The 281,019-nt window shown below is 48.1% G+C and overlaps 6 protein-coding genes and 3 long non-coding RNA genes across 15 annotated transcripts; 5 read left to right on the forward strand and 4 right to left on the reverse strand.

Moving 5' to 3' along the window:
• The first annotated feature begins 3,606 nt into the window (after positions 1 to 3,606).
• On the forward strand, positions 3,607 to 20,376 carry PRKAR1A (protein kinase cAMP-dependent type I regulatory subunit alpha). The gene is made up of 12 exons (XM_032707108.1): positions 3,607 to 3,700; positions 4,576 to 4,639; positions 6,588 to 6,766; positions 11,981 to 12,154; positions 12,735 to 12,826; positions 13,035 to 13,096; positions 13,587 to 13,633; positions 14,129 to 14,287; positions 14,737 to 14,797; positions 15,073 to 15,194; positions 15,887 to 15,968; positions 17,778 to 20,376. The coding sequence occupies exons 3-12, from the start codon at positions 6,590 to 6,592 to the stop codon at positions 17,948 to 17,950; spliced, it is 1,149 nt and encodes a 382-aa protein (XP_032562999.1). The 5' UTR covers positions 3,607 to 3,700; positions 4,576 to 4,639; positions 6,588 to 6,589; the 3' UTR covers positions 17,951 to 20,376.
• Positions 17,941 to 37,510, reverse strand: FAM20A (FAM20A golgi associated secretory pathway pseudokinase). 2 transcript variants are annotated; one of them, XM_032707107.1, is made up of 12 exons: positions 37,179 to 37,510; positions 31,236 to 31,420; positions 31,014 to 31,064; positions 30,341 to 30,419; positions 29,078 to 29,170; positions 27,477 to 27,592; positions 26,827 to 27,007; positions 26,449 to 26,558; positions 26,042 to 26,123; positions 25,902 to 25,961; positions 22,526 to 22,814; positions 17,941 to 18,048 (listed from the first exon to the last, which is right to left on the reverse strand). In XM_032707107.1, the coding sequence occupies exons 1-11, from the start codon at positions 37,508 to 37,510 to the stop codon at positions 22,550 to 22,552; spliced, it is 1,554 nt and encodes a 517-aa protein (XP_032562998.1). In that variant the 3' UTR covers positions 17,941 to 18,048; positions 22,526 to 22,549. The 2 variants fall into 2 exon arrangements, with proteins under 2 accessions (XP_032562998.1, XP_032562997.1); XM_032707106.1 differs by lacking the exon at positions 17,941 to 18,048 and having other exon boundaries at positions 22,144 to 22,814.
• Positions 37,511 to 37,743: 233 nt separating this feature from the next.
• Positions 37,744 to 51,572, forward strand: LOC116796473. Its single transcript, XR_004360372.1, has 5 exons — positions 37,744 to 37,901; positions 38,774 to 38,970; positions 40,394 to 40,484; positions 49,009 to 49,421; positions 51,377 to 51,572. It is a non-coding gene; the product is annotated as an uncharacterized LOC116796473 (long non-coding RNA).
• A 3,591-nt stretch (positions 51,573 to 55,163) lies between these two features.
• On the forward strand, positions 55,164 to 65,786 carry LOC116796474. The gene is made up of 3 exons (XR_004360373.1): positions 55,164 to 55,174; positions 62,639 to 62,642; positions 65,516 to 65,786. It is a non-coding gene; the product is annotated as an uncharacterized LOC116796474 (long non-coding RNA).
• A 5,019-nt stretch (positions 65,787 to 70,805) lies between these two features.
• LOC116796194 (ATP-binding cassette sub-family A member 10-like) lies at positions 70,806 to 94,350 on the reverse strand. Of its 2 annotated transcripts, none has more exons than XM_032706625.1 (39): positions 93,699 to 94,350; positions 91,489 to 91,598; positions 90,905 to 91,115; positions 90,330 to 90,488; positions 89,998 to 90,098; positions 89,549 to 89,775; positions 89,081 to 89,219; positions 88,548 to 88,733; positions 87,386 to 87,533; positions 86,732 to 86,903; positions 86,100 to 86,158; positions 85,567 to 85,677; positions 85,300 to 85,475; positions 84,843 to 84,962; positions 84,381 to 84,519; positions 84,168 to 84,258; positions 83,770 to 83,909; positions 83,066 to 83,185; positions 82,712 to 82,907; positions 81,952 to 82,118; positions 81,073 to 81,200; positions 80,576 to 80,713; positions 79,980 to 80,093; positions 79,247 to 79,414; positions 78,786 to 78,896; positions 78,018 to 78,140; positions 77,003 to 77,062; positions 76,456 to 76,547; positions 75,900 to 76,020; positions 75,449 to 75,566; positions 74,917 to 75,008; positions 74,393 to 74,568; positions 73,726 to 73,801; positions 73,368 to 73,462; positions 72,794 to 72,913; positions 72,444 to 72,584; positions 72,105 to 72,184; positions 71,967 to 72,022; positions 70,806 to 71,383 (listed from the first exon to the last, which is right to left on the reverse strand). In XM_032706625.1, the coding sequence occupies exons 2-39, from the start codon at positions 91,588 to 91,590 to the stop codon at positions 71,285 to 71,287; spliced, it is 4,872 nt and encodes a 1,623-aa protein (XP_032562516.1). In that variant the 5' UTR covers positions 91,591 to 91,598; positions 93,699 to 94,350; the 3' UTR covers positions 70,806 to 71,284. The 2 variants fall into 2 exon arrangements, with proteins under 2 accessions (XP_032562516.1, XP_032562515.1); XM_032706624.1 differs by having other exon boundaries at positions 91,489 to 91,611.
• A 1,540-nt stretch (positions 94,351 to 95,890) lies between these two features.
• Positions 95,891 to 122,875, reverse strand: LOC116796193 (ATP-binding cassette sub-family A member 9-like). The gene is made up of 39 exons (XM_032706623.1): positions 122,328 to 122,875; positions 119,286 to 119,398; positions 118,189 to 118,399; positions 117,829 to 117,987; positions 116,974 to 117,074; positions 116,212 to 116,438; positions 115,186 to 115,324; positions 114,475 to 114,660; positions 113,755 to 113,887; positions 112,972 to 113,143; positions 112,102 to 112,160; positions 110,992 to 111,102; positions 110,301 to 110,476; positions 109,860 to 109,979; positions 109,383 to 109,521; positions 108,757 to 108,847; positions 108,037 to 108,176; positions 107,520 to 107,639; positions 106,835 to 106,994; positions 106,384 to 106,550; positions 105,807 to 105,934; positions 105,462 to 105,599; positions 104,512 to 104,625; positions 103,783 to 103,953; positions 103,513 to 103,626; positions 103,233 to 103,340; positions 102,593 to 102,661; positions 101,943 to 102,031; positions 100,789 to 100,909; positions 100,325 to 100,442; positions 99,968 to 100,059; positions 98,781 to 98,944; positions 98,047 to 98,122; positions 97,449 to 97,543; positions 97,025 to 97,141; positions 96,635 to 96,775; positions 96,384 to 96,463; positions 96,236 to 96,291; positions 95,891 to 96,110 (listed from the first exon to the last, which is right to left on the reverse strand). Exons 1-39 carry the CDS (start codon positions 122,440 to 122,442, stop codon positions 96,021 to 96,023), a joined length of 4,920 nt encoding a protein of 1,639 aa, XP_032562514.1. The 5' UTR covers positions 122,443 to 122,875; the 3' UTR covers positions 95,891 to 96,020.
• A 1,739-nt stretch (positions 122,876 to 124,614) lies between these two features.
• Positions 124,615 to 161,892, reverse strand: ABCA5 (ATP binding cassette subfamily A member 5). Of its 5 annotated transcripts, none has more exons than XM_032706733.1 (40): positions 161,777 to 161,892; positions 156,857 to 156,995; positions 156,092 to 156,205; positions 155,025 to 155,229; positions 153,686 to 153,844; positions 153,325 to 153,422; positions 152,477 to 152,706; positions 151,130 to 151,271; positions 150,100 to 150,288; positions 149,640 to 149,787; positions 148,238 to 148,406; positions 146,634 to 146,692; positions 146,018 to 146,128; positions 145,324 to 145,499; positions 144,839 to 144,958; positions 143,918 to 144,056; positions 143,688 to 143,778; positions 143,315 to 143,454; positions 141,638 to 141,757; positions 140,448 to 140,649; positions 140,044 to 140,213; positions 139,020 to 139,153; positions 137,945 to 138,082; positions 137,183 to 137,296; positions 136,761 to 136,931; positions 135,791 to 135,904; positions 135,410 to 135,547; positions 134,585 to 134,659; positions 133,992 to 134,083; positions 133,378 to 133,504; positions 133,162 to 133,279; positions 132,965 to 133,056; positions 132,621 to 132,796; positions 132,003 to 132,078; positions 131,827 to 131,921; positions 130,787 to 130,906; positions 130,427 to 130,576; positions 129,429 to 129,508; positions 129,137 to 129,192; positions 124,615 to 128,313 (listed from the first exon to the last, which is right to left on the reverse strand). In XM_032706733.1, exons 3-40 carry the CDS (start codon positions 156,194 to 156,196, stop codon positions 128,206 to 128,208), a joined length of 4,947 nt encoding a protein of 1,648 aa, XP_032562624.1. In that variant the 5' UTR covers positions 156,197 to 156,205; positions 156,857 to 156,995; positions 161,777 to 161,892; the 3' UTR covers positions 124,615 to 128,205. The 5 variants fall into 5 exon arrangements, with proteins under 5 accessions (XP_032562624.1, XP_032562623.1, XP_032562625.1 ...); XM_032706732.1 differs by lacking the exon at positions 161,777 to 161,892 and adding an exon at positions 160,426 to 160,535; XM_032706734.1 differs by lacking the exon at positions 161,777 to 161,892 and adding an exon at positions 160,426 to 160,521 and having other exon boundaries at positions 156,857 to 156,972.
• Positions 161,893 to 172,950: 11,058 nt separating this feature from the next.
• On the forward strand, positions 172,951 to 226,440 carry MAP2K6 (mitogen-activated protein kinase kinase 6). The gene is made up of 12 exons (XM_032706416.1): positions 172,951 to 173,106; positions 198,513 to 198,579; positions 199,513 to 199,561; positions 201,975 to 202,088; positions 203,699 to 203,818; positions 204,502 to 204,618; positions 205,057 to 205,108; positions 207,055 to 207,182; positions 207,813 to 207,890; positions 208,949 to 209,088; positions 211,756 to 211,801; positions 215,121 to 226,440. Exons 1-12 carry the CDS (start codon positions 173,091 to 173,093, stop codon positions 215,196 to 215,198), a joined length of 1,005 nt encoding a protein of 334 aa, XP_032562307.1. The 5' UTR covers positions 172,951 to 173,090; the 3' UTR covers positions 215,199 to 226,440.
• Positions 226,441 to 265,615: 39,175 nt separating this feature from the next.
• On the forward strand, positions 265,616 to 268,741 carry LOC116796436. Its single transcript, XR_004360357.1, has 3 exons — positions 265,616 to 265,911; positions 266,246 to 266,313; positions 268,641 to 268,741. It is a non-coding gene; the product is annotated as an uncharacterized LOC116796436 (long non-coding RNA).
• Positions 268,742 to 281,019: the final 12,278 nt, after the last annotated feature.

A 281,019-nucleotide genomic window follows, 5' to 3' on the forward strand; every position in this document is an offset into this window, starting at 1 on the left:
TGGACGGGGCTTGGAGCAACCTGGGTTAGTGGAAGGTGTCCCTGCCTGTGGCATCTTGGAACAAGATGATCTTCAAGGTCCCTTCTAAGGCAAACCATGCCAAGATTCTGCTTCTTTCCTTCCCAGAGACCATTCTTAGCTTCTATTAATGTTGATCCCCAGGTTGATAAATAGCACTATAAAAAATTAGAGTAATAAATCCAGTCTTTGTAAGAACTTCTGGGAAGCTTTGTTAAAAAGCAAACAAATTATCTTCCCGCTTGGGATATTTCAGATGCTTTTTACAGACAAATTGATGGGTCTTTTATATGAGACCAGGAACATGTATCCTACATGACTTAATGCAAAATGGAGGGGAGCCAAATGCCTAAGAATGATGAGGTGGCATTATCACTCAGCTGGTGAAGGAATTGTCATGATCTTGAAGAGGGCTGCTGGTTTTAATCATGAAAAAAGTGCTTTTGACTCCTTACAGGGCTGAAGCAGAAATGGCTAAATACATAAACTTGACAGGACTTAACAAAAATGAGAGGACATGCTGGTCCAGGATCTCCAAGGCATTTTGGTAGCCAACTCCTCTTAACTTGCAGGGCCCTAAGTGTCCCTGGACACTTTCATCCAGAACCTGCCTAGAAATACCATTCTTCAGGCAGTGTTTCTTGGCTTAAAAAGGAGAGCAATCAGGTTGATAAAATCTAGGAAATCCTACCTGCAAGTCCATGCTGTGACACGTGGGGGATCACAGCCCCTGCCTGGGGACTCATCTCCTCTCACCCAGTATCAAACTGGATGTCCCAGCAGGATGGAGACGTGGTGGGCACTGTCACTGGAACCACTCCATGCCAACCCACAGTGCTTCCCATTGGGACCTGGATTTTGCCACCAGGAGCTTGATTTGTCTAAAAAACTGATATAATGGTGCTTTAGCTACAGGATAGGGAAAAAACTGAATTATAAAAATGGTTCTATGGATCTGCTGCTGAATGGAACCAGAAGCAGCCAGTACAGTCCTCACCTTACCCCTCTTTGTATCACAGCCTGTCTCTCGTGCCTGTTGTATGTTCCCTGGCAGCCTGGGCACCTCTCCTCTGCTCTCCAGCAGCCACAGCCCCGGGCAGTGGATTGCTCCATGAAAAACTGATGCATGGAGTTGTTTGAAATGAAAGTTGTGGGAACAGCGCTGACGGCAACGCGAGTTATTCACTCAGGAATGTTTAATTAGATGGTTAAGAGCAGGGTCTGACTGTAATTCAGACCAGACCAAATGGAACAGGGCTTTGTTTGGTTTTGAATTTCTCTTAACGTCTTCAGCAGTGTGAGAATTAACACAGGGAAATGTAGGAACACAAACTTGTGGAAGCAGGATTTAACTTGGAAAGATCAATCAGTGCTGACTCAAGGGGAAGTCGTGCCCAGTGGAACAGGAGGGACCTCGGGTTGGCATCACAAGGCTCCTCCTGAAAGCTGGTCCTGTTCCCTTCTTCCTTCTCCTGCCTTGCTGGCTCCAGAGCTCAGGATTGCACCACTGCTGCACAACGGAATGCTTGTTTTCCCCATAAAGAGAACGTTGCAGAACAGGTTTTACACACGGGTCTGAGCTTTGTTCCAGATGGGATCTATCCCCAAACAGCACCGGGGCTTGCCCAGACAAGGAGGAGTGAGATGTGACAATAGCAGGCAGCTTGTGGGAAAAAAAAAAAAAGGGAAGATAAAAAGCCAAAAAAGAAACGTGTAGGTGGGAACACAGAAAACTTTTTCTGGTGTTCAGAAACTTCTGGTAGTTTCCACTTACAGACATATTGTAACCAGGTGAGCAAGACTTGGTATTTACTGACACTGACAGTATTTCACAAATATTAATTTGTATTTCCTGTAAAGCTTTTGGCTTAGTGTCAGAAAATCCTGGACCCTGGCTTCAAATTAACAGGAATTATCAAAGATTTGAGGGATGTGGGCTCAGGGTCTATCAGAAATGCAGATCCAAGGTCTACACCCAAGCTATTACCCTTTATTTCTTTAATATAAGAGCTAATAAATAAAACCCACAACAGCAGGTAGTTCCTGATGGCTTATATGTCATTGCACAAGCACCTATTTCTCCTCATATCAAAATATAACTCTGGCTATTGGAATTATTTCAGTTGTACGTTCCATGATTATCCCAAATGAGCTCAGCACTGCTGAATGTTGGTCAAAATGTTGTAACACTGACTTATAAAGTTGAGTTTTATTCTAAGTTCAGCAGATGCACAATTCTGGGGTCATTTTAGGGATTGTTTCTCCTTCCCAAGCCCAGGAATGGGCTGTATCCCTGCCAGCACAGCCCAGACGTTCCGTGACTTCTCACTTTAAGTAAATAAGTTAAGTGACTTCTTAAGCTTTAAGTACATGAAGTGAGGGGACTCAAAGGGCTCATCTCAGCTGTAAACACATGTGAAATAATTCCACATGCGGATTTAAAGCAATTATAGTGAAATCTTGGCCAAACTTGAATATGAATTTATTTCCTTCCACCCTCAGCAGTCTCTGATCCCTTAACCAGGCCCTTTCCAGGCTGGGGTTCACCAGTGCCCGTGGCCGTGTTGGTGTTGAATTGATGCCTCAGCAGGTCCCGCTCCCCTTCAGGGGGTCTTGCTCCTCTCAGGGGATCCCATTTCCTCCATCCCATCCTGCTCTTCCATCCCATCCTGCTCCCCTCAGCCATTCCTGCTTCCCTCAGGGGATCCCGCTTGCCCCATCCCGTCCCATCCTGCTCCCGTCAGCCATTCCCGCTCTCCCTCAGGGGGTCCCACCCAATCCTATCTCATCCCATCCCATCCCACCCTACCCCATCCTATCCCACCTCGCCCCATCCCATCCATCCCATCCCATCCCACTCCACCCCATCCCATCCCATCCCATCCCATCCCACCCCATCCCATCCCATCCCACCCCACCCCACCCCATCCCACCCCACCCCACCCCACCCCATCCCACCCCATCCCATTCCACCCCATCCCACCCCACCCCACCCCATCCCACCCCATCCCATCCCACCCCACCCCACCCCATCCCACCCCACCCCACCCCATCCCACTCCACCCCATCCCATCCCATCCCATCCCATCCCATCCCACCCCACCCCACCCCACCCCATCCCATCCCATCCCATCCCATCCCACCCCACCCCACCCCATCCCACCCCATCCCATTCCACCCCATCCCACCCCACCCCACCCCATCCCACCCCATCCCATCCCACCCCACCCCACCCCACCCCACCCCATCCCACCCCACCCCACCCCATCCCACTCCACCCCATCCCACCCCACCCCACCCCACCCCATCCCATCCCATCCCATCCCACCCCACCCCACCCCACCCCACCCCATCCCATCCCATCCCACCCCATCCCATCCCATCCCACCCCATCCCATCCCATCCCATCCCACCCCATCCCCGAGCATCCCCCCCCGCTCCCCTCCATCGCCGCGCGCCTTAAAGCGGCCAGCACCTCCCTCGCCTCTCCCCCATCGCATCCCCGCCCCTCTCCCTCCGTTGCCCCTTTAAGGTTACCGCGGCGACCGTACCGGGGCCGAGAGCGAGGCGCATTGACGTCAGCGCGGGCGGGGCCCGAGCGGCCGGTGGGTTTCCGGTGCCGCGGCTGCAGCGAGGCCGGGCCGGGCCGTGAGGGCGGGGGGGCCCCGCGGAGCCGCCGCCGGTGAGGGCCTGGAGGGGTCGGGAGGGGTCCCGGGGGGCGGCGGGGCTGGGCCGGGGGGGGAGACGCGAGCTGGGCGGGGAGGGCGCGGAGAGCGCGGCTGCGGCCTTGGGGCGGGGCGGGAGCGGCCCCGGGGGCTGCGCGGGGGCAGCGGCGGCTTCGCGGCCCCGCGGTCGAGGGGCCCCCCCCGGGGCTGTGGGGAGGCGCGGGGCCGGTCGTGTCCCCCTTTTCTGCGTCCCCTCGCCCCGGGGGGGCCGTGTCGGGGCTTTCCTGGAGGCCCCGGGTCTTGGGCTGGGCTGGGCTGGGCTGGGCAGCCGCGCCGTTGGGGTGGGGTGGGGGGGTCGGGAGAGCTTTGGGAATAAGCAGGTAAAAAAAAAAAAAAATGCCTCGTAGAAACACTGAAGGTTTCATCCTGTCCGTGATACTTTGTTTTCTGTGCCGGGGTTGCCCGGCTCGTGTGCTGCTCGCAGGGTGTGATTTGCAGGCGGTCACCGGGTGTCCCCGGGGCTGTTTAATTAGCGCTGACCTTCAGTGCGAGCCCGCGAAACAAAAGGAGCCGCTGGAGAAGTTTTCGGCGCTTTCCTCAGCCCCTGTGAAGGCCACGCTTTTAGTGTTTATGCAACGCAAAATACACGTGTGTATGTGCTTGAGCGGGGATTAAGTGTGACAGGAATGAAACCTGTCCGAAGCGTTCGCAATTCTGTGTTAACTCCCTAATCTCCAGCAGCAGAATTCGCAGGGGCACAGCGTTGTGTTGCCTCTGTGCCCTGAGTTTCTCTGCTGCTGCCTCAGCAGGATAAAACCCGTGATGTGCCTTCGGTGACTTGTCATTTCTGAAAGATGTTTTGACTGAATCCCTTTTTTTCCCCTTTCAAAAGCTGATCCCGGGATCAACGTATCTTGCTGCATATTAATAAGCTGCTGCCACGGTCCCTGTACCAGGTAACTTTCTTTGTATTTCATCAAAAATGCCCTGAGAAGTTCTTTCCTGTTTCTTTAGATCTCACACTGTTAATTTCTTTATGAAAAAAAAAATGATAGGAAATGCTTGTATGTATATATATGTATATTTACACATATATGTGTGTATATATATATATATATATATATGTAAATATATGTTTAAAAGTGGTTCTATAACCTTGTGGTTGGTTGATCTGGACTAGACACTAAGTGCCCACCAAAGGTGCTCCATCACTCCCCTCCTCATTTGGACAAAGGAAGGAAAATATAAGGAAAGGCTCAGGGATTGAGATAAGTCACCAGTTGCCATCACAGGCAAAACAGACTCGACTTGAGGAAGTTGGTGATAAATTAAACGAATCAAATTGGAGTAGGATAATGAGAAATAAAGCCAAATCTTACTAACACCTTCCTGCCCTCCTCCCTTCTTCCCAGCCTTAACTTTACTCCTGATTTTCTCTACCTCTTCCCTCCCTTGGATGGGGGCTGCAGTCAGTTCACACAGGTTGTCTCTGCTGCTCCATCCTGCTCAGGGGAGGATTCCTGACACCTTCCCCTGCTCCAGCGTGGGGTCCCTCTCAAGGACCTCTCCAGCATGAGTCCTTCCCATGGGCTGCAGCTCTCCGTTAACTGCTCCAGCCTGGGTTCCCTTCCATGGTCACAGGTCCTGCTGGCAAACCAACTCCAGCATGGGCTTCCCATGAGGTCACAGCATCCTGTGCTTCATCCTGGGACTTCTCCATGGGCTGTGGGTGAATCTCTGTCCCCCATGGACCCCTGGGGGCTGCAGGTGGATCTCTGCTCCCCCATGGACCTCCACAGGCTGCAAGTGGATCTCTGTACCCTGGACTTCCACAGGCTGCAGGTGGATCTTTGTCCCCTGTGGACCTCCATGGGCTTCAGGGGAATCCCTTCTCTGCACTGACCTTGGGGTCTGCAGGGCTGTTTCTCTCACATATTCCCACTCCTTTCTCCAGCTAAAGTATCCATTTCCCCCTGTCTCCCTAAATACATTATCTCAGAGGCTCTATTGCTGTCCCTGGTGGGCTCATCCTTGGCCAGTGGCAGTGTCATCTTGGAGATATCAGGAATTAGCTCCATTGGACATGGGGGGGGAAACATCCAACAGCTTCTCACAGAAGCCCCCCAGTAGCCTCCCCACTACCAAACCCAATAGAAACCTGAAAGGGGGAAAAAACCTGCCTACAAACATTTTTGGAAGTGTCTCAGCTGCCTCCATAAAGTCTTTTAAAAACCTGGCACCATCACAGATGTGTTCAAAGCTGTACTCTTCATTATTTATAGTTGAAAAAGTATTTTTGGGTTTGCAGTGTAGCCATGAAATAAGTTAGGAAGGAGGGACCAGTTTAAACCGGAGAGGGGGTTTTTAGGAGTGATGCTTCTAATTCCATAACTTCCGTTAGCAGGCTCTGCCTTGGCATTTGGAGAACTGGCTCTGGCTTCAACCTTAACATGTTTCACTTCCGAATACTTGCCATTCTGGCCTCTCAGATTTCCAGCTTCCACCCACCTCTCTCCTGGCCACCATCCCCCTGACCCCACACAGACCTCTCTGATGGGATCCTCCAGCCCTACAAGATACTCAGTTTAAGCAGCAGAAACTTCAGGTGGAATCTTCCCTGACTTGGAGTGCTCACAGGGCTTGGGTTGGTGAAGCTTTTTCAGCTGAACCAAATGCTTTTCTTTCTGTGCCTGTGGCTGTAGATCCCCCAGATTTTTTGATTTCTCTCCAGGTGCTAAATAAGTTCCCAGCCTTTTCTTTCACAGTTTAGCTTAGTTACTGCTCTGGCAGGTAAAGGTGGTTTTATGCTGTGATAGCAGCAAGATAAAGCAGCATAACTTTCTTTTAAGCAGCAGCATCTTTGTTTCCACTAGATATTTAACCTTCTCTTTCTCTTCCCTTCAGCCATGGCAGCTTCCAGCAGCAGCAGCAGCGAGGAGGAGCGTAGCCTTCGGGAATGTGAACTTTACATCCAAAAACACAACATCCAGCAGCTTCTGAAGGATTGCATTGTACAGTTATGCACAGTCAGACCTGAAAGACCCATGGGATTCATCAGAGAGTACTTTGAAAGATTGGAGAAGGTAAAAAAATACAGGATGGGAGGGAAGGAGAGTGGAACAACCTGAATTTAAATTTATCCTCGTGATTTAGGGGCTGAGCTGCAGGTTTGACCAGTGTCCGTGTGCTGGCTGTTTGAATTTGGAAATGATGCTTTTGGAAAAGAAATGATGTTTTCCAGTAGTTTGTGCACCTCTGTCATACCAAAGCATGTAGGACAGAGCATAAGCTGAGAAGGAGACTTATCCAGCTGGGATGCAGATGTAATGCCAGTCCAGTGCTTACTCATAGGAGCTGATTGTCAGCGTGCACGAGGGTGTCTGTGGCTGGATGACTGTGGAGTCTGACCTTGGATGGACACTGCTGATGTCATTTGGCTTCTTACATTGAGACAACTGGTTTCCAATAATTGGGGTAGAGCACAGAAGTGGTGCCAGTGGCATTATCCAGGCCTAGTGAAGTCAAATGGAAGTATTTGCATTCCAGATCTCTGGAAGAGCGAGCCTGTTCCTGCCTTCTCTAGGGAGTTCAGTGTTCTGCTTTGTTGTTCCTCTTGCATTTGTCCTGAGATCCCTTCAGTGGTTTTGTTGTTGTTGTTGTTGTAAGCATTCTGGGATGTTGGGAATGGGAACCATTCACAGCTGAAATGTTGATTTCCCATTCTTTTGAGCTGTTAAATTTTGTATATTGATATCCAGGCAGGTTGGAAAAGAAGCTGCAATGGAAATGGGAAGTTTAAAGTCTTGTGCAGAGGAAAGGTTGGGTACAATGACTGTACTCAGAATATGGGATTTGTAGATAATGCAGCTGTGACCTTGTACAGCAGTGTTTGCAAGTGCTGCTTTCAGTATTTGCTGTACATGGGAGTTATACCTTTTTCATAATTTATTTATTTTTTTTTAATTCTAGGTCGTTGCTAATTGCAGATGTGAATAAAAGACATTAACACTAGAGAGCATAAATATATATAGTGGAAATTGTGTTTTGATAGAAGTTTCCAAGGTAAATACTAGAAAATGACCAAAAGGTGCAAACTAACCTGCTATAACCACAATTTATTTGAGGAACGTTTTGCTTATGAAGTGAACAAAAGCTCTCACTTTCTTTTTGTGTGTGTGTGTAGTTGCAGCAGTTAATCATTAGGTTCCTAAAAATCCATTGCCTCCTTCCTCATCTTGGATTCTGTGGTTTGGAAGTACTGACAGGTTAATAATTTGTAACACATCACCACAGGTATTGATATACAAAGTTTTACAAAGTAAACTGCATTACTGTGCTTAGAATAAATTGTAAACCAATTCATACATAGGGATATAAAATGTAGTGGATTTATAGTCAACATACAATATTTAAGATTGAAGGAAATTTAATTTTTGTTTTAGCAAGACAAGCCCAGCTCTGAATTTAATGACATATATGCTGGAATTGAGTAAGTTGATGATTTTATTCTGGTGCAAACTGGCTGTCTGTGTACTCCACCAGCCTACAAGGAAGCTGAAAATTAAACTGATTAGGTCATGTTTTTTCCCCTGAAATCTCTCTTACAATTTTGCTCAGGGTCTGTTATCATGGGCTGTACAACCCACCAGTGCAGCTGGAGCTACAGGTGAAACTGGAGCATTTTTCTTCTCGAATTTAAAAATTGCTGCAGCTTTCTGTGGGTGATTTCCTCACCCAGCCTGATGTGCTGCTGTGAGTTTACCCAGGTAAAATGTTCCTTCACAGCTGTCAAGTAACGGAACTGAACATCCTGTGCTGGCTCCAAACTCCCTGACATCCGTGTCTGGAAAGCACAAATGCTCAGTGCTCTCATTAACCAACTCCAACCCAGTAATTAGCTCTGGTGGAGCAAAAATGATTGAGACTGAATCTGCCTCACCTTCCAGAAGTCATGTCTGTCACATCTTTATTAAAGCAGAGCAACTTTTCTAAATCTGCTTTCTAAATCTGTTCAGCTGCTTGACTGTACCTCCACCTCAGATTCATCCAGTTTGTTTTTTCAAGATTGACTTTTGAGGGAACACCATTGAAAGCTGAAGTGAGGCTGCTATTTTCCCTCTGTTCTCCTGACAAGTCATCTCTCCCACTGCACACAAACAGAGCTGATTCACTGGCATGTTATTAAAATACGTCACAGACATTTAAACACACTTTAGAATTTCTGCTCAGAAACATTAAAATTGCTGCCTCCAAGGTTGTTACAGCTACTACAGGAATTCAAATATCCTCTTCTGGGTTATGAGAGCTGTTAGGTGAATCCAGTTACTACACATTGATTGTATAAATGGTTTTGTTTTATCTGGTTTGGTGGACTAAGGCCTCTGTTTTGTTTGCTGTGCCAATGTCTGGTAATACCAATACATGCTAAAAGCTCTAATAGCTCCCCAGTGCTGGGCTTGGCTGTGTAATGTAGCTTGAACTATGGAAATTTAATGTAGAGATCAATAGTGCAACCTGGCAGATGAATCCTGGATATTGGACATGATTGTCCTCTGAAATAAGTGCATATGTGCAGTACAGTTATGTGCAGTTATGTGCATGTTAGGCTTTAGAGAACGCTGGAATTAGGAAATATGATTGACATGGAGTCACTGTACCTGTTCCCCACCACCTGCTGTGCCTCCACAGATACAGAGCTGAGTATTTTCCCATTTTCCTAAGTGTTTCTTTTGCAGAACATGATAATTAAGAAGGATGTACTGTGCAGTTGTGAATTAATGGCAGGCTTTTTTTTTTTTTCCAAATGCTTTTTTAGCTTCTGAATGTTTGAAGTTTTTTTAAATATGTGGAGAGCTGATATAAATTAAATACTAATTAACCAGAAGAAGTTGAGACTGTGTGTGGTGTGATGACAACTTGCAGGTTATACAGGGTACAGTGTAATTCTGAAGTTGGGAAGCTCTTCTTCAGTAGCTGATAGGCTTAAATATGAGTATGTGAAGTGTCACTTTCTTGTGATATTTTAAATAAACTTAATGCATATTTGTTACTTGTCAGGAAAAATAAAATTTTCATTTAGTGATCACTGACACTAAAACTTTGAACTGCTTCATCATCTGAAAGGCCAGGATCTAAACTTGGATGTAATAAATAGACTTTGTTACTAAATCTTCCTCAAGTCCTGGGAATGGTTATACTGGTCAGTGCAGAGCAAACCGAGTGCCTTTGTCCACTGTGTGTTTAATTTGAGGAGCTTCTAAACCTGAACAAACACATTTTTCTCATAAACACTGGCTGAATTTGAAGGTAACTGAGAGTAACAACTGCCACTCTTTCACCAGGTCCTATTGCCATTTTTCTCTGATCTGGTGGTGTAATAAATGTGGTTTAGTATCAGAAACTATAGGTGTATTTGCAAAAGATGAAAACAGTGAGATTTTAGGGTGTCACTCCATGGCACAGGGTAGTCTTGCAATGTATGATGTGAATATCTGGAGATTTACAGTTTAGTTGACTTGGTGGCGTTTGGACTTGATGATCTTGGAGATCTTTTTCATCATATTTTCTGGTTCTGTTCTATGATTTGTCTCATCCAGGGAAAACCTTCCTCTTGGTCAGTGTGTAAATAGACTACTTAGAATAGCAGGTATATTCTAAATGAATATATTCTTACCCACCTGTAGCTTGTTTCTGTGTCCATGCCCTACCTTAATATACTAAAAGGAAGTATGTTAATGTTAAATTTTGTATCAGGCAGAAGTTACCAGTTGTATTTTTTCTGTCAGTGCAGTTTTCTTGCCCCTGAGTGGGGCATTGCCCTGGTGAGCCTCTTGAGCAGTGTTTGGATACCCAGCTCCCTTGCTAAATACTGCTGAAGTGCTTCAATCTCTGATCACAATAGTTAATATTTTATGTGATACTGGGAAAAACACAGCAGCTGGTGTTCACTTTTTAAATAAGTGTCATTTTTGTTGTGCGTGTGAACAAACATGTTTCTGTGGTTGATGGTGTTTTCCACTCTGGAGAGGCAGTTTAAACCAAACACTTATTACTGCTCAGGCTATTTTTAATATCATCCCTGTTGAGACTTGTTCCTCTAAAACCAGAGGATAGAAACAAGTTCTAAAATACCTCTTGCTCCCACCGTGGTGAAATGTGGCACCATTTTATCAATGGGCAGAAAGCAGGAAGTGAAACGTGAGCCGATGGAGCAGCACTTGCTCCTTGGCTCCGGGAGAGGTGGAATGTAAATCCGGGAATGGTTTCCTGATGGCCCTTCCCTCAGAGTGGTGTTGTTATCCATGGCCTCCCTGCACCTCCGGAGCCAGGCAGCTCTGCCCAGCTGGGATCAAGGACGCTGGGACAAACCCAGCTTTTACAAGGGCTGGAGCTCTTGGAGAACAGAAGACTCCTTGTTCTTTTACAGAGTGTCCCAAAACTCTGTTTCCTGATGCTGGGAGTGTCATCTGAGCTGTTGTGGTGCAAATGCTCTGACTGCAGGGTTGGCTGATTTTGTTTTTAATCTGATTTTAGTTGATTAAGGTGAATCTTCTGAAGAGTCAAATTTCTGTGTGTCAAGTTAGACTTTGTTTTATTGTAAGTACCCTGGTCTTCTACAGTATCACTACAACACGACAGATAACTAAGGGAAATAAGGAAAACATATCATGTTGTGCAAAATTGACAAATCTATGGCTTCCATAAAAAAAACTGGCCTTCAGCATCCTTCCTCCAGCTCTTCTGTAAGTGCTGTTCACGTTTCTTTCTCCTAAAATAAACATTGGTTAATGAGTATCAAGTTGGTCCATGACTCGACCTGTTTCAAAAGCTTCTCGTGTAACGTGGATTTCTGAGGAATTGCTCCTCTGTCTTTCAAATCCCAAAAGGCTTCAACACCTCTCAGCTGAGGGAGGAACTGTGGGGTTTGCAGCTGGGGAGGTGCCTCCAGCATTTGGGGAACGTCTTCATCAGAAAGATGATGCCAATGTCTTGGCAGACAGTAGAATCGACTTGTTTACACTGGTAGTTTAATAAATTAAGTATGACTTACTGAAAGAAACACCATTGTGACATGACTGTTATGAATGAGAGGCATATCCACCATCTATTTTGAAAGGCCTTTGATCTTGGATGCTTCAGTCTCCTGTTTGCCTTAATGTGGGAATAATAGTACACAGGAAGCTCCCTCGGGTTGGCAGGAGAAACTGGAACATGATATATGACTGCCTTTTTTTTTTTTCTTCTTTTTTTTTTTTTTTCCTTGCTGGATTAAGTGACATGTCTCCCTTCCTGTTTAGGAGGAAACAAAACAGTTGTTGAATCAGCTGAAGTCTGGTTCTCGCTCAGACTCCCGGGAGGACGAAATCTCTCCTCCTCCTCCTCTGAACCCTGTGGTGAAGTATCGGTCACGACGTGGGGCCATCAGTGCAGAAGTCTACACAGAAGAGGATGCTGCATCTTATGTTAGAAAGGTGTCTAAAAGGCTTTTAAACCTTTCTAAGAATTACATCTGCAGGCCAAGGGTTTATCTGAACCCACCTTCTACCCAGAGTATTAAATAAGTAACTAAATAAAAAGCAGACCTCTGTGGATAGAATAAATTGTCTACAGTTAAAGCATTTATGCCTTGCTTAGACCTGTTGCCTTTGAAGTGATATATAATTAGATGTGCATATATATATATTATATATAAACAAAGTGTTTCAACAGCTGCACTGACATAAATTTGGCCTAATGGCAGAGCAGACTTGCTGCTGTTCACAGGAAAACACTGGTTGAACAGATACTTGTCCTCTTGCAAAAAAACTTATGAACTGAGCATGGGATGATGATCTTACAGATGCATAACATAATAGAAGATTCTATTTACATGGTGTTCAAACTGGCTGTAAGCATTGACTGTGTTTGGGTTTATATCTATAGTGCTTGGAAGACACTGGAAGTACTCAGCCAGTGTTCTGTAGCTGTTGAAATAATTTATTTACCTTGTGAAATGCACAAATTTGTCATGAAAAAATGAATCAGTTGCTTTTTTTTCTGATGATGTCCTAGGTTATTCCAAAAGATTATAAGACTATGGCTGCTTTGGCAAAAGCTATTGAGAAGAATGTGCTGTTCACCCATCTCGATGATAACGAAAGAAGGTAGGAGGGAATCTTTGGAGTGTTAAAAACGTTTCTGGAAGAGCAGATTTCAGAATGGACGTGTCACAGTGTCCAAAACTGCACAGCCAGTGGTCAGTGTAACCATACAGAGGCTACAGGAGCAGTTTTGGTGGGTGGGGGGTACAGCTGGAGGATGTGAATGTGTGGAGTCCAGGCTTTTGTCTAATTTTGGTGTCCTCTTCTTCAGTGACATCTTTGATGCCATGTTCCCTGTCACTTACATCGCAGGAGAGACTGTCATACAGCAAGGTAAGTCACAGTGTTTGCACTGGTCAATGATTTGAGGATGGGGAGCAGACTCTGGCTGGTGCTCTTGTTAGTTTTTGGGGTTTTTTGGAATACAAAAACATTGTCTGGCTGCAGTGACCCTTTCTTGTTGTGTTCCCTGAAGCACAGCTCACACTGAAGCGAATGGAGCAAGGATGTGGTTTCATTGCATATATTATCTGTTGGGAATATCATTTGATGACTCTGTAGAACATGTTATGTCAGTTTATGGATCCAGAACTCCTGGAATTGCTGCTGATTTCCCAGATACCAGTAGATGTCCCCTTTCACAGGGCTGTGAGGAGTGTGAAAGCAGCAAAATGTGAAATTTCACCCTGCAAGCTGTGCAAAAATGTGTCATCCTTATTGGAGTCTAAACATCACAGTTGTCAGAGATGACAGTTCTGTGAAATGTGAATGTTTGCAGAGATTTACTCCTTTTAGTGTGTATTCAATTTTTTTTCTTCTTTAGGTGATGAAGGTGATAACTTCTACGTTGTTGATCAAGGAGAAATGGATGTAAGCATTATTGGTAGTTTATTAATGATATGTTCATTCCTAGCAGAAGAATACTCTGATATTTGCAGACCTTTTCTACAGGCACTGCCTTTAGCAGCTTCTCTCATACTTGTAGAAGTTTATTTTGCTCCTTAATGGCTCAGTCTGGCTGCACAGACTGTTTGGACACGGACACAATAGAAGTGTTTTACAAGTGCAGGGTGGAGTCTGGTTGAGGTGTGGTACAAGCTTTTTATTTTCCAGTCCAGCTAACTTGTAGCTCTCTCTGACAGAGACCTTGTTGGGATTTTTATTTCCTATCAAAGGGTCTCAGGAGTTCCCATGAATAGAGTCTGTGCACATGATGTAAGAGAGACAATGAAAGTGAAAATGGTGCTGGGGCTGGGAGTGCTGATAAAGCCCTGCAATGGTCAAGTGTACAGATGTGGGAATTTCCCTGTACTATAAATAGAGGGCAACAGGGTGTCTCTGACCACAGGATGCTCTGCCTTTCAGGTTTATGTGAACAGTGAGTGGGCCACCAGTGTTGGTGAGGGTGGGAGCTTTGGAGAACTTGCCCTCATTTATGGAACCCCTCGTGCTGCAACCGTCAAAGCCAAGACGAACGTGAAGTTGTGGGGCATCGACAGAGACAGCTACAGGAGGATCCTGATGGCAAGTACCCTTCAGGACCTGGAATTATGCTTTTTGGGTTGACTTATGCTGGTCATCTGACCTTCTGCCTGTGCCTGTCCTTTGCTGGAATTATTTATTCCAAATCCTGCTATCTCTTTTGTAATCAGAAAGCTGATTACTCAACATGCATCCCTCAGGCACAGGGCAAGGGAGAATCTTGCATTAGTGAGCAAAACAATACCAGTGCAGTATTAAGTGAGAATGTAACAAGGCTGCAGTAAATGCTGGGTGCTTTATGAATGTTGCTCAACTGAAACATTACTGAAATAACTTAATTTCAAAACACTTAATCTCGTGGGTTTGGGGGTCTGTGAGGCAGGATGCAGTATGTCTGGTTAAATTTATTTTTATCCTGAGTTTTATTTGAAGTAGAAAGAAAACTTAACTTACTTTGTGTGCTTGGTTTTTTTCTTTTTTTTTTTTTGTAGGGAAATACTTTGAGAAAGAGAAATATGTATGAGAAATTCCTTAGTAAAGTATCTATATTGGGTAAGTGAGAAGATTTTTGTTCTGAAGTGGAATAAATTGTAATGAAGCTGTTACCCAACATTATGATGATTACAGGCTGTTGTGATTATTCATTACAAGTGGCTGCAAACCCTGTATTGCTTTTCTGCATCAATCCAAAATGACACTTAATTCAGACCTTGATGTCTGATGCACAAATGTAGCCAGAAATACCTTGACCTCTGTATAAATACAGAGCAAAAAGTGTGATTTGTGCCTTGAGAAGACACTCTGGTAATGAATTGTTAACTCTGTAGAATCTCTGGACAAGTGGGAGCGTCTCACCGTAGCTGATGCTTTGGAACCGGTACAGTTTGAGGATGGGCAGAAGATTGTGGTCCAGGGAGAGCCAGGAGATGAGTTCTTCATTATCTTGGAGGTAAGTGAGGTCAAAATTAAAAGTTCAGAACTTGACTTTTTTTTTTTTTTAAAAATTCTGTCCCTAAACAAACACTTGGAGAAGACCAAAACACAAGAATGTCCTTGCAGAGGATCCCTAAAGAAATATCTTCTTGCTGGACATGCAAGGAGATATATAGCTTTGCTATTTAGCTTTGCTATTTTTACAAATGACACTTCCAGGAAAAAGGCAACAAGTTTCTGACTGAAACCAGTTTTAATTTTTCAGTGTAGTAGAGACCTGTTCTGGATAGTCATTAACATCTTGCTAGAGGTTTCATTGTCTTCTGTCTGGTTTTTTTGGGGGGTTTTTTTGCTAGACATACTATAATATACTTATACTTATGACTATAGTATGACTATTTCCTCTTGTTATGAGGAAAACCAGGAAGAAATTGGTGCTGTGGACATGTAAACACCCAGGACATTTTATACTTAGAGAGGAGGAAGGAGCAGCTGCTTCTATAGAGCAGTTGAGTGAACTGTGCAAGGACTATGAAGTGGTTTTTTTAACTGAGGCATTGTAACAGTTATTTCTGCAAAGCAGCTGATTCTGGGTGGAATTCAGTGTTTTGAGTTGATTGGAATGAAACAGTTTATTGAAGTTAATGTTGGAGTTCATTGGAGTGAAACAGTTCCAGCTGTTTGATGGCTGTGATTTGGTTGTTGCAGGGCACAGCTGCAGTGTTACAGCGTCGGTCAGAAAACGAAGAGTTTGTGGAAGTGGGCAGGCTGGGACCTTCTGACTACTTTGGTGAGTTCCATAGTGACAACTGTGGTTATATCATTTTACCTGTATGGTATCATAGATGGATTTGCTTAATTACTGCTTTGGACTCTTGTGGTTTCTCCCAGTGTCAGGTGAGTACCAGAGTCACTTGGCATTCAGGTGTGCACACAGATCACAGGATGTGATTGTTCCAGAGTACTTTTCTGTAGCAGAGGCCTGGTGGTGATTTGGTCTGACCTTCCTGCCATGAGCAGAGCTAAATTTGAAATTGCATCATTCTCCTCAGGGCTGTGTCCAGTTGAGTCTGTTGTGTCTCCAGGGATGGAGATCCCACAACCTCTCTGGGCAATTTCTTTTGCTGTTTAACCAGTCGTGTTGTGAAGAGTTTTTGTCTCTTTATGCCTGGCAAGAATTTCCTGTTCTGCAACTTGTTGCTTTCTCTCTGCCTTTCACTGTGCAGGGAGCAGTGTGGGTTTGTCTTTGTAGTCACTCATTATGTAGCAGAAGACAGCAATAAGATAATCAGACTCCCTCCTTAGCCTTCTCTCCTCCAGATCAGAAAACAACCTGGTCAGAACCTACAATTTAATGGTTAAATACTGCCCTCTCCCCCTCTCTCTCAAAACCCCTAACTTTTTGTCTCATGTTTAAGGTAGTTCCTCTCTCCTTAGTACTCTTTCCCCTTGCTAAAACCTTTTGATTGTCCAAGTTTTCAGCTCTTTAGACAATAAAATCATCAAATTCTGTGTTGCAAGGCCTGAAGTGGGACTCAAGTGCACTGGTTCTGCCCAAAGCTCTGCTTAGCTCAGGATCTAGGACTAGACTTCATTCTGTGTATGTCATTTCAGTATTTTCTGATATTTCCCACTATGTTCTCTTTGAGTTTCCCACTCCTGAACTAAATAATACCCCAGCCATCGTGTTCAGGTGCTGCAGAGCTGTCCCCTCAGGGGTTTAACTCTCCCTTAGAACCTCCTTATCCTTTTGCAAGCCTGTTTTTTGGAGGCCAGTGAGTTCAGCAGCTGTAACTGGGCACAGAGGAAATTTTTTTTTCTCATTTCTTTTGAACATCCCTTCTGATAACACAGGCAAACGTATTTTCCAAGGAGCACTGAGTTCTCTCCTCAGTCCTAAACATGAAGAGAAACAGCTCAACTGCTTAAATACAAACAATCCAACCCAAAAGTTGCTGCTGTGGTTTCTTCCACTCTGTTGCTGGGAATGTTGGGGGTTGTTATCACCAACAGAAACAGGGGCTTGTTGAAAACTTCATTTCCAAATATGTTGTTTGGCAGTTGAGACAAAGCTTTTGGTATGTTTGTGCAAAACTTATGAAATGGGAATCATGAGACTTCAAGTATCTCATCTTCCACAGCCCCACGGTGAAGTGCAGTTCTTTATTTTGGCCACCCGTGGGTTAAAGGCTTCTGTCTTGTGCATCAGTGGGTTTTTTTGTTTGTTTGTTTACTTCAATCCCATGGTTGTGTTGTCCTAAGTTTCCTAGAAACACCAGGACCGAGCAGTAACATTCTTTACCTGTTAGAAAAATAACTACTTGTTGACTAGGAAAATTGAGACATGACCTTTTCTCACATAGAACCAGTGCTGAAAATTCTTTAGGCTTTCTCCAGAGAGACTTGAATGTGGACAGGGTTACTAATAACAAAATCATCAAGTAGTTCTTTTAAACAGTTGCTTTTAATGTCACTACACAGTTGCTCTGAGCGGCGTGGAAGCGGGAATTCCCTTCCCTGCAGTTTGCAGTGCAACAGGGAGGGGGGTTTTTATTTGCCTGCTGGTTTGTAACCCTGTCCCCACTTTGTGCTGTCCCAGGTGAGATTGCTCTGCTGATGAACCGTCCTCGTGCTGCCACAGTCGTCGCTCGTGGCCCCTTGAAATGTGTGAAGCTGGACCGGCCCCGCTTCGAGCGTGTCCTGGGCCCCTGCTCGGACATTCTCAAGAGGAACATCCAGCAGTACAACAGTTTTGTATCACTGTCTGTCTGAAACCTTCCTCCCTGTCCAAGCCATGCTTCACGAATGCAGACTGCTTTATTCCCCCTTGTGCAGAGCCACGTTGCCACTGGCATTTGCAGCTTTCCTGTCTGGTTTAAAAAAAAAAAAAAAAAAAAAGAGAGAGAGAGAAAGAAAAAAAAAATAAGATAGAAAAAAAAAATAAGATAAAAAAATTAACTGCTTATCATGGCACTGTCATTAATTTAGGGCATATTATTTCTGTGCTCTCTGTCCCATTAAATTAATAGCAAAAGTTCTATGGAGACGTTTTGCTTCTCTCTGTGCACCAGTGTCCAACTCAGGCCAGTGCAGCCTTGCTTCAGGGAGGGAGAGACCTCCTGGCACCACGCCATTGCCATAGAGTAAGGAGGTGACAGGAAAGGGAGGGGAAAAGAATCCTTGCAAAGGTGTTTCTCAAATTGTTGGGCAGGTTTTAAGGCTGTGGTCATCACCTGCTGTATTTCTTTTCACATGAGAACTTGCCCTTGTAATTGAGCTTCTCGGGGCTTGGGGGTTTTCTGGGTTTCTTTTTTTTGTTTGTTTTGTTTTTCATTTTCTGGGTACTGTAATCCTGGGTTCAATTGTGAGGCATCAGCTGCTAAGAAAGCCACAGTTGGAATTTACCAGTATAGTTGTACCTGTGTCCACTGGTTTAAGATTGCTTAGTTCTGTTTTTGTCAAGTGTAAATCAAAAGCTTTCAAGGTTAATAGTTCTGGTGAACTACTGCAGTTGTTAATTCATTTGCTGACTTGCTGCACCTGACCTTTTTCTCTTGTTGTTCCTTCAGCCATAGATTTGCCATTTAAAACTCTTCCTGTTCCAAGTGGCGAGAACCAAATGTTACATTCAATGCCTGACTGGTCTCTAGTTCATAGATTGGTGTAAGAATGTGCAGCTGTCCAGCTGTTAGTAATGTTTTGAGTGCTTAGATTGGTGTAGAAGTTGAAAGCAAACATTTGATTTTTCCCTGTGACTTGTTTTGTTAATCCTCAGTTGACTTTAAAAATAATCATCATCAGTTCAGGTGACCCTTTGTTACCAGGGAAAATAAATGCTGAGTATTTCTGGCCAGCATCAGTTGCAGGTGGCTGGTTTGTAGAGATCCATCATTCTTGGTAGAGAATGTGAGGCAGAAAAACTGAATGTTTTAACTTTCCTGCAACACTCCGTTGTTTTAAGTTTTTAAACCTGTTGACTCATAATTATTTTTTTTTTTAAATGGTTCATTATAAACCTAGTTTGAATCCAAGAGGTGTTTGGATTTCTCTTCTTGCTTATGGAATTTCCACCACACGTGTTTCATACTCCCTTTTTTTTTTTTTTTTTCTTTTTTCTTTCCCCAAGTTCAATCTGTTGCAGAGTCTTAAATGTATTTCAGTATCTCCCAGCTTTGTGTTCCATTACTCTGTGTGCACCAAGACTTCCCAAAAGTTTTTACTGAATTCCACGGTTCAATAACTGTAGGCAATTTTTAAGGTTTCCTTTAAACTGTAATTTATATAAAGTAGCATAGGTTTGTATTTGGGAGTGACAGCAAGCAGTTTGGCATCTGTTGTGCAACTACTCTAACGATGGAGCCCTCGTTTTATTTCCTTTCTGGGGTGATAGGGATTCAAACCCAACATTCTCCCAGGCATGTAGAGAATCAGGAAGAGTCTGCTCGTTGATGCAGAATAATACTGAAGGTATCAAGCCTTTACAAAAGGTTTCAGAGCATTTCTGAACCTGAAATCCCAGGAAGGGGATTGAAATGCTTGTGGTTTTGAGTTCTCTATTCAGGAGGTGTTGAGTAGAGGATTTTTGCCAGAGTCCTTAAGGAATAAGCAAAAGCTACCTTTTTTTTGGTTCTTCGTTTTCTTTGTTTTTGGTAAAAAATTTTTTCTTTAGTTTTGACTCTCTGCAGGATTTTTCTTCATATGTGTTCTTTGTGTTACATTAAAGCACCAAAAACTGTGTAAACCAGTTAGAGCTCCACAGAAAAAAAAATGCACATTTTTTTTATATAAGGCTTTCTAATCAAGTTTCACTACTGCATCTTTTTAGCTTGCTGTTTACTCCCTTTTGTAGTTTTACCTACAAGATTTTAAGATAAATCAGCTAAGTCTGAGTTAAATATTAAACACAGTTATAGCTTTACCTTTGTGTGCAATTTCAATATGTTGGAAACCACAATTGGCATAGTTTTGCCTTAGCTAACATTCAGGGCTTTAGAAGTAATTCTTTGCTAGTCTATCTTCAGCAAATTGATGAAGTCTACTGCCCTAGGAAGCTATAGTCAACCAGAGGACCATTTTTGTATTGTTACCTGACTCTATAAGTCTGATTTACTGTATGTGCTAATATATTATATTATATTCCTTTTGTTATAGATTGTCCTAATGGCAGGTAAAGCAATAAAATGATTTAAATTCTTAAATGCAATCAGCCTCTTTTATTTTCTTCCCAGCCCTGCATTGTGTTTTCCTTGGCTTTAGAGGATGTGTCATGAATGAGGCAGTAGAAACTAAGCAGCTTAATGGATTAGTTTGGTGTTAACTCCACAGGGTTGAGTCCAGGTCCTGAACCTTCCCCTCGGAGCCTGTGGAGAGCTTGGTCTCCATGTGCCAGCCTGGGAATTCCTCTGGAGCTCTGGCATGACTGATTTTTGCAGTGAGAAGGCCCCTGTGTCTCCTTTGAGTGTCTCAGCCACTTGTGCTGCTTTGATCTCTTCCCGTTGGCGATTCCCAGCCCAGACATGATTATTGGAGCTCAGAAGCTGCCCTGAGTTGGCCACTCCCATCTCTGAAAACCCTTCATGAAGGTTTGGAGCACGTGGTGATTAATCATGGACGAGTTCTGGGGGGCAGACAGTGGGAAGGGGAAGAGGGGGATTTTCAGCTGTGATGAAGCAGGGAAACATTTGAAGAGTGGTGACCTGAAGCAGCTCAGACTAGATGTGTTTTACATCCAGCCCCGAGAAAGCTGGATCCTGACTGGATCACCCGAGTTTGAAGATACATTAAAAATGTATCTATAATGTAAAAGAGAGTGAAAATGAGAAGAAAGCAACCTTGCAACCCTGTTAGTGTAGCAGCCATTCAAATATCCATGGGTTTGCTTCCTTCACCCTTCCCTCCCTTTCCCCTTCCCCTTGACTGAAGAAAAACCAGGCTGAAACCAGGATTTTTATTACCTAAAAAACCCAGGCTGAAAGCAGAACATTTATCACCTAAAGTGAAACTTGAAAACCTCCACTTCCAACCTTATAACTATACACTATATAACTATAATGTTACTTTTAAGCTTATCTTCTGTTGCCACGTTTTTCCTGTTGGAGCAGCCAAGTCACCATCCCCTGACAACAACCGAGTTAATTTTGGGCTCGTCCTGTGTGGTGAGAGCACAAAAAGTCACCGGTAGAGGGAGATAAAACTTTGGGAATTCATTGTGCTGTACTGAAAAAAAACAACACACTGAACATGCTGAGAGGGAGTTAAATCCTCTTATTTTCATCTGTCCACAGGAGTAGAAAGGTATGCAAGTCCCCAGTGTCAAGAATTCTGATTGAGACTGTGGAAAAGCTGGAAACTGAAATAACTACAATAACCCTTCACACTTTTTTGGTCTCCAGTTTCTATTGCATCTCCTCAAAATGCATGGGGGGGGGGAGGCAGGACACAGTTTCCATTTTCCAGGAATTATGACAACTTAAATGATTTTAAAGTTATCATTTAAATGATTTAAAAGGAGATGACTTGAGATAGATCCCCCCCCTTTGGCAGAATGTTCTCACCAGGAATGGGTGGGTTCCTGAATTGTAAATACAGTCGTGTGTCTCAGAGCAGTTTGATTTTTGGGGTTGTTTTTGGCTGGCTTGGTTTTTTTTCCCTTGGGGTCAAAGGCAACACACACCTGCCTCTCTTTTGTAACCCAGACTGGCTCTTCCACTCACGAGACAGGTAAAAGAAGTGGTTTTACTGCTGTGTGAGGCAAGGGGCTTTGTGTGACGGGCACAGATGGAGGTGGAGTGGGTTGATCACTGATGAAGAGACCAAGAGGCAGCACAGAGCTGATGGTGGGTAAGTGCAAGTGCTCCTTGGTCTGACCAAGCTGAGTCAATGTGTTGTCTTGTCTCAGTGGCAGGCACTGCCTTTGTGAAGTAATGTTGCTCTTTTCTCACACACAGTCTTGCTTACAGAACAAATAAGAGGAAAATGCTCCTGGCACCTCTTTATTCAGCCCCCATCCTCGGATCTATTTGTGTTCTTCACCAGGACTGGCATCCCCGTGCAGGCTGAGCAAACCAAGGCCACGTGTTCCCCCACCCTCCCAAGGGCAGGACCAACTCCAGAACAGCAGATCACTGCTTTTCCACCACAGAGCTGGTGTTTGGGGTGCAAAGATCTGCTGCAGTCACACCAACACCCTGGCCAAGCACAGCAGCTCTGGTTGAGTGCCAGCACAGAAGCCCAGCGCGATTCTTGAGGATCTTCTGAAGAGTTTCTCCTCCCAGTCTCTGCAAGTGTTTGCAGGTGGAAATCACCAGCTGTTAAACCTGCCACTTGCCTTGCAGGGGTTTTCCCTGCCTCTGAGCACGAGTTCAGGGCTGTTTAAGTGTCCAGCTTCGCTCTGTCTGACGCAGGAGCCTGGGGCTGAGTGGTGTCGTTGGCCACCACAGTGGCTTCTCCATAGGTGTCTATGCACTTCCTCACAGCTTCCAGGATGAGCTGCAGCCGTCTGTCCAAGGCCAGGAGATGGGGCTCGGTGAGGATGGGGGCCAGGGGGTCCTGCAGGAGGGATTCCCTCATCACGTCGCTGAGCCGATACTTGGGCTCGGCCAAGAGCTGGAGCCGCAGTAACGTCGTCCTCTTTATTCTGGAAAAAAAGGAATTGGACACCTCAATGCAAACCTCTTGCAGCATCCCAGGAAAACCCAGCCCCCTGGCAGCAGGGGAAGGAGGGAGGGCAGAGATGGGTGAGGAAACTTAAACATTTTTGGAACAATATCTTTCCCTTTTGGAAGGAAACGAAATTTTTTGCAGAAACCTCTTCTTCTTCCTTTGTTTTTCTGGAGTGTTTGTACTGCTGATTTCTGTCACCAGAGAGGAAAACATGATCGAAGCTCTCAGTAGTGAGTGTTTTTCCTCTGAGTCAGAGATGAACCAGCTCCCCACCTTCCTGCAGGGTGGTGCCATGTCCCCAGGGATGACATTTATGAGATGGGAGCAGAGGGGCAAGTGAATGAAGAGGCATAAATGAGAAAATATCTTCTGTCAAAACCCTGAAGAAACAGAGGAAGTATTTCCTGGAACTGATGTAACTGTCACTTTTCACCTTAAGAGGTACTGAGATTTAAATATGATTTTCCTTTGACAGAAAATGAGATGAAAAGCTACAGTCTTGGAGCACTTCTGGGCACAAAACTAAGTATTCTGAAATCATTTGTTTAATCCTCAGCAAAAGTGTGTTGACTTCAGCATCTCTAATATTGGAATTAATCAGTGGTTTTAATTATTGCCCTTTAAATTCTGGAAACAAAGTGGTCCACGTTTGTGGAACCATTTGGATTTAGCCGAGACAGAATTTTCAGATGGAAAAAAGGTGTAGTCAGATCCATTTTGGGCAGCTCCAGAATTTGCCTCTGTATGGCTGTTGTTTACCCAGGGCATTGATTGGGAATGTTGATCTGGCTCTCTGCAGCTGTAACAGGCCATGTGCTGTTTGGGAAAGGGTTGTGGCTGTGCCTGGATGGGCAGCCACTGGGCTGTACCACGTGCTGGGGAGAATCATGGAATTGTTAAGGTTGGAAAAGACCTTTAGGATCATCACATCCAACCATCAACCCAGCCACCACCATGTTCACTATTAAACCATGTCCTCAGGTGCCACGTCCACACGTTCTTTGAACACTTCCAGGGATGGTGATTCCACCACTTCCCTGGGCAGGTGTTCCATTGCTTTAAAACCCTTTCCATGAAAATGTTTTCCTAATATCTAATCTAAACAGGGAGCAGCAGAGCGAGGTGCATGTCTGTGGTCAGCGATGCCTCCTGCACGAGGGAGGGGGGACAGTGCCATGACCAGCTGCCACGGGGGCAGCCACCATCCTCCTGCATTAATATTCCTGAAAAAAAAATGATCAATTGATCAAGTGTGAAGGCTGGCAACGAGGCTTCAAATCCCAGCTGTGAGGTGCTGCTGCTGCCAGAGGAGGCTGTGTGGGGAGCAGATGTGAAGGAGCATCTGTGCGCTGTCCTCCGAGGCAGCGGGTGGCTGAAGAGCTGCTGTGGGTAAACACCAGCTGTGTTTGCTCTGCTCCCAACAGTGACAGGGCTTGGAGGTGGAGAACGGGATAGTCTGACCCCGTGGGGAAAGGCTGATTTAATGCTGCAGCAGTTGCACAACAAGCAGAGCACGGAGAGGAGCGTGAGCTGGAAATCCTGCTGCCAGCCCCGCTCTGCTCCCACGGGGTGGCTGTGACCCCGTGGCTGTGCTGAACTGCTGAAGATTTCACCCAGAGCCTTCCAGGGACTTCATTAGGTTAAGTAGGGGCTGTTTTCAAGCCTGTCTGAGCCTCGAGGAGGGTTTTGACCCTTTCAGGGAAAAGACCAGCTCATGGCACGGCTGTATTTGTGCCATTCACTGTGCTGGGAGAGGAGACCTGCAGGCTCCAACGTGTGGGACAAGGGCTGGGGTGGGAGTTGTGAAAGGCAGCTAAAAATACCAGATAAATCTGCTGGAAGCCAGACTTGGAGAAGAACTCAGCTGGGAAGGAGATGGATGTGTTTAACAGGGAAGGGAGCAGCTGTTCAGCATCCCTGTGGTTCCAGTGCTCCCTCTGTCTGGAGGGGCTGGAGGAGTTTGTTCCTCCTTGCATGTACAGGGCTTGGCTTTGTGTAGGAGCAAGGAGGTGACTCTGTGGGCTGTGTCCAGGTCAGGGCAGGCTGAAATTTGTGGCCTCTGTGTGCTTACTCAAGTAAACCTCTTGACTTCCCTTCCAAGCAGTTCTGGATGCTCCCCCACTCCAAACGGATTGGTTCTTGTGGAAATGAGGTTTTTGCGTGTCTCCCTCAGGCAGCACAAGTTGTTTTTACACTGTTCTTGGTCCTGGTTGGTTTATGACAAGGTGCAGCTTGCAGGTTCTCTTACCACTGCCTTTTACAAGGAGAATTAAATTAGGAGCCCGTTTCTGGGGGGTGGATCTGGAAGAATGAGAATGATCTGACCTGTGGATGTTACAGTTTGCAGATCAAATTAAGAGGCAGAGTTAATTTTAAACTGCACAAAATAAGAGCTCAGAAGGAGGATTCACTGCAAGCCCGCAATTATAAATGAAAAGACTCCTTGGAGCAAATAACAGTTCTTAAAATTAGACCCAGTAATAGAGGTGTGTGGGGATAGTGCAGTTATCACCTCGAGGGTGAGGTTGAGCAGGTACAGCAAGGAAAGAGGTAAAAGAAAAGAAAAGAAACCTAAAGAAAAGAAAAGAAACCTAAAAAAAAAAACCTCAGGGAAGAGCAGCTTTTTCTGTCTCTTAAATTTCACTTTCAGCTGATGACTTATATGAATTAATAAAGGGGGAAGGCAGGGTTTGAATAGTTAAATTTCTGAGCTTCCCCTTAATGCTGTGGGAAGAGGAAACTTGATTAACTGCATCAAAGTTCCACCAGGATTTTGGATGGAGATTTCTGTGCTTTCTGATATCATCTCATGTTGATGAGCTGGGAAATGCTAGGAGAGCCTTCTGGAAGGGCTTGATCCAATGGGCAGCATCTCCTGGTTTAACAGTGAATGCTTTTCCACTTGTATTCCCATGCTCCAGCATCCAGCCTGCCCCTTGGCTGGGATTAGCAGGGTCTTCCCTGTGCTGCTGGATGGAGCCAGGCCTGGGTGACTTCCAGCAGTTCCCATTACAGAGGGAACACCAACATTCCTGGGGAGGAAGGCGAAGCTGGTACTTACATGCAACACTGGGACAGCGGAGCCAGGATGGAGGTTTCATCGTGGGAATGCCGCCCAAACCTGGGGGTAAAGCAAGGAGCAGAGAGTTCAGTGCCTGCCCAGCCCCTTCCCCCCTCCCCTCCCTCCTCCTGCAGCCTCACCCTCTGGCATTGTCCAGGTGCAAGAGGAATCCATCATCCCCAAACTTGGTGAACATTTCGTAGTGGTGACGGTCCATGTTCCCTGGCAAAGGGCAGACAGAGGAACAGAGTTTCCCTTGCCTGTGACCTGGTGGTTTTCTAAACTATCCTGTGTTTTCTTTCAGGTCTACATGGAATATTTGTTGCCATGCTGGAAGCGTTTAAGATGCTCAGAGCTGCTGCTTTCACCTTGCTGGGGAGTGGGCTGGGGTGAGTCTGGGGGGGGGCTGTGGGGAGACAGCAGCCTCCCCAAACTGTCTCTGGAGGAGAGGGGATGGCCTTGAGAAACTCCATGGCATGGGAGAGAGGGCAGGAAGACTGATGCTGAAGGCCTACATGGGAGGAATGTCCTTCCCCCTCCATCATACCTGTTAGGAAGTCAAAGATGGCCATGTCCACGATGTTGAGCAGCCGGTTGCCGTTGCTGTAGGGGTAGATCTCCCTCACTGTGTTGCAGTAGAGAGGATTCACTTCCCACCTGCAGGAGATGGAGAAGGGGAAGACTCATTCAGCTGCAGCTTCTGTGTCCCAAGAGCCCCCCCAAGCCTGGACTTAAACCTCCCTCCTTGTGCTCGCAGGAGGCTGGAATTCAAACCCAGCCAACGCCCAGGCTTTGAGAGAGTTATTAGATTAATTATGGGCACCCTGAACCTTCCTCTGCCTGCACCGTTTCTGTCCGTGTGTCTGTCCCCACGTGCTCCCTGCAGTGCAGATATTATGGGAAGCAGCATCATTTACCCACTTACTCCTCTTTTCCATCAAACGAGTAGGACCGGATCCAGGGGTTGGGGATGGAGAGCCGTGGTGCCAGGTTGAGGGAGGGCAGGAAGGCAGAGAGGGACCCTTCCAGGAGGTGAGGGTTCCCACACACCGCGTACTCCGTCTTGCACATGTAGGGGCACTTGGCAAAGAAGCAGACGTTGCTGGCTGGGAGGGGAGGAGAAAACAGGGAAAGGAGCTGTGATCTCCAGGAGGCTGTGAGGTGGCCTGGGCTGACCCCTTCCCCACTGTGGGACAGTGACTGTGTATGCTGTGACACAACCACCTCATGGATGGGAAACTGCCCAATCAGGGATTTTGTCTGATGGACAGACCTGGTCCCACACTAAGGGAAAGGTCAGGAAAAGAGGGCAGATAAATAGACCTGGTGGATGATTCCAGCTGCAGGCTGGGAGAGGGACACCTCTGCTGTAACCTTGTCTTTGTGCACCTGTTCCACCCAGGAATTTCAGTTCTGCACCACAGCAGGAGTCCTGTGGCCCCTTCTGCCAGCAGGTCCTGCCCTTCCTCCCACCACGGACCAACAGAGGTTTGGTTTAGGTTGGAAGGGGCCTTAAAGACCACCTGGACCATAACTTGCCTCGCCCCAGCTCACAGCAGCCGAAGGCTGGCCCACCTGGTGAGACGAAGAACACGCTCTGCAGGATCTCGTTCTTGGTGACCTCCAGGATCTCCTTGGTGACGTTGATCCACCTCCCAACTGTGGGCGGCACCCTCCGGAAATCCAGGATCCTGCACGGAGGGCACAGTGCAAAGGGACATTGCTGCACAGGCTGGCACAACGGGATGGCAGGTGCTGCCCTCACCCCTTCTGCCAGGGAACCAGGAGCCTTCAGACCACTGTACCCACGTGGGGTTTTTTTTCTCCCAGATTCCCTCTAGCAAAAAGCCGTTTTGCCCCTCTGGGCCAAAATGTGGCTGAGTTTGGATTTTGGTATTTTAACAGCTGCTGCCAGGAACAATCTGGATGTTCTCCAGGATTCCTGTCTTTTTCCCTAACAGGTCTTGCCTCGGTTTCTCCCATCCCCTTGCACACAAGTGGGGTTCTTCAGGGGCCAGAACAGCCCTTCAGGCCCTTCTACAGTGTTGGTTTGACACAGAGAAAAGATGTTGATCCCGGTACAATGTGGCTGAGGAGGCACCCCCTCCTCTCAAACCCAGCTGATTCCTCTAAAATATTCTTAAAAACCTCAGGGCCTGGGGCAGGAAGGCATTCCTGGCAGAGAGTGGGAAGCTGCTGCTGATTGCTGAGTCAGGAACACGGGGTGAACGGGCTAATGCTCTGCTTTGCTCCTTGGGTAATGTCCTCTGCTCCTGGGAATCAGGCACAAAACAGGATTTAGCCTGTTACTTATTGAGCAATGTTTAAAGGGAAAAAAAAAATATTTGCTTTCATCCAGCATCTTTCAGCTCTAAAAACCACAAAGCACTTCAGAAAAAGCAGTCTGGCCTCATTTTTGTGGCGGTGGAGCTGCAGAGGGAGCTGGTGGTAGCTGAGTCAAGCAGAGTCACTGTGGTGATGTAGGGGCAGAACTGGGAAGGGAATTCAGCTCCCCTCTTTCCCCTTCTTGGAGTTTGAGCTACAGGACTTAGCCTAGTCCTGCTTATCCTAAGGAATTAGAGACCCCCTATCCACCATCACCATCAGGGATCGCCTTCCCTTGATGTTCAGTACTCATCCCATTGAGGGGAGAAAGGCTGCTGCCCTCATCTTCTGAGAAGGGTGTATTTGATTTTATTAAATACAAACTCTGCTGGAAAGAGGTGCCAGGTTAATTGCTCATTAGCTGAGGGCTTAAAACTGCATCTCTGCAGTTTATCTCCATCCAAAACACATCTTGATTGCTGATTGAGCGTGTGACTCCCTCACTGGGAGGGCACCCAGGTTGTGCCCAGAGCTCAGCGTTGCACTTGGATGCAGTGGAGGGATGTGTGTGTGTGGCTGTGTGACAACCAGGTGAGTATCTGACCTGTTCCAACCTGGACTTCACCTGTTCTCATGCAGTGGCCAAGGCAAAGCTGACTCCTGGGGGGTCAGGTGAGAGCCAGAGCCGCCCCATCCCCAAATAACACATCAGCTCCAGAGCAATCCCTTCCCTGAGGCCAAGCTGGGCTCAGCATGGATTTTCCCGTGCCAAAGCTCTCTGTGGGCAGAGGAGCAGGCCCTGGCAGCAGGAGGAGGAGGAGGAGGAGGCCGGTGCTGTGGCAGGTCCTCACCTGTCCAGGTGGAAGGCGGCGATCTCCGCGTTGTGCCGCTGGAAGTCAACAAAGTAGAAAAAGTCCTCGGGAGTCTCTTCCTCGCGTTTCTGCCTGGGAGGGAGCAGGGGGTGAACCTCACCAAGCTGCCAGGCAGCCTGGACACACAGTGGTGGCACACAGGGACAGCAGGTGGGCTCAGGGACAGACCCTGCGTGGCCACGGGGCAGAGCTGCAGGTGCCCAGGCCAGGACCCAAAGCGTCCAGTGCCGAGCTGGAGCCATCACCTGCTCTGCCAGGGAGCAGCACTTGCACCCTGTCTCAGTGCCAGGTGGGTGAGGGAGGCAGAAGGGCTGACTGTGGGCTTTAAATCTGCTTGTGCCAGAGCTTAGACCCCCTTGGGACAGTGTTTCAGGTGGGTACAGCATCAAGGGGTGCTGGAGGTTGTGCTGTGCCTCTTCTGACCCTGTGAGAGGCAGAGAAAGGCTCAGGTTTGATGCTCTCATATCCCTGAGGTGGGAAACCAGCTCACCTAATCCAGTTTACTGGCTGCCACACAGTGGCCCAATATGTGCAGCACGTGGATTTGATGCTTAGCCTCCCAGGCAGCTGCATGGCACAGGAAAGCCCACGGGCACTGTGGAGCCCTCCTGGCTCAGCTGAGTGCAGGGATGCTTTCCTTCCCCTCCAGGACCCGTTGGACACTGATGGACACAGGGCAGAGGTGGATGGAAACCAACAGGAGAGGAGCTGGCTGCCCTCTGGATGAGGAAACCACACTGCCAGGTGCCCTGCCTGTGCATGGACAGTGAAGTGAGGGGGAACAGACATGAAGAGTCCCAAGGGGCTGCAAATAAGTGCAGAAGCAATTTAAAACTGTTTGAGGTGAGATGGACTGATGGCTGTTTCTTGGAAACACTCTTAGGAATCCAAGGAAAAACAAGGTAAACCCCCAAAGTCAGCTGGGGAAGAGGAGGAAACGAGCAGTCCCTAATGGTAAAGCTCTCAGGAGAACAAGTGTCCTTTGCAGTCTGGCATTTGTGAACTGAGAAATATCCAACATCAATAGCAGCGTGGGAACACTGGTGTTTATCCACGTGTGTTCCTGGGATGGTGTGAGCAGCCAAGAATAATTAAACCTTCTCAGCTGTCCAGGAAGCTGAGTGGGGCAGGGGGAAGGTGTGGCAGTGGTGTGGCTGGCCCTGCCAAGGATGCTCACACCCCTCACTCACAGCAGGGTTCTGCCTCTGCAGGGGGCTCAGGGGGCTCTGATGGTGTCCTTACCTCATAGGCTTGAACATGGCTTTCCCAAAATCCTGGAACCTGAGGACCAACTTCAGGTGGACACCGCTGGGCTTCACGACTTGGGGAGGAAACAGGATATCAGTGGACTGGGCAGTTACACACCCCAGCACAACTCAGCTTTCCACCCCAGCAAGTGCATCCCATCACCCCTTCCAGCTGCTCCTCTCTTTCTAGTTATTTTTCTTCTCCCCCCTCTCCCTTGTGCCACAGAGATTTCCTTCCAGCCCCTCTCCCAACAGCCATTTGTTACATCCCCCCTGGGGGCTCTTTTCTCCTCCCCAGCAGAAACCAGTGGTGTACCAGTGTCCTGGTACCCACATCAAACAGGCCACTCATGGAAGTGGTGGAATCATCATCCCTGGAAGTGCTCAAAAAACATCTAAACGTGGCACTTGGGGACATGTTTTAGTGGTGGGCTTTGCAGTGCTGGGGGAACAGTTGGACTGGATGATTTTAGAAGTCTTTTCCAACCTTAAGGATTCCATGGTCTACAATCCCAGCCTCTGCTGGGGTGGAGGGGTTTAATGGGAGGGAGAAGAGCCTGGTATTGCCTGGCTTTGCATTTCCCTGGCTGAGGCTGGGATGGAGGAGCTGGGGATGGGGCCAGCCCAAGCAATGGGGTGCAGGGGTGAGCCCCAAGTGCCACACTCACTCTGGCTGCAGTCACAGGCTCCCAGCAGTGCCTTCTCATCCTGGCTGTAATCTGCAAGGGCAGGAGCAGTGGTGAGACCCCGCTGGGCTCTGTCTCCAGTGCAGACCCCCCCTCTCCCAGGCTCCAAAGGTTTGCAGAAGGGATCTGTGGGGGCTGGAGCCCCCCAGCCCTACGCAGCTCCCAGCTGGCCCATCCCAGCTCCCGTGGTAGGAAGGTGCTCACCAGCACTGATGGTGGGGAACTCCTGCATGTCCCAGAGGAGCCTGTTAACAACGGGGCTGGAGCGTGGGTAGAGCCCATCCCTGCTGATGCCCAGGTGGAACTGCAGCCAGCTGGCTTCTGGCCGGAGCGGCACCGGCACTGCCGGGGAGGTCAGGTTGAGCTCCTCCCTGTAGAGCTTGTGTCTCCTGGAAGAGAGCAGTGACAGGGTGATGAGGATAAGCCATGGGATGGAAAACCTGAGTGCTCTGAGCCCGGAGTCCGTTGGGGAGTGGGGAGGGTGCCAGGAGTAGAGCTGGAGGGACATGGGGTGGATAAGGACCCTGGGTGCCACCCGAGGGGAAACTGAGGCAGGGAGCAGTGACTGAGATGGTCAAGCTGTGCCACCTTCTGCCTCTGTAAAGCCCTGGAAAGCGGCCTCAGGGAAACACGAGGGACTCTGTTGTCTTTTCCTCATCCCACCAGGACCTGGAGGGCATGACTGGAGCTGAACTGCACCTCCAGCATCACAAAGAGCTGGTGTGGGATGGATGCAGTGCTTCCCAGAGGAACTAGAGGCTCCTGGCCGGGTTTGAGGAGGGGAGGTGATGTGACAGCAGATAACTTGGGTCTTGACTGTTCAGTGAGGTGTCTGGGAAGCCCAGGAGAACAACGGGGTCTTGTCTGTCCACAGAGGACAGTCTTTATAGTATTACACCTCTGACAGAATTTTTTCCTGAAGCTAGAGGTCCCGGGCAGGGAAAAAAGTCACTGAGAGCCACAAATTGCAATTCCATGGGCAGATTCACAGCCCTCAGCTCGGTGAGCAGGGATGTGACAAGGCCATCCGGCAGCATCCTGCCCATCGTCTCTTAAAATCAAGGTCCTACCCAGTCCTTTCTTGGCAGGTGGAGCTGAAGGGGCCTCCCAAGTTCAGTAATAATCCAAAACCATCTCTACAACTAGTCAGCATTTTCCTCAGCCTCAAGACCTCCAAGGCTGGGACCCAAGCTCTGGAAAGGAGAGGTCACTCACTCCACCCAGCAGAGTGACAGTTTCCCATTAACTCTGCCCGGGCCGTGCATGGAGCAGCCAGTCCTGACAGAGGGAAAGTTCAGTTTGCACTGGAAGAGCCAGGACACATCTCTGAGAGCAAACAGGAGCTGGGGGCTGATAAGGAGTGGGACATTAACGCAGGCTGGGATGGAGTGGCTGGAGAGAGGGAAGTGCCACACTCCTGGCCAGACCTCAGCCAGAGCCTGAGCTCGGAAATGCTGCAGCGAGTGCTGACCATTCACCAAGGCATTTATCATATTATAAAGGGCTCCTGGGTGCTGGCTGGCTTTTTTGTTTCCCTGCTCAGCCCAACAGCTGGGGTTTGGTTGTGTTTTTTTCCATCATCCTTCTCCATCCAAGCAGGTTAAACAGCGTGATTAGTCCAGGCTAACTGCAAGCAAGGGATGAACCTTCCGGAGGTGAGGGACATGTTTCAGTAGTATCCTGGGAAACATCTAGGAACTGGAGAGACAGGTTGCACGTACAGGTCACGGGAGCCTGTTCCCTCTCCCAGTTTGTTTGTCTTTCCATTGGACCAGGTCAGCCACAGCACGAAGTCCACGTGTGTGTGGTCAGAGGGAATGGTGCTGGAGCATTTCCCTCCTGCTCCAGCTCTTTGCTCAGGCTGGCTGCAAAGGAGGCAGAAGCCCCCCTGTGCACAGGGATGTGGCCCTGGAATGCTGTCAGCTCCAGTGGATGTGCCCTGACCCTTCCATGCTGCTGCCCTGCGCCAGGTTTCCTGTGGACAGTTCTTTGAGGCACAACCTTAACCCTCACCACAGCCAGGGACATTAAACCCCAGTGTGATGTAGAAGAATGACTCAGGATTTTTCCCTAGGGAAGCTGCCCAAATATTTTACCATATTTGCTCTCCTGCCTCCCATGCACACAGGCTGTTCCCCCGGGGTGGCAGTGAGCAAGGGATTATCAGTGGGGAAAAAAATGCAGTGGTTATGCAAGGGGAGGCAGATCCCAGCCCTGCACCCACATGGGCCCTGCCCTGGGTGAGCCAGCCCCTTCCCAGACTTTAAACCCAAAATACAGCTCCCTCTGCCTCCCTGTTTCCTTCAGGATTCCTGAAATATTTCCCTGTAAAAACAGATCTCTGCAAAAAGGCATAATGATATAAAAACAGGGTTCATTTTTACCCCGCTATAAATAGCCACAGGGTGGCCCTGGCTCTCAGCTGGGCTGGAGGGGGGGCTGAGAGTGAGGTGACACTGGGCTCAGGCCACCAGTGCCCTGAGTTTGGGGTTTCAAAGCTGTTCCTTCAAGGATAAAAATAATCTCTGGAGCTTTTAAGGGTTCTGTTTTTGGTTTTGTTTTTTTTTTTGGTTTTGAAGAGGTGTGGATGGTTTTTTTTGCCGTTTCCTTCCTGCATCCCCATCAGTCTCTGCAGCTGGTTCTGCATCCTGCAATCAAACTCCTGGTCCTGACTGAAGTGCTGGGGAACAGCACAGTGATGGGCAGCAGCCAGAGAGCTCTGTGGAGGGGGACAAGCACTGCTGTGCTCCCCTTGGCCACGGGTATCCAAACGGGACGTGTCCTGGGGCCACTCCAGGAGCTGGCAGAGTCCCCATCCAGATGATGTCCATCTGGCTGCAGAAATGAAGACAGACACGCTGTGCTGGAGGTTAAGCTGCAGCTTGTTCCACTCAAGAGGAGCATCCTGCTGCTCCAAAAGCTGCTCTGCCAACAGCCAGACCTATGGGTGATGGAGAAACGTGTTGTCACCCCGTCACCTCTTCACGCCGCAGGAGAGGATCCACATGGACACTCAGCTCTCACCCTCTCCTGCCTGGGTGTGGAGCTGCTGTGGACTTCACTCTTCAATCCTCAACAGCAGCAGCAGCTTTGCTAAACCCATGGATTGGGAGGGAAAGCCATGGATTCCTGGCTCCCACGAGGACACTGCCCTTGGCTCTCAGCAATTACAGAGATGGCTCCTTCCCTGACCACGCTGGAGAGGACACGGGCCCTGAGGTGCTCCTGGTGAGGGAGGAATTCCTCCATCCCCACAGCAACCTGATGGTCTCCTGAAAAGCACCAGCCCTGGCAAGTGCCACCTGATTCTCTGTTCAGTTTGCAGCACCAGTGGTTGCTGGCAGGTCGTTGCAGAGGCCGCTGTGTGTCACCTCGGCCCGTCCGTGCTCCCCGGAGCTTCTACCCGCTTATGAGCACCACATATTTTATTTCAAGGTGACTGAGGAATAATCAATACCCTGCCTCCCTTTCCTTCCTGGAGGAGCAAAGCGAAGTCAGTCAAGGACAAATGGCACCATGACGTTCCTCCCGGAGACATCACAACCAAAACCTCGGAGCAGGAGGGAAGGTGCAGCCTTTGTCGCCAACACCACGTTTAGACAAAGTGGTAAATAAAATCAGGGAATGCAGACTTCTACCTGAACAGCCAGGGCTGTCCTGCAGGCGAGGTGTGGACACAATGCCAGCGCTGCAGAAAGAGCTCAGCACCAGGGGCTCAGGACTTCTGATGGTGCAGCCATCAAGCCGTGAGCTGTTTCAGTTTAAATCCCCCGTTCCCACCAGGATTTTTCTTGGGAAATGCCCATCTTGGGAAATGTCCATCTTGGTACCCAAATCCTGATGTCTTCAGGAGGCACTGCTCAGCTCTGAGAAGGTGCACCCAAGGCGGGTCCGTGGCACAGCCAGGGATGCCCAAACCCACCATCCACGGACTTCAGGTGATGTGATGAAGGATCCAACGTGCTCCAGACTGACTTGAGCCAGGGAAGAGCCTCGTAGGGGTGATCCTGACTGAGCACACAGGGTAGTTCCAGACCCTGAACCATGGAGGTTGTTCTTTGTTTCCTTCCATTAACACTTCCCATCATCTCCTCCTGTGAATCTCACATGGAACCAGCACTGGGTGAGTCCCACAGAAACAGCAGGGATAGGCACTGAAGTGGAGAAAGTGGGAGCTTGAGAATCCTGCTCACTCAGCTCAGCAAACATCAGAGGTGGCAGGAGGAGCAGGGGCCGCTCTGGTGCTGGAAACCAAACTTGGGCAATGGGGAAGTTCCAGGACAGGGATCCCTGAGGTGGTCCCTGGGAGATGCTGCCGTCCCCTTGCAGGTGAGGTGATGCTGTGAGCACTGGGAGCTCTGTGCTCTGTTGTATCCCAGTTTGTACACGAATGGAAAAGCTGTTGGGGTGTAGGGAGGAGCTGGGGGGTCCTGGGGGATGCTGAATGTTTCCAGCTTGGTCCCAGCCCTCCTGCAAGGGGGGTTAGATCAGGGGTCCAGGGCCCAGTGGTCAGATCATGCTCATGTAGTTGATGTTTGGAGTTGGTGCTGAAGGTCACTGTCACTGTCCCCCCACTTTGTGACAGTCCCACCCCAAGGGCAGGAGATGGGGGAGTTTTCCTGTAGCCATTGCTTGGGCTGGGAGAGGCAGCAGGAGGAGGACTGAGCTGGGGATCCCTTTCCCTGGGAATCTGTCAGCAGAGATGGGCAGGACACACCCCAGGAAGGTGCCTCCCAGCTCTGCCCAGCTCTGCCTGTCCATGGGGGGCTGGTTGTTGGGGAGGGGGGTGATGGGGAGGGCAGTGGGGCAGAGAGCCAGAAATGGGGTGCAAGCTCAACTGGGGGTGCCACAGGACACCAAGGGGGTTCTGTTGCCATTCCCAGGTATGGAATGCTTAAGCAGGGGAGGGGTGGCTGGGAGAGCTGAGGTACCTGTACAGGAGGTGCCCATACAGGGAGTGCCTGGTAAGAGTGCACCCAGGACATGCCAGTGCAGGGACACCTGTACAGGGGTGCCCAGGAAGGGGGTGCTCAGGAGATGCAGGAGCAGGGAAGGTGCCCGGGAAGGGGGTTCCCAGAAAATGCCCGTGCAGGAGATGCACTCACAGGGGGTGCCCAAGAAAGGGGTGCCCAGGAGATGCCAGAGAAGTGTGTTCCCATGCAAAGGGAGCCTGAGAAGAGGGTGCCCAGGAGGTACCTGTGCAGGGATTGCCTGGGAAGGCGGTGCTTGTACAGGGTGTGTCCAAGAAAGGGGTGCTCAGAAGATTCCCGGGAAGGGGGTGCCCGGAAAAGGGGCACCCGGGAAAGGAATGCCCAGGAGATGTCCATACAGGGGGTGCCTGGGAACGGCGTACCCAGGAAATGCATAGGAAGGGGGTGTCTGGGAAAGGGATGCCCAGGAGATGCCCGGGAAGGGGATGCCCATGCAAGGGGTGCCTGGTAAGAGAGTGCCCAGGAGGTTCCCAAGAAAACAGTGCCCAGGAGATGTCCGGGAAGGGGGTGCCCATGAAAGGGGTGCCCAGGAGATGTCCATGCAGGAGGTGTCCGTGAAAGGAGTGCCCGGGAAAGGGGTGCTCAGAAAAGGAGTGCCTGCAAAGGGAGTGACCAGGAGATGCCTGCACAGGAGGTGCCCGGGAAGGGGGTGCCCAGGAAAGGGATGCCCAGGAGATGCCTGAGAAGGGGGTGTCCATGCAAGGGGTGCCTGCAAAGGGAGTGACCAGGAGGTGCCCACGCAGGAAATGCCCGGGAAGGGAGTGCCCGTGCAAGGGGTGCCCAGGAGATGCCCGAGAAGGGGGTGCCCAGGAAAGGGATGCCCAGGAGATGCCCGGGAAGGGGGTGCCCAGGAGAGGGGTACCCAGGAGATGCCCGGGAAGGGGGTGCCCAGGAAAGGGATGCCCAGGAGATGCCCGGGAAGGGGGTGCCCAGGAAAGGGGTGCCCAGGAGATGCCCGGGAAAGGGGTGTCGAGGAAAGGGGTGCCCAGGAGATGCCTGGGAAAGGGGTGTCCAGGAAAGGGGTGCCCAGGAAAGGGGTGCCCAGGAGATGCCCGGGAAGGGAGTGCCCGCGCAAGGGGAGCCCAGGAGATGCCCGCGCAGGGGATGCCCGCACAGAGGGTGCCCGGTGCGGGGGTGCCGCGGCGGCGGGACGCACCTGTTCCAGCGAGCCGCCTTCCGCCGGTAGTAGCGCAGGGCTTCGCGGGCGCCCAGCAGCGGCTCGGCGGGGCCCGGCGGGGCGGTGCGGTACAGCGGGTGGGCGAAGAGGCGGCGCAGCGCGGGGGCGGCGCGGGCGCGGGGCGGCGGGCGCGGGCCGGGGGTCCCGGCGGAGGGGGGACGGCGGCGGCAGGGGCAGCCCCAGGGGGACGGAACCCTTTGCCCCTGCAGCTCCCGCCGCGCCCGCGGCCAGAGGTGGAAGTAGAGGTCGGCGGCCAGCAGAGCCCCGAGCAGCAGCAGCACGGCCGGGCGGTCCCGGCGCGGCCCCGGCATGGCCGGTGCGGGAGCTGCGGGGCAGGGACGGGCACGGGCACGGGCACGGGGACGGGGACGGGGACGGGGACAGCGCCGGGCGCGCCGCCGCCGGCTCCCGGGGCAGGGCGCACGGGGGAGCTCGAGCGGCGGAGCCGGGGGGTGCGGGCACCTCGGGGCGGGGACCGGGCTGGGCTGCTCGGGGCCCGGGGCGGGGGATCGGGGGCGGGGGGGTCACCCCCGGCGAGGGGTGCGGGTCGCGGTGCTGGCGGGGGGATGCTCCCGAGGCGGTGCGGGGACCGAGCAGAGCCACCCGCCCCCCCGGAGCACCGCCCGGCCGCTCAACGCAGCCCCCCGGGCAGGTGGAGGGTGCCCTCGGCTCCTCCGGGGGCTTCGTCCCCTCTCCCGAAAGGTGGGAAGCCCTCCCGGCGGAACCTTTGGCAGGAGCTGGAGGGGGGCGACTGTCGCTGCTGCGGGGGCTCGCGGTGGGTGCGGGGATGGGGCATGGAACAGCTCTGTGTGGCTGCGGGCTGAGCCCCACGGGGGTCTGTGCCCCCACAGCTGGGCTGGCAGCCCTCCTGCCGTGGATGGTTCAGACACCGCTTGTATTTTCTTAATTCCTGAAAAAAACATATAGTTGAGGAAACTCCTCCCTGCAGTTCGCTGGGAGAGGCTGGGCCGTGGGGATGTGCTTGGGCTGGGACCCATCGGGCTCATCCTGGAGGGATGGAGAGCCCGGCTTCAAGCGGGGTGGGGAGCCCAGCAAGGGACAGGTTGGAGAGCACCAGGCCAAGGGAGGGGAACGGAGGAGAAACTGGCTGTAAACAAGGGGAGCGTGACCAGACTAGCCTGGCTCCAGCACCGTGCTGAAGGCGGAACAAAAAATAAACTGCAGAAAAAGCCAATTATGTTTTCAGCTGGCTGGAGCAGGGCTCGGATCTGCGTGCAGCACGGCCAGAGGAGGCTCGGGAAAGTGTTCTGGGATCAAGGGGTTGGGACTGTGCAGGCAGGGTGAACCTGCTGGCTGAGCATCTGTCCTGGAGCCTGAGAGGGCCCTTTGGTTGAGGAGGGGAGAGAAGACGATCCTGGGCTGAATTGTGGCTGGAGGAAGGTGGAGCACATCTGTCCCCTGGGTCTCTTGATCTTTGGAAGTCAGGGGCTGTTCTCAGTTAGAAATGCAATTTCAAAATTCCTTCATCTTTTGATATTTGGGTTTCAGATTTTTGGGGTTTTCTCTAAACTTTTTTTTTTTCTGTAATACCAAGCTTTATGTGTTTTCCACAGAGTGACAGAAAAATCATAAGCACAAACTGCAGCTGGTGCTTCTGTGGCCAGTGAGGATCGGTGGGAGCAAATGAGGTGCTCCCCACACTGCTTGGCTTTTGGGGGCACTGGTTGTGCCTGTCCTTCTCTGCCCTTTGGGGACAAAACTGGTGTAATGATTGCACTCGGATTCCTTCAGGCTCTAAACCAGACAAGAGGTATCAAGAGGGAAAATTTTAGGGTCCTGCCTGTATTGGAAAGGCTTGGGGGGCACTAGGTGGGCAGGGGCTCTGCTCACAGGTGCTGGGTTGGGGTCTGCAGGGTGGGAAGCCTCAGAGCTGATCCCCCTGATACTGAAGGAGAGAAGAAACTTTCAGGATATAAAATTGGATGTAAATAAGGGGGGAAATGATCTCTGGCTCTCTGGTGAGGTTGCTTGGGAGAGAGCAAAGTGTGTTGTGCTGCAGCTGCACATTCTGTCCGGGAACACCGAGGTCCTCAGTCCCTCCAGGTGACCTGGCAGCTTCCCCAAACCAGTGTCATCATAAGCCTGATACAAAGCAACAGCCTGAGAGGGACTAACAATAGGATTCTTATTTAAAAAGAAAAAAAAAAATTAAAAAATATTAACCAGCTGAAGTTAACAAACCTTGGAATTCAGCAAACCCGGATGAATCACCGGGAGCAGAGCCTGCTCCGTGGCTGCCAGCCCGCTGAAGGGCACTCACTGCCTCACTCCAAACCCAAAAGAGCAACTTTCGACAAACACTCCATCAAAAAAAACTGGCTAATACTTGCTTGGCTCCTAATCCTCCCTGAGCTGTTTCCCCGTTGCTAATCTCTCCCAGGAACCATTAATAAATCTTCCCTGGTTTGCAAGGCTGATTCTGAACAAAGGCACCAGGAACCAGCAGTGCCCGGGCCCGTGGCTCTGCTGTCTGCACGCTCCGCAGGAAGATCGTTTCGCTTTTAATGAGCCCACTTAAAAAAGAAACAAAAAGTAATAAATCAATCCCATTAATCTGTAATAAATCAAAGCGCTGAGGTCCTTCCCAAAGCCTTCAGTGACTGCCAGCTCCAGGCCCACTGGGGTGCAAAATCGCTGTTATTATTTAGAACAACTCAGCAATGACAGTGCTACCTGGGCCGTGCCTGCCCAGCGATGCTTCCCTGCTCATCCATGGCTTGGAGTCCCTTGGGAGCAGGGGGGATCCCTCTGGAGTTTGTCTCCATCCCTCAACATCTCTCTGTGTCCCGGTTTCTTGGTTGGTGGCTCTGCTGCCAGGCTGTACCTGGTCTGTGCGTAGCCCCGGCAGTCCCTGGGCTGCAGCTGAGCATCACTCCCCACTCTCAGGCTCTGCAGCCTGGAAAGGGTGGATGTGTTCCTAAAATTAACCTGGAAATGCTGCTTTGATAGGCCACTGACAGCTACAGCGGAACCAAATTAGCGTTTGGAATTACCATGAGATAATTGGCCTCATTTACTATTTAAAGATGGGGGGAAAAAAAGCCCCTCCCTCTTCCACACAACTGCAGTGGAGGAATGTTCAGGCGTAGATGATGTCCCAAAACATATCATTAAAGCTTTAAATAAATGTATGATGACATCTCGTGTTAAAAAAGACTCCCTTTGTGTTTCAGATAGGAACCAGGAATCCTTTTCAAAGTCGTGTTTTAACAAAGGATATTCCTCTTGTTTTTCCAGACACGCAACTTACAATATTTTGGAGTTGTAAGTATGTCATTTGAATTCTTTCACACAGGGTGGATTTAAAAATCATCTTCCTTAGAGATGCCTCTTACTTGCCAAAAGGTAAATTCCTCTGTCTGCTGCTTTTTGTCTTTTTCACTTGAAATGCTGCAGGGCTGCCCTGGTCCCACCCTGCAGATTGTAATGTTTGGAAAAGGGAGGAGATGAGAACTATCCCTTTCTCACTGTCGTTAATTACAAGTATTAAACACCAAGGCAGCTACACAACATTACAGACAAAATAAAAATATGAGTTGGAGGAGCCAAGTTCTGCATTTGCTGCTCCACAATCAAGGTGTGTCTGAGCACATCATGGCATGGACGTGCCAGAAGCACATCCCTCAGTTCCAGTCCTGCTCCTGGTCTGGCTGGTCCACTCAGGACTCAGAGAACCAGGTCCATCTTTTTCCTGAGTGACAGTGGTGGTGGTGATGGTCGTGGTGGTGATGGTGGCGATGGTTGTGGGTTTTTTGTTGGTCATGGTCATTGTAGTCCCCAAAATGCATCTCCCACCCTCGTGCCAGGGCTGGGATTTATTTCCCAGGGAAGGTGATGCCTCTCACAAGGTGTTTGGTGGGGTCCCCTCTGCCTGAACCCCCAGGACTGGGGATTTCCCACCGCCAGGGTTGTGTGAGATCCCTCCCCAGCCTGTGCTGTGCTGGCTTGGTGGGAGAAGCCTTTGCTGTTGCTCTGGACTGTCTCATGCTCTGCCTCGGCCTGTAATTAAAAATGAAATATTTGGGCTAAATGCTGAAATTAAGAACACATTTTTGATAGCTAACAATAGAGAGGAAAACCCTGGAGACCCTGATAGGGCAATTAGTGCCTCTCCACTTGCATTGGAGATGAGTCTTTTGAGAGAGGAAGCCTCTGTTCACTCCAGGGGATTTTTTGGTACAAAAATGCAATTAGAGGGTATAAAAGGGAACATTTAGAAACAGGCAAAGTGGGAATGAGTCTGGAGCCTCCTTTGCCTCTGGACTGGGAAGGCAGAAGGTAAGAGGTGCCTCAGGCATGACACCCCTAACACTTCCCCTCCAACCTGCCAGCCCTGGCAGCTGCTCCCATCAACTCGTGGTTTCATTTCCCTCCCGTCTACCTCTCCTGGCTGCTGTTCCAGACTCAGCTGCTGTTCCAGGCTCATCCCTTGGCCTCAGCAAGCTCCCAGCTGCTCCAGGCTCGGGAGGCTGGGTGGTTGCTATCCCAGTTGGCAATGAGCTTTTGCACTGCTCAGCATAAACCGGAGGAATCCACCTCCACGGTCCAAGCGAGCGGCCGTCGTGTGCCGGGGCCACCTCCTCCAGCTCAGCTCTGCTTCCCCCCTCCCTCTCTCCCTCTAAGCATCTCTGGAGCTGGTGTGTTGTTTAGAACAAAGCCTTGAGGGGCTGTGGCAGCTTCCCATGATCAATCCCAACACCATGTTGTCCCAGGAGGATGAGCAAGCCGTGAGCCCTCGCACGGTGTGTGGGGGATGAGGAGGCTCCGCCGCGCTCCCCACGCTGCCACCTGAAATCCAACTGATGGACACCAACCCCGGGAGCCTAAAAAAGGTCTGCAGCAAGCAGAGCTCGTGCAGGAAGGTGGTGGTGACCTGCACAGAGCCAGCACAAGGGCAGGGCTGCCTGCACGTCCCTGCAGAGCGGGTGACACGGGGCTGTTTGTCTTGGACGTGCTGGGATGGGCTGGAAAACAGCGCTGACCTCTTGAGCAACACTGGGGGGTTTTTGGCCGGCTGGGCAGTGGCTCAGCTTGTGTTGAGTTTATAAGATCTGATTTCCAAGATAGGGAAAACCAAAACAACCCTGTCCAATGGCCAGACTCGCCCTTGGCAAGGAGGAAGGGAACAGTGGGTGTCGTTAAAGGTTAAATAACAGCAAATCACATTTCTCGTGCCGGGCTGTGTGTGCACATTATTTAATCAGTGTTTAGTTTGTTGAATTACTTTTATTGGGAGTTAACTGTGTAGTGGTCTCAGTAGAACATCTGGTCCATGATTTGGAAGGAATATTCTTCTACCCTTACTAGCTGCAATTATTTTTGGAGACAAGTGGAGGCTTTAGAGGCATTAAGAAGATAAAATGCAGATTGTTTGCAGAAGGGTTTTTATTTTATTTTAGTGGCTTTCAGAGAGGGGAACTTTTATTATTTTTTTGATCTATTCTTAGCAGATAGTGCAGTGGAAACCGAGCAGAAGGGCTGGGAAGAGGCACAGATGTTCCCTTTGCCATTGGCTGGGCCAGGCACCCAAACCCAAGGCAGAGGGTTTGAACCTCCCTCCAAAGCTGCTGCAACATTTTCCAAGCCTTGCAATCGCTCCTCTGCCCACCAGTTTCCCAGTAAAATCACTGAGGGCTGCTGTGGGACTCCCTGTATAATAATTTGAAAGCATGACAGTGGATGGGACAAGGATAGTTTACAAAGCAGAGAAAATGAAGGGCTTTGTGCTTCCTTCCATCGATGGGAAAATCACAGATGGATCCCAAACTTCCAGCTCTCAGCCCAGCACCAGTTCATCCAGACCACAAAAGAGAATAGCCAATCTCCCATTTGGAGGCTGTGATGGAAGATGGGACACCTTTATCCCCAGGAGTAAATAGTCTGAGGAAAAAAAAAAAGTAGCATTAATTTATCAGTAGCTAATAAGTATCTCATGAATTAATTGTCATTGTACATCGTATCCCTCCATGGAGGAGTCTGGCTGACTCCTCTGTGTCTGCAAGAACACTGATTTCAATTATTTAGAGGAAAATAGACAATCTTGGTTGCTGTTTGCTCTATGATGGTGCATCTTGTCCCAGGGAAAACCACAGGCAGACAGGCTGGGAAATTATGGCTGGTTTTTTAGCAGGAAGATAAAGTAGAACTGTTAAAGCAGGGAAAGATGGATATCCTGGGGCATGTGATAGGTGGGATCATGGATTTGAGAAGGATCTTGGGTGGCTTTGGAAGGGCTAATAATACTCATACTAATAATACTAATAATACAAGTATCACTGGTGTTTTATTCCAGCACCTCTATATATACCTTGATTTTTTGGAAATGCCCTCATGTTTCAAAACTACGAAGGGAAGAAAAGGAAAGGGAGTGAACTTTTCAATCACAAACTGATGTTCAGTGTTTGTTATACTGAGGGGAGGGGGGAAAGCCCTTTCATCCTCAATCCACAATTGAAATTGTTCATTAAAAAACACCAGCAAATTGGGATGGTCTAAAGCAAACTGCAGAGCAGTAAGATGTTACTTCCCTCTAGTAAAGGTGCTGTAGGTGTGTGCATAACCACAATATCAGCCAGTGGGGAAGATCCTTCCCCTTCCCAGGCAGCTTTTGTGGCACCACATCCCTGCCCAGCTTTTCCGGAGGGTTTTTTTTCTGTGTGTGTGTTTCTATTTGTTTTTCCCCTTCCTGACATATTAATCTTGGGGTCATCTTAACCTTGGCTCTGTGCTGGCTCTGGGAAAGGGCTGCTGGCAATAACCCTGCTGGGGGAGCTCTCTGTGGGCACAGTATTTGGTAATAAGAGCAACGATTTTGGAACACGGAGCTTGCGCAGGGAGCTGCGCGGCGGGGGTTTGTTAAATAGCTTATTCTGCAATAAATGCAGCATAAATTAAAAATGAATAAAACAAAAATCAGAACAAATGGAAAGAGCCAGGAAGGACCCTGAGAGGGCAACTGCTCCATTCCTAGTGTTTCCAGGATGGATGTGCCTGCTGGATCTGGGCAATCAACACCCAGATCGATCACTCACCTCCTCCTCTGGCTTTTTTACCATCAAACAGCTTGAAATATTTGGGCCTTAGGTGCTTGTCAGCTTTGCTTCCTGTTTTCTCACTTTGTTGGAAGTCAACCCCAGTGTTGAGGGCTTTTTTTCACCAGTAGGATACAAAATCAGGAGAATCAGTTAATGCCTTGCACTAAAGGAGAGCTGCTGAGCCCGGGTGTGTTCTCCCAGGGGTCTTTATCTGTCTGCAGCACAATCGTGTGTGCATATCAAATTAAGATGAAATTATGGCACTGGGACCTCATGTAGATCAATTATCTCTGTGTAAAATGCCTCCAGCATTTTAAACATGGGTTCCTGCACCAGAGCAATGGTCTTTGACTTAATCTGCCCTCCAGGACTGCTTTAGGGGTCACTTACAGTCAGTTCACCCCTTTCACACCAGAAAACTCACTGTCCTGCTGGAGAACCAGCAGTAAGATTTTTTGAAGCACGAAAATAATCAGGATAGTTTTAATGAGGTTCAGGAGGAGGAGTCTCTTATCAGCAGAAAATTCAGCTGTTTTCCCACTCTGTCCTTCCTTGACTTCCTTATTAACCCCTTGTCACCAAGGATGAGCAGCAGGGCAGGGAATGCTGTGCAGAGCAGGAAGGGAGTTGCTGCCTGAAGGGAAAGTGTTGGTCTGGAGAATCAGGTGAGTACAGAAGGACCTGAATTGCTTGAACTGCTCTGATTTTTCAGTCACATCAACAAATTAGCAGGTTTTTTTAATAGAGTCATGGAATGGTTTGTGTTAGAAGGGACCTTGAAGCTCTTCCAGTCTCACCCTTTGCCAAGGGCGGGAACACCTCCCACTAGCCCAGGTTGCTCCAAGGCCTGTCCAACCTGGCCTTGGACACTTCCAGGGACCCAGGGGCAGCCACAGCTTCTCTGGGCAACCTGTGCCAGGGTCTCACCACCCTCACAGCCCCTGAGACAAAAAATCTTGAACAACAGACTGGGGTGGACTGGAGTGCACAGGAGAGGGCCAGGATGGGTGTTGGGACCTCCAAGAGTGGCAAACATCTTTGACCTTGTTTCTCTCCATATTTTCAAGCCCCTACAGTCCATGGGAAAGGGCACAAGTAGACTTCTCCATCCAAGCCCAGTGTGCTCCGTGGAGAAAACCTTGGAGGGAGCTGATGCCAATTTTAGCCCAAGTTCCTGCAGCAGAAATAGATCTTCCTGAGCACACATTTAAATTCTTAGTAAATTATATCTCAGGTTAAACTCTTTATTAAAGTGCCAGGGGGGGATTTCAGGCTGGCTGTGTATGTACCTCATCACAGGAGATGGGCTGGAAATTACAGCAATTTGGAAAGAACATGGATTTGCATCTTAGAGCCTGTGGTGAAAGTCAGTGCACAGTGAATTATTCCACGTAATTCATGTTCACACATGGATTCAGCTGGAGCCAAAGCATTTCTGTGGTATCACATTTCTCCAGTGAGCTACTGAGTGTAACACAAGGGCTCTTTTGGGGGGGGGTTGTGCTTGTCCTTGGGGTTTTTTGTTCCTTTGCCTTTGTTGCTCATCCAGAGGCAAATGCCAACGAACTGGATTTGTTCATCTGCTGTGTGCAATAACCACAGAGGTTATTATTTTATGTATAAGGTTCTTCCTGCCCTTGGCAGTTGGTTTTCTGTGGTGGTGGGAAGCAAAAGGCTGTGGAGCTCTCGTTCCTTGTGTCCTGGCTGGTGGAACTGCAGAGCCACGTTGGTGTGTGGGGATGATTAATCTATACAAGAAACTGCCATGGAAACTGTTTAATTGGCAGTGAGAGAAGCCCCAGCTGTTCCTGCAAGCTGTTGAAATTGTCCCTTTGCTTTCTGCTGCTCCAGATGTTCCCCTGGGTCTGTCTGTCACCCTACAGCAAACTCACTTCTGTGAAGGTACCAATGGCTCAAGCACTTCTAGAGCTGAGTTTGGCTGCAGAGATAACCTGACTTGTTTTGTCAAAAATAAGTCATGGAGCAAACCTGATGTGCAAAAATACGTTGGATAGCTCAAAGCAACAACCTCCTCCATCAGATCTGGGAGGTACAAGAGGTGTTTGTTCTCCTTCTCCACCCTGGCACTGGTGGAACTCCATCCACCCACTGTGTGGGTAGATGGGGCCACTTGTGGTTTCCAAATCAACTTTTTCAGTATTTTTCCCTGCACAAAACATGAACATTTAGTCCATGTACTCAAAATGAGATCAGAACAGCAAGTTTTCCCCTTGGCCATGGTGTGGGTGCCCTACTGGCTCTGACTCCCACACTCCGAAGGCTGTTAAAAACATCTGTGAACCAAATGGCTCAAAGAGCAGCAAGAGAAAAGCCTCAGTTTTAGTTGTGGTTAAAGATTTTTTTTTCCCCTTTTCCAAATTACCCACCTTTCTTCCCAGCCCTCGGCTCACACTGAGGCTGATGGGTGGTTTTGGGGTGTGCAGACAACAGCTCAGGGAGTCAAGACCCTGCACTCCTTCCCTCCTGTTGTTATGTGGGGCCTCCACAATAAAAATGTTAAGGGTCTGTTGACCAAAAAGGGTTGAAAAATGAATATTTACACAGGACCCAATTGTTGTCCATCTTCCCCTCCACTTTAGTTCAATGCAAGGAGCAAATAACTGTGTGCAGTGATTGCAGCTATTGCTGAATTACCAACTTATTCATGACATGCAGATTACAGGGCAATAATTATAGCTGAGCTTGCTGTCATTTTATGAGATCCTCAAGTATCCAGATCTGCTCAGAGCTGGGTTTTTTTGCTGGTGTGGCAACGTTTAGCTCTAGCTGGAGGCACAGTTAAGTAGGGGAAGCATAAGTGCAAAATGTCCTTCAAAATAAGGTGACAACTGATTCTTTCTTTGTCTGGCCTCTGCCTTCTCCTGTTATATTCTGGATGTTATTCTGGGAGCTGGCACAGGCATTAGCAATGCAAAAATAACTCTGGGTTTGGCCACATCCATGTTGTTGTTTAGGAGCCTGCTGGAATTTGGGTGATGGTGGGGAGGAAGAGCTGAAGATGGCTGGAGTAGGAGGCTGGGAATTCATTAATTTTTGCTCACTGTGGGATCCCACATCAGCAGGATAATTTTTATTATTAATGACAGAAAAGTTACAGTGCAGAAAGGCACATTAAAACCACAGGGTAAGAGGAAATGACCTCAAGCTGCATCAGGGGAGGTTTAGGTTGGACATCAGGAGGAATTTCTTCACTGAATGGATGGTTAAGCACTGGAATGAGCTGCCCAGGGAGGTGGTGGAGTCCCCACCCCTGGAGATGTTCAGGGAATGACTGGACGTGGCACTCGATGCTCTGGACTGGAGGACAAGGTGGGGATTGGTCAAAACTGGATTTGATGGTCTTGGAGGTCTTTTCCGACCTAAATATTTCTGTGATTCTATGAAAAAGTACTTCTATATGCTAAATTACATATATTATACGTACATATAAATTATATATATTATATATATGTTAAATTCCGGGGGGAGTTTGGCCCTGAGACTTGGCAGGGCTGGCCAGGGAATGTTTGGGCTGCAGGGAGGGGAGCTTGAAAAGCCCTGAGTTCTGACTCAGGGGCAGAAACCATCTCCTGACTCAGCATCTGGGAGGTTTTGGGCAAACCCTGGTGCTCCTGCACCTCATGGGGGACAGGGACCCTCAGTGAGCACATGGGCCACCCCTGGGGCAGGTGGTCCTCACATTTCTCTACCAGCAGAGTGGTTTTAGGCGTGTGGGTGTGTGTGGGTTCTGCCCAGGGGGGCACTGCTGGAGTGCTGGTTAATCAGAGCTAATTGCAGGGGTGATACTCTCCGGGTTTGGTCTGATACAAGTCAAACCATTTCCTGCTGTTCAGCACTTTGCAGACACGTGGCCAGAGGTGCTGGGATGGGCATGGATGTGTTCTCTGCAGGCACCCAGCTGGGCAAACACACACTCCTTTCCCTTTCCTCCCCGTGCCTTGATGGAGCCAAACACCCCAGCACAGCCTCGCTCTGTGCTCTTGGTGATGTTACCACTTCATTGTTTATTAATAAAATGTTTATTAAATGCTGTAGTGTCCCTAAAGCAGGTGAAGTGGTTGGCTTTAGTTAAGCTGAGGGTTCCTGTGTGACTTGGCCACACTGAGCCCTGGGCTTCTGTGATTGGGACCTTTTTGGCCCCCCAAACCAGCACCTTACTCTGCACAACCTTGCAGCTGGTGTTGCTGGCAGCACTTTGCCTCCAACCCTTAGGAAAGCTCTATCACAGATCTACCTCCCAAAAAAGTAGGAGCCAAAATATCTTAACTGTGTTCCCTGCAAGGGGACTTGGTGCATGAATTGATTAAATATTTACATGAGCTTTTAGAGTCAAATACTGCATATGAACTAAATTATATCCTAAGCCATTAAATTTGTACTTTAAAGCTCATTTTTAAAGTCCCCTAGTGGGGACATTAAAAGTATATTTGATGGAGTTGATATAGTTGTAGTTCTGTGCTAAGATTCCAAGTGATAGAAGGGAAACTCAGCCCAGGTACTGGGGACACAGAAACAGGGAGATCTCAAACACAAAAGGGTCAAAGTTAAAGGTTTAAGAAGAAAAGCAGCATCTTTTTGAAAGGAATGAAAGGTGAGTTTGACTCCAAATGTTGTTTTTAAAACTTCAGCTTTCTCACAAGCCAGGATCCAGAATGATGGTTTCATAGCCTTTAAGATGTTTCAAACAAGCAATATTATTCCCCAGGAAAAGAACCATCCCCCCTCTCTCCCAGGTGCCCTCTGCAAATTGAATCCACAGTCCTGAAAACCCAGAGCTGATGCCAAGCATTTTAATCCTACCAGAAGTAAACAGTGAGCACCAATTTACATAAGAATCGACTTGTAAAATTATTTCAGTGTTAACATTGTGACACTCTAAGTATAGTGGGTGACTTTGGGGCCGCTCAAAGCTTTTTAAATGGATGCTGCTGCTACAACAGATTCCGGTCGTGTTTGTTTTTCAGATGCTTGTAGGAAATTATGTGGATTAAAAAGCTCTGCTTTAGGAAAAGCCCAAAGGAAAATGAAATGAAAAGAAGGAGCATATTCTTCAAGGACCACTGAGTCTGGAGGTCTTTTGGAAGTCTTCCTGGCAGGAGGATTTCAGCGGGGTGGGAGGTTTGGGAGCCTGGAGGATGCTCCATAGGTGAGTACGTGGTCCCAGGTGGGTGATGTTTGCTGGTACTGAGGGTCCCCCACGTTTGCTCAGACTTTGCTTAGTGCTGTTCTCCCTCAGCTCATTTTCTCCACGTTGTCTGAGAAAGCTCTGGGAAGGAAAATGGGAGTAAAAATTGCCTGTGAGGGCAGGGAATGAATTAAGGAGGGAGAAGGGCCCTGGAGGCAGGAGTGGCTGGAGCTCAGCTGGCCCTGGCCTGTGCTGTGTCACCCATTGCAAACAGCTCTGAATTATCAAACCTTCAGCCCTCTTCAGTTATTGGATGAAACATTTTGGCTCGTGGTGAAGAGAAGCTCACAGGAGATGCTTTAATGTCTGCTTCTGATCTTAAAACCAAACAGTCCCAGAACTGCTGCCCACGCCGAGAGAAACATCCCTGGCATTTACTGCATGAGGATGGGCTGAAGTCTATCCCAACACAGAGCCTGCATTTTCAGGCACTGGGAGATTACTTTTATCTTCTTCCCTCTATTAAATATAGCTCAGCTCTGCTGCCTTTCCCACGAATAAAATGTGCTGGCTCTTTCTTCCAGGAATCCTCATTTTCAAGGTGCTGTTCAGTGGCGTGTTCGCCTGTGTTTGTGCTAGATGGGATCACTGTTGTGTCATCCACAGTGTTCCCTCTGCACTGGGATTAATTTTGGGCTGGTTTATGTAGGAAGAAGCCTTCACTGCTTCACCACTTTGTATGGCTGAATATGTTGCGGATTCTTTGGAGAAGAGAAGGTTGTGTGGAGAGCTATGAGGACTCTGTATCAGGAGCTGTAGTGGTAGGAATGGGTTCAAATTGGAAGAGAGCAGGGTTAGATGGCATATTAGGAAGAAATTCCTCCCTGTGAGGGTAGGGAGGCCCTGGCACAAGTTGCCCAGAGAAGCTGTGGCTGCCCCATCCCTGGAAGTGTCCAAGGCCAGGTTGGATGAGGCTTGGAGCAACCTGGAACAGTGGAAGGTGTCCCTGCCCATGGCAGGGGTGGAATGAGATGAGCTTTAAGATCCCTTCCAACCCAAACCATTCCATGATTCCATGATTCTCTTATCTGGAGCTGAGGAGTTTTGCCATGGCTGGAGCATGGAGTGAACAAGATCAGGGAGAGGGAGAAGGTCTCACCTGGTGGTTTCTCAGGCTGGAGATGCTCTTTGATGGTGTGAAGGGTTGATTTTCATGGTTCCCTCTGAAGAATTTTGGCTGGGGGATGCTGATGGGGTTTGGGGGGTCAGCATGTGATCCCTGGTATCAGCAGAGAAAAAGCAGGATAAGGGGAGCAGCTCCTCATCCCTGCTGGAGGAGGGATGCTCTGCTCATCTCCTCCCAAGGAGAGCCACCACAGGGAGGAGGAATCACACATCTCCAGTGCCAAATGCCATCTGACTCAAGGGAAGGAAAATCACACCTCTTTGTTACACAGATTTATCTCACTGTGGCGGAGCCCCACAACCACCACCAGATGCTCATCTTCTCAGTTCCTTTATTGGATTCTGGGACATCCTCGTAATTGCTGTGAGTGGGAGATGATTCCCCAGCATCTGGCATGTGTTAATACTGATTCAGAGCTCTCATCAATCCACTTAGGAGAGCGTGGATGTGCTCTCTGTGCAGGCAAGAGGCAGCCTGGAAATTCTAAAGCATCATTTGATCCTATTTTTCTTCCTTTGAATTGCTGCTGAATGACTGAGTCCTTGCCACCAAACCTGCTGCAGGGTGAGCAGTTGGAGGCGGGGAGACATCGCCCAGATTTCATCCCAGTTTCTGACAATGGGTAGGAAAAATGCTGCCCAGTTTCCCCCAGCCTTCCCCCAGGTTGTCTTGCAGGAGACTCTGGAATGTTCTCCCAGCACGAGTTTCTCCTCAGCCCGTGAAAATCCGTTTAGCACAACAGAAGTGTTCCAATGAATTAAAATTAATTCTGTTTTAATATTTGGTTTAGGTTCAAGAGGTCTCCTGCTCCCTCTGAGGGTGGTGGCAGATACCAGTGAGCACAGCTGCTTGGGCACTGCCTGCAGGTCTGTGGGGGCAGAAGGGTCTCAGCAGGTGGGTTTTCCTGCTCAGCTCAGAGTGAAGAAAAAGAATAAATCTACCTAAAAGCAGATATTTCGAGAATTGCTCCAAAGCTGCTGTTTTCATTCCAGATAGGAACAAAAACATGGGGTTTAGGCAGCTTTTAAAATTTTTCTTCTCTTCCTCTGAGCAGCCTGGTCAAAACAAGGATTCATGCTGGCATGTGCAGCAACGCTGGCAACCTCCTGTTCTCCGGGCAGAGCTTTGGAGGAGGAGGTTTTGGAGGGGCACAGTGGCGCAGAAGAGTCTGTTTGAAGGAGGGGATGAAATACTTCCCTGCATCCCTCCTGCCTGAGGAATGCTGCTGGGTGTTGAATAGCACAGGAGGGCAGGGAAGAGGGATTCTCCAGGCTTGCAGGGCTCTGTCTAGACTCCCTAATGCAGCGGTGCCTTGAACTCCTGCCACGGCCTCTCGGTGCGTCCTATAAATGGAAGCGGAGGAGCTTCCCACTGCCAAAGCCTCAGTCATGTTAATGAGACCCCAGTTCCTGTCGAATTTGGCAGCCTGTCCCTCTAAACCAGTGAACTTGCAGCAGGTGGTAGCAAAGCTCATTTCCTAAAACCACATCCCCCTGGAAGCAAAAAATCCCCACCTGACTTCCCGTGGCGAGGCGGCCGCGTCTCCCTCCGGGCTGACGGGGGATTCCAGGTGTGGGGATGGATGTTCCTGCACGGGAAACCTGGGCACCACCACTCCACAGAGATGATATTTGGGTTGGCACATCACTCTTGTCATCTTGGAAAGGTGACACTGCCTGAAGCCCGTCCTGTTGGACATGGGAAGCCTGTCCTGCTGGCTGTGCGAGGCTGCAGCCACCACAATCCATCTGGTTTTTGGGTGTTTCTGTTCCCCCTGGCTCCATCAGAGCTCGTTTGGGTCACCGAGTTGGTTTTGGTTTAGGATGCATTTCCTTCTCCACCCTCCATTCTCCCCTTTCTGGGATCAAGTTTCTCACAGCTGAGCTACTCTTGTCTCTCTGTTTCCTGCTGAAGGCTGAAGCAGGGCTTGGTCACCTCTTATTTTTCCAAACCCAGCCCAAGTAATGAACATCTGCCAGGAGACAGAGGTTTTCCTAAGCCTGTGGTTTGACTAACTCATTCTTTGCAGCCTTGCTCCTCTCCCAGGCACATGTTGCCCATAAGGAGTGGGAAGGACAACTCTAACCACTGGATGCTTCCTCCTGTGAACCCACAGCCTGGGATGATGGGAATGCAGTGCTGGCCAGGCTCAAAACCTCCTCATTTCACTCTCTCTGGGGTTGTGGTGTGACCTTTCCCATGGCACCTGGAGTGGAGAAATGTCCTCCCTGCTCTTACCACCAGAGGAATAATGAAGTGGTTGAGGCAGAAAATGACCCAGGTGCCAGTGCCTTCCACCCTGACTTGCAGACACTTGGCACAGCCCTGAACTCACCTGACCAGTTCTCTTCCTGCAAGCCCAGAGAAGCACCACTGCTCCTCTTAGCAGGCAATCAGAATCTCAGGTGTATTTTAAAAGAGCCTGAAGTTTCCTTGAGTGTGCTGTGGTTCAGGTGCTGGCAGTTTTGGGTTCCTGGGAAGACATTCCTTGGGAAGTGTTTTCCAGAGGTGAAGTCCCAAGCCATGAAGGTCAGATCCTGCTTCTCTGTACGTAACAGGGGAGGCAGCTCAGATCTTTTGACATTTTGGTGCATGTTCCTGCACTCCATCAAGAGAACACACCTGTGCAAAGCTCTTGGCTGCACCTGAACAGGCAGACTTCAAGTGGAGTCACTGAAATGCTGCCTAAACCCCAGTGGGAGGTTCATCCCCAGTGTGAATTTGGGCTTTGGATTAACAAACTTTTCAGATCTGCTGGAGCCTCTGGTCTGTGGTATTTTTGCCTCTTGGACTGACACATCACAGGTGAGTTGTTCCTTTCATAAGGAAATCTTGTTGCCCATAGGGATGTGCCAGTTCAACCTGTTCTGTGTTAGGTCTGTGATCCCAGGAATGATGGAGGAGGTGCCCAGACTGAGCAGGAGGATGGTCAGTGAGGGCCTTGCATCTCAGACGAGCACTCACTCCTTAATTTACATGCAGGGAAATGGGCCCAGGGAGCTCCTGTGCTAAATTCCATAACAAATGCTGAGAAAACCTGCAAAGTCCTGCTCCCATTTCCTGCTCTAAATCCCTCACAGCAGACCCTGATATCCAGGGCTGGGAGCCAAACCCTCTCAAGTCAATGGAAAGATTCCCCTTGACTTTAACGGTCTTTGCATGAGTGCCTAATTCCTTCCTGTTCACAGGCTCTCTTGGACTTGGTTATGGAAACAACTGCAGCTATAAAGTGCTGCAGTGAACTGTAAACCCTTCAAAGCAGCGCGAGGGCAGATTTCCTCGTCCTCCCAGACAGCTGGAATGGGTTTTGTTTGACAAAAAGCCTGATGTATGTCCTTCCAGCCAGCGCCGTGGCTACAGCGTGAATGAGTGTCTTAACAAATACATTCATGCAGACGGGGTTTGTGGTCAGCCCACTGGGGCTGGAGCCAAGCTCTTCCCAGCGGGATGGGGAAGGCAAGGGAGCCTTGTCCGTGCGAGGTGAGGCTGAAGCTCCGCGGCTTTGACGTGCCAGCAGCTCTCAGAGCTGTGGTCCTGGGTCTTGCAGCTTCTAGGAACTGTTTCGACGCCCTTCCTGCAAAGGCCATGTCACTGGTAGAGACCAGATGCTGCCCAATTTTGTCAGCTCTTTGTGAAGTGGAGGGGTTTTGCCCCAGGCTGTGGCACTGTTGGCCACCTTTGTGCCTCGCTCCACAAAACTCTGGCAGAACACTTAAAGAAATGCTTAACTCTAAGGATATAGATGTGTTTCCCTGATTTCCACAGGGATTTGGCTGGGGAGGGGTCTTGGTGGGTCTGACTGTGTGATGCCAGCAAGGGGAACATGGGATTTCCACCCAACACTTGGGACTGTTGACTGGCACCTCAAAGCACGAGATCTACTTGCTCCAGTCTCATCATGCAAGGAGCAACAGCAGCAAACAGATTTTTCAGTCTTTATCAAGCCCAGAGACACCAAATCTGACTGTAAGAGGAGCAGTGCCTTTCACAGGAGTTCTGCCTGAGTGTTTGAGAAGAGCAGAAAGTGCTTTCCAGCATGGAAGATTGCTCAGCTGGCTCTCGGGGGAGAGGAGGCTGATGGTGATTGCTCTTTCTTTCTTTATGCCCTAAAAACTTTCTGCATGAGGGTTTAGGTTGTTTGACTTGTTTTACCTCGCTGTTTGAGCACTGGATGGGTTTTGCTGTTTTTTTTTTTTTTAAATCAGGGACAGCTGGGTGTCTGCACCCCCCACCTGCCCATCCCTCCCATCATGTGCAGCCTGAGCACAAATGTGATCCCAGCGTGGCCTCAACGGCTTGGGCACAAATCCCCACTCCTGGAGCCACGTCCTGCAAGAGGAACCTCGACCTCACTTTTGCAGCTGTGCATTCCTGAGATGAAAAGGGCAGCTCAGGCCTGGGCTGGTCCTGTAGCAGAAAATCAGACCTGGGCAAATCCAATCTATGGAAAAGTCTGGCAGCTGCAGGAGCCGTCTGGCTGCTGGAAAAATCCGTAGTGAGCTCCATCAGTGACCCCTCCTGCCACCCTGATTTGGGGAGCTCCCCCCTTTGGCTTTCTGAGTGCTTGCCCAGGGGTCTCACTAGAAATGTGGCTGCATGAAGACTCCCAGTTCAGGGATTCAGGAATTGCAGAGTGCTGGCCTGGCTCTTTCAGGAGGATTATTTGCTTTTTAAAGTCCCCGTCTGCAGCCCAGGCTGATCGTTCTGTTGCAGGGGAAAATAGGCAGCAGCCTGAGACATGGATGAAGTAATGAGTTCATCTCTCTGCAGTCTAGCCAGGTATACATTTTTTTCTCCCAGAACTTAATTAAAATGCATGCATCTTTCCTCACGTTTTTATGAATGTGAGGCAAATAATGGTCACTAATTGCACGAACATTAACTTGTTTTCATGGCTGCAAAGGACGGATCCAAGGGCAGTATCCTTCCTTCCCCTGCATTTGGCTACTCTGGGATGTGCTATCTCCAGCAAGTAGTCAGAAGCCTGGGTTTTATATCTGTTCTAGCACTCCCATGGGCTGGACTCTGCTGGGGAAAGGAGGAGACTTGTCTACTGGAAAATACATGCATTATTCTGGGATGGCTGATAAATCCTTACCTGGCTCATGCTCTCCCTGTTCTGTTTTGCTGGCATTGCCACTGAATCCAGGGACTTTATCCTGTCTGGGGTCTGGAGCCCTCTGGCCACTGTTTGCTGCCCTCTCAGAGCCTTCTCCTGCCCGGACCCCTCCTGGTGTCCCCTGGGATCGCTGGAGAAAAGGAAAATAAAAATCCAGGCAAGTTTGATTGAATAATGAGTTTAGTTACTTTACCCAGCCACAAAACTGGGCATATTTATCCAGAGCAAGATGAAACAGGGGCCCTCCTGTTGCAACAGAATCATCTGTCCTACAAAGGAAACCACCAGCTCCATTGTGGGAAGGGTGTAAAGCTGTTGATGGAAACGAGCATTCCATGCTCCTATGGCCTTCCACTCCTCTGTGATTTTGGTTACTCCAGACTATGATCAGCACAGCCAGACCAGTCCTCATCCCAGTCCTACTGGCTACTGGCCCCAGTAGTTGCTGCTGAGCGTGGCTGGCTGACGTGCCTGGTGGCAGCTTTCGCAGGGGGCTGGTGCAGTCCCAGAAATGCCTCTGTGCTCCTTTGTAACATCCACCCAGCTTGGTTGCATCCTGCAGGGGTGTTGGTTATGAAACGGCTGGTTTTACTGTCACATTTTAAAAAATTCAGCCCTTTTTTAATATGGAGCTGGTTTCTGGTGGCATGAATATTGCAGTGCTGTGTTCTGCTCGAAATGATGCTGCTCAGACGTGCCAAAGCTCGGGGAGGCTTTTTAACATTTCCTCGTCTAAACCCGACCAGTCCCACGGAATCAAAATCTAACCTAAAATGCTAAAACTGCTCAGACTGCACTTCATGCATGGGAAATGAGCACATTTCGAGGTGTTGCCAGGGTGGAGGCACTAGGAGAAGAGAGGGTTGTGGACTGTGAGGGAAGGTTATGCACCGTGGGAGAACGTGCAGGTCCAACACGTCTCCACTGGTGGGTGGTTTGGGTGCGGTCCAAGGAGAGGAGGTTGGAAGGAAGGATGTGGCTCTGCTTGGGTGCTTTGTGGCCTGGCCATCTGCAAGGAGAAGGAATAGGCACCATCCCTCCCATCCACCCTCCAATTTAGTGCGTGCCTGGAAAAGGCAGCGGTGGGTGCTGTCGGGATCGTAAGTGGCACGTGGATGACAAATGGTCCATCCCTTGGGCTTTCCTTTGAGGCTCGGGAGATCGTGGCTGGAGTGATGGCAACAACAGAAGAGGTGGCTGCAGGACCAGAGGGCTCAGAGAGCTTAGCTTGGCTGCCTTTTCCAGGAGGAGCTAATCAGCTGGAACACGTGAGGGCTGCAGGGCACGGTGATGAACGGGAGCATACGGAGGGGGAAGGCTGGCTGGCTAAAAGAGCAGTGGTGATGGCACAAGAGTCCTTCTGGCAGCGTGATTTATTAAGCTGTGATGGTGTCTCTCACATTCAGTGGCAGATGCCTCATCCTACGTGACATTTAATGCAAGGCTGAGAGAGGTTTCACCGTAGGAAACCATTCTCTGCCTGCAAGGGGGGCGCTGGGCGGGCTGGTTGGTGACTGCCACGCTCGCAGCCGGGAAGGGAATTTTCTAAATCACATTTTTATTAGGTGTCTAATTGACTCATCATCCCTGCCCCCCTCGGTGCACAAACATTTGCTCTGCCCTGAAATGTGAGATGAGCAAGGCTGGCGAGAAATGCTTTCTGAATATAGCTGGGGAGAGGGAGAGAGAGAGAGAGGGCTGAGCAGGGTGAGGAAGGAGCAAATTCGTGCCATTTTTTAGAACAAGATTGTAAAAGACTGCAAAAAAATCCCCATATAAAAAAATAACAACAACAACAGAAAGAGGCTGTGGTTTCACAAGCCAGTTTTCATTTCTGGAAGTTGATGACGCCCTGGATTGCTGTTGTTTTTTTAGACCTCTCTCAATTTTTTTTTTTTAGGAGGGTTTGTCTGTAGTGTGGGTATGTGTGGGTAGAGAGCTGGGAAATATGCAGAGGGAAAGAAAAATGCTAAAAATGGTCAGGAACAGGCTGGCTGCATATGCTTTTTCCCCCCCATATATAAAAAAAAAATTAAGGAAGATCTTGAAGGTGTTAAAGGTTTGTGGGGATGGAGCGCAGGCAAAGGAAGGTGATCCTGAAGACCACATCTAATCTAGGACACTTTGTGCTTCACTGAGCACCATACCCCCCTTCACTGCAGGAGGGCTGTGTCTCAGTTTGCAAAATAATCATCCAAACTTCAGATTTATGTCCCTTGGAAGCTGCCCTGCTCTGCAGGGAGGAGGAAGGATGCAGGCAGGCCGTCCCAGGGAGCTGGATGCTGTGGTGGTCTTGCAGGTCTTGTATCGGTGCCACCAGGAAATTGGGTTCTTTTTGCTGCCCAGTTTGGTGTCACATCTCATTTTGGCATTTTTGCTTAGAAAACAGTCTCGTTCTTCAGCAATATTTCTCTTTTCTTTCTTAATTTTGTATTTCTTCAAGCTGAGCCCCGTTGGTCTCCACAGGAACTGTGGAGAGCTGGCTCAGCTGGTCCCTGAGTGGGACAGAGGGAAGGTGGGATCTAAGGGCCAAGGTTCATTCTTTGCCCATTGCTCCTTTCCAATAAAATAAGGTTTTATTTGAAAAGTTCAGACTAATTCTCTTCTGTTGTTTTTCTCAGCTGGAAGCTTCCCTTTAAAACATTAATATCCACATTATTTTTTTCCCCCGGCAGGTTAATTAATACTTGATTCATCACCTCAAAAGCTAATGGGTATTTATCCAGATCGTGAAGGGAATTTATGCCTGCTATAAATAACTGTGATAACTGACAACCCATCTTTACTTATGCTCCTTCTTCTTAAGGAAACAAACTCTGCTGGGCTCTAGAGGAGTTAATCCTGACCTATTCCCAGGGTTGGACTGGCCTGGCTCAGTGTTTTCCTACTTGAGCTTTACTTTGTAAACATGGTGCTTTTTTTATGGGGAAAAATGTCAGCTTTTGTGGAGAGAGACCCAGACAACTCAGCATAATCCCTCCAGCCTGGGTCAGCAAAGGCCAGTGGAGACTGTGGGTGTTTATGTGGGCAGGGAAGGCTCTGGCTCTCTGTGAAATATTAGTTTTGGCTGTTGGAGAGCCCTTTCCAAGTTCTTGTCTGCTTCCAATAAATGGTGTTTAGTGCCTTTGTCTGCAGCTCCCCAGCTATTGTCATCGATGACCTTAATTAGGAACATACCAGAAATCGTGTCTGTCACTCACACATGTGCAATTAAAAAGTCATTATTTACTTTCCTGTTAACTCACATGTTCCTCCTGGGTGCTGCTCTGCACCCTGGACTGTCCTTGTTATCCACAGAGGCTTCAAGGGCAGGAATAACTGGATGGGTGCTGGGAAGCTGGATTGGCACAGAGGTGGCACGAGGGGTGAAGTGGATGCTGGAGGCCACCCAGAGCATGACCTGGTGTGATGTGGTGCCTCTGCTTTTCCCACTGCTCAGAGCTGGGTTTGCACCAGGTCCTGTATCTCTGCTGTAGGTCTGATGCTGCTCTGGTGGCTCCGGGGGTGGCCAAGAGTTCTGTGTGCTGCAAAGTACTGCTGACAGCATTCCCAGGCTCCTGCTCTCGCTGCAGGAAAACCCGGGGGACAGCCTGGCCCGGGCTCTGCAGGGTGGGCTCTGTCACTGCAGCAGTCACACTGAGGCAGGATAAGAGGAACTGAAAGAGCTCGTCTGTCCCATATGACTCTGTCTTTGGATTTCCCCATAAGTGAGGCCATTTGTGAGGCTGCCTCTGGGAAGCAGCAGCCTCTGGAGTCACCCAATTGTGTCACAACCTCATCTTTTGGACATTTCCCCATCCCTCATGAAAGCATCAAGCAAAAGGAGCAGCCAGGCATTTTTTATGATTGCTTTAAAAAATCCAGGCTGCTCTAGAGAGGATGAACTTACTTCTTTTTTTTTTTTTTTTTTTTTTTTTTTTTTTCCGGGGACATTGGCTCATCAATTTTTAATTCTTGAGCTTGGCAGCCCTGGTCGAATTAGAAACAGAACAACTGATTTTAATGAGCATAAGATTAATGCAGATGAACTTGGCTGGAACTGCGATCCGGCTGAGGAGAGACGATTGTCTCACTTCACCTGCCAGCTCCCTCCTCAGTGGGCTGTTCTGTCCCCAGCATTAGTGGAGCAGAGCGTGTTCTCATCACAGGTCTTCACCTGCAGGAGAGATGCTCATTAACCAGCCTGGTTCACACAGGATATTTTGCACATTAACCCTTGGCAGCTGCTCTGGACCTTCCACAGTCCTGCAGGGTGGTGAGGAATGAGGAGGGTGAGGATGGATGTGCACTGGGGAAGGAAAAACCTCCCCTGACTCTGGTACCCACTGGATGGGAAGGAGAAGACTTTTGGCTGCTGCATGAGGCCACCACAGCTCCCAGAAAGCTCATGATCTACTCCTGTTGCCTATCTCTTGGTGGAGAGCTGCTGTTTTATTTATGGTTCATATAAATAATATAAATATGATATGAGAGAGCCCAGAACACCCCTCCCTGGGCAGAGCTCTCCCACTGCCCCACACAACCCCTGAGCTCAATGACTTGCTTTCCTACACACCCGAAATTACATATTTGCATAGTGAGTGGTTTTACTACCGAGGAAAGATGGGGGAGGCTGAGCTGAACTAATTTTATTTGATTCTGTGGGCAACTGGCAGTTTCATATCTCTGTTTTATTTTTTTATGTGCTTTGATCAGGTGGTGCTTTGCAGAGATCACATTGCTGCAGGTTCAGCCAGCTTGGGATTGTTGTAATTAGTCTCCCAGGAGAGCATCAGGGAACTGTGGAGGAAAAGGCCAGACCAGCAGCTGGTGAGATCACCCAGTGACTTGTGCCCAGCTTTACAGGGACCTCCTGCCTGACCCACGACATCATGACCATGGATCAGCCACAGGATCGTGTTCTGCTTCAACATTCTCTCCCAGAGGGGAAGGAGGAGCCAGGCAAGGTGTATTAGCAGCCCCCAACCCAAGGGCTTTGTGGTGTCTGCATGACCCTTTGCATCCCAGAGGAATAAAAGATGGGACAAAGCAGTGGGACTGTGGAGGCAGGTGGAGAGGACGGTGCTGTGAGTCTGTTTTGCAGCTGCAGATTTGCAGATATCAGAAATCCGTGAGGGCAAAGGGGTGACAGGGATAAAAAGCATCCTATACCCCATCTGGGTTTGTACCACCTCCAGCTCTGCAGGACCTGCAGCGTCAGAACTGGGATCGTCCATCCCAGAGTCCAGCAGTTCCTTCTGGGGCTTCTGGAGACCTAATTCCCAAATACCAGCTTCCCTTCTGTGCTCACAGCCCTTGCCACTGGGCCAAGAAACCCAGGGATGACCAGTGCTGGGGGCAGCACTCACCAGGAGTCCTGGCTACGATGCCTTGAGCTTCACCCATGTCTACCCCAAAAATGCCTGGGCAAGGGGGGCAGGGCTTGGCCAGGATGGAACGTGGCAGCTCCAGGGGTGCATGGCATGATCCCCCTCCAGTGCCTGGAAGATTCAGGGGTCTGGAATGATAAAGCACCTCCCACCCCAAACCCACAGGTTTTTTCTCATCGGTGTTACCCACCCACTGTTGCCCCCAGCCTGGCCGGGGTCAGTGCTGTGCTGCTGACCTGGCCAGGTGGAGATGCCAGGGCAAGTAATTTTTTTTGGCTTTTTCACATTTTCAGCTTGTTAACAACCGTTGTTCCCTCCACATCTGCCAGCTCAGGAGAGAACTGCTGCTTTAGCTCTGTGTCGCCAGGGAGAGCTTAAATATCATCATTAAAAAATTCCTGCCTTGCATCATCTCCTCAGACACGCAGGAAGAAACCTTTGCAATTAGATTCCCCGTGCACTGGCAGGAGGGTAGAAGTTCTTCCTTTTTTCCCCTTTCAGTGATGATGATGTTCTGTGATTTTACGGCAGCAGGGAAAAAAGAAAAAAAGAAAAAAAAAATAAAAAGAATCCTGTTTGATTTTCCTCATTATGTTAAGCCTGGTTTTACTTTCTGATTGCCAAAGCATGATAAATGGAACAAAGATTACCTAGAGATTTTCAAAGATTTGCTTTCAATTTGATTTTTCCTGAGCCTCATTAAGCCTGCAGGTTTTATCTACACTTTGTTCTTACAGTGGAGTGACATGACCATATATTAATAGCCATATTTTTTTTTCTGTTGAAATTAAAACCAGATAGAGGCTTCTCATGCTTTGCTTTCAAATCCTATTTTAAAAAATATTGATCATGTGTGTGTTGTTTTCCTTTCCCTCTGACACTGCTGGCTCTGTAAAGGACATTCACCAGGGAAATGCTTTCAGTCCTGGATCTCTGGGCATTACTGGGTGCAGTTTTGTGGATTAAGGAACATATTTTGGAAGGAATAATGGATAGATAAAAGAAAAACGTGGCTTTCAACAGAGAGGTAGACAAGAAAAATAAGATATTAAAGCAGGAGCTCTACAGTTAGGGGGTACAGAGGAGCTCAGACAAGATAAGATAATCTATGATGTGCCCATGTGCATCTTTCAGGAGAAAAATGCCATTGGAAGAGCTTGTTCTCCATGATTTTAGGAGAAATGGTCAAAAATCATCTCGTGGCTGAGAGTCCTGTGTGCTGCTGTCTAGGAGATGTTTGGAAAAGGGTGGCAGGGGCTGGGCATGAAGGACAATGTGGGACACACTCACACAAAGCCACCCTGACATTCCTGATGGTGTTCCTTCTGCCGGAGCCGGGAGGATGGACCCACCTCCTGTGTTTTCCAGGTGTGCATCTTCTTCTTTCTGTGCCCATCCATGAGCCCACAGAGGTTTTGGGGCAGCTGGAAGATGTGATGAAAAGGTGTCCTTGTACCTGGTGTGGGAAACACCTTCCTCACATGCTTGGGGATGGTGTGACAGTGCAGGAGCTGGCTGTGTCCTCTGAGTCCATGGGGAAGGGGCTGGAGATAAAAAACACAAGAAAAGTTGCTCTGTTGATGCCCTGCCTTGTTATAGGAATGGGAAACACGGGTGCACAGAGTGGGGTGAGGACAGACCATCCTTAAAGTGCTACCACACCAATCCCAGTGGAGCCCTTTATTCCGAGACCAGCCCAGGCCCATCTCCAAGACTCAAGGTGCTTCTCGTGATGTTCCTGCTCCAGACATGATCCCAGGGGCTCTGCTTGAACTGGAAAGCAGCTCTTTTGGGAAGGTTTTATGTACTTAACAAGCTATAATAATAATAATAATAATAATAATAATAATAATAATAATAATAATAATAATAATGAACTGCCTTTCTATTTATAAATGAGAACAGCATCGAGGAGCTCGGCTCATGTGGTCACCATGGCCCCGGTGCACCCTCACCCTCTACCATGGAGCTGTTCATCTCACAGCCCTGCCAGAGCCCCATCCTGCAAGGGAAAGGACATTTCCCAGGGTTCTTTCCTTTGGATACACACACATGGTTTTTCTCCTCTTGTTTATAAGGGAGTGTTTTCTTTTTAAAAACAGGGATTGTTTTTGTAGCAGCTCCTGCCCTGCTTCGTAAACCAAACATTTCCCAAGCACTCCGTGTCTCAGATGATGTTATGGTTACTGGAATGCCAGTGGGAATATCCAAGATGTATTTCTTGGTGGAGCCTGGGGATTTTGTGCTGCCTGGCTCCAGATGTGACTCCGATGGGTCCTTCTGGCCGAGCCAGCTGGATGTGGTCGGTGTTGGGGCTCAGCTGGAGAAGGATTTGTGTTTATGAGCTGTAGCCCAAGGCCAGCTCTCACCACCCTGCAGCAGGGGAGCATCCCCTCTGCTTCCACTGGGACAGCTCAGGCTGAGGCTCAGGGCAGGATGAAGCTGCCTTTACTGGTTCCAGTCTGGCAGGAACTGGACGTGTGCTGCTGGTTCTGATTCTACCCAGTGTTGCCTCTGCTCCCCTTCTCACAACTTTGGACTCTATACCTGCACTTCTGGGAGAGGCTGGAGAGAGTTTTCCCTCTGGAACACCCTCTCACTATCTCTGCTAGATACAGGATGCCAGATTTGATTAAAATGCTCTGATCTGTTCTGACAAATCCTCTGTTCCTAAGTAGATAATAACCAGAAAATCTTCGTAAATAAATCCTGGGGTTGGATCTGTGCCCACACTTATTATTCTTTTCATATCAATTAAATGCTCCCTCTTGCCCTGAAGTGGGAGCATCCTCAGCCCCTCGAAGGAGAAAGGAGGCACAGATTTATGGCTGCTGAAGGACCAGGTGGAGTGTTAAGACTGCAAAAAATGAGAGTCTGATTTGGCAGCACTGAGGCACAAGTGGCCAGAAACACCTTGGCTGAACAGGGATTAAAGGTTGCAGATGTCTGTCATCCCAAACTGCAGAGAAAAGTGCTGGGCTACCTTTCCATCATGCAGAATCATGGAATGGTTTGGGTTGGAAGGGACCTTAAGGGTCATCTAGTTCCAACCCCCTTGGCGTGGTCATGCCAATGAGGGTGGCACCTAGAGGAACAGAGAGGAATATATTGGAATAACACCTGTTTACTTTTCTTCTCTCTTTCTTCAATATTATCAATATACTTGATCCTGAGATGTCCCTTTGGCAAAGGGGAGTCCCGGGAACCGTTTGCTTCCAAACCTGGACCAGGTCTTTGCAGCCACGTCCTCATCAGCCATGATCCAGCTTTCTGACCTCTCCTTCCATCCGTGAATCCTCGGCGTGGATCCAAAGCCTTTGGACGGCAGCGCTGAGCTGCAGAACAAGAGGTTCGGCTCGTAAAATTTGAGAAAAAAAACCGCAAACCAAAACAAAATAAAACAACCCCCAAAACAACCCTAGAGATGCAAATCTGTGGGGTGGCCGGTTTTTGGGAAGGGATGCAGGGATGCTCGGCGCGTGCACCGCCCGGTGTCACCAGGAGGTGGCACAGCTCGAGCGGGGATGTCGCGCCTGATCCCGCACCCCGGGCTGGACCCGCATCCCGGCACCCCCCAAAAAGCGAGCGGCGGGATGGATTCGTGGGTTCCAGGAAAGAGGAGAAAAGCGTCTCGCGTCTCCTTTCTCGGAAAGTCGTTGTGCAAAACCCTCGCGCACGGAAAACAAACGGACACACACACACACACAAAAATAATAATAATTAAAAAAAAAATAAAAAAGAGGCACAAACTCTGCGTTTGATTTGGAGAGAAGGCACAAATGAGCCCTGCTTTGAGAGCACGCAGCTGTCGGGACACCCACTGCCTGTGTCCCCGTGGCCTTTCCGCACGAGCAGAGCCTCCACTGACTCCTGTTGCCCCCCCCCTCCCCGGTGCCCTCATTCCCTGCTCCAGATCCCAGCGGTCTGTTCCTCAAGGAAACTCCATTCGTGGCTTGTAGCACATCAACAGCCAGCAGCTCGCAGAGGTCTGTCCTGCAAAAGCAGATCCAGCAGCAGCACAAAACCGGGAGGGCTCCGTGGAGCAGAGAGGACAAGGTGTCCTGTGGCCTCTGAGAATCCCATCCACAGGTCTCCATCTCCGGATTCCTACATGGGATCAAAAGCATTTTCCCCACAAGACGTGTTTAACCCCTGCTCTGTGGGCACCTGAGTCTGAGGTGAGATGCCTGCAAATGGCAAATCAGCATTTTTTTTCTCAACAGTGGCAATTTTCCTTTCCTAGAAAAGGCAGAACAGAGGCTGCAGAAGGAAGAGGTCAGCCATCAACAATTGGACTTGATGATCTCAGAGGCCTTTTCCAGCCTTAATGATTCTGGGATTACAGAACAGAAGTGTTTGTTTTGAATGAAGCATTTGACCTGCAGCCCTCCTGCTGGATACATTGTACTTCAAGAAAGTTACGGTTATTTCACTGGAACAGATGATTTTGAAGTGCATTGCTATTGTTGGTAAAACAGAATCCCAGAATGGTTTGGGTTGGAAAGGACATTAAAGATCATTTTGTTCCAGCCCCTGCCATGGGCAGGGACACCTTCCACTAGATCAGGCAGAGCCATATCCAGCCTGGCCTTGGCCATGTGGCCAACATGGACCAGGCCACTTAGCCAACATGGACCAGACCACTTAGCCCACACCCAGCTTGTAACAAAAGAAAAAAAGTGATTTCTTCCCAATAAATAAATTTTTATTTCCCAAGAAATAAATTTCTTCTCAGTTTTTCCTTTTTGGGTTTACGTGTCCAAAGTTAATTGAAATAGTTCATAGTGAGTTAATGGAGTCCCCAGAGAACTGCAACCCAGCACCTCCCTTGGCTGCTTTTTGGGGTCCTTTGGGAGGACAGGACAAGTGACAAGTGACCACTGTCCCTTCCCAAGCTGCTGCCCAGCTCAGGGGTCCCTAAGCTGGAAGGGTTTAACAGCTCCCCAGGGGTGCCTTTTCCTTGCATGAGTTTCTCCAGGTGCTTTTTAAAGTCAGCTCAACTTTTAGCTTTCCTCGTGGGTGCAGTGACTTCATGTCCTGCCCTCCCATCCCAGGCTGGAGGGGTTGGTGCAGGACACCCCTGTGAAGGTGTCCAGGGGGACACAGAGCTGCTGCTCTCCAACCCTCCCACTCACAGCCCCCATCTGTTTTCCCTGTACATGCTGCAGCATCTTCCAGGAAAGCACCAGGACAGGGACAGATGTTCTGCAAATGCCAGAAATCAGATGTAGGGGATGTTGTGCAATGATTTACTCACCGGAGCCCATTTTTCCTTCTCAGTCCCTCGTGAGAGTCAATCAGGGATCCCCCTGTGAAATGTGGTGTAGGTCTGTGATGTGAGGTTGGCAGAAGGCTTCTCTCCTGTCTTCAGAGGGAAACAAACAGTTTCAAGGCCAGTTATTTTTCAAATTAAAGCAAAAAAACCAAAAAAACAAAAAACCAAAAAAACCCCAACAAACCAACAAAAAAAATCCCTTCTTACTTCTTTCTGTTGTTCTTTCTGAATTCCTGCTTAGCATCCTGAGAACCCTTTAGAGGATTTGCATGTAGAACAAGGAGTGAATTTCTCACAATGAGGCCAAAGAAAACTGAGGCCTGTGGGTGGAGGAAGCTGCAGCCTGTGCCAGCAGCCAGTGCCAGCAAGGAGGTGTCCTCAGCTGCCCAAGGTGAGGCTGAGCACTGCCTCAAATCCTCCCCTCATCCTGGGGCACTTGATTAATTAATTAATTAATTAATGTTTGATGGGATTTGGAACATAAGATAAGATAGATAGATAGAGGGATAGATAGATAGAGGGATAGATAAATGGATGGATGGATAGATAGACAGAATGAAAGAAGTTGCCCAAAGCAAGGGCCAGGCTCCAAGAGCTGGCTATTTATAGGCATTATAATTTCCTATAGCTGCATCCATTTACCTGTCCATAAAACACCATCTGATGCCTGTGCCAGGATGAAGATGCACAGGAAAAAAATCAAACACCTCCCTTTTGCCTAGAACACGAGTTCATGAACTTCTGTTATCATTCAGGCCTGCTCTAATTGAAACATCATGTCTTACACAACCATCTCCTTCTCTGTCCCCTTCTTTCACTCTTTTAAAAACCATTTCCTGCTTTTTTCCAGCTGGACACGCTATCCCTCTTCCTGCTTTGAAGCAAATATTTTGTTGGGTTTGGCTGCTGTCACAGCCACACATCGTCTTCTGCCTGATATTTTATCCATCTGCTGCTGAGGAGAATATTTTGGGCTGAAAAGTCTCAAAAGGGTTCTGAGGTGCTGAGTCTAATCAGGAAGTACCAGTGCAAGAGAAGGAAAATCTCCTCTCTCAGCTTTCCCTGTGCACAGTAATTCAGGCTGAAAGGCCTTAAAAATTAAATGCTGGGAGATGCTTGTTACAACACCCTGGTGCTCCAGTGCTGTGCTGGGTCCCACTGGAGGAGCTGATACACCCTGCTCACCCCTCCACGTGTGGAGATGGGATCCAACTCTGACTTCCTCTTCTGTCTCAAGCAAATGGAAAAAGAGAGTTGGGTTCCTGTGCTGTCGAGGTTGCCAGCACCTGCCTTGCCTCATTTCTTCTGCTTGAAGAACATCTGGCTCTGCTCTGGGACAGCCATGCATGGCCAGTGGAGCTGTGTGCACTGTGATGAAGCCTCTTGAAGCCTGGCTGGAGATACTCATTGCCATCCTGGCAGGGGACACTCCATATTCATGGTGCCTTTCCTTCCAGAACACACACAAATAACTTTCTCTTTGATGCTGGTCCTGTCTCCTGGTTTTTGTTTGGTTTCTTTTTTTTTTTTTTCCCCTGGATTGCTCTGTAAAAAAAAGGATTTTTTTTGCCCAGCCAAGCTCCAAGATCTGGAGGTGCCTGCCCAGAGGAGGCACCCGTGGCTGTGACACTGCTGTTGGGAAGGGAGTACAGGAGGGGCTGTGAGCAGCTGCTCAGGGCTGGAGGATGTTTCCTTCACCCCACAGAGTGTCTGCAGGCAGGACACCATCTCACAGCCCTGCTCTGGGCTTACTCTGCAGGGCACCAGCCCTTTGCTTGGCATCTCTCAGCTTTGCCCTCCCCCCACCCTGCAGAAGTTTGTCTCACAGAAGTTGTGTCACCGCTTTCTGTGAAGTTCCTTGGAATTCTCAGAAATACCACTTTTTGCTGGTTTTGCTTACTTGCACTTAAAGGGGAGTTGCTTATTTAGCCTTTGAACTAGACAATGTCCATCTCTATCACAGTTTTGAGGAGACCTGGAAAGCCATTCCTGTCCAGTCCTAGGGACTATCCTTCAACTTCAAATACCGCTTTGCTCCCCAAATCTTGACGTGACACACTGTCCCCCAGCTCCCAAACCTTGAGCACACACCTGCCTTGCTCCCCTGGCCCCCAGCACTCAAAAACTACCACCTGGCCTTGTTTTTCTCAGTAACCTGTAAGGTTTGGGCTGCTCCTTGCTGTCAGGATGCCTGTTTGGGATGTGGTGCCCGGGGATCAGAGCTGGAGGCAGCTGGTGAATGGCCCTTTGTGTGCTTCAGCGCTTTGCTGCATAAAGGGGGCATTATTCCATCTATTAAATAAGAATCTTCCTGTTAATAAGATCAAGTTATTGCCTGATTTACTGTGGGGAATATATGGCATCTGCAGCAGGAGCTGCCTCACCCACTCTATGCTGGACAATGGATACACCCTCTGGCACGGCCGCTCTGCTCCGGGTTCAGCGGCAAAGGGCACGGGGGGCTCGGGCTGTGCTGCCAAACAAGGGCAATAACCAGGCTGGCAGGGCAGTTCTGGGGCTGCTTCTGTGCTGGAGGTGACACTGTCAGCTCCTGCAATCCCAGAGCAGGTAGAGCAACCATAGCTGCTGGGGATGATTTTCCTCCTCCAGCCCTTCAGCTCAGGGCAGGGGAAGGGAGAGGGGTGGAACTCCAAAGGGAGTATTCAGTAAGTCAGTTCATTTCCAGGAAATCTCTCTCTTGTTCTTTTTTCTTTTTTTTTTTTTTTCTTTCTTTCAATGGAAAAGCTAAGTCCTTGTGAACTTTTTGAGAACTTTTGTTCATTCCCTGTTGCCAGCTAAGCTCTGCTTTGTGCTGGTGACAGAACCCCTTTCTCCAAGCACTGGCCATGGTCCAGGACATGGAAGTCTCCTGTGAGAGCTGGCAATGCCACAAGCCCTCTCCCCCTTCCCTCCAGGCTGATGCAAAGCCCCAGGTCCAACCAGCTCCCCTCCAGGGACTCTCTGTGGGTCTTTTTCCTTCTCCTCCCTGTGCTGATGGTGATAGAGCAAGCTCTGCTGCTTCATCTTCCTCTGCAATGGAAAATGTCAAGTATCATGGGGAATAGTCAGTCAAACCTGTGGAAGTGGAGGGTGTTGGTGGTAATTCCTTGGAAGACACAACTGTCCAAGTGCTGTCAGAAGGAACTCCTCTTCTCCTTTCCAGCTCCAGAGGTGTTCTCTCTAAGACAGGACTTGTTTTCTGGGCCTTTTAGTACTGTTTGGGTCTTTGCATCATCCAAAGACCTCCAGAGGGTCCTGGTTCCATTGTGCTGGGTGGTAAAGAGAAGAGATTTCCTGGAGGGTCTCTGTGTAAGGGCAGAGACACAGAGGGCAGAGCAGAGGGAAGCCAGAGTATTTCACAAATCCACTCAAACCAGCAGCCACTGCAGCAGAGGGACCAACATCACCAGCAGCATCTCCAGAGGCACAGACCACAAAATGCTGATGGAAAAACCCCTAACAGCAATGGATCATATAAACTGTATTTATCTCAGGAGGCTTGTGCCTTTAGTTCCTCAGCACCACTGATATCCCCAGGGCACTAAATAAAACTTTTCCCTTGCACAGAATTCCCATTTCCTGGTGCTGAGTGTATGAACAGGTGACAAAAATGTTTGGTGACTTCACTTACCCATTTCTCAGGGCTGAGGAGTAGAAAGGGAGCTGTTGTGCAACCGGGATGGAAAGAACCAGGATCTCTCTAAATGTGTGTCCTCCAACTGCCAAAATATTTTCTGAAGCTGAGTGGGGAACGTACACAAGCAGTGATTGCAACACAGCCACCACTGGGATGAAGAGAATTGAAGTCAATATTTTCTGTGAGAGTTTTAACCTTTGCACAGGGATAACAGGAGGAAAATCACAGAGTCATAGGTTCAGGTTGAAAGGGACTGTTGAAGGTCATCTAGTCCAGCTCCTCTGCAGTGAGCGAGACCATTTTCCACTACCCCAGGTTGCTCCAAGCCCTGTCCAATGTGGCCTTGAACGTTCCCAGGGATGGGGCAGCCACAGCTTCTCTGGACAACCTGTGCCAGGGTCTCACCACCCTCATTGTAAAAAATTGATTCCTAATATCTAATCTAACCCTGCCCCCTGTCAGTGTGAAGTCGTTCCCCCTTGTCCTATCACTACATGCCCTTGTAAAAAATCCCTCTCCAGCTCTCTTGTACATCCTTTAGCTACTGGAAGGGGCTCTGAGATAACCCTGGAATCTTCTCCAGGCTGAAGAGCCCAGGGTGGTTTCCAGGGGGAGGACTGACAGTCACTTCCCCAAGCATGGAGAGGGGGCTGGGGGGAGCATTTGCCAAGCCAGGGAGCCAGAGATAGCTCAACATGATGGGATAAAACTACCTGGGCATCACCTTGAGCCCTCTGCAGCACCTCCACCCCAGGGGAAGGAGTTTGAGCTGTTCCTGATGGTCCCCAGCAATGATGACAGATGAGGATGTAACTGCAGTTTCTACAGAGACATTTATTGGAAGGGTATAAAAATAGAGTGCAAATTTCAGTAAGATGTATTTGAACATGTCATGGGCAGACAGTCCCAGACATTGGTGGGGGAGGAGCCCAGAAGGTCAGCAACGTGTCAGGGTTCCCTGATGCCCCCAGATCCAGAGAGACTCCATCCCCAGAGATGGGTTATGACCCTTCTTTCTGCAAACCTTCAGTCCCTGGGCTGCACTCTGCTCTGCTTGACAAGAGCTCTCACCAGCCAGGCACTAATTTCACCAACCACCCTTTGGAAGTGCAGCTTGGGACAGGGCTTAGATGCCTGCAGAGTCCAGGTGGAACGTCTTCTCCTTTGGAGAGGAGCCCTCAGCTGCTGGTCACTGGAAAGGCAGAGCCTGTTCCCCCTCTCTGTGATACACTGATAGTGGCAGTAAATATGTGCATTTGGTTAATACTGAGTAATGCATAAATGAGCATCCTGGGCCTTCAACACTCCTCCTGCTGAAGCTGTTTCCACTCAAAAGTCCCGTCCAAAGTCAGATCAAAATTATCCTTTTCCTGCTCTCGGGAGAGTTCCAAAAACACCTGAAATGTGCAAGATAAAGCTCAGATGGTTTTCTTGGCTTTCACAAGATGCTGTGATGCTCCTTTACAGCTCTGCAGCCCCTGTGTGAGGTGTGGGAAGCAGCTTTACGTGGGGAGCAGGTACATGGCAGCCGAGACTCAACGTGTTCTTTGGGATAACCTGCTGAGAGGAACCACCTGCCCATAGGTAGATCCATACAGTAGGTTTTACCCACCAATTAATTGACATAAACATTCCTCATCTTTGCCACCAGCCCTGTACAAGCAGCAATAACCTGCTGCTTCCAAAGAAACTGGAGAGGTTGGGCATGGGCACCTACCAGGGCCATCCATCCCTTGGGTGTGATGTGTGCCCATCTCAGGTGAGTGGAGGTTGAGACTTCACCCACACTTTTTCCCACCATGGAAAATCCCAGCAGTAAAAAACCCAAACCATTGATCACCACTCTCCCAGCTGAGGACCCCCCACCCAGCACCCTCAGGCAGCTTTTTGGTGGAGCTGCTACTGCTCCAGCCCAGGTTTCACTGCAGCCTTTGTTCCTTCTCTGGCCTTTACAGCACAACTAGCCCTGAAATCACCTGCCTGAGTCAAAGTATTCAAGGAGAAGCTGTACTCCTCGAGGTTGCAGCTTCGTTTGGCTGTGGAGAAATGGGAAGAGAGTCAAAAATCAGCAGTGTGTGTTTTTCACCTTTTCAATAAGTCGCCTTGTTTTGCTCTTACCTTCCTCTAGCTTGGAGAAAGACTGAGACAGGGGCAGTGCATCTTCCATTGGGACCTTGTAGACAAGCAAAGAGGGGAACCTTCAAGAAAAAGAAAGAAAGGTGATTCTTGCTCTGTAATAAGGTTCTGGGATCAAAACTTTATGGATGCTTGGATGCTTTGCTGTCGGGATCACAGCAGGGTTGGATGTGGGGACTTGATCAGATCAGTTCTCCATACTGGGGCTCTGAGCTGTTCATTCTTCTCCACCTGGCATCCTGTGTCTGGCCATCACACTGGGAATATTTTTAGGGATGAGGCAGTTTTGAAACCACTGTTCATCCCATATTTTTTAGTTACCGCTCCTGACGGGCTGCACTGGGGAAAATCTTCAAAATCTCAGCGTGGAGAAGATCTGTGTGCTCTGGATCCTTGACCTTGATTTCCAGCAGGTACCCTTTGCCAAACTTGTTCTTAAGGTACTGAATGGAGCCAATGCACCTGCAGGGGAGGGAGGGAGGAACAAGAAGAGAAGCTGGTGTGAAACCACTGCCACCTCGTTGCCTGCTCCTTCCCAAATGGTGCATTTGGGGAAACCACGGGGAGCACTTCGTAAAGCTGTGATGGTGATGGGGTGGGGCAGGTGAGGCCAGGGGAGGAACATGGATGGTTTTCCAGCTCAGCCACGTGCTGGCTGTGCTGTCACCCACCTCAGCTGCCCAGACACCATGATGGCCACACGGTCACACACGGCCTCTGCCTCCTCCATGTAGTGCGTGGTCAGGATGGCTCCTGACTCCTTGGTTTTCAGGGCATCCCGGATCGTCTTCCTGAGGATCAGAGGGGAAAAAAAGATAAAAAAGAAAGTCTAACACTCCATAGAAATACCAGACGCTTTTCCCTATAGCTTTGTCCCTCCAAACGCCTCTCCCCTGAAGCAAGTGTATAATCTTCACATACAGCGAGTTTAGACTGATGAGCACAGGGTAGTACTTTGAAATAATGACAAAAAACACTTTTGACTCTAGTGTCATTAGGAATTCTTCCAAATCCCATGTATGACTGTCCTAAATCTGCAAAAAAGGATGAAGGTAAAATGGATCTTCTCTCTCCTTGCCCGTGGCTGATCCAGAGAGAACCAAGAACATGGGAGTTTCCAATAAAACCGCTGGCACGTGCTGAGCAGCACCAACTGTGGAGGGGGTAAAACACTCCTCACCTAAAATTAGGCATCTGCTTTTTGGTGTCCCACCCCTTTACCACTGGGGTGAAGTTCCTACTCACCAGACACAGCGCTGCCCGTTGGGGTCCATGCCCGTGGAGGGCTCATCCAGGAGCAGGACAGAGGGGTTGCCCAGCATACACATCGCCACACACAGCTAGGGCAGGGAAAGGGGTTCAGTCAAAGCTTTGACAGCCCTTGGCACTCTACAATTTGCCTGTTTTTTTGGGAATTAAGGTTCTGATTTATAGGAGAAATCGTTTTGGAAAAGGCTTATTCCCATCACCCCACCACGGGGAAAGCAATGCAATGCTCTCCCAGGTAGCTCAGAGCACAGGGAGCACCCTCCACTCATGAAGGAGGTTTTTAATTTGTGCTGTGAGCGTTGCAGTTCCCATTACAGGTAAACCAAAGCCACACCTTTCTGGTTATCCCAGCAGATAATTTTCTGGCTTTTTTTTTTAAGTAGTCTTGAAGCTGCAGAGCATTCACTATTCTGTGGGGAAAGGGAGCAAGCAAAAAAAAAAAGAACATTTTTGTTATTTCAAATCAATAGCTCATCAAGGATTCTCAAAATGACAAGGAAAAGGAACTTTCTTCCCCTTGCTCTTGACTCCTGCTTGTTTTCATTAAACATTTATTTTGTTATTAAAATGTAAGTGAATATTTGAAGCAAAGTGTACTGAATAAGCCACAAGCTCTTTTTTAAACCCATCATTAGCGTCAAGAGCATCATAAATCCATTCCACCTTGCCAGAGTCAGCTGAGCAGGCAGTGCTTAAAACCCTTTCTTGTTGTGCCAAACTGCAACCTTAAAGATTTTAGAAATCTACCTGAAGATAACACACGTGAAAGACAACACCCCTAAAAGGACATTTAAATTGAAAAGAAAAACATCCCCTCTGAACGCCCTCGGCAAAACTGGAAGTTTCCTTAACCCACCCAACCGCGGCTTTCGGCACAACAAGCACTTTTGCAGCCGCCTTTCCCGAGTTTCTTTCGAGGTTTGCTGTGGCTCGTGGTGGATTTTGACCTTTTGGTGCCCTCCCCTTTAGGGGGTAGGATGTTGGGGATGCTCCCTGGGTACCTGGTGACGGCGGCCGCCGCGTCCCCCTGGCGCAGCCCCTTCACGGCCGCGTACACCCGCAGGTGCTCGTGCACGGTGAGGTCCGGCCAGAGCGGGTTCTCCTGGGGGCAGTAGCCCAGGAAGGCGGGTCCGTGGTCCCGGGGGGCTGCTCCTCCATCTCCCCTCTTCATCAGCACCTGCACAACCGGGGCGGTGGTTTTCCCCTCGCACAGCCCTGCCCAGGCTCAGGGCTGTGTTCGGAGCTCTGGGCTTCGCTGGGGTTCGGGGGAGGAAACCCCAAGGAGTGATTTCACAACCCTCATTTGCACGGTTTTTAAGTACAAACATGGCCAATTGGGGTAGATGCAACCACTTGTTAAAATGACAAGTAGCTCACTGTAGTTTTTATTAGCACATTATCTAATTTGGTGGCACAGTGAATTAAGTTAAAACCTTGATCGCTTCGACAAAAATTATAGCTTAGCTTAGGTGCAAGTTTTGCTCTTTTATCACGGATCCATCCCTTTTCTCCAGATGTCTCCTACCTGCCCAGCAGTCAGGGTTGTCTCTCCAGTAATCATTTTGATAGCTGTGCTTTTACCAGCTCCGTTGGGCCCCAGAAGTCCTAATACTTCTCCTGGAACCAATACATTTAGTTTCTTAAGAATACTCTCCATCCAAGAAATATATCACAGTGCCCCAAAAGAAAAAAATAGAAATATCAAAGATAATATAAAATAAACTGGTTTATTTTATACAATACATGCTCTGAGAGCCCACAACATTCCAGCTTTAGCTGATACTGCGAGTCTGAGTTTTGATCCCAGAAGCCACAGCTAAAGGGGACCCTCTCTCCAGGATCTACGTTGTTTTAGATAATGGATAGTCAAAGGTAGCTAATAGGATGGACCCCCATCACATGGTTCATTAACACATCAACCCCAGACAGAATGTGCCTTAATGACTGAGCAAATAGATTTGACCTTTATGTCCTCGCTCAGATAACTGAGAAGCTGCAGAGAATTAACTCTCTGGGTATGATTAAAACAGGTCCAGGAGAACAGTCCCAGTTCTCACCTTTTTTAACACAGAAGGAAACATTCTTGGTGGCTGCTTTCTTCTTCTTCTTAAAAACAGAACCAGCTTTCCTTATTTTATATTCCTTGCACAGATTGCTGACTATAATGACTGATTTCTGCAGGAGAAGAGGAAGAAGCAAGATCAGTTTATTATCTTGGATATCATCAATCCTTCAGTAGTATTTTTCCATTAAAAAGGTAGAAAATCTTCTAAAGATCTTAGTTTTATAATTCACCAGGACTATGAGGTGCCAAAGGACACTTTATTGTCCACGTTCCCCTAAACAGCTTTCTCCTCTTCCCTGATGGAACCCACACTGTGCTTTTGGGAGTTTTATTTTCCCAGTGAGAACAACACAGCCAGAGCACTGACCTGCTCTAATTGATAGCTGGTGGTTTGTGTTTTACCAGGTATAAAATAAAACAAGAAGGACAACACTCAGTTGTACCTCCTCCTGGCTCGGAGCTGCTATGGCATTTTTCACTGCTTCTCTTTCAGCTTTAACATCTTCATCTTCCTCTTCCAGCTCTTTAGGGTGCTGGTGGCTGCTTTCTCTTCTTGGGGAAATCCTGAAAACCCATCAGATTTGTCTTAGGATTTTGTTCTTTACCCTTTTTTTCTGCCAATGCATTTTGGAGAGACCAAGAGTGAATGTCACTCTGATTCAGTGTTCCTTGTACTTTTAAATTATTAATTATTTCTATTATCATTCTTCTTATTATTAAAATATTTATAATCTTTCTATGCTGTACAAAGAACCAAGCTGGCACATCCCAGGGCACAGACAACATCATGTGGAGGTACTTACAAGCTTGAGAGCTGTTTTATGTTATCACAGCACTGTGGTATTTAAGGGGCTATTTTAGTCATTAAAATTTCATCAGTATTTAAAAAAACCCTATTTAAAAATAAGGACACAAGGGCAATGATGTCTTCAAGGAAAAGCAGTGTGGTGGGATTTTAGACCTCACACGTGCCTGTGGGGCATGTGTGTTTATACAAACCTAAATACTGGGTCCTCTCTCAGAACTGCTCTTCCATATTTTAACTCCAAATAGCGAAGGAGAAAAATGAAAGCCACGGAATGGACATAGGGCTGAAAAAAACAAAAAAGAGGTTGCCACATTAACAGCTTTGTCCTTCCCTCCTACTGCAGCTGGCACTGAGGTGGTGGCAGTGTTACAAAATACGTGGGGGAAAACACAGTATGTGAAAATGAAGTCCATTACCATCTAAACTCAGGGTAATCCTGAAGGCTGTGAACTCTATTATCACTTATCAACACTGCAGAAGATACTCAGGGCAGGAAAAAGCCCCCAAATCACAGAATAACAGGGCAGCAGTAAGTGATCTGGGTTTATTCCCTTCTCCCTTTCCCATTTCAAAGGTGTGAGGTTATTTTAGCACAGGGGGTGATCTGTCACCCGGACCCACCCAGATCCTCCTCCTGCATGACAGGAGCTCAGGGTTTTTCCTGCTTCCTCATAACTTAGGGGGGCTGGTTAGGAGATTCACATTCCTATATAAAAGTAATGTTCAATGTTTTCTTACTGCAAAGACAGAGACTAGTGCATCATTGCCAGAAGTCGTGTCAAAGTAGTCCTTAAAAATCTGTAAGAGTAAAAAAAAGTACACAATGAAAGCCAGAATTCTTTAGTATCATTCTGGGTAATCCAATAACATTGAAAAAATGCTTTTAAAAATGTACAAAAGCTTCTGATTAACCCCAAACATTCACCATACAGATGAACAAATACAGAAGTTTGGCTTTGGGCACCCCAGTCCTACACCAGAAAATGTCCCAGCCCCCAGTATGTGTGCCAGGCTCTCCTTCCAGGGGTGATGTCCTATCCCAGGAAAACATCTGGTCTCCTCTCCTTTGGGTCCCAGAGGAGAAGAGGTGGAGGTGAGTGGGGCAGGACAGTGGAGGAATCTCTTCTACTTGGACTTCACCCCTAAGTCATTTATCATTTATAAGCAGTCTTGCACAGAGCTGGAGAGTTTTGTTGAATTCTCAGCTGACTTTCCACTACCACCCTCAGCTGACACGGAGTAAAGCACCCGGTGAGTGTTTTTAATTCTCACTCTGTTTCCATGCAAAATCAGATGTGTGACTTCAGATTTCCTCCTGTGATTTTTCAAGCCAAGTTGCTTGACTTTGTGGCTGCCCCTGGATCCCTGGAAGTGTCCAAGGCCAGGTTGGATGGGGCTTGGAGCAACCTGGGCTAGTGGAAGGTGTCCCTGCCCGTGGCAGGGGGTGGAACACAATGAGCTTTAAGGTCCCTTGCAACCCAAACCATTCCATGTTTCTGTTCTGTGATTCTGTGACTCTGCATGGAAAGAATTAAGGGTGCTCACCCAATCCACAGCCACAGTTCAGCAGCCTGAGAAGGACCCCCCAGCCCTCAATGAACAGCTGGAAAAAAGAGACCTGACCTGAAAAGGTCATTTAACGACGGACTCTGTCCATTTGGGAAATCCCACCCGGAATGAGCCTCCCCAGACCTGGCTCCCAAGGACCCAGAGTTGTGCTCTATGCCTCTCCTTGCTCAGCAGCACCACTTACCTGATGGATCACAAAACCCATCAGTGGGTACACGGGAATCAAGAGAGACAGAATGTAGAGGGAGTTCCGAGAGTCTGCTGTAAAATCCATGACTCTGCTGATTACAAAAGAGATAAAGCACACCTGAAAACAAAACAAGAGGGTGACTTAGTTGGTGGGAAGGGTTACTCTCACTGGTCTTTAAAATTGTGTGGGTCTAGCTTTGCAATTCCCTGTTGAATTTATAAAAATGGATTAAATATATGAAGATGAGAAACAGTGATGGTTCAGAAGGTCCTCAGCTGTCTCTGCCTGGAGTAGGCTGCTGGTTTGGGCCAGCTGGGGAGACTTCTTCCCAGACACAGGGCTGCTTCAGGCAGAAGAATGAAGTGTGGGATCCCATTCTGTTCATTCCCATTCCAATTCATGCCAAATAATCCATCTCCTTCCAGGCTCGGGTGATCTGAGTCTGACCTGATGGCTCCTATCTCAACACCTTACATCTCTTGGATGGGAGGTGTGTAGCAGAGTGATAAATACCCTTTTTTTGGCCTCCATTCCTGCACCAGGATCTAGCTCAAGATAGATCCAAGTATTTGCCCGTGTCACAGCAGGATTGTGGAAACAGAACAGGGCAGCACAAGTTTAATACAGAATTGGCTGCCATAAAACACATGCCCATATTTATGTTCCACATGTACACTTGGTGTTTTGACATCTAGTTCATCCTTAAGATCTCAAAATACCCTTCTGTAAAGCCTGCAGTGCATTATCCAACCCTGTGCTTACCACTATCAGGATAAAAGACCAAAGGTCACAGTTCCATCCTTTGCGAGAGGTGAAGGAGATCAAGTAGATTAAGAGAACGATAGAAATTCCATAACCCAACGTCCCTATGACCTGCAGAAAAGAAAGGCTTTCACTGGAGAAATTGGGGTGATCTAAACCATCAGAAACCCACACACAGCCAGGGGGCTCAGTGTAAATGATCATATATTAAGGTCATTTAGTAATTACCCCAATTTTACTGCGAGGTGTAAAGGAGTACATCAAGCCAAGATTTATTGCCTTTTATTTCCAGCTGGAGAAACCCAAATGATAAGAGGTGAAACAAGGAGAAGGTCAGTAAGTGGACCCAGAGGTGCTCCAGAGCCATCTGCCCCTGCAGTGTCTCAGCTGCCCCTACACCTGCTCCACGTACTCCCTCAGTCCCTCCCCAGGGAACCAGCAATCACCAGAATGGGATGTACCAGTAAGAAGATGCTGATGGTCCCAGTAGTCCTGGTGCTCATTGCGAACTGGAGCCCAAACATGGAGAAGAGCAGGATCCAGCACAGTGGGATGTCCACCAGTGCCTGGCCACACCAGTAGGCCGAGGGGAAGAGCCCCGAGATCCTCAGCTGGGCACGAGCTCCCACCTGGGAAGGCACAAAGCAAAGGGGAGTCTGCTGGGGAGTGCCTGCTTGGCCAAGGGCACCCATGAGAGTGGCTCCAGGAAATAAAAAGGTAATAAAAAAAATCAAATAAAATTCGACCTCTTTTTCTCTTTTCACATTTTGTGTTGGCTGTGAAGCTGCTCGTGGTAATACAGATCAAAACACTTCAAGCTGCCCATCATTTGGTTGGACCCAATGACCTTGGAGTCAAGCTAAATGATTCTATGATTCTACTCCAGCCTGAATGATTCTGTGCTTCTACTCCAACCTAAATGATTCTGTGCTTCTACTCCAACCTAAGTGATTCTGTGCTTCTACTCCAACCTAAATGATTCTGTGCTTCTACTCCAACCTAAATCATTCTGTGCTTCTACTCCAACCTAAATGATTCTGTGCTTCTACTCCAACCTAAATCATTCTGTGCTTCTACTCCAACCTAAATGATTCTATTCCAGCCTAAACAATACTCTGCTTCCGTATTCAAACATCCTTGTGGCAATGCAGTTGTAGCCCCCACCCCAAATATGCTCCTTTTCAAGGAATTTACCTTGTAGTCCTGCATGTAGCCCATTGCAAAGTGAGGAGGAAAACCAGGGAATAACCACAGCATATAAATGAGGTAAAAGGAAATAAAATAGTCCCAGTATCGTGGATTGTAGATCTGAAAGCAGAAAAACAAAGCATTTGGAGAAAATGGTCTGCAATGTAATGCAACCATTCACCTTACTGCATTTCTCATGGGTTACAGGGCACTGTGAACAAAAAGTGGGATTTGAAACCAAATAGTGGCAGGAGGAGGAAGGTTTTCCCAAACCATAGCCCTGCAAAGTGCTTGCCCCTGGTGAGGAGAGATGGGTGGTGCAGGTCCTACTCCTCCATCCCAGCCTTGGGATGAGCCACAGCTTGAAAAATGTGATGTAGAGGATAAGGAACCTCCTGGAGAAGCTGTCCCAGCCACCGTCTCTGATCAGCAGCCCTCGAGACCCACAAGGGAAAAATGAGCTTCAGTTTTCCTGATGTCAAACAGTCACCAGTGAGGACAGTGGGTTTACAGGCACAAACAGCCCTGCACAGCTCCCCATTAAAACCTGAGGGTTTACTTAGGCCTTAAACTGTTCTCTGACCCCTTCTGGCATCACTTACAGAGAAAAAGGGATGGCTCCAGACCCGGATGTGCCCGGTGGAGTTGAGGGTCCTCAGCAGGGCGTTGCTGATGACGTTCACGAGCACAGGGAAGCAGTTCACGGCCTCCAAGTGGCACAACACGGTGAACCTGTAGCTCTTCAAAGGGCAAGGAAACAAGATGAAAACTCTTGGCTTTTCTCATCTGCAGGGAAGCAGTGGAAAAGGAGCACACGGGGAGAATCTAGGCTTGGAATAATTTTGTTTATGCCTGGTTTGCTAGAAACCAAATGATGAGGTGTCGGAAGTCTGTGCTAAAAAAATGCAAATTTTGAGGTGGAGAGTGAGGGAGATAAGGTCTCCTCTAACATGTAGTTTACTACTTAAAACACTTTCTAATCTTTGTACCTGTGGGCCTTAGTCAACAGGACTATCCCACAGGGAGAGCTGATGGAGGCATCTTGCTTAATTATTCAGTTGTTGGGAAGAAACTGGAGGGAGAGAAGACAAATCCTCACCTGACCTTCACGAGACACCTCTATAGCCCCGTTGTGTTTTAGTTCCTCTGTGATATTTTCCTTGCTGGTTATTTCCACTGTAAGATCTTGGCTCTGGAGCACCTGGATGAAGCTGTCAATGCCTGTGCCTGGTGTGAAGGCCAAAAGCAGAGGAATCATAATACTGAAAAACAAAAGAGCCTTTGATGGTTTGATTTTTGATTTTATTTTCAAATCCGTGACCACCAAATGAAACCAGGGGAAGTTCTAATAACTGTGGACATCAGCCAGCACATGTGTGGTGGATCATTGCACATTAACTTTTGTGAAGTTAATGGATTTCTGTCTCACTGACTGAATTTTTGCATTGTCACTTTTTTCCCCTGCCTCTTCTGAGGTGCTGAAAAATGTATTCTCCTTTGTGACTGTCTGATGAAGGTAACAGTGTCCCACTCTGGCCAAATAACATAAAATAGCATCCACTCATGGGAATATTGAAGGTATAACTGCGAGTAGCCCCTTAATTTGACTCAGCATCAATGAGCCCTTTCTGGAATGTGATGCCTGGTTTGAGAGTTCCCACACTTTAAAAATGCAGAATTGCCTGAGTGTCTATTTCTTGGACACAGATCTGGATTAAAGGCAGGGAAAGAACTGTGTCCCATCTAACCTCATCTGCTCTGATGAACCTTTTCTCATCTCACATCAGGAGCTCACCAGTTGCTGAAGCCAAAGTGAGTTTCCTTCACAACCCTTCAAAGACAATCCCCATGCTCCTCTGCCATGGAAACCTTCAACCCTCCTTAGATCCCCGACATCCTACAACCAGCTGCTCTGTCAGGTATTTTTCCCTGGAATAAGAAGAAGCCCCAGAACAGGGAGGGATGAGGAAAAGCTCACCCGTGTTGTTGTGGACCAGGAGGGCGGTCGTCTCCAGGTAGGATTTCTTCCCCAGGGGTAGGAAGTACCGCGCAGACGAGAGCTCCCAGACACTCACACTCTGCCAGGCAGCGACCAGGGACAGTTGCAAAACCAGAGGAAGCAGAAAAACCACATAGAGCAGCAAACTACATTAAGAAAGAGATGAATAAACACTCTGAAACCAGGCGTTCGGCAGAAATGCATTTGCATATTGGAATTGGTGGGTGATGTTCAGGTTGCCCAAAACTCCTTCTGGTAAAAATCATAGAATCACAGAATATCCTGAGTTGGAAGGGACCCACAACAACCATGGAATCCAACTCCTGGCCCTGCCCAGGACACCCCAACCATCCCACCATTGACCAAACCCTCCTGGAGCTCTGGCAGCCTTGATGCTGTGCCCACTGCCCTGGGGAGCCTGGTCAGTGCCCAACCACCTCTGGGGGAAGAACCTTTGCCTGAGATCCATTCCAACCCTCCCCTGGCACAGCTCCAGCCATACCCTCGGGTCCTGTCACTGGTCACCAGAGAGGAGAATTTTATTTCCAGAAGTCTCAAACCTTGACCATTCACAAAGATATGCAAAATTTAGCAGAGAGAGGAACTCAGATCTGGAGTGCCCAAGACCTGATAGCAATTAAGCCAAACTCCATCAGAACAAAGGTGTGGAAATTGCCCCCCCCCAAGTGTGACCGTGTCCAGCTCCAGATCTCCAAGGCAGAGTCACTTTGGCACTTACATCGACCGCAGGTTTTTCACCGAACTCTTGAGCTTTAAGAAGTGCACCCATGCCATGGCAGAGACCTGCTGCCTCCAGAGAGCCAGGCCATCCACTGCCACCTTCCCAGCGTCCGAGAGCAGGAGGGAGCCCGGCTTGGCCTCGTCGGAGCCTCGTGGTCCTGCCTCTGCCCAGTCCTCCCCGAGGACGTGCTCATCTGCAGAGAGTCCCCACGAGCACATTTATGGCTAAGAACACCTTCTGTGTTGTCATTTGTGAAAACTGAAGAGCCACCCTTGGAGGCCTATCCAGGGATTATCTCAGAGGAGCTGATCTCTTTGGCTGTGGGTTGTGTATTCACAGCCACGATTGTACCTTCTTGGTCCGCCGTGTCTTCTTCCTCCAGTTTCAGGAAGACATCCTCCAGGGTCGTCATGCTGACTCCATAATTGATAATTCCCTGCTCAGAGCAGCTGTCGAGGCCACTGAACAGATCTGCAGGGCAGAGATAAAACAAATGCATGAGCACTGGAGTGACTCCAGACCACTTTGGTTCAGCTTAGTCAACCTGGAGCGTCTCCCATGAGGGAGAAAACAGCAGAGCAATGAAGGTCTGGAGGAACACAAAACTGCCAGATCCACAGCCCACTGGAGATGTTTTTCTGCTTAACATCAGCATTTCAGGCTGTGCATCCTCTGAGGAGCTGGGCTGAGGGATGGTCAGAATGTGGTGGACAGGGTGGGTGAGGGTCTGCCTGGTGCCACTGCAGGCACAGAGCGGGGCTGGTTCTGTGGGGTTTTCCCTAATCGCTGTCTTTTCATTTAACAGAAAGAAAACTGAACTGTCAGTGACACAGTTTAGCATGCTGGGTTTGTCATTACAAGCAGTAGAAAATCATTTGTTGCACAGTTTGATCTTAAACACACGGATGATAAAATTGTGCAGAAAACCCAAAATGCAACAGTTTTGAAGTCCTGATGTGACCCCTCTAGAAAAATCTCCCTTTTCATTTCACTTTCCCCACAGTTGTGATTATTTTTTTCTCTTTGGAGAATTCTGTTATTTTAACAGACATTACCTGGGAATTTATTCACATTTTCCAGTGGCAGTTTATATCTCAGCTCATACTGACTGTGTCCTGTGAACGTGGCATTGGGGATGTACCTCTTAACCTGGGATGTCACATTCTCCAAGTCACAGGACTCACTGACATGAATCCTGTTGGATTGAAAAAACACAGATGCTTAGTTTTGGAATGAAAACCCCCAAAACCCACCCAAACAAACAACAGCCACCATATTATTTGCTAGGATGCATTAAAAAAACTCCAGAATACTTTGTTCATTCCCTTCTCTGGGGTAAAGTGCTGTTTCAGTTAATTTAACTGACTATTAATTCTGTGAATTTGCTAGTTTTGATGGCACCTGCTCAACCATTTACATTAATTCTGGTGTCCCCCAGAGCTCAAGTAGGTACCTTAAATGATAACAAATCCCCCATTTTTTCTTCAGGAACAGCGAGGAACCGACACACTTCAGCCTCCCGTGCGAGATAAAAGCCTTGCGGTCTGAAGGAAGGAAGAGCCAAAGGGGTTTATAGCGCAGAGCAGTCCCCCCAAACCTTTTTGGCCACTGGCTTTCTGCTCCAGGGCTGTTCTGCAGAGGTGCCCCAGGCTGAGCCCGTGCCCACCTGCCAGGATATCGGCCTCGTCCATGAACTGGGTGCTGAACAGGATCGCCCGTCCCGCCCGGTGCTCCCTCAGGAGGCTCCACACCTGGTGCCTGGAGAGAGGATCCAACCCAGCTGTTGGCTCATCCAGGAACAAGACCTGCAGGGGGGATGAAATCAGGCATTCCCCATCCCTGGAGCAGTTGCATGTCCCTTGGGTTTGGTGTTCTGGAAGCCTCGGGTCCCAAAGGTGAGAGATCCAGGTCACCTTTTATGCAAGGGCAGCTGTCCTGGGAGCTGTGGGAGGTCAGGGAACTCTCTGTCTGCTTCAAAACTGCACTAGCGAGGTGGGTTGTGAATTTAAAAAAAATAAATCATTACATTTATTGATTTTAGTAACTTGTAGCCAAATACATGGACAAGGTTTTAGTTATGTTGGACCTGAATATTCCCTGTATTACAGAGCCGTGCCTACTGCTTTACCTGGGGGTTTCCAAGCATGGCTATTCCAATGGATAACTTCCTTTTCTGCCCACCACTCAGTTTCTCAGCTTGAGTGTCTTGAATGTTACTGATATCCAGCAGTTCCAAAATGTTTTGCACCTAGAACAGCACAAGGATGTCCATTCTCAGCAGCAATTGTCCCTCCATCCTTTATTAGGGTAGACTTAGATTTAAATTAGATATCAGGGAGAAATTCTTCCCTGTGAGGGTGGGGAGGCCCTGGCACAGGTTGCCCAGAGAAGCCTGTGGCTGCCCCATCCCTGGAAGTGTCCAAGGCCAGGTTGGATGGGGCTTTGAGCTTCAATTTTCAGAAGACACGACATTTAAGTGGAACCTTTGAGCTTCCCAGTGCAAAAGGAGCCTTTGTGGAATTGTGGGGTTTCCAACAGCCCTGTGCTGCTGCACAGTGATGCTTTTCAGGGGAGCACACACTCACCTCTCTCTCCACCTCCTTGGACTTGATGCCCTTGATTTCTGCAAAAGTTCTCAAGTTTTCCTTCACTGTCAAGACCTCGAACTGTGTGTTGAACTGGGGGCAGATGCCAATCATCTCTCTGATCTCCTCCCTGTCTCCTATTTCGGAGAGTTTGTAGCTGTAAATGGTGGCAGAGCCTGTTTACAGGAATAAATGTGAAGAAGTGGAATGAGCTGGTGTTTACAGCTTTTGAATCAGGGCCACCCTGTCCCCTGTTTTCCATCTTACCTTCTGAGGGGAAGGTGAGCCCGCTGAGCACGTTCAACAGGGTTGTTTTTCCAGCCCCACTGTGGCCAAGTAAGGCAGTGATCTGCCCCTCATAAATATTCAAAGACAAACCTAGAATGGAAACAACATCAAGCTGGGGGAGAAATGAGGTTTGACTTGCCTCCACTTATTGTCAAAGTCAAGAGAAGTCAAGAAGCACAAGAAGTAAGAGGCAATAATTAGCTAAAAGTGCATTAAGCAGTGTAGGGAAAAGCTCTGCAAACCTTTAACTAAAGGTTTAAGGAGTTGCTCTGAATTTAGCAGAAAAGACAGAAATACAACAATAAAAAAAAAATCTTTCTTCCCTTTACTCTTATTAAAAATGGAAGATGCGGTAAAAACTGAAAAAATAGTAATAAATCACATCAATTAATATTTGACATAAATTTTCAAGTAATGCAAGTGTTTTATTTCATTGACTGACTGAAATATTTATGCATAACTGGTTTTTTTCCCCTCATCTTTAACAGGAATCAACACCACAGCTCTCATACCTCTTAAAGCTTCTGTCTTCTTGTCCTTCTTTTTATACACTTTTTTAATATTGTGGAGTCTAAAGAAAAGTAAGGAGGTTATTATTTGGGATTTCTGTAAATGCATTTCCCTGGTGCCCCTTTACATTTCTGTAGGCCTTCAGTTAAAATTACAGAAATGGCTCCAAAAATAATAAGAGGTACTGGGAAACAACCCTGAGATTCAGAGATTTGGCATCCCCTGTGCTCAAGTGTGAATGTCACTGTCTGGCACCAATAATGGCAAAGACAAGGTCAAACCCATTGCAGCAGATTTCCAGTGGATTGCTCTCTACAGTCTCCTTTTTGTCCCTAAAGAACGTTTAAAGTCCATAGCAAGCAAACAAACAAAAAAACAAACAAAAAAACCCAAAACACCCCACCCTGTTATTTTTTATGAATTTATCTAAATTTCACCATTACCTAGTTATCTCATCTGCATCTTATCTCTAATTTTTTGCCTGTGAAACCAAGTGTTTTTACAGGAGCCTCACAAACATGAGAGCTGCCTGGATAAATCAAACCCAAGCAGATGGAAGGCTCTGGGATCTGTGGAGCATTAAACCCAAGCACCCAATTCAATGAGCATGGATAGCAGTTACTTCTTCCCTAACCTGATGGCCTCCTTCCCCTGGAATTGGGGGGGCACTGGCTCTACGTCATCACCAAGGAGCTCCTCGGGGTTGGCTGTGGGTCTGGGAATCTCCCTGGTGGAGCCTCTCCTGCTCCTCATCCAGTAGGAGGGTTTCAGGCAGAAGAGAGGGGGGTCTGGAATGCCATATTTGCCTGCCAGGAAAGCAAAAAGGATGACCTGTCATTAACCAGAGCCACAATCAAGGCACCGTCCAAGACTAAACATTTAACTAAACTGAACTAGTAAGTGCTTGGCTGCCTCAAAACTGGTGCTTTGTCCAGTTAAAAAAAACAGGTTTGGAGCGGGGGTAGAAGAGACAAGAAGTTTGGCTTCAGGGGTTTATTTAATGAATTCAATACTTTGTGTAGTGAATTAAAATATTGCCCCACACATTATTACACTGTAATCTCATAAACACTTCAACAGCAGCATTATTAGAAAGAAAAACCACTAAATGCTGTGTTGTCTTTGATTCTGTGAGTTTTGCACATGCCAGGGGCAGAGCAGTCAAAAACCAAACCCTATTTTGATTGACTCAGAGCAGCCCATCATTTCCTTGCTATATCCCATGCAATCCATATAAATACAAAATATAAAAGAAGGCAGTAGGATCACAAGCATAAATCAGAGCTACCTGGCAGAACTTTGTCGAAATACAGAGCCAACAGCATGTACAAGATTGAGTCAAAGACCAGCATAATGTAAGTTGAAAATAAAAAGTATGCTTCCTCCATAAGGTTGGAAAAAGAGAAACCCATTCCATATTTTTCCAAATAGAAAATCTGAGGAAAAAAAAAAAGGACAGAGAAGAATAATTTTCAGGCTGGAAAATGATGCACATGCCATCATCAAACAATGGGTCCAATTGTCTTTGTTAACCTGGAAATCATCTGCAGTATTGACCAATTGTTCTTACTTTCTAGAGGGGAATAAATTTAAGGGGGTAACTTTGCTCTGTGCAGAGATCTTAATACTTTAATCCAGATTTTTCCAGAATAATCTAGAAACAGGAATAAATAACAGAGTTTTAGAGGAAATCATTCAAGAAGCATGATTTTGGCACCCTCAATGTGACAGAGGCACGATGAAAATGGTATAATTTTATATAGTGATTGATTTAACCATATGGTAAATTAGCAGCAAATTCAGTTTCTTTTTCTGCTGGTGCATAAATCTCCTCTCCCAAGCAGACTTTTTTTTAATATATATACCAGGAAATCAAATATTAGATTGCTGAAGCTAGAAAACATCACTCAGAGCTGTGGAGATATGACTGATGGAAAACTGGGGAGCTGCACAAAGTGGGGATGGAGGAAGGACGGCAGCAGCAGGGATCTCCAGTTGTATTTGCACAGTCTCTGCTGCCAGGAAGAGTTGCAGCAGTGAGAGGGGAATGATGGGGCAGCCAAGAGATGATGTCCCTGATGTCCCCGAGCCGACTCCTGCCCGCCTGGGCCCGGCCCTGAGGATAATGGGGCTGTTGTGTGCAGGGATGGGCTCCTCGGGGTCATGTGGAAGTGACAGAAGTGCACAACAGCAGATTTTTTGTGACCAGGGCCGTGTTGCCTTTGCATTCATCTGCTTTTCAAACGGTGGGATGGGACGGGGGGGGCGTTGGAGCCTCTCTTTGCTGCCCAACAGCAGCTCAGGTCGCGGGGAGGTTTCAAAACGGGACGTGGATCTGAGTGAAAAAATACCTGGAGGTTTTACAGCTGGACTTTTGAAATGAGGGTGTGCCCTCCCGTGCCTCTCTCTGCCAGCAGGGGAAGGTTCAGCTGCAGAGGTGGGGCCCTTACCTTGGCAACGCCCGCGTTAAACGCGAAAGGACAGCAGAGACCCAGAAACCACTTCAGGGGTTCAGGGACGTTTTCTACCAGCACCGCCAGGCTCAGGCATCCAAAGATAAAGGTGATGAGGAACCCCACGGAGCTGACAAGTTTGGAGGTCCTTAAGAGGGAGCAGAGGAGGAAAACCAGGTGGATCTGTAAGAACAGAGGTTTCCTTCAATCGCTGAAGGAAATAAATACCTTTAACAGCAGCGCGTCCGTTTACCAGGCAGGCAGGTCTCTGGTGAGTTAGTATAACACAATAAAGTCTTTCTTAGTGGGTTGATCTGAGTTTCAAATCAGGTTTTTCGTGGCCAGCCTACTGCCTGTCCAACCTTCAGGCTGCAAATCAAATCGCTGCTGCTGAGTCACAGGAGCCACTCAGCTGCTTCAGTCAGCAAGGCCGTGCAAAGCATTGGGCAGAGCTCTGGAGTAATACTTCAGCACATCAACAAGGTGATAAATCATGTGGTGGGAAAATTTGGCTTTAAAGCCTGACTTACACATGCCAGGCCATAGAGGAAAAACAGCAGCAAGACCGCGGGGAAGCTGCTGATGTAGAATGGATCCCTCAGCACGAGAGCTGTCAGCAGGCAGGAGAAGACCAACACATAGAGGGAGTACAGCAAACTCCAGGAGAGCCTGGGGATGGAAAGGGGCCATTACACTTCTGGTTAATTAAGAAGTGTTGTTATAACTTCATCTGCCACGTAAGAACCGTTTTAAATTTAAATATTGGTTATTTCCCACAGTCGACTCCTTTACATCCCAAGGCAGAACACAGAGCATGATCCACCTTAGGAGGAAATAGCCACGGGAGAAGGGCACACCACTGCCATGCTCAACCCTCTGGTTTGTCCTTAGAGTGCTGGAGAAAACTCATGAACTCATTTAACTTATTACCTGACTGCACAAGTGCCCCGGAACATGCCGATTTTTGGCAAATGCGCTTTAGTTGAAAAAGAACTCACCAAAACGCAATATCCTGCAGCCCCATCGTCTTCATCAGTACCTTGAGCTTCTTCTTTTCCCTTGTGACGTTCATTGATAAGAAATACATGAAGGGAAAGAAACACATCACGATGGTGATCATGAAATAACCGTAGTCGAGTGTGATTGAGACGATGGTGCTCCGGGACTTCATCCGGACTCCAGCGATTGAATTCATTTCTTCCCAAACAGAATGATTTGCTACCAACTAAAGGAATTCAAGGTCAACGTGTCAGCATTTCATTTATTTTTCTACAGTGAGATGTATTTGTATGAGGAAGCTTCTGATCCATCCTCCCTAGATCAACTTTTTAAGGCAGCTTTACTTGCCGACAAACCCACCCCTTGCTATTCCCACGGTACAGTTTGCCTTCCCTGTGTCAAGTTTAAAACAAAAGGATGCCTAAATCAGTTCCCAAGTTGGATTTACCTCTATGATGGCAGCATCAATGCTGGACTGCAGGGACAGGAAGCCTCTGTACCAGTACTTTGGGCTGTCACAGTGCGTCCACGAGAAATTATAACAGCTGTCTGCAAGGTTAAGGGCATCACAGGTAAGAGCAGAGAAAGGGAGTTGATTTTCACTACAAAAGGGGATGGAAAGAATACATTTGCACTACGGGAAATTCTTCAAATGGGCAGTGACACACAGACAAACCCCCACAGTTTATTAAATCACTGAACATATATTGATTATTCTGACAAAATGATGCCTGTCCATGCCAGGCAATGACCAGCCCAAGAATTTTCCTTTTGTATTACCTATGTGTCCAAAGATTTCATTGGGAAGAATCACATTCGCAGTAGGAAACCTGAGGTGATAGGAGAAGTTGTCCTTAAATACAACCCCTATAATTTCATTATTTGAAATCCAGGCTTTCTCCAGGGCGTTCTCATTGTCCAGCGCCTTCAGTTTTATACCTGTGGTGTGTAAGCAAAATGTTGCAATGAGTTTCTGTAAGTCTGGAAATGTGTCCACAGGCATTGGGGGTATATTCTGCTTTTTCAGCATTTCAACTCCTCTTTTTCCAGTTCTCATTGAGATATTTACCTTAAAACACTTTATGCTTTACCAGTGAAGAAGTGCAACTCAAAAGAATGAACCCAGGTGTCTTAAAAGAATTAGGGAATATCAGGTAAGGCAGAGCTTTACAGTTCAGAGGAACACACTGATGTCACCAGTAATGTAAATACTAGAGAAGAAATATTTGTGAAAATAGGGGATTTGGGGTGAATTTTCTCTCCTGACCAAAGATCCTGGGGAGCCACTAAAACACACTGTAGGTGTAAAGAGGCTAAATAATGACAAAACTCAACATTTAAAAAGCAAAACCTACCCCTCATGACAGAGCTGGAGGCCACTTTATTCATGATCTGCCTGGTGGTGGCAGTGCTGGGTGTGAAAGCCACGGTGACCCCGGTGCTGTTATAGGCAGGATCATCCAAGTGCCCGAGGTGGCTGAAGGGCACTTCAGGGTACTGCATGTGCCCCATGAAATGGGACACGATGAACAGGATGGGCAGGAAGAGCAGGGACAGCATCCACTCCTGGGTACGGGGCAGAGCAGGGGGGAGAAATAAATAACATATTAGATATAGCAGGGTAAGAGTAGATTCTTTGTGGGATTAAAATATAAGCAGAGGAACTCAGTCACTCCAGTTTCTGAGATGTCAAGACTCTCTGCGTTGTGCCCATCACCTCAGGAAATTACTCCAAAGAGCCCATCTGAGCTCTCACATGTCACAAACCAGGCATAAAAAACATCAGGTAAAATATTAAAGTCTCAAAGTGTTCACTACCAGTCAGGCTTTACAAAAATACTTTAACTAGTTTTACCTAAACAAGTTGGTGTCTAAGGGCAGGCCACTCTCAGTGCTTAGCTGCTCTTTTTTTTTATTGTTATTTTTAATTTTTTCTTACCTGAAAGCTCTGCATCTTCATCCTCCACTTGAGAAGGACGTTTTTCCACAAGAGAATTTTCGTTTGCTGGAATACACTCATATTCCTCTGCAGTGTCTTCATCTCTGAACCTACAGACAATTTCTTTTTGAAAAAATTACTTGCTAAAACAGCAGAGACCACTTTTATTTGCACGGTCCTTGCAGATGTGCCCAGTGACACTTTCTTTCCCTTTTCACAGCAAAAATGAGAGCTGAAGCATCTCAGATGTTGTGTGCTGAGCACAAGCCACCCCCGCAGCACAGGGTCCAGGAGACCTCATCACCCTCCACACACTCCAGCCCTCCCAGCTCAGCAGTAAATACTGATTTATAACCAGAATTCCAGGCTTCCATGCTGTGGCATGGTGAGGTTGGGAGGAGTTATTTAAGAAATAAAAAAAAAGGGAATATCATACTACGTGACCTAATTGGCTTGGGTGGGCTTCGTATCCTAGGAATGACAACACCACAGTGAATTAAAGTCACTAAAATCCTCTTGCGTGTCATTTTGATGTGCTACAGGCTCAACACCAAGAGGGGTTGAGCAACTCCTGGCTGTGGTGTGAGCTGAGATCATTTGGAAAACGGCGTCAGTCGAAGGCAACTCGGAGCCACGAGAGAACAAATTCTTGGAAGTGCGTTGGGAGGGATGTCAGTGCTGGGATATTAATGGAAAATGAGAGAGAAACAGGTAGCCGTGAGCATGCACTGGTGTGTCGCTCCAAAAGACATGGGAGCATCCTTAAAAAGACCTGATTAAAAAAAAAAAAACCCAAGGAATTTTTGCCTGGATTAATGCTGGTGGTGGAAACTGCAACAGGAAGGCACAAACCTGGCTGTCAGACTGCTTTGCAGCTCAGATATGTGCATATTAACCACGAGTAAAATATTTATTAGTGCCTTTAATGAGCGAAAGGATTAAGTACCCCTATGCAAAACGGCTCCACTCACACAGCCAAACTGCTCTGCTGTCACATCTGTAGCTAAAATCTACTTTCAGACAAGATCCTTGTCTTCTATAAGTGATTCTCAGGTAGAAATACCAGAATAGTTTAGAGATCTAATCCTTTCAAGCCTTCCTGTCACACTGAAGGAAGATTTGTGTTTTCCTGTTCCCTTGGGGGATGATGCCTCACAGTGCTGACAGGCAAGATGGAGTTTATCATTTTCTTCCAAATATTTACATTCAGTTCCTGGGAGAGGCACATCCCCAAGTAATGACACAGCAGGCACGGAAATGCTGGAAGAGCAGCTGCAACAAATGGCCTTCCCAGGGCACACACTGCAAACACTTGCACTGGCACAGCAGGACAGGGCAGGGACACGGCTCAGGGGCAGGAATCTGCTCCTTTGCCAGCATCTCTAAACAGATTTTTGGCTTTTTTTTTTTTTTTTTTTACAGACGATCTCACTAAATCCAAGCGTATAAAAATCGGAATTTAGCCTGCGTAGTAACGTCTAGACTTCCCTGGGGAAACCAAAATAAAACTTGCAAATCCGTGGTCACCCTGTCGCCCAGCAGAAGGGAGGTGTAGGATGTCGTGTGTCACCCCTGTGCATTTCCACCCTGGCAAGGGGTTTGTGTCACAGCAGGTTTCCAGACAAGCTGACACACCCAGGAGATCCTGGGTGGGAGGGAGAGCTGGCACAGCAGGTTCCCATCATGGATATCCCACGTGTCCCCCCTCCTGGTCATCTCTCAGTGCTGCCTGACCCCACTGCTGCAGAGTTTGGGGAAATGAGGTAGGACTGATTTCTCTGCTCCTGCAGTCTTTCAGGGGGAATTTTTAAGAGTGTAAGATGGACAGGGCTTTTAAAATTCAGCCTCTAGTTTACACTGCATGTAGGGAAAGAAATCTGCTCCTTGTATGTGCTGGATTAAAGTACTGAGCTGAACCTACAGCATCCTCTTAATGCCCAGAAACACTGGAAATAAACTTCTGCTGTACACTGAGCTCTGTTTGTGTGTTATTTCATCTCAAAGTAAGGTTAAAAAGAGTCTATTGCCTTTAAAGAGCCCCTAAACTTAATCACAAGCTTAACTCAGCCTGTTAGAAAGATACCCAGTGCCCACTTACACATTTGTGTCCTCTCCCAGTATTATTAATGGGGTTATAATTTACTGGACATTTGCGTACTGTTAAAATAACATTTTTTTAATTTGCTTTAGGAAGAATGCTTAAGCCTTACCTTAAGGGGAAGGTTTGGAAGGGATCCAGAGCTTGTCCTTCACCGTGTGCCTGTGGAAGTGGGGATGCTGAGGCTCCCTGGGATGGACTGGCTGGTTGTCCTGGTGCCTCTCAGTGCTCCTTTGTCCACACAATCCTTTCCTCACTCAGGCACTTCTGCAAAAGGCATTCCTCACACCATCACTTCTCTTTTCCCTGGCTTCCTTCCCTCTTCCTCCTTGGCAGAGTTTCAGCTTTATTTGTGTTATAAAAAGCAAACAGAGCACTTTGCTGTTGGGTCCCTGGAGCGGATTCTCTGAAAAGTTGCTCGGGAAATTCTTGAGTCTTGGCCAAGGGAAGACAAACAAGCCCAACAACAAACCACACAAAAATCCTTCCTCTGGCAAACTCCATTGTGTTTCTCAGCGCAGCAAGAGAGGCTGAAGTCAACGATATCACTGCACAGGCAGGGGGGGGCAAACGGTGGCTCTCCCTCCTCTCCAAATGGCAAAGGTTGTGTTGGAAAACTGCTCCTGTGCCTCCAGCCCCGGTGCAGGAGGAGCAGTGGAGTGCTGCCTCCTGGGTAGCAACACCTCTTCCGATTAAAAAACATGTTGTAAACACTGAAACAAACTTCCCTTGGCTAACTCTGAGCTTCCAAAGGGGGTGGGCTTGATTCCATCCCCGGGCTGTGCCACTGCAGCATCCCCGGCAGCAGCACGGCTGAGGGACCCGTGGTGGGAGGGAGCATGACCAGCTGGGACAGAGGCTGGGCTTGGAGATGTGGAGGAGCTGGATCTGCTTCCCTCTGCTCTGCCTGGTGGGAAACAAAACAACCCCTGAGATTTAAATAACACTCCGATGTTTCAGAATGAGGCAAACTGCAGAGGTGCAGTAAGTCAGGGCACAGGATGAGGTTAAAACCTGTCCCCAGTACATCTCCTGTGTGTCCAAACCTTCTTTACCTTTTTCAAAGGGAAAAAAACCCCAACCCTTAAGTGGCTATGCCAGTTCCCAGTCGATGAACCCCAAGCAGAGACACTTCCCTGCCCAGTTCCTTGACAGAGCCCTGATGTTTGGAGATCCACGTGGAAAGCAGCTCTCTGGGGGTGTGGGTGGCTGCTTTGGGGATTTTTCCTGGCAGGAACAGCCCATCTCTGAGCCACGGCAGCCACCTGCTGGTACCTGCTTGCCCACATCCCTGCCTGCATTGCCTGGACGTGCACCTCTGCCTGCCTGAACCACCTGCTTTCTCCTTGCCTGTATCATCCATCCCTGCAGCACCAACATCATCCACAGGAACCAGGGGATGGGTGAAGGTCTTGCAGCTCTGTCCATCCCATGGGATGGCACTGTCCCTGTCCTCCAGTGCCCACCTTTCCCTGAGGCTGAGGATACTGGGGGACAGGACAGCAGAGCACCAGGGGAACCACCTGGCTGCCTGGACGTAGGGAGTTTCATTTTTCTTCAGATTTATTTTTTTCTTGTAAATTTATTCTTCAAAGCTGGCCCTGGCAGGCAGGTGTTTAAGAGGAGATGCTGATCTGCTCAGACAGGGTCAGGGTGCTGGTGGCTTGCTCTCATCTTCCCACCAGTTCCCCCAGGGGTGGGTGCTGTCAAGAAGCCCACCCTGTCTTCTCAACCAGAGCAAGGTTCAGCCTGCTGTCCTTCTGCCCTATTACTTTGGGTCAAAGCACATCTCATTTTGAGTCTAGATAATCACTGGGGTTTTACAGGTGATGATACAAGAGCTGCCAGTTTTCATGACACTTTTCCAGGCACTGTTGAGTCCTTTCCTTGTCTCTGTGTCTCCAGTGGTGAGGACCAGAGAGGCTCCAAGGTGACCTGAGCTGGAACACACAGCAACAGTAGATTTTTGGGTTAAAACACAAAAGACTCCACCAGCAATCACCACCTCCATGGCCACATTACACCACCCAGAGAGATGCTTTTGAGGACTGAGCAAGGCAAAGCCCTGCTGCCCTCCTGCCATGGGTGACTGAGGTGTCAGAGCCTCCTCTGAGTTTGAACAAACCCCCCTTTCCCCCCCACAGCCAGTCTCCCTCTCTGCCTGGGGACCAGCAATTCATCCCAGCAGGGTTATTCCTCAGCACAGCGAATAAGTCAGTCGGAGCAGGGGTACAGATGAACATCAGGCATCAGTTTGTCAAAGGATAAAAGCTTTATTTATTAAAATAATAATTCTTTTTCTCTTTGTGAGGCAGAACACCTGCAGAGCTGGCTGTGTTGTGGCGTGAGTAACCAAGTTCTGGGGCTGCAGCTGATCACAGGGATCAGGAACACTGATGAAATATGCTGAATATTTTCACTGTGGCTCCAAGAGTCAGGGCTGAAGGGGTCTCTGCTCCACAGCCCCGTTGGATGCTGCATCCAGGTCATGCTCCTCTGCATCCCTGGTGATGTCTACAAACACCTGCAACGTGGCACAGAGGAAACAACCCCATTATTGCCAAGGACTGACCGTTTTTGTGCTGGTCATGGGCTATTTCTTCCTTTTATACAGGCAGTTTCAAACCTGGAACTCCCACATAAACATACCTGTTGCAAAGTGTTCAGTGACAAGCTGTACTCCTCAAGCCTGAAATTCTGTTTAGCTGCAGAGGGGTGGAGAAAATATCCTTAAAACCCAAATCCATATAAACAGTTTGAAAGCCACCTCCTTACTTAATTGATTGTTTCCTTTTACCTGCTTCTAACTTGGAGAAAGACCGGGACAGGGGCAGTGCATCTACCATTGGTATCTTGTAGATGAGCAAGGAGGAAGTCCTGAAAAGGCAATAAAAAAAAAATTAATTCATCATTTTGTGACTCAGCATCAACATTTGGGGGGCTTGTAGGGTAACTGTGCTCCCAGGTAAATTATTGAGCAAGGTCAGTGGGAGCAACAGAGAATCCCAGCACAAATCCAGGCTGGTGTGCAGCCCACAGGACACTCACCTTCCTTGTCGAGCCGCGCCGGGGAACAGGTTTAAAATATCAGCATGGAGAGCATCGCTTTTCTCCGGGTCTGACATCTTGATTTCTAGGTGGTAACTCGTGCCAAACTTACTCTTGAGATCCTCAGGGGAACCAATGTACCTGCAGAGGAGGGAAAATATTGCTCAACCCACCATAATCAGCAAATAGAGCAGTCACTGGGGTTGGGCAGCAGAAATGCACAAAAACCGCTGGTTACACACGCGCCACGATCCAAACCAGTATTTCCCCTTAGATTAGGAAGGGGAAAAAAAAGCAAAATGAAAGTAAAACCAAACAAAACCAAACAAGCTCCCCCCCCAGACTGAAAACCAGGTGCCATCCCGGTGCTGGGTGTGACCCAGTGCCCACCGTAGGCGCCCCGACACCAGGATGGCCACGCGGTCACACATCGCCGCCGCCTCCGGGGACTGCGTGCTCAGGATGGCTGCTCGTTCCCTGCTTTTCATGGAGCTCTGGATCACCTTCCTGGGGACAGAGGGATCACAGTTACCTCCCAGGAACAGCCAAAGAAAATCTGGTTTACATGTCTCCCTCCCTAAAAGCATGATTATTTAAAAGACTTCAGTTATCTCGCTTGAGGATGTCGTGGGTGCCAATGACATGCTGCAGTTTGTCATGGTAGCACCCCCCCCCAGATTTTACACTTTTGGTGTAAACTGTTGGTGAAAAGCTAAAGCAAACACGAGGGCTGAATGACTAAAGGAAGAACTGCCTGTAATTTTTAGTTTTTCTCTGAAGAAAACAGGAATTTTTGCTTTTTTGTCACGCTCACCACATGCGGCGCCGCCCCTTCGGGTCCATTCCCAGGGATGGCTCATCCCAAAGCATCACTGTCGGATCCCCCAGGATGCTCAGAGCAAAGCACAGCTGAAATGGGAACAGCACGAGGTCAGGTCTGCTTTACTTCACCTGCAAAACTGGTGAGTTGTCCTGATATATCTTAATCCTCGTGCATCTTTTCAAGGCTGAAGTTCTTGATTCCGAAACGCAGGAGGAACAGGGATTAAAAAAAAAGCCACATCAGGTGTTCTCAGTTAACATTTTAATCTCTCAAAATCAGATTTCCCCAAACCTCCTAAGCCTGCCAAAGATGAGAAAGTGCTTTTCCATCCCATTTGCTGGCAGATGCACGTGGTGGGGCATGAAGAGGTGATTACCTTGTAAATCCAATTTGTGGTTAGCACTTATTAAACACACAGTGTGGGAGAGTGAGGGAAAGGGGAGGGAAGAACCTGCCAGGCTCGATTCCAAGGCTATTGATGAAAATAAATGATGCCAGGAATCCACTCAGCTGAAGGTTTTCTGTGCACAAAGTCCAAGGACGAGCAAGCAGGGTTTGCTCAGGTAGCAAAGACGAAGGTAACACGCACCTTTCTGGCTTCTCCAGCAGATAACCTCCTGGCTGGGGTTTGGAAATGCTTCAGGAGGTCCAAGGCCTTGGCTATGCTGTGGGCAATGGAAAGGGAAAATGCCAAAATGACCATCTCGGTGTGCAAACACTGTGGTGAGGGGAGCTGAAGAACCAGACATGTCTTGGCTGACTACACATATCACCTGGGGTTACTTGGTGATTTTACTCTTAACTTGGATGGTAAATTAAGGAATTTTTGCAGGAATTCAAGGCAATAAGTGCAGCTAATGAGAGAAATGAGTTGCTCATGTAACTGGCCACGAACTGGAGCAAGTTTAATTTTTTCCTGAAGTTTTCTAGATAAACTTAGGCTAAAATCTTCATTGACAAGGGATTGAGAAGAGTATAAAGTAGCAGATCTTATCAGGACATCCCATTTCTATGAGGTAAAGAGGCATTGAAGGCTCTGTCTCTTAATCACAGAATATGCTGAGTTGGAAGGGACCCACAAGGATCATTGAGTCCACCTCCTGGCCCTGCACAGGACCATCCCCAAGGGTCACCCCATCTGCCTGAGAGTATCATCCAAATGCTCCTTGAGCTCTGTCAGGCTTGGTGCTGTGACCACCAACCAGGTTTGTTATCAGGAAAAACCTTTCCCTGCCCTATAGAATCATAGAGTGACGTGGGCTGGGAGGGACCCTGCCTCTGGAGGGAGGGAGAACCAAGAGTTGAGATCACTTGGCTTCATACCAGCTGATGGTAAGAGCTGCATCTTCTTTCCTCATCCCTCTCACGGCAGCAAACGCCTCCAGGTGCTGGAGCACTGTCAGGTCTGGCCAGAGCGGGTCCTGCTGAGGGCAACAGCCCAGGCACCCCGGGGACAGGGTGGCTGCATCGTGGTCCCTGAGCAGCACCTGCACAAACACACACACACAGACAGCTGTGGGCTGTGGGAGTCACAGAATCCCAGAATGGTTTGGGTTGGAAGGGATCTTAAAGCTCATCTCATCCCACCCCCTGCCATGGGCAGGGACATCTTCCACTAGCCCAGGTTGCTCCAACCTGGCCTTGGACACTTCCAGGGATGGGGCAGCCACAGCTTCTCTGGGCAACCTGTGTCAGGGCCTCCCCACCCCTACAGGGAAGGATTTCTTCCTAATCATAAAATCATGGAATGGTTTGGGTTGGAAGGGACCTTAAAGCCCATCTCGTTCTATCGCCTTCCATGGGCAGGGACACCTTCCACTAGCCCAGGTTGCTCCAAGCCTGGCCAAGTCAAACAGTAGCCAGTTGAGCAGTCAGCAGACACTGGTGAGTGGTCACCATGTGGCTGCCCAGAAAGCTTCACGGACAGGGACCATCCTCCAGGAATCCAGGGATCCTGCTCCATCTGCCTTTTCACTATCACAAAGCTTTGCTAATAGCACCAAGATGAGTCTCCCTTTTCCTGGTAGTACTTTTCTGTTTCCAACATTCAGTCCCAAATCTGTAACAGCAAAGGCATTTCCCCTCCCCCAGCACATGTCATTAATCATTCTGCACATAATTAATTGATGGATTGTTACTGGCCCAACACTGTCCACATTCGTTTCCAATTTCCTAGTTTTGCAAGGCTGTTTATGGAGAGGGTTATTTTTGGGTTTCATTTATGTGGCAACATTTCCTGCAGGGCTTGGGAAATTTCACAATTGGTTTCCAATGCCCACCAAAGATTTTCTGTAGCTCAGATCCTTAAATCTATAACATTGACTTAGATGAAAACTAGAACATGCTTTAAGTAAATCAATACTTTCTTCTCACTTCTGTAAATACCCAGAGTATATAAATTGCATGTAAGTGTCCATAAATTCCTTGACTGAAGGGCTGTGTTGCTGACTTGCCTTATCATATCCTTAATTTATAAAGGCATCAAGGGCATCTCCAAAGGAACCACATACCTCCCCAGCAGTCACTGTTACTTCTCCTGAAATCATGTTGAGAGTTGTGCTTTTTCCAGCTCCATTGGGTCCTAACAGACCTAATACTTCTCCTAGAACAAATATGCAACAACTGTTAATAATAATTACTGTTAAAAAGACCTTCTTCCACCTGTGTAGGTAATATCTAAATGTACAGTAGGGGAAGGGGTTGTTCATTAACTTATCCCCATAAATTAAAACTTTTGAGTGCAGGAGCCCGGGATGTTGGGTCTGGTTGCCCACAAGAAAATCCTGATGAAAATATTTCTCCAAACGTGACATTCACTTTAGATTTTAGTCATTTGTATTATAGGGAGTGCAGCCAAATACTTGAACCTTTCTTAACACTAAAAGAGAGGTTTTTGACAGCAAGTTTATTCTGTTTCTTGAAGATGGAATTGGCTTTCTTGACTTCATATTCCTTGCGCAGACTGTTGACAACGACAACGGACTCCTGTGAAGAGACAGAGAGGGAAATAAAAACTCTCCTCCCATCCCATGGGACAGCTGGTCTGTTCTTACCATTAAGTATGACTCTCTAAAAAGAGAAGAAGATTTCTCAGTTAAAAATCCAGGAAAGAGAGCAACAGGGAAAATTTAAAAAAAAAAAAAGGGGGGGGAATAAGCAGAATGGGAACAAAAATAATAATGTCAGCTAAACTCCTTCTGGTGCCAGGGTGAGATCAGGTCAGGACATCTGAGTGCACGAGCTCAGGAAGCAGAGATGAAGGTAAAGTAGCTAAGAAAGCAACCTGGAGATGGAGAATGAAAAGGGAAAGAAGGAAGAGGGTTGGACTCACCTCGTCCTGCTGCAGGGAGACGATCGTGCTCCGCACTCTCTCCCTCTCTGCCTGGACTTCTGGGGGCTCCTCCCCAGGGTGGTCCCTGTTCTGCTGGGTGACCACTCTCTTCTGCTGGATCCTACAAGTGGAGGAGGACAGGTGGCATCACTGGGAGTCACTTCCAAAAAGGTTTGTGTTTCCGGGTTTGTTCCCAGGGCAGCACCAGCACAGCCACTGCACAATTTATTTGAGCTCAGGGAGCTCATAGAATGTCCTGAGGCAATGTTTGCTCAAATATTTATCCATGGGGGAGAAATTAACCCCACTGGCATCCTTGAGAAAATAAAGGCCAAGTTTAGCTTTTCCTTCATCAGTAACTATTGACTGGTTCCTGCTTCGCACACACCAGTGATCTGTTCAAGGAGGATTAAAATACACACAGCAGGTTTTCAAAGCAATTTGGGCATCTAACCCAGAGCCACAAAATCACAGAATATTCTGACTTGGAAGGGACCCACAAGGTCCAACTCAACCCAGCTGAGTCACATTTGCTAATGCTTGAAAATCTGGTATTTTCTGCAGATTTTCTCCCACATGACTTAGGTGGTCAGTCTCTTGCTGTTGGTGACAGAGAGGCAGAGAGCAGGTTGCAGATGACCAGCCTGATGAAGCTTTAGGGGGAGTCTCCATCCCACCAGGAGCAATACTGACATGTTTGAAAGGGAATTAAAATGTTGTGTTTCGATTTGTAACTATAATTTTTCCAGCTGCAGTGAAATGTTCTGAAACCTCAGCTATGAACCTTAATTAAAAAAAAAAAAGCTCAAATCACAATTTTTATCCTCTCAAGGACATTGTAGTTCAACTGATCTTCTATTGCAACACACTGGGTGGGAATTTGCCACCAGACACATTCAGGGAAACTCCAGTAAGTTAAGCTGTAAACTGCAATGACCCAAAGGAATTAAAAACCCCTCCCCTTGTCCTTAGTTTCCTGCCCTTCAAATAAACTGGTTAAAACTAAAAATACAAGCTTTATGCACACTTTGCAAAGTTTTTTTTTTAATTTCCCCCCTCCCCTCCTCCTGCTGTCAGGGGTGAGCCAGGAGCAGCACCAAGCCCACCCTGTAGATTGGGATAGTTCTGGCTCACAAGGAACCCCTGGGACACACCTGAAGACGGGATCAAATCTTGTAACTCCTCCATATCTCATCTCCAAACGGCGCAGGAGGAAAGCAAAAATCACACAGTGGAGGTATGGCTAAAACACCAGAAATTAATTAGGTTGGTATGGAGACAAGGTAACAACACACTTGATTAATATTAATGATAAGGGGAAGCAGGAACCTCTCTCATTTATTTCAACTGAAAGGTTTAAAAGGGGAAGAAGTTAAATTGATGCTTCCCGTACATTTCCATCTGACATGCAGATCTTTTGCAAAAGCCTTGAATTCCTTCTGCAGCTTTAGCCCAGATAATCTGCACCCCAACAGATCCTACAGGATTGGGGATCACATCATTCTTTTGTAGAAGCAGCATTAAACTGATTAGTTGATTAATACTGTCTCTCCCTTAGACATGAGCTCCACTTCACACCCCCCTTCCCTCCCCAGTTTTTGCACAGCTGGTGCAGCATCCAGGGGCCACATGAGGCACAAGCCCGTGATTCCTTGGATGTGCCTCCCCTGCCAACCCTTAACGTGAAACTTTGACCACATAACCCGTGGTTTACTTTTGGGGAGAGTTATACAAGCCCAGTGCAAGTCCACTGCATCACAACAGCCACCCTTTCCAAAGCAACCATCTTCCAACTGTTCCTTACTGCAAAGACAGCCATGTAGATGTGATTCCAGGTCTGAAGGAGCTCATCGTTGTCTAAAATTGTGAAGTGCTACAAGAAAAGAATGTCAGTCAATTAGGAAAATTCCTTAGCACGGTGTGTCTGAGTGCAGGGTCACAGCAAGTGAGGGAGGTAGGAATGTTTAGCTTTTCTTCAGGATGGAATAAAGCAGCTTTGAGCTGCACTTTGGTTTTGCTTCATGTTGCTCAAAGGTTTGTGGCTTCCTTGGCCACAGTGATTCAGAGGGGCCTCAAATCAGATCAGGTTAGATTGACCTTCCCCGTCCTTGCTTCCCTCTTCCCAGTTCTTTTACCTCCTGCCAGCTTCAGTTCCTCCCTCCGGGTCTTCCCACTCCACCTCCCTCCCCTCCCATGCTACCAAAATACAGCCATTGGTAACTAAACAAACCAAAAATATCCCCACCAAACAAAGGATTAACAACTCAAATCTTGGCTCCTTCTCTCACTCCCCTGCCCGGACCTTTTCTTCCCCTGTTGCCTTTCCTCACCCTCTCTTTTGGGCAGTTGGCACTTCGAGACAGGGAACTTGGAAAGTGCCTCTTGCTTTGCCAGTTTGCACCATTAGGACCATTATGGAATTTAGTAGGATATGTTTTACTTACTGGTGCAGAGAACATCATCCAGCCCAGAGGTGGAAACACAGGAATCAAACAACAGGTGTAGTAAATGGGTTCATCCTGGTTACTGATTATATAGAGAGCATAATTGACCTGGAATAACGCGGGAAAAAGAATTTCCAACATCAATGTATTGTTGCTAAAAATCAGGCTCTTTGTCACTGATTTGGCTTTATTCTGCTGCGTGTTGATATATTTGAAAGGAAGCCTCAAGTGGCAAGACATGTAAACCAAATATTTCAGAGGGAAGATGCTCTTCACTTACCAGAATGAAGACTAAAGACCGAACGTGACGGTTGCTTCGCCCACTGCCAACTTTGAAGGCAATTAAATAGATGAGCAGGACAAGAGATACCCCATAACCAACGATGCAAATGATCTGGAATGAGAGAGAGCAACATCAGTGACAAGGAGGGGCATGTGGACGTGTGGGAACCCGCCTGGAGCAGCCCACTTTGAATCCAACAATCAAAGCACAAGCTGGTTGTGGAGGGAGGGAGGGAGGGGGATTTGTGTCTGCCTGTTTTCAGCTCACCAGGAGCAGGGTGGTGCTGGCCTGCAAGGGGCAGGCGCGGCTGAAGGCCACCAAAAGCCCAAACATGAGGCACATCAGGGTCCAGAAGAACGGGACGTCCACCAGGGCCTGCCCACACCAGTATGCTGAGGGGAAGAGCCCCGAGAGCCGCAGCTGGGAGCGAGCCTGGAGCTGCCAGTGGGAACAGGGAGCTGAGTTAGAAGAGTCTAAAACACCATTCCTGCTCCTCCCTTCCCTGGCTGAGCCGTCCTCCCCTTCCCGAGCACTTGCATTTCTAATTCTACTGTTGTTTAAAACCACATCGTTCCTAAAAAGGAAAAAAAAATAAAAATTAAATCATTCCGATCTCAAAATCTTTATTGACATCCAAATTATTCTGAGCCCCAGCTGATTCCCTGGGATGCAGAGAAATGCACTTTGGTACAGCACTGTGCTTGTGTGGTTGTATTTCTTCTAACATCCTACCTAGAAATCATAGAATGGTTTGGGTTGGAAGAGACCTTAAAGTCCATTTCGTTCCACCCCCTTCCATGGGCAGGGACACCTTCCACTAGCCCAGGTTGCTCCAAGCCCTGTCCAGCCTGGCCTTGGACACTTCCAGGGATCCAGGAGCAGCCACAGCTTCTGTGGGAACCTGTGCTGGGGTATCACCATCTTTAACTGGTCTCCAGAGATATTGAATTTACATTCACTTCTTGTGTAAGATCGTCTACAGCTCGTGCTCTTTACCTTGTAATCCTCCATGCTGCTCACTGCAAGGAGAGGAGGCAAACCAGCAGCCAAAATCAGCAGGTAGCTGAGACAGTTGGAAAAAATATAGTTCTTTATATCTGAGCTTTCTGTCTGTGGAGAGAAATTCAGAGTCACCCGTAATCAACAGCTATCCAGGGAAAATCTTGCTCGTAGGATGGTTGAACATGCAAGTGAGCAAGAACATTAATGGTAAACCATTTGTGGATAAGAACAGAAAACAAAGCAAATTAAAAAAAAAAGAAAAAAGGTGTCTGGCATCTTAGAATTTTCAAAAAGTATTTGAATAACTGTAGATTTTTGAGAAAAGAGACTAACTTTTTGATGCTGATTCCTGCAAAAGGGATGTTGGAGAAAGGTGGGGTTTGCAAGTATCACTGTTGTATTCTGACCATATTCATCATCATGGAATGGTTTGGGTTGGAAGGGACCTTGGAGTTCATCACATTCCACCCCCTGCCATGGGCAGGGACACTTTGCACTAGCCCAGGTTGCTCCAAGCCCCATCCAACCTGGCCTTGGACACTTCCAGAGGTGGGGCAGCCACAGCTTCTCTGGGCAACCTGCGCCAGGGCCTCCCCACCCTCACAGGGAAGGATTCATTCCTAATATCTATTCTAAACCTAATCTCTGCCAGTTTGAAGCCATTCCCCCTTGTTCTGTCTCTCCAGGTTCTTGTAAATAGCTTCTCTCCATCTTTCTTGCAGGTTCCCTTCGGGTGCTGGAAGGCCATGGCACTGAAACCCTACAGAGCTCCCAAACACGGCAGAAGAAACTGTCCCTAAAATCCCCCAGGATCTGGCAGCAGTCGGACCACTGGCCCCAACCCTTGGATCTTGCTCACCCAACCAGGTTTCCAGCCTGCACAGTCCTTCTCTCTTCAGCATTCCAGTTAATTCTCAGCCGGGAAGGCAGGACAGGACACTCACCCTGGAAAGGAGCTCGCTCCAGAGGCGGATGCGTGATGTGGAGTTGAGGAGCCTCAGGAAGGTGTTGCTGATGATGTTCACGAGCAGAGGGTAACAGTTGACGGGTTCTGCACCACACATGACCGTGAACTGGTAGCTCTGAAGATGTGAGAGCAAAAGATGTCACCTTCACACCCTTGAGAAGCGTGAGCAGCACTCGGAGAACGTTAAATATTATTTAAGAGGTAAAAAAAACCCACCAAACCCCTCCCTTCCTGGTGTGTTTATTTCTCTGCACCTCGTTTAAGTACTTTTCTGAGGATCCTGTTGGTGTATGGGATGAAAGAAATAAAAAAAATCCCTCACCTTGCCTTCCAGGGATACTTTTATAGCTCCACTATGATGTGGAAGGCTTGTGATGTTCTTCTCAAGAGTTATTTCTGGGGTAATGCTTTGAGACTTCAAAGCAGCAATGAAATCCTCCATTTCTGATCCTGAGATCAAGTCAAGAACAGAAATTAGAGAAATTAGAGAGGGTTTTTTTCTTTAAATATAAACAGTTTCATACAAACAAGTTCCCCCTTGCAAAGCAGAGGATGTTAAAAAAGACCCCAAACACTGATATTCTAAGCAAACATGTATTTGCTATGTTTTTTTTTCTATTTGAATTAAACTGGTTAAATACAATGTGTGTTTCCATTCTTAGCTTATTTATTGCATGGTGTTTTTTTTTTTAATTTGCCTGGTTCATTACTCTTTCACATATCAACTACTCAGTTATTGTCACTAAGAATGGATTTCCTTTTGCTCAAAAGAAAACACCTCCTAAAGGCACAAATGTAGAAAGGAATGTACAGACAGAGTAAGGCAAAGCTGGTCTGTCAACTGTAATAAGATTCAGGTTGGTGCAGAAAGTGAGTCAGCATCACATGTTCTTCTTTACCTGTGTCATTGAGGATGAGAAGGTTTGAGGACTTATTTTGAATTTTCTCCTTAGTGGGAAGAAAATATGGACTAGCTGTGATTTCCCAGCTGCTGGAGCTCTCCCACAGTTGAATGAGAGTTACAATCATCATCAGTGGAAGCATGAACGTTCCAAACAGCAGCAATCTAGGTGGAGAAACAAACCATGAGTGAGTCCAGGGGAACTCCAACTTAACTAATATTGTGATATGTGGGGAAACTTAAAACTTAAGCAATTCAGAGCTCTACCAGTAAATTCAGACTGCCCTTATTACCCCGGCTTTTAAAGGTTTTCCACCCAATCCTCTGCTTCCAAACATCTCCACCAGCACTGAAGCCTTCCACGAGTCACTCCAGGGAATGATCAAATCCCTTGGAAAGCACTGAGCCAGCGCAGGGGCTGCAGGACAGGGCAGAGCTCCTGTACTTACACGGCCCTGAGGAGCTTCCCGTCGTGCCGGAGTTTCAGGAGGCGAACTCTCATCACAGCACACACTTGCTGCCTCCAGAGCCTCATCCCACTCCCTGCCAGGATCCCCTGTCTGGGAAACTCTGGGAGGTTTTGGTCCCTCTCCTCCAGGTCTCTGTCTCCTGTGTTTTAAAAATGCCATTATCCACAAAGAGCCTTCGAAGGACACATTTTAATCACAATCAGCAAGGATCTTCTGCTCTGAACTGAGGAATGCTTTGGCTTTTTTAAGTCAGAAAAGAAACAAGGGCAGAGAAAAGGGGCCATAATTTATCCAGAATATAAATTGCATTGCTGAATTCAGATTGGCTGAACTGGTATCTTCACTGGCCTTGTGAACTGCCTTCTACCCAGCTTAGCTCTTCCCACCTCCTTGTCTGGGCAGTAAAACCCTCCAAAGGTAAATCCCTTCCAACATCAGCCATCAGCCTTCAATTCTTGTGCTTAAAAGCCTATGGGAGGTCAAGACTGAATCATCCAGACTTCTCCAAGAAGATACTCTTCACTAAAGGAAAGTGGGATGCAACTGCTACTCTAGACCTACCAAAGTTCACAGTTAACAGAAACTCATTAGGTGTTCAATTAAAACATCTGTGTATACGGGACCTTAATAATATCACACGTGCAGATTGGAGTCAGTGCTTTACCTTCTCCATTGACGGCTTCCTCACCCTCCAGCTTCTGGAAAACATCTTCCAGGGTTGTCCTGGTAACCTCATAATTAACAACCCCCTGCAAAAGGCTGCTCTCGAGGTGGCTGAACAGATCTGCACAACAGGGACAACCAGACTCAGCCCAGCAGCCCAGGCTGGTGCTGAGCACAAACTCAGACTGGCAGGATTAGAAACCATCACAAAATTATTGTTCTCTTTAGAGGTAAGCAGTGGAAAATTCAGAGTTTTTGATTAAGGTGGGCCATCCTGAAAACAGAGGAGACTTGGTGGATTTTAGTTGGGAGATCAGTTGGTGGATTTTCTTTTGTTCATCTGCATTATTAACACATGCACTGGAATCTTTCTGTAAGACTGATGTTTGTGCAGCTTCCTAATCCCACACAATATGGACTAGGGAATAGAGTTACTCCCTTCACAGCAACTTTGCTCTCTGCTTTTCCCACCACTTGGTTTCCCTTTAAAACCCTGGCACAGTGACAGGTTTTCTTACCTGGGAAGCTGTCAGTGTTTTCCAGAGGCAGCATATAACACAGCTCATCCCTCTTCTTCCCTTTGAGCACAGCATCAGGGATGTACTGTCTGACCAGGGAGGAGATAAGCTCTGGGTCACACAGGTCATTTGTGTGCATCCTGTTTGTGTTAAAAAACCATTGTTAGAATGTTAGGTGAGGGGGGGAAAAAAAATGTTTGCATCATCTGCTTCAAATCCAAAGCCAGGGAAACCTTCAAAACTGGGCAGCATTTCAGTGGGAATTTTTATAGGTGCCTGCAGTGCCCCTGGTTTTGCCATGCATGCAAAAAAAAGAGCTGAGGTTGGGAATAATGATCCTGGCCAGTACTGCTAAAGCAAGAACACAGAAATTAAAATCCAGAGGAAAACAACTTCCCATTAAAGCTGCTGCACATCACTCTGGCACCACAGATCACCTCACTCTGGTCCCCTTTCAGCTGCAAAGGAGGCTGCAAAGTCGTTTTAGCTACCTGCTCAGAGCTTTCAGGATTGGGTTCCAAAGAAAAGCAGCTTGTTGTCCAAAGCAGGGTATTTTTGGCACCCTCAAAAGTCTTTTAAAGTGAATAGTTGAGATTCCTAATACTCTGCATAGAAACTGTGCAGAAACACAGACTCTACAAGAAAACGCTCATGAGAACTAGAAGTTGGTTGTTTTTTTTTTCTTCCAAAAAGAGTGATGACCAAAAGAAAAGGATTTACCTTAAGTGGTAGCCAATTCCCCATTTTCTCTTCAAGTACAGGGATGAGCCAACACTCTGTAATCTCCCATTAGAGAGGAAAGCTTTCCGATCTGAGGAGGTACGAAAACAAAGGATTTAGGGGGATTTACAAGAGGGATTTACAAGGCTGACCTCACCCTGCTCCTTCTGAACTCAACAGACATGTTAGTAATAAATTGAGAGGAGTAAAACCAGGCCAAGTGCGGAAGGTCTTTTTTCTTTTTAAACCACTACCTTTCTCCTAAACAATAAGGTTACCCTTTTAATTATGAATTCTGCTGGGCTCGTGGAGAATTTCCCACACAGTACAGGAATAATAAGGAAATAGGAAAGATATTAATTCAAACAGCAGCACTAATGTCTGTGGGTGCTGTTAGAGACACATCCAGACAACATGGAAGTGCTTTATCCTGAGGAAGAGCACGAGCAAGGTCTTGGAGGGACACATCAGTCCAGTTTTAGCCTTTGCTCAGTCTGGGTTGGGTGGTCGCTCTCAGACAGAGCGTGTCCCTTTGAGCACAGATTGCACCATAGTGGCACCCACATGTGGGTTCTACAGTGGAAAACCCTCTTCTGCAAACCCACAGAGTGCAAATCTGGGCTCACCAGCGTGAACATCAGCCTCCTCCATGGACTGGGTGGTGAAGAGTGTCACGTGCCCAGCCCGGCGTTCCTTCAGGAGGCTCCACACGTGGTGCCTGGAGCAGGGATCCAGCCCAGCTGTTGGCTCGTCCAAAAGCAACACCTGCAAAGGCCAGCAAGGTCAGAACCATGTTCCCATGGCTCAGTTCCATGTTCACATCACCCCATTTCATTCTTTTGATGATCCCACTCGAAGAATGAAATGCATCCTCAAGTATCAGCCGTTTTTATTGCTCTTTCTCCTGCTACAGTATTACCACTCTTTTAATTAAAAACGTGGTTCTCATTGAACCGGATCCCTCCATCCTCCCAGTAAGTGAATGAGGAGGTCAGTAGACTTGGAATGCCAGGGGAAAATTACACCTGTCTCTGTGCCAGGTCCAAATGCAAAGCTATGTGCTCAAACAGTACACACTGTGTGTGTATAAATCAGGTTCCTACCTGGGGATTCCCTAAAATTGCAATTCCAAGAGACAACTTTCTTTTTTGGCCCCTGCTCAGAGCATCAGCACAAACGTTCTGAAGGTCAGTGAGGTCCAACATCACGAGGACTTTCTGCACCTTGGTGAGACACGAAGACAAGAGTCAGATTCCCAAAGCACTGGGCACATTTTAATTCACAAACAGCTACACAGGAGAGCCCAACTTCAAGATTTCAAACTTATCTACTTTAAGTGGCTTTTCTCAGAGTGAAATGCTGCAAATCCAAGTTCCAGCTCACAACACGAGGATAAGAGAGAACTGGAAAAGCACTTCACCCCTAAATTAGGGTTGTTCTCATTTCCACAGAACCAGATGCTGGTGATAATCTTTTATAAATAAAGCCCAAACTGCCCAAGGTGCTGTAAAAGAGAAGTCAGTGGCTGACAAGCACATACCAACCTCTTGCTCTACTTCCTTCTGCTCAATCCCCTTGATGTGGGCAAAAGTCCTGAGGTTTTCCTTCACCGTTAGGGTTTCAAAATGCAAATTAAGCTGGGGGCAAACCCCAACCATTGCCTGAATTCCTTCCCTATCCGGTATTTCAGAAACATTGTAGTTGTATATCATTGCAGAACCTGCACAGGGGGGTGAAGGAAAAAAATTTCATCTTGTTTCCCACTTATAAGGAGAAAACAGAGTGGTTTGTGTTCATACCTTTGACATTAATCCCAGCACTGTGGGTGTTTCTCAAGTGACAAAACAGAAACTAAAAATATTTTTAAAAAAGCAAAATAACTGTGCAGTCCAAAGCTTTAACACCCCTCAGAAATATTTCAGAGCACCAGGTCTCTCCCTTGAGAAGAAAAACGTATTTCCTATAGGTATTTTCCTTGGAAAGCATCAGGCCATCCAGATGGAGAAACAACCATCTGTGCATGCTTACACACGTGAGCATATCCATAGAGGGCACATCCATAAAGGGTACATTATCCCTGGAGCTCACGTGGAAGGAGAAATTTGCACTGAAACAAACCAGCATGAGGGAAAATTGGTTTGTTTGTTTGGGTTTTTTTTTTGCGTATTTCCCCTTTACACTTGAAAAAAACCCCAAACAGTTTCCTGTCTTGAGCATTCAGGTCCACGATCCTACCTGCTGAAGGCTTGGAAAATCCACTGAGCACATCTAAAAGGGCAGTTTTCCCACACCCACTGTGGCCAAGCAGTGCAGTGATCTGGCCTTCATATATATTTAAGGACAAACCTGGAGCAGAAATAGAACATTAGGATGGAAGTTTGTGAGAAGTGGACTTGTTCCTGCAGCTTGTTGCCACGAGTGACAGAGTGACATTTGTTTGGAAGCTGAGAGGCAAAACCACAGATCCAAAAGCACAGCTTGGGTCTTCAAAAAGTTGGGACTAAGCTTGGTAAGGAACCTCCTGTCAAGTCTTTATTGAAGTGAGGGAACAAGTGTATTAACCCCAATATTTAAAGAATTTTGACTTCAGTTTTCTACAAGGTTCACAACCTTTTATTTTACTGTGGCTCGAGAGAGTGTCCATAGGAAGGGAAGAGCCCACAGCTTTCCCAACATGGGAGATTTCAAGAGTGATTTCAAAGCAGCCAGACTTTGCTACCCCATTTTCTTTTTTTTAAAAAATACTTAATTCATCTTTCTGTGGATTGTTTGGGTTGGGTTTGTTGGGATTTTTTACTCAATATAGACATTTGGGACCATATTGATATTTTTAATATTTTTAATATTTTTCATATTTTTCATTTTTGATATTTTCACTTGGAGTTCCTGTTGAACAAAGGCATTTAACAAATACCCCACAACTATGCTATGACTATGTCAACTATTTGCATTGGCAAGTGCTTGGAGAGCTCAGCTCAGGCAGAGACAGCAGATTTGGCCACAGCCAGGGACCAAAAAACCCCAAGTTTTCTTTTCCCAAAATAATTTACATTTTGAAAGGGAGGTTTGAGAGGGGATTTTTAGAGTGGTGGAAAAAACAAACAGCTTTAAAGGAGAGTTTTGTTGTTGCAAAAAGTAATAAACAGTGATTTTTCTGGAGGGAAAAGGGTGATAACAGACAAGCTGGTAAAAATTTGCCAGTAATTTACCCCAGCAGAAATAACCATTGCACAATGTAATTTAACAGTACCAGAGGCAAAATTCAGTACATCCAGTACCTTTCAAAACATTTTGAGTTCTTATCTAGTGAAAAATGAATAAAAGAATTACAGAATCTCTTCTTACCCTTTAAAGCTTCGGTGCTCTTGCCCTTCTTCTTATACATCTTTTTAATGTTGTTTAGTCTAAAGGAAAGGTAAGCAAGCCATTACTATGGAATCTCACAATTTGGACATGTTTCCTCAAAATAACCTTTGAAACCTAATAGAAGAATATTTCCCCACCTCCTCCCCAAACTGGTCCTGCTCACTCTGAAGGAATCACTTTATGGAATTCATTTCTTGTACCTCTAAAGCTAAAGAATTAGCAACTGTGCTTTTCTAAAAGCTGTTCAAAAGGTTTCCAAGCCCAACTCGAGGAACACTTAGTGAAGGAAGCAGGAGGCCCTAGGGAACCAGATAACTCGTGGTTATCTAATTAAAAGTGATGACTTAGCTGTTAATTTAGCAGATTCATGTTTGTTTTCTGGTAACAAGCAACAGGCAGCATCAGCATAAAGCCCAACCAGCCCTGGAAGGTTGTGCATAGAAGTGTTTTATTCACCACACTCTGTAAGCTTTGTGCTTAAAGATCACAGAGTCACAGAATGTGCTGAGTTGGAAGGGACCCACAAGGATCATTGAGTCCAACTCAGCCCTGCACAGGATGATGGTGAAGGGGAACAGAGTCACTGCTGATGCTCTGCAGAGAGGAAAGTGTAAGGCAGTGAGTTTGGCCCTGGTTTGGAGGATGCACCACGTCAAATAAGTGTTCAAATCCCGCTCTGCAGCAGAACGAAACCCTGAGCAAACCCTCCCTTTCACACGTTTGCTATTAAACTTTATCTCTCTATATAACATGACTCAGTCTGACATTCACCGGTGCAACATGACTGTGCTCTCTGGAGTCAAATATTGCATGTAGAGGTGTATTTTCCATGCCCACAGGAGCCCTCACCTGATTGCTTCCTTCCCATCGAAGCCTGGGGGCATCGGCTCGGCGTCACCGCTGAGAACGGGGTCGTGGTTGCTCTCACTGCCAGCTCTCACCCCCACGTACCCACTGCTGGGCTTGAACCAGTATGAGGGCCTCAGGAAGAAGGCAGGAGGATGTGGCACCCCATACTTGCCTAATTCAGGGACAGAGAAGGCAAAATATCAGCCCCAAACTGTCCAGCTGTCTCTTCCTCGACAGCTGCAGGATGCAGACTCTCAGCAGAGTAAAAGAACTGATAAATTCTGCTATTTAAGTTGTCCACCCATTCATTCATATCTGTAAATGCAGGTGGAGAATAATCACAGCATAGACCCCATTTGCAACCTCTGGGGTCCAAAAATACCGCGTCCTGCAACATCCTTCCAAACCTGGTGCTCAGGGCTGTGGGAACAGGATCTCATTGCCTCCCTGCAGGGTTTAAGCCTGTTTTTGAGGCAGGGTCAAACAAGGTAGTTACACACACCCAGATTCTGGGCAAACAGGATTCTTCCCACCCCTTTATTTCCTGAGAAATGCAGTAAATCCCATTTTCATGCCCTGATGTAAGCTGCCAAGGCTGTTAAGATGCCCTTCCACAGCCTGACCAGCACAGCTACCAGGACACCTTTTTTGTTGCTCCACGTGGGTTACAGTCTTCTCTCACCCCACCACCCCTTTGGTAGCTTTCCCCCTACAAGGGGAGAGAATTATAGAATAAAATGCAAGGAAATTTACTTTCCCCCCCGCCCTCACATTTCCACTTACCAGGCAAAACCTTATCAAAGTAGATGGCCAGTAGGAAATACAAGACACTGTCAAGGCTCAGTGCGAGGTAGAAGTTATACAAAGGGTACAATTTGGGGTTAGATGCTGGTCCATGCTTTTCTAATTTTACCATCTAAGGGGAAAAAAAAAAAAAAAGGCACAAGCTGAAAGGGTCAGATATGACATTTCCTTCAGGCAGAAACACTACGTGCAACCTACTGCTGTGTCATCACAACCACTTTCACTGAAAACCCAAGTCCACTCACGATCACAATGCTGTTTCCAAGGAGGCAAGGGCTTGATTGTGACCACAAGCATCAGAAATGCTTCAGTAAGCTGAATTCTAAGCTGTGGAGAAGTTTCTACGGCAGCAGAGTGATGCACGTGGGGTTTGCTAAGGCAGCACTCCCAGACCTCGGGGTTCTTGCAGATCTCAGTGCCCACCACACACATCCCACTGCTGCAGTGATGTACAGAGATTTCAATATATTGCATATACAGAGGCTGTAAAATGCATAATGCAGTGGACTGCCCAACAGTCTTTGTTACAAATCAGGATGGACTTTTTGGAGTCAAGCTTTCCAAGTGTTTAGAGCGGATGGATGGGTGTGACTGGGTTGTTCTGACAACACAGACTGTGGATGGTGCTGTGGAATTCTGCAGCAGGAGGATTGCTGTGGGCTGAAATTCTGTGGTGCACTGGCTTTCTTTTGGACCTACCGTTGCAAGGCCAGATGTGAAGGCAAAAGGACTGAAGAGGTTCAAAATCCATTCTGCAGACGGCGGCAAAAGGTCGAACAGTGTCAAAAAACCCACTGACCCAAAGAGGATGTGAAAGAGAAATCCCACAAAACTGACAATATTTGGCTGCTTTAACAACGAGCTGATCATGAAAGTGAAGTGAATCTGCAGCAGAGAAAACCAGGAGTTAGCAGGATGCATTTCTGCTGGCAATTAAAAAAATAAAACAAAACGTGAAAATAGGAGCAAAATTAGAGACCCAGCTGAGCTTCAGTTGTCCCCTACAAGATGCACATGGCACATCACAAAGTTTGTGATTTAGCAGAGAGTTTTGAGAGTTAGGGCAGGCTTATAGGGGCAGACAAATCACTCCCAGTCTGCTGTTTGCACCTCTCTTTACTCTGATTTCAGGTTAGAATCTCTCGAAATGTAATGCGAGTGATATATTTAGAAATGATATTAAAATATAGGTGAATTTTCATATATATAAAATATATAATATGTTTATATATATAAAGATATAAATTATAACAATTATAACAATAAATTCCGATAGTGAGAAGTTTTTTTCACTTTCTCATATAATGCCCAGCCCTGGAGAACTCTGCAGTGTTTGACTTTCAGATATTTTAATTAGGAAACCGGAAAAAAGAAAATTTGCATCATTTAAGAAGACAAAAGTAGACTTACAGAGGCCATGCCATAAAAGAAATAAAACAAATACAGCTCTAAAAAGCTCTGATGATTCAAAGCATCTGTCAGTGTGATCAGTGCCAGCAGACTGGCTGATATTGAGATGTACACAGTGTACAGCAAACTCCAGGATAACCTACAAAGGAAAGCACAATTATTTTTGGCCCCGAAATGACACAGTCTGTAATTCAAATGTTTCACAATTCCAAGTGTGTTTACAGCTTCCAGGCTGGAAAGGTGCAAATATCACAGACTCGAAAGATCAGGTTGGAAGGGACCACAGAGCATCATCTGGTCCAATTTCCCTGCTCAGGCAGGGTCATCCCAGAGCACGTGGCACAGGATTGTGTCCAGATGGCTCTGGAATATCTCCAGTGAGGGAGACTCCACTCCCTCTCTGGGCAACCTGTTCTGGTGAGGGGTCACTGCACAGGAAAGAAGTTCTTCCTCACATTCAGGTCTTGCACCTCCCCAGGTCTCTGCAGATGCAGGAATGCCAGCAAAGAGAGACAGAGCATCTGCAGCCAGGAGCCCTTATCTGTGAGCTTTTCCTAATGATGTGAAATATTTGGATTTGGAAGCCTGTTTGGACAGACCCTGTGTCCCTCCTGTGCTTCATCACTGACAGTTTTCTCCAAAATCTGTTGTTTCTGCACTTTTAGTGTTGTCTGTGTGAATCCACCTGTTTTCTGGAGGCAAAACAACACCTCAAGCCCAAGAGCCTTGCTACACACACGAGGAGTGCTCTTCCCCTTTCCTGGGGGGAGAAGAGCAGACCTGAGCATAACAAACAGCAAGAAAAAAAAACCCCTTTCTTAGATCAACTTGCTTGGAAACAGAGGTTCTCCAGCAAACAGAAACATGGAATGGTTTGGGTTGGAAGGGACCTCAAAGATCACCTAATTCTAACCTCCTTCCATTGGCAGGGACACCTCCCACCAGAGCAGGTTGCTCCAAGCACACCCTGCATGCATCAGATAATGTAACCCCTGTAATCACACACTGAATTTCTGCCAGACTCACCAGAAGGCAACATCTTGCAAACCCATTGCTCCCATTAACACCTTGAGCTTCTTCTTCTCCCTTAGAACTTTCACTGATAAAAAGTGCATGAATGGGGAGTAGCACAATATAGCACAAAAAATGAACAGAACATAATCCAGTCTAAACACAGGTTTAATCAGGGGTGATTTCAGACGAACCCCAGCGATTGACTTCATTTCTTTCCAGACAGAATGGTTGGTTTTCATCTAGAGAAAAGAAACAAGGTGTAAATTTCATTTTTGTAGTGAAAGAGCCAGCATCATAACAAACGGGGTTTTATAAGCATTCAAACTATTAGTTTGTCAATAAAGTTATGTTTATAAGTGGCAAATCACAAATATTTAGTATCTTTTTGTGCTGCCTTGCAATAAACACTAACCCTGCCTGGAGCCTTGGGAGTGATCTGCCATTCTTTGAACTTTTGAGTCACACCTTGTATTTAAGGAGTTAATGATCACAGAAAATCACGGGATCATAGAATCCCAGGTGGTTTGGGTTGGAAGGGACCTTAAAGCTCATCTCATTCCAATTATACCACGGGCAGGGACAACCTTCCACTAGACCAGTTTGCTCCAAGCCCTGTCCAACCTGGCCTTGGACACTTCTAGGGGTGGGAAAATGAACTGGTTTGGTGGGGAGGATTTTATGTGGGTCTTTTGCTGTTTGGTTTTTTTTTTTTTTTTAAATGTACAGATAACTCTGCAAAGAGCAGAAAACATGTTTTCCACCGTGGTCACTTACTTCTATGACTGCTGCATCAATGCTGGACTGCACTGAGAGGAAACCCCCGTACCAGTACAAAGGAACTTTGCAGTAACTTTCCGAATAATCCCCGCAGGATTCTGTTGGGGAAAGAAATTTAAAAAAGTAAAAATTAATTAATACGTTTCCATATGTATGTGTGTATAAATACTTATGTATAATGCGTGGGGTTGAAAATGTCTTTTACCCAAGAGTCAGGAAATCAAGCTTTAGTTTTACTCAGCCTTTTATATTTTAATGTGGGGACAGGCTGGGAGAGCTGGGGCTGGAGAAGAGAAGGTTGTTTGGAGACCCTTTGAAGGGGCTACAGGGAATCCAGAGGGGGACTGTTCATCAGGAACTGGAGTGACAGGACAAGGGGGATTATTGAGCTCAAACTGGAAGAGGGGAAATTTAGGTTAGATATTGGGAAGAAATTCCTCCCTGTGAGGGTGGTGAGGCCCTGGCACAGGTTGCCCAGAGAAGCTGTGGCTGCCCCTGGATCCCTGGAAGTGTCCAAGGCCAGGTTGGACGGGGCTTGGAGCAACCTGGGCTGGTGGAAGGTGCCCCTGCCCATGGCAGGAGGTGGAATTGGACAACTTTTGAGCTCCCTTTCCAACCCAAACCATTCCACAATTCTATGACTGTGGACAAGGTTTAGTTGTTCCTGAAGCTTTTTTCTCTGACCCTTGTTTCCTTTCACAAGAAACAGACTCTCAGATTTTAATCAACATCTTTATGGAGTCGTTTAGCACATGGAAGCTCCATCCCTTTGGAGTGGCACAGCAGCACAAAGATCCACCTAAGCAGCTTTTAATATAAAATCAGATTCTACGGTTACATTTGGTTTGTTACCAATGTGGTCAAAGACATCATTTGGAAACACAGTTTTGCTGATTTGAAGTCTGAGGCTGTAGGAGAAGTCATCCTTGAAAACAACACCAATAACTTCATCTTCAAAAGTTCCTTTTGTTTCCATTTTTTCCTCATTTTCTATCTCTTCTATTATTATACCTGTCGTTAAAATAAATAAATAACATTTAAAAAAAAATGTAAAAATGAAACCATCACAGCTAAAGCTCTGATTAGCCGGGCAACAACATGAAAATGGGCATCACTACAATTTGTACCCTCAAAAATCACGCTGGCCCAAAGGTTTTTCTCCACCCCCAGGGCCAGTTCAGATGTGGAACAGGGATTTAAGAGCAGTGTTACCCCTCAGCACTGATTCCGAAGCCACTCTGCCCATTATTCTCCTGGTGGTGTTGGTTACAGGTGTGTACATGAGCATCACTCCCGTGGCATTAAAGGGTGGATCATCCAGTTGCCCCAGGAATTTGTAAGGGAATTCTGCCCTCGGGTATTCCCATATCATATCCGCCGTCTCATGGAGTATGAAGAGGAAAACTGCCAATGTCACCCATTCCTGGAGGGGAGGAAGGAAACACAGGGGTGAGTTGGAGCCCAGGGGTTGGTGGTGTGGGAAGGCTCCTCCAGGCCCCTCCTCACCCAGCTCTGCACCGTCCAGCTCCTCTGGCTGTGGGTGTGTTGTGGTTTGAGACCCCCAAAAATCCAATTCCCAAGGCCAAGCCCCCCTCCCACAACTCACCCCAGTGTGAGAGGGGTTTTCCAGACACAACACAAGACTCAGTATGTGGGGAAGGGAATTAACTTACAATTATTACACAAATAAATATTATAATATATTATATACATAATCCTAACTATCTCTCCTATGATAAAGCAGTATTTACACTGGATCAAATCTCCTCTCCCTCCCATAAAAGTCCAGAAGGGAAGAAGGAAAGATCCTTTCCACTTTCAGGGCAGCAGTGTCTCTGCTCTTCAATGCAGCAGTCGTAGCTGGAGTTGTTGTAGTGGAATTTCTCTCTCCATTACAGGGTGACTTTGCTCCACACACGAGGGAGAGGCCGTTCCACAGGTGTGGGGGATTTTTAAAACACGAGGAACGTTTCAAGTGGAAAACATGTTTTCTTAGTGCTGGAGCCAAGGAGGTCTGCTGGTAATTGTACACCGTAACCATGAATTGGACGTTGTGTTCCTTTGTCCAGTGCAGGGTGGGAGCAACAACCAAAAGCAACAAATCCAGCTTTGTCACAAGGCTGTATTGTGCTGGGATGTTCCAGTGTCGCAGGAAGAAGGGTAACTGCTGACATTTCCCAGGGAACCTCATTACCAGCTGAGGCTTCTCATATCCCCTTGCATAAAAACCATGCAATGTAAAAAAAAAAACAAAAAAAACCACTTTGTAGTGGAAATCCTAATTTCCCTTTGGAAGAACCGACACTTGCCTGAAAACTTTGAATCTTCACCCTCCACACCAGAAGGATGTTTTTCCACAGGAGAGCACGGGTTTGCTGAAATACTTTTGAGGCTTTCTTGAGTATCCCCTGCATTTTTCCAGCTGAGAAAGAAAATTATAAAATTTAGAATGAAACGGATCCCTGGAAGTTAAGGTCTTTACTTGTGTAAACAGCACTTCGGGGGAAGCCAATCACATGCCAAAGGCTGAGAACTTGTCTCCATTTTACAGTTTGGACAACTAAGGTGAAGTTCAAAGGAAATAGCCCAAGGTCATGCAAGGGAACAGAGAACTGGGCTGGGCTCAGCTGCCTCTTCCACGTCAGAGATTCATCATTCTTCACCTTTGTAGAATGAGACAACTGTTCACTTTCTACATTTCACTGTAGAAAGAGCATTTATGCCTTGCCTTAGATGTGTTTTTTTTGGCAAACCACCACTCACCTGCTCCAGGTATTGTAACCAACCCCAAAATCATCCCTGTTACACACATGCCCTCTTTCCACATCATCCATGGTGGGGGAAGCCACCAAAAACACTGGTGAGATGCTAAAGGTGCTGTAGTGGGTTGACCCTGGCTGGACACCAGGTACCCACTAAAGCCACTCTCTCCCTCCCCTCTGCAACTGGACAGAGGAGAGGAGAAAAACAACAGAGGATTCCAGAGCTGAGATGACAGCTGGGAGAGGTCACTGACTGATCACAATCACGGGCAAAACAGACTCAGAGTGGGGATATTAATTAAAATTATGACCAGCAGGATCAGAGGAAAAGAGCGAGAAGCAAAATAATCTTAAAAACTTCCTCCCACCCCTCCTTCCTTTCATGTGTTCCTTTATATCCTCCTAAATACTGAGCAGGGAATATTTATTGGGGGATACTTTTATGGGGGATGTTTATTTCAGCTCCAAGTTTAATTCTCTGTGCAAGAGCAGCAGTGAGTTCAGAGCGACAGGTTTCACCCCCTTCCCAGGAGGAGAGCAGGGTAGGGAACCTCCCAGCATGTTTTTGTATTTTAATCCTTTCAAATGGCCTGAAACCCCAAATCAAAGCAGCCACAAATGCACAGTGCTCTATTCCCCTTGGACATCACTTCCTGATTTCACAGGTTGGGCAGCTGGAGTTAATAAATGGTTCTACTGCTTTGTTCTCTTCCCTGCTTGTTTTTGGAATAATTAGATATTTGCCTACTCCGAGGGTGATGGATCCAGAATAATCCCTGTTTACCTTCTGACTGTTATCACAGGGCTTATCTCCTGGTGCTCTCCTTTCTCCTGTGCTTCCCCATCCCAGCCAGCAGTGAAGGTTAAAGGCAAATAGGAAGAGATTTCTAGGAAATGTTACTTTTTTTTTTTGCCCAGGTCTGGATTTCAGGCTCTGTGAACTGAAATCAGGATGTCTGGGGCAGTAAACAAAGGTTCGTGGAAAACACGATGGTCTTGTACAAACTGCACTGAATCTCTACAAGCACGACAAACACTTCATTTAAAAACTGATGGAACTAATCTAAAACTTTTTCAGAAAATTCCAACTAAGTTTCCACCAGTTCTAATTTAATTTTTTCCTGTGGAGCAAGAAGCAAATACCACTGGAAGCCAAACATGAAGCAAGGAATTCAAACAAGGGATGTTGCCCAGAAAAACTGTATGGACACAATCAGGAGGAATTTAGCTTTCGGTTAGATACTTAATAAATACTAGATATTATTAACTTTTAATTAGGCACCTAATTAAGCCATTAGATAATGATCAAAAAGGTAAAGCAAGAGAGAACCCTCTACAAGACCTGAGGTACAAAACTTCATGCTTAGAAGACAAAATAAACCCATCAGGAGTTTATAAACACTGGAGGCAGCAGTGTTTGAGAAGCTTTAAGCCCGTTCAGAGCATCCCCTGGAAAACTGGATGACTCTGGAAGTGTTTGCCTCCCAAGGGCTCATTAAATACACTCAAACTTCTTGCTCTCCATGAACACACTGCTCAGGTGTTGCAGTAACTTCTACAGGATCCTGTGTGTGCAGCTCTGCTCTCCCAGATGTTGTCCCAGAAAGGCACATCCCGTATAACCCCTTCCTTTATTTGCTGTCTCGAGGAATTCCTATTTGGCACCTCCTCAGACTTCTTTCCCTCTAATAAAAAATTAGCTTGTGATCTAGCTGAAGGTGTCCCTGCTCACTGCAGGGGGGTTGGACTAGATGTCCTTTTGAGGTCCCTTCCAACTCAAAATATTCTGTGAGTTGATGACTCTAACTCCTAAAATCTTCGGGAGCACTGTCAGGAGCCTCTCCATGCTGTCTATGGAGGAATCAACCCTGCATCTCCCACTTCCCAGAGGAGCCACAGGTTTTCCAGGAGGCAAGGATTAATCCCTACACATGGGGAGTTCAGAGGTCAGTGTGCTCTTTCTGTACCCTTCTGTTTACCAGTTATTGCAGCTTTTTGTTTGCATCTGGCCCCCTGATAAATGCAGGACAGATTTGCACCGACTCCACTCTTCAACACACAAATTTTGAAACGGGTTATTTTCCTACTCTCAACTTGAAAATAACAACTCCAAGCCTGCCCTTTGTCAAAGTTCAGCACTTTAACTCTTACAGAGAAGTGAAACTAGGGTTTTTTAATTTTTTAGATAGCTTTAGTGGCATCAGCAAAGCAGGAGGAGGAGGGTGGAGGGAGTGATTATCATCTGGGAAGACCCAGTGATCAATCTGCAGCTCTTCACCTGCAGCCAAACTACATCCGTGATGAGAATCAAAATCCACACACACTCAGAAAAGCTGAATAGTTTTGCTCCTTTGCCTCTTAAACATTTTGTCACAAAGCTTAAAATCTGTCAGAGAACATGAGCTGGAAGGGGCAGCTCCCCTGCATTCAGCGTAACACTGTAATAAACGATCAGGAAAAATAAAATTGATCACCAAACAAAAGCCCTGCATGAAAACGCCCTGAGGAGAATTTTTCTATTTCTAAATCAATTTCCCCTTAAAAAAAAAAAAAAAAAAAAAAAGAAAAGAGAAATATGAGGCTCCTTACCTGATGTTGTGTTTTCCATCAGGACTAAGTGCCCCCCAGCTCTGAGGTGTCCGAGCTCCTGGTCCCTTTGCAGCCCCGGCGAGGGCTCAGCGCCGCAGCCCAGCCCGGTGGCCATGCCCCTCTCCAGACGTCACAGCCCTGTCCCAGGGGTGTGAACGCTTCCAAAACTTCTGGAGTGATGACCCAGCCATGGAGCAATCCCTACAACCTGCTGGCCCGGAGCCTGGAGATGTTTACACACCAGAGTTTGCAGGATTTAACACGACTCGTGTGTTGTGCGTGCGATACAACAGCGACGATTCCACCAGGCAGGAGAGCTGGGGTTCACCCTGAGGTGGGGTGAACAGGAGCTCCTGAGTGCTGGCAGAACCACCTCCTCACTGCCCCAGCTTCTCCAGAGGGAAAATTCTGCTGCCTTCTCCCCATCTTGCTCAAAGCCTGACTCAGCAAATGCTCCTTCCTCTGCCGAGGTGAATCCTGCCTTCCAGGACCAAGGGGATTTCAGTTCTTGTTCCTCCTTTCCTCGTTGTTTTTCGTAATTTTTATTTTTTTTTGTCCTGTTTCCACTCCTTTTAATTGCTTTTCCAGCAGCTGCTACACAGCTGGAATCAGGATGGAATGTGTTGGGCTTTTACAAAACATCTTTCCAATGGATCTGCATTCAAAACAGGGAGGTGAGGAAATCAGATAAGCCAGGAAATCCAAATGAGCTGGAAGGGTGTATGGCCACACGATAACTCAACCAGTTAAATTAATTTGACTGTCCTGGAATTTCAACAGCTTGAGAACTGTGCATCTAATTTGCAGAGCTGACCCAAACAAGAGCTGTCTGGTTGTTGCTTAACAAAAGTCTGTAGCTCTGCTGCAGCTGCTGATTTACTCATTTTCAAGGAATGAGCTCATTTAGGAGAGTGTTTTCCAGCATCACTTCCCATTGGGCAACAAGTGGGAAATGGGGAAGGCTCCTTGTGACTGCAAAAAGCCCTTCTGAGATGCACTTCACTAAAAAACAGCACGTTTCTGACCATGCCCACAGTGTGCTGGTAGCACCCAGCCCTGGGGAGCCCTGGCACGACTGCACATCAGCTACAGAAAAGGCTTTTCAACATAAAAATAACACCTGCTCCAAAGTGTTTCTTGGGGTTTCCCATCCTGGGCACTGGGAATGGCTCTGCTGCTGGACCCCAGTCCAAGGCAAGCCCTCAGGGCTTCACTGAAAAGCAGCAGGAGAACACACAAAATACCATTAATTAAATCCCCAAGCAGATGCTCCACAGGATTTCTGAGAAGGGGACTTGGGACCATCCTTTACATCTGCCAGGAGGAGTGGAAGGGCTGGGAATGGAGCCAGACTCTTCCAGAGGGACATGCCAAGCTGTGCATTGCAGGAAAAAGGAACAGCGAGAGCTCCGGGAAACCCTTATCAAAAAGAAATTCTGCATGTTAAATCAGGGACTTTCTGAAGGTCTCTTAGAGGCAGCATTATAAGGGAATGAATTAATTTTACAGCTTAAAAAAAAAAAAAAATACATGGCACATTGCCCCCACACACCATTAAAGACAAACAAGTATGAAATTCTGGGAACTGTCACCAAAATGAGATTAGATTTCTGTGGGGTTATTTTCCTCTCCAGTGATGGGTCTGGAGAGCACAAACCTCTTTCAGTTTGCTACAACCTTCACTGACCCACAGGGCTGGAGGTGACCTCCTCCTCCTCCTCAGCAGGGTCACTCTGGGGAGCCAGCAGTCCCAGAGGACATCCAAGGAGCAGACAGTGTCCTCCATCCCTGCAGACCACGTTTCCATGTCCCACCTTCAGCCAAACCTCCCTGGTTCCCTGCCCCTCACCCCAGAGCCAGCACCCACCCACCCACCCACCCAGCGAGCTCGCCCGGGGCACAGGTCCAAACAGAAAAACAAACTATTTTTCATTCAGTGGGGTTAATTTTCCAGTGGCTGGAGGTGATTCATCCCTGCAGATGCAGGACGTGCCGTGCCAGGAGCACACAGCTGCCGGGGGGGCACTTCCAGCCCCAAGTTGGGCTGAATCAATCCGGCTGCAAAACGGGAGACAACCACAGGAGGTCAAACCCCAAGTGTTGCAATCCTGAAAAATTCCCCAAATTCAGCTAAAAATACACAGCCTGACCCTCCTGGCCAAGCCAAGCTCTGGGGCCCCCCACGCTCTGCCCGAGCCCACTCACCTGAAGCCCAAGAACAGCCAAAGCTTCTGAAAACAACCCCTTTGTTTCTGGCAAAACACACACAAGGACAGAAAGCCAAGCATTTAACAATCCAATCCATCTTTATTTCGGTAGTACTTTCTGCAGGGAAAGGAAAATCCTCACCTTTACAAGTACAGCCAAGTGGTAAAAGAAAGGCAAGTGTGTAAAATGAACTGCACGTGGTTCAACACCAGGAGGAGCATCACAAACGTGGCACCTTTAGGTCCAACACCACCTGCTTCTGCCACCAAAGTTCTGGATGTTGGCTATGCAATAGACTTCACTCACTATACAGAGATATTTTTAAATAAGGACTTTTCTCGGGAGTGTAAACAAAAATCAAGACACATTAAATTCTCCATAGAAAAATACAACCTTGTAACAACACCACAAAGTAAACGTGTTTTCCAAGCTTTGGGTATATCAGCTACTATCTCACAACAACCCTGCAAGATAACTAAAACCATCACACCTGGGAATGGTGACCCAAATGGGGTGGATTTGCCCCAAATCCAGCTGCCTTGGCTCCAGTTTATCTCCTACAGCACACGCTGTGTGTGTTGTACACCCGGGACTTGGCGTGTCACTGATAACAGCTGAACAAAGGGACTCCAAATCACAGCAGCAAAGCTTTTGTGTTTCCAGGGGATTCTCTGGTTTAATTTTGCATGTGTTTCCCCCCTGCCCTGGCAATGACAGACATTGTGTGACGCTTTGAAACACTTCTGACACAACACACTATGATGACAGTGATGTTTGGGGGTGGCATCTCACCCCCCACTGACACACGATGTCACCACGCCAAAAAGATCCCACCCAAACGCACAGTCACTGAAACGAGCCAAAAATCTTTGTCCATGTAGCTGCACAAATACAGTGCCACCATCCCCTGGGTTCCTCCAGGATAAACAACAGCACCAAACCGAGCTCATGTGGCTGCTAACCCAAGTTTTCATACGATCCATTTGAAAAGTTAGATAATATGGAACTATCTGAAACAGGATGTTGTCACCCAGACAGTACAGAACTATTTTACAGGCTATTAACTCTAAGTTAAAGAATAAAACGAAAGGAAGACACCAAGGCTCACAGGTCACACTGGGCTTCCATAAGTTCACGTGACAAGAACGTGCTGTGCACTGATGGACTGATGTGACACTTGGCTGACACACCACTCACAAAGTAAGGAATGTGGGACTTGGAGAAGACACACTGAACTTGTACCTACCTATGTGGGAAAGTACCACCAGACAAAATCCTGGGTCCCACCTTTGCTCCAAATAAAGGAAAATGCTCAGGCTGGGAGCAATGGGCTGGGGGGCCCGGGGGCTAAATAAACAAAACACCTGAATTTGGGCCATTTTCTTCTCTGACAGGGAAGATTCACCCCTAGAAGGTTCCACTGGAGCTGCAGTTCAGAGGCTGGTGCTTTAAGGCCACCCTTTACCTCTGTTTCACTTCCAGGGCTCACCAAAACAGGCAGAACCACAGACTGTGATTGCCTGGGGAAGAAATGGCATGTCCAAGCTTTCTGCAGTGCTTGGGCTCGTTTTTAACCACAAAACCAAAGCTGCACATTCATATGCAATGCACAGGCACAAAAGAAGAGGAAGCAAAGTGGTACATAAAGAGTTCACATCTCCCTACAGTGGACTAAGAAACTAATCAAAACAGGTTTTGGCTCAACACAATGATAAACCATTATCAGACACACACATTATTGCCTGATAATTACAAACAGCTGGGACAACTCCACCTTAACTCAGTTTTTTGAGTTTTCACAAGAAAAACAAAAGATCTTTTCTAGCTTTACTGTGAAGAGACATAAATGATATCACTTATGAAGCCAACATCTCGATATAAACACATCTCTGTACCTGTTCATTGCAGAGCACAACAAACTGTGAGCAACCTTTAATTTCACCTTATAAAACTAAAAAAAAAAAAAAAAGATGATATCTTTGTGTAGAAAAACAAAAAAAAATATTTTCAACATACATCTGTCATCTCTTAGGCTGAAGGATCACCTATTCTACTCCTCTCAGTGCTTCTGTGCAAACCAAAAGGCACCATTCCTGCGGGTGAGGCTGTGAATTGGGATCATTTGAGTTTGGTTTTCACAAAGGTCAGTGACAAATTGCCAGGACAGGACGAAGCAAGTGTCCCTGTGTTACTGACTGCTATCCCAACAGAGAGGGATTAGGAAACACTGGTACGTGTACTTCTGAATCCACTGGCAAGGAGAACGAAAACATCTCCAAAGGACTGTGTCTGAGAGCAGCTGGCAGGACACATGTTGTTACACCCAAGGAAAGAATCAGGCTGTTTTTAATGAGCACAAGGAATACTCACATCTCTGCAAATCCCGTGACTTACACAGTTATGTCTTTGTACTTTCCCCCGGCGGGGGAAGGAACAGATCCCCTCTGTGCACCCCCTGTCACCCCCAGCACATGTAGGACAAACACCAGTGCCACCCACAACGGCAGCAGGGCTCAGCCACAGCTGCCAACCTGCAGGAGAAACGAATGGAAGTGCCAACAAGTGCCATGTTATGCCTGTAAATGAACATTTTCACGTTGGTCGGACGCCAAACCCAGCTCGCGGTGGAATTTAGGACCCTCTCTGCAGTGATGCAGTTACTCTGGAGTGGGGTTTTGGGGAATTCAGGACCCTCTCTGCAGTGATGCAGTTACTCTGGAGTGGGGTTTTGGGGAATTCAGGACCCTCTCTGCAGTGATGCAGTTACTCTGGAGTGGGTTTTTTTTGGGAATTCAGGACCCTCTCTGCAGTGATGCAGTTACTCTGGAGTGGGGTTTTGGGGAATTCAGGACCCTCTCTGCAGTGATGCAGTTACCCTGGAGTGGGGTTTTGGGGAATTCAGGACCCTCTCTGCAGTGATGCACTTACTCTGGAGTGGGTTTTTTTGGGAATTCAGGACCCTCTCTGCAGTGATGCAGTTACCCTGGAGTGGGGTTTTTGGGAATTCAGGACCCTCTCTGCAGTGATGCATTAACTCTGGAGTGGGTTTTTTGGGAATTCAGGACCCTCTCTGCAGTGATGCAGTTACTCTGGAGTGGTTTTCCCTCCCTCTCTTCTAAGCAGGTGCATCTTCAAAGCATAAGCAGGGATGGATGAGCTGGTGGAGGAGCAGGACCTTGCAGGGCTGTGTCTGCAGGGCACCTCGTGGGACAGGCAGCAGTGCCCAGCTGAGGGCACAGGGCACAGCAGGACCCTGTGAACCAGCCCCACAGGGAAGGATGCTCCAGTGGCACCTGGCTTTGCTCAGATGCAGGGTCTCCTTTAAGACAGCCCAACCTCTGGCACCCACCGGGCATGGGAGGGCTGAGGGAAGGCAGGTGGGAGCTCCTACACCAGCCACCAACAGCAGGAGACGACCAGTGGCCTCTTGCCCAACAGAGACCAGGGAACAGCGAGGGGAGGAGGAATTCCAGGTCAGCTGGGGACACTCACACCGCGACTGTGGCGTTATTCCTAAGGCCAGGATGGTGGGACACGCTCAGGGCTTCCAAACACAGTTCTCCTTGTCCTTCCCAGCTCCAATGTTTTCCAGGCACGTGCCCCAGCGTGTGTGTGGAGGATCACTGCTGGCACCACCAGCAGCTTCTGAGCAGATCTGCACACGCGGAGCTCAGAAGATGACTCGGTCCTCCTGCGTCCTCTCCCACCACAACGTGCTGTTCAGGGTGCCAAAGCTGCTGTCCTCCTCCTCCTGCTCTTTAGCAAGCTCCACAAACACCTGGAACACATGGAGAGGACATGGATACCCCGTGTGCTCCTTGTAAGAACATTCTCAGTCACAAATACAACTCATGCTAAAAACCTCAGGAGCATTGAAAGCATCGCTTCATCTCCAAGTTTTTAGTGTTTTGCTTGTACCCTCCCACCTCGTTTCTTTAGAAGCATAGTGAAAAGGAAGTTGAACATTCTGAAGGACATTTATCATCAGCAACAATTAATCAAGAATAAGCAATAACAAGCCTCAGCTTCACCCTCCTTTCAGCCATGAACAGCGACCCTTGACCTTGGAATAAATCAGAGCAGCTTTCCCATTAATGACACAAATTTATTTTCCTCCAGTCACTGCAGTTGGCATCTTATTTTTAAAGGAGAAAACGGGAATAAAGAGGAGAAGGGGAACTGGCAATTCCTATTCACTTTGGAAAAAGGGGAACTCAGTTTCCCAAAAATGCCCAAACAGGCATCAGCAAAGAGGCCCCAGTGGCTTGAAAGCCAGGCATGGGGATGAGCTGCCTGCACAGGGCCCTTCACCATAGAATCATGGAATGGTTTGGGTTGGAAGGGACCTTAAAGCTCATCCCATTCCACCCCCTGCCATGGGCAAGGACACCTTCCACCAGCCCAGGTTACTCCAAGCCCCATCCAACCTGGCCTTGGACACTTCCAGGGATGGGGCAGCCACAGCTTCTCTGGGCAACCTGTGCCAGTGTCCCACTATCCTCATAGGGAAAAACTTCTTCCCAACATCCAATCTAACCCTTCCCTCTGTCTGACACCTTCACCTGGCAGGGTTTACTTCCACAAAATATAATTTAACATACCTGTTCCAGTGTTGCCTGAGAGAAGCTGTAGTCCTCGATGTTAAAGGTGTGTTTTACTGTGGAAAGAATAAGAGCAGATTTAGGGGTACTTCACTATCTCACACAATTGGATTTTAAGCTGGTACAAGTGCTTACTCGTGATTTCACAAGAAACAGAGTTGGAGACAACAATGATAAAAGTAAATTAAATAAATGTGGAACAGAAATGGAGCAGTGACACTGCATGGCAAAAGTGTCACTTATAGGAGACAAAAGGATTTCTGTATGTGATCTATGGCAAGCGCTTAATTACCTTCTTCCAGCTTGGAAAAAGAATGTGAAAGCGACTGTACATCTTCTTTAGGAATTTTATAGGCCAAAATAGAAGCAAAACTGGAACAAAGAGACAAAACTAATTTAGCTTCAAGCAAAATCATTCCAAGTAAAAATATTAATATCCAACTGAATGGATTTAAACTCATTCTCTGAGTGTTCCTCTGGGCATTTTGACTCATCATGATCATAAAGACAGGAGGAATGATGCAGCTCCAGCTGGTTTTTCACCTCAGAGAGGCAGGTCCAGGTGCACCAGCTGAGATCCCCAGAGACTGTTCTATGACTTAAATGCTCTTCAACTTTGATTCAACCATTCCTATTCTGCTTACTCATGGAAGATTCACTGCCTGCAAGTCCCAAGGTTCTGAGGTTTTTTCCTTTGAAATGAGCTTAGAGGTCACAGCATCTCCTGGAACTTTGCACCACGCAGCAGTTCCCACAACTCAGATTCCAGGACAGGGAGTTGCTCTGCCCCACACATCTGCTGCTGAAAAGGGAACTGTCCCCCCTCCAGATGCCCCACATTTGAGGAACACTCCTTCTATGATGCCTGCAGTGCACTTTTTGGAGAGACTCGTCAGCAGTCACCCTCGGGTTCATATGGCAGAAGTTCAAAGAAAGCTGCTGGTGGAAAAATCAACCAGCCCACCCTCAAACTCTGAGATGCCCCAGAGAACACTCAGGCTTTTCTAGGTAAGGGCCAGTGACTCTGCTTTTCCCCAGTTCCCAGAGGCCCTGACCAAGGAGGAAGCTGTCAGGCAACAGCTATGCAGAAATCGAGTTTTGCTTCCCCCGTGCCGAACATCTGCACGGGCTCCCGGCCCTGCCCTGGCAGCCCGGGCTCTGCTGGCTCCCAAAACCCTTCCTCTTTTTCGCTGTGTGTAAATATTTACATTCCCTACCCTGTGCCAAGTTGCTGCTGAGAAATCAGAGGCTTTTATTAACATCGTTTTCTGCGTGTTTGTCAAACTTCACCTTTCCTGGCGGTTGGCGTTGGGGAAGATGTGCAAAATCTGGCTCTGCAGATACTCCACCTGCTGCACATCTGCTGTATCTTTTAGTTTCATCTCCAAGAAGTATCCTCTGCCAAACTTACTCTTCAGGTGTTGGACAGTACCTATGCATCTGGCAGTTGCAGAGAGAAAATACCAGTTGTACACATTAGACCACACTCAAGGAGCAGCTGAACTTCAAACAGACCCTTTTGGCAGTTTAAGATTAATTTTGTTCTGAATTTAAGGTACAAAAAAAAATTGTCTATCTGTATTTCAAAGGAATATATTTTGGCTGACAGCTGTCCTGTCCCCTCTGCCCCAGGGGAGGCTCTGGTGGTACCTGAGCTGCCCAGACACCAGGATGGCCACACGGTCACACACAGCATCTGCCTCCTCCATGTAATGGGTGGTCAGGATTGCTGCTCTCTCCTTGTTTTTGAAGGCTGCTCGAATTGCCCTCCTACAAAACACAGCCAAAGAACATCCCTGAACAAAACACTCAATAGGTAACAGTAATTCCTGGGGTAGTAGGAAAAGAAGGCTGTGATGGTCCAACACAAACCCTCTATCTATGGACTGACACTACTCCCACAGCAACAATTAACACCTGAATTTTCCAAAGATGACTCAAATCTGTACTCCTTGTATTATTTTAAGGATTTCTTTCAGCTTTCAAGCTTTTAATCCCCAAGCTGTTCTGGGGGAGGACACAGATACAGTGCACCTGGCACTGAGGTTGGGTTGATTCTCCCTCTCTTTTGAGACCCCACCCAGATCACTGTGTCCAGCTCTGGGGCTCCCAACATAGGAGGATGGTGGAGCTGGTGGAGCAAGTCAGGGGAGGCCATGGAGATGCTCTGAGGGCTGGAGTACCTCTGGTATGAAGACAGGCTGGGAGAGCTGGGGGTGTTCATCTGGAGAAAAGGTGGCTCCAGGGAGACCTTAAAGGACCTTCCAGTGCCTAAAGGGGCTCCAGGAGAGCTGGAGAGGGACTTTGGACAAGGGCCTGGAGTGCCAGGACAAAGGGGAACGTTTTTGAACTACCAGAGGGCAGGTTAGAGCAGATATTAGAAGAAATTCTTCCCTGTGAGGGTGGGAGGCCCTGGTACAGGTTGCCCAGAGAAGCTGTGGCTGCCCCATCCCTGGAAATGTCCAAGGCCAGGTTGGACAGGGCTTGGAGCAACCTGGGACAGTGGAAGGTGTCCCTGTCCAGGGCAGGGGGTGGAACTGGACAAGCTTTAAGGTCCCTTCCCACCCAAACCATTCTGTGACTCCCTGTCTATGGCTCTCCCTAGCGTTAACATGGATAATGAACACAAATTCAGGCACGTTCCCAAGGAAGAAGCACCCTGTGGGCAGCCTGGTCCTGGGGGCACTCACCACATGTGCTGCTTGGCTTTGGGATCCATCCCGGTGGACGGCTCATCCAGCAGCGTGACCCGGGGGTTTCCCAGCATACTGAGGGCAAAGCAGAGCTGGCAGGGAGGCAAAGGGGCAGGGTGAGGACAGGGTGGTGCTGCTGACCCCCAGCACAGGCGCCCAAACAGCCCCCATACCTTGCGTTTCAGCCCCACACCCAACTTCTTCGTCGTCTTCTGCAGGTGATCCTTCAAATCCAGGGCGCTCGCGATGCTGCGGAAGGGGAAGGACCAGAGGAAGGGTGATGGTTCAGCTTCCCCCTCACCCCAGTGTGCAAACAGCCCCGTTTGTAAAGCTCAGTTACAAATATTTGTATAGAAAGTACAAAAAAAGAGCAGAGCAATAAGCAGAATTGGAGGTGGGCGCTTCCGTACAAAAGCCACCTGCCCCACGTCCTGGAGGAGCCTGTGCTGACAACCCAGAAATAGCTCCAAGCCTGGGACTCTGCCCTTACAGCTTCCCCAAAGGTCATTGTTAGCACTTCCTAACTTTAGAAAAAATATAATCAAAAATTAGAAATGCCAACTGAATTTTGTGTGGGTGAACCTGTATCTCCTCACCTAAATATTCACACTTGCTGAGTTTGCTGGAAAGATCCAATTCAACTTAAATGAAAAAAAAAAAAAAAAAATTGTGCTGGGCAGGGGGAAGAAAAAAACACCACAAAAGGGTCAAAAAACCTCCAGCAATAAACCTGAAAAAACTCTAAGAAAAATTCAGCTAAACCTTAAGGATTTCTAAAATGAACTACTCACCGTTTGACGACTTCCTTAACATCAGACTGACTCATTCCTTTGATAGCACCATAAATTTCAAAGTGCTCCTGCAGTGTAATATCTGGCCAGAGAGGGTTTGTCTGAGGACAGTACCCCACAAATTTCACGGAGTCATCTTCACTGCTCAGCCCCAAAGAATAATCTCCCATCAGAACCTGCGAGGAAAATGCACAGACCTCGTTCCAGAACATTACAGATTTCCAAACTGGTTTTGCATATTGCACTCGGGAATGCAATTTGAAATAACAATGTATTGAAATAACAATAACAACAAAATCTAAATAAAAGTTAATTTTTTATCTAACTTGTAGCATGTAACATACTTGCCCACTGGTGGGTTCAATCTCTCCGACGAGCATATTAATTAAAGTGCTTTTCCCAGCTCCATTGGGTCCCAACAAACCCAGTATTTCTCCTAGAGAAAGGATGACACAAACCATTGCCCACAAGGTCAGATAAACGGATCCAAGAGTTGTTTTTGTACATAGAACAGCTCAACAGCAAGTCACTGAACTCCAACCTTTTTTTACGCAGAGAGAAACATGTTTTGTTGCCACTTTCTTTATTTTTCTCCCCAGAAGAAATTCCTTCCTTTCATCAAACTCCTTGTGCAAGCTGCTGACCAGGATTGCTGGCATCTAGTAGGGGAGAGGGAAGTGGCTGCAGATCCCAGCAGCTCTGGGAAACCTCCAAATTGTAGGGGTTTGGCAGTGCCTGGGGGTGTGCAGGGCTTTACCTCCTCACTTTTGGGGCTGCTCAGGATCTCTTTGACTCGCAGCCTCTCCGCCCTCACATCTTCATCCTCGTTCTCCTCATGTGGCACATCTGGGAACTTCCAGGTTCTGGCTTTTGTAAAGCATTTTCTGAAGGGGAAGAAGACAACACTGAGCTGAGGTTGGCTCAGGGCTTTGATGCTGAAAGCCATTTGTGTTTGCCAAGCCCAGGGGGGACAGAGTCCTGCAGCTCATCTGAGAGCAGGAGGAGCTGAAAGGGACTGTCACTGTGTCACCTTTGTGCTGAGCTATTTGTTGGGTTATGGCACCTCTAGTCATGCAGTGGGAAAGGGTTAGTCCCTCTGTTTTTATATAGGGAACATGCTTACAAAATTCCTGATTTCACACTGAAATAACTTAAAGAGAAAAAACCCCCTGTTTCTGCCCTTCTGTGCCTGAATTTCACACAACTGAAGTGAGGAAAACGAATTTTTCAGACACCTGGGATGGAATATAATGAAAGTTATTGTATTCCTTTCACTGCACACTCCGGTTTCACCACCAGCAGCACCTTTAAAGGCAGTTTCTTTGCACTATTGCTTTAAAATAATAAAAAAAGGCTGTTTAAGAGACACACCTGAAAAAGGGATCCTCTCTGACCGTCCTCCCTCCGTTCTTCAGCTCGAAGCACCTCAGCAGGAAGAGCCACACAACACACTGCAAATAGGGCTGAAGCAGACAAACACTGGTTACTGGGAGCACTGCCAGCCCTCCAGGGCTGGTGACCCCAAAGGTGACCCCACCAGTGTGATGAGGGACGAGAAGCTCCAGCTCTGCACCACCACAGAAGTGCTGGTGTTTCCAAGAACATTAAATACATCACTAAACGCGTCTGAGGATGCACAAAGTCTGCTCAGATTTAAGGGCAATTATTTGGGGGGTTTGGAGAGAGAAGGGATTGCCCCTGCTCTGGAGTATTTGGCTCCATGAGCACAGACTCTCACAATAATCAGAATTAATGCTGGCAGTGTTACTCAGGTCACTGAGGCAGCAGATGTTGAGCTTTACTGACTCTGCTCATGCTGCAACAGGCTGCAGGAGCTGCAGGCTCAGCAGTGCTGAGCACTAGATCAAATCTCTATTAACAGAGATGTGAACAGAAGGGGCTCCCAGCAGGAGCCAGCAATTCCCTAGGGCAAATAAGGCAGATAATGGAATTGCCATGCTCACAGCCAGAACTGCCACCAGCAGCCGGTCCCACGGGTCGTAGTATCCCCCACTCTTCCGTTTGCCTTTCCAGGAGACCTGAAAATTCAGGAAAAACCACACATAATCACCTACCAGAGGCTGTGTATTTCATCTCCAGCAGCTATTTAAGTTATGGTGCTCAAGCACTTTCTGAGCTCTGCTCTGATTGCACGAGTCTGACACCAAAAAAACTCCATCCAAATCCCGGGGGCTGCTCCTGGTTCCAAGCCACCGACTCCCAAAACCCATCATGGGGTTTGCTCATTGAGAAACACATGGTTTTCCTTTGGATATCACGGAGTCATGGAATGGCTGGGTTGGAAGGTGCCTTAAAGCTCATCTCATTCCACCCCCTGCCACGGGCAGGGCCACCTTCCACTGTCCCAGGTTGCTCCAAGCCCCATCCAGCCTGGCCTTGGACAATTCCAGGGATGGGGCAGCCACAGCTTCTCTGGGCAACCTGTGCCAGGGCCTCCCCACCCTCCCAGGGAGGAATTTCTTCCTAATATCTAATCTAAATCTATTCTCTTTCAATTTAAAAACATGCCCCCACATCCTGTCACTACACACTCTTGTAAAAAGTCCCTCTCCATCTTTCCTGTAGGTTCCCTTCGGGTACTGGAAGGAAATTTAATGGAAAACTTGCTGCTTTTCCCATTTTAAAACTGAAATACTTTGCTTAACAGGAAAAAAGGTGGGTTTTTTTCCCCAGCAATTGCTATTCTTCACATGCTAAATGGCTACAGATGACACATTAAAGATACCCACCCAATCCCAGCCTGAAAAGGATCTCCTGTGTCCCCTTACCTTTATAAAACAAATCAGACAGCCAATAAGGGGATAAATAGGAATGAAGATGGAGAAGACATAATGCAGGATGGTGGTTACCACATAATAGTCCAGAAAAAAGGCCACTTCAGTGACAACTGTGCAGAGCAAGGCTGTCTGTACAAAAGAAAAGGAAAAAAAGTCCATTTTCATCCAGTTCAGACTCTCTAAGCATAAGTTAACTAATTTGAGGCATATTTTTTAAAGCTTTTATCATTCAGGATGTGACAGGAAGACAGAGACGCTGCTAAATGTTTCACATTTCCTGTGCATTAAGGACAGACAGTTAAATAAATTAACTGGGAAGCTGTTGTGGAGCTCACCAATCTTCCCTGTTAAACTCAAGGTCAAGTTACTCACCACTGAAAATATAAATGACCAAAATTCTTTCGTGTTCTGGACTTTTCTAAAGGTGAAGGAGACCACGTAAGTGAAGAGCACAACTGAGGGGACGTAACCAATCAGGCAAAAAATCTGCAAACACAGGGAAGGTTTCTCAGGAATGTGAAGCAAGAATTTCTTGTTTAAGTGTCAGCTGGAATGACTTTGGTGTGATACATAACTCTGAATTCATCTTTGTCACTTAATTTGATTTATTTTGCTGCTTTGGTACGTGTATTATTAGAGACACAAATGCAAGAGTGTGAGGAGAGGCAGGAACCTCCTTCCTTTAAACTCTTTCCCATTTTTTTTATAAACACATGATCTCATAAATGCCAACCTCAAGATTTTGGCAAATAGTAAGAATTCTACCTTAGCATTTGTGTAGAAATTAAAACAAGGGGAGAGAACCAGCCCTGCAGCACATCCCAAACCTGATTATCTCGGAGCTTCTGGGAAAGCAGCAAGGAAAAGCTGATTCCTCTCAATTACAGCCAATCTCCCAGGGAAGCCCGCTCTGAATATCAAAGACATGAAGTCTTGTGGTGTCTTCAATTGAATCACATGCTGCAGCTCACTGCAGAGATGGGCTGTGCTCAAAGTCACTGTGACCTTGTCATTAGCAGCGCGTTGATGCAAACAGAGCAATTATCAGTCACAGCAAAGAGCACAAAGCAGGCTGGGAAAGCAGAGGAAAAAAGGAAGGAGCACTTCCTTGGAAAACGCTGGTATTTTAAAGCTTTATTACTCCAGCTCTCAATGAAACTCCAAGATCTGAACAATTTTCCCCACAAAAAGTGTTTTGCCTTCGGTGCAGCCTCAGCGCCGGCGGCTTTATTTGGGCGTTTTCCCCATAAATCCATTGGAAAAATTCGGCTGAACCACCCAAGAAAAATAAACACTTGTAGAAAACAAGGTAACCAGGCTCTCCCTTCCCCACCACACTCACCACAGCCAGGAACTTGCCCACATAGAAATAAACCCCGTAGTGGAAGGCGAAGAGGCTCCCGATCATCAGGACGAGGATGGAGAAGAACAGAGGGAGGTCGACGACGGCTTGGCCAGTCCAGTAAGCAGAGGGATAGAGCCCTGCAATCTTCAGCTGTGTGTAGGCCTTGATCTGCAACAGGAGAAGAAAACACAGTGTTAATTACACAGTAATTAAAATCAGTGCCATGTTAATCTGGCCCCGTGTTACCCGGTTACTGCCAATTTTAGCTTTTCCCAAACCTGCTCCACCCCAGGCAGCAAACAGCCATTCCATCCATGCTGCCTCTCAGGGCACTATTTTTAAACCCTCTTCGAGTTTTCCCCCCAGATCCCAAGATTTTTAACTTCTTGTGTGTCTCTGGCTCAACACCTGGGAGTCACCTTATGGTTTTCCGCGTTGTCCATGGCAAAATAGGGTGGCATTCCAGTGATGATGATCCCCAGCAACACGGCTTCAAAATAGATCTCCATCCTGAAAATCGTGTCTGGAAGATTCTGGAATATAAACCAGATTTCTCCAGTGCCAGAACGTGCAGGACCAAGACACCACCTTAAGTGTTGGAACGTGACTGTAAATGCTAAAATATAAATTCTGTCTACGGCAACATCACCTGAGCTGCAGCATGAAGAGAAATACCTATGGAAGTTCTGGAAGTATTTATATGAGGAATAAATAATAGCTAATGAACTTCTAGAGCATTCATCTCCTGCTGCAGGTCATCTCCTCTCCCAAAGGCCACCCCAGCTCCGCACAGGAGGCAGTAGACCCACACCTGCAGGTCACCTCTAAACAAACCACAACTTCATGGGATCATGGAATGGTTTGGGCTGGAAAGAGTCTTAAGAGATCACTTAGTTCCAGCCCCTGCCATGGGCAGGGACACCTTCCACTAAACCAGGTTACTCCAAGCCCTGTACAACCTTTAATTCCCAACACCACCTCCTCTTTCCCAGCCCTTTTCTCCTCCACTTCCATAACCTGTAGAGCAAAACCCCAGCACCTTTCATGTCCTCTTAAGTTCTCAAACAATCCCAACCAGCTTTTCCCTTGGTTTGTGGGGTGTTTCTACACTCCCTCTCTCACTCCAGGGATGCTTTGCCGCCCACCCCGTGTTTCAGGGTGATTTTTGGGGTGCTGCTCACCTGAATGAAGGGGTTGCTCCAGATTTGGATGCTCTCAGTCACATTTAAACTGCGCAGCAGGAGGTTGCTGACAATATTCATCAGAACTGGCAGGGAATGCACCATGGTGCTGTTGAATACGACAGTGAAAACATAATTCTAGGAAGAAAAGTACGTGCTGTATTAATTCTTCTGCACGAAGGGCAATTCCCTGAGAGGGTTCTCCTTAATTAAACCTGAGCATTGGGAAAAATCTTTGCATAATTGAGTCTGCTTTGCAGGAAGCTCTGGGCTGCTCAGAGTGGTTGTAACACATAACCTAATTCAGGAAAACAGTCATGTTCACAAAGAGAACAAATTATTTGGAATAAATTCCCAGCATGTTTTATGGAACAGTGACACTACGACAAATGACACCCCAGACAATTACAGCCTGAAAAAACAAAACACACAAGGACCCACACTCGGATGTTCTCGCTAATGGATTTTAAAACCAGACAGGCAAAAATTTACAGGAGCTGAGGGGCTGCACTGGCACACTGATGGGAGCAGTGTCAATGAGCAAAAATGGGAACAAGAGCCAGAGCTGGCAGACTGCAAAGCAGTTCCTCTGCTGGGGATTAAATACAACCCCAAAGCTCACATCTTCCCGACAGCCCTTCAGTGACCATAAGGAAAAGAATATGTACAATCCATGAAACTCGTTTTTCTTTACACATGAGAGCACCATGGGATTGTACTTCTGTCAGATTGTGTAATTCAGTCAGTACAAGGAAAAAAAAAAAAGATGAAAAAATTCCTACATCAGGTCTCTTGTGAAATAAAACATTTCTTTTGGCTTTTTGTGTCCTTTTGGAGAAGAAAGGAGGATGGAAGTTTGATTGGCCTACTGTAATTATAATTATGGAAGAACATTCATTTTGCTAATATTTCCATTCTGTTCCTCTTTTCAGGTCTTTTGTATAAGGAATACAATGTAATATCACTTGATTCTCTGACTCAATAGTTGCTTTTCAGGTATGAGTATCACAAACCAGCCCCCAGCAGCTGCCTGGGGGCTCTTTGGGGCACAACCCAGCCAGTCTGTCCATCTCACCTGCCTGGATTGAAGGGCAAACACGTTTAAAGCTGCACTGTGAGGTGCAGCTGAGACATAATCACTGTCATTGAACATCTCCAGGAGTATGTTCATGCTCCCAAGGGAGTGGACAATGTCATTGATATCCGATTCTGGTGAGAACAGAGAAAACACAGAATCACTTAAGTTGGAAAAGAGCTTAAACATCAAGTCCAATCATTAATCCAGCACTGCCAAGCCCACCACTAAACCATGTCCCTGAGTGCCACATCTCCACGACTTTGAAATCCCTCCTTATCACCAGCTTGCAGTATTTTACACAAAATTATTGATGCATTTTCTCACTGATATAACCCCATGAAAGATCACTGTTTCCTTTCACTTGGGCCCACCAGAGAGTCCTCTGCTATTCTGAACAACACAGATCATTTTATTTTTGTTTCCCGCTCAACAGCCTCCAAAGAACTCAGGAAAAATTTTTTTTGTTATGTTCTCCAATTAGTTTGTGCAACTCAAGTGCAGCAGTGAGGGACCAGAGCTGCCAACAAGCATTATCAGGATATTCAAGGTTTGAGTTGAACAGAGAATTAGCAAAAAAAAAAAAAAGCAGGAAACCAGTGACACTTTGATATGGTGTGCAGAGAAAGTAAGTTGTATTAAGCAGAAATTCCCAACAGTTGGAACAGATGCTCCTTTCCATTGCCTGGATTACTGCTGTGCAGTTTTAAAACATCTGAAGTTGAAACAAAAAGCAAATTTTCCAAAGTGTTTTATAGCAGGATTTTAATGCTGATTATCTAAATCTCTCTGGCCAGTTCCTTCATATGGATCATCCTCTGACACAGCAAGAAAAAGACTACTGGACATGGGAGGAGGAGGAAGATCTGTGAACAAAACCCTATGGTACAAATGATATTCACTCTTTACCATCTCTGGGTACTTGGAAACTGTTCATCTGGGTTAATTTTCAGGAAAATTTTGTCCCCAATCCCACAGGTAGCTACACTGAAGAGAGAGGTGGAGACAGGAGTTGCTCCCCTACCTGTGGAGTTCTGCAGCAGGAGCCGACTCCTGTACTTGTGATAGTTCTCTCCAGGCTTCAGCAAGTACAAATCTGGGGAAAGTTTGATAGCAGCTACAGAATTTTTGATGATGTGGTGTATGAAAAACAATAAAATCTGAACGACAAGAAATATCAGAAAAAGCAACAACCTGAAAAGAAATAAAAAGTTTGGGGTTCATTAAAATCCAGCGAAAGCCAGCCCAGTTTATGTGCATGTTATTAAAACATCTCCCTCACCCCACAAACTGAATGTATTCAACAGAAATGACAGCTTCATATTTACATTTAAAACGCAGTAAGTATGTGAAAAAAATTAATCAAATCCTGCCCTTTCTCTGGTGTCATTCAAACAGGTTTTAAGACTTCTGTATCCCAATACTTACATAACTCTCACACATTTATTTTCCCTCTTCAGGGTAAGGAAATGCACTTTGGCTATGGTGGAAACCTGCTTCTTCCACAGGGCTGTGTTGCTCATGGCTGGAGCCTTTGTCTCCGACAGCATCAGCAGGCTCTGCTCCATGTCATCCAAGGATTTGTTATCCACCTCCTCCTGCACTTGCTGGGAATGGAACACACTGTAATCTGAAAAAGGGGAGAGGAGAACTCTACAGAGAGGTGGAGGAGCCAGGTGGTCCTTCCTACGAAGAATTCATCTCATCCCATCCCATTCCACCCTGATCTCTCAACTTAACCCCAAGGTCACTGACACTGATCCACCCCAATCACACACACAGCAGATACTTAAGGCAGATGACAAATTTTTGCCACTCAAAAGGTACAGACTTGCCCCAATTTCATACCACTGGCCTGTGTATGCACCCGTATTATTCAGCACCAACATATTCAGCTGCTAAACCCTCCCACACTCACACAAACTTTGTGGAGCAGGGTAGTAATTCTGCTTACCTAGTAAGTTCACATATCAGTATACTACTATAGAGTATATACTTACTTATTCCAGTAAGTCTGTATCACACAGAGAGCTTTAGAATTATGAAAATAGCTTAAACGATTAAAGTTAACATAAAAAAAAGGAATTTATTAATTCTGGAATAATATTAAGCCTATTCAGTTTATCATTTGAATTGAAAGTTAATTTCAAAGGAGGAGAATTGAGACAAGTTGAGCTGTTTCAGCCTTAAGTGCAGCCACTAATGTTGCAGAAAGTTGGAAATTAATTTCACGCTGTGCATTTATAAATTCTTGAAAGCAAAAAGTCCATTAGGAAAATAAAGGGCATTTTAAAAAAGCAAGCCATTAAATGTGTGACTGTAAAGCAGAGGAGTCAGATGCAAGAGCACAGGATGAAAAATTAATAAGTGAAAAGCTTTTCCCCTGGATCCTCCCAGAACCACCTCCTGCCCAATTTGCTGCTTTTTCCCAGTTTTCACGTTAAATATTTCAACAGCCTGGAATGTTACGAGGCCAAAGGAGCCCCACCTTGATGCAGCACCTTGGGAGAGGAGCTGTTACTCTTACCTCCTGCTGGCAGTGACAATTCCACACTAACTGAGATTAAACCAAACATGAGACTAAACTAAAACAAGAGAACATTCCTGGCCCACCCCACCTGCTTGGTCGATCTCTGCCTCAACTTCCAGCTTTAGGTAGACGTCCTCCAGCGTGGTCATGGACACGCCGTAGGTGATAACACCCAGGTGGGAGTGGGTGTCCAGGTCAGAAAACAAGCCTGGGGACAGACATGACACGTAACTACTCTGCAGCTGTGCTCCACCAGCTCCTGAGAGAGCCCCAAGCACATCAGACACATCCCTAAAGCCTCAGAAAAAGCACTAACATAGAAATATCAATGTCTAAAGATGAAGACGCAGGTCATGGCTTGAGAACCAAGGTTGGGATAAGCTCCTTTTAGCACTAAACTTCAACCTCTGTGGTCAGGGAAATGTGGCAGGTTTTCCTGAAGCCGTGGTGTTGATGAAAACCACCTCAGCATCCTAAAGCTCCTGGGCTGAGAGCTGCCTCTGGGCAGCTTCAGGAGCCCCTCTCCTGGTAGCATCACACCCAGGGTCTGCAGGACAGGTCATCCTACCTAAATCCCTGCCCAGGCACAAAGGGATTTTACCAATAAAACCACTGAGTAATCTGATATCTATATGAAATACGTACTTTTATGCATACAAAAAGAATTCCCAGATGTGTAAAGCAAGGTTACCTGGGCAGGAGATCCTGGAAAGCAGGCAGAGCTTGAGGACCAACAAGAGGTTCAGAGAGAGCACTAATTAATACCCTTGGATAAAAATGCTATTGGGCTCTTGTTAGTCCTATAAAATAAAGGACCTAAAATGAGGAGCTTAGAGCCAAGGTCAGGCTGAAGGGAAATGCAAATGTATAAAATGGGAAGAGCAGCTGGATCCCTGATGTTGCTGCTCTAATCTCTGCAATTTCTTCTGCCCCACTGACCAAGGCACATTCCCAACCTTGGCTTCTCCTTGCAACAGTTTGGGGGAATTGATTCCATCTTACATAAAAGGTGCCTGTTCTCAAAAGTACACGATGTGGCTGCTAAAGGCAAGGTTAATAAATTATTAACTCAAATGCAGCAGGGGAAAAAAAACCCACTTATGAAATATCAGCTGCATATTCCCATCGGTGTTGATTCTCCCTTTGCTTTCCACATGGCACAGAGGACACAGTGTTTATTCCATTTATTTCTGGGAGGTGAACAAGGAGCTCTGCACAGGACTGATCAGATAATTGCTGCCATCTAGTGAAATCCTCACATCTGCTCCATGCTCCCTCTCACCACTGAATTTTAAGGCAGTGACACAGACAGCATTACTGTTTTAGAGGTTATCATTTTACTGACTTCACAGATTGCTTTTGGGTGTGATGATGCTCTTTGCAGCTCACACAAGGGTTGTTGATTTTTGCTGGATTCCCACTGGAGGTCAGCCTGGCCCACTAAAACCCTCTGCAACAAGATGATGCTTCTGCAGGACAAAGGGATGGTCGGGTGAAAGGGTCTCTTCACCACAGAGGCATCAGCCCAGCACTTGCTGTCAGGTACCCACATCCCTCTGACACACCACAGCCCCCCTGGAGGAGGCAACAAGGCCCTCACTCACCTGAGAAAGACCTCACTGACTCACCATCAGCCAAATAATAACATATATAATCACAGATAACTGCAGGATTGACACTGTACCAAGAGGTGCAGCTACAGCCACACCTGATGGAATTCCCCTCTGCAGCCTCTCATCCCTGCAGCACAAAAACCCATCAATACCTGCAAATTTGTCCACGTCCTTGAGGGGGAGGGTGTACACGAGCTGCTCATCGTTCTCCTGGATCAGGGTGGCTGCAGGGATGTGCTGCCTGATCAGAGAGGTCGTAGCTTCTGTGTTGCAATAGGCATCGATGTGCATGCTAAAAACACAGCCCCAGAAACTGGGGGGTTAAAGCCTGACCTTCTCCTGACACTGCACCACAACAATCAGCCAGCAGGGCGCCACAGTCACCAAACACTCAATTTTATCGTTCAAGATGATAAAAGGATTTTCTTTTTTGGGGGGGCAGAGGGTGCTATCTTAGAGATTGCAACAGAAAACAATAAAAAAACCCTAAAACCTGATGGCACATAAACACCACAAAACACTTACCTCAAGCGGTAGCCAATTCCCCACTTGCTTTTGAGAAAGAGAGAAGATCCGAGGCACTTCAACATCCCTTGAGAAATCACAGCTTTACGATCTAGACACAGAAGGTAAGAAGGTCCCTTTGAAGCAGAAGATCGAGAATTTCCCCCAAAACTCAACGATGTATTTCAAACAAACGTGCATTCCGTGGTTTGGCACCCCAGGCTGGCACCCAGGGTGGCAGAAGATCTCACCAGCCAGGATATCTGCCTCGTCCATGAAGTGGGTGCTGAACACGGTGACACAATTGGCTTTCCTGTTTTTCAGGAGGTTCCAGACGATGTGCCGGGAACAGGGATCCATCCCGGCCGTGGGCTCGTCCAGCAGCAAAACCTTGGGGCAAAACCAAGAGTGTTTTCAAAGCCACATCCATGTGCATTGACCTCAGGAATCCCTACAGATCCAGGGGAGTTTGTCTGAAGCCTGTTACTTATTCCTCTAAAACATCTCAGATTAAGTAATGCAGCTGCTGCCACTACACTTTGAATAAATCCATCTCCTGTTGTGACAAATGGAAAAAATCCTATAATAACTTAATGTCATAGTCTGTTCTATTCTGGTTCTAACACAATTACTTATTAGAATTAACAATTTAGCTGTGAATTCACTTTTTCTCCTAAGGGGTGGTTAAATACACACACCTGCTTTTAAAACCCCCAGGAACTGTCACACACATCATTTTTAAATGCAGATCTCAAAGCAATCCCCATCCTCACAGGCCAGAAATTACAGAGCTGGAACACAGAAGAGCTCTCTGGCTCCATTCCTGCTCCTGGATGGTTTTGTGAGAAAAGTATCCAACAATTGGACTGTTGGGGGCTAAATGTTACCTGCCAGAAGTTACAGAAAACTTGTCACACTGTTTATTTCCCAAAGGGATCCAGAGTTATCGCCATTACCTGAGCCTTTAACAGCCTCGAGTACAAAGGCTGAGTCATTAAAGTGATTTTAATTAAGCCATAAATGAAGAAAAAAAAAAAAAGGAGCAACAGATGCTGGGAGTAACAATTACTGCATCTTACATATTATTATATATATGAATTAGTTTAGACATGAGACATCAAACCATCAATGTATCAGTGATGCCAAGCTGGGAACAACTCCATCACTCTCACCTTGGGGTTCCCAAGAACAGCAACTCCCACTGACAGCCTCCTCTTCTGCCCCCCACTTAGTTTTTTAGCTTGATTGTCCCTGATGGGCTGCATCTCCAAATCCAGCAACACCTTCTGCACCTTGAAAACACAAGAAACACATTCACTGTTTAAAAAAAAAAAAAAAAAATCTGTAAGTTGTTTTTAAACCAGATAATGAACAATTAACACTCAAATTAACTGCTGCTAATTCCCAGTCTATTCTGTATGTGAACTGCACAACCTGTGCATACAAAGTTTAAAGGTGCCTATGCTCCCAAATGCCAGGATTTAAAGTTTTGCCATGAACATTTTAATCTCCTAGGAAAAATTAACAGTTTATCTTTGCCAAAGATAAACTACTGTACCATAAAATAATATCTCCCTCCAAACTTGTCTAAAAGGATATTTTGATTTACAGGTTAGAAGTGAACACGTAAGACAATTCCTGTGCCCAGGTGACTTACTTCTTGTATCAAATCATTCTGAGGGATTCCCTTAATGGCAGCAAAGAGGGAGAGATTCTCCTCCACAGTTAAAATATCAAAGTGGATGTCAGACTGAGGGCACACCCCCGTTATCTGCCGCACTTCCAGCATCTCATCGATCTCGGAGACTTTGTGCCCATAGACAGAGACAAACCCTGAAACAAGAATTCAAACAAATCCAGGAGCAATCAAGGAAGAAGGTCTTTACAGCCAGAGAGCAGGTGAATGTGGGTATGAATTGAAGGTGAACCTTAGGAAACTTTATAGGGTTTGAGGGGGCATTGCAGGAAGGCTGGAGAGGGACTTTTCACAAGGGCGTGGAGTGACAGGACAAGGGGGAAAGACCTTAAGATGAAGGAGGGCAGGGATAGATTAGATATTAGAAAAAAATCTTTATTATAAGGGCAGTAAAGCACTGGCACAGGTTGTCCAGAGAGGTTGTGGACTTCCCATCCCTGGAAGTGCTCAAGGCCAGGTTGGATGGGGCTTGGAGCAACCTGGGATAGGGGAAGCTGTCCCTGCCCAAGGCAGGGGGTTGGAATGAGATGAGCTTTAAGGCCCCTGCCAACCCGAACCACCCAGTGATTCTATGATTCTGTTTCAAAGTTTGGTGCATCCTGAAATAAAGATCATGGTTTTGAAAGCAGGGCACCCAAAAGCCCTGAGGACTCACCATCTGTGGGTGGGCACAGCCCACAGAGGATGTTCATCAGCGTCGTCTTCCCGGTGCCGCTGTGCCCCAGCAGAGCTGTGATCTGACCCTCGTAGATGTCAAAGGACAAATCTGGTCCCCGGGGCAGAGGAAGAGGAGATGTCAGGGATGGGTTCCTGGCACCTGGAGCCAGCTCCCAAGGCAGAGGTAAATTCAAATACTAACATATGGGGTATGCATTCACACTCTGCTGGGGGCACACCTTACCTCCATGGCCGGGCATGGGATAGGCCCTGCACCCACATCTAAAAGCCACACAGGGAAACAAGATGAAAATATCAGGGAGAAGGGGCAGGGAAGATCATATCACCACAAGGGTAGAGGAGGAATAACAGGGATGATACCAGTAGGCTTTCCTTAGTGATAAGGGTTCACTTCTTGGGGTACTGTTCTAAACAAGATTACTGCCCAAGCTGTGAGAGAATACACACGCAGGCACATCTGGCATTCACACTCCAAGGTCCCACCCCTCTAAAAGAAACCAAAAAGCCTGAACTGAAACACAAAAGATCACTCAGCAATTCAGCTATTGCTCCTCTGCATCTGATAAGCAGCTAAAAAGCTAAAATGTTCTTACTTCTGAGAGCCTCCACAGTTTCCCCCTTTTTCCTGAATGTTTTCTGAACACAGCTGATTCTGAAAGAAGACATGTCATTGTACAAACTGTTTCAGGATCTTTATATGTCATTTTGAATGATCAATACTTGGCAACAGTCACAACAAGATGATCAGACCAAAGTGGCACCAGACATGTTCAAGACCCATCAAGGCATGTCAAGAGACAGGACATCTTGATCAGCTCTGCCCATCTCCACCCTGGCATCAGAAAGCTTTTTCTGATCACCTTCTAAGGTATTTCCTCTGTTGACAACTTGAATTATTTAAAATCTGTGTCTCTTTCACATGGCAGAACAACACACTAGAGGTTTCTCAAGGTAGAAAAGGGAACAGCTACTCCCCAGTGGTTGCACAACACCACAAAAGACTCCACAGATATGATATAGAAAAGAGGTATGAGTAGAACAGACTCTAAAGATGTGATTACTGAGAGCTCTTCATCAAAATTAGGTAAAAGAAAGCAAGTATCTTTCTCTCCAAGAAAGGTAAAAACCTTCCTTCCAGCCCCACTGGTTTCCCAAATGAGAAAAACCTGAAGGCACCCATCCTTCAGGATGGGTTTTGGAAGCCTGGCTGCCCTGGAAATGAGGATGGGAGTGGGTTATGGCTGAGAAGCAGGGAGGAGAACCGGGTATGAAAGAAAAGAAAACCTGCACATGTAAAGATGACAAGATAGTGTGAAAATTCTAGAGAGTTGCTGAAGGGATGATATGGGAAGAGTCCAGGTTGGATGGACTTAATGCAACAACAGCCACAATGTTCTCTTGTGAACATCAGGATTAAAACCAGACCCTTGAACCCATGGCAGGTGCCCAAAGAGACATGGATGGTGTGGACAAGACTCATTCTGGTCACTGAGCTCAAATATTTATTTGAGACTAGTGAAGCCAACCAGGAGTGAAGATGCAGAGCTCCCCATCTCCCATCAGGCTACGCCACTGGAAAACGATGGCAGCAAGGGCTCGAAGGAAGACATTGAAAATAACATCTGAGAAACACCACAAAGCAATGACAGTCCAGGTGCAAGACAGCAGGTGACACACAGCACAGCACAAAAGATGAGAGTGGGGACATCTATTTCTCAGTTTCCTTTTACACTCTCGTATGTGGCAGCTGGGTAAAACCCCCTGGTCTGTGGAGAACACCACAGCCTTCACACAACCCTGGAATTCGGCTTTTTGTCCTAAAATATGCGTTACCAGAAACTAAACCCTCCCAGCAGAGCAGACGCTCCAACAACATCTGCAACCGCTTACGCCGCCCGTGGCCTCAGTGAAACGGAGGGAACGGAAAACCAGCCGGGCTGGAGAGGAATCCAACCAAAGGAAAACCATCCACAAACCATCCCCTCCCTTTAAGCCCAGCGATTTACCCTTGGAGAGCATCCACTGGTGCTGGGGATTCACCGGGAAGGAGCCGTGCTGGGCTCTCTGCAATGCATACCATATGCTATTTGAATCCAAGGGGCGCGGAACCGAGAGGGGATTTTCAAATCCCACGTTAAAAAAAAAAAAAATTCCCGGGGAAGCCAGGTGACCTGCTCGTCTGCACGTGGGGCTGTACCTGATGGCTTCTTTCCCCTGGAATTCCGAGGGCACGGGCTCCACGATCTCGCTGAAGCTCAAGCTGCCGTTGATGCTGCTCTCGTACAGCTCCTTGTAATTCTTCCTGTGCTTGGACCAAAACGAGGGTTTCACGAAGAACAGCGGGGTGCGGCGCAGCCCGAACTCCCCTGGAGAACACAGGGAAAAACCCACAGCTTCCCGTCAGGTATTCCTCAGCTTTTGGGTTTTAGCTCCAAAAGCCGTGAGCTCTTCCGTGAGAGGTCCATGAGCCACCCTGCACCCCTGTTCCAGAGGGGTTTCTTCATAGAATCAAAGAATCAGCTGGGTTGGAAGGGACCTCCGAGATCATCAAGTCCAACCCTTGATCCACTACCACTGTGGTTCCCAGACCATGGTACTAAGTGCCACATCCAGTCTCTTTTTAAAAATCTCCAGGGATGGAGAATCCACCACTTCCCTGGGCAGCCCATTCCGATGGCTTATCACCCCCTCTGGAAAGAAATTCTTTCCAAGATCCAACCTAAACCTCCCCTGGCACAGCTGAAGACTGAGCCCTCTTGTCTTGCTGAGAGTTGCCTGGGAAAAGAGACCAACCCCCACCTGGCTACAACCTCCTGTCAGGGAGTTGTAGAGAGTGAGGAGGTCTCCCCTGAGCCTCCTCTTCTCCAGGCTGAACAGCCCCAGCTCCCTCAGCCTCTCCTCTTAGGACTTGTGCTTGAGTCCCTTCACCAGCCTAGTTGCCCTCCTCTGGACCTGCTCCAGGACCTCACTATCCTTCAGCAGAGTTTAACCATCTGCACTTAAGGCACCGCTCCCATCAACACTGCTGGCAGGCTCCAGGCTGGCCAGGAGTTTAAATACATGTGCAAATCTCCCTCTGTGCAAGAAAAATCCCCAGGACTGAAAAAATGGTGACTTAAACACAGTAATACAAATCCAGAGGGATCAGAGGCGAATGGAGCTGAGGGGCTTAACCAGGATTTAGTCGTAAGATTAACAACTTTATTCTGTGTTTCATGTTAAAGTACTTCTGTCACAGGGAAAGGTCTGGAACAGGCAGAGGAGTCTTTGATTTTCAACCCTCAAAGAGCAAATTTTAAAGGCTGAAGCATTCATTAGCCCGGTAAGGAAGTTTTTCCTCTAGAAAGACAGAAAAATTTCACTTTTTAGGGCCAGCAATTCTCAACATGCCAAAACCCTTCCTCACACCTCACGACTTTAACAGAATATAAATTATTTCAGCTAAAAGTATTCTGAGTCACAGCATAAAAATCTATCTGCAAACAGCATCACCTCCTTTCGCCACAGCTGAATTTAAGGGAGAGATGCCACCAGCCTGGGGGGGGCTCAGGACTGCAGGAACTGGTGATCCTTGCACAGTTCAGCTCTTGGGAACATACCTGGGATAACCTGGTCAAGGTACACAGCTACAAGCAGGTAAAAGATGCTGTCCAGCACCAACAAAATAAGAGAGATACAGAGCGGGTAAGGACCATCATTTATATTTGCAAATGTTGCCCCATCTTCATAATCTTCCAGATGCATGACCTGCACAGGGAGAGGGAGATGTTACACACCAGCACTGGGTCAGCCTGAAAGACAGGACAGCACAGGGCAAAACTTGGCAAAAGAAACAAAAATAATGAGGAAGTGACTGAGATCACAGCAACTAACACCAAGAATAACAGCTCCTTGATGGGGTTTGATATCAAACTCCCAGGGGAAGTTATTAAAACAGGCATCTTCCCTCCCCATCATCAGTTTATTAGAAATAAAATAACTGTTTAAGAGTATCTCCATCAAGATCTCTTTGAAAATGATCCATGACAAGGGGATGACGAGGAGCTGGTGGTTTTTTACCTGTGCGACACCAATCAAGAAGCTGCACTGACACAAAGGGCTGAGAAACCACACGAAAGATTTGGGGAAATCCTCCAGCAGGACAATGTTCAGGCCCACAAACCCAAAAGCCAGCGTGGCCAAGAACTCCACTATACCCACATGCTTTGACTTTTTAAATAGAGGTGTCAGCATAAGGGCGAAGAAAACCTGAGGGCAGAAAACAGAGAGGAAGGTGCTGTTTTAAAACTAATAATACAGGTATAGAAAAACTAAGGTGAAATGCCATTTTGCCTCTTGATATCGTTTTCCTGGTAGGGTCACGACAGCATTCACCCACACAGAACCACGGAATCATTTTGTGTGGAAAAGAGCTTTCAGATCAGAGTCCAACTGCTTCCCTAGCACTGCCAAGGCCACCACTGAAACATGTCCTTTAGTGCCACACCTACACAGCTTTTATATCCCTCCAGAGCATCAGGAGGGACAGATTCTCCAGAGATGCCAGGAGACAGAGCACAGAAAATAATGACGGCTCCTAATTTTTCTTTTATAGGGCTGAGTGTGCACCTCCACCCTGGTGAGTGTCCCTTCTGCCAGTGACAGCAAACAAATACCTACTTGGGCACTGGCTGCTTATAAACTCAGACAGGCTATATAAATGTATTTATAACATATTCTAATATAATTCTCTGACCTTTAATTAGGCTTTTAGCATTACACTATATAGTAACAACAAATGTTTTGAAGAGGATGTGGGTTTGGACTGCAAAATGGTTCTGTACAGTGTTTTCAGCTCAAAGACTGATTATTTTAAACCCAGATGTTTTAGTAGGGAAATGTCTTTCCCACAGTGATGGGTGACACCTGTAGAACATCCTGAACTGGAGAAGAGCCAAGGAAGGGGATGGGACAGGTCAGACACCCAGCACTGTTTGGTCCTATAGAACCTTTGTCCCAAATGCTTTAGGAGAGAGAACAGATCAGGTGGGAAGGGAACAAAACCCACAGGGATGGGAGGGCTGAATTTAACAAGACCAGGAATACTTACTGAGGAGACTCCATACAGGAAAAAAAGGAGAAATATCACAAAGGCACTGCTCTGGGGAAAGAGGGAGGAGGCCGTGGCGATCACTGCCATGAGAATGGACATGACAAAAATCAGGCTCACGTAGAGCAGCACCCAGGAAAGCCTAGGAACAAAGGGGGGGAAAGAACAGAAACCAGGCAATGAATCCCCAGCCTGAACTGGCCACACAAATAGCTAAACCCACCATTCTTTAATATTCCAGACAGCTGCACCAAAGGCCAAGCTTGGAACAAAACAAGAGCCCCCAAATAAAAGAGCTCTTGTAAACACCCCTGGAATTGTTCTTGGCACTAGAGCACACACAGATACCCACAGCAGCTAAAGACACACAATTAGATGATTCACTATTATTATTTTTTTTTTTAAACTTGCATAGTTAATTCCCTGGTATAACCAAAAGAGAGTAACAGAGTTGTAGGTTTCAATAATTCAAGAAATTCTATTTAAAATTTAATCCACTAGTCATTCTAGTCGCCGGGCAGGGTAATAAAATCCTTTTCTTCTGAAAAGCAGAGCTGTGAGCCTGTGAGCAACTCTGACCTCAGGAAGCAAGGGTGGTTTGCGTGCAGGTAGTAAAAAAAATGACACATTTCCTCAGAAGTAGAGAAAAAAAAAATCATTCCAACAAGCCCAGGTGGCTGTTTCGGTGCAGTGGGGACAGATGTGAAAACGCTGCAGGAAAGGGCAAAGCCAGACCTGGTTTTTATCTCTTCAGTTATCAGTGATTTCAAATTAGCACATCCTCTCACGTGGGGAAAAAATAAAACATTGTATTGCACAGGACAATTTCCATGACGGTAAGGAAACAAATTAAAACCTGTTGCTTCGACTACTCTGTCTTGCTGAAATTACAGAGTTGGATTCATTTAATTACGTGTCAGGGAAACTGCTGCTAAGCTCTGAACAGACTGCAGGTTACCTGTTGAGCCTCTAGGAAAGGAGGTACTGAGCCAAAAATATTTAAAAGAGAATGAAAAACCTACATAAAAATCTCACACATCATCAGATTTGATCCCTCTAAGTCTGGCACAGCTTCACATGCATAAATGCAACAGTATTACTCTGGTGTTTACTTACTAAAATATTCATATTTTCATGATAGTGCAAGTGTCTCTCTGTTTGATTTTACATAATATTTCCCTTTCTGGTTGTTTTCAGTTAATCAGACTGAAAATAATTTTACAAAATGAAGGATGGAAGAGTTTTCCTAGAAAGTGGGTTTTTTTAAATAATTCTTTATATATATATATATATATATTTATATATAATTCTTTTATAAATAACAAGTTATACTAAACACTCACATACCAGAAGGCAGTGTCATGGAGTCCCAATATTTTCAGGAATTCCTTCAACTTCCTCTCCTTTTCTGCCACAATATGAATTGCCAAATAATACCCAAACGGGGAGAAGGCGATCACCAGGTAAATTAAAATGATTGCACGGGGGAAATTATCTATTTCCACCACAGCAGCCTCTCCCATAACCACTGCTTTCGTCAGTTCAAGCTGTTCCCAAACCGACTGATTCGTCTTCAGCTGAAGGGAAGAGAAGGAAGAGTTATTTTGGGATTGCTCCTGAGTTTTCAGCCCCATCCCAGACTCCAGCTCAGCTCCATCTCCATCCCCGCTGGCAGGGAGGGATCTGAAGACCCCAAATCCCAATCCAAAAGCAGAAAAACTGGAGGATATCTAAACACCTGGAGACAAAATTAGCAAATGTGAGATTTCTAGCCCTTGAAAAGATGAAATATGCTCCTGCCACGAGCGGGATGAGGGGAGGGGAACTAGGAAAAATTGCTGATCAACACTGACACCAAAATAAGGCAAATTCTGCAGCTTTTTTAGGACAGCACCTGAAATGGCATTTTGGGGTGAGCACCGTGAGCCTTTGTGTTTTGAGGACTGTTGTGATGGGTGTTCAGGCTCATTTGGATGCAGTTAGAGACAAACACCCACATTATTCAGCCCAACCAGAGCAGTTCTGCACAAAATACAGCAAAGCACAGCCAAAACATTCTGCCTTCTCATCAGGGTCTAGATGACTTCTGAGATGGCCTTTCCCACAACTAGCAGCCAACATCAGACAAGCAGCCAGAGCCAAGGCAGCCCCTGGAGCTGACCTTCCCTGGGTTTATGATGGTTTTTTCCAGTTACCTGGATAATGGCAGCATCGATACAGGCCTGGAGCGCCGTGAACCCCGAGCTCCAGTAGGTCACTGACTCACAGCCCTTCCCCAGGTTGGAGCAGCTGGCTGCAGAATAAAGCAGGGAATGATGATCCATAAAGTCCCCTTCAGCCCAGGCCACTCTAAGATTCCCTGGCTCTGTGTTAAAATGCCAAAAACCAGAGTTACACCTGCCCTGTCCCCGGCACGCAGCTCGAGGCCACCCCCGACAGTGCTGCAAACAACCTCCATAAATCAATATATGCAACACCAGGCCTGAAAACAAAAATAGAAAATGATTTTTCCAGTTTATCCCCTTGCAGAGCACATGTGAGAGAGCTCACATTCACCTCTGGATTCCGTATAAATGGAGGACATGGCGATGGAGTCGTGGAACCTCAGCTGGTAGGACATGGAATCCTTGAACACGACCCCCACGAAGTTGGAAGGTTTGACAGCACTGGCCTCTTGCAGCTCCTCCTCACTTAAATACTCCTCAGTGATGATGCCTGAGAGATATTAAGAAATTATCATGTTGATTTAGGTATTGGCACAGTAGGGAGAAAAAAATGTGCAACGGTTTTAAAGTATCGTGTTAATCGTTAATCATTTGAGTTTGGAGATATATAAATGTAAATATGTATGACAGGTCAAGGGGGAATGGTTCAAACTGACAGGGAGTAGGTTTAGAAAAGATTTTAGGAAGAAATCCTTCCCTGAGAGGGCAAGGAGGCCCTGGCACGGGTTGCCCAGAGAAGCTGTAGATGCTCCATCCCTGGAAGTGTCCCAGGTCAGGTTCCTCTGAAGCAGGAGGAACACGAAGAGGAGAATCAAAGATATCAAACTAAAAATACATCAGTGGGTTTGGAGAGATAAGTTCCTGTTACATGTGTGAGGTGTGCAGGCAGAGCACTGGAGAAAAAAAAAAAAGAAATAAAAGAAAAAAATAGGAAAAAAACACAAGGAGAAAAACCCCAAACAAATGGAACAACACAGAGAAATGAAAAACCCAAACAAATAGAAAAATCCAAACGAATGGAAAAACAAATAGGAAAAAACCCAAATAGATGGGGGAAATAAACAAAACCCAGGAAAAACAAACAAGGAAAGCACAAACAAACAGAAGAAAAATAATAAACAGGAAAACCCAAACAAGTGTGGAAAAAAACAAACAAGGAGAAAAAGAGGAAAAAACAAACAGGGGGAAAAACCAATCAGGGGGAAAAAAAAGGCAAAAGAAAAGGAAAATCACTTTCAAGAGAAGAGGTGACAAAGTGTTAATGAGAATAAGTATTTAAAAAACATTAAAAATGTTGTTTTCATAGTGACACCAGGATAGAAAACACAACCTGGGACAGCACCACCTCCTGAGTTTGCCCCAGGGTGTGACAGGACAGGTGTCAATCAGCCCTAGAGCTGCTCAGGGGCTTTTTGTACCCAAACCTTTCCCTGCAGCCACACAACACTTTGGCTGCACCAGGAGAACGGGAATCACTTCGAGATGGCAGTACCAGAACATTTGTCACCCAAGGAAAAACAACAAAAAAAAAACAAACCCCACCAACGCCTTCACTCGGATGGAAAAATAAATGGATTTTTCCTACTAGCAGCACCCGTGAGCTCCCTCTCCAAACACAAGTCACAGAGTGGGATTTAGGGAGAAAAACGCAACGTTTAGGGTGTGAATACCATCTTCAAAGTTATCAGAGGCCACTTTCTTCATGATTTCTCGTGCCATCCGGGTGGGTGGCGTGTACCCAACGACGAAGTTCACCAGCTGGGAGGTGTCCAGGGTGCCCAGGTTGGCGTTGGGCACCTCGTCGTACTTCCTGTGCGGGTGCATCATGCTCATCAGGATGAGCCAAAACAGGAAAAACAGGGGGAAAAGGACCTCCTGCACAAAGGAAAAAAAAAAAAAAAATGAGCATTTCAAAGAGCAGCCGTGGAAATAAAACCTTCCCCAGGTTTCTCCTGCACGAAGCTGAAAGGAGGGACCGTGAGCTCAGTTTCTTGGCTGTGAAATTCCCTGGATGTTTTCAATGCAACAGCGACTTTAATGCCAAATCCTTCCCTGGCGCTGAAGCAGGATTTTAATCACCTGCATTAGTAACCTAAGAAGCCATTTTAAGGCCCAAAGGGACAATTCTACAAGCTTTAAACATCTGCAAACTCATGCTCTTCAGGAAGAGGCAAAACACAAGCTGTGAACCACTAAATGAGCCCAGCCAAGCACTGCACTGTCTCTTCTCCTCAAAATTCATCCTCAAGTACCATCACATCACCCACACACAGGGCTGAACTGTTAGAAAAGGTAAAAATCTTCTGGGGAGGTCTCACCCTGCTATTCTGTGTAATTACAGGTGCAAATGCTTGTCAAGGTGCACTAAGATGGTAACATTTAAGGACATTTTAATTACTATTAATTGTATTATGTTATAAATATGTATAGATATATACTACAGTATATACAGTATTAATAGGTTAACTAGTTATTAACACATTAACTAATATTTTTATATTGTCTGTATCTATAATTTTATTTTTCCTGTATAAAGCCTTGCACATTAGGATACATCTTCAACCAAGGATCACTAAATATCCTCTGAAAAAGCCTGTTTCAACCCAAAATTCAATGCAGACCACGAAGCTTAGTAACCATCATAATAAAACCGAGTGTTGTCTCTGATTTTGGAGTTATTTAAGCACAGAATAACTGTGGATGCACCAGCAGCAGGACCCAAGGACTCCCCCCTTACCTGGACACTGCTTTTCTTAGTCCTTCCCTTAATAAGACAGTTCTTGAACAGGAGCGCTCGGGTTTGCCTCCATACTCCTGCTTCTCTGGGAGCAGCTGGTGCCATTTTTCAAGACTAGTTTGGGAAAAGCAAATAAATCAATATTAAGTGACAATACAATTTAAAAATCCAAAGCCGGGCAGTCGCAGCTTTCGGCGCCTCCTATTTTTACATTTTCGTAGAAGTGTTTTATTTTCAGTTTTTCATATGCCAAGTGCCTCCTGATACATATGCTGGGTGCCTGCTACATGGAGAAATCGGTAACGCTCCTTTAGAGCCGGGGAATCCAGCTGGGAATCCAGGCAGAAGATGCCTCGGGATGCCCCTGAGCCAACCCTCCACCCAAGGGCAGGACCAGCTCTAGGCGAGCTCGCCAGACTTGACCTAACCTGGGCTTGTTTTTTTTCCACATAAACTACAAACCCAAGCATTTCTCTGGGAGCAGAATTCCAGCATCCATGGCAGGAGCCGAGGGCATCCAGCCAGGGCGATGCATCCGAGAGCCAGAGCCAGCTCACCCCGGGCGAGCTGTTCAATTTACCGTGAGTAACCCCCTTCCATCCTGGAGCACATCCAGCACTGCTTAGTTCCCTTCCCATTACATTTTAACCTTTTCATTAGCCCAGCTGCACAGCACAGGAGCGCCCAGAGTAACCTTTTGGAAAGAGGAAAACGCTTAAATCCAATTAAAAAAGGCTTTCCCGGGAGACAGCGGCCTGCACATACCTCCTGAGGGGCGGTGGGTTGGGGGCCCGGCAGGTTTCTCTCCCCGGTTTTGCCACCACTTTGCTGCCTCAGGTTTGGAGTTATGGGTCGATCCGCATCTCCCGCTGCTTCCTCACCTGGGAACGTTGGAATATTTCATCTGAGAAGGTGGAACACGACCGTGAGCTGCCCGGCAGGGACAGCAGAGCACCAGCACAGCTCCACAGCCGCCACCCTTCCAACCCCACCCACACACCCCCAGCGAACAACTGAGTCACTCCTCGGCTCTTCGGCCAAAACTCGGTGCAGATTTCAGGAATTCGTCCATGTTCCAGGCTTTGCAGCCACCAACACTCATTCCAGAGGCAGACTGATGTTCCTGCTGCCTGCGTGCTCCAGGCAGCTCTGCAGCAGTGGTTGGAAATCACATCGCTTTTCTAACTCTTTAATGATCCTAATTAACCTATCGTTAGTTGCTTTCACAGAATCATAGAATCAGCTGGGTTGGAAGGGACCTTTGAGATCATCAAGTCCAACCCTTGATCCAACCCCGCTGTGGTTCCCAGCCCATGGCACTGATGCCACATCCAGTCTCTTCCTAAAAACCTCCAGGGACAGAGAATCCACCCCTTCCCTGGGCAGCCCATTCCAATGGCTGATTACCCTCTCTGTAAAGAAATTCTTTCTAAAATCTAACCTAAACCTCCCCTGGCACAGCTTAAGGTCATGCCCTCTTGTCTTGCTGAGAGTTGCCTGGGAAAAGAGACCAACCCCCACCTGGCTACACCCTCCTTTCAGGAATTGTAGAGAGTGAGGAGGTCTCCCCTTTAATTAATCACAGGTTGTGTGTCAGGCCTTAAATCACTTTTAGCCAGCAAGCAGCAAAAAGTTGTCATGAGTGACTTCTGTGAGGACACAGCTTGGGAAAAGTACTGAAACTCTTAAGTTTTGCTAAAGTTAACCTTGATATGCTTCAATGGACAAAGCCCGGGAGAGAGAAAGATGTATTGTCGAAATTGGACATTTGGGACACGGATTTATGACCTACAAGGTCCTTTTGCAGAAACCAGAAGATGAAAGAACTAACAAAGAATTCAGTGTAAGTGCTGAAAGTCCCTACTGGGGAAAAAGATACTAAAAAGACTACAAATGTGGCCTTAATTAGAACAGAAATTGAGAAATTAATAACCAATGGAAGGCAGAATACTGACTAATGAAAGAGAATTCTGTAATTAAGAACCAATCAGCATTAATTTCTTTGTTTGCTAAAAATGTACAAATAGGTGAAAAAGTGATGTGTTGGTGTCTGTGTGGAGGCAGGAGTTTTGTTGGCCACATACACACCCAGCACTGAAAATAAAAATAATGCCTTGCTTTCTAACACTAAAAAGACAGTGTTAGAGATTCTATTTATCCCAATGATTTTGGAGGTATTTGGCAACAGCAGGACCTGGTTTCTGTGTTATCTGTTAGACACCACATGGCTCAAACTTCCTGCCCTGGCTGTATTTTAATACGGAAATCTATTTTTGGAGCCCAGACAGCATCTCACTAGAGGTTGCTCAGATGTCAGTCCCGCCGAGCTGAGCTGGGAGAACTTCAAACACACAAACACCTTCCACACAGACAGCACTGAGAGCCTGTGTCTGAGTGCAGGAGGGAGGAGAGAGGGGCTAAAAGGGACCAAACCCCCCCGCTCCCAGCTCCCCTGGCTGCGTTTTGGGGTCCTCCAGGGAGCAGTGACCCACGTGGGGCACAGCTGCTCACTGCTGAAAGAGAAGCTTTGGGAAGGAATCCCACCTCCAGCCCGGAGTGCTGCCCTTAAAGTCACACCAAATCTACTTCAAACGTGGAAATAAAATTTTAAGGGAAAAAAATAATATTTTGCTTCAAAAAAAAAAAAAAAAAAGGAAAAATCCAACCACAAAATGCTTAAGCACCAACCCGTGATAGTAACTGAGTCCTCCAGGAAAAATGAGTACAACTCCTCCGGATATTTTCAAGGAAGGAACGCTTCACACTGACAGCAGAGTGTTTTCAAAATAATCAAAAGCAGCAGTTATTGCTTAGAGGTCATAAAAAACACTGTCTGTCTCCCCTCTGCTCACAGCACGTCCTCCAAGTGCCTGGATTGCCACTGTTTGCTCCCAGGAGCACATTTCAAAAGCACTTAGCAGAGAAGAAGCACGATGGGCTGACACAGCAACCCCTTCCCTCAGCCACACTTCTCTGTTTTAATGAAATCTAAAATTTGGCCATGATGATTTAATCACATTCAATCACCAGTGCCAGTTACTGTTTCTCTAATTATTTTCTATCCACTTATAAAAACCAAAACACTCCCACATCTTCACTGGAACGCTGCCACGCTTTAATTTACATCACCCAGGTTGGAGGAAGGGTCATTTTAAGAATGTTAATTAACTTTTCATACTACACCTGCCACCTCCATGTAAGCAACTGAAGCTATATGATGATGAAGGACACTGAAGAAGCATTGCCTGTATGGTGAAAAATTGTATTTGGGATAAAAAAAGACAAGCCCAAATCCTCCGTGAAACTCCAGATGAAGAAAATGAGCATGTAGGCTGAGCAGAAAAAGCTGCCAAGGCATTTAATTGAATAATTCTGGACAAAATGAAAACACTCTGAGCCTATGAAATGCTCCCCCAATTTAGCCACAGACTTATGATTTGCACTGACAAGGGAAGCAGGTGACACACAACTGCTTGTGGGCATCTCAATCAAAGCAATCTCAAGGAAATGACTGCGTCTGGGGCTTTAATTCCACATGGGAGATGCCAATGCTTCTTAAATAATGCTCAGCTGATACTTGGGAAGGCTCTCCTCCCTTCCCCAGATTCAGCCTGGCAACGGTCTTTAAAGGTCAGATGATGACTTAGTGCTGCACATCATGTTTTCCTTGTCTTTTAAGCTAAAAAAAAAAAACACCAAAAAAAACAAAACCAAAACCGAAAGAAAACCAAACAAGGAGGGTGAGAGCCTCAGCTAATTGAGCCGTGGCTTGAGGAAAAAACAACTTATCAGTGAACAACACCTGCAGAAGGGTCAGAAAATAAGATCATTGATCTTGCTGCAAGAAGACAGCAGCTGAAATGGTACTTAAGCAAAACTCTGATGTGCTCTTTACTGCTCTTCAATTATTTAAATTGCGAATATAATAATGTACAATAATAAAGCGAGATGCTCTATTTATGGATCTCTAAAAACGGGCTGAATTTTCCCCCTTATCTGACCCCCAAGGGGAAGCCCAGCCGTGCCCGGGGCTGCGCAGCCCCGGGGAGCCCCGCAACCGCAAACCGCTCCCTCCAAACTCATCCTCGTTCCACTGCGGGGTCAAGGAATGACACGGAGCAGAGCCAGGCCGGGCTGTTCCAGCACAGCTCCCGGTCCCGCAGCATTCCCGAGCATCCTCCCGCATCCCCGAGCATCCTCCCGCATCCCCTCCGCGTCCCAGCCGGTCGCCTCCGGGGGCCCCCGCAGGTCTCGGGGGGAGGACACTCCTTCGGATTTCCATTTCTCCCTTTTTTTCCCCCCAGCCCAAACCCCTCTAAACGTGGTTTTCTCACCATTTTCCGCGCAGCCACGGAACCTCAGCACGGACAGCCCTCACCAGCCCAGCCCGTACTCCGGAGTAATGACGCGCATTTCAGGTGCAGCCCAACTCCTCCTCTTCCTCTCCGCTCCTTCCCCTTCCCGTTTGACCCACCCCGGGCGGGGCCGTTCCCCCCGCCCCGGTCCCGCCTTCCTCCGCAGCGGAGCGGGGTTGGCAGACTCTTGGTACCCTCTGGTGTCTCCCGTTACCTCTGGTACCCCTGGGTACCCCCAGTCCGCTCCGCCCGGCGCTCCGAGGGGCCGGACCGCTGTCCCGGGGCGGAGCGGAGCGGGATGGAGCGGGATGGAACGAGATGGAGCGGGATGGAGCGGGATGGAGCGGGGCTCCCCACCCTCCGCCCCCGGCCCCGCATCCCCGCGGCACCCGGGCAGGGCTGCCGTGTCCATCGCTAGTGCTGGGACATTCCCCTCCCTCCTGGTGACCTTCCTCCCCTCCCGGGGATACCTCCGCTCCCGGGACCCCCTTTTCCACCCAGGGACCACCCTACCGAGCACCCCATCCTCCGGGTGACCCACTCTCCACGCCCGAAGACCCCTCTCCTGAGGACTCCCCTCCCGGGGACCCCGTCCTCCGGGTGACCCCCTCTTTCCAAGGACTCTTCTCTCGGGGACTCCGTTCTCCAGGTGACCACCTCTCCCGCGGTCCCCCCATCCCGGTGACCCCATCCAATGCGTGACCACCCCTCTCGAGGTCTCCCTTCTCCCGGGGACCCCATTCTCCGGATGACCCCATCCCTCCCGAGCATCCCTTTCCCGGGGACCCCCCCATCCCGGGGACCCCATCCTCCGAGGACCCACCTTGCCAGGCACCCCATCCTCCAAGTGACCCCACCTTCCAAGGACTCCCTCCTCCCAGGGATCCCCCCTCTCGGAGACCCCATCCTCCGGGAGACCCCCCCTCCCCGAGACCCCTTCCTGTCTGGAGACAGGACAGGAACACCCCCACTTTGCCTCCCAGCACAACCTCGCTGAGGAGCAGAGGAAAGGGGCTGGAAAATAGTCCCAGGGGCTCAGGGATTTAAGGCTGGGTGGGAGCCACCTCCCTCCGTCCAGTGCTGCCGTCTCCTGCCTGCATCCAGGAGGTCGCCAGGATTTTATTGCATTACCCAAAAATATAATTAAAGCATTGAAAACGCTGCCCTGAATTCAAACGCCGAATTCCTGACATTTACGGGCGGCTGCTGGTTCCCACCGAGTTATTCCCCCTCTGGCCAGTGTCCCTGTCCCCCTCCGGACGGGCCTGAGTCCGTGACCATCCTTTTGCTGACATTGGGATGTGATCAAACCCACTGCGATGTTAATCACCCTGTTCCCGTCGCCGGGAGCGCAATCCGACGTGCTCGTTTTTCCTAAACGCCTCCTGCGAGCTGCTGGGAAAGGCTGAGCCCAGCATCAACCCCGGCGGTGCCTCCGAGCATCCCGGGTTCTGCCGCAGAGACGCTGCATCCAGCGCTCAGGAAAACCCCGCGCGGCTCCTGCTCCGCCTGGGACCGAGCGCTCGGGGGTCCCTGCGGAGGATGGAGGAGGGTCTGGAATTCCTTGTCCGCGGTTGTTTTGCGCACCTGAGGAGCCGCGCGAGCGTCACACCCGGCTGTGCTGATGCACAGCTCCGTAGCCGCAGTATGGAATCCACGTTTTTCCTTGGAAACAGTCAGGAGACTGTGTCCTCGTCTGGGAGGAAGGATGGAGTCTCGCGGCACGGTTTGAAGTGAGAAGCACTGTTTGCAGGAGTAGGGATCACAGCCATGCACACCTTCACCTACAGCAGGGATTGGGAATATCCAGGATTCAAGCCCCAGCCTGGTCCCAGAGCCCCCATTAGGCACAAGCACCTTGTGCTGCAGCCCCACAGCAGCACAAATCTCATGGAAACTCTTTTTTTTTTTTTTTTCCTCCACCTTAACAAAGAGAATTAGGTAAAAGCCCTCTAATTAAATAATGCCCTTCAGTTTTGCCTTATGAATACTGAATAAATACAATGACATAACTAGAACTTCAATTAAAAAAAATAAACCCAAAACTTCTTATCTTCATCCATCAAGCATTACACAGAATAGAAGCCTTTCTGGGGCTTAATTCTTCTGGTCACTTTGATGTTTGTTGTGGTCTCTGTTTATACTTCAAAAGTTTTAAGTGTTCATATTCATGTTCTACTTCTTCCTGGTCTAGTGGAAGGTATCCCTGCCCATTCCAGGGAGTGGGAACGAGGTGGTCTCCAAGGTCCCTTCCAACCCAAACCATTCCATGATTTTGCCAAGTTTGGAACTCCTTGGAGTTTAGGATATTTCAGCCCAACGACTCCTCCCTAAGAGGTTCACAGCTTTACTCACCTCAAGCTCTGTCCCTGCAGGGAAGAGCTCAGAGCTCAGGATCTGCAGCAATGAGCCCCCAGCACAGTTCCTGGCCAGGAAATGGGAAGGGTCTGCACAAAGCAGGGGAAGGGTTTCACACGTGGGTGCTCCAAAACATCAGGCTGTGTCATACGGGAGGATGACATCCCCTAAAAGGTGTTTTACTGTCAGATGGGTGGGACACCCCCTGCCCTGGGTGCTGCTGCAGCCAGAGAACCACCAACCACAGCACCTGAGAGTCAAACCCAACCTGCAGCACGGGCAGAGAAGCTCCAGAGAGCAATTAGCACCTAAAGCGCTGTGATGCTTTTCATCTTCAAAGCACACTAAAACCACCACCTAATTCATTTTTACAACAGCCCTGCATGCTCAGGTGCCTTAAACATCATCTCCCTTTATAGGCACAAAAAGCCGAGGGTGATGTAATTTGTTCCAGACCAAAAGGAATCTGCACTGAGATTGGGATGGGTGGTGTGTTTGCAAGCAGTGGGCACCACAAACCTGTCCAGATTACACTTCTGAGCAAAGATTTGTTACAGAATCCTGGAATGATTTGGGTTGGAAAAGACCTTAAAGATCATTTTGTTCCAGCCCTCATCACTTTGGGCTGATGGATTCTGCATCACATCGGGAGCAGCTCCAAAGCCACAGCAGCACTTGCAGAATGGCACTTCCTCCCTGCCAGGCTGTGCCATTTCTTCCACTTTCTGTTTAAAGGGTCTCCTTTCATTGAAAAAGAAAGTTGTGCACAGGTGCTCACCTAAGAAATTGAGTAAACAGGATATTATGGAAGCACAGTTCAATGCACTGCAGTGGTAATGCATTAATTCATCCAGAAAGAAAACATTCCAGAAAGGAAACATGACTGACTGAATTTCCTTTCTTTCCTTTCTTCCTTTTCTTTCTTTGTGTGACTCAGCCTTTCAAAAGTAAAGCGAAGAAAAACAGCAAAAAAAAGAAGTAAGCATTAAAATCACAGAGGACCATTTCCAAATTCTTTGGGAGCATCCCTGTGCCTCCTGTGCGAAACCTGCTGCACCTGGATGTGGAGCAGAGCAGGAGGGAGATGTCCCCATCAGAGCAGGCTGTTTCTTGCAATTAAACACAGGAGGTTCTGCCCATCCTTTCTTGTGCTGTGCAGAGAGGGGAGAACAAGCTCAGTATCAAGACAACAAATAAATGGCCAGAGGTGGAACACTGTTCTCGAGTTTCAGTTTGGTGAATGTGACCCTTCTGTCCGCTCTGGCTTTTCTGTCACAGCTGGGAAGAGCCTGCTCTGACTGCTCTTCCCAGTCTGCAGAGAGCTTTCAGGAAGCCCAGGAATGCTGGAATGATTTTGTGCACTGATGCAGAAGCTTCAGGTAAAGCAGCTGCTCTTTCACTGTTTCTTTTTTCATCAAAGCTCTGCAGAGCCCTTTGGGAACCAGGAGCCAAATCACATCAATCACTCAGGGTCAAGCACAGACAAAACCAAATCATTTTACATTTCCCTTTGGACTTACCATCTGCTTTTTAACCAACTTGAGTCCCACTTGTGCCCATCTCTTGCTCTTGTTTGATCTATTTTTCTCATGCAGGCAGCAGGCTGAGGAGATACATGGTGTATTTACTGGAAACCACGTGCCTGCATCAATAAACCTGTGGAAAAGCACGAGGATGATGCATTTGCATCATCTAATGCTACAGCCCAGATTCCCTACCAGGGAAGCCCTTTAGCAGTAATTCAGAACACCTAATTTAGAGACCTGCCTTTTCTGGGAGCCAGAAAGAGACTAAAATAAACTGTGCAAAACCCAACTCCCTTCAGCATTTACCGCTCCAAGTCTGCAGCTGCACCCTCCTGGACACCAAAACCTTCCCAATACTCCAACCCAGGCCATGATGGTCATGTACAGGCCAATATCAAGGGCAATCTCTCCTTGGTTATAAAGGAAAGGGGTTAAAACCCAGCTGAGAAGGGCAGCATTTTGCACCTCTACAAATGGTTCCCCAGAATTTAAGTTCTTTAGGAGTCAGATTTGCTCACACCGTGCAAGACACAGCCTTCACCCTGAGCCCTTATCCACCTTCTGGAACAACATTCCAACCGGCTCAAAATAAAATTTCATACAAGAAATTTCAATCTTGGCCTAAGACTTGGCACAGGGAGTTTCAGCCCAGAATAGACTTTTACGGGAAGTGAAACCTCTGGAAAAAAACAGGCTTTAAACTGAAGAATCAACAGCCTCTGGACAACAGCCTTGCCAACAGTATAATGCACAATATACAATATATACATTGTATGGAATGCACATAGAATACTGTAATTACAGCCATATGGGTACAAACATATATTCATTCTGGCCATGAATAATAGCTCGTGTCTGTAGAAAAAAAGGAACCAAAATGCCTCTTTTAAACCAGCAGAGTTTGGAGGGGGAGAACATGTCCAAACCCTGATGGGGACGTGCTAGAAAACAGGTATTTTTCATCAGAATTGCCATTGTCCATGGCAGCATCCCCTGGGCCAGTGGCCACTTGCCCACCTCCAGCTGTGTTCCCTTCCCAGTGATTTTTTCTGGATGTTTTATGGAATATGATTTCCCTCTTTAAAAAAACACCACACTGGCTGACTCTGTACTGCAACACGCTCCAGATATACATGTCAGCTAAAGAAAATTATGTTTCCTGCTGCCATCCCAATAAAAATATCCCTTCAGACAGAGGCACTACCTGTCCTTATTTAGCATTGCTGCTCTCAGAGTCTCACTTTTGGAGCTGCTCAGCCTCATTCCACCATGTTTTAGAACATTTTTGCAGTGGATTCCTCCTCCTCCTTCCTCTCCCTGGCTGCTGGTGAAGCCTCAGCCTCTATCCCTAAATATCCAGGTTTCTCCTTGCCTTGCATGCTCCATACTGGGAGTTTCCTGGTGGTCTCCCACCAAATCTCAGGCTGGCTGGGACACTGTGTAGCTTTGCAGTCATACCCCCAAAATCACCAGGAACACACATCCCAGGCAGGGATTTTGCCATGTACAGATGAAGCCCCTGGCAAAGCCACTCAGGGCTCATGGCCACCTTCCCCTTCAGTGGCCAAGGTCTCCAAATGTCAGGTCCCAGCCCCCCCGGTGCCAGTGTTTGCACCAAACCACCCAAATTTGTATTGTGTTAAACAGGAGCATAAAGGACAAACTCCTCAAATGTATTCACAAAGAAAAACCAGCTCCAGTAATTAACTCCAGATCATATTGCCCCAGGAGTTATACAAATACAACAAAGGTTTATTAAACCACCTCGACAAAACCACTCTCATGGTGGTTGTTGTTCACACTGAGGGATGGAGATCATCTGGAGAGCTGATGGGCAGCTCTGCTCTGGCACAGAGGAGCCCTTGGACCCCTCCTGGAGATGCTCAGCCCCGGGTGGGACCCAGGCTCCTGCAGAAAGCCCCCCGTGCAGGAGCATGTGTGGACATGGATCTGCATCCATGGGGATCCAGAGCAATGAGCAGTTTGCGATTAAACCCTTAATTGTGTTGTTGAATGAGCCTGTAACTCATTTTGCTGGAAGAAAAAAGGTGGAGGGAAGGAACTGGGGGGGAAAAACAGTGAGAAACAAAGTCTAAAGTGCAGAGCAGCGCCCCAAGGTGAAGCCCTCTCCCCAAAATCCCAAATACTTATGTCATCCAGGAATGAGGGACTGTTGATCCCAAACCTCCACCCAGCCACCAGTGACCCATGCAGTGTCACCCAGTGATGCCACGGGGCTGGGAGCTTCAACTCTGGCTCATTGGGGTCCTGCTCCCACCTTTACCTTCCTGGGAAGGAGGGAGGATCCCTCCCCAAACAGGGTCTGGCTGGTCCTGAATGTGATTTAAAGATGCCTTGACTTCAGAGGAACCTTGATGGAGTAATTTAAAAATCCCTCAGAGCAGCACATGTGGCGCTGCACTCAGCCTTGTGAAAGGGCTGGGACATGGATGACTGGGCAGAATTTAGGAAACTCTGAATGTCCTTTATTGCTCCTGTCTTCGGGATGAAATCACCGGGCATTCAAACAATGCCTGGCGAGAGGCCTGCAAATCTTAAGACCATGGGGACTAAAGGTGATGGATCTGACCCTAAAAGATATTGAAGCCTCCAGCTGCCCCTGGCAAAGCTGAGCAGTCACAGGGCCATGAACAGGGAGCCCGTGGCACAACATCAGGCTGGGGATGTGACCCAGAGCCAGCCCTGCAAATGCAGCAAACACAAAAGGGCTGCGACTGAAGTCTGGACTAAGTGCTCCCAGGAGCCTGAAGGATGCACTTGGGTCCATTACTGCACCAAAGTAAACAGAGAATCTATTGTACACAAAGAGAGATGCAGGGAGTGCAGAGAGGAGGAAATACAAACAGTAAAAAAAACCCCAGCAATATTTGTGGCATTAAAACCCACAGCAGCAGCCAAGGAAAAAGCAGTTGTGACTCTGCCCCTTCCTGACAGCCCCAACCCCAACAGGTGACAGAGGGGTGGCACCTTCGAGGGGGGTTTTCTGCATGGACATCTCTGTGCAGCAGCACAGCAAAAGGGTGACCACATAATACGTGTCTGGTAAAAATTTCAGGCTTTTTGCAAGAGACAAAACCATCCCCAAGAGCAGGGCTGCAAGGCTCACAAGGGGGGACAAGCAATGTAAGACAGGCTGTATAAAAACACCTTTTCTCCCAGCCCCCAAGTCAATGATTTCCAGAGGTATGAGGCTGCTTTAGTTCATCTGTGTATGGTATTCATATTTTTCTAAAAATGTAACAAATCCTACCTGGCTCTCCACCTCCACCTCTGTCCCTCTTCTTTGGGTTAACAGACACCATCATCACTCTCGCCCCTCCTGGAAGGGTGTGCTCAACTCATCGTTGTTATCCAGCCTGATTTATGTCTCTGAGACCTTAATACCATTAACCTGAAAGTGATTTTTATTTACTAGCCTCTTCCTCTTTCATGAGCTGTGTGTACTTCTTGGGTTATTTTATCCTCTCCCAGTTCCCCACCTTTCCAGCTAAAGCTACAAAAACGAATTTACAAACATCCCACCTTGTTTACCAACATCCCACCCGGGGTGGCAGAGTTTGTTTAACTTCTGAGAACTGCGACGTCCTCCTGGGCTTTCATCCACCTACTCGGAGGTGGAAAAACGTGCAGGGAGCTAAGGGCTGGAGGAGGAGGAGATTGAGGAAATTCAGACAAAAGGTAAGCTGCGGCTGAACTCTCGGGGACTGTGTTTGGCTTTAAATGCCCGCAGCCTGCAATTCCCTGTAACCCGGGGAACAAAGGAATGCAGGATATCACCCATTCAGCCCCTGAGGAGCAGATGGTCTCTGCTCCCATGAGCGGCTCATGCTCAGGACAGCTCATTGTTTCTCACCTCCTCTCTCCCCCGGTCGAATTCTCCTCCCCGGCATCTGCACCCTCTGTTTGCTTTGGCTTTTCTTCAGGCTCCTTCCCCAGACATCCTTCGGGAGCATCCCTTTTCCCAGCTGGTCCCTCGTGTGTTGGAAAACTTCCTGCAGTCTTTTGCAGCAGAGAGTCCTGCCTTGTCTGCTGCCCCACAGCAGGCAGAGCCTTCAGTGTGCTTATTCCTACTATTTTTAATTTTCAGCTTCAGTGTGAGGCCTCTGCACCTCGGGAGCATCAGGGAATGGCTGGCGTTTGACTGTCCCCATGGTCTGTGGGGAGTGACCACTGTCTCAGCTAAAAAACAGTGGGAAATCTCACAGGATACTGCCCAGGGGATGGGATCACACTCGGCAATGTCATTGCCTTGCCTGTTGTCTCCAAAAGCTGTTGTCACCCTCACAGGACACACCAAGCCAAACCCTCGCTGTGCTTGTCCCACAATATCCTTCCTTCCCCACAGCTCCCATTCCCATGAGGGGAGGTGATGGCTGGAAGCACCATAACCCAAACAAAACACAAAGCAGGACTGAAGAGACCTGAAATAGCCCCTGGCTCCCTCTTGCAGAGGTCCTGCTGGAGCCTATCCCACCTCCTGCTCCGTGGAAGTTGGCTCACCAAGCTCCTCTGCTTGATTTCTTCATTTGTGAAAGGTATTGGTTTTGGAAGATCCCATTTCCCAGGCACCAGGACTTCTGTTTGACCCTGCACAGGGCTGTCACCCAAAACACACGACAGCTTCAGAGCAACAGCCAGGGCACCTCCACACTGTGTGACACGCTGGGAAACCCCTGATTTGAGCCCAAAAGCCTGGTCTTGATGTTCAAGGATGCACAAAGAGGTACCACAGGTGTTGGGACACCAGTTTTGCTTCTGTTCCCCATGATCTGTGATTACAACAGTTATAAACCACAGAGGACCAGCATCTGAATTTTCCGAACAATTCTTAGATGGACAGGGGGAAAACACCCCTCTCCCCACCGAGGTGTAATGAACTGAGATACAGAAACAACCTCTGAGAATGGTCCTGCAGGAGCGAAGCAGGACAGTTTGGGACTTGCTGTTGTTTGTGGACAGAGCCCTGGGATTAATTCCCCCCGAGTGAGCGTTCACACAAACACTGACACTGAAGCCTCTAATTGTTTTTTCCCTGGACAAACCCAACGCGTGACCCGGCTCAGCTTCCAAGCGCCCTGATCAAAGCAAGTGCTGGAAACCATGTTGTGCCTAAAACAAACACATATTTGGGTGCAAATCTCCTGTTTGCAGGCGCAGAGAGGAGATTTTTTTCAGTAGGGCCCTGAAAGCACAGCGTGTTTGTCCAATTTCTCTGCAGCAAATTCGTTCCTTAGCAATGCAGGAGCGAGCTGGAAGGAGGAATAAATAAAACAGAACATGCAGGAAATTCGAAGGACTGTAGACAGGGAGTAAGCACTGGAGGAAAAAGTTATGGCCAGACCCAAATGTAGAAGTTGGATCTCTTTGTTCAGCCATATGGATTCCCCCTGCAGTAACTCCTCTTCCCTTTCCCTTTCCCCTTCTTCTTCTGCTTTTCTCTTCCCCTTCCTCTTCCCTTTTCCCTTCCCCTTCCCCTTCTTCTTCCCTTTCCCCTTCCCCTTCCCTTTCTCTTTCTCCTTTTCCTTCCCCTTCCCCTTTCACTTCCCTTTCCCTGGACATGAAATCCCATCTGGACAAAGGAGATCTGGTCACGTTCTCTGCAGAATGTAGATTTTAGTAAGAAAAAGGTCTGACAAGGGAAACCTAAACAGGCAGGGCATTGTGCTGGAGCAGCTGTGAACAGTAAAGGTAATGAAGTGACTTGGTAGCACATGATTTAGATATTTGGAAGAGATTTTTTACAATGAGTGCGGCAAGAGACTGGCACAGGTTGCCCAGAGAAGCTGTGGCTGCCCCATCCCTGGAAGAATTCAGGGCCAGGCTGGATGGATTTCTCCTACCTGGGCTAGTGGAAGGTGTCCCTGCCCATGGTTTGGGTTGGACTAGATGCCCTTTAAAGATACTCTCCAACCCAAACCACTCTATGACTCAGAGCTGACAGTACCAGATCACAGCACTGGGATGATCTCAAGTCCAGTCCTACCTATGTGTGTCACCCACCCACGTCCCTGCTCGGCTCCAGGGCAAGGCAAGGCATCCTGCAGGGACTGGGGAAGGCTGCAGCCCTCACACCCTGGGGGAAGCCCCCCAATTTGGGGGGGATGTGCCCCTGCCTCCCCCTGCACTTCCTGGTCCTGCTGCAGCCTGTCAGGACTTGTCCTCTGGCCGAGCTTCACACACCCTCCAACCCTGCACACACGAACCACTGAGCAGCACACACGAGAAGGACAAGCCTCTGCAGGTCCCAGAGCAGCCTAAACCCGTGAAAGTTGGGAGAAAATTCCCCTTGGCATTAGCAGGGCACTGTACGGGGGTGCCCTAACACTGAGGAAGGCAGCACTGCAGTGGGATCCCGGATCCTTGCACAGCTTTGGGAAGGGGGATTGGTGAAAACATCAAAAACAAAGCTAAAATCACCATTATGCTCTTTGCTGGGTGCTCCTGGTGGGACATGGGGTTTGCTGTGCAGTCCGTGTGACAGGGACATCCCAGGGCACCTGATGGCACCTGGCAGCCAGCAGGGGACATGGCAGAGCTCCAGGAAACTGTGGAGGACCAGCACACCATCCTCCACAGCATCCTTGAAGCTGTGTGAGGGCAGGGTCAGGTTGGATCTCAGCAAAAGATTCTTCCCCCACAGGCTGGTTGGGCACTGCCCAGGCTCCCCAGGGCAGTGGGCACAGCCCCAAGGCTGCCAGAGCTCCAGGAGGGTTTGGATGATCCTCTGGGGCACATGGTGAGTTTTTTGGGGGTGTCCTGTGCAGGGTCAGGAGGTGAACTGGATGATCCTTGTGGGTCCCTTCCAACTCATGGTATCCCTTGGCTGCAATTCTATGAAAGCAACTGGGTTTTGATGACATTCAACGGGTGATCTTCCAATGGTCACCCAAAAGCCTCAAGAAAACCCAAAGGAGCATCCCTGCATGCAAGTTTGACCAACAAAATTTTTTAGAAGCGCCATAAAATCCAATGAAAAACCAGAGCCTTGCAGCACAACTTCCTAGGACAAGGGCTCTGGCTCCCCACGGGGATCCTGCCCCGATGCTGGTTCAGCTCACGGGCACTGAGTGGCAAGGCTGGCACTGGTGATGTGTCAGTTAAGGGTCTGTCAGCATTTCCATCACAACCCTTTCATTTTGGGGTTTTATTGCTTGACTGTGAGGATTTGCTCTAGCTGGAAGTTTGGTGGGAAGGACCATGTACAGCAGCGCATTTCCCTCATCCCTGAGAGCCTCTGAAGAGTGGGAAATTGCACACAGGTCCCTAATTGAGGGTTGAATCCTCCTTCAGAATCTGGTCCTTGCAGCTAAAAATGGCAAGGCCAGACCAGTGTGATTTCACTGCCTGGGGCCAGCTGGGAAATGGAGGTGTGGTATCAAAATCAGTTATAATACACATTTTCCAGCCCGAGGAAGAGGTGGCAGCACTGCTTGCACTCCCAGCCATGCTCTCCATGCAACCTTTTCACTGGATTTTATACCTTATATCCATGAGAAAATAAATGGGAAATATATCCATTTCCACACTATGGAATAATACATTAAAACTGGTGATTCCGCCTCGTTCAACTATGTATCAGCCAAAACCTTTAATGGAACCATCAGTGATTAGAAATAAGAAATTAATAATTCTCTTCAACTCTTCCTTGTATTACACCTTCAGGAATTAGGTCCCGGTTCTGAGGGAATGCAAAAGCAAGATTCTGGAAAGAAAAGAAAAAATAAAAGAAAAAAGCAAAAAGCAAAAAAAAGAAAAAAGTAAAAAAAACAAAAAAAACAAAAAACAAAAAAGAAAAAAGAAGAAGAAAAAAGAAAAAGAAATAAGAAAAAAGAAGAAGAAAAAAGAAAAAGGAAGAAAGAAGAAAAAAGAAAAAAGAAGAAGAAAAAAGAAAAAAGAAAAAAGAAAAAAGGAAAAAAGAAAAATAGAAAAAAGGGAAAAGAAGAAAAATAAAAAAGAAAACAAAGAAAAAGAAAAAAGAAAGAAAAAAGAACAAAAGAAAGAAACAAGAAAAAGAAATAAAAGAAAAAGATAAAAAATAAAAAAAAGAAAAAAGGAAAAATGAAAGAAATAAAAAAAGAAACAAGAAAAAAGAAATAAAAGAGAAAAGAAAAAAGAAGTAAAATAGAAAAGAAAAAGAAGTAAAAGAAAAAAGAAATAAGAAAAAAGAAAGAAAATAAAAAAGAAAAAGGAAAAAAGAAAAAAGATATAAGAAAAACGAAAGAAAAGAAAAAAGAATAAATGAAAAAATAAAAACAAACACAAAGAAAAGAAAAAAGGAAAAAAAAGAAAAAAATTGAAGGAAGAGCCGGAGAAAAGGGATGTTTTGAAGCAGAAAATAGGGCCGTGGTTTGGAGCGGGTCGAACCCCTCCCGCCCCCCCAGGCCCCCCCTCTCGCCCCCCCTGCCGGCCATGGCGGGGGCACAGCGGAACTACAGCCCCCAGGAGGCAGCGCGGCCGCGGCGCACGCGCAGTGCGCGCCCCCGCCGCTCCGAGGCCGGGGCGGCCGCCCCGGCCCATCATGTAGGTGCAGCCGCGCCGGCCCCGCGCAGGGACCCCCGGCCCGGGCACGGCCCAGCCCCGCGGGCCCCGCCGCCACCGCCGCCCCGCTGCAGGCGGGGGCTGGCCGCGGACAGCGGGGCCGCAGCGCCGCATCTTTGTTCGGGCAACTCGCCCCTTTTGGAGGAGCCGCACGGGGGAAGTCTTTGTGCGCGCCCTTCCCCCCAGGCCAGGCGGGGGACAATGTCTCAGCCCCGAGGTGAGCGAGGGCTGCGGGGGCGGCGGCGGGACCTCGGCCGGCTGCAATTGCACGGGCGTGTGCGTGTGCGGGGCTGTGCGCCTTCGCATGTGCACCGCAATCGCGAGTGCGGGAGCCGCTGCAATCGCATGTGCAGGAGCGGCTGCAAGTGCGGGTGCGAGTGCGGGTGCACGGGGGGTTTGCACGCCCGCAGAGCTCGGGGGTGCGGCGCCGGCTGCGGGGGCATGTGAGCGTGCAATTGCATGTGCGTGTGCATGAGTGTGCAGTCGCATGTGCGTGTGCATGAGTGTGCAATCGCGTGTGCGTGTGCATGAGTGTGCAATCGCGTGTGCGTGTGCATGAGTGTGCAATCGCATGTGCGTGTGCATGAGTGTGCAATCGCATGTGCGTGTGCATGAGTGTGCAATCGCGTGTGCGTGTGCAATCGCGTGTGCGTGTGCATGTGAGCGTGCGGGTGCATGTGAGTGTGCGGGTGCACGCGTGTTTGCACGCCCGCGTGTCCCGGGGGTGCAGCTCCCGGTGCAGCTCCCGCCGCATTTCCTGCTCCCTTGCGCCGCAGCAGCCCCGCGCTGGCTCCAGCCGGGATCCGCTCCCGGGATTACCGAGCCCTGGCCGCCTTTGGCACGGCCGGCGCACAGGGAAAGGGGGTGTTGGAGGAGCAGCTGCAGCCGCGCTCGGTGCGGGGTTAAAGCAAACTTTGAGACAAGTCCGCGGAGGAGATGAAAGGTGAAACTGGAGTGGAGTTACCAGGAATTAAATATATACCTATGTTTCCATGGGAAAGTATTGTTCTCGTGCCAGGGCTGAGATCATTTTCCACCCATTCCTCTCTTCCCCCCCCCCCCCCCCCCCCTTTTAATATTTGGTAACTTTTGGTCAGAGGCAGCAGCGGGGGTTTGTCACACCAGGACGCTCGGAGCGTGCAAAAAGGCAGGAATGGAGCATTCGGGAGGTGCAGAAAGGCAGGAATTGGGGATCCGGGAGCTGCAGAAAGGCAGGAATGGAGCGTTTAGGAGCTGCAGGAACGGAGCGCTTAGGAGCTGCAGAAGGGCAGAAGTTGAGAATTTAGAACTCGCAAAAGGGTGGAAATTGAGAGTTTAGGAGATGCAAAAGGGCAGGAATTGGGCATTTGGGAGCTGCAGAAAGGCAGGAATGGAACGTTGGGAGCTGCAGGAACGGAGCGTTTTGGAGCTGCAGGAATGGAACGTTTAGGAGCTGCAGAGGGGCACAAGTTGAGAATGCAAAAAGAAGTTGAGGTGCAAAAGGGCCAGAAATTGGGGAATTTGGAAGCTGCAGAAACGGAGCATTGAGCAGCTGCACAAAGGGCAGGAATTGGGGCATTTGGGAGGTGCAGAAGGGCAGAAGTTGAAAATTTGAGAGCTGCAGGAATCGAGCACTTGGAGGCTGCAAAAGGGCAGAAATGAAGCATTTGGGAGCTGCAGGAGGGCAGAAAGGGGCCCGGCCCCCCGGAGGCAGCGGGAGGGAGGTTTGGGAAGGGGACAGCAGTGATTTATTTTTGCCAGCGTGGTGGCGAGCGCTCGCTCTTCGCGTTTAACTCGGTGGTTATTCCGGAGCGGCTCTGCCTTGTGTCCTGCAAGGGAGGGGGGAGGAGGTGGAGAATTTAATATTGCAAAAATGCTGTGGGAACGCAACAGCCCCTGCAAGAGCAGGCGGAGAGGTTTAAGGAGGAGTTGCTCCGGCCATTCATTGTGAAAATAGATGCCCATATGTCAGCGAGCAGCCACACAGATGCAGCTTTTGGAGCCTTTTAAATGCTTGGATTGGATGTTGCAGCTTGGCTCTCCCTGCATCCTGCAGCCCTCGCACATATTTGGGATTGGGGAGGGTGAGAGGCAGCACATGGCCCAGTGGGAGCAGGTCCCAGACTGGGTTTTGGGGCTGCCTCTTGTTGCATTTATTTATTTATTTATTTATTTATTTATTTAAATAAGCCATCTGTGAAGTCAGTGGCCTCTCCCAGTAATCCTTGCAGGGAGGACATGGGGAAGGAGGTGCTTGCACAGCTCTTGCCACACAGTTTTCCTTTGTAAGAAAAATGTAAAGTTGTTGTATAATTTATTCCTAATTTGGGTTTGCTGCAGTCATCTTTTCCAGCCAAGCAGGGAATTGTAAAAGTTTCCGACAGAAAGAGCCAAGGAAGTTTGATAATGCAGGGTTGGACCTGGTGATACCCACAGCACTCTGCCCCTGGCTGGGGGGTCCCTGGGAGACCCTCAGAGGGGCAGGGGGGCAGCTGCTGCCTGGGGGTCCCCAAAAAAGCCTCAGGGTGGGAAAACTTAAGTGTGCAGAGCTGGTGACAGGCAGAGACCTGTGCTGGTGGCCCTGCAGCCCACCCTCTCCAGGGGCTGCTCAACCTCTGTGCTCCCCAGCCCTGTCCTTCCCCGTCCTGCTTGGCACCAGGAAAAAGGGAAAACAGGAGTAGCCAACCCACAAAACACGATCCCAATGAATGGCATCATTCTTGAGTCCCTTTTCCATCCGTCCCGCGCTCTGCAATCCCAGTGTCTGAGCTGGAATTCCTTACACGGATAACTTTTCCAAGTTCAGCTGTTCAGGCCGAGGTTTTGCTCGGGAAGGGGTTTCAGCTCCGGGGCTTTGCACCAGAGGTGTCGTTCTTTGGGATGAATTAAGGGAGGCATAATCTGCGTTTCGGGATCAGCTTTCATGTGCTGCACAGGAGGTTCCTCGTCAGCTCTCTAAAATACAGCCCAGAGCCCCAGCCAGCTGCTGAACCCTCTCCCTGCTTTGAATCCTTTCCAAAGTTGTTCTGAGAATTTGCCAGAGATTAATGGGTTTTTTTTTTGGGGTTTTTTTTTTTTTGATGCAGCTTGTCAGGGGAACATGTGAGCAGGAGGGTTGTTCCTCCACGAGGCTTATTCCCTGCAAGGAATCTCACCTAGTTCAGGGGGACCCTACCTGTGCCACCTGAGCAAGCAGAGCTGATCTGCCTCCTGCACAACCACAGCATGGGCTGCAAAGGTCAAAACTCCCCCTGCAATTCAGAAGCAACAGTTTTATTCGGTGCCCTTCCATGGTAGGAATGAGCAGATGCCTCCAGCATTGTGATCGTAGTTCTCAGCCACGTTACCTGGACCCTGAAGGGCTCCCCAAGAGTCCATCAAAATATAAAATACAGGTCAAATCTGCCTTTCACCACGTGCTCGTTCCTGCCTTCATTCCCTAAGTTGCAAAATGATATTTTTCTTTTGTTGGATGGAGCAATCCATAGCAAAATTCCCTGGGCACAGCAGGTCCCTGCAGCCTGTTCCTCACCTTCAGAGGTGACAGACAAGTGGGACTTGATGCTGATGGGAGCTCAGGAGAAGTTGAATTGCTGCCCAAACAGGGCCCTTTTGGCTGTCATGACTAATAGGATATGGTTTTGGAAGAGGGGGGAAACAAAAGCAGAAGTCCATATAAATGACAAGCTAAGCATAGTTTGGGGCTGTAAATCTGAACTCTGGTGGCAGCAGATGTATCCAAGAGTCTCCCAAATTCCTTGTGACGGGGGGAATCACTCCCTGGAGAATCCCACACTGGAGAAGCCACCTGCAAATATGCAGATTTCTCCACTGGAAGAAGGAAAGGGGAGGGGCAGCAGTTCCCATTAGGCACTGATTCAGAAATAGTACATGGAAAGGAGCGATGCTCAAGCTAAATATTGCTGCCCGTTGATCTTCGACTTTGTGGTTTCAAATGCAGTTTTCTGTGCTTGAGCTGCAAAGGGAAGACTGAAATTATGAGCAGCACGTCCCACGTGATGCTGGCTGAGTGTGTACCCTCTGGACTTTGACCACAGGCCCTGCACCTATTCAAAATATTACAGTTTTATGTGAAACACTCTTTTTTTTTCTTCCCCCCCCCCTACCCCTCAGCTAGAAGTCTCAGTGGAGCAGATGTAGAGGCTAAACGGTGGTAGTTGTTGTTTTTTTAAATCCTAGGTAGGTGGCAGGTTGTTGCTGGTGTAAGATTAACCCGTGAGCAGCTCCTGTGGGTTGTGCAATGTGCATTTTGCCTCGTCAGCACCACCTCAGCTTCTCCCCACTCACACACTCACTCCCATGACACAGGACCTGGCAAGGGCACAGGGAGCATGGTCAGCCAGGTGCAAGCCTAGCAAAGCCTGGACTAGCAGCAAACAGCCGATTTCAGTTGGAGTTGTTGATTTATTTTTAATTTTTTATTTTTTTTTAAGGATACCCTGTTGAATTAGCTTCGCTCTGTTGCGTGTGCTGCCTGCTCTGCTGCAGGGATGGGAGTGCCTGTGGACCTGCTTTGGGTTGAGAGGGGGCAAATGTTTATAAAGAGGTTTAAAAGCCTCGTGCAATGCCAGGCTGGAGGAATTAACCAGCAGGGGAAGAGGGAAAACCAGCTGGTTGGGGCAGAGAGTTTTTGGCTGGAGATGATGTTTGGCATAAACCAAATCACTGCTGTGCCTGGGGAGCTGAGACACCTGGCTGGGCCCCTGCACTCGCTGTGTTTTGCTGCCTGCACCCCTGCAGAGCCCTAAGGAGGCGTTTTTAGGGTGCCCTGTCCCCATATCCTGACATGTCACGACAGCAGCAACGTGCTGGTCAGGGCAGCACCTCCCCAGTGCTTGGCAGGGACAGCACACAAGCACTGAAAACCTTAAACTGTAGAAGCAATTATAGCAATAAAAGTGATAAGTTGCAGGGAAAAAGGAGCAAAGAGCTGTTTTCTCCTCGCTGCCACACCAAGTGCTGCTGCTTTGTTACCTCAGTCACCAAAGACTCCGAGGTTCCTTCGGGGTGAGTTCCCTCCTGTGACACACACACAAGCTGCTAAGGTGAAGCAAATGATGCTCAATTAAATCCACAGGAGTAATTTAGGGAGATGAGACACCTCATTCCTCCCAGAGCACTGGCATTACTGGGACACAGGTTTGCAAGTTCTGGGTCCTGTAGTTGCAAATACACAAGGTGACTGAAAAGTTGCCTTTTTTCCCCCAAACAGTACCTGTGTTTGTTGTCACTTGTCCGTTTTCTACTGCTGAAAAGAGCTGTAGCAACACCTATAGAAGCCTCTGAGAAAAGGATCGAAAACCAACACACCTGAGAAAAGCTCTGATCCCTTTTTTAAGCTGGAAGAAAGAAGACCAGTATGGGAGTTCTGCTAGCACAGGAGTGGGGCTAGCCTGCAAATGCACTTGGAGGACCACAGCCCGGTCCTGGTCAGGATTCCCAACCCTTCCCTGTGGGGTTCCATGCCTTCACCCCATGAACTTGCATTCCTGATGCTCAGCCTGCCCACAGGGCTGCTCCTGCTCCAGCTCCAAAGGCAAAGTGGAGTGGAGCACTTCACGTGCTGGGCAGGTCTCAGCTTTGATGGCAGCGGGTGGCACAGGTACTTCTGAGTGAGAATGACTCACCTGAGCACACAGGTGTCCCTTGCTGCATTCACTCGTGTTTTGGGGGACTATTTTGGTGTGCATTGGAGTTGGCAGCTTGGCCACCAGCAGCATTATTGTGTGGAGTGTTGAGTCAGTCTCCAGTGCCTGGATAAATTGCAGGACTGTTGTTTTAATTTTAGACATGAACGGAGCTATAATTAAAAAAAAAAAAATCTGTTTCATTACCTGTAGAGTTACTTAACTCCCTTCCTTAGGGCCTGTCTGGGAATAGTTTAAGGGATTAGCATTATCAGCTAGAGCAGTGTTAGCAGGAAGGCAGATCCAGGAGCCTGGAGCTGTGCCATGACAGATATTATGATCTGCGGTGGCAAAGTGGTGAAGGCCATTCAGTGCAATTTCCATTATCTGCTCGTTGCGCAAAAACTTGGGGCTTTTTCTGCTTTTGTTTTCCAAATCCACAACATTCTGCACTTTGACAAGTGTGAATGGAAGAGTGTCCCCTGCTCAGTAACCCTGGCTCAGTAAAAAGCAATTTGGAGAGGGGAAGTCTGGAGACTGTTGCTTGTAGGGCTTTCTTTCGCCTCAGAGCCAGAATTAAACCCATCCTTCAAAACTCACTCTTTTCAGGCAGGAATTCCAAACACCCCGTTGATGTTTCAGAGGGTTCATCCCACCATGAAAGTCTGGAGTGCTAAAGCACTTCTGAGTCACCTTTACTTTGGAGATGGTGCAGACAAGGTGCAGAACATCCTTTGTGGAAGCTCCGAGAAGCCCCTCGTGCATCCTGGTCTGCTGCTGTGGCTGAACATCCCTCTGGATTTGCTGTCCCAAAGTCAGGCAGGAGCCTGAATTTGTGCAGGCACAGTCAGAGCAGCATCTGATGGCACCAGGAGAGGGCTTTGGGGCAGGAGCTGCTCTGGGTACTCCCAGTTGCTGTAGGAGCAGCGGCAGTGGCTTTTTTTGGGCTGCAAAAACCTGAGTGCTGCAAACAGCCTCTGCAGCTGAGGTTGGGTTTCATATTTTTTTCCCCCTTATTTGAGCAGGAAAAGTTCACAGAGCAAAGCTGATCCAGTTTCTTGCCGTTGCTGTTTTGTTAGCCTACTTAGCCTGCAATTTTATAATCAAGGCTGGATTTTCTCAGCCTGCACCCGGGCAAGATCAAAAATCATGAGGGGAACTGAAGCCCGAGCAGCATCCACTTTTACTGCATTCACATGGAAACAGTGGGGGGGGAAAAAAAAGGAAAGAAGAAAACAGCAGAAGTTGCAGATGAGATGCCAAAGATAAGGCAGCAATAGCAAATCAGTGCAGGAGTCAACACTTCACTGTGTCTGCAATAAGAGGCCTCTAATGAAGGCTGAATCAGCATGGACTTGGGAGCTGCTTTTGAAGGAGAATCTTTTTCTAAACAAAAATATGTAATTACACTCAGTGAAACATGCTTATCAGTGCCAAATGGCCTCAGAGCATCCTCTGGCTGCTCTGTAGAAGTCCCAGGCAACATGTTTTTGTGCCTGTGTTCATCCTGCAGTGGGGTCTGATCCCGAATTTCCTCTCTCCCGTGTTTTCAGCAGGGCTTATTTCACACTCAAGCAACAAGTTATAAAAATTACAGCTTCACTCCACCAGTAGTTCAAGGTCGGATATAGAAAAGGACTCAAAAGTCTTTTCTTGTTCTGACAGCTCCAAAGTGATGGAAGTCCCCATCTGACAAAGACAGACCTTCCCAGAGAACTGGCACCAAAAAGGAAGGGAGAGGGAGGATTTTAAAGGCAAACCCAGCATTCATTACTGACTTTATAGAGTAGGTTTAGATTAGATGTTAGGAAGAAATCCTTCCCTGGGAGGGTGGTGAGGCCCTGGCACAGGTTGCCCAGAGAAGCTGTGGCTGCCCCTGGATCCCTGGAAGTGTCCAAGGCCAAGTTGGACAGGGTTTGGAGCAACCTGGGCTGGAGGAAGGTGTCCCTGCCCATGGCAGGGGGTTGGAATGAGGTGAGCTTTTGGGTCCCTTCCAACCCAAACCATCCAGTGATGCTTTCCCTGGATTTGCTCCATTCTGTTTGCTCTCATCACCTCCCCTGTGCAGGAGCCCCAGTCAGAGCCTGCTGGATTCACAGCCTGACTCAAGTACCTGCAGGCAGGAGGCGAAGGATTCATTTAAGAACCAGGGAACACGAGATGAGAGGACCCTTCTGGCACCAGCTCTGCGTGGAGGGTTTGTGCAGCACCTCATAGGGCCCTGGGCACCGGCTCCTTCTTCAGGGCACTTCTCCAGTGCTGGCAGCTGGCCCCCACTCAGAGACACACTTCCCAGCTTTGGTTTCAGCACAGCCCTTTTTCCTGGGGCTGCTTTAATTGCCTGCAATTAGGGTCTGCAGTGCTGCAGAAGTATGAAGAAATAAACCCCAGTTTGGCTTTGTGAGGGCTGGGGTTGATTTCTACTCTCAAGCAGCTGATGCTGTGGCCTTTTAGAAGGGAGGTGTCAGCCTGGGACCGTGGGGTTTGTGCTCGTGGCTGCCCAGGGTTAAAGTACAAATATGGGATATTTATTGTAGTTTTATTCAAGGAGTGAACACCTGGAGGAGCTGAGAACAGCCCTCCTCTTCTGCCAGTTGGGTGAAGGAAAAGACAGGGACTTTTACACGCTGTCATCAAACCCCCTTTGGGCTAAGCTACATCTTAAGTAGATTTGTTTAAGCACTGAGCCTCAGCACTTGGCAAAAGTGCCTCAGGCAGAAGCACAAGCCACAGCACAGGGCTCTGGCAGCCCTGAGAGGCCCTGAAGGTGCAATGGGCCACCCCAGCCCCTGCAGAACAAGGTCAGGGTCTGGCCAGCTGGGACTCTGCTGTTGGTGAGGTGCAGACTCGGGTCTGGCTGGGATTTCCAAACTCCTTCCACGTTTGGGAGGTAGCAACAGGACAGGGAAGCTGCTGTAGTTAAATGTGGACAGCACTGAAGTTTGGGCTGTGGAGCTGTAGATGTGTCTTGCTGTCTCCTCTTGAAGGTTTGCTTCTCTGAACAGAGAGATGCTGGTTAATGCAGAACTCCCTCCCAAGCAGACCTTGGTACTTAACTCTGTTAATTAAATGCTTTCCAAAACCACAAGATTGACCTTCACTGCATGCCCACAGATTTTTCTCTCATTTAACAAGCAGAGGGTTGTCAGAGTAGCCTATTAAAGCAGAAGAAAGGCAATGCTCTAATACTGTTGGGTTTTGACCTGTTCCAAAGCATTTTTCTGCTTTTTAACTCTTAAGAGATGAAAACCACAATCCTCTAACAACCTACCAGGAGAAACCAGGCTGGAGACAGGAAGTGCTTGGCTGAAGCATGGCACAAAGTCTGATAAAATAGTGAATATACGTAAAATTGAAGTTTATTCAGATATCTATACAATAAGCCAGGACAGCCATTATTATATAGACAGGTCCTTGTGTAACCAGAGAGCTGTACTGTGTGGCATAGATTTGTCCTTTGGGAGATACCCTCTGGAAAAAAATACAGGCAATTAACACAGACTCTGACTTCCTTACCTTTCCCAAGGACACCAGCAACTTGCTCATTGCTAATAAAACTTGGAACATCTCTACGGAAAAAGCTTGAATTCCTGCCAAGGAATCAGTTCCACAAATTGACTGAAACACCAGGTTGGTGCAGTGCATGGAAGGACATCCCACAGCAGCCCCCCGACAGCATTGGAACTGGAGGGGGAGAGCCCAAAATAGCCCCTGGCAGCTGGGGAGGGCAGCACAGGAGCTGCTTTCAGGGATGATCAGTAGTAAGTTGCTTTTCTGGAAGCAGGAAGGGCTGAATTGGCAGCATTTGGCAGAGAGAAGGACCCCGGGGCTTGCACCTCTGCAGGTCTTTGTGGGGTGGCAGCAGGGGAATGTGCCCTGGCAGTCACCTGAGCTGGGCAGCACCACAGGCTGCCTCTGGCACCCCCTCAGCCTCATTCATGCCATTGGGCAGCTTCCTTTGGATCTAAGCAGGCCCATTTTTTTTTAATTCTGTTTTTTTTCTTCCCCTCAAAAAACATTTGGTACTTCCCCCGCAAGAAATCAGAAGCTTTATGTCTGATAAGGGGCTGGAACAGCTTCCTGCACCAGGAGAGCATTCCTCCTCTGGCTCTTCCTGCAGCCAGACCAGAACAATGCCAGCACTTCCAGTGTCATCAGCCCTTCACTTCACCTCTGAGCACACTCCTTGAGGGCCCATCCTGTGCAGCATCTCCCCAGCCAGCACCTCCTGCAAAGGGGGAGCTCCTTTCCCAGCAGCTTCTTTGAAAAAGGCAGGAGCAATCCTGAGGTTCAGTCGGAGCAGCTGTACCCAAGCAGGGCCCTGTTTTGGACGAGCAGGGGCTGAAGAATTGGTTTTTTTTCTTTCCCCTTAAAGGAGAAGCTAAACAGGATTTTTTTTCGTGTTTTCATCTTGAAGCTACATGTGCACGTGCTGAACTTGGAGCATCCAAGCCCTCGTGCAGGAGTCAGTGGGACTGAATGTGCTTGGTTGGGGCTGAGCACACGCATAAGAATTTATGAGGTTGGGATGTATTTTGTCCCGGTTGCTAAGTGGGATGGACGTTATGGATTTGTGTCCATGATTTATGCTATCCTGCTGCTCTTGGTTGCTTTTTTTTCCCCCCTCATTTCTGCTCTTCTTTTTTCCCATTTCTGCTTATCTGCTCTTGCACACAGGAAGCAAGATCATTTTTGGGAGTATGTGTGTGTGTGTGTAAGTGCAGTGACAGTCTCAAAACTCGCACAGGGAGTTCTGTGAAGGCTTTGACAGAAAGGCTTATAAAGAGAGGTTTGTGTTTTCAGCTCCTCATTTAGAAAGCTGGGTGGAGAGATGTGACCTGATGGGCTTTGATCCACGTGGACATATGGGGAGAGAAAAAAATGTGCCCAGTTGTGTCAGGGACACTTTATTAGGGAAAAAAGGAGAAGTCTTGCCTGGTGCCACAGTGCTGTGCTGTAATGGATTTCTTCAGTATGTTTTCCAAGTAGAGATAAAATGGCATGATGAAAACTGGGGAAAGGCTTTTGTTCTTTCCATACTGCTTGCTCTGTATGTGACACACAAGCAAGTGTGTGCTCTCCAACCTGGAGAAGAGGAGACTGAGGGGAGACCTTATAGAATTCTGCAGCTTCTTCTTGAGGAGCAGTGGAGGGGCAGGCACTGATCTCTGTCCTGTGAGACCAGTGACAGGACCTGAGGGAATGGCTGGAGCTGTGTCAGGGCAGGGTCAGGTTGGATCTCAGGGAAATGTTCTTTCCCCAGAGGGTGATGGGGCACTGATCAGGCTCCCCAGGGCAGTGGGCACGGCCCCAAGGCTGCCAGAGCTCCAGGAGGGTTTGGGCAATGGTGGGATTGTTGGGGTACCCCGTGCAGGGTTTGGACTGATGTTCCTTGTGGATCCCTCCCAGCTCAGGGAATTCAGCTCAGCTCCATGATTCTCAGCAGGTGTCTGGCAGGTCATGCTCTCTGACCTCGGGCTACAATGGGTTTGAACTTTAAAGAGCTTCCCTGGAAGCCACATCCACTTTCACCTGCACAGCTCCTGGAGCCTCCCTGCCTGTGCCAGCCTGCCCTGCTGAGGTGTTTGCAGGCCCAGGCTCTGTCCGTGGTGGGACAGACTCGCTGCTGCTGGTGGAGCAGCTCCATGTGCCGGTGGTTTCCTGGAGCTGTTATTGCTGACAGAGCAATAAACAGGAGGGCAGTTATTCCCTGGAGCCTCCTGTCCTGCCCTGGTGTTGGGGCAGTGCCCAGAGCTGCAGAGCTGGAGCCTTGGGTGGCTTGGAGGGGACACGGGTTTGGCTTTCCTGCAGTTCCCTTGGCTTCTCCCTGTGAATAGTGCTCCTGTATGTATTTAAAGTAGGACCTACACGTTGGCTGGAGGCATTGCCAGCAGAGGGAGCAGGAGTTAGTTCCTCCCCTCTGCACTGTCCAGAACTACGAAATACCATCTTTAATAATTTAGATATACAAATAAGCAAATAAGCTCTTAAATCATTAAAGAACAGCTGTCTAACAGGGTAGCACAAAGTCAGGCTGGTCAAAGCCATATTGAAAAATTAAGCACAGTGTTTGGCTGAACCTTTACCAGAATTCCCCATGACAAAATGTCAGGCAAGGAAGCAGATCCTCTCCTTCCATGGCAGCGCTGCTGGTGCTGTGATATTCTTCTAATGCAGGAAAACCTCTGGGTGAGGTTACCACCTAATTTCTGACCTACACGTGGATTAACATAGTCCTTCTGCTCCCCAGGGACTTCTGCAGAAGGTGAGGATGGTCACTGAAGGAATGGCTTGTGGCACATTCCTGTATTTCCATGGATATTCCCATTTGGCTGTAAATATTATTGATGCTTCATAACTCGCAGAATGACCAAATCAATGAGCACTTTTCTCTCTTTGGAACATAACTTGCTCATTTAGGCTGAAGGTGGCTTTCCTCATGAGCAGAAAATGATAACCCCAGGTTTTATATGCAGAGCAGCAGCAGTAGATGTCTGACAGAGGTGTAGTTGAAATGTGCAGATTTACAATATGCTGAACAAATTCAATCTGTGCTTGGTAAAGTGAGACTCCTGTGGCTGCCTGGAGCACCTGGTAACAGCAATAAAACGGTGCCTTGGATTGCCCCGTGCTACCAGCTGGATTTTATTCCATGCTGCTGTGAGGGTGGTGTCACCAGGACAGGTACCCCACAGGGAAGGTGTTCAGTGGGTAAAGGCATCTCCATGGAGAAATGGGGCTGCTCTAACTTGTGGGGAGCAGGAGCTGGGGGACGAATCTCTGTGCTTGCTTCTCTGGGGACGGTCACACCCCAGAGGGGCTGTTGGCTGAGCTCCCCAGGGGAGTCCTCCCTGGCCCATCACACCCTCCAGCTCGAGCAAAGTCCTGCTTTTCCCATGTTCCAGCCTCCTGACTCATTTTGGCAGAACAAGCCTCAGCTCCTGCCCACATGGCTTTGCCAGTGGATGCTACAAGGGCACAGGAGGGGGATGATGGGGAGCCACGAGTGTCTGTGTGTGGGTTGTCCCTTTTGGGACTGGAAAAGGGGCTGAAGGTGGCAGGTGCCCAGACATGCTGCAGCTCTTGCAAAGGCTAAGCCAGCAGTCTGGCACAGCCTTTACACTCAAGATCTCTCTCAGCCTGGCACTTAGGACAGGCTTAACGGGGAGCATGAGCTCCCACTGAGCACCTGCTTAAATCTGAGCACCAACAAGACCCAGGAGCCTTCCCGGCTGGAGCTGCAGGGCTGCGAGTGCAGCACAGCAGAGAGTGGAAATGTCACCTTCCTTTTCCAAAGCAATTTGCATTTCCCGTGCTGGCAGCACATCTGACAGCTCCAAGAGGCCCTGGCTCTGCCAGGACAGCAGCCCCTCCTCTCCTGGGCACCCCTCAGGGCTGGGCAGCTGGGGGAGATGCAGGAGCTGATTTGGTTTTTCAGGGGAGGTGAAGCTCTGCTTCCCTAAAAACGCTTTGCAGGATCCCCTGGGAGAAAATCCCAGCTGCACCGAGCACATTAAAAAAACCTGAAAAGCAAAATTGAAGCTGGAGGGAGAGCTCGAGCAAAAGGGTGTCTGTGGGGTGTCTGATGGGGAGGGGATCTTATCACCCTAAAAAAATTGAGGTGTGAGGCTCTGCAGAGAAATGGGGAAAGGAATTGGACTTGATGATCCTTGTGGGCCCTTCTAACTCAGGATATTCTGTGATCCTGTGATTGTATGAGGTTTACTGTGTCAGGTTTCCCAGGGAGCAGCAGGTTTGGGAAGTACAGAAGTGTTTGTAGCTGGGCTGTGGCACATGGATTTAAGGCAAATCCTGCCCCCATTGTGGCAGGATTTGCATTGAGGCAGATGGAGCACCTGCTTTTATGTTAAATATAGGACAGTTGCTGCTGCCTGCTCGCTGTTTGTGTGGGAAGTCGCTCAGAGCCCCGTAGCTGCGTGTGGTCACTCGCTGAGGTGAAATCTTGGTGGATAAGGGGAAGTTTAAAAAAGCAAGTGGAGCACTGGGAACGATGCCCAGTTCGTGGGCAAACCCTCAGCATCCCCTCAGCTCTCAGGTTGCTGTGGGAGCTTCAGCCCCTCCTCTGTGGGGCTGCACGGGGAGCACCCATGGCACGGCAGAGTCCCTTGGGAGACCCTTCAGGGTGCTGCTGCTGCCCACCCTGCCTTCCTGAGGGGCAAAGAGCACAAAGGCTTGGATAAGCCTTGCACGCCATGATGCAGGAACATTTGGAAAGCTCTTTGCCCTCCTGTGTTCCTCTTCCTCTGCTGGCAGGCGTGGGAGGTGTCTGTGCCCCTGCCCACACATCCCCCTGTGCCCGGGCAGAGCCCACCTCCTCCAGTGCCACGGGCAGGTGCTCTTTGGCACCGGGAAAACAGGCACGAAGGTAGTGGCAGTGAAAGCAGCCTCGTCCTCCAAATCCTCCTGCACAAAAGCCCTTTTGTTCCTCCAGTGAATTCCAAGAGCTTTTCTCCAGTTTTGATTCCAGCGAACTCCCACTGCAAGCAGACAGGCTGGAGGGCTGGAAACAAAGCAGCAACCAAATGAAAAGTCCCTCGTAAAAAAAAAAAAAATCCCCACGAGGGGCTGGAGGCTCTTGACAAACAGCTTCCCCAGCCTGCAATTCCTGTGGATTTCCTAATTTGAGATAAGCAGCAAAGAAAACAGGCTCTGGGATGGGGAGGCAGCGAAGCCGATGGACCTCAGCAGAGGGAAAATACGGGCATGATTTATGGTGTGCTGGGGACTGGGGGGAGTGCCTGCCCCTGCTCTTGCTCCTGGAGCTCCACTGCTGGGATTTCTCATGGTACCAGGGGCCATGAGGCCCCAGGGGCCTCTGTTTCTCCGTGGGATCTCCACCATCATCACGTCTTTCCCAGAGCAGCAGGAGGATGCGGCCGTCCAAGCGCTGGAGGCTCAGGAACACCATGAGGGATGCAGACAGCTCCAGTGACCACGAGGAGCAGAAAACCAAGTCCTTTTGGACATCTCTTGGACCCCAGTGGGAATCCCCTGAGCCTTGGGCTGCCTCTGGCTCTCACAAGCTCCTGTTGTGCAGCCATGGGTGATTTACAGGCTTTGAGGGTGTTTGAGGGGGTGTGGTGGGGACAGAGGAGTGGAAGTGGTGTTCCTCTGTGTGTGATGAGGGGAGGCTTGGGCCACCTGTGAAATTAAGCTGCTGGGTGGAAAAACAGTTAAGCAAAGGAAGGTGAGAAGAAGGAAGAGGCTTTGGTCCCTGTAGGACTTATGTCAGGCTGTTGGAGATGGGAATGTGTGTGGGCAAACCATTGGATTTTGCACTTCGTGGGTTTGCATTTTGCTTTCTGCCTCCATGGGTCTCTGGAAGGATCCAGCATCTCTGGAGCATCCAGGCACAGCCCCAGCCTTGGCACAGGCATGTGTTTCCTTGCAGCTAAAGGGTGTCACAGGTGTCTCACAAGCCTGATGGGGATCAGTGCTGCTTTCCCATCCTTATCTTGAACCACCTCCATGGATTTGGGTGAATATTCTCAGGTGCCAGGGGGGAGCAGGATGGTGGTGTGAGCCCCTGCTGCCTCGTGCCCCCTGTGCAATGTGGGCTGCATCCTTTGGTGGCTGCCAGCGCCCTCATCCATGGAAGTCCTTTGCCTTGGTGGATGCGAGTCAGAGCCCATGGCAACAGAGGTGTTTTTGTCTGAGTTCATTGTTGCACACACCCCTGTGCCAGGCTGAGGGGACACGCACACAAACAAGGCTTGTGCAACTCTGGGACTTGGGCTTGGTGAGATCCTTATGGGTCCCTTCCAGGTGGAGATGTTCTGTGACTCTCTGGCTGACTCCATGGCCATGGACGGGGTGGGTATTGCTGGAATTGGAGTGTGCAAATCCTGGTGCCCCGTTCCTCCCGTCCTCCTGTCCACCACCTTGCAGTGCCTGTCCCTGACAGAGCATCCTGCAGCTGGGGCGAGTGAGCAGAGAGCTGAACATTCCCATTTTCACCCACCTGGGAGGTCCTGGCTCCAAGGAGGATGGCTGTGATCCCTGCTGGTGCCAGGATCAGCCCAGCTTGGGCTGGGTGGAATTCCCTGAGGGCAGATGCCCCAGCCCAGGGGCATTGGGGCCATTCCTGCTGGGGGATGTTCACTGTCTGCAGGAGGTGCTGCACTCTGGGAGGAGCTTTCCCCTTTCCCCCAGGCCGTGGGGGTTGGAGCAGCTGGATGCACACGCTGGATGAGTTCAAACCAAAGTGTTGTAACAAGGTTTTTAATATTCCAGTCTCTTGTACCCTGTGCTGAAAGCTGTAGGCAGGCAGAACGCTCCTACCTACCATCTCCCACTTCCATCAGCACCTCAGGTAGGATGGATTTAGGGCTGCTTTGCATTGCATCTGTTTTCTGAAGGAAAGCTGGCTGATCCAAAGGCTGCCTGGCAGTGCAGGATGCCAGGGGAGGGCTCTGTTTGGCCTTGTCACATCTGCAGATACCAGCGTGGTCCTGGCACCAGCCCAGCAGGAACATGAGGGTGGCCCTGTGCTGTGCCTGCAGTTCCCCTGATAGATTGGAAGTGATGCTGCATCTGGGCTGGGAAGGGACATCATCTGGAAAAGCTGTTTGTTGTCACCTGCCTCTTAACATCAGGAGGGAGGATGCTCTTTGCTGATCTGTGAGTGTGCAAACAGGTGCTGAAGGCCCTTTTCCTCTCATATTGGCATTCCCTGCAAGCAAACAGTGGAATGGGGTGCAGGGAACACACAGGGCAGAGCCCAGTTGGGAAGTGAAGTCCAAGGTCCTGGCAATGGAATGTCCAAGCCTGTGTGGGAGCCCACGAAACAGCTCAGTGATGTGGCAGCGACTTCCACAAGACATGAAAGATGATCCTGAACTCCCCAGCCCTCTCCTGTGCAGCTGTTCTGTATCATCCTCTCCATCAGACAACCAGCCTTCGTCTCCAGACTGGCCTTGGGTGCTGGTGTCCCACAAAACCTGCTGGATGGTTGTTCCAGCATGTGATTATCTCTGCTCCCTGCAGCTCCTATGGGCTAGAGCTGTGGAGGGGCTCATTTTTCCCTGGTGAGGGATTCCAGGAGGGTACACAATTCCCCAAAGCTGTATCAGCTCCCCAGAGTCCCTGCAGCCCCGTGTTCAGTGCTTGTCATAGCACAGGATCTCATGTCTAACCGCTATCAAAGTGTCTCTTCCACTTTGCCCTCAGAAGGTCTTCTAAAATTTGGAGGTGCACTCTTATCAGAGTGACAGACAGACTCTCTTAACCAAAATGTGCAGATAGATAAGAAGAAATTGCATCCCTCTGGTTTCTGTGCTGACATGAATAACCCAGCAGCCTGCAGCCCTTTTGCGGGGTGTGCTGAGAGGAAAATGGGCAGAGCAAGAGAGATTAGCCTGAATCAGGAAATTACCTTCAAAATTGAATTACTGAAATACAGAGCTTACTGAAAGGGGGGCAAATAGGTTCTGATATTTGCAGGGTTTGGTGACATTTCTCTGTGTGTCTGCACTGCAGGATCCAGGGATTAGTCTCCTGGAGTCTGTGTTGCAGAGCTTTGTGCTTCGCCGCCTTCCAGCGTTTTGTGCTGTCCAGAGCTTCCCCTCAGAAGTGTCTCCTGCTGGAGGGCAGCCCGAGGCAGGCACGGAGGGCTGACCTTGTGATTTACCTCTCAGCAGAGCTGGAGATCTTTGTCTGGGCCGTGTTTGTGCCTCGGCAGAGCTGACCCATGTCAGCCGCCGCCAGCTGGGAGCTGCTCCTGCAGCAGAGACACAAATAACCCTGGCATTGCTCAACCCCTGCCACCGGTGCACTGGGTGCACCTCCACCGCTCCCTGCTCTGCCCTGCTGTTTTGGTTTGGGGCCTCTCCTGCCCTGGGTTTATTACAGGTTGCAGGGTTGAGTCAGAGGAGCAAGTTGGGCCCTGCGACGGAGAAACCCTGGGGCAGGCGCTGGCACGGCCGGGTGCTGGGGCACAGCTGGGGCACAGCTGGGTGCTGGGGCATGGCTGGGGCACAGATGGGTGCTGGGGCACGGGTGGGGCACAGCTGGGTGCTGGGGCATGGCTGAGTACTGGGACACGAGTACTGGGGCACAGCTGGATGTGGGGCACATCTGGATGCTGGGGCATAGCTGGGTGCTGGGACATGGACAGATGCTGGCACATGGCTGGGTGCTGGGTCATGGCTGGGTGCTGAGTCCCTGCTGGGTGCTGGGACATGGACAGATGCTGGGCTGTGTCTGGGTGCTGGGGCACGGCCACCCTCCGGGCAGGACAGTGCCTTACATTCTCAGCACTTTAATGTGGGTGGAAGTGGTATCAAATAGTTTGGGATCAGCTGGTACTTGGTCACTGGGTGAGCTGTGCCCAGGCCTTGCTGTGCTCTTCTCATCTTCTGGAGCCTTGGGAGTCCAAGTGGGCCATGACTGCAGCATGGTCTGCTCGTGTGTTGTGCCAGGGTTTCAGGGTTTCCTACTGTGCTGTCGTGAAATGCGTTGGCAAAACCCATCACAGGCATAAAATTGCTCTCCCTCTTGCCTTTCCCTCTTCCTGACCCAAAATGTGGTTCCTGGGGGGAAAAAACGGGAAAATAAATAATGCTTTAAGTCAGACATGGATGTGGCAGTGGCCACCAAATGACCCAGCAGCTCCATGGCATCAAAACGAGAGGAAGAAAGCCTGGAGCTGGAGCCACCTCACCCGTGGCAGGCTCAGCTCTGTTCCCCAGACAGCCCTGAAACGAGTTGTTAAGGAAACAGATTTCAAATTTGCTGTTTCCAAGGAGTTATTGCAAACAACCCCGAGGAAAGACACAGATAAAGGAAGTGTGGGAATCGTCCCTGTCCTGCACAGAGGACATACCACCATCCTTGCTGGAGCATCTCCATTTGCCTCCAATCCAGTTTCTCGTGGCAGTGATGGAAGAGCAGCCAGTGGCACTTGGCCAGGGAAGCAGCTCAGTTTATTTCAAGGAGACAACTGAAGCACAGTATCCACCTCATCCGTTCCCTTGGCCTTTAGTTGAAAGTTCAGCAGCTTTTAAGTGTTGTTTGCATATTAAGTTCTTTTTCTGTGGCTTCACGAGGGCTTGGAAAACAGATTATTCAGACCCACTTTTCCATATTATTGGTGCTTGTGTGAACACCTGGCTTCTGGTTTTCTCCAGAAATTAGGGCTTGGCTAAAGCTCTGCATTTACAAACTGGATGGTGGGTGCAGCTCCAGCCACTCGCCCACCCTGTCACTGGGACCCTCCTTTGAGCATTGTCCAGAGGGATTTTAGGCAGCTTCACCAAAGGGTTTCTGAGACACACAACCCAGACACAGGGGCAGAAGTGGTGAGAGAACTTCCCTCGTGCCTCCCCATCCCAGTCACCAAGCCCCTGTCACCAACACCCACCTCCCTGTCACCTGCAGTTCTGTCCCATGGACATTGCAATGGAAAAACCACGTTCTGGTTCCACACTTGGACTGTCTGTATGGAATAATTCAAAGGGTTTCAGCCCCTGGGAGGAAGGTGGTGGTGCACTGTGGTCACAGCTGTGGAGATGCCACAACAACCCAAGGGAGGACCTGTGGGGCTGCCTCGGGGAAGTGGCCGCTGGGGAAGATACATTTGTGCTGCTAAAACCACCAGAAGTGGCTGGTTCAAGGAATTTCTCCCCCATTGGTGTTTGTTCTCCTTGAGGACTCGATTCCCATTGCAGCTGGAACAGAACCAGGTTGTGAGAACGAGTCCAGGTACAGCAGCATGGACCCACTCGTTCAGAATGTGCTTTGTTATCTCTGTGTATTTTCATTTTTAAGCAGCAGCTTGGCTGGGAACCTCAGGAGCCTTTGCTGGGTGGCTGTTGTTTAGTCTGGGGAGGTGATGAGTGTTTGCCTGTGGGGACACCAGGAATGCTCACGGGACACCTTCCTGCTCCTGGGATGTCCCCACTTGTGGGATTCCTTGGTGGAAAGACCTGGACAGGACTAAAGGGTTTTTTCCTTAAGAAGTGGGGAGTGGTGACAAGCTGGTGCTGGGGCAGGTGACTGAGGACTGGAGGAGATGGGCAAGTCCATCCCCAGCCCTTGGACTCTGAAGTGTGCTAAGATGGGTTTGTGTAATAACCATAATAATTTGCAAACATAAATAATGAACCTCTGAGATGATCTTTAATACTTGTTAAAAGTATTTTTCCCCTCTGTGTGAAACTGATGTTAAATATGAGGTTGCTACATCTTCTACAGCAGCAGAGCTGCTCCAAGTGACCCTGCTCTGCCCTGGGTACCATGAGCAGCTTTAAGGTTTCTCAATTTTTATGTCCAGGACTGTTCATCAATGAATTTCTCAGAGATTTGGCCATTTCCATGTGTCCTGCAAGGCTTAAACTTCTCTTTGACAGCATCAGACCTCCCACTGCTTGCTGAAATATGAGCTGGAACTGAGCTATGGGATAAGAGATGCCCTTTGCACTTAAAGACCAAGCCTTTGCATGAAGAACTCTCTCCTGCTGGGCATTTCCAGGGTGTTTGGGACACAAAAAAATTAATCTTTCTTTCTTGGTTTTGCAAGAACCATCTCGGTTCGGGGTTTTGCACCTAAGCTGTGCCCACAGGTCCTTTCCCACTGCAAAGTGGCACTTCAGGATCAGACAGGACATTGGTTGTGGAGCAGTGGGGTGCAGGGGTTTCCATGAGATGCAGTTTCACTCTTTTTCCATGGAAATCCACCAAACAGTTCCATTTTTTCCCTCATGTTAGAGGTGGGGGTTTGCTTACAAAGTGAGTACAGCTGATAGGGGAAAACCAGACCATTTGGCTTCCAAAAACTTCCAAGAAATCAGACCAAAAAATCCTTAGGAAAGACAGGAATAGTAAATGAGCCACTTTTATCTCCTGAAAAAGTGGGAGAAAGAGGCATTTCCTGCCTGTGGGATTTTACCAGCAAGTTCTGTGCTAAAGAGTGTTTTTTGAAAGGAAACGTTGCTACATTGCTATTGAACACAGCTTTAATAATAAATTGTGGTGAAGACAGAACTAGTTAATATCCTTTGATGGAAATAGGAGCTTTTTGTGGCAAGGAACCATTAACTTTGGATTGAATCATGAAAAAGTTTTTTGACTGCAGTGAAATGTCAGGAGACAGGGGAATGGGATTTTCCTTCTGAAGTCGAAGTTTGTTTTCTGTTACAGCCTATGTGGGCAGTGAATTCCTCTGTCTTCCCTTTCTTTGTTATTCTCTGTTCTGCTTCCTACCCTTTCCCTGCGAAACTTTGAAGTTTCCTTTTTCAATATTGATATTTAACGGTGCTCTGATTGAGGGGGGTTGACGACATCCATCTCTGTGCTCTGTCAGTGCTGGGGGGAAGAGGTTAATGAGCCCATTGCAAGTGTATTTTTCTCCCCTCCCTGAGGAATTGGGTTTAAGGCCTTCACAGGGAAGTATTTAATGTGTTTTCATTAAGTCAGGGTTTCTTTTTCCTATTAGTTTTTTTGCTTTCAGACCTCATTTGGTTCTCAGTGTTGGCTCAGTTGGGCCAGTCTGAGCCGTGCAGGGGTCGGTGCTGGGACACGGGAGGTTGTGGTGATGCTGCAGCCAACTGCTGGAATTAAAATCATGGAGTCATGGAATCATTAAGGTTGGGAAAGCTCTCCAAGATCATCGAGTCCAAACATTAACCCAGCACTGCCAAACCCACCACTGAACCATGTCCCCAAGTGCCACATCCACGTAACACTCGGAACACTTCCAGGGGTGGTGATTGCACCACTTCCCTGGGCAGCCTGTTCCAATGCTGACCACCCTTTTGGTGAAGAAATTCTTCCTTCATCTAATCTAAACCTGCCCTGGCACAACCAGAGGCTGTTTTCCTCTCATCCTGTGACTATTCCAGCTGCCTTGAGCAGTGCATTTGCAAGAAAGGACCGAGGCTTTGAGAAGGTGGCAACTTTTCCGGCCCCAGTCGGTTCAGTATGTGCTGTGGGTAATTTTTCTGCTAAAAAAAAGTAGATCCAAGCTTGTGCTTAACATTGCAGATACTCTGGATGTTTTGCTGAATCTAGACTGGGTTCTGGAGGTGTCTCTCAGCATTGCTCCAAGCCAGGCTGTTTTTTTTTTTTTTCCCCTCAATTATTCTTAAAACTTGGCTTTTGAGTCAAGTGCTTGTGGATATCTCCGTGTGGCAAATTGCAGGGAGAGCTCTAAAAAGAGCTTTAGCTCGAAGGCTCAGGGACCAGCAAGGCTCCAGGGGTTGTTTCCACAGAAAGCTCATGGCTTTTTGGGTGCTGGGGAGCACAATCCCAGCTGCTGATCCACCAGCACAGGGAACCTTTTGCAGCAGGAGTGTAGACTTTGTGCTGTGTGCGATGGCTCACTGGGGCTTTCCTTACTGCACATCCCAAGGAATTGCAGTGAACCCCCTGCACTGGTGCTCAGACCCTGGTTTGGGCCTCAGGATCAAACCTTGTGCTGTTATTTTGGTGTCTGAGGCACTCAGGCCTTCTGCACAGCTTGGGTGTGGATGGCTGGTGCCTGCCATGGGTGGCCTTTGTGCTTCAGCCTGTCTCTTGAAGTGGGGATTTCTTTATTTAATCACCTGCTTTTATTAGGTTTGCAATCTCCCAAAGCTCAGTTTCTCTGTCAGATGGGGCTGGAATGGGCCAGTGGATTTACACTTACCACAAGGGACACAGACCGTCAGATAAACATTTTCTTCAGGAAACAAAGCCCAAAATAGTAATGAATCATAAAAACGCTGTGGAAAATACTGGTTTTCTGGTGGATGGAACAGGTAACATCCAATTTTGTATGTTATTAAGCTGCCTCCACATTCTGAGCTCCTGTGCAGATGATTCTCTCTGCAAACTGCAGTTTAATACGGCGTCATCTCTCAAAGCTGTGGCAAACTGGGGGATTTTATTTTGACAGCGAGACACTTGCTTGGCAGTTCCTATTGAACAGAACTGATCTTGGGACTTCCAATTATTTTTTTTTTTCCTTGAAGAAAACAACCCTAAACCCTTTAAGCAACCGTGTTTGGGGAGAAACTCTTTCAAGGGTGTGTGACCTGGACCGTTGAGTTTTGGAGCAGCTTCGGGGGCTCAGCTGAGCCCCTCCTGTGCAATGGAGACCTGGGGGCTGGGATAAGGGGGGATCCCAGTTCCTGCACCCCACTGCAGCCTGCTGGGGTGGCAGCCCTGGCTCTGCTCCATGTTCCTGGTTTTAAGGCAGTGTCAGGGGTTGCTGATGCTTCCTGCAAACCACTCTCAGCCACCGGCCCCAGAGGCTTGGAGAGATGAGTGCTTTGCATGTTGGAAAAAAAGGAGCTCAGAAACTTGGCCTGATCCACTTGGGAGGCTTGGAATTGCCTGATTTCAGCCCAGGATTCATTAAAGAACCCCACGAGGAGTGGAGTCACCACCTTCCCCCTCCTCACCCCGAGCTCCTCCCGTTGGTGCTGCAGGTTCCAGTCCCAGATACAGTAATTCCCATTTGCAATCCCTTCTCCCTGTGCCATCGTGAAATCCATGTTCTATTCTTGCTGCTGTTGTCTCTCTCTTCTTTCTTGAAAAGAAAACCCCAAAGAATGTTAAACTGTGCCTGCATCTTGGCAGCTCGAACGCACCGACAGATTGCGCTTCAAAAAAATGGCAAAGTTTCAAAATATTGTATTCTGTGAAGAAGAGACAAGGAAAATAAACTCCCCAAAGTGCAGATTTTATTTCACCAGAAGGCGGAAGGCTTTTAATATTTATTTGGGTTTGGCACTTGGCTACCTAGTTCTGCTGACACCACTTGTGAGCCACGATAAGATTAAACGCTGTACAACCTGTTCTGGTTCCAGTTCAAATTAGGGTAATTTCCAATAGGTTCTTCTTCACCCTCCCAGAGCTGCCCCAGAGCGGGTTCTTGAGGTTCAGGTGCAGCATGTGGGGTGGTGCAAGCAAAGCCATAAAGGAAAAAAAAGAAGAAAGGCAATAACAGAGCGAATTTGTGCCTGTTTCTCGTTTGATTTTGGTGGCGCCAGTGCGATTGTGGCAGAGGGGAGGGCTGGTCCGTGTGCTGTGTCCAAAGGCAGCTGGTGAGTGTTGAGAGGGAGAGTTCAGCTCTGAAGAGGCAGTTCCTGCCTCTGTGGGCACCTGGGTGGATGTTTGTGTCTGGGTTTCCACACACAGAACCAGGATGAAGATGCTTTTGTTGTGCCTGTGGTTGTCTCGTTTGCTCGGAGATGCAGGCAGAATGAACTCTGGGGGCAGAGAGTTCACTGGGATGGCAGGCTTGGAATATCCACAGAAACAGGGGTTTTGTTCGCCTGCACTGCCAGACCTGTGTTTTTGGGATTCCTTTTTTAGCTGCCACACCACCATCCAGAGCACTGTTACCCATTTAGCATCCCGATGGATCCGAGGGGCACTTGGCACAGCTTGGGCAAGGGATGGAATCCAGAGCATCCAGCACAGCAGGGCTTGCTCCTCAGTGTTGCCTTCTGGATGCCCGTGTAGAGTTCAACTACGAAAACTAGAAGGAAAAGGGTCACAGAACTGCAGGACTTCCTCCACTGGGTTTTAGCATCATTTTTACTTCCTCACTGACCAGCTTTTACCTCTTGGGAAGACAGGGCTGTTCTTTGTGCTTCTGAGTGACATTGCTGCTTTTATTTTGCCTCTTCTGTGTTAGATTGGAAGTTCCTGGGAGCAGAGAATTAGCTTTTTTCCCAGTTTTCCCCCTTATGTAAATTCACAGCTCTGTTGATTTCTAATCTTGACAGTGAGTGTGCACAGGGGTTTCCAATAAATTCTTTTCCCCTGAGGTGTCAGCTGGGTTCTTCCATCCTGTCCCATCCTGGAATGACTCTTTGCCAAAAGGAGTGAGCCTGATTCCATCTTTTGGAGCAGACAAGGAAAAAAAAAATATTAAAAAAATAATAATAACAGCAATCTGAATTGACTAATTGATTCCTAAAGGTCATTTTCCATCCTGGGTGCCTGCACTTTGATCCAGCACCCCTCTGGCACTGGGATTCACAGGCATCTATTGACAGGAGTCTGTGTCAAAAGGAAAAACAAATTGAAACATGGAGAGGTGAAGTTCGAGAGGGAGTGTTGGGAATAGAGGGTAAAGCTCCTGCTTAAAAGAAAGACAGTAACTGATACAAATTGTTAGACTGAAAATGTCAAACATCTAAATTAAATGCTTGTGCCTTTTTGAGGGGGGACCAGGGATTTTCTTACATAGCCAGATGTTTACCTTGGGGTTTTGGTGACATGACTTATGTTCCCAGGTTATTTTATCCGTGGATTCCAAACCCCTTGCTGAAATGTGGCTGTATATGTGCAGTCATAAAAAGGTTCTTGTGTTTCTCTGCTCTCTGCCTGGCTCTGTGTGTGCCTGCTTGGACCCCCTTTACAGGAGAGCTGCAGTTGAACTCCTTGAGAGCTTGAGCTGCATCCAGCTCAGAAAAGCTTGGCTGGTCAGTGTGAACAGAAACAAACAGCTTAGAAGCCTGCAAAACTTAATTCTGCTTCATTTTTGCTGGGTTTGCACAACTTTAATGACCAGGAGATGAAACATCCAGTTAAACATCCAGAAAGTCCAGAATCAGAATCTGGACTTTCAGCTTCGATTTTAAAAAAAAAGATTTTTAATGCTGCCAGGGTTTGCAGTTATGTATCTGTCACAGTTTAAAATCTGAGGAATATTTTAAGGGATCCTGTGTGGGTAGGAGGAGAAATACCTCTCCCTTTGCATTTTCTGCCTTTGCCAGAGCTTTTGCCTGTTTTCTGTACCAAGTTGGCAGCCAGACCTTGCAGGTCTAAATGAGGACTTACTGAACAAAGGCACTTTATGTTTGAACTCTGTGCCCTGAGTCTACACCACCAGCCTGGCCAGGCATTTATGTTAAATAAGGTCAACAAATATAGACAAGCTGCGTTTTGCAAATTAACCTAAAACAAATCACAACAACAACAAACAAGGACAACAACAAAAAAAAGTGCCTTTCTTTAACTCTGCCTCTTTCTTGTTTCACAGGCAAGAAGAGAAACCCTGGGCTGAAAATTCCTAAAGAAGCATTTGAGCAACCACAGACAAGCTCCACGTAAGTCTGCAAACACTAAAGGCAGAATGAGGAGAAAACCACAAAGCCCAGTTGCTTCCAGCCTTTGCTGGAGCCTGTGACTGTCCCAGGCCAGGCTGGATGGGGCCCTGAGCAACCTGGCAGAGTGGAAAGTGTCCCTGTCCATGGCAGGGGGTGGGACTGGATGGGCTTTAAGGTCCCTTCCAACCCAAACCATTCCAGGATTGTGTGACAGTAACTTCACAGCCCTTGTATTTCTCAGGTGCAACCAGGGGATCTCAGCCCATCACCTGCACCCATCACATCCCCAAATCTCATGTGCTGCTTAATGATGCAGCAAAAGTCAAAAAGCAGAATGGGCACCCAGTTTTGACTCATGTGGCACTCTGACCACCCAGTTTGCATAACATGCATTTGGTCAAGGCATGAAAATGTGTCCCCTTCTCTACGTACTCAGCCTTGCAAAAGGAAACCCTCTGTTTTTGAGGCAATCTGTGCAGCTCCAGCCAGCCTGGCTTTCTTTGCTTCCTTGGGAATTCACTTTTTTTAGCCTGTTATCGTGTGCTGTGTGGCTGAGGTAATAATTTACAGTGGGTTTAGACCTTTATGCCCGTTTAATCCATTTTTCATACAGGCTGGCAGAGATTTGGTGCTTGCCAGCTGCCTTGCCTTTCACAATGAATCTCTCTGGGTTCCTGCATGGGGAAGCTGGATGTGAGAAATGCTGCGTCCAGCAGTTCCTTCCTGAGCCCTTTTTGGGGTGTCTTTGTGGATCTTGGCTGTATCTGTTGATCCTACAAAGCCAGGAGACTAAGGCTGCTCAGGACTTCAAGGGCTGCTGGGTGAAGGTGTGAGGGGATTGCTTGGGGGACCATGGGGATTACATCTATTCCCTGAGGGAAAATTGATCTTTTTAAGGCACATTTCACATCTTTTCCCTCTTCTTTTCTTCAGGCCACCCAGAGATCTAGACTCCAAAGCCTGCATCTCTATTGGTGAGGAGGTAAGGCTGAGGGACCTTTGGGTGACCATCACTTCAGCTCCCCCTCCAAAAAAGGGTATATTAATAAATACCAGCTGTTAAAAACAACACAGCCTATTTTGCTTGAAATGGAAGGCAGTTGCTGGATAAATAAAAGCTGAGAAGAGCCAGCCTGGGAGCTCTGGGGGCTTGTGAGCCCTGACAGCCACCTCCAGCCTTAAATATCTGACTGGCATCTGGTGTTTGTGCTCCTGCAGCAAGGGCTGTGTGTGTGGGACACCAATGTGGCCCCTTGGCCAGCTGCAGAGGGACCTACTGGCTGGCACTGCCCTGATGAACATGCCCCAAACACTCCCCCTCTGCCTCCCGTGGCACGTGGGTTCCCTTCATATTTTCCACCCTGGAAATTCCTTCCCTGCTGCAACAAGGTGCAGCTAATCCCCTGGAAATAACCATTACAAAGCGAGGGGGTTGCTAACAGAGTGTTTTACTCTCCTCTGCAGTTCCTTTGCTGGTTTAAAGCCCTCACCCAAAGTGTTTCCCTTTGCTAATGTTGAAGGCCATCTCTCCTCAGGAGTCGAACTCAGGGTAGATCTTCCTGTCCTGGAAGCAAATCCTTCTGACAGCATGGAAGGCAGTCCACCTGATGGTCTGAAAAAAATAGCAGGGAAAAAAACCAAAACCCAGGACAGTTATTTTGATAGGAAAAAGAAAGGGCAGAACAGAACCCATAAAAGCACTTCAAAACTGGACAACAAATTTATTAGGTGCAGAAGGTAGGCCTTGGTGTCAGTGAGTTAATTTATGAAGTGAAATGCTAACCCAATAGTGTTTTATAATGTCTATCTTTGGATTGCTTCTCTTTCATTTTGTATTTTCCCTGGCATGGAGCAGGGGCTGGAAGGTGGAAACAGTGTGAGATGCTTCTGGAGCAAAACTGTGCAGCACGGAGGCAGAGAAAATGCTGCCTGCTGCTAGAGCAAGCAAGGCTCCAAGAAAATCCCTTCTTCCCTCCAGTCCCAGGGATGAGAAAAGGCTCCAGTGCTCCAGAAAGGCTCCGTGCACAGAGGCAGAGAGCCTGTGCTGGATGGTGCAAAGACAAACACACTCATAAACCCCAGAGCTCAGTGTGTTACTGGCCTGTTCCAGAGGGACTGGCGTGCCATGGCTTGCATTTCCCATGGATCTGCTGCTTGTTTATCCAGCCAGGTTCCTTTAGGATGGGCTCCCTCTTCCACCAGCCTTTCTGCACTCACCCTGATCCCGAGGGAAAGCCACTTTCCCTCCTTTCCCTTCAAACTTTGCTGCTTGTTTGAAGAGAGCACTCCAAGTGCTTTTTTGGAGAAGGGTCCTCATGAACAGCAGGAGCAGTGACAGAGATGCTTAAATCTCTGCTGTCACTCCAAAATGTTAGTCAGGGCTCCTCGTGCACATTCCCACAGTGCATCCCTGCTCCCCATGGCATCCCCAGCCACTGTAGGCTGCAGGAATTTTTCTGCTGTGCCAGCAAAAAGCCACGTGGGATTATTCCCTGTGAATCAGTTCACTCTCACCCGCTGCCTTCTGGAGGGTGACTGACTGATGTGGTTGTGCCTTCAGCAAACAGAATGGCTGGGTTTAGTGGCAAAGGCATGTTTTAAACATCCAAAAATAATAATAATAATCAAAAAAATAGAGCAGCTCCACAATATCCCGACAGAAAGGGAGAAGGGCAGGTTGGGATGCAGGGTCCAAACAAAGTCATCCTTTGGGTAAGGCCAGGAGAAATAGATGAAAGACAAAATAAATCCTTTGTGGTGTGAAAATGGGACACACTCAGCTGGTATTTGGCCCATATGCAGGTCTGGAGAAATAAGCTTTTACAGGCCTTAAAAAACCTGGGAGATATTTCCATGATTGCTTTGGGGGAGAGAGGGTGGAAGGAAAAAGAAATATTAAAATAAGACTGATGATGATTCCCAGGGGAGAAGCTGCTGTGGTGTTTTCCATCCCAGCTCTTACAGGATGGAGAGGCTGAAGGTGACTGGGAGGGACAAGACAAGAACATGTAATGATAGGACAAGGGGGAATAGATCCAAACTAAAAGAGAGTAGGTTTGGATTGGATATCAGGGAAAAATTCTTCCCTGTGAGGGTGGGGAGGCCCTGGCACAGGTTGCCCAGAGAAGCTGTGGCTGCTCCATGCCTGGAGGTGTTCAAGGCCAGGCTGGATGGAGCTCTGAGCAACCTGGGCTAGTGGAAGGGGGTGGAACTGGATGATCTTTAAGGTCCCTTCCCACCCAAACCACTCCATGGCTCTGTGACCCTGCGGAACTGCGATTGTGTGTCCTGGGGAGGGGACTCGCAGGGTGAGGGGATGTCCCGGGCAGGGCTGGGTTTGGGGGGCATTTCTCCCCTTGCACAGCCATGGCCACCTGCTGCTTTTTCTCCCCCAGAACTTTGAGGTGAAGGCCGATGACCTGGAGCCCATCTCCGAGCTGGGACGAGGTGCGTACGGGGTGGTGGAGAAGATGCGGCACATGCCCAGCGGGCAGATCATGGCAGTGAAGGTAGAGTGAGCCTTTGGGGGGCTTCGTGTCTCTGTCGGGGTGTGTGGGCACAGCTCTCATCTCACTTCTTCTCACACGTGCTTTGCTGACATTTACTGCCTTTGCTTTGCTTCTTTCCTCGTGAAATTCTTCTTTCTGCAGGCATTCTCTAACGGTGTTTTACTCTCTGCAGTTCCTTTGCTGGTTTAAAGCCTTCAGCCAAAGTGTTTCCCTTCGCTAATGTTGAAGGCCATCTCTCCTCAGGAGTCTGACTCAGGGTGGATCTTGCTGTCCTGGATCCTTCTGGCAGCATGGAAAAGCAGTCCACCTGATGGTCTGAAAAAATAGCAGTCAAAAAAAACCCCCAGGACAGTTTTGAGCTCGAGGGGCTCAAAAAGTGCTCAGAGACATTCAGGCCTTTCAGCCAAGGGGTGTGTCCTAAAACTGTGATGCTCAGTGTGTTTCCAGCACTGCAGTGCATCAGTCACTCACCTTCATCCACAATATCCCTGTCTCCCTAGAATTCTCTTTGCCATAATTTTTTAAACATACGTACTTTTTTTCTGATGTAGCTGTGCCCTCAGACTCAGGGCTCTGCACTTTGTAAAGAAGAGCAAATTCAATTGCATAAGAGAATTTTCTCTGTCTGGGGCTTTTTTTTAGGCTATTTGGAAGGGGAAATTTTTGTTGGGATTTTCACATTTTGCCTGCTGCAGTGGGATCCTGATCCATGGCAGGCTTGTAGGTGCTATTATGAAAAGTTTTCATAACAACAGCTTAGACTCATAAATTTGGAGCTTAGGGAAATGGTCATGGGAAAATTTGTAGTTTGGGTAGGACCAGTTTTTGCTTGGCTGAATTTTCCCTCACGTTTCCTTTCTGAATAAGAAAAAAAAGAGATGCAGAATTGGAAGCTGTGAGCAAACTGAGGGAAAACTCTTGGCTCCTCAGCTGTGGATAGACTTTGCTGTGGGTGCTGGGTGGGACATTCCTCAGGGCCTCTGTGCTCTGCATTTGGTCTTCTTGTTTGCTTTGGTGGTCACCAAAGTGCAAAAAATGCCTGTGAGTATGATGGAAGATCTGAACAGGGTATGGCAGGAGCATTCAGGCCACCTGTGATGCTGAACAGTTTAATTCTGTCCCGTTACTGGCCCCGAGGGGCTTTGGCCAGGGAGCCTGGAATCTGTGTGTGACCCATGCTGGACTGTGTCATGCCCTGTTGTGGCATTTCCCAGCTGAGGGTCTCCAGGTATATCCCATAAATGACATCTCTTCCTGGGAGACTGGGAAATGCCCATTTTCCATGCTCTGGTGCAGGGCTGGAGCCCTGATGTAACAGATGTCCACTGCAGCTCTAAAATCACAGCTTTCCACCAGCCTACAGTCTGATCTCCTGCTCCTGCCTCCTCTGCCAACACTCATTTCTTTTGGCTGTTGCAAAGAGAGGTGTTTACAGGGAAGAGGGGGGATCCCTGTGCTCCTGCTGGGCTTGTGAAGTGCCTGTGTGATAACAGGGGGGCCCAGGGGATGTGCTTGAAGGGTCGGGGGGGTGTGAGGGCCCAGTGGCCAGCCCTGGTGTGGCCGTGGCACCCAGGTGCTGGCAGCCACCACTGACACTCCCTGTCTTCCAGCGGATCCGAGCCACGGTGAACAGCCAGGAGCAGAAGAGGTTGTTGATGGACCTGGATATCTCCATGAGGACAGTGGATTGTCCCTTCACCGTCACCTTTTACGGGGCACTTTTCCGAGAGGTACGGAATCCTGGGGCTGAGCCCTGCTGCCCCTTCTCCCAGGCTCTGAATTCCCATCCCTCCAAGTGCCAGGGGTTTAATGTCCATCTAAACACAGGACTTGGTACAATATGGATTTGCTCAATCCTGGCCTAGGATCTGTCACATAAAGTGAGTTTTAGTGCTGGGGGCATCCAGGCACCGAGGCCACCAGCCCACAGCCTGGTCCTGTGGTGTTAATATTACCCTGGCTTGGGATGAGAAAGCCATGGGGAGGGAAAATGTGGAAAGCTCTGAGAAGCAGGATTTATTGAAGAGCTTTAAGCATAACCCTGCAGAGCTGAACTTTTCCTGGCTGGGCATTAGGAGCCTGAGTTCCGATAACTTTCTAGGCTCCTAAATCACCAGGACTCTGCTTTGGGAAAAAGACAGCAAAAAACACACCCTAAATGGTAGGGAATGTGGACAGCACCTAATTCCAGCTGGAGAGCAGGGAAAAGAAAGCCCAGTACAGTTCTGCTGAATGAGTTTTAAAAGAACAGGGAAGAGGCAAACAGGTCAGCAAAGGGCAAGTGCCAAAGAGCTTTGCACAGGGCAGGAAGGGAAAGAAAGAAAGGAAAACCTGCACAGGACAGGAAAGGAAAGCAAGGAAGGAAAGGATGCTTGGTTCCAGTAGGCAGATATCTGCTTGCTTTTTTCTCCAGGGAGACGTGTGGATTTGCATGGAGCTGATGGATACCTCACTGGACAAGTTCTACAAACATGTCATTGACAAAGGCCTGACGATTCCCGAGGACATCCTGGGGAAAATCGCCGTCTCTGTGAGTATTAGCAGGGTGAGGAGGGGAGGGAAAGGGGGTTTCCCTTCTGAACCAAGTCCTACATGACCCAAGCTCCCTGCTCTGTTTGCACCAGGAAGAGCATGGTCCATGGGCCACAGCCCATGTGGCCATTCCCAGCTGGCTTCCAGGATCAGGTCTGAGGTGATGTTATTTATAAACTGTAAATAATCCAAAAAGTACCTGTACATGTAATGAAGAGACGACACAGCATGAGATGTGGGGAGGGTCCTGCAGCTCCTTTGCCTTCTCATCAGGGTCCTGGGACATCCCTGGGTACCCATTGTCACCTTGGGCTGCTGGGAGGCTGCAGGACTTGTGGGAAACCCTCCAGGCAGGTCTGGTGGGGTGAAGCCAGATGTCATTTCCTCCTCCCCAAGGTGCTGCCGGCCGTGATTGACTCTGCATTTGTTGTTTCAGATTGTAAAAGCACTAGAACATCTCCACAGTAAGCTCTCCGTGATCCACCGAGGTGAGTGCCAGGCACACAGCCCTGGCCATGCTGGGCTGTCTGTCTGTCTGTCTGCCCTGCTCTCAGCCTGGCAAGGGCTCCCAAAACACCCCAGATAAAATGGGCCTTTGACAGCAAAAATGTTCCCTGGCATCTCATGACTTGCAGCAAAACCCAGTCAGAGGAAATGGCTGCTGGAAACTGCCTGCTGGTCCCAGCTTTTCCCTGAGGTGGAGAAGTGAGCTCCAGCCTGGTTGTGCTGCTTGCCCCATTTCCCTAAATCCATGGTTTGCTTCAGCACCTCTGTGAAATTCAGCCAGTCTTCTCCTCCTGACCTTGGTGAGCTTTGGACCGGGCTTTGCCAAGGTTTCTCCCCCAGTTCTGTGCTGATGTGCAGGGAGAGGCATCTCCGTGCCAGAGCGATGCCTCATGCAGTGATCTACCCATCCTCTCCCCTTCCCTGAGCTTCCCTGAGCACTGGTGGAGCAGAGCAGTTTGATAGCTAAAATAGCCTCCAGTGAAATCATAAATACCCTCCTTAAGCTCTTCTGACATTTTCCCCTCTAGAGCATCTCACAGATGCCATGAACACAGAAAGAAGCAAATTTGAAGTTGCTGCTTGACACCTTTATTTTTCAAAGGGTCATTTTCGATTTGTCACGAGGAGGAAAAAGCCCTCCCTGGAGTGTGTGAGTGCCTGGGAAGGAGCATCTGAAGCAGCAGAGTTGAGCTGGAGCAGGCAGCCACACTGGGTACATTCTGCCTGTGGCTGGGAGTTGAGTTTCTGCCCTCTCTGTATCATTTACAGGAGGTGGAAAGTGCTGCTTTTGTTTCTGTTTACTTGTTTGATTTTCTCTGAAAATTATCTTATTTCAGCCTAGTAACAGATGGGTGAGGATCTCATACCTCAGGGTTTTGATTGCAGAATGCTGATCAGAGAGCAGATGTTAATGAGCTGTAAACCACCCAGTTCTAATAAGCAGGACTCAAAAGCAGCTTCTGGCCTCCTTCAGATAGTGTTTCAGCCTTGTATTAAATAACTTATCACATGGAGACAGAGGAGAAGAGACCTGGGATTTCTGGGGGGCAACAGGGAAAGGATTGCTCCCTTTGGAGTCACCTCTGCTGTGTTGGGATTTCATTTGGGATTATCCTTATGGAGCAATTGTCTGCTGTGCAGGAAAGCAACTCCATGCTCTCCTGGATATCACTTCCTGGCATCTTTCTGTGCCTTTATTTCCCTTTCTGATGGGGATTATAACGTGCTGCAAGTGTGAACACACCAGGGATTGTGAGGCCGTGATGGGAAGCAGATAAATCTGGCAGTAATAAATAGATGAGACACTGGCCTGATTTCCATAAGGTGTGGAGCACCCACACACCTGCTGCTGCTCATGCTGCCACCAGGCCTGGGATCCTCAAAATCAGAGCCCATTTTGGTCCTTGTCTTAGTTACAGCTCCCTCCTTCCCTGCGCCCCCTGCTCCCTTTCACCCTTTCCTGCCCACTCCTCATGCTTCCTCCATGGCTTTTCCTTTTGCTGGCACAAGGCCAGATCCATGGGGGCTTGCCAGAGCTGCAGCCCTTTGCAGACATCCCATGGAGATGCCCCCAGCCCTATGGAGCTGCTCCAATGTCTGTGGCCTTCCCACGTGCAGTGGGATGGGGTGGTTACGTGCAGGGTCACCTCCTGCTTCCCCAAACTGGAGAGGGGAGTCTGCAAGTGAAGGGACACTGTCAGGACACGTGACAGGCCTGTGGGGTTGTCACCTGAACGCGTGACAGGCCCATGGGTTGTCACCTGAACATGCAGCAGCTGCAGCCAGCGGGGTTGTGGCGTGTCCAAGGCTCGGGGCTCTGCACGGGCTCCTTGGGTGCCCTCTGCTGATAGGAAGCTCTTCAGCTGTTTTTGGCTTGGCCCAGGCACCCACGTGTGACAGTGACTGTGGTCTGTGTTCCTTCTTGCAGATGTAAAGCCCTCTAACGTGTTGATCAATACGCAGGGGCAGGTGAAAATGTGCGATTTCGGCATTAGCGGTTACCTCGTCGACTCGGTTGCTAAAACCATGGATGCAGGATGCAAACCCTACATGGCTGTAAGTTGAGCTGTGGAGAAGCTGTGTGGGGAGCAGCCAAAGGAACCTGAGCTCGGGGGGAAGGATCAGCCTCTGGCATGTGCTCTGGGAACTCCTTTGGGAAGATGTATCCCTTGTAAAGGGGCAGAGAGGGAGATGGATCTCATGGGTCTCCTGGGCACAGCTTCCTGCTGCCTTCTCACCTCCCTGTGACCTTGGGAAAGGCTCTGGAATTGCTCCTTCTCGTGTGTTTGCCTCGTGGGGGCAATAGTACTTGGCATCTGGGAGGAAAAACAGTCCCCAGGGATTGGGTCCCTCAGGCTTCACCCTTTGTGGGGCACTTGCATGGGGTGAAAACAGTCCTGGAGAACTGAGGCTTGTCACCCCTCCGTGCCAGCTGTGCCAGATCACCTCCACCACACCAGTCCCTGGTGCAGGTGCCACCTGCTTCTGGTGACCCATTTCACTGCCTGCCCTTACTGGTGAGGATGGGGAGACCAGGTTTGGCCCCACAACAACCAAGAGAGCAGCCTGGTGTTGTGGGCAAAGGGGTCCTGTGCTAAAAGCCCCACCTGAGGTTGGTGAGCCCTGGGTGTGGGCATGGCACTGGGACCATCCCTGTTCCTCACCCACCTCTGTCTCTCTTCACAGCCTGAGAGAATCAACCCGGAGCTGAACCAGAAGGGGTACAGTGTCAAATCCGACATCTGGAGCCTGGGCATCACCATGGTAGGGTGACCCCACAGCCCTGCTGGCACCGGTGGCACCGGTTCCTTGGGAAGGTGGCGGGCTGGGAATGGGAATACAGCTCTGGGGGGACCAGGGAATGTGCTGAAGGGTTGAAGGGAAGGAGGATGAAGCTGCTTTGTGAGCTCCTGGCTGCCGCAGCTGCCAGGAGATGGCAGCATGGACTAAGGCACAGGCGTCTGGTGCCTGGAGCAGGTTGGAGTCCAAGCACAAAGACGCCCTCCCAGCACTCAGCAATTAGCAGAGTCCCCCTCGGGAGAGCAGGGATGGGGGGTGTCTCCCACGCAGTGTTTAGGGGGAATCCATCTGCTCACAAAGTCGTTTTACAGCACAGTTACCCTGTGCTGTGTGGGGCTGGTTTTAACTTCTTTCCCGGGTGATGTCGGACATGGGGGTAACAGGGAATTGAGTATGGATCCATGTGGATCTCCTCTGGCCTCTCCCTTTTGCTAGGGGAGGTTAAGCAAGATGTTATGGCCAGGGTGGTGAGGAAATCATAGAGTGATTTGGGTTGGAAGGGACCTTAAAGCTGCTTTTGTTCCACCCCCTGCCATGGGCACGGACACCTTCCACTAGCCCAGGTGGCTCCAAGCCCCATCCAGCCTGGCCTTGGACACTTCCAGGGATGGGGCAGCCACAGCTTCTCTGGGCAACCTGTGCCAGGGCCTCCCCACCCTCACAGGGGAGAATTTCCTCCTAACTTCTAATCTATCTCTCTCCTCTTTTAGTTTAAAACTGTTCCCCCTTGTCCTATCACCATCTGCCCATGTAAAAAGTCACTCTTCCTCCTGTTTGTGAGTCCCCTTTAAGCACTGAAAGGGGCTCTATGATCTCCCTGGAGCCTTCCCATCTCCAGGCTGAACAATCCCAGATCTTTCAGCCCGTCTCCATAGCAGAGGTGATCCAGCCCTCCAGTTTGTGTGGAACCTAAAAAAAACCCCACACCCCAGGGTGGGGCACACGGGAGTCCAAAATCCGTGGGGCGGGCGGGCTGTGGGGTGTCCAGCGCCAGTCCTGAGGTGTGGGCCGTGTGTCCCCAGATCGAGCTGGCCATCCTGCGCTTTCCCTACGACTCCTGGGGGACGCCCTTCCAGCAGCTCAAGCAGGTGGTGGAGGAGCCGTCGCCGCAGCTCCCAGCGGAGAAGTTCTCAGCGGAGTTCGTCGATTTTACCTCGCAATGGTAAAACACCTCCCCGGCCTCTGCCGTGCTGGGGGGAGGCTGGGGGGCACACCTGCCCATTGGCACCCTGCACCCCTGTCCCCACAGGCAGCTCCTGGGGGTACAAACCCGGTTTTTGGGCAGAATGTGCCCTCGCTGGGCCCGGTGGGCGCCTGGCACTGCGTGGGCAGAGCAGTGGTGATGGTGGCTGTGAGGGTCTGCCTGCCTGAGGTGGTGAGCAACAGGCTTGGTTTGTTTTGGGGAGGAGGAAGGGGTTTAGGAGGCTCTGGTTGCCCCCCCAGCAGCAGCACAGGGTTCCTGTGTGCACAGGCAGGTGCAGTCAGGGGGCTCCTCCAGCCCCCTCACATCCCTGCGGCTGGAAGGGGCAGCAGGATATGGAATGGCCTCCTCCTTCTGCTTCCACTCCCAGGGGGCACAGCTCTGAGGGCAGCTTGCCCTGTGGTGGCCCCTGTCAGACTCTGCCCCGCTCCCAAGGCCCTCCAGCTGCTCCTCTGCTTTCCACGGGACTCGGCGCTGGAAGCAGCGGGAGAGTTTGGCTGCGGCGCAGGAATGGGGCTGGAGCAGACGCTGCTGTCTGGAGCTGTGAGAGCTGTGCAGAGCTCCGGCTCTGCAGCGCCCAGGGAGGCTCAGAGCTGCCCTCAGCCCGTGGTTCACAGAGCTGGCAGCTGCCCTGCAGCTCCTGACTGCCGCTCCCTCCAGCTCCCTGGAACCGCCGGGGAGGTGGCTGGATTTTCCAGGCACTGCAGTGCCACGCGCCGCCTGCCAAGTTGGCAGGTGGATGGTGGGTTTGTGTGGTGGCCAAGAAAGGACGGCACATCGACAAATACAGAAATGTGAGACTGTTCCCCAGTGCCAGGGTCGGGGCCAGAGCCCGGCCGGCTCTGCCGTGACCCAGGAAGGGGATTAGCAGCCACTCCTGCCCGGGGACTCTCAGTGCCGGCGTTCGGATTCCTGGGAGTCGTGTCCAAACATGTTTTCATGTCCCCGTGGTTCAGCTCCTCGCCTCCCCACCGACCCGTGCTGGGGAATGCCTGCCATGCCCACACTGCTCTGTGTCTGCAGAGGTGGGAGCTGCCTCGGAAAAACCCCCTCCCAAAATGCCCACCGTTCTCGCAAGGCCCACGCTGAGGTTTTGGACCAGCTGCTGTTCTCCCATGCTGGTTGTTATTGCCAAGCTGCCTGTGTGTGCCAGGCAGGCTGTTCCTCACTGAGTGATTTGCTCTTGCAAGCCCAGTGTCCTGCAGCTCAGGCTGTGGCTGGCTTAGGAGTTACATCCACGGCCACTTTGGGGAGCATGTGGCGATTCCTCTCTTTGCAAATCCTGCCCTTCAGGACCACTGAAGATCTGTCAACGCCAGCATTGTGGCATGGACTCAAATCAGGGAGTTTGGCTGCAGATTGCACTGGTTTTGCCTTGCTGGAGTCTGAGAATTTCTTCTGTCACCAAACCAGGTCACATCCACTCAGTGTATCAAGCCTGGCTCAGTTCTATGTCTAATCCATCTGCTGCCTGGGGCAGTGAAGTCTGATCACCTGTATCCACTGCAGGAAGGTTCCTGGGATGTCTGAGTCAGGATCAGATCCCAGTATGACTCTTAATTCCTGAAAATTTACATTGATTTCAGTAATTTGTCACCAGATTTCCTGGTATTAATAACCTAGGAGCAAGGTTTTTATTCACAGAGGGTCTAAATTAAGAGGATTATACCAAATCTGGGCACACCTAACCTTGAAATTCACCTTGTCATCTTGGCTGGGGCTGCTCTGGGGCTCAGAGGATGTGACACATCCCGTACCTTCAGCTCGGCGGTGTTGGCACGTATCGGCCCTCGGTTCCTCTGTCCATTCACAACATGACACTGAACACGAGCCCTCTACACACAGCAAGCAGGAAATATCTATTCAGTGTGTGTCCCCTGCTTCCTCTGGGCTCCTGCAAATCCCAGCAGAGGAGCGACTTATCATCGCCGAGGTTCTCACTTTTGTTTTGCTCAGTGTGACACCTTTTCCCCGCCACCGCCGTGTACGTGTGTGAAGATCTTTTCAAGTTGCTCCAAGTGTCTTTCCCCTAAATACACTGCCAGGAAGTGAGTAGAGATTACGTCCTGTCTTTTTAAAAAAAAAGCTATTTTCTGCTGGAGGGAAACCAAAATAGCTCCCAGCTACAACCCTCCAGAGCCATCTGTTGTAGGAGAGGAGGAAAAAAGGATGTCCCATGGAACCGTCCCCGCTGATAACGGCACAGGGATAAATAAATAGTTGTACACGTGTTTTGGAGCCACTCAGTCACTGCTCCCAGTCAGAGGTTGGAGGCTGTATCCATTCCCTTAGTCACTGGCCTACTGCAGGGCACCCAAAAACCCGGTTGTGCCTGACCACCAGCAACAGGCAGCGTCTTAACTGCTGTTTATGGTGTCTCCAGGTCCTGTTTGACCTTGAGCTCAAAGCACTTGTGTACCCAGCCCTGTGTTGCTTGATCTGACTGGCCTTGATCATGTTGGCTGAGTTGTCCTCAAGGTTTAAGTTTGCTCAGCATGGATGAGTAGCTGAACTTATTCTCCAGGGGCTTGAAACCTTGCTTTTTTCATGATATAATTTTATAGCTTAAATTACACACACAGTGTAACTTTTAATCTTTTCTTCTTTTTTTTTTTTTCTCCATTAAAGCTTGAAGAAGAATTCCAAAGAACGGCCAACATACCCAGAGCTTATGGTGAGTGTGGCTGCATCAAGCAGTGTGTTGGTTCAGAGCTGCAGTGGGTTACAGTGAGATGCTGAAGGCAGGGATTCCAGTAGTGATGAGGATTTGGGATGCTTAGCATCTCCTTTTTCAAAACAGACGTGAGAATTGTGACACTTCAGGGTACTGTGAGGGTGACTGCCAGTCAGAGATGCTCTTTGAAATCTCATTCAGGTGCTTTTCCAGTCAGATCAAGGGAGAAAAATTGGTAAAAGCAGGTAATAGATCTGCTAAGGGAAAAGAATGAGGCTGTGAAGAATCAGTGAGGATAAAATCCTCCTCTTGGGTTTGTTTGATGGATTCAGACACCTCAGTGTGCCCTGGATGCTCCACATGGGCTGCAGGAGCTGAGTGCCCTGGGCTTTACTGCCATGGTGCCTTGGAGAGGAGACTTTTTGGACAGAGTAATTCCTGGATGTTGGGGACAGAGACGAGTCTGTGAGTAATAATTCCGGTTATTGAATTTCATCTGCTGCTTAGAGACTGTTTGCTGGGAGCACGTCTGGGACAGAGGAATAACTGAGGAAGAAGAGGCCAATAAAGGCTGGGGACGGGGCAGGGCAGGGCAGGGCTCTGGGTGAGCTCCCAGTGCAGACACTGATGTCTGCTCAGCCACTGCTCTGGGCTGCAGCTGGCAAGAACAGGTTCTTTTAGGCAAATTTTTCTGCTAGGGCTCCACAGCTTCATGGCCTCTCTCTCCTGACTCTCTGGTATTGATCCTGGTGCTCCTAAAAGATGGTAACAAGCAGGAGAGTTCAGAAAGTCAGTGTTTCACTCCTGTAGGCATCTAGTCCTTTTTTTCACTCTCACCTCATTCACAACTTGCTAAAAGCAGGAAGGTGCCTAACTTTGTTGTTCCTGAAGATCCTGACCCAAATGCTTGCTTGTCCCTACATTCCCACCCCTTGCTGGTGCCACTGGCAAGATCTTCTGGGTTAAGGCTGGAAACTGCTGCAGAAATTCCTCAGGCATTGGTATCCCTTGAGCTGTAATTCTTGGGACAGGCCATCCAGAGGATCAGTGTCATTGTCACCTCACGCTGTCTGCTCAGAGGGGTGAAGGTGCCAGGGTTTAGGGTGCTCTGGCTGCAGGTCATGCTGGAAATCCACATACCTCTTGAACCTGAGTTGTGAGCAATGAATAATTCCCGTGGCATTTCGTGCTGGGCCCTATAATTCAATTAGACTATATATAGCTCTGATTGACACACAGTTTGCCCAAATACTGGTTTCAAACAAAGGGAGGCCCGAGGTTTATGACTTTTTTTTCTTAAAAAAAAACCCACCTTTTTTTGGTATATTATTGAATAAATACATATATTTATTTTAAGCAAATTTCTGAACTTTGCCAAATGGCCTTTTATCAAAAAGGTTCACCGAAGCAGCTCCGTCTGTTGCAGCATTAATTCCCACTGGCAAGCGAGTGCATTTCTATTGAATTAGGTTCTTGGATCACCTCTCTGGAGTATCTCAATGCTGTGGTATTTTATGGCTGACATGAATGTTGTGAGGTCCTGTGGTTGAGGGTTGCTGTTTTGTTGGGGTTTTTTTTTCTCTCTCTTATGGCATTAAGTTGCGGTACTGGATTGGACTTGTCATTTAGACCAAGACTGCTCCCTTGCTTTCCTGTGGAATTGAGGTTTCTCATGGAAAATATGACTCTGTGCTATCTTGAGCATCAGGAAAACTGATATGGGTGCTTAATTTCATTTTCAAACCCACTTCCCCAGGTGAAGTGGAGCGTGAAACTACTGCAGGGCCGGTGGTCTGCACATGGTGTGGAGCACATCCCGCCTGGCACGGGGGGCTCTGTGCTCTGGCCAGGCTTAGGCACTGCAGAGGGGTTGGGTTCACTGGGACACGGGGCTGCAGGTCACTGCTGCCACCCATGTCACACTTGGGGGTGCTTCCAGGCTGTGGTAGCTCTGCTTTGGGTGTGACTTCACTGGGCTGTGAAAGCAGCGGCATCACGCTGGGATAATAACACGGCAGGTCATTTAGGTCACCTCTCCCAGAGTTATTCAGGACGCTTCAATTCCTGTGACTGTCTGACCTAGGGAGACCTTAAATTTTGCCTGGATCCTTGCCTCAACCCATTTAAGCCCTGTTTCCCACATAATTGTGCTTCCTCTTCCTTTCTGGTGTGTCTTTGGGTCGCTTCCCATCTCCTCAGAGCTGCCTCGATAACTTTCCACTCAAGCCCACCTTGGAAAATTTCTTTTCTTTGTTCTTCTCACTGCCACAAACAATCATTGAAACAGCCAGTGCTTGGGGACTGAGGTGAGGGGGGGCAGCTTGAAAAAAAAAAAAAAAACAACAAACCCCTGGAAATCCCAAATTGTCTTTAAAAACCTGTCTTGAAATGAGACGGTCTGGATTCAAACTGGGCTCCTCCAACTTTGCACAGAGAGTGGTCACTGTGAGCCCTGCAGTGGCTGCCTTTTGGTTCTCTCTGACACTCTCCATACAAATAAATCCACTTCTCTGCCAGGACAGTGGGTGTCAAGCAGCATTTTGGGGATTTCAGGTGGGAGTGGGCTGATCTCAGCTGACGTGTTGCAGCCCCTGGTACCAAAGGGAGTCGCTGGTGCTGGTTGAGAGGGGCTTCTGTTGCTGTCAGGGGGTGTTTGGTTGTGTTTTCCGTCCTTACACGTATTTTTCCATTCGTGCTGAAATGTAGGCAAGATTTTCTGGCAGGATGTCTCCCCATGTTGGTCAGGATTAAGTAGTTAAACACACAAGTGCGGATGGTTTTCCAGTCGGGATGACTTTCCTGTGCGGTGGCTGGGGTAACGCAGCCATGTCCTGCTGCAAATAGGAGCAATTCAGGGAAGAAATGAGACTCAGAAGTCACCAGAGGGTAAATACACAGATAAAGCAGGAAGCTGAGGGAAAACCCACTGCAGACAGCCTTCCTGCAAGGTTTTCCTTGCTCCTGCTGGAGCTGGTGGGATGGGTAACCACCGCCTTGGGAGGAGCAGCAGAGCTCCAAGGGGCACAATGTGCCAGAGATGGAGGCGCTGTTTTAGCACTGAGAGCAGCCCAGCTCAGCCCTCCCAGCCAGGCCAGGGCTTAGAAGGAGTCCGTGAGGGCAGCACAGCTCTGCAGCTTTCCTGGAGTGGCCCCTGGGGCTCCCTGACTTGCCTCAGCTGCAAACATGGAAAGCCCAATATTGTGGTGCTGATGCCAAACCCTTTTTCACTGTCTAGAGGGTTGTCTGAAAAGGTTTTTGGTTCAATCTTCAGCATCATGAATAATAAACTTTGCTGTTTTCTCTCTCTTTTCTTTCCCAGCAACATCCTTTCTTCACCCTGCACGAATCCAAAGAGACAGACGTCGCCTCTTTTGTCAAGCTCATCCTGGGAGACTGAGAACTGGACTTGTAAATGAATTGCCCTTCTGTGGACTGGTGGGTGCAGGGGAGGGGCGCGTGGCAGGACTTGTCATGGAAGCACCAACAGAAAGTCGCCGTGTTTTTGTTTTGTTTTGTTTTTTTATTCTGAGAAACCCCCACCTCGCCGAAGTTTTTTAAAGGGTTCTTTGGTATTCATAGTGACATAGAACGAGCTGGTTAGTGAAATGAATTTTAATAAGGTTGGTAACCTTAAAACAAAAACAAAACAACAAAAAAAAAAAGAATTTAAAAGAGTGATTTACATATTTAATGACAGTCGAAGTCCCTCTTCCTAACTTGCTCCTCATCCCCCTTCCCTTCCCCGTGAACCAGAATTTGCTTTGTCATGGTAATAGGTGCTATGGTAGTCATGAAGTTGTATGTAGATTTATATTTTGTCCCTTCCATTATTTTAATATTTATGTTAAGTGCTTGATGGAATAGATTTCTGTTTTATATGAGGATGAGTGCGTGGTGACGATGATGATGCTAAATGAGGCCACAGCAAGCAGCAGTCGCAGGGCTTCGCTGGGGGAAAAGGTGTCAGAGGAAAAGAGGAAGAAGAGGAGAAGTGTCTCTGTTGTGGAAAATATTTAATGTGCATCGTAAAAGGAATTTATAAGCAAGACTCGCAGCTGCTCGAGCTGCTCTCACAGAGTGTGAGGTGTAAGGAAGGGAGGTCCCGGTGCCCCTTCTCTGGACACCGCGCTCCGAGCCCAGCCTGGGGGGCACTGCCAGCCCCCAGCTGGGACAGCCCCTGCCCCACGTCCCAGGGCCTCACAGCGGGCAGGTTATGGGGTCTGCAGTGGGAATCGCTGGGATGGTGTCTGGGACAAAAGCCCTAGAAGGAAGGAGGTTGTCAGATGAGTTGCACAAAGGTGAGGAGGGGGCTGCGTGGTCAGTGCCCACCTGCCCGTGGGCCCAGCAGCGTTGCAGTGCCCGAGGCTCCCTTGGGCTGGGGATGAGCTGCTTTGGGCCTAAAAAGGAGTTCCTCTCTCCTTCTCCGGATGGGACAGGATCACAGGATGCATGGCATGACACCTGTGAAAAATGGGATACTTTAGAGTTGGTTTCTAGGGCCCTTGGCACTGTGTGGGCAGCAATCCCTCCGTGCTTGCCCACACTTTGGGAGTGCTGGTGCTCCCCAGGAGCCCGTGCTGGCACGTGGTTTGGGCTGTGTCCAGGTCTGGCTGGGATGCTGAAGGCAGCAGGAGCACTGGGCTTTGGCATGGGCTGCAGGTGTGTCCTGTGGGAGCTGCAGCCTGGAAACCATGCAGGGACACCACAGCCCATCCCTACCAGGGGCTTGTTGCTGTTGGCCGTGTCCTTGGAGAAAAGCTGCCAGCCAAGGGCAGGAGAACAGGGGCTGTTGGGGTGGGAAGGGAGACACAGATCACTCAGCCTTTGGGTCACACAGTTACTGTCCAGAGAGGGGGGGACTGTGCACTGTGAGGTGTTGTGGGGCTGGAGGGAGGCTGCTCCAGCTTAATGCTGTTGGACTGAGCCCCACCCGCCCAGCTGCCTCTCCTGGCCAGGAGGGCCTTGGCCTCCTTCTCCCAGCCCTGTGAAGGGCACTGCCTGGGCCTCCTGCCCCTCCACACGCTTCCCATGCCCACCCATTGCTTTGGCACAGCCTCTCAGAGTCAAACCCCAGCTAGAAACTAGTCTTGCTCTGCAGTATTTGTTGTGCAGGAGGTAACTCAGCCTGGGGTCCAGCTCTTGCTCTCCCAGTTTAGCGGCTCCAGACTCCGCTGGTGCGGGCTGGGCTTCCGGAACAGTCTGAGCGTATTTTGGGAAGCGATCCCTTGGAAGGGCTGATGGGGAGGGTAGAATTGAAGAGTAGGGGTTCCCCAACGGTGGCACCTCTGGTGCTGGGGACACAGCAACGCTTTGGAAGGCGCACACAGACACCGCCAGTGCCTGGGCTTCCACTGCCACCGGCACAACTGTGGTTGGCAGTGCCCACGGGGGTGGCTGTGAACCCGAAAACAGGGCAGCTCCACACGGGAAGAGATAGGAGAGCTTTGCTCACGGGGGTTTATCAACCCTTGTGCCCCTCGGGGGGGGCTCTAAGAGGGCTTGCAGGGATTGGGGTGCAGCTCAGAGGTCATGCAGACTTTGGGGGAGGAGGTTCCCCTCCCTCGGTCACATCCCGCTCCGTGCCGAGGGGAACCTTTCAGGTTGCGTTTTGTGGCGGGTGAAACACGAGGATGTTTTACTTCACAGTGTAATTTTAAGAGGCCTCGCATGGCTCGTAATCTGCCCTCTCATATTCCATGGTGTGTCTGTGTGTGTGTTTTCTCTCTCTCACTTTCTCAGAGTCGCAGAGCTGTTTTGATTGATTGTCCTCAGCTGCAGCTAAAAGTCCAGCCAGCCAGTTTATAGACGTGGTTCCAGCATCAATTCTCGCTTTGAAAAACATGACATTTAAAACCACCCTTTGGTTTTCCTACATATGGATCTGATGCTTTTGTTAAAGATTGTTTTTGCCGCTTTTCTCCTGGAATATAAGTCTCATTTGGACACCGCATCTCCTTGACCTCAGAGCACCTTTATTTCAGTGCCATTGTAATTGACAGGTTGAATTTATGAGATACTGTCAAAGTTCAGTATTAATAGCAGATATTAATGTCACCAGCGTTTTCCAATAGAAAATTAATGTCAGTGTTGTCTGCAGCTAGTAACCCTCTAAAAGGATTCCTACATGCCTCCACACTGCATGCTGAGTGCTTGCTTTTATGCTTTTTGCTCTTACTGTGCTTGGGCCCTCTAATCCCTTTGTTTTAATGACATTACAATAGGGCAGGCAACAAATCACTTCCCTTCCCTGCTCATTCTCCATGACTTTGTTCCTTTAAAAGTCGTTTGCGTCAGCCCAGAGTAAGTGTGGATCCGTGTGAGGATGAAAACAGTGATCTGAGGGATCACCACTGTGGAGGGGAGAATGCAGAGGTTGTTGGTCTGTCCCTGCATCCCTCGTGACATGTGTGGACACAAAGCTTGGCCTGACCCAGGCATTTCTTAGAGAGAAGCCTGAGCTGGTGGCCTCGGCTCAGGGAGGAGAGCCAGAGACTCCTGTGTGCTTAAAAGCTCTGCAAAAACACTGGGCTGCAAGATGAAAGTCAGACTCTTCTCTCTTTGAGTTGATTGTAACCTCTGTGGAGATGAAAAGCCTTTGGTCACTGCCCAGATCTTTGCTTGGCTGTAACACAAGCACAGCCTTGCCTTGGACAGATATGGTTGCTGGGACATTAAGCCTGTCCCAACCCCTGAGCAGCCAAGGTGTTGAGGCTTAAAGCTGTTCTTCAGAAAGCTCTTTTGTGTTCACACAGCACAGGACTGTGGGCAGCCTGTTGGATTGCCCTGAACTGGGATTTTTAAAGACACAGGTCTCATGCCATAAACCTGAGAGAACCCAAACTCCACCAGGGAGCAGGGAGGACAGCAAAGCTTTTGGAGCTCAGCACTGAGCTGTGACTTGGACCAGCTGTGGATGGATTCCAGCACAGGGAGCCTTTTGTAGGGCAGGGAGGGTCTCTCTGCTCTGCCACAGGTTACTGGGCTGCAGGAAAGAGGCACAGCCCATCCCTGGGTATCCCTGGGCATGATATTCATCCTCTTCTTTCCCCCTACCATGCAGCTCTTGATGTTCCTGCAGTCTCCTGAATGTTTGAGGCCTTGCCATTGCTACAGCTCTGAAGTGTCACTGGCAGGAAAGCTGTTTTCTGGGTCTCCAAGAGCCCACTGCCCCCTTAAATCTGAAAGAGGGCATTTTCTGGTTACTGTTTTTAAACACCAGGTACATGCTGCTGCAGTGGGTGCAATGCCCATCTCTTCTGGAGTTTTTTCCAGGTGTACAAACCCTTACACAGATATCTCTGTACTGTATTTCTGTGTTTTCCCTGGCTTGTGTCAGGTTTACTGGTGAGGAAGGAGGCAGCTCTGACTTGTTGAAGAGGTGGAACACCATTTCTGGAGGCAGGCGGCCTCCTCTGTGTGATGGAGGAGGCAGTTGATGGGTCACTACTCAGAAAAAGCTCTCTAAAAAGATTTGCAGTTGATCTCCCTGTCCATCAGCACGTGCTGTCGGGTCAGTGCTGCTGCTCCTTGGTGGGAAGGGGCTGCCAGACCCTTTGCCCAGGCAGGGAGCAGTGCCTGGTGCTGAGGGCAGACCCCAGCATGCACAGCCTTAGCTGGGATTTCTCCATGCTTGCTACAAGCCAAGTATGTACCTGCACATTTCCTTTCTTCCCTGGACATTCTGGAAGAGGAAATCCCACTTGGCCAACACAGCATTGCTTTAGTGGCTGCTCTGATGTAGTTCAGACAAGGTTCCCACCAGCTCCCTTGTTTAATAGACCTCTTTTTTATTAAAAACAACCCCCAAACTCCTCTCTCAGAAAAGCCAGCCAAGATGCTCTTTTTTTTTTTTTTTTTTCTCTCTTCCATCTTGTTCCTCTTAGAGGAACTCTGGGAGCCTGTCTTGGTGCTTTCACTCTTCCACATGCCAAAGATTGCTACATCCCTCTTAGTTACGCTCCTGCCAAACCAGATCTTATAGTCTTGCCTCAAAAATCATGCACTTCCCTGCTCCTTGGGGTTCCTTTTGTTGCTGTTGCTTTTTCATTGAATTTCCTCATGTTTATTGACATGTCTATTGTTGAGCTTCCTGGACACATGCAGCTCTCTTTTTCAGATACAGGGAAAGACAAATAGTTGCCTTCACTGCTCTGCCCCTGCTGTTGGGGAAATACTGTCAGTGATATGATTCCTACAGATGGGATGGGTCTCATTTAGAGCTCGGAGGGTGTAAACTGGCATTGCTCCATTGGCTTGGCTGGAATAAGGCCAGTTTTGTCCAGCTGAGAATCTGTCCTTAATGTCTAAACAGTTATTACACACTAATAAAGATTAATGATTGTAAATCCCCACGGATTATACATAAAATGGCAAGTTTTGCTCATTAATCTTTATTGCCATGTTATGGCTGTTTATGTTACGAGTTGCCTCTCTCTGCTCTGAACATGCACTGAGGAGGTGGGGGGTGAGCATGGGGGAGATGGAGGGTGGACAGAGCAGACCAGATGTCCACATGTTTTACAGTCTGTGTCCTCCCACCAGGTTCCTTGTTTCCTTGAAAGCCGTTAACCAGCAGCAAAGGATGTATCCCAGAGCTTTGTCTGCCTTGCTGGCCTCTGCCTGGGCTATAAAATCCAGATTGTTTCTGGTGAGAAGGGATCAGATCTCCTAATTAATATTTCAGCTCAGCCTTTACTGGAGCAGATGGAGAATATGAAATTTGACATGTGCTCTGGCAGTGCTGGGAGATTCTCTCTCCTGGACCGTGGCTGGAGGAGATGCTCTCTGAGCAGTGACAGGTTGAAAGGACACTGCTCCTTCACATAACCCCACACCATGGAAACAGTGGATTTTGTTAGTAAATAGGGCCAGAAAAAGCTCATTGCATCTCAGTTTTTAGGTGTTTGCAGATGCATATAGACACAGCCAGGAGCTGGTGGTGCCAGTCTGGACACAAAGGCCTGTGTGCTGTATAAATGATGAGGAGTCTAAAAGAGTGCAGTAAATTTAGTGGTGGATTTAATGGCATAGGGGCAAAATGAGTCCTCTGATAGGCAGCTGTGCCAATCCACCCTGCCAGGGGAAAGTCAGGAGCAGAAAGAGAGGGCAGGACACAGCCACGGATTCCATCGAGTGCACAGCCTGCTGAGAGCAGCCTTTCTTTCCCCATGTGCTCCTTCAGGCTCAGATCTGGGGGCAGTGGGTTTGCTCACAAGTCCCAGGTTGTCACTGCATCCCCAACTCCAGCAAGGGAAGCAAAATCTAAAACACAAAAAGAAACCCACAGGGAAAAAAACTACAAGTGAACCAAGGCATGTTGCTGCTGCGTGGCCTCGTGCGTCGCTGCTTCCCCTGCTGAGCTCCCACTTAAACCATGGGAAAAGCACGGGAAGAGGCCTCTGGAGCTGAGAGAGAAATGGCTAAACATTTTAAGGTGGTCTCTGACAAGCCTAATGCTGGAAATATCTAATTTCCAGGCCACCAGGACGAGCGAATCCTTGAGGGGCCTGCGCAGCCGGCAGTGCCGTTCCAGCGGGAGCACTTGGGGCTGCAGGATGTTTATGACGTGGCCTCCTTTAGTGCCCCCCTGGGTTGCTCAAAAGCCCTTTGCCTCCATCCACACCTGACTCAGTCTCAGTCACCCTCATGGCTTATGTTTTACTGTCGGGGGTTTTACTGGCAGCCTCTTTTCTCGGCGGTTGGTCAGAGCGAAGGGAAGGGAAAGGGGCCTCCAGCCAGCTCGGCTTTGGGAGAGGAAGGAGCTGCCTGTGCTCTCCAGTCCCTGCTTGAAGGGAAGCCACAAGCCAGGAACTCGCTGCCCCGCAGGTATCCAGCTGAAGCAAGAGCTTCTCCCTTCGTGCTTCGCTACCATTCCATGAAAAATCCCTGTGGGAAAGCGGAGCGGCTCCGGAGCTGCGGCAGCGTCGCTCCAGGGCGGCTCATCCCTGCCAGCAGCCGGGATGGGCCGCCTTTCCTTCCTCGAAAGGCTCTTGGTTTTCTCTAAATGATGGGGCAGGAGTCCAGCTGGGGCTGTGAGGTACCGCGAGGATAAGCTGGGAAGAGCTTGGAAGCGCCTTAAATGCTCTGGAAGTAGGGATGGAAATCTCAAAAGATCAGACGCCTTTCGGCGATTTCCAGAGCTATACGGCTTTAGCCAGACCTGAAAACCCTTCCTAGAAGTTTTATTTCAGGGTATTTTGATCTGTTACTTTCGCTTTTGGGCTTAGCTAAATCCAGGAAACTCGGAATGGTGTAATTCTTGAATGAAGACTAAACACACCCCAAGCATTATTGAACCGATCGGGAAAGTTTCTGTTTGGTTTATCTTACAGGAATAATTCAGGCCAGCTCAGATTCAGTCTGGTTTTACCCCAGATAATTATTACTTTTGAGAAAATAAGAGAGCAGACCATGGTCTTTCCAAAAGGCTGTGACCCATCCAACGGTGCCAGAAGGTGGATGGAGATAAGTGCTGCAGGGAGAGGGGGCCAATGTCTGAGGGCTGGAAGGAGCAGCCTGGCTGCAGGAATGTCCATGGCCTCCAAAAACACACAGAGAGACAACTTCCCCAGAGGTTGTGTGATGGAGGTATCGGGGTCTGCCACGTCTCGGGTTTTTTCCCTCTAGGAAAGAACATTCAGCCATCTTGGAGTGTCCTGGAACAATATCCAAAAGCCTTCAGTGTTTCTCAGCTCAGCCCTGTGGGGTTTTTTTCCAGGATGGATGCTGTGAAAAGCCAGGAAGGGCCAGGTGTCCTTGATTTACACAGCCAGAGTGGAGAGATGTAGATTAAGTGCCTCGTGAGAGCCAAAAAGGTGTGTTTGGAGATGAATTACAGTGTCTGTCGTAGCCGCTCAGCCAGGATCAAATTTTCCCATGTACAGGTGCAGCTGCAGAGCTCTCCGTCCATGTTTAGCCCAAATTTAGTCATGAGTCTTGCATATAAACACCCACAGCATGGACTGTGCCTTCTGGGGGGCTTCTGGCAGGTTGGGGTTCAAAACAGAGTATCACCAAAACCAGGATTTGACTCCAGATATTCCCTTTATAACCTGTGTGCAAAGTGAATTTCCAGAGCTCGGCCACTGTTTTGTTTGCTCCATAACAGTGACTCGAGCAGTTTGTGCTTGGTGAGATTTGTCCCTGGGCCAGGAGAAATAGTCACAACATACCAAATAGTTGGGATTTTGCATTTATTTTTTAATAGCAGTACATCAAGGGGAAGCTGCTAAATGTAGTTTCTTGTAAGCTGGCAATGAGTTGCAGTAAAACTTGTAATTTCTCATCGAGAAAACCCAAACCTCTAAAAACGTCCAAAATTTTCAATTTAAGGAATTACAGTTTTATTGGCAAAGATCCATGTTTAGCATCAATCTATGGAATTTCCAGAGTTTCTGTCTTAAGGTGTGAAATCTGCTTTTTCTCGAGATGGTGGGAAATTTGTAACAAGGATATTTCTACATAATTTTGCTAGGAAAAAAACCCCAAAATATGAGCACAGTGGAAAAGCAACCACTGCCCAGTGGTCTCTGGTATTGAAGAGGGCACAGGGAAAGCACCTGTGTGTTCTGAACATGTTAGAAAGGAGAAGACTTTCCAACCTGCTGTAATGCAAGTCCTTATTTGACTTTTATTTTTAGGATTTTTTTTACAGTACCATCATTTGTTTTCTAACTGTGAAAGTCTCTGCTTTTCCTTACATGTGGAAGGCTGATTATTCTTTCTCATGTTCTTATTATTTATTATTTATCCATTTCTGGTACTATCCAAGAGGTGCTGAAGGTGTCTCCCAGCCTGCCCTTGAGCCATATGGAATCCCTGTAGTATCTCCTAACAGCTGGGATGGCAGTAATGGCTAATTATTATTTCAAATTAGATTTGTAGCAGTTTAGATTATTTTTTTTTTTTAGTGTCCTGATTTGCTCTAGAATTAGGGATGGGGATAAGGAGTCTTTTTTAAAAAAAATGTATTTTAAACATCTTGGAGGCTTCTGGAGAAACCTGCTCACTTTAGTTTTTAGTAGGAGAAGCACCAGTTGGGTGCACCAGTTGAGAGGGGATTGACTAACACCAGGGTTCAGTTTAGCTGGTGAAATGCTCTGTGTCATATCACTAACCAAAATCACACTGGAATTCTGAGAAAACAATCATTTTCCACCTGAAAATTAAAGTCTGGTTTGTGAAGTGCTTGGTTCTTCCAAGTCCCATGCCAGGCTTTTCTCTGTTGAGTTTGCCTTCAGCCTTGGGGAGGGGGGCTCAGGTGGCCAGGATTGCTTTGAGGCAGGGCTGGGGGGACACCCAGGCACCCTCTGGCCAAGTGTCAGCTCTGGGATGGAGGACACAAATCCTACAGAAATGATGGAGCAACTACTGAGCAGCTTCTTCTTGCTCTGCAAGAGACGTCTAGGAGAAATCCCGTGTGGGTGTGACCTGGCTGAGAGAAGCAGGACTGGGGGCTCAAAACCATCACTTTTTGTTCTTTTTATCCCCTTTCTCCTCTCTGAAAGGTGCTCTGCTGCTTCAGAAGCCTCCCCAGCCTTTCTGATAAAGAATAGCAGAATCACAGAACCACAGAATCGTTTAGGTTGGAAAAGACCTTTAAGATCATCGAGTCCGGCCACAAACTCAGCACTGCCAAGGCCACCACTAAACCATGTCCCCAACTGCCACATCTACACATCTTTTAAATCCCTCTGGGGATGGTGACTCAACCCCTTCCCTGGGCAGCCTGGATGCTGTGGTGCATCTGTTTTCAGACAGCTTGCATTGGTTTTCTGGTTTGTTTTTTCTTCCCCCCGTGTATAAGAAACGTTGGGTAGCAGAATGTGGAATTCATTAGAAGTTCATAAAGCAGGGACCTCAGAAGGATGTGGGTATAAATGCTTTTCAGGCATCCGAGGTGAACTTTAAATGGAGCTTTGGCCCTCATTTGCTTTCTGCTTTTCAAAAACCATTTATGAGAAAGTGGAGCTGTCAAAGCCATGCATGAACTTTGCCTTCTTGCAAATAACTTGTCTCAAAGTAAATTGTCAAAATGCACAAGAAACTTGTCTCAAAGTAAATCCAGTAGCTCTACAAAGCTGGAAAAGTATGTGCATTAGAGAGTGTGTGTGTGTGTGTGTGTGTGTGTGTGTTGGGGGGGGTGCAGGGAGTAACTCCACCATTTTGGAGGCTTAAAAAAAAAAAACCACAATGCAATTGCTTTTAAAAAAAAAGGCAACATAAAAATATTTATTTCTTGGCAGAAGTACATCAGACCACATCTCCCGTCCTTCTTTTAATTGCCTCGTGTTTGTTTTTGTTGTCTTAAGTCTTTGCTGGCCCCGTTTCCTCTGCAGTGCTCGTCGCTGCTCAGAGTCTGTCACCTCACACAACCCCTCTGGCAGCGAGGGAGCGCAGGGCACGGGGCCCTTCACGGCTCTGGGGCTCCTCAGGAGCATCACTGGGGGTCACATCGGTGGCAGGAACAGCAGAGGTGGTGTCAGATGAGAAGGCATCCAGTGCATCATGGGCGATTTTCAGTTTTTAGCCTCGTGGAGGAAATTCCTTCCTTGTGAGAATCAAAACTGCCGCGTCCTAACGCAAACCCCGTCTCGGAGAGGGTGGGTTGGCCCAGAGATAGCAAACTTGGAGAGTGTTATTTGAAAGAAATGAGGTGCTGACCTCTTTGTGAGATGGCACACAGGGGGCTGTCAGTGCTGGGGAAGGTCCCCAGGGGCTTTGCCCAGGGTTTGGAGCAGGGCAGAGCCAGCACTGCCCCGTGCTGGGATGGACCATCACCCCGAGCTCCTGTCCCTCTCCCCAACCAGGTGCAGTTTCATCAGTCAGATACTTCAAACTTCAGGGTCCTCTCTGTGCTCTAGAGTCCTTCAGTGGTCACCTGGCCTTCACCCCCACTCCATCTGGCTCCATCTCAAACCCTTCTCTTGACCTGTGTTGTCTTCATCCATCTCAGCTCTGTTCCTGAGGATGAGCAGTAATAGGAGACTGACAGTAGGACCACGTGTGTAATGTTTGATGGGCTTCTACTTCATGTTGTTGTTTCACTGAGATGCTTTTAGGATCCATATTGTACTGGATTAAGGATATTGGAACAATTGAACTGCTATTCTTTAACCCCAGATCCCTTTTCCCCACCTTCTTCACTTAAAAAGAAATTAGATCGGGAAAATATATTTGACTTGGGAAAAAAAAAACCAAACCACCACCAAACCTTGCTGATGGAATAAGTTAATCATCTTTACTACACTTTGGTTTTATTTCTCAGGATATCCAAAGGTTTTTCACTGCTGCTGAGAGAGGGGACAGGACACCTTTTTGAAACTTCAACCACTGTAACCGTTTTCCAGATGTGTGTGTGTGTGTGTGTGTGTGTGTGTGTGTGTGTGTAACTCAGCACTGTGTGTGCGTGTGTTCTGCTGAATATTGTGTGCATCTATGAAATGCTTCAAACAACTGCCTGGAAGTCAAAACCAACCACCTCTTTCCAGTCATATGTTTGCCGTGACTTTTCATAACCACACTTGAAACTAGTGGTCTTGGATGAAATATTCAAAGAGCAGGGCATCTTTATAGCAATGGTATGTCAGTCAAATTACGAGAAATGTACACAAAAATAAATAAATGAAATTTAAAAGTAACCTGCTGTCGGCCTACCTGTGTTTTTCCCAGGGGGAAGTTGTTTGGGGGGGACACGCTTTGTGCTGCTTTTTTTTTTTTTCCAAGGATCATCTTACTTGTAACAGCTTATCATACATTGCTGAGAGCTCAGGAATGCTCAGGCTGCTCCACAGGGGTAATTGTGAGCGTTGCTGCCGATGGTTTTCCTCTCCACGCTCCGGCTGGCGGGAGCAGGCGCAGCCACATCCCGTCCATCCCACATCAAAGGCTCGGCCCCGGCTCCCGCCGCCGCGCTGGCAGGGCCTTGGTGGGGCCAGAGCAGCGGCTTCCTGCCCCCCACCCCCCCAAAAAGCGGCTTTCCAGCATGGATAGAGGGGTGCAAGGGGCTGCAAGGGGTCACAGCCCCGTGCCCGGCATCACCCGGGCTGTGGGGCTCAGGGCTGGGCACCCCCCCGTGCTGTTGGGGTTGGAGGCTCAGCACCTTGCAGCGACGTGGCCGAAGGGTTTTGTGCAGCTGTTGGGCTGGAGAACAGATGTGGTGCTTTGCTCCGTGTTTCACCGGGTCCTGGATCCAGCCCTGGATTCCACTGCCAGCCCCATCACTGTTATCTGCAATTAAGCCTCTCGTTGCTTTAAAGGTTGACTGTTTGCCTTTGTCGTGATGCAAAGCCAGTGCTCACCCTTAATTTATTAATCTGAGTCAAACAGCGTTTTGCTTGAGTAAAGCATCCTGGCCCGGGTCACGCCGAAACACGAATCGCTGTTTCCCTCTTTCTCCTGTAAATAAAATTAGCCTTCCATTTATATTAGAATGGCTGAAAACAATATCCCAGCTCCCTCTGCTGATCCTGCAGTCCCAGTTAGGGTGAAAGCACCGATGTGCTGTGGACAGCAATAGCCCAGTTAACAGAATAATTTCTAGGGGCACAGGTAAGGAGTCAGCTTTTATCCCTGCACGAAGCACAGTGGCCTCAGCTGAACATTTTGGGATTACAGGGGGAATGTTGCCCTGCGTCAGCAATGGGAATGCTGGGGATACAGAGAGTGCCATAAAAATGTCTGAAGAGAAGAGCTGCGAGAAGGCACAGACCCGTTTCTGAGAATCCTGAAGGAAACAGCTGCTGAAGTTTTCTCTGCGCTGCGGGATGTGAGTGTGTGTTCTGTTTAAAAGAGAGAAATTAAGAGCCATGCTTTTATTTTATCAAATCAAATTACCCCTGTGTGTTCAGAATATTTATGCATCGGTACTTTTATTTAATTTTATTTTATTAAGGCTTTATCTCACTGTAATCAATTCCAAATACAAACCTATTTTTATCGCTGCAGTGCAGCAGTAATTTATAAGATGTAGACGGAACGCACACGAGATGCCAAAAGCAATTTTATGGAGCCTCTTTTGTTGTCATCTACAATGCATCAGCTCTTGCCTTCAGCCTCCCATCAATTTTAAAAGCCCCAAGATGAAAAAAAAAATAAAAAATAAAAAGAAGTACAGCAAAGCAGCTGCCAACCCCTGCAATAGTCTGAGATACATGTGCACCTTGGGGAGGGAGTTTGATGGAACAGGGCACAATAATGTGAACTGTGCTGTGCTTTGTAATGCAATTATTTGAGTTGAGGAAATGGCAGATCGTGTTCCCTCTGTCTCCCTTGCCTACTATTTCATATATATGTGCAGAGAGTGAAATGGTGAAATAATGTCCTGCATTACTTCACGTGTACACAACCAACGTCACACTCACGTGAGGAAAAGAAGAAGGGGGAAAGTTGAGGTCCTGGTGACTGAGCAGAACTGCCCTCAATGGTCTCTTTTCTCCTGTCATTTGGGGTCCCCCTGGGTGGGCAGTAATATTTGCTTCCAAAATGCAGATATGCCAGGTGAAGCACTCCCAGTTTTCACAGCGGTGGTGAGCACTCGTTCCTTCCAGCAGGTTCTCCATACCCCTGAGGAGCACCTGCAGTAGCAGCTCCCATGGATAGAGTGGTTAGGATTTGTGGTTAGGGTTTTCTTCAAACTGTGTCTGATCTTGCCAGTGCAGACATCACTGCTGCTCTCCCAGACTGCCCTGGTGTTTCCTGCTACAAAGCCACATGTTGCCTCTCCAACACACTTGGTCACAGTTCTGCCTCTCTGGCTTTCTGGGGCTGGAAGTGCACAGAGTGATGCTGGAAGTATTATAATAGTGACAGGACAAAGGGGGAATGGTTTAACACTGACAGAGGGCAGGGTTAGATTAGGTATTGGGAAGAAATTCTTCCCTGTGAGGGTGGGGAGGCCCTGGCACAGGTTGCCCAGAGAAGCTGTGGCTGCCCCTGGATCCCTGGAAGTGTCCAAGGCCAGGTTGGACGGGGCTTGGAGCAACCTGGGCTAGTGGAAGGGTCCCTGCCCAAGGCAGGGGGTGGAACTGGATGAGCTTAAGGTCCCTTCCAGCCCAAAGCATTCTGTGATTCTATAAATCTCTGAATGCATTGCAAATTTTTTGAAGAATACCCACTGCACCTAGAGGTGATGTAATTATCAATGTTAAAGATACAGATGTTTAATACTGTGTCATTTCCTCTCTGAATCCAACTGATATGAGAGAAACAGACAACTTGGCAATACTTCCAGTCTCAAAGCACATCCCATTTTAATACCCAACCACTGGTTTTAGCACGTGCATGTTAAGAGGTCTCTTCCAACACGCTTCTATTCTAGGTATTGAAAATGTAGTGGCAGAACCTTTAACAAATTATTAATGGCAAACATCACTAAACCATCTTTGTTGTTTGCCTACTGCTTTCATATTGGAGGGCTTTTGGGAAATAATAAAAGAAGCCCTTTTGAAGGAATCATTACTGAAGCATTTTGCATGCAGATTACTTCAGGCTTCAGCACTGCGGCTCTCGGCGAGGTCAGGAGATGAAGGCCAAGAGTTGTTGATTGAGATCAGATGGCTGGTGGCGAGAAGGAATCTAGATGACTTAACTGGAGGGATTAAACTCCAGTCTTTTGGCTTCCATTTGGCTGTTTATAAACTCCCCGGTCGGGCCAGCACTCTGGGCCGTGCTCCCCTCGGCGTGTGATGTGAGCGGGGCGCTTTGGAGCATCAGCCAGTCCCTCCCTGGGAGCAGCCCAGACGTTCTGGGTGAGAAAGGCAAAGACAGTGGAACTGAAAGCTAAAATTAGGCCCTGAAGTGCTGGTCCACACACCTCCAGCTCGGCCTCTGCCGCCGGAGCTGAGCCGGGAGCGCTGTCCAGCCCGACCAGCACCTGTGTTCTGGTGGATTCGGCTGCCCTTGGGCAGAGCCAGCGTTCCCAAGAGACCCAGCCCTGTTTCCCTGCCCTGCCCAGGTCTCTGCCATCAAAACACAGCTGATGTCCCCGTGGCTGGTGCTTCTCTGCAGGGTGAGGAACCATCAGACACGTGGGGAGGAGGGTTTTGTTATCGGCAATTCCCGTTCGAAGCCTCACCCATTACATTTATCCCCACGGGAGCAGATGGAGCTCGTTCTTCTTTCTCCCCGAGCCTAACCTTTAATTTTACAACACTGATTGAAACCAAGAGTGGAAATAAAAAGTCAGAGGCTGCTCTGTTTTCCTTCCCCTCCCTTCCATTATCTTCTTTCTTTTCCATCCATCCTCATTTCACATGCCTCTCAGATTGCGTCCCCCTGGTTTTCCAGTTATTTATTGACCCAGACCTAATTCCTTATTTCCAGAAATGTGTCATGAATCCTGCCTTTGAGTCATTTGCTTTTTGCTTTCCAGGCTCACCTCTTTGACCACGTTTTCCTGTAAGAGATAAGGATACAGGGTTTGTGGAGTAATCTCAGCAGGACGCCTGGGTTTCATTCATGGATCTGTTGCCACTGGTTCATTTTGGAAAATTAGGAGAGTTATTTCACCTTTCAGTGCCTCACCTCAGTGTTACCATCTGTAAAACAAGGCTAATAATTGTTATCTCTTCCTTGCAGGAGAACTGGGGAGCTTTGCTAATGACCATCTGCTAAATGTTCTCAGAGCCTCACATGAACATTTCTACTGAAGTGCAAATTATTATTAGAAACCAGGGATTGTTACTGGATTGATATCAAATCATTGTCGACAGCTTCTCTGCAGGGAAAACTTAGGCACAGCCAACAAGAACAAGCTGCATGTTTTGAAGTTGTGCAGTTGATTATATTGGCTTTCATCTTCTGGTAAGAGGATCCTCTGCCATCTGAACTCTCTGATCTCTGGGAACACAATTCATCCAATCAATCTGGAGGAAAATAAACCTCCGCAGACAAAAACATAAAGTATCCACCTGAGATCATATGAAGATGGAAGATGTTAATTAATTCCCAGCCCCCAGCCCTTAACTCTTGCAAGCCCAGTGTTTCTCTGGCCCAGCAGGCAGTGCTTAAGGGAAGGATGTAACTCATCCACGACCCAGGCTCGGTGTTGCAGAGTCTCCTGAGCTAAATTATAATTGGAACCATGCAAATATTTGACAGTGAGATTGGTGCCACTGAAGGGACTGTCTGGGGGATGTGCGTTGACCTCGTGGAGGTTGGAGGTGCCAGGACAGATTTCAGCCGTGGCTCCTTCCCAGTGGCTGTGGTTTAACCCCAGCTGGCAGCTCAGCCCCTCACAGCCCCTCTCTCCCCTCATGGAGGGGTGGGGAGAGAACCAGGGGAAAACTTCCAGGTTGAGATAAAGATTTTAGTGGTTAAAGAAAAAAGCCACACACCAGCAAAGCAGACCAAGGAATTCATTTCCCCACTGCCCACAGCAGGCAGGTGCCCAGCCATCCCCAGGAAAACAGGGCTCCATCATGGGTCAGAGGGAAAACAAACACACCAAACATCACTCCAAACATCTCCCTTTCCTCCTTTTTCCCACACCTTTGTACACTGAGCCTGATGTTACACGGTCTGGGATACCCCTGGGGTCAGTTGGGGTCAGCTGTCCTGGCTGTGTCCCCTCTCCCAGCTCCTTGTGCCCCCTCAGCCTCCTCACTGGTGGGGTGAGGAGCAGAAAAAGCCTTGACTCTGTGCAAGCACAGCTGAGCAGCAATGAAAACATCCCCCTGTTATCAACACTGTGCTCAGCACAAACCCATAACACAGCCCTGTAGTAGCTACTGTGAAGAAAATTAACCCTATCCCAGGCAGAACCAGTCCACCACGTGAGCCAGGGTGGGCTGAGGGACATCCCTGTGCTGCTCCTGAGCCTGACCCGGTGTGTGTCCTCCTTAGGTCAGCCCTGAGCTGCCCACCCAGTGCTGGGTTTAGCTGCAGACTGAACCCAGAGCCCACGTTTAGCACATGCAGACACAGAAGCCACCCCTGGGTCACCACTGGTGGGTGCCCCGTGTGCCCAAGGCTCCAGTGAGCTCCACTGGAGACATTACAGACTGCCTGGAGTCCTTTTAGCACATGGGCTCATCTGCTGTGTTTTCCCTGAGCTGGAAATCGTGAGGGAGGATTGCTGGAGGCTACAACCCATTACTGGGGGTTCAATAGAAGTCATCGATGGGGACAGACAGAGATGAGGCTGCGGGTAATTCCAGGGAGATCAAGTTGTGAGGACCAGAGAGCTCAGACCTGTGACACCAAAGCTGACAACACACAACTGGAGAGGCTCAGCAATAGCCCTGAGTCTTCCCCCTCCAACACCATTATGGTCACTGTCTTAGTTTGCTGGGTTTAAATAAAATAAATGTGGTTTAATGATGCTGCTCCAACATCATCACCAGTGCTGCACTCACACAGCCCTTCCCAAAACAACAGTGAGGGGGGAAAAAAGGGGTGAGTCTGAGCTTTTGGGAGCTGCAAGGGGAATATCAATATCCCCTTCCCAAAACAACAGTGAGGGGGGAAAAAGGGGTGAGTCTGAGCTTTTGGGAGCTGCAAGGGGAATATCAATATCCCTGGTGTGACCACCTGCAGAGCACTGGGACCCTGGAGACAGGACTCGGTTCTCTGGTGCAGCGCAGAGTGTATTAAAAATGGGGGGGGGGGGAAGAAAAAAATAGCCCAGTAATTTTTTAATTAAAAAAGGATAATAACGTCCTGTGTGAAAATTTTAAAAATCGTTTAAAAATGGACTTGTAAAAGAATATGTGCCTTTTGGCTATTTCCTCAAATATATGACTTTGGTCACATGGCTCTCATTAAGACACCAGAAAATGCTGTAAACTGGCATTTATGAGCTCGGCATAGGAAATTTCTCCATTTTTATTTTGAATTTATAAACCCGCTCCAAGATTTACTGAAAGATATGAAACTTTACTTTGGAAGTGGAATGATTTCTGAGCAAAACAGTCTTCTTTTGGTAAAAACTCCCATCTGTTCAAATCTTGACATGTTCTTCAGGCAAATGCGATTTTTTTTTTTTCCTGCAGATATTAAAAAAACCCACCCAAAATCTGGCTAAGAACACAGTCACTAATACTTAGAATGCTAATATTTCATAACATTGTATTTTTTGAGATAAAACTACTTAAAATACATGGCAGCATAAACACACTCCCTCTCATCTCTGCAGAGCCAGGGAGTGCTGCCGTGGATCCTTGTGTGCATTTAACACTGAAGGCAGGGAAATTTTGCTCTGAAAATAAACAAAAAATAGGATTTTCATTGACATTAACATCTTTTTTACACCGAGGTTCGAATAACAACACCCCAGGTTGTTAGTAACTCATATCCCCAAGCATGTCATCAGATGGAAACTTCCCTGTTTCCTCCAAGCTCACGTCTCTGGACACGGATCGAGCTCTGAAATTTGAAGTCAAACGGACTAATTAATTTACACAAAGATAAAACAAGGGTCGTTGCCCATCATTCCTGGGTAATTGAGGGATTTAGAAGCAGCAGGTTGAAGAGCAGCCTGCGAGTGTGATTTCAGCAGCTCTTTTCCGAGCAGGCTGCAGGTGGCAATACATTTATTCCTGTTGGTGTCTCGGAGCGCGAGAGCTCTCCCTGAAATCCCCGGGATCCGAGCGGAGGATGTTGCTCTCGAAGAAGAAATGCTCCAGGAGGGAAATCTGATAAGTGTAATTGCGGGGAACGGGTCAGGAGGAGACCAAATAGGTTTCCTTTCGGTGGGAAGGGCTCGTTTCTAAAGGCAGCTGCCGTGGTTTGTCCGTGCCCGTGTTTGTGTGGTGCTGGGAGCCAGGCAGAGAAGTCATCTGGAAGAGGAACAGCATCCCCCGAGCTGGGCAGAGCTCTGGGGCACATCAGGGGATATCTTGGAAGCAGAAAAGATGAAATGAGGCGTCTTTAATTCTCCTTCCCTGAACTCATTGTTCTGCTGTTCCCCCAGGAGCACGAATCCAGACTTGCAGCTCTCCCTCCTTCCTTAAAGGAGATTAACCAGAGTAAAACTCAGATTAATTAGGTGATGATTTATAACATCCCTAAGTGCCTTAGAGAGCCCTCACAGTGTCCATCCAGCAATCCCACTCGTCTAGGTGCTCTAGCAGAGGTTTGCTCAGAACTAAAGGCATCTGTGAGGGGTTTTTCCACTGGGGTTTTGCTAAGCAGTGTATTTAATCTCGGGAGACGGGGGGTCACTGGGGGGAGGCAGCCTGGCAGAGCAGCCAGGGAACACAGGAGGGGAGAAACATCCCTTTCCACGTGGAGAAACGATTCTGAAAAGGGAGTATCTTTGCCAGGAGGGCTGGGAAAGGTGAGGTGAGGGCTCTGATGTCACACCAGAGCTCAGGTCAGAGCTCACTTGTCAGAGCCACGTGGGGTCTGTCTCGAGATGCAAAACAAGAGGCTGTCCGAGGCTCAGGCTCTGGAGGTTCTTCACATCAGCCCTGCTGCCCGAGGAGGGAGTGGTGCTTTCTGCCTCTTTGTAAGGGCTCTGAATCTTTTAATCTCTATTAAGTACCTCCTCTGGAAAGTGGCCCTTATTTGCTATGCCGTGGGAACAGGATTGTTATTAAATGGTCACAGGGAGTAATTGCCTTAAAATAATATTGCAGAGCACTCCCTGTGCTCTTGCTCTGTGACTCCAATAACAGGTTGATCAGCCCTGAATGATGCCACTGTTAATTCACCAAATGGAGCACCCACAAGAGCCAGCCCGAAAAGGCTCTTTCCGACAGGAAAGAATGCCCTGTTTCACTGAAAAAGCAACAGTATTTTAATCAAACCATTCCCTGATGAAGCAGCCTTATGACACAACCTCCTCTGAATCCAGTTGCTACGCCAGAGCTGTGGCCCTGGTGCGTCACTGCACGTGCAGAAATTCGTGAGAGCATCCACTGCACGTGGCTGACACACCAAGTGACATTCTGGTGGCAGCTGGTGCCTGGCCAAGGAGAAGTGTCAGCCTCTCCCTGCTTTCTCCACCTCATTCTGCTCTTTTCTTTGGGTTTCCATTGCCCCTGAGTGGTGAGCTGCCCTCACAGAATTGCCTGGGTTGGAGGGGACCTTAAAGCTCATCCAGTTCCACCCCCTGCCATGGGCAGGGACACCTTCCACTAGCCCAGGTTGCTCCAACCTGGCCTTGGAGCCTTCCAGGGATGGGGCAGCCACAGGTTCTCTGGGCAACCTGTGCCAGGGCCTCCCCACCCTCACAGGGAAGAATTTTTTCCTAATATCCAATCTAAACCTACTCTGGCAGTGTGAAGCCACTCCCCCTTCTGAGCACAGAAACCTGCTCATTAACACCAAGATTTTAACCAGGGGCTGGACCCTGGGACACAGCAACAGTCTCTGACCTTTGGGAGCATCCAAACTGAACAACAGGCAGGGTGTGTTTGCTGGGGAAACCGGTTACAGATGGGCTGGAATTTTTTTTCCAGGTATTTCTGTTGTTCATCCTCCTCCAGGAGGGGGACACACCCAGGGGTGCAGCAGGACCCTCTCCCCACATAGGTGCTGCCTCTCTGCCCCAAGCCTGTCCCAGCAAAGGGCTCTGCCCACTCTGAGCCCCGAGCAGGGCAAAAGGGCAAACCCAGCCATACCTTTGGCTTATCAGTGACAGAACAAATTGATACCAGACTTTTAAGAGGGCGGGGAAACGTCTCTCCATAAAAAGAATCTAAATTTACCATCGTGTTAACAATTCTGTAAGAGTTTTTGGCAACTCTTAATGGAAATTTCAGGAGCAGATGGAAATATTTGGAAACGTATAGAACACATGAGCCTGCAACATCCATTTTTATTTTCTCATTGGGAGTGTGGAGTGGTTTCAGGTTGCCTTTAAATTTTTTTTTTCTTTCTCTCTTCTGGATGCTAAGAAAAGCAAGAGGGGAAGCAGGCGATGATGGATACAGGCAGGAGGGTTGGGTTTTTTTTGCTATAGCTCTCTTGATTCCCCTGTGTTGTCTGTGAGAGACTCAAGAGAAAGTGTCACCACCACAAATAACCTGGTCCCGGGTTCTTTGGGAGCTCAACAGGAATGGGAGGGCACCTGCTCGCCTGGCTCTGTGAGGCCCAACGAGCCAATTAACCTTTTCCAACTTAAATTGAAGTGGATAACCTGTGTCTACCTCCCAGGCAGCACGTGAGCTTTAATTAATGAGTGTAAAAAGACCTTAGGGTTCTCTGATGGAAGATAATGTCAAAGTCTGCAGAATGGGTTTTACTATCCCTGATGGGCAATGCCCAAGGTCACAACCCACCCTGGGAGAGGAAAACACACACTGAAAAGGTGGATCAAATGTTTCCAACCCCTGTTGCCCACAGAGCAAGAAAAGCTTTTGCTTTTTAGGTGCTATAACCCATCCTTGAGCATGAAATTTGGTGCCGTAGCAGAGGAATCAATAACGGTCATAGACAGTTCTATATAGAAAATCTGGGGAAAAAAGCTCTCAGTTGGCAAGTTTCTGGACCTCTGCTGATCAGGAATGATCAGGAATGAAGGAATATGGTGTTTGTCCATCTCTCCTATACGTTGGCAGCCCAAGGGCCGGTGCACTGGCTTCACTGCTGGCCTGCTCTGGTGGAGCAGCCCCTGCAGTTTTTCACGTGGGGAAGGAACTCGTGTGGAAACCGAGGCGTTTTCCGAGGTGTTTACATTGTCCCGCTTCCACCGGATCTCAGCAGCTCTCGGAATATCCATCCCTGAAGCCTCGTGGGGCTGGTGGTCGAGGCATTTGTTGTGCTTGGCCGGGGCCTGAGCGGAGCCCCGGCGCCGGCAGCGGCTCCGGCAGCGATCGCAGCTCCGGGAGCTCCAGGAGCTCCATGACACTGCAGGCTCTGGGAAACGAGGGCACCTTCCCCTGGAAACCTGAGGCAATGAGGCTGGGTGATGACAGAGGGGCTTCTCTCACACCCAACTGAGCAGCCAATGGAGAAATCGGGTCTCAGCCCTCTCAGTTCTCTCATTTCTCCGGGCTGAGCATGGGGCAGTGTAGAAATCGCTGCCTTTCCTGGGCACTGTTGTCACCCCCTGGCAGCAAACACTTTGCCCCACAGTGAGAGGGGCATCGTGTAGGTCCTCCAGCAGCCTGTGGTGGTGGGACAGCCATCCCTGCTGCCCCTTGCTCCCCTCTGGTGCAGTTTAACACTTCTGGGGGGAGCACTCAGCCCATCCCCTCTCTGCTTTCACCGCACAAGCTCTTTTTCCATAGTGGGATTAATGCAAGGGATTTGGGTTGAATTTTCTCGTGTGTTGGCTGCCATACAGGACCACATCTGCCCAGACCTGCAGAAGTCATTCAGGTCCTAAATCCTCTTCGTTGTATCACTTCCTAGTGATTTCTGTGACGAAGGAACTCTGGCTTGAAGAGCTTTGCAGGCTCGTGCCCCTGCCCAGCACTGCAGGAGGGTGACACTGGTTTGGTCCTGACACCTCTGCACTGGCCCACAGCAGTGGGTGCTGAGCCACAGGGTCTTCAGGGTGTGACTTCCCCCTGGAAATGTTCCCCTTGGTACCTTGTAAAGCACAATTTGCAGTGAATAACTGTGGGTTCTTCCTTCCTAATTGCAGTGTGATCCCGTGTGTGACATGGAAGCTGTTATGATAATTCCTTTTTACTGATGAGTAGTGAATCATGGTATTGTAATACCTGATAAATATGCAGAACACTCTTGCAACTGCTCCGAGGCAGGTTTAAACCACATGCTCACACAACTTTACCAGATTTCATGTACTTATATTCATCCCAAATGATAAGAAAAAAACGAACAAACAAATTCCAAACTGCTTTATTCAAAGCAATCATCAAATATAAAAATCCATCCACTGAATTTAATAAGATTCTATGGGTAGAGAATAATATGTCCATGAAACCATTTGATTGCAAATATATTATAAAACCACTCTGTCCTGTTTGCAAACCACATTTTATCTCCCAAACACTTGCTGTGAAGCCACCTGAAGATAAATCTGAAACCAACCCAAATTTATTTTATTCACAAGCTCGAGGCACCCAGGTGGAACATTAATAATAAAAAACAGTTGGGTTTTTAAAAATTAATCCTTTTTAGTCAGCTAAGGAAGGAGTGTTGGTTGTTCATAATGCAGACAAATGTCTTGCCTACATGTGTGATTTGTGCACTGACAATGCACAAAAGCCAAAATGGCAGATTTTAAGGCTTTCCACGTGTTGGGATTTTTTTCCTTGCTAAGAGGTGCTGCTGCTTCCCACAGCACAGGGCCAGCTCAGGAGCTGCTCCCCAGCCTGGCCCAAGGCAGAGGGGACAAGTCATGTTGGAAAAAAAGTAAATGAAAAAAAAAAACCAAACACGAATTCCCCCCTTCCGTGGAAGTGTGGAAAGCTCTGACCTGCTGGGGGGATGGATACAGCCTGTTAAACACCCTCCAGGTAGTAGGGTAAGATGAGCCTCCCCAGGCTGGAGAAAATGATGCTGGGTGCTGAGTGTTTGACAAAAAACTGGCTCGAGTTACACCAAACCGTTTCCTCCTCATCAGTCAAAATTACCCTTTCCTTCCTCCTCCTCCTCCTCTCCCTCCTGAAACACAAGAAGATGAAAAGAAGGAGGGAGGGGGACGAGAGAAAGGAAATCAGGACAGCTTAGAAAGTGCAGTTGTTTCTCCTGGAGGAGCTCAGATGACTCTGCTGTCTGCCCCGTTCATCCCGCACGAGGTTATTTGGGAAGTACTGGGAGCTGAAACCTTTCTGAGGACTTCACATCTGGCCTTTGCAGCAGGAAACTCTGGGAACACTTTGGGGAAGAACAGACTTACTGCCATCACGATGGATGGATGATGTGTCTGATGTAAAATGGGGCAAACTGGGCCCAGCTGGTGCCGTGGTGGGTCTGGCTGAGGATGGCACAGGGCAGGGGAGGGACCAGTCTACGAGTGAGGATGCTCCTGTGGGAGCTCCAGAGATGCTGCACAGCATCCTGGACACACAGACCCTTCCAGGAGCCCTTTCTGCAGCAATGCAGGAGATCCCAGAGCAATTCAAATAAAACTACTCGTGGCTTTTGATCTGGTATAACTCCCTCACATCCAAGCAAGCCCATGGGCATTCCGACCAAAATCCATATTTTATTTCTCCATATTTTCATATTTTTTAGAGAAAGCACCAAAGAACACGCAGAGCAGCAAAAACTTGCAATTAGAGGCATCTGCAGTGGGTTTGGGAGATGTTCTTTCACACACCCCATCCCTGGTTTGTGGTCCTCCCTGCCCAGGGCAGAGCTCTCCATGCCCTGGTCCAATCCTGTCTCTCCGTGTCGTTCAGTGCTGAGCCCCAGGAGCACCACCACGGCAAGAGTTATAAAACTCTTGCTTTATTTCCTCTTTTTTAATTTCCCTGGAGGCCGGAGAGTTTATGAACACATGCTGTAGGTGCATTTTACAGGCTCTGCATCTCCCCAGCGAGCGCTGGGCTGGAGGGGGGAGCGCCCCAGAGCACGCCCAGTGGGTTTTCCATTGCCCAGGATAATTCGAACTGGCACGAAGGGATTCCTTAAGACACCACAGGCAATCAGCTCTGCCCAGGCACACGAGTGTGGAGGTTGAGCCAGCAAAACAAACCAGACCTAACTCAGTGTTTTGGCTGTGACTTATTAAAAATGACATTACTTAAAACACTGTCTGGTGAGGGCGTAACCGAGACCAACCGGCTCGGCTGGGAGTGATTCTCCAGCAGGCTGTAGAAATAAAGGTGCTCTGGGATTTGCAGTGCAGCATCCCTGGTACAGGGATGAAAGCCTGATCCATGCAGAAAAGGGGATTGCAGCAGGAGATGTTCACTTCCACGTCTTGGTCTAGGAAAATGAGCGGAGGGGTTTAAGAAAACCCTCAAGTGGGCAGTGAAATATTTGCCCACCACTGAGCCCCTTGCACTGAGTGATCAGGATCCTGGCTTTTCTCACCCCAATGCAATTCCAGCTCTTCCTGGCACTGCCCTTTTGCTCCAGGACTGATCCTGCCATGCAGAGGTGGCTGGCCTGAAGGGAGAATTCCCATGGAATCTTGGAGCTGCCCAGAGAGCGGCATAAAAACGAGGAGCTGTGTTATCCCTCCCTTCGGCAGCAAGGGCAGGGCTGCCAGTGGCTTGTGGGCACAAATTACTGTCCTGGCTGGAAGCAAAACTCCTTTTCCCTGGTTGCTGTGCAGAAGTGGGTTTTGGAGGATTTTTTCCAAGATGCTCCTGAGCCACCTGTGCCTGCAGACAGGCGTGTGCTGGGTGCTCATAGCTGAGGGAGGGCAGGGATGGGCTCCCCCAGCAGAGCTCCCTCCCCAGTGACTCACCAGCACCTCAGAGCCAGATCCCCTCAGCTGTTCCATTTTATAGCACTTTGACTCCAAGACAGCTCTGCTGCTTTGCCCCAGACCCTGACCTGGCCCCTTTCAGGGGTTTTGCTTTTGTTTGTTTGTGGAAAATCTGTGAGCAGATAAAAATTTCCCAAAATTTCTTGGCTTGCTTGGTAAACTCCCTTTATTGATTGATTTATTTGTGTTTACTGTGGTGATGGACAGAATCCATTCCCATTGCAGGCAGGATGCCTGTGACCCACCCCAGGCAAGATGCCTGTGACCCACCCCAGGCAAGCTGGGGATTTTTCTTTTCCTTGCTCCGGTGGATGCCTGAGCCCTTTCCTCACAAACACCAACTGGGGAAAAATGCAAGATTCAGCTTCACCTCTCCCTCATGTGACAGGCTGGGCAGGGACACCCATGGCTATTGCTAATTCATGTAAAGATCCACATGAATAACCATGGAAAATATTTGGCATCGCTCAGCCCCACATATAACACAATTAAATATATCTCACAATTATGCTTTGTCTAAAATTATAGCCCCTTAAATACCCTGCATAGCACTCACAGCTGGTCTATCTAAATTTAGGGATTCCCTGTGAATAGCATGGTGGGATCACGGACTATTGTCGGAGGGGACGTGGTCAGGTCAACCTGTGGCCACAACTGAGGCCATTTGCTTTTTAAAATCCCTTTGTGAACCTCCCCAGCTGTTTGAAGGCAGCACCACAGTGCAGGTGTTGCACAGCCACCGGCACAGCACAGGGATGGGGCCGTGGCTCCTGTTCATCCCAGGGCTGGGCAGCACCATCCCAGACATCCCACCACCCTTGGGCACAGCTCTGCCCCTGCCCAGTGGCCTCGGGGAAGGAAAGAGCTCTTTCAACTTCTCATTTCCCAGTGGGGCTTTATTTTTCTTTCCACCACCTCTTGACCCTGGACGTGGAAATAACGTCCACAGAGCTGAGAAAGTTCTCAGCATCTTCTTTCCTTCCTGCAGACATCAAAAGGGGACTGTGGGCTCCATCGCATCTGACATCACGGCCTGTTTTGATCCTGTAAGCCTAGGAGACATAAATCTTCTTCCTCTTTCTTTCTCTGTTTGGGTGTCGATTCTTTCCTGTGTTCTGAAGTTTCTCAGGAGAAAATGTAAACGGGTTTATAAGCTGGTTTCTGTCCACAGATTTTTTTTTTTTGGTGATTCTTATCATTGCTGATAGTCGGAAAATGTACTGACAGGGTTTGGAAAGGACCAGAATAGGGTGCAGAAGGGACAGCAGGAATTTTAACTTGCCAGCAAACAGACCTGTTTCAGTAAACCCACTGCTGTGCTGCTGCAATGGGGAGATGCCTCCAGAAGTTTGCTGATGCTGGGAATGGTGGTGCTGAGTTTTCAGTGTGACCAGGCAGGGAAGGAAGCAGAACCAGGCTCCTCAAATAATCCCTTTCGTGGACATCCCTGGGATTGATTGGGGAAGCCTGACTAAAACTGGAAGTGCAGGTCAAAAAAAAAAAAAAATAAATCAATATTTCTAGTTTTACTACAAGCCATGAGCCTGGACACCCTGTTCCCATGGAATCTTAGAGCTGCCTGGTTTGGCCTGGTGCTTCTTCCAACACCCCCTGGCTGATGGAGCAGAAACAACACTCTGGGGCCTTCTCAAGTGAGAACCATTTGGGCCAGGGGCTGTTTTACTCCATGTTTAAGGTGTCTAAAATCTTAAGCCCCTACCAGGGAGTTTCTTTCCCAGGAGGATCTGCTCCTGCCCCTGCCCCTGCCAGACCCAGGCTCCTCAATCAGAGCTTCCTTCACATCTTGGTGGATGTTGGAGGACCCAGAGGGAGGTGGGAAGGTGAGAAAAAGGTGAAGTACAAAGAGCAGGAGTGAACAGGGTCAGATCTGGAGATGCCAGAACATTTCCTAGAGCACTGAGCTGCTCCTCAAGAAAGGCAGCACCACCTGTGTGACCAACAGCTTCACCTCCTGCGTGCTTGTCCTCAGCATCCCCTGGCAAGAGCAGTGACTCCTGCCTGGACAAGCTCCATCAGGACAATACCAATGTATTTCTGATGTGGTTTTAATCTGCTGGAGAAGCTACTAAATATTTCAGGAAGGAATTTCTATTTCCCACGTGCACGTCTATGAACTCACTTTGCAGATGGGATAAGGAGTGTGGACTATGGACTGCCTGGGGCTGCTCATCATCATCATCATCATTAGATCAGAGGATTAGTTGGGTTGGAAAAGATAGTTAAAATCATCAAGTCCAACCATCCCCTCCTCGCTGCCAAGGCCACCACTAACCCATGTCCCCAAGTGCCACATCCACACGTTAAATCCCTCCACCAGTGCCCTGGGCATCCTCCTCCCGGGGCCAGCGTGCTCAGCTCGGCCTCCAGCCCAGCTGCCCAGGCAGGGACACACAAACTGCACGCAGCAATTCCCCCTGGGAACACCTGGGATCGTGTGGTGTGTCCCTGTCCCAGCTCCCTGCCGTGGCTCAGCCTCCCAGCCCTGTGGAGGTGAGTGGGACCAGTGGGCATCACCCCCTGGGGCCCTTCCCCGGGCCGGTTTTAACGAGGCACAATCAGAACGCAGAAATTTCAGTGATTTACTGCCAGGAGCGTGGAAAAGGGGGAAAAAAATAAATAAATTAAAAAAAGCAGGAATGGGGGAGGGGGGGGAGGGAAGGTCATTCCAGTTTCTTCCTGCTCTCAGCTTTGGGATGCAGGATATGGTTGAATGGCAGCCTCCACGCTGCATTTATTTTTAAGCCACTGATATCTCTCGGAGTGACCTCGCCGTGCATGAGCAACAGGAGCCAAGAAGCTGTTTTTTTCCGGCCCTTTCGACGTCAGATTGCTTCCTTTGACACCTCTGAGAGCCAAAAAATGGGAAGCATTCTCTTCCCAAGGTGACTGGATTTTTTTTTTTCCCCTGTGGTACTGCCCCTGGGTCTCTCTCTCAGGCTCGGGGGGGGGGGGGGGGTGTGGGGGGCTGGTGAGGTGTGAATGGCATTGCCCTGAGGACATAGCCCCGGGGTGAAAGCTGGAGGTCACTGCTTTAGGGCAGAGGTGCCCAGATTATCCACTCCCTGGGAAAAAAATTGCCTTGACTGGAGTAAGAGTTGGGGCAACTTCACCTCCGTTTAAAAGACTGGAATGCACTTGGAGCTTTTTTTTCCTATTTTTTTTTTCCGTTTTAGGGCAGCTGGGGCTTTCCAGGATATCCCAGCTCACATCTCTGTAACCTGTTTACTGTAATATTAGGTTTGGTTTCTCGAGTTCATTCACAACTGAGTGCAAACAAGTGAGAGCTGCTCTAGGCAGGAGAGGCTCTGAGACACCAGGAAAAGGCTTCACCCCCACTTTTGGAAAGCACAGATAATTGTAAGCACCCTCCCATGAAAACAACACTGAAATCTCCCAGGATTTATTTGGGACTCTGCAGTGAAGCTGGGGGGTGATTAAGCAAGTTTCTTGCTTGGTGCCTCAGTTTACCCATCCCTGACCCACAGCTTTGCACTGAGCTCCTGACTGCTGCACCCCACAGCATCAGTGTGTGGGGGATGTCTGTGGGACTGCAAACTGCAAGAGAGGTTTTTATTAAAAAAAAGGCGGAATGGGTTCAGCTCAAGCAGCAGGTGCAGGTCCCAGCTGCATCTTATTTCCTCAGAATTGGGGATTGCTCTCTGGGCAGCCTGGAAGGTGTCCCTGCACATGGCAGGGGGTGGGATGAGATGAGCTTTAAGGTCCCCCCAAATCCAAACCATTCCATCAGAATCCCTTGGAAATCAACAGGGAGAGCCTGGCTGGAGAAGACCCTCCTGTGGGTCAATGAACCTGTAAAATGCTGCTCTGCACAGATCCCCAGGCTTGCCGTGAGGCTGGAAAAAGGGGGGAACACCAGGCTGGGATGAGGTGGGCTCTGCTCTGTGCCTGCCCTGCCTCCAGCACTTCAGAGCCACCAGGCACAAAAAATCTGCCCGAGAGGGATCCTTCAAAGGCGCTTCTTCCTGCGTCACTCGTCAAGGAGAGGGCACCAGGGCTCAGATAGGGATTTCTGAGCTCAGAAATGTCCGAAGGAAGTGATGGACACGGAGGAAATTCTTGCGACGGCCGAGGAGGAAGCGGGAGATGTGAAAACACACGATGTATTTTCCTCCCACAGGCTGCGCGCTCTGTTTTTATTATCATAAACCTGGGCCTGGAGGATGTCAGCTTGTTTATTTATTTGTTTAAATGAGGTTTCTCTCCTTGTTCAAACATTCCCATGTTGGCAGCTGCTGCGCTCCCAAGCCCGTGTCCCGGTTCCCGTCTCCCCTCCCGTAAAGGAGGGACGTGTGTCAGCCCAGGCAGCGTCCTGGGCAAGCTGGGAGATGCTGAAGGCAGGGAGGGAGGTGGGTGTCCTTCCCCCAGGGCATCACAAGCTGCAGCAGGAACCCCTTGGGGTGGTGACACCACCTTCTCCTCGTGCACGGCACCGCAGCCTCCCCGGGCTCATGGATTCCCTCCCTTGGAGTATAATTAGGAATCTCCAGTTTTTTGACCTGTCCCCCTGAGTCAGTGTCCCCACAGGCACATCTGCTTCCTCGCCACCAGCAGTGTGCAGAGCAGCTCCAGCAAGTCTGTGCTGGAGGTGGATGGCACCACTGTCCCGTTTTCTGTCGGTTTGGAGCACTGTCCAGGATAATTTCTATGGAAAATCCCACTGCAGCAGCGGGAGCCTCTGTGCACACCTGGCTCCTGAGGGCTTTCCAAGGGCTGGTGGTGCCCACAGAGGGTCTCATGGTGGTGGTGACCCCTTCCACCCTGAGCTCCCCCAACACTTGGGGCTGGTTCCCCAAGTGAGGCTGGAGGATGCCAGGAATCCCACATGGACCCAAAGAACCCGGGCCAGACAGCAGCACACCCAGGCCTCGCTCTCACCACCACAGAGACAAGTTTATTTGTCACCCCACAAGGTCAGCCAGCCCAAGAGCCTTGGTTGGGGGGCTTCTCCCCTGGCCAAGGTGCCCTGGCCCCTCGTGGCAGGGGGTACCCCCGGCTGATCCCGGCCGCTCCCGCGGGTCACACCGGCAGGAAGCCGCCTCGGGAGATGCACCTGGGAGGAGAAGCACTTTGCTGGAGGAAGAAAACAGGATCTAACATATAAACAACATCCTCAATGGCTCAGCAAGTGAGTTGCTCTTTCCAGAGCCTGTTTTCGAGCCATTGTTGTGGCCCCCGTGGCCCCCCCTCGGCTACAAAGTGCCATCAAACCATGAGAGTCGGAGCCACCAGAGCCCTGGGGATGGTGCTGTCCCACTCCTTCTTCCAGTGTACATCCCTGGTTGGACCCAGTGAGGGCAAGTGCTGCAGAGGTGGAGGGTAAGGATAATTCCTGGCTCTGTTCCAGGGCGTGTCTCTGGCTCAAACGCACGTATGAGGTGGGATTCCCACCTCCCAGGCCCTGCATAATTAGTCCAAAGCTTATCAGGGGCTGCAAGGTCCCAGTGAGCAAATGGGACAGAGCATCTCTTGGGACAAGGCAAAGGCTTTCCCAAGGAGTCACTTCCAGAGAGGTCCCTCCACAGGACTCCTCAGCACAAAGACAGATTTTCTGGATAATGAACTTTTATTTTGCCTGCAGGTGGTAGAACCTCCTCATGCCTCTGGAATGGACCATCCTCTATTCTGGCCTCCTTGGTCATGGTACTAAGCCGAGGACCCTGCAAAGCCCCTGATTTTGACTCTTTCTTGACTGGAAACAATTTTAATTCAAAAAACACAAGCAAACGACTTATTTGTTTTTCGTCACTTATTCCTTCCTTCCCTCCTGTAAATCACAGATAACTGAGACAACATTCCTGGCAGCCAGTGAGCCCAAATCGATGCTGTTTCCCACAGGGATCCCACTGGGGCAGCTGGGAGGGCTGAGCACATAGAGCAGGTGAACATCCTCCCCTCCCACACCCTACCACTTCCAGCAGGTGTTATCCTGGAGTTATTTGCAGCATTTCTTCTGCCAGATTAGGAGAGGCCCTGTGAGCTCCCCCCAGCACCACCCTGCACCCCATGCCCCAGTTTTTGCCAAGGTTTCTGTGTGGGAGCCTCTCCACATCGCTCTGTGGCCCTGTGGACCATCCTTGGGCTCCTACTGAACCCACCTCCTGCCCTGTCTGTGTCCCCATCACATCCACATCTCTCCAGGGGACTTCAGACAGAAGTTGGACATGAACTCATCCCCACAGGTCTGAACCTGTCCCTCTCCCTCCATCCCCAGCCCACATGCTCCTTTCTTTCTGCCTGGAAATATCAACCAATGCTGATTTCTTCCATTTCTCCTTTCCCCCTTTTCATCTGTTTTCCTCCCTGGTTTCTTCCATTTCTCCTTTTCCTCCGTTTTCCTCCCTGGTTTCTTCCATATCTTCTTTCCCCCTTTTCCTCTGTTTTCCTTCCTTTCCCCAAACCCCTGCCACCTCCAAGGAGACCCCATTCCACCCTGCCCTTGCTCTGGGCAGCAAAGGGATCCCCCCCGCAGCATCCCACCTTCCCACGGGATGAACCCCAACCCCACCAGCCCCCGGGGTGCCCCGGGGCTCATCCCAAAGGGTTAAGCTGCTCCCCAGCACAGGAAACCCGGAGCCCCAGCCAGATTCCCAGGGAGGAAACATTCCATTTATTGTGGGAGAAAAGGTAAGCGAAGTGTTAACGCCGAGCAGAGGTCAGCGGCGTATCCTGCCGCAAACTTCCTGAGTAACCTCGGAGGAGAAAACAACAACCCCGGGTACGGGACGGGGTGGGTTTGTTTTTAACTCCGATCACCTTGGACCTACTTTCTGGCCGGGGCTGGTGGCTGCCCACACACCGCCCTGCCTGAGCACCAGCTCCTCCTGCTGCTCCAGCGCTGCCCCGGGGGGGGGGGTTTCAGTGTTTCTCCTGCATTTTTATGCCCTGGATTGGAGTGGGGGGCAGGAGAAAAGAGAAGCAAAATGCAGGTTTGAGATGCTCTGGCAGGTGGGAGCAGGAGTGGAGCAGCCCCACAGCAGAGCTCAACAGAAGGAAAATCCACCAAAACTTTCTGCATTGTCTTTTTTTTTTTTTTTTTTTGCTTCTGTCTCTCGGGACACAAAAGAAAAAGGGATGGAGGATAACTGTGGGAACAGACTGACACTTGGGAAAACCACCAGTGGGACTAAAACTACTGCATTGCCTTCCCCAGCCTGCCAAAGGGAGCACAAGTGGCTCTGCTGCTTTTTCCAGCCTTGATCTGGGTTGAAAGTAAGGTTTTTACAGTAGCTGGTGTTCCTGCAAAGGAAAAACCCTAACCTTTAAAGGTAGAAAATGTCCAAGATGCTCTGCCAAAACTGATGTTTAGATAGAAATGACTCACGAGTTTAAAAGCTGAAGTGTGATGCAACAAGTTTTATTTACATACATGCACAGGAGCAGTGGCAGGTCATGACCAGTGTGTGAAATGCTCTCATTCAGTCCAGAATCACCGTGGGCTTCCTTAGCAAATATTGGGTAGAAAGAGGGGACTCCTAGAGTTTGAAAACCTCCTCTTTTTGAGAACATGGACCAACCACTGCAAAAGCTCAGATCTCACTTTGGGCATCTGCTCACTGCTGCAGGAGAAACATCCCAGGTGGGTTTTCACAGATGGCCAGGATGCCAATATGTGCAGCCCCATGGACACAGCAGGTGGGAAACTCCAGGGTGTCCTCCTGTCCCCCACAGTTTTGTCCTCCTGTCCCCTTGCATTTGCCTTCCCTTCTTTCTCCTTCCCTGTGAGGGTGGGGAGGCCCTGGCACAGGTTGCCCGGAGAAGTTGTGGCTGCCCCATCCCTGGAAGTGTCCAAGACCATGTTGGACAGGGCTTGGAGCAACTTGGGCTAGTGGAAGGTGTCCCTGCCCATGGCAGGGGGGTAGAACAAGATGATTTTTAAGGTTCCTTCCAACCCAAACCATTCTGGGATTCTGCAGATCATCATATGCCTGTACCTCAGATGGAAAATCCAGAGATCCCAGGGCCTGGGTACCCTTGAAGAGGCTTAAAGAGACTTTCAGGCTTCCCAACACTTCCTGACACACCAGTGATGGCCACGTTCAGCAGATTGGACTCGGTTTGAGTTCCCAAAGGACCTGTTTCACAGCCACCACCCCCGGGCTTCCCGTGCTGAGTATTTTGCTTTGGAGGCTCTGACAGGAGGAGGAGGAGGAGGATGAGGATGCCCACCCTGGAGCCCGGGGGCAGCGGAGCAGCCGGGAGCCGCGGGAGCGCGATCGATGCCGTGATTAGTTGTGCTGAACTGGAGTCCTCTGATCCCCGGGGTGGTGACAGAAAATGCCAATTAGGATGCGGTCGACATTGTTTCATATAAATGTTTCTCATTATATTTCGCTGTCAGCAAATGCTGGTGTGAAACCAGTTTTCATCCCTCATATGGCCACCACGAGGAGGTTGGGAAACGCGCTGGAGGCTTCCCCCCAGCCGGATCCGTTATCCTGGCTACCCGGCACGGGGGCAGCATCTTTCCTTTGGGCAGTGGGATGGACAATTCCATGTTGGAAAGGCTGAGCCCAGAGGTCTGAGGGCTCCTCTGGTTCCCGCAGGACCCACCAAATCTTTCCTGACCAGTGCACCCACTTCTCATCTGCTGAAAATGCTGTTTGTTGCCTCTTCCAGTTTTATTTTTTATATCATTTCAGTGATGATAAAGTGCTGAGTCACAGGATCCAAGAAATACTGTGCAAAACAGCCTCGAGGGACTCCTATTTGTTAAGATGTCTGGGATGCTTCCTATTAAATAATAACGAAATGCTGCAATAATAACTTGGCAGCTCTCTGCCTCCGTCAGGCTGATGCTCAGTGTGAGTTTGCCTTCCTAAAATCCCATTAAGCATCTCCACAAGCTGCAGGATAGGAAGGAAGAACACTTCACTCTTGACTTTTGCCTGAATAAGTTCTTGTAATGAGCAACTTGAAGAGGTGGGGAAGATGAGAAACACCTCCTTGAATCCTGTTACTGGCAGCAGTGTGGGTTGTTGCACGCTGGATTTCCGGATAGAGCAGGGACAGGTCATGGATTCTGCACAGCTGGGTCTTGGCAGGTTTCTCCAGATGTGTAGGGATGGGCAGAAGTGGCTTGTTTCACCTCATGGGGAAGGATTGTGAAACCATCTGATTTTAAAAAATCAAAAGAAAAACCAGAATTATTATCGTCAGCATCTCCTTTACATCCCAATTCCACGATCTCCTTTCGCAGGGAGCCTTCAGCAATGAAATGTTTTAGTTCATGTGTAGTGTCAAAGCCTTCAGTAAGTTTCCATGGCTGTATCTGTGGGTATTTTTTTCTATTTTCATTATTTATTAAAGAGATGTGCCTGCTGAGTTTATCAGAGCAGCTCTCCTGGCCTAGGTGGCACCAGTTGCCTCTGTAAGAGGTCCCTGCACACAGAGCAGACTCTTCAAACACTTCAGGGCTGAGAAATCTTCCCCAAATACTACAATTTTCCCCCCTGAATTCAGGATGGTAGAAGTTGAACCAGAAGAAAAATCAAATACATTATGCTGACTCTAATATATGGGGGGGGGGGGTGGTGTTTAATGAGAAATGTCATAGAGAGGGTTTGTTAAAATGTTTTTTGCTTGAATTTTTGCACTTTGTAAATCTTCTGAACAATGTGATCTGAAGTTGCAGAACTTCAATCTCCTGGTGTTTCAGCCTGTGGGGTTTTTTTTTGCCACATATTCTGCTCTGCTGCTTTTCCTCAATTTGCTCCTTAAAACTTCAGGGATTTCCAGGTTCCCTTTGAGGTCACCTGTGTTAGTGCAACACGGATCTCTCCTCTAGCAGGAAAATAGGAGAGGTTGTTTTTGCTCATCCCTGTACAGTGAAGGCTCAAAACACATGTAAGACAACTCTGTAAATAGTGGGAGGATTTGTGAACTATGGGAGAAGGAAAACTGACCTTGGATGCAGCGCGGAAGTTTTTTAACCATCAGAACAAGAGGGACTGGAGGAATCTGTAGAAGAGGCAAATCAACCAAATGTTAAAGATGGAGCTGAATCCCTCTGGAATTGTGTGTTGTTCAGTGGTGAGGAGCTCATGGATGCAGTGCCCAATGCTTGGCTTCACAGCTGGCCCAGAGATGGTTCTAAAATAAATACAGTAATTTACTCTGGCCTGAACTGGGCTGCAATATGGTGCAGGGGAATTTAGCACTGATTTAATGTGATTAGGGGTTTTTTTTCCCCATGAGTTCGTGTCTGTCTTTTTATATTATCTGGAGGATCAGTGTGGAGTCCTGAGTCAGGAAAACAGTTTGCTTCAATCCATCCCTTTGCTTTGACTTCAGAGTGATCCATGCATGTGCTTAACATTAAGGCTCCGCTTACAGCCTGTCCTGAATAATATGCTATAGTGTATTTTGAGAACTCATTTTTACTTTTTATTACAATAATAACTTCTACAGTGACACGAATTCCAACGCGGAGCGCTGAGAAATAACATACCCTTCCAAATGGTTTTCCTCTTTGCACTGTTATTAGAGTACATATTAGCAGAGCAGCCTGTTACAAGACAAAGCACTTTCCAGAAGGTATATTTTTTCTCAGCCTCATGGCAGCACAGCAGCTACTTTGTAGTCCAAGATTAATTATATTACTGAGTCTGCTTCTGCAAATCGTAGTCAAATGGGCCATTAAAGGAGAGGGATAGCAGGGACCCCTGCTAGGGCAGAGCTGCTGAAGGGCCCAACTCTTGGAGGTGCTGAGCTCCTGGAGCTTAGGTTGGCTTTTCTTTCCCTATTTCCTTTTCAGATTTCATGCTGGAATTCCACGAAATGATGTGTTTGAAAAGCTGTCCTGCTGCGATTCTGACAGGATATTGCCTTGCTCCAGGAGCAGAACTACCACAGGTACTAAGCCTGGGATTATAATGAACAGCCACTCGTGGGGGATGTGGAGAGGTCTAATAATTCCCTCTGTGCTTGCTGGTAATTACCACGAGAGCCCTAAATAGCACCGTCAGACACAACACAAACCCTGCCTGTGAGCCTTGGTGGGGAGATGGGAAAAGCCCCAGACTATTACTCAGTGCCATAAAACCAGGGAAGGTGGAAAAAATTCCAAGGACAGCGCTGGGACAACGCTCTCAGGCACACAGTGGGATTATTGGGGTGTCCTGTGCAGGGCCAGGAGCTGGACTTGATGATCCTTGTGGGTCCCTTCCAGCTCAGGATATTCTAAGAAATGTAGGTCCATCCTGTTACTCCTCCAGCTGCTGGGAAGTTTGTTGTAGGATGGGGAAAGTGGTGGCTCATGTGTGTGTGTGTGAGGAGGAAAAAGGAAGGACAATGCAGCCAAGGCTGCTCCTCTTCCATCACTTCAGCTCTGCACCCTGACATTCACCTTGTAGGCAATTCCTGTTGATTCACAGCAGCTTTTAGGCCAAATTTGCTGTAGTCATGGTGAAAAAAAAATAATAGTAGATTTCTTTAAGTGTAAGCTAAGAGGAAAAATCAAATATTTACTTTCAGGCTGATGTTTTCTCTCACAGTTACCAGTGCTCTGACAACCTGAGCCACGTCTCCTGGGCCGGAAGGAGGTGATAAGTTCTGGCTTACTCACACTCCCCTCTCAGTGTCTTCAGGGCAGAGGAATGATGACAGGATTTGCACTTAAAATTAAGCTGCAGAAAGCAAAACAAAACTCAAACTCAGCTAATTTTATCCGTGGTTTGAAAAAGAAACAACAAGCTGAAAAAAGCCAGTAAAAAAAAAAAACAAACAACAAAAACAATGGGAGAAATGAGCAATATCTGCCAAATAAAATCACTCACTCGCTCCTCATATTAGTCAGGAGAGGAATAAACTTTTAGATGCCCACGCAGTAGAACAGATCTTTAAGTATACTTAGAAAACAAGGAGTCAAGATTCCTGCTTGATCTTGAACTATTCTGTATTTTCTTGGGAAACAGCACGTTGGTGCAAAATGTGCCCCCAGGATCTGGAAACAGGGGTGGTGATTTAAACTGCAAAGCACAGAGGAGGAGGAGTAATTGAGCCAGTTTGCTGCCTGGGTGGGTGTGCAGTTGTTTGTGCCACATCTCTGCACCACTGAGGGGTTTGGGAACCCACCGAGACTCCCCTCGGCACCTGAGGGGATGAGCAGGAGGTGCCTTCCCGCCAAACTTGTCTCACTTTCCCAAAAGCAGGGATAGTTCTGGGCTGGAAAGAGCAGGGTGTTGGAGAGGAGGAGCAGGTTGTGTGCAGCAGGTCGGTGAGGGGGGTTCCTGCCCCCAAGGAATGCTCACGGGAATGGTTTCGCTTTGCAACAGGAACTTCTGGGCGGTTTTTCCATGGCGATGGTTTCCCAGGGAGGCAACGTCTCTCTGGTGGACCACCCTGGCTCCTTCAGCATCCCTGCTGCATGTTAGAGACCCTGATCCCATCAGGACACCATTAGTGCTGTTCCCCTTCCCCGTGTCAGATGTCAGCCCACAGCTGGGCATTTTCCAGACGTCCATTTTCCGCGGGGGGGGTGGGGGCTGAAAGTGCTCCCACATTGCCTCAAGTCTGAATTTCACTCATTTCCACCTCAAAGGCGCCCTTCTGAGGGAGCAAAGATCTTCCCTGCCCTGTTGCTTTATGGATTTTGGCAGGTGCCTGCTGGCTGGACAATGGAGAAGCCGTTTGGGCCTCTCCAGATATATTTTGTCGGTGCAACTTAAGCAGAACGTTTGATGTGTTGGGCTGAGAGGTCACCCAAGGAATGCCAGTGTTTGCCATCAGGAATTCAGGCCAAGTCCTACTCACCTCTGAAAATAATGCCTTTGAAGTGGGGAGGAACACTCACAAGCACGAGGGGGAACTTTTGGGCAGTAGAACATAAAGGTGAATTTCACGCCACGACCTTTTATTCTTTTTCTTTTTTGATTTGTTGTCTTATGGAAGTTTTTTCCTCCCTCCTTTCCCTCCTTTCCCTGAATTTGACACCAGCATTGGTCAGGCAAAAAGTCAAACGCCCAAGAATCGTTGGAAAACTGGTCTGAGGGAGTTCAAAGGGCTGGGAAATGTGATTTCTTTGCCGAATGCTGAATATAACCTGAGTTTATACAATTCATCCTTCGGGGGGTTGGGAAGGTGCTGAAAGCACAGCTCTGTTTTCTGGGATAAAATTACAAAAGATACCGAGAAATACAACAAACAGAGAAAAAGTCCTCAGGAAAAGTTGGCAGAGCCTTTGTAAAGACGGTAACAGATGCCCCCAAAGAGGAAATTACAACATGTGGCAGCTGTGTTTTTTTGGTTAAGCAACTTTTTTGTAAAAGTTCAAAGCATCTGGGGAAAGTAACTACTAACAGCGTGCGACAGATTTATGGAGGCCACACATGGCAATATTTTTGTACAAAATTAGTGAAAAAAACGATTATATCCCTCGATGAAGAGATTAATTCCTACAAGTTTGCATTCTTTGAAGAGCAATCATATTTTGACTTTGTGAACTGGAAGAACTGAGTAATTTCTTGGAGTAACTGATCACGAGAGTTGTAATCCATAATAAAAGTCCAGGCGAGGCTGCCAGGCTTTGTTTCTCTGAGGATTTGGGTAATGAGTTGATTTGACATTAACAGAATGCATCCCAGACTGCAACCCCGTGCCCTGGATCTAAAGGGTGGATTCGGGAAGATGAGGCAGTTAATCAAAGCCTTCAACATGTTTTTTTAATATGGGGGGAAATTATTGTTTGTATGAGTTGCTGGATTGATAAATTTGGGAGAAAGGTTTTGCACAAATCCGTGGTGCGTGGCATGAGCACTGCCTGGACTTAGGTAGCCATCCTCCTGTGTGATATATATATATATATATATAAATATATATTAGCCCCTAGAAATGTCCTGTGTAGCCATGAAAATGACAATTTGCAGCTGTTCCCACTGCAGGTTTATGTTTATTCTCCCTTTTTACAGCACTGTTGTGGTTTTGTGATTTGTGTTTTGGTGAGAACCAGAAGAGACCCTGGCCATCTGCTGCCAGATTCAGCTTTGTAAATGCTTTGTTTAGAGGTAATAAAGCCCTAAATTGAATTTCTGAATAAAAGGTAGTGTTCCTGGAGCTCGGGGAGGCTCTGGGTACCTGCAGTGGTGGCAGCACGAGGTGTTTTTCCCTGGCTGGTTCTCTCCCCTTCCAGCGGCTCCTGCTCCTCCAGTGCTGGCACGTGCTGCAAACCAGATCAGGGAAATGATGCTCCTTAAAATTAAACCAAATGTTATTTTGCTGCTGGGTTCTTCTGCAGCCAGATCAATCCCCAGTCTGGTCGGTGGTGCAATCCATGGCCAGCTGTGCTGGCAGGGGAGGGAGCCTGGGAAGGGGTGGTGGGAGAGCCAGCAGACACTGCTGGGGAGAGGAGAGGGAGGACTCAGTGTCATCCCTGAGCTCTTCAGAGTGTGAAATCGTGGTCTGGGGCACCTCCAGCGGGTTTGGGTTTGACTGTCTTTCACCTCCTTCCAAGTCTGCCCCAAGTGCTTGGTGGTGACACTGGAACAGCCACGAGTAAATCCATGAAAACACGCCCGGATCCTCCTGTGACCATTATGGCCCAGCAGGGACATCCCTGCAGAGAACAGCCAGCTCATCACATGCACATCCTTTCAGATCTTCTGTGAGGCTTTGGATTTTCATCCCAAAGCCTTTGGTGTACCCGCCCCATGCTCCCAGACTGATTAACTCTCCTGCAGACGAGCAGCACGAGGCGGGGCAAGAAACCTGGCAGTGTGTGGAGGGATGAGGGGATGCTGAACGTGCTTCCTCACCCTGTCCTCCTCCTGACCTGCCCTGGTGTGTGCTGGCCACCCCTGGTGTGTGTTGGCCATCCCTGCTGTGTACTGGTCATCCCTGCTCTGTACTGGCCATCCTTGGTGTGTATTTGCCATCCCTGGTGTGTGCTTGCCATCCCTGGTATGTTCTGGCCATACCTGGTGTGTACTGGCCATCCCTGGTGTGTGTTTGCCACCCCAGGTGTTTCCTGGCCATCCCTGGTGTATGTTTGCCATCCCTGGTATGTGTTTGCCATCCCTGGTGTATGTTTGCCAACCCTGGTGTATGTTTGCCATCCCTGGTATGTTCTGGCCATCTCTGGTGTGTGTTTGCCATCCCTGGTGTGTGTTTGCCACCCCTGGTGTGTGTTTGCCACCCCTGGTGTTTCCTGGCCATCCCTGAAGGTCATCACTCCACAGTTCCCCAAATGTGCTGTTGGCTGGGGCCACTCTGATCCCCCCATCCATGTGCACACAGGTGCTCCCACACGGAGAGGCACTTCCAGAAGGGAAGGAGAGGCCGAGGAAGCCGCAGTCACGCGAGCTGCATGTGGTTTATGGAGCAAGTGCCAACATCTCTCACTCTCACTGTCCCAGCCTTGCTCCGAGGGCAACCTGATCTGCCTTTAATCTGCTCTGACCACAGGACAAATGGTTTAAATAAAAACCCTGCCTGACTGAGTCACTCCAGCTCTGGCTTTTATATGGTTTACTCTGCCTGAGTAACAAAATTAATGTAAGAGAAACATTTTTGTTGTGTGGTAACTAAAGAGAAAAAAAAAAAGAGAAAGACGTAGAGAAATTTGGGTGGGATGTTTGTGCGTGATGAAAAGGGAAATCAGGGAAAAGATAGGAGTCACTTTTCTTGGAACAGCAGGTAAAAGTAGCAGCAGATAAACAGCTGTCACAGAGAGGATGAGGGCCCTGATTTAGCAGCTATTTTCTGAGAGCAGGCAAACATCCGTGGAGGCACTGGGGTCCCTCCCTCTACTTGGGCAAGGAGAGGCAGGGGCTGAGTGAGGATGGTGTTGCAGGAAAGAGGAGGACCAAGAGAAATGCCCTGTGGTCTTTGTGGGAAAGCTGATGGAGCTCCCTTTGCCACCTGGCTCCCAGGGGACTGCCATGGGTGTGTGGTGGGGGGAATAGAGGACTTTGCCTCCCCCTGTGGGCAGGTGGTCACAGGGATGTCACCTGGTTTGCTGGTGGGGATCTGCCAGAGCCAGTCCCTGCCCCTGCTTGGGTTGTGGTTTGCAATAAAATGTCCTGTGAGACCCTGCTCTGACTGCTGACCAGCACCTTCATCTTGTCCAGGTCTGGTTGTCACCAAAAACCCTCCCTCGGAGCTGTGTAATCAATCTTGGTCTGGGAGTCGAAGCACTTATGTCTCATCACCCTGAGCCTCTTGGGAATGTGGGAATCTGAGCTCAGCTGAGGGCTGTTAAAGGATGAAGCTGAAATCCTGGCAGTGTGGCTTTCACACAGCCCAAGCCAACGGTGCCCATAGGACAAGCTCTGCCTTTTTCATTCTTTTCTTTTTAATGGCAACACTTCCAATGATTTTTGGTGAGTTTTAGGCTCAGGTAATATCCTGCTGGTGGTGAGAAGGACAAGAAATTTCCACTGATTTTTTGGGCTATGGAAGAGTATTCACATGGAGCAATACTCCTGCAAGGGAGGATTTGGGGTGCTGGACCAGAGCATCCCTGTCCATGGACACCTGGCTCCTTCCTGCTGCCAAGAGTCCACACCTTGGAGAGATGGTCTTCAAACCATCTCCTGGACTTGCAGCTCTGGACATCCTCCCTGATTCCCTGAAAAAGAGCTCAGGGTGTGAAGCCTGAGTCCTCATCACCTTTTTCTTGGGACATGTGTTTGCACAGTATTTTTAGGGTGAATTCTCTGTTGTGTTTCATCAAAATCCTGGTGTGTTGTGTCCAGGACACACTCCTAATGCCTGGCAGATCCACTTTGAAGTGGGAATGTTGATGCTTTTACAGCAAGCAGTGCAAGAAGAAGAAGAATGTTCCCTTTGATGTTTATTAGTTGTGAGCATTGCTGGCCCCTTTTGGAGCTGGTTCCACGCACGGTCCCCTTTAAGAATCGGAAATGCATTTTCCCAACATTTCGAGTGTTATGAAATGCAGCATTTGGTGGGAAAGAAAGAGACAAATGGGAAAAATATGGCACTTTTTTTTCATTCTCTGAGAGAAGATACAGCCAGAAAAAAGGGACTGTGTGTGCAAACTGGAAATGCTGAGCTGTGACTCTCCAACGTTCGCAGCTCCGTGTCAGGAAAGAGGCTCTCCCTGATTTTTCAGCTCCTACAGGGCTGAAAGGCCACACTTTGCAGGCACGGGACACACTTATGGATATGTCTTTTGCAGCGTTTTTGGGGTCACAAACAAAACAAAGTCAGCAAAGATCCCCATGTACTTCCCTTTATTGTCTTTGGGTTACGTTTTTGAAGGTGAGTCAGTGTTTATCGATATAAAAATATAAGAAACAATGCAGTAGCAGGGTGGTATATTTTCCCATGTGTTCATTGTCCCTGCACTTGCTACAAAATCCCTGTGATAAGGAATTAATGAGTGCACACCTGCTTTCCTTGCAGAACATGGGGTTTATTTTTAAATGTTAAGTGGTGTCTGAAAGTGGTTGCAGAGGCAAAACAACAAACTGTGTCCTGGCAGGTGGGAAGGGGGAGATGTTTGCTGAGCAAAGGGAGTGCTGCTGTTGCAGAGGCTTCACGTGGCACCCAGAAAATTCAGGCTAGCTGTGACTGTCTGGTCTGTGCTGAGACTTCTTCTGAGCCTTGTGTTGTTTGTCCCTGTTCAGCAGCAATCCAGGTGTGTGAATTTGGGATACACCTCCCCAGAGAGCTGAAGCAAGGTGGGTATTAATGTTTCCTTCACCTGTAAGACAGGAAACATCATCCCACGTTGCTCCATGCAATATTTAAGTGTTACAGAAAACACCAATCAGCTTTGCAGGGCTTGTTTTCTCCATCTATTACTTATTTCCTCACTCATTGACTGCTCCAGCAGCCCGAGACACTGAAATCTTGGAGCAAGATTTCTAATTTGAGAAACTCTTCGCTGTTACTACGAGATCAGACGGGCTTTGAGCAACTCCCCTTCCCTCTGCTGCTCCTCAGACCTGCTGGAAGCATATGCCCTGTTTTGCAAGATGGTGTTTACACTGGGCAGACACACAGGGAAATGGTCAGAACCAGCAAGAGCCACACCAGCGAGTCCAAAAATAGCTGGAGGAGGGAGCAGAGGAGAGAGAGAAGTGGTGGAGTCTCGAAATTTGTCAACCAGTGGGAAAAACAAACTCTCTGCCTATGGGGCTGTGTGGCAGACAGAAAACCCAAGCTGGAGGAGGTCATTTGAAAGAGAATGGCAAAGCTAAAAGGTGACATTAGTACTGTTTGGGAGCAATTCTGTAGCACGGGTAACCTGGGAATTCTATCAGCTTGCCGGGGGGTGAAAAATCCATCAGGAGAGACAAGGCTGTGAGCAGGATCTGTCAGCCTTTGGTAAATGTGAGGTTCTTCATTTAATTCCGAGTTCCCTCCCGGTGCAAGGAGTGATCACACACCTTCTTTGGGGGTGGTTTGGTTTGTTTTTTTGCTTTGGCAGGCAGTGGAGCCATGGAGCCTGAACACAGGCAGAGCAGAAAGCAAAAACTCCCCATGCTGCTCACAGATGGATTTAACAGCCCTCCTCTTACTCACGTGCAAGTGTTTGTGTGGAGGGGAGCCAAATTTGTGACAAATTTCACTCGTTTCTGGCCAAACAGAGGTCCTCTCCAGGGACATGAGATTTGGGGGTGAACAGATTTTATCAGATTTGCACAGCAGACCTGGAGTCAGAGGCATAAATAACAACTTGAGGTATCAGAGGGGCTTCTCTCGAGACCTGCTGAGGGTCTCCAGCCCCAATTCCCACTGGCTCCAATGGAGAGAGGCAAGAGGGGCTTGTGCTGCTGCTGACCATGGATCTCTGGTGAGGAGCAGGCTGGTCTCAGCTCCATAGAAATCCATGAGACATTGGGGTTTTTGGTACTTTGCAGGACTGGGGTGTCTGGTGGGACCCACAGCCTTGATCTGAGTGGAAAACAAGAAGCACCTGTTTGGTGGAATCATTTTTTATCTCAGACTAATTGCCCACATATGTGGGTATACAAAAAAGTCCCCGTTTTTTTCCTATTATTTCAGCAAGCATACCAGGTGCCTGGAGTTTTCAGGGATGCATTTTCCACTCCTGGAGAGTTTGCTTGAATTTCTCATGCCCAGAGGTGTCCTGAGGGTAGAAATGATGATGCCTCTGGTGCCCTGTGGCATCAGAGCTGGGTGCTGTAGGTGACGTTAGGATGTCACTCAGCAACATGACAATATCAGAATTTGGAGCAGCAGGGCTCCCATCTTAAACAATAATGAGCTTGTTTTTGTAGAACCACCCGAAGTTTTAATATAAAGCAGCAAATATGGGGCGCAGTGGCAGAATAATCTCAAAACAGGATGTTCTTAAAGTTTCCATCGAGTATCGGCTGCTCTTTAATGAGTCACCAGAGGGACATCGAAGAAAGTTGCTAATTATGAGCACATCATAAAAATGTAAACACTGTGTCCCAGTTTTTTCGTGGCAACACCTTTCTGTGGATGAGAGAGTGAGCCTGGATTGGCTAATGAGTGGAAAAATCATGGGATTTTTCTCGAGCAGCTCACGAAGAGGCATCTGCAGTTATAAAATCAACCATTTCCTTTGGAAAAAGAATGGAAATATTTGACAAAAATACCTTCAAGATTGGTTGTTTGGTTTGTTTTTTTTTCTTTTTTTTTTTTTTTTGTTAATAATCAAGATCTGCAGTTTTTGAAAAGGAAATCCTAAATCAAGATGTCTATTGAAAACCATTGGTACTTTTCAGCATTTTATGATGCCTGAAATCTTCATTCCAACTTCTTTTGTTTGCTGGTTCTGTCTTTTTAAAAGGTTCTGTGATTCTCTGGGTGATTAAGGCAGATAACTCAAGCTCCACTCGAGTTTGTGCTGGGAAATAAGAAGAGAAGCAGGGAAGGTGCCTGAGGCATTTCAGACCAACGATTTAAGCTGGTTTCTGATTTAGGTTTCTTCATTTTTGGAGATCCAGGCTGACTTCTCTCAGGCCTGGTTTTCAGAAATGCTTGAAATGCTTGGAAAAAGGAAGGTGCCCAAGGCTCCTTTAAAACACCTGAAATTACATCTTGTTGGGCACAAAACTCAAATTGTAATTCCCTCTCATTTATCAACCTGAAGGAACTAAGAATCTAATGTGTCTTTTATAAATTATTTAAAACTATTATGCTTTCTTGGTTGTTGGGGTTTTTTTGTTTGTTTGTTTGTTTGGGGTAGAATATATTAAAACAATTGAGAGGGAAGAAAAAAGGTTGCTGAAACATGTTTTTCCTTTCTTATTAAAGCTATGGGGAGGGTTGACACCTGTTTATGGAATCATTGAAAGAGATGTGGAATGTGGCAAACCCTCCCAAATCCTGGTGCAACGACACAGGGGTGGCAGCTCCTGCCAAGTGGGCACTACTTGCTCTCCTTGTGTCCATCACCACTCACACTTTGGACTGGGACAGCTGGATAAATTAGCCCAAAATGACTATTCCCAAATATTCCCCTCTCAGGAGCAAGGCTGCAACAGGGGAGTGAAAGGGAGAGCACCGGGAAGGGAAACCCAAACTGCGAGGTAATTGAGGATAAAAGGGATTCCCCAGAGCTCAGGGGTGGCTTTGAACAGGTTGAGTCGTTAAGGGATGTTAAGGGATGTCGGGGGGTGATTGATGAACCCGCGGCACCGGCGGTGGGGGGGGGGAGAGGAGTGTGTTCCATGGGACTGTGGGATGCAGGGCATCAGCCCCAGGCTGCCAAAAAGATGCAGGAAGTTCATAAATTACCCTGCAGTTATGGAAATAGATCTTTTCTGCAGAGGGGCTCGGGGAGCAGCAGCATCCCCGGGTATCCCATATCCCATCTGCATCCCATAAAGAAACGGATCCCTGCAAATAGTGCTGCGAGTTGTCACAGCTCCCTCCGAGAGGACAGTGCTCTGCACTGGGACTATTTGACATGGAAATCAGGACAGCTGAAAGCACAGCTTCACTGGAAGCTTTCCAGTCAAGACTTTTGAGGCAAAATCTCCCTCTTGCCAGTGTGGGAGAAATCTAAGATTCGGAGCTGATTGCATTTCCAAGAAACGAAACAGGGGAACTTGGACAGGGCTGCAGAGTAGGTGCACTGGAGTTCATCCCATGCAGCCTCTCCACTGGCCTGGCTTCCAGCTCCAAGGTGCTTTAGTGAGGTGCCAAAGTGCCAGCTGGAAATCAGGCAGCTGGGGGTCTGGAAGTCAGACAAAATGGGGCTTGGTTTGTGTTCTTCAAAACCACAAGGCTGAACGGGGGAAGGTGGGATCCGTTTTCCCTGCCCCTCTTCCCTGCCTGGCTCTTCCTGAGACTCAAACAAAAGGGCAAGGAGGCCACTGCAGAGTAAATGAGGCCCTTAATTTACCATAAAGGAAGAGGACTGGCTGTTAAGGTTTTATCGGATTACAATAAAGGCTCTTTGCACTCGGGAGACTGTGGTTGGATTCCCGGCACCGCTGGCAGGGCTGGAAATCATAACCACAGATTATAGTAATAAGCTTCCAAATATCCATATTCCAGCCAAGGGTGCTACTCCCCAGTAGGGTCAGGATCTGCAGCATCCTCCTGGGCAGGACCTTCAGCCAGGCCCCAGGTCCTGGGGGCATCACTGGTCGAGGTGAGGATCCAGTGAGACCTTTTCAGCTGTGCCATGGGAACAGGAACAAGGCCAACGCTGTGTTATCAACTTAATGATCCAGCAAGAGCTTAAAAATAAGATACCTTCTTCATTATGCCTTTAGACTGCAGCTTTTCAGCTCAGGAACCTCCTCCCTCCCTCCCTCCCAGACCCCTCCCAGCAGAGGTGAAGCAAAACAGATTGCGACAAAAAAATTTTTCCCCTCCCTGAACAAACTTTGCTGGGTATTTTTTCCCCAGGCTTGAATTTCATTAGGGAAATAATTTTATTAATATTGCACATCTTCTTTCAGCCTAGGGAGCATTGGCATTTTGTTTGCCAGCTACTAGAGGGACCATGTCCAAAGTAGGCATTTAACTCTTTAAATAATGTGCAGTGAGAAGCCAAAGGCAAAGAGATGAAGATTTTATTCTTCCCTGTGAGGGTGGGAGGCCCTGGCATGGATTGCCCAGAGAACTGTGGCTGCCCCTGGATCCCTGGAAGTGTCCAAGGCCAGGCTGGACAGGGCTTGGAGCAACCTGGGCTAGTGGAGGGTGTCCCTGCCCATGACATGGAGTGGAATGAGACGAGCTTTAAGGTCCCTTCCAACCCAAACTATTCCATGATTCTATCAGTGTCCTGGAAAAATTATTCTAATTAATGACCTCCTTGGTTGGATGCACATAACAGGGATGCAGCTTTTGGAGGGAAATACCTTCTCCTGGGTCCAACAACATGGGAAAGCATCACATCCATAATGGGATGTGGACCAGTCCATAAACTTGATTTGTTTCTTCATCATTTGGCTGCTGGAGTTTTGAACCCAAGCTGGGTATGTGATGGAAAATGTCCATCTGATGGGGCTTCTGACAGGACCAACCCTGCATCCTCCAGGGCCAGCACAGCCTTCAGCCCTTTGTTACAAACCACACTCTGTGCAAAGCTCCAAAGTCAAATTTTCCACAGGAGGAATCCAGAAAATGTCTTCTGTAGATAAAACCATTTATTTTTGTTAAGGCCCTCTTACTTTTCTTCCTATAATATAATATATTTAATCTAAAAAAAAAAAAATTAGAGAAAATATAACAAAACCAAAAAAATTCAAAACAAGATCCGGCTCGAAAAGGAAACTCTAAACATTTTGTTCTGAAATAGTCAAAACAGAATATTTTGACATTGTCAGAATTTTTTCCCTCAGGTTCTCTTCCAAAACAAAATTCCAGAGGAAAAAAAAAAAACACCCAAACCCAACATTTCATTAGGATTTCTATTTAACTTCCACTTCAACCTTGCAAAATCTGAGAGAATAGGGGTTTTCTGTAGCAATTTTTGCAGTCAGCACTTCCACACATAAACATACAAAGCAAATGACCAGGTGTTTTGACTTGATAGGTGCTTTTATGGTTTTGTGTATAAATAAGCTGGATGGAAATTAATCAGATTAGAAACTAAAAATCAGTTTTCATTTAATGCAGCTGCTGCTGCAGCAGGAAAATGGATGGAGGGGCTGATCAGAATAATATTAATGAGCATAATTATCTCCCTGTTTGAAGAATGGCCTCTTGGTAATGTTAATATTCTTGTTAACCAGGGAAGGCTGTGGAACAGATTTACACCTGGGTGGGGATGCAACGGAATTTATGGAAGTAACAATTAAAAAAGGGTCTTGAATTTCAACATGAAAATATGCATATATATTATTTTTATTCCGTATAATAAATAAATATAAGTAAATATACATATATATACTATATTTATTTTATATATATATTTTTTTTTTCCCCAGTGGGGACTCTTCCTTGAGATGTTGGTCAGTGTTTGGCCTCCCTGAAGGCAGCCCTTAAAGGACTTTGCAAGATCTGCAGAACTTTTCCAGGAATGGCTCCATAAGCTGCCTTCTATTATTGCACACATTAGGGTTGAAAAGGGAGCTTTGCCAGAGGCAGGCTCACAATATTGCAAAAAATTCCACCCAATGAGTGGCGGGCTATAAGAAAAACAATATTGATGTATTTTCCCCTATTTGTGGTTTCTTTTGTCCGCAGAGTGTTTTTTGTCTCTCGGTGACGTCAAAGCAAAATTCTCCTGCAAAATGACAGCTGGAAAATAACCCTGAGAAGATATTGGATTTCCTACCTAGTAATTAACTAACTTGGCCTTAATGGAACGTATTATATATTTTTTACTGAGTCTACAGAAGATTAGTCAAACAAAAGTATTATTTTTCTTTGTTTTGATCGCAATGCTTGAGGCAGAGGCAAAGCTTAAGACTTCATGGGGAAGTGTTTTGTATTCCTGAAGTATCCATGTGCCCAAACGTGTCACAGGATCCTCACTGGAGGTGACACAACACCGTGTGTCACCAGGACAGGACAATGACAATGCCTGCAGTCAGGGGACATGGATCTCATCCTTTGAAAGAGCAATTCACCTTCTTCTAAGAGAAATTATCCCATATTTCCTGACTCTTTCCCTCACCTGTGGACAGAACCTCTGCTGGTTACTTCGCTCTGAGATTCCCAAAAACAGGCAAAGGGAAAAATGTTCCTCAGCAAGAGTTGGGAACCTTTGACAAGCCCTTTTCCCATGTTTAGGTGTGAAGCTGTTGTGGTCACCAGAGCCCAGTAATTAATTCAGATCACTTTGGTTCCTTATTTCTGTAAAATGTAAAATATGAAGTACAGTATTTTATTAAATGTTGCTGTTCGTGGCTTTCTAAAGGAGAAAAGTCACCTGGTTTTCACAGAACTCCCCGTGTCTTTAAAGACTCGCAGGAGGAAAAATGCAAATTTCAGCATATGGGCCCTCAGAAGGAGCAGGTTTTACTGAGATTGTTTAGGAGAAACTCAAACAACAAAGGATGTTTTTCCTCCCTCTATGAAACAGCTTTTTTTCATGCCTTTATGCCATTAGGAGTGGATAAGAACTGAGACTCAAACCTGGATTCTGAAAGCTTTCTCCATAAAATGAGACTTTGCCATCCTTTGTTCCGGGCTCCTCAAAACAGACTTTTGGTTTCTTGAACAAGGTTTAGTTTCCCAGGGAGATGCTTTTTTTGTGATTTCAGTGGAGCACCAATGTGTTTTAATAAAATTCAATCAAGTGCATATATATGTCAGGGAAGATTTAATGTTGATAGTGGCGTTTTGCTTTGGAGATTCCATTATCCCTGGGTGGAAAAGACGTGAAGGTTGCCGAGCACACGGATGAAAAGGGAAAAAGAAGAAGAAAAAAAAAAATCAGCTTTATCCAGCCAAAGTGGAAATCAGGTGAATGAATAAGAAGATATTTTAGCCCCAGGAGAGACTGTACGTGTGTTCTGCACCACAGAGGGGCCTTCCTGTCTGACAGACAACGGGGGTTTGAGCTCTGTGAAACGAGTGTTGCTCACACACCAGCAAAAGCAGATGTTCACCCCGTCAGAAAGGGGAGCTGACATTCTCTCCTAGCGTTTGAAAACCTCCTGTCTTTGAAACCACAGACCAAACACTGGAACAGGACCAGCTCAGATCTCACTTCGGGCATCTGCTGCAGGAGGAATGTCCCAGGTGGGATTTTACGGATGGCCGGGATGCCAACGTGTGCAGCCCCGTGGACACAGCAGGTGAGAAACTCCAGGGTGTCCTCCTGTCCCCAACAGCCTTGTCCTCCTGTCCCCTTGCATTTGCCTTCCCTTCTTTCCCTTTTCCTGGGAGGCCCTGGCACAGGTTGCTCAGAGAAGCTGTGGCTGCCCCATCCCTGGAAATGTCCAAGGCCAGGTTGGAGGGGGCTTGGAGCAACCTGGGCTGGTGGAAGGTGTCCCTACCCATGGGAGATGGTTGGAATGAGATGATCTTCAAAACCCTTTCCAACCCAAACCATTCCATGATTCTATGATGTAACACAGTATTGGTGAGTGCTGCCTGTTGCATCTGGAAAAGGGAGGTCTCCTCTCCCCAGGTGTTGAGCGACAGCTTCTTTCCAGTCAACCTGGAAAATGTACACTCGGATTTCAAGGGAGAGGAAATATTAAGTGTTTTCTCCTCAAACTTGGCATTATCTCTTTAGCAGGCAGGCCTCTTTCCCTCTGAGAAATTATTATTACAATAATTTCCCGTTGTGTTGAATCAAACTTTATCTTGAACTCTGCTTCCCCATTCTAATAATAACGAGTGTGGCTTCATGAGTGATTCATTCCCTCAATGCCATTGATTGGGATTTTACAGGACTTCAAAGGTAGGCAGCAATTTGGCTTTTTAGCACGTTGGAGATAACATTTCTTTTGCATTGGGATGAGCTCATTATGGGCTGTAGGACCAGGACATGATTATTTGCAGACACGTGGAGCTGATAGCAAAGGAGAGATGAGGCAGAGTAATAGTTTGGGCAAGAACTCATTAAATGTCGAGGCAGAACAATGGGCTCTTCCAGCCTTTAACTCCTTAGATTCATCTGGATCTTTCAATCTCAGCATCCTCCAGCCACTGGAGACTAAAACAACAATGGGCTGAATGCAGCAAGAAAGGCAGGCAATTATTTCACTTCAGTAAGAATTTAATGGATTTCTCAGAGTCGGAGGCAGATAACGGCACAGGGACTAAAGTGGGTCGCTGAGATCCTGACGTCAGAGACCCAAATGTGAGTGAGTAACTGCCCCCCTTTGGAGGCTGGCAAGGATTTTATCCCAAAGTTCCAACACCAGCACTCTTTTGGAGGGTCTGTGTATCAGCTTTAGACCTACCTAGAGATGCTCCACTCCTGAGAGAGTTGGGCTGCTCACATTTAACACCTCGGTGTAGACTCAGGAGGGTGACTGTGCCTTATATTCATATTCTTTTAATGTCTCTTGGGGTGCTTTCCATGCCTCACAGGCCCTGTTTCCTCCTGTTGGCCCTACACAGCCCTGCAATGCAAAAAGGCTGCTGCAATAACCAACTCTTTTCTTCTGAAGTTTGCATTGTCATCTTTGTCTCATTATTCCTGCGTGGCTGCCTGTCATTTCTTATAGGGTCTTTCTTCAAAAGATGAAAGGAGAAGGGTGTGGGAAAGGAGGAGGCAAAAAAGGGGGGAAAAAATCATGCTTTTTCTTAGGAATAAAGAGAAAATAATTAATTTAACTGCATGGGGTTTATTATTTATTATTTATTCTCAACATACCTGAGAATACTAACATGTGAGTATATGTTAGAGAACATACAGAAATTAAAATAAAGATATCTCTGTCATTAAGGTGAAAAACCTCCACCACCTCATTTCTCTCCACTACCTTTGCTGAGATTTGTTAAGGAGGATGCCCAGAAGAACAGAGCCAGATGAGCAGAATTCAGGCTGAGGGGATGGTGGCATTAACTGTGCCACTGCTGGCACTCATGCTGTGGAGCTGTGGATGATGTGTTATGGGTGGCAGACACAATTCCAGCTCCAGGGATGAGGCTCACAGCTCAGCCTTGCACACTGAAGCACCAGTTTTGTCTCTCAAGAGCTTTTTCCTGGCTTAACTCTCCAAACCTCTCTCCTGCCAAACGTTACAAGAGCCACTAACAATTAGTGTTTGTGTTGGTGCAGAGTTCCAGGTGCCTTTTAATGGGACACACAACCTGAGTTCCCACATTCTCACCTGAATTCCACTGCCACCATTTCCACGTGGCAGAAGTCCTTTGCCCAGGCCCTGCACCTCAGTCATCTAATTTTGACATCTCTTGAAAACTAAACAGCCAGTGAGTGCAACACACCAGCACTGAGACCCAGGAAACATCTCTAGCTTATATCAATTTAACCACAGTGACTGTAGCAAGTTTCCAAGGGTTTCTCATCTCCTATCTGAGCCTGACCTTTTTTTCCCTTTTTTTTTCCTGTTCTCCTTGTGATTAATTAGAGACTTTATTTTTTTTTTTCTCTTAATGACTTAGCTGAGGTCACGTGGACAGAAGGGACCAGCACGACGTGCTCTTGCTCCCCATGAAATTACAACCTGTATTTATTTGCACTTAGAGCTTGGGTTACTGGGTGGGTCTCCACTCAGGGAAGGTGAGATGATGAAGACCTGCACACACTTTACAGCCCTCCAAACCCCGAATACTCAGTTAACAGTTTTATAGAGTCATCCTTTATAGAGGATGAAACTCAAGAGCTGAATCCTGAATCTCTGCAGTGGGAACCCTCGAGCCTAGATGGAGATCTCGAGGAGAGCACACTTACAGCAGAGGTGTTTGAGGGATGGCTTTGACCTGGGAATAACCCCCAGCCTTCCCCTGGGATGGAGGAGCAGCAGAGGTGACATGGGATGGAGGAGCAGCAGAGGTGGTGATGCTCCAAAAGGCAGTGGCACATCCCTGCTCCCCACAGCCTCAGCTGCAGGTTGCACACCCAGACCAGCCAAGAGGGGGATTTTTTTTTTTTTTTTTTGTCTCTGCTGTTTCTTGCAGGTGAATTCCTCAGCCATCTGCAGAAAATTTTCCCCTCCATGGCCAGGAACACATGGCCCAAGGGTTGGTGGGGGTGGGGGGTTTAACTCCCCCCTTCTTCCCCCGGGGCTGAACAAAGCCCTTGATTGAGAGATCAACTCTGGGCTTTGCAAGAAGGGAGAGAGCTTGGGGTGTGTGAGTGTGAGAGTGTGTGTGTGTGTGTATTTTTCTTTTCTTTCCATCATACTAATGAAATTTGCAGACACGGAGAGGAAACTGAGAGTTATTTATAGGAGTGAGAGGAATGTGAGGCCTAATTGTGCTTAGTCTATTGCTAAGTATGTGATCTGTTTGCTATTACACTCTGCAGCCCTGCACACAGGTTCTGGGGTTCACTTCAGTGGGACACAGACATTTGATGGGCTAAAAATATCAGGTGAAGGTGCCTGCAAGGTTTAAGAACAAGTGAGACGAGGAGGGAGGGGCATTTTTACCCAACTGGGTTGGGTAATTTTGGATTTTTTTTTTATACATGTTTTTTCCCTAATTATTTTTTCACAGTTTAAAGGTTTCTGTGTCCCTGTCCACGATGTGCTGAGGGTACCTGGAGCTGCTGCTGTTCCCAGAGGGTGGAAAGTGTGTAGAGGTTGAAAGTTTAGGAGCAGTGGCTTTGCCCTCACCTCCTTTGCCTCCTTTATCACTGATCCCAGCTGGGAAAGGCTGATGGTAACAGGCTGAAATGCTCTGTAGAAACACTGAATCAGTGAATCCTTGCACTTCTGCAGGCTGGATTTTCACACAGAGCCCTCTCCAGCTCATCCCTAGTCCTGGGACAGCCCCAGTGCATCCCTCCCACTGGATAAGGAGCAAAGCTCCTGCCCAAAGGCACATCCCTGCATGTTCTTTGCTCTTCCCAGACCAGCTGAGGCACTGGGAGCAGGGCCAGGGGTACAGGGGACTCCTCCATGGGGCAGCAGCTCTGCAAAGCTCAGACCAGAGCAGGGGACCTGAGCTGCTGAGCTAAGTCATTCCTCATGGAAAAAGAGGAAAAGTCAGGCATGCAACCTGATACAACTGCTAATATCTACCAGGCAAGAGTGGAGCACTCCAACAGCTCTGGAGGGAGCTGCTTTTTGCTGCTTATCACTGGAATACTCTGTCCCTTTAGTTTTTGAGAGGCTCTGAAGGATCCTGTCACCTCTCCTGGGTCAAGGTTTCTCACTGTTTCAGACAAACACTTTTCCTGGGATGTTTTGCAGAATGCCATAGTGACTCAGTCCTGTCACTCCTCTTTGCTGGGATAACAACACTAAATGGAAAAACAAGTGATATTTACTGCCAGTGTCCAAAATTGGCTTTGCCACTGTGAGCAGAATTTAGAAAGACAGAAATAGAGGAGTGATTATGGATTGCATTGCAATTAAGAGACAGCCTTTAAGATCCTCCTCCTCCTCCTCCTTCCAGCTGAAGCCAGAGGTGGACTGGCTCCATCCAGGCTGGCTGCCCTGCATGGGATGTAAAGCTACTAGAAAGTTGGGAGGGATGCAGGATGCTGCTCACAGCTGGGCTCCCAAACAAGTTTGCCCCCTCCTGAAAGGATTCAGGGCCTGAGGGAACCAGTGGCAGCAAATCCAAGGCAAGGATCAAGAGCTGCAAGGCAGTGAACCCTCCAGCCTGCCAGCTCACACCCAGTGTGAGACCATCCCCTGCCACATTTCTTGAGAGCAAATACAAAAGAAGAAGGAAAAATACTGAAGATATACAGTGACAGGTGACATTTCTGTCTGAATCACTGAGGGATGTCCACTGTATATTTCCATGGGAATAATCCAACCCTCCTCCAGCTTGCTCCCATCTCCCTTTCTGACCCTGCTCCCAGCTCTCAAATTAATTGACTTTATTCATTGGGAGAAGAAAGACCTGTCCTGATTTCCATGTTTCTGCCAAGCCACCAAGGAAACACTGATTTAGCATGTGACATTTGTAGGGTAAAGAGCAAATTCCAGGCAGGTTACCTCAGCAAGGCCCCTGGGCCCTCCTCCATCACCAGTGAGCCATGGGATGCCAGTTGTCCACTGGCCAGTCCTTTGGCCACTGACCAACTGGCTGACGTGCATTTCTTCCATACTTCCCTCCTGGACCTGCTGGGAGGGCTATTTTACAGAAGCAATTAGTTTATTCCTGGGGTAAACAGTAGAAATTGGAGGGTAATTGCAGCAAGGACTTCCCTTCCTGTCCCAGTGTGAATAACCTGCTGGGTGCCAGCTGGATGTCAGCCCTCCAAATGTGAGGCCAACTGGCAGCTGCTCTGGGTTCATCCCTCCCAGGGTTTGCAGATGGATGTTGGAAGGTGTGGGAATGGGGATCCCATCAGTCCATCCCTCCCCAAGGTGAGGGGCAGCACCAGGGCCATGGGAGGGGATGCTGGAGGCAGGACAGAGGCATGGACAGGGTGAGGGCTGTGCTGGGAGGTGCCTGGTGACCAAATCCCACTGTTTTCATCTCCTTCCCATCCTTAATAATGTGTGTTTTGCCTCCTCACAGCCCTGCTGGGCCCTCACACACATTAGCTGGTGATATCACTGCAGGAGGTGTTTTATCCCTTGTTTTGTACCCAGACCTCCTTCACCTCATCCCACCTCTGCAGTGGGACCTGTCCATTAGCACGGGTGGCTGTGTGCACACCTTTGGCTGGGATGAGGCTGTTCATGGCCTCAGAATCCCTAGTGTTCCCAGAGCATCTCTCCCAAAACCATTTCCCTCGCTGTGATTTGCTCCACTCCGTGCTAGCACTGCACAGACACAGAGCACACGTGGACCTGGCCTGACCTTTCTTCACAATCAAGCCTGACGTGTTTCCCATCTTTATTTCTGCTTGTTTTTCTCCTCTAGTTATCCTCCTCTCTGGCAGCAATCTGCCCTCATCCTGCTACCAGAATGGAGCATAATACAGTAGAATATCCTCCTTAGAGGGGCTATCAAACAATCCAAACCCTTTTCCATCACAAGCCTGATTATCTCACTTTTTTCCTCATTCCAATTGATCACATGGATCTTTAGATCAATTTTCTGCCTTTTTCTTTGAGGTTACACCATTTTCTTTCAAGATCTCCTTTGTTATCTCACTGCCTTTAGGCTCCTCTCAATTTTCCATCTTTACTTGTTGAAATTTCCCAGAGGCTGATGTCTCCAGGCCAGGGGATGCTGCCCTGTTTTCCAACTGGGATGTAACCACGTGCAATCCAAAGGAGGGGTGGCTCTGCTTCATCCTCCTTCTTCTTGGATTTGGGTATCAGGGGTGGTTCAGAGGGCCAGACCATCCATGCAGTGGTTTAAGTAACCCCTTCCAACCAAAGAAGAAGAGAACAAAACAAACAAAAAGAAGAGAAAGTGAAATAGAAATAGAAACCTTGTGTTTACTAACACTCTTACTGAGCAGCTGTGCTATAAGGTGATACAGGATGAAGTAAATTCAATCAAAATTTGGAATACAACTTCACCAAGTCCTTTGGCTGGAGCATCCTTCAACTGATGATAAAGGAATTTCTATCCCTTGGATATGTTCTGTCAAGTGAAAATTACATTTTTGCAGAAATCAGGATATTTTAGGATAGTCCAGACCTGGCTGCCTGGATTTCCTTCCTTTAAGTTTCCAATTCCCCTCCCCCTAAAAAAAAAAAATAAATAATTTAGAACTTACTTCACCTGTTTGCTGGGTACAGTTTATAACAAACAAACAAACAAACAGACAAACATCCTCCATATGGGAAAAAAAAAACTAGCAAAGAAAATACACTTATGGGGGAAAAATTTCTCTCACAGATATTAACCTTCACAGCCTGAGATGTGCTCGTCCTTCAGAAACGAGCAGCTGCCTAAACCATTAGGAGGTTGCTAAGGATTAGGACCAGCCAAAATATGTTCTTTTACCATCTTAAATTTCCTCAGTGTTAAATCAATGTGAGCTCAGCTGCTCACACGGACCCGGGTTGGAAATGGATGGATTACATCCCTTCTTTTCATGGATTTGATGCTTGCCTGTGACTGGGAGTGTGAACACATGATGTGGCACCACTCTGAGGGGAATCAGAGACAGAAGGCAGAGCTTGGAGTCCGTGTGCTCCCAGCAAAGAGCCTGGGCAGGCTGTTCCTGACACATTTCCTGCTGGAGCTCTGGGACCACAGCACAAGTGCACTTAATATCAGGATATTCTTAATATGAGACTGTGAGAATATTGGTCTACGTATTTTTGATGTTATCAAGAAGAGGGTTTGCTGAATCTCAGCATCTTTGGGTGAGGGACAGGGTTTGTTTGGTATCGTGTCATCCCAGGTACCCAGAGTTTCTGAGTCACAGCCCTTTCTGAGATCACCAACACTTAGGGATGATAATACTGATAATACCTTCTTCTGCTACCCAAGAAATTGGTTTCACTGTGCTGATAGTAAGGGTGTGTTTGTGAAAAAAGGAAAAAAAACCCAGTCCTAGTTTTCCCATGGGCTTCTCAGCTCTGTGCTTCGTCCCATCAGAGCTGAAGATGGTCAGGATTTTACATGATCATCCCAAAAGGAAGGAACAAGGTGAGAAATAGTGATTTGAATATGTGCTAATGGAGTTCCAGCTTGTTCCTGATAGCAGGAATTAGTCAGTGGGATACAGACCCCACTGCTCTTCAACATCCTACATGGACCAAGCTGCAAACAAGCAGAGATGTCCGTGTTGTCCATCCAGAATCCTGGACAAGTGGAATCTCAGCCAGCACAACCCACATCTCTGGCTAAAACAGAGCTGCTCCAGCAGCAAAAGCAATTTCCATTTTCCCAGCACACTCTGCTTTGCAATCTCCTAATTCCTCTGGCCCTTGCTTACAGAAGGCAGTGAATCAGCAAGTTAAAAAGGTAATAACTGCAGGAACATCTTTACCTTGTAGAAACAACACCTTAAATTAGATTTCAGTTGCACATGTCAAAAAAAAGGACAAGTCCAGAAGTCAGAAATTCAGTCTGGGCACTGTGCTTTGCATCGTGTGCTCACTTGGCTCAGTGACAAGGAACAGCTGGTAAGAGGCTTTTGTTTTATTTGTTTGGGGTTTTTCTGTAATCAAAAAATTATAAATCAAATTCTTTCAGTTGTCCTCTGCTGCTAACAAAGGCTCTGCCCTGCCAGGTTGGTGTGCCTGGGTAATTATTTGGAGCATTGTTTGGATGCGTGTGTGACGTCAAAGGGTGTAATTGCCTGACTGAAAGTCTTGGCCAGGTGATGGTTGTTCACAGCTACAGACGTGCAGGCTTTGAACTCGTGGCTGCAGACTCCTCCAGCATCCTTCCTATTAATTAGCCTTCAGGAATTAATAATTCAAAAGTCTTTCCTTCTGCTCCAGCGTTGTGACAACAGCGAGCGTAGCTGTGCTATTGTAGATAACAATAATAAAATATTCATAATTTAATATTCCCTGTTCTCTCCCAGTAAGTGAGGCAGAGGCAGCCCAATCTCTCAGCATCTGCTTTAAGGCTCTGCTCCTGCTGCAGCCTGGCCAACATCCCTGCTGGTGGTGCCTGAGTTCAGATGTTGGCTCCTGAGGGCTGTCCCCATTGCTGCAGGGCCACCACGAAGGGACAAACCAGCTCCCTCTCATTTCCACCCACTGGTGGCAGAGGGACTCCTGACACTACTGCCTGATCAGTAGGAACCAGGATAAATGCAGGATTGGGGCTCTATTTGCCTCCTGCTCACTTTGTGTTCTGGTTTTGCCACGTTCACGCCCCAAGGCACAAATGCCACCCAGAGCTGAAGGGGAGTGTGATCCAGGGAGTCACTGTAATCACCAAACAAGAGAAGAATCTCCTGTTGATCTGTCAGATGATGGACATTTGGGTGCAGGAATGCAAACACAGTGCTGGGATCAAGGAAATGCTGATCAGTCACCTCGTGGAGCCCCCATCCAAACCTGCCAGCGGGTGAACAGACCCCAAGAACTCACCCAGGGGGTAAAACCAGCCCCGTTCCTTCCATGGCAACTGGAAATGCTGTGTTATGGCAGGTGCATTATCCTTACCCTGAGAAACACACAGGCTGTTCATAGAACTTCCATTAAAACAGCAACAACCACAAAAAACAGGGTGGCCAACACAAAGTTGAGCTGAGAGGAGGCTCTGCTGGCCCTGAATCCACAGCAGAGCCCAGGAAGAGCTTCGTGGGCAAACTCCCCCATTGCTTTGGGTCTCCTCTGCCTGGTCAGGGGGAAATGTTAAGTTTCCACGTGTCATTCTGCCCACAGAGGATATCAGCTATGAATATCCTTAATATGTTGGCAACATGGAAAGAAAAAGATGCTCTTTGTTTAAAGAAAGTATCAAAATAAAAAGTGTCTCTTTGTTTAAGATGAGACACCTAAACCGTAATCAACAACTTCACTTTCCTTGAGTCAGAAACCATGAATCACCCTGTGAAATCAGATCACATTCAAGATTAGTTTCTCATGGTATTGCTGAGGAATTTCAGATATTTCCATTGGGAAAAGAGTTATTTCTTTAACAATCCCAGGGTTAGTTTGTTCAGTACTAATTTTTTCTTGTGTAATGAAGGTTGCCTAAAGGTAAGGAATGTTGAGATCTAAAAGTGGAGTGGAAAAAAAAAAAGAGAGATTAGGACAAGATTTAGAGACCAAAGTTAAGTGGAGACACAAATCAGACTATTTCAGCCTGGCAGAAAGTTCATAAAAGCTTTTGACTGTCTTGTTAAATACTACACAGAGATATATCAAGTCACTGATAGAAGCTTTCTCCTGCCAGCTGTAAATAAAGCAATAGAAATATCTATTTGAACAAAGGTTTCACAGGTTTTCTCTATTATCAGGGAGGATAATGAGCGTCAGGGGAGGTTTAGGTTGGATATCAGCAAAAAGTTCTTCCCCCAGAGGGTGTTTGGGCACTGCCCAGGCTCCCCAGGGCAGTGGGCACAGCCCCAAGGTTGCCAGAGCTCCAGGAGGGTTTGGACAACACTCTCAGGGACAGGGTGGGATTGCTGGGGTGTCTGTGCAGGGCCAGGGTTGAACTGATGATCCCTGTGGGTCCCTTCCAGCTCAGGATATTCCCTGATTCTGTGTCTCTGTTAGTTCTCCACGATCTATTTTCCCTGGACAAGCACCCCCAGGTCCTCCTGCTTTCACACCATCCACAACCTCGTGTGTGTGTGGGGGGACAAATCTGTACCATCTCCAACCCCACGGGCAGAGCCATCCCAGAGATCATCTGTGCCCTGCCCATGTCAGCAGAGAATGGCAGGAGCTTCTCCAGGGGGTGATTCATGCCCGGATGGGGTGAATCACCCTCTGACAGCAGCCAGCTCCCACCACCAGTGACTCCAGAGGACTTGCAATCAGCTTTAAATAGATGTTTAACCTTAAATTGATTAACTTGCGTAAAATTAATCCCATCCAGTGGGATTTTCTGTCTCAGATCCATTAACTGTGTCCCATTCCTACCGTTCCTACTTTCTTTGGTAATATCCTTGGAGTCGTGACGTATATTTAGGCAAAATCTTGCCTGCTGCTTGGGCAGTGGTGGGAATTACCTCAAGTGTGTGTTTTGTTTTTTTTTTTTTTCTTAAATCAATGTCACTGAATCAGCAGTGCTGAGCAACAGCAGAAGGCAAAGCCACGAGTGCCTGGGCAGAAATCTTGATGCAGAGGGTGAATAATACCTGGAAGTGAAAAGTATCATGCTATTTTCACCTCCTGCTTTTCAAAGGAACAGGAGGAAGAGAGAGAGGGAAGGTGCTCACTGAAAACCCTGAGTTAGGTTTTTAATAAAGTGGATTTCTCCCCCAACTTTTCTCCCCTCCTTTCCCTTCACATAGTGAGAAACTTCCCAAGGTTGCCAATGGCACTAAAACAGCCCGTCCACTTTCAGAATTTCAGTCACCTCTTAAACACTTAGAGGCTGAATTGAGTGAAAACCCGTTTTCAGAAGAGTTTCCAAGGAAGTAGAAAGTTTCCACACCCTGAATCTTGCACTCAAAGAAATGGAAACTGGCTGGTTGCTGCCAACAGCCTGAATTGTTGTATCACAGGCTGCTGAATGCTTTATTCTGTCGTGAAAAACACGAACATGCTTGGGGTGCTCTGCTAAAAACACACAAATACCCTTTGAGAAGCGTAGCTGAACAATATATGGCTTGTGAATTATTCTCTCCTTGCATTTTCTTGGCACAATGTTCCCTTTTAGCTGCCTGATAGCAAATAAATTCTGATGAGATCGCACAGCTTGTGTTTTGCAGAATTCGAGCGTTGCAAGCACTGCTCTGGAGAAAAATAAGGAGGAATGTGCCTTGTACCCAAGACACCTGGACGAGAAAATCTGTAGCCCCAACTGTTTGGGAGTGACTCACGAGGCACCACGTGCCGTGTGACCTTTCACTGATCCCACCTACTCTTGGTTTAAAATGTAAAGCCTGGACTTCCCAATGAAAAATAGGTGATCAACAGGCCAAAACCAGTCCTGATCAACAGGACAAGGAGCTGAGCCTCTGCACTGGAGATCACAGGTTTGGAGGCTCCCAATTTGAAGTATAAGTGATGCTTGAATTGGTGGCATTTTGGGAGTGCTGAACTTTTCCACTTCCCAGGGAGGAGGGAGGGACTTGGGCCCGGCTTTTGCTCATTCCTTCACGTGGCAGCACCCAACTGGGGCACCAGGGGTGAACTGTTTGGAGGATTAACTTCACAACTGGCTGAGCTCCTCAGCTCTGGGCAGGTTTGATGATCTATTGGATCTCCTTCCCCAGCTTTCAGCTCACAGCAAACGTTGACAAAAGTCATCTATGCTGCTGGAGGTTCATGGTGAAAGGACACTCAGAGGAGCTCAGGTGGAAAAGTCCTATCAGGGAGGAAGACTTGCCCATACCAAAAGGAACTTTATAACAAGCAGAATTTAGAGTTCAAAAAGCCTTTCCTTGCTGTATTTGTGCAAGAAGATTTACTGCTTACAGTATTCCGTTTAATGGCTGCTTTAGTGCAAGGGGGAGTGCAATTAAGCAAAAGACAATAATGAATTTTAAAATTCACCTTCATGCAGTGCCTAAAGTCTGTGGAAAAACTCTTCCTGGGCTTAGGGGTTTTGGGTGGGACATGATGTGGTTCTCACTGTTTGACCCTGATGGATGATATTACTTTTGCACAGTAAAATACAACTCTATTCATCAACCCATTCAGTCACTGTGTCAATGACTTTATTTGATTTCCAGATCAGAGTAGAGTGTAAAAATAATAACAAAGCTGTCTAAGTTTGAGAATGAAGTTGCTTGGGGGGTGCTGGTTAAAACACTGGATAAACTGTTCCATGATATTTTGGGATTCCTCTGTGCTAAACACCAATATTTGTTGCCAGTACCAGGCTTAGTCTTGTTATCATTCTGGTACAGCACAGCAAAGCTGAATTGAATTATTGTAATTAAATTGTTGTTATGTAAAAGCTGATTGCTTTGCATTGCTTTTCATATTATACAATAGAAAGCAGTTATTATATAAAGCAACCAATCAAACAAAACAAACCCCCTTTCCAGAAAATCCTTCTCCTTTAAAGTGTGATCAAATGCTAAAAGCCTTTGTAACGAGCAAATAAAGTTTGTGAACAAGATTTATTTCTCTACAAACCAACTTATTTTCCATTCCAGTCCAAAAAAAAAAGAAAAAGAAATCATCACCTTTTCCTGTTGATAAATTTCAGCATCAAAATGCCAAGTCATGGGCGGGTTAGGAAAATCTTGTTTGTAATCAAAGGCTTGGCCAGCTTCCTACATTTTTTACATTTTAATTATACTCTGCATTGGCATCCTGCTATAAAGACATTACTTTTTGGAAACTCCCAACTATTTACATGACTAAGACTTAATTGAATCAAGAATTTTTGCTCTTTCTTCTCTCTCTCTCCCCCTCTTTTTTATTTTTTTTTTTTAAATAAAGAACCATCATTCCCATTCCTTGCTGCAGAAAACATTCCTTTGCTCCCGTTGGGTCTTGGTAGCAAACACAAACAAGACTTTTGTCCTCGTGCAGCATTTCAGACACGTGGTCCAATGTCTCAGGATCTCTGTCTTTCAAGGAACTGTTAATTACTGTTGCCAAATCAGATTAACAATTCCCATAAAACCCAGCCAGGTGTCCAAGCTTAGAGGTTTTCCCTTGACTGGAAGTGTGTAGATATGGTTCTGGTACCTCCTTGGGAGCATTAATCCCCACTAATCCTGGGAGTATGAAATGGGGATTGCTGCAGTTTAACTAATTCAGTGGAAAAAAGCTCTCTCAGGTTACCTCAGAAGGAAAAGGAAAATTCTTATGATTTTGGTCCAAGAGGAGCATCAGTAAAATCCAGAGCTGCCCTGAGTGGAGCCCAGAAAGGCAAACGTGGAGCCCCAGGGCATCCAAACAGCAGCAGGGCAGGGAGCAGAGGCTGAATGTTCTTATCTCTGCCCTGTTACACCCTCAGCACCATCTCTCCAAAGGATGGATGGGTGGATGGATGGATGGATGGGTGGATGGATGGATGGATGGATGGATGGATGAGCTGCAGGATTTGCCCCATGTTCATCACACAGGGCCAGTCATGGCTTCAACAGGAGGTCTGACCCACCCAGTGAATGTGATGGATGTGATTTAAATCCCCTTAAGAAGGCAAAAAAAAAAAAAAAAAAAAAAGACTAAAGCACTTGTAAGGTTCTGTAAGCTTTGTGTTTCCAAGCATTAAAAATGGAGATGACAACACTTGCCCGTTTAACCAGGATGTAGTTATTGTTATTAAATTATATGTCTGCATTAAAAAAAACCCCCCTATATGTGCTGTTATCTTCCCCCCATTATAAGGCAAGTTGTCATCCCGGTAATTACAGCTGTGCCTCCCTTTTCAATGGGCTCAACACACTTCACTTATTGTTAGCACCGAGAAACTCAAAATGAAAGGTGCTGTTGAATAGGAAAATATTATTATTACAGTAAAAGTCATAAGGAATTGGATTTGTGCAGAAGCATAAAGCAAAACACACTGAGATGATTCATTATGTATCACATGGAGAAAGACGTAATGTTGTTAATGTGGGAGAACAGATGTGTCTATGTATTTTAAGCATCTCTTTTTCTTTTCTCTGATGAAAAGTTGTTTTTTTTCTTAATGAAAAAAAAAGGGAAAAAAAAAAGGGGGGAAAAAAAAAGAAAGAAGGAAAGCCAACCTGATCTTGATTACTGGTACTATTGAGACAGTTCACTGGGAAATGAAAGCAGTCACTGCTGTTGCCATTAATCTCATTTTATGTTAGTTTGGCTTTTACTGCAGAAAGCAAAAACTCTTGGGTTTTCTTTCCTACCCGGTCCCATATGTGAGTCAAAGCAAAGCTGACAGGCAAGTCCTTGACATCACCTCACGCAGGCTGGGGCTGGGAGCTCTAGAGCAGCGAGGGCCCAGATGTGATTTCCTCCCTTTATTCAAATTAATTGGGCTTTAATTAAAAACGCGGCGCTTTGGTTTGGTTCGGTTTGAAGGGACGTGGCTGGGGGGCGACGGTTCCCCTCTTATCTCTGGGGTTTTTATGGCACAGTTGCTCTGATGGGCGTGTGAGAGAAAGTTCACAGTTTTTTCCATTCTCTCAGACCTCAAGCATTTCGTGCGGGGACCCAAAACCCGCTGGTGAGTTGGAGAGCTCTGTGCAACAACAGCCTGGGATCCCACCCCTGCCTGCACTCCCCCAGTGCCTGCAGGAGGGAGGCCAGTTCCTCACTGTCCAGGGGGAAATCCTCCCTCCTGAGGGACTGAACTCCCTCTGCACAGGCTCACGCACAACCAGCACCCCCCAAGCAACTTCATTCTCAAACCTTACACAGCTTTGTTATTATTTACACTCTGCTCTGATCTAGACATGCACAAACAACATATTTCAATATCCTTCATTACACAAAGCAGAGGAAAACAGATCTATAGAATTGATAAGATTAATTAAAATTCTACGATGCATTTATAGTGGAGATGCTCCTTAGGAATCCCAGAGGATTTATTTGAAATGCACAGGATCTTTTTCTGTCTGTATCACACAAGGAACTACCTCCTCTATTTGGTGGGAATAAGGAGCAGTGTAGCTCCTTGCCCATCTGCTTGTAACTTCCAGTAAATTACAGACAAAAATTCAATAAGCCTCAGTCAATGCTGACCAGAAAACAGGTGAAGAGGCCATTTGGGTAGAAGGGATCTGGTTCAGGAAATAATTTAGGGGAGCAAAAGCAATTGCAGAGCCTGCCCTTCTAATGGAAAAACATTGGAAAATACCAAATATCCTCTTCACGTGAGAAACCTCACATGGCACTGCTGGGTAACCTCCTGATTGCCACCATCAGACACTGTTTGATGAGCACCCAAAGACTCAGCCACTGTTGGAAGTGATGACTTTTTAATGGCAACCAGCACAGCAGAAAAATTCCCCAGGCCTGAACCACATTCTGGAGACAGACACATCCCTGGGGAGGAGCTGCCTGCCCTCCCACTGCTCAAATATTGGGATTAATTGGGGAAGTGGAGAGCTCTGAATTACCACTGCAGTGTAAAGACATCTCCGTGCTCGGGTTTCAGGTTTGGTTTCAGATCCCTGTAAACACACCAGGGCAAGGTTTAGCTGTTTCTAATCACTTGAAACTAGTGGACACATTTTATTATTTGGCAGCAAGTTTATCTTCTGTCCTGTAACTGAGCCTGAAACAAGATTCCTACTTCGGTTTGTTTGCTCACTTGGTGGTGCAGATAGAAATGGGAGGATGCTGAAAATGAAAAGTCTATTCAGGCCACATAATCTCCTTCATTAAGTATCAGTGATGCTGGATAAGGCTCACTTGGGGACCTATTAATGGAAACACATCTGCTGCGTTCATAATAATAAAAGACTGGCTGTAAAGTGATTAATTGC

This window comes from Chiroxiphia lanceolata, chromosome 19 (genome assembly GCF_009829145.1).
Source record: "Chiroxiphia lanceolata isolate bChiLan1 chromosome 19, bChiLan1.pri, whole genome shotgun sequence".
Classification (NCBI taxonomy): domain Eukaryota; kingdom Metazoa; phylum Chordata; class Aves; order Passeriformes; family Pipridae; genus Chiroxiphia; species Chiroxiphia lanceolata.

Excerpts from the sequence above, each read along its gene's own strand:
- PRKAR1A (XM_032707108.1), top strand. The coding sequence starts at position 6,590 with ATGGCAGCTTCCAGCAGCAGCAGCAGCGAGGAGGAGCGTAGCCTTCGG. Across the intron at positions 14,288-14,736 it reads GCTACAGGAGGATCCTGATG|GGAAATACTTTGAGAAAGAG; the intron begins GCAAGTACCCTT and ends TTTTTTTTGTAG. Across the intron at positions 15,969-17,777 it reads GGGACCTTCTGACTACTTTG|GTGAGATTGCTCTGCTGATG; the intron begins GTGAGTTCCATA and ends GTGCTGTCCCAG.
- FAM20A (XM_032707107.1), bottom strand. The coding sequence starts at position 37,510 with ATGCCGGGGCCGCGCCGGGACCGCCCGGCCGTGCTGCTGCTGCTCGGG. Across the intron at positions 30,420-31,013 it reads AGCCTGTGACTGCAGCCAGA|TCGTGAAGCCCAGCGGTGTC; the intron begins GTGAGTGTGGCA and ends TTCCTCCCCAAG. Across the intron at positions 27,008-27,476 it reads CGTGTTCTTCGTCTCACCAG|CCAGCAACGTCTGCTTCTTT; the intron begins GTGGGCCAGCCT and ends CTCCCCTCCCAG.
- LOC116796194 (XM_032706625.1), bottom strand. The coding sequence starts at position 91,590 with ATGAAGACACTGCAGAGGAATATGAGTGTATTCCAGCAAACGAAAATT. Across the intron at positions 82,908-83,065 it reads AGACACGGCGGACCAAGAAG|ATGAGCACGTCCTCGGGGAG; the intron begins GTACAATCGTGG and ends GACTCTCTGCAG. Across the intron at positions 73,463-73,725 it reads CTGCTGGGATAACCAGAAAG|CTGTGTGTGGCGATGTGTAT; the intron begins GTGTGGCTTTGG and ends TCCCTGCCCTAG.
- LOC116796193 (XM_032706623.1), bottom strand. The coding sequence starts at position 122,442 with ATGGCCACCGGGCTGGGCTGCGGCGCTGAGCCCTCGCCGGGGCTGCAA. Across the intron at positions 112,161-112,971 it reads GATGGGAAGGAAGCAATCAG|ACTAAACAACATTAAAAAGA; the intron begins GTGAGGGCTCCT and ends CCTTTCCTTTAG. Across the intron at positions 100,910-101,942 it reads AGATTTGATCCCGTCTTCAG|GATCCAGCAGAAGAGAGTGG; the intron begins GTGTGTCCCAGG and ends CTCCACTTGTAG.
- ABCA5 (XM_032706733.1), bottom strand. The coding sequence starts at position 156,196 with ATGGCACCAGCTGCTCCCAGAGAAGCAGGAGTATGGAGGCAAACCCGA. Across the intron at positions 149,788-150,099 it reads TCTTGATTGGTGTCGCACAG|GTCATGCATCTGGAAGATTA; the intron begins GTAAAAAACCAC and ends CTCCCTGTGCAG. Across the intron at positions 135,548-135,790 it reads GGTCATTTATATTTTCAGTG|ACAGCCTTGCTCTGCACAGT; the intron begins GTGAGTAACTTG and ends TCTTTTGTACAG.
- MAP2K6 (XM_032706416.1), top strand. Across the intron at positions 198,580-199,512 it reads CAACCACAGACAAGCTCCAC|GCCACCCAGAGATCTAGACT; the intron begins GTAAGTCTGCAA and ends TCTTTTCTTCAG. Across the intron at positions 207,183-207,812 it reads GATGCAAACCCTACATGGCT|CCTGAGAGAATCAACCCGGA; the intron begins GTAAGTTGAGCT and ends CTCTCTTCACAG.